The following is a 288,358-nucleotide window of genomic DNA, read 5'->3' as shown; positions in this document are numbered from 1 at the left end:
CCCAGTGGGGTTTTGTGGTGTTTGTGCCGACCCCACCCCTCACCCTAGTCACAGAGTGAGCATGTGACCAGGCGGGGCCAATCAGAGGCCCCCCAGGAGTGTTTTGGTGCAAAGGAAAGATGCTAACGTGATGCGACGTGGGTCAGGAGCTGCTGGCTGCGTTGGGGAAAGCGTGCCTGAGGGTTGGAGATAGACGCTGGAACACTGAGGCCATTGTCTGGGCCCCCCGGACCCAGCTGTACCTGGAGGCAGGGCATCTCTGAACCTCCCGGTAATGTGAGACTTTCCCTACTTCGGTGGGAGTGAGTCTGTGCCTTTGGTGTGAGTGAGTCTGTGCCTTGTGGCTGACGCTCCTGACTCATATACTAATCTCAACCTCCTGAAGTCTTCCCTGGGAGGCCCGACTGCGTGGGTTCAAATTCTGTCTGTATTAGCGTCAGCTGTGTGACCTGAGGCATAACTGTGCGTCAGTTTTCTCAGCTGTAAAATGGGGGAAATAACACTTGCCACTTCACAGGCCTGTTGTGAGAATTAAAGTGAGATGCATTAAAAATGCTAACAGGGAATTCCCTGGCGGTCCAGTGGTTAGGACTCCACGCTTCCACCGCACGGGGCCCAGGTTCGATCCCTTCACTGGTCAGGGAACTAAGATCCTGCAAGCCGCATGGCATGGCCAAAAAAAAAATAGAATGGACGAAATAACATTAAAATTATTTGCTTTAAGAAACATGCCAACAAGAGTGCCTGACACAAAGGATATCCTCAATAAATTTTAACAATTCTTAGTCCCTGACTAACCCAGCCCACAGTTTTCTCTTCTTTGTTGACATCCCTGGAGTGCCCGTGAGTGTACTTCACTCAAATGGAGCTTGTACTGATTACGATTCTTACAACGCGCCAGGCCCTGTGAAAGAGCTTTACAATTTCAACATCTTGTACATCCTCACACCTCACTCCAACCCTTTGAAGTGGAGACTATTTTTATCCCCATTTTCTAGATGAGAAGAATGAGGTATGGAGAGGTTGGCCAAGCTGCCTAAGGTCACACAGTTCGTGGGTGGAGGAACCAGATACAAATCCAGGTCTGTCCCCCGCTGAAGCCCCCAGTTTTCCACTTCATCATGATCTCTTACAATTAGCATGTGACCACTGCAAACATGTTAACTTTCCCAACGAACTGATCAGAAAACAAAGTTTCCAGTTAGTCTCCCTTTCCTGGTGAGGCCTGTGGGCTGTGAGGGCAGGGGGAAGGGTGGTAACAGGCAGTCCAAGCTTCTAATCATCGTGTTCAGTGCCCTGCCGGATGAGGGAGTCATTCATTCATTTATTCATCCTACTATTTACTGAGCACCTACCGTGTGTCCGGCACTGTGCTAAGGGCCATGCATTGTCTCGTCTCATCCTCATAAACAACCTATGAAGTCTATGAAGTTGGTTCTACTATTATTCCCATTTTATAGAAGGATAAGCTGAGGCTTGGGGAGGTTAATTACCTCTCCAGAGTAGTGCAGGTAGAAAGTCCCAGGGCAGGATTCTGAGTCCAGGTCCATCTAACTTAAGAGTCCTTACAAACATGGCGACACCCAGTCATGGATGAGCATGAGTAGCACAGACCCCAGATCAGCTCTCTGTGCCCCTGATGTGACACCAGCCTGTAGATAACAGCCTCACGGCTGAATTTCCTATTTGACCTTAGGAGGAGGTGCAAATGAGTACTGTGGGTGACAGAAGACATGAGAGTATCTTGTGTCCCACACCACCCAAGCATCTGCCAGGGTGGTGATAAGCTTGGTAAGCTGGGGGCAGCAGAAAGCTGAGGGGAGACATCACAGCCTCCCAGACAGAGATGTTTATCTGCCATGTCTTCCCCCACCCTTGGTCACAAGACTGGGGCTGGATAAGGGGGAGGGGGAGGTCCCAGTGCCACCTTCTGATTGCTCATTCTCTCTCAACACGAGGGAGATGCATGTCATCATACCGTGACTCTGACTTCCAGAAACGTCCTTCCCACCCAAATCACCAGCTGCCCGTAGAATACCAAAAGCCACTGGCGACAGGCCAACAATCCTGCCATCCTGTTCCCCACTTCAGAGCCCATCTGTCTGGCTCTGAAGTCACAACAGGATGACTTGTGGCTCTCACACCACCCTCGAGGCCAGAGCACCACCAGCGTGAGCATTTTTAATCACACCAAATGCTGCCATTGTGGTGGCCACACGGGCAGAGCCGAGTTGAATCAGACTCCTCGGCTCGCACTTACGGTTACCATGACACAGCCCCAAAAGCAGGGAGGAGAAAAAAAAAAAAAGGTTTGTACCCAAAATAGACGCTGGTAAGGAGCTGAAGTTGTTCTTGGGAGCCAAAATGAGCCCATACAGAGTTCCATACAGGAGCACGCATTTCCGAACACGGTGAGTCAGGAGGAGCCCTATTGGGGGTCGGGGTCGTGCGTGCGGTGGCAGTCGATGGGCTTCCCACGCCCCAGGAGGCAGGGCACAGGGTCCAGGCTGAAAGTCCACATCAGAGTCAGCCGTGTGGACCCTGGCGGGGCCTGCTGTCTGGACAGCCGTGAGCCTGGGTCTGATTCTGTCCTACCCTCCCCACCAGCCGAGGTGGCCCATGGTCCACACCTGTGTGATTCTTGGCTCTTCCAGCCTTCTCTAAACAACGGTCCACGCCACACGTGCCAGCTCCAGAGCCTCTTCACTTACTCTCCCCTTGATCCCTGCATCTGGTCCCCACTCCACTCCCGTATCTCTGAAAAGGTTTAGGGGCTCTGAATGTTGTCTGCCAAGAGGACACCGCAATGGTTCCACTGGAAGACGAGTCACTGACCTGGCTTTTGGGGACCCCCTTAATGCCGCTGAAGCAGCAGACAAAAAGGAGTTACTCCACAAGCTGGAGTGATTGATCCTAGTTACCAAGGAGAAATTGGGTTGCTGGTATACAGTAAAGGCCAGGAAGATAATTTCTGGAATCAGAGGATTCTCTCAGGTACCTCTTAGAACTTCCATGCCCAAAAGTAAGGGTTAATGAAAAACTACAGGAACCAAGAAAAAAAAAAAAGGCAGGACAACCGAGGATTCAGATCCTTCAAGAATCAAGGTTTGGGTCACTCCACCAGGTAAAAGAATCCTGCCCTGCTGAGATTCCAGCTGAGTGCAGAGGAGATACAGGATGGGAAATGGGAGAAGGAAGCCGGAGAGCAAACGTGGTCTTGTGAACAAATATAGAAATGAGAACTATAGTAGTTTTGCATGTTTTCTATTTACTTGATATAGATGTGTGTTTATTTGTACATGGTAACCGTTTTCTTCTTTTTCCTTCATCTTCCCATTATTTATATTTTATAAACAAGTTGTTGGAAGTTAACGTTACAATTTAGTCTTCAGGTAACAGAATATTCAGTGAGACTGTGACTGAATTTGAGGTGTTGCTCATGTAGACAGTGATTGATACAGTAAGTGCTGGGACGCCTCATTTGGGAGACAGGGTAAGAACGGGAGGCAGGAGAGCTGTGTCTTGGGAGGTAGAAATACAACTATATGGTTGCTCACATGTGTGTAAAAGGGGGCAGACGGAAGCTGTGCAGCCAAAGTAGCAGACTGTGCCAGTTAATGTATTCACCCTTCATGGCCTGCTCTGTGAAAATGAAGCTAGGCCCCTTAAATATGTCCCCTTTGCCAGCTGGCATGACATCAAACTCCCTCAGTAGAGGGCACTGGAGAGACACTGAAGGAGGAGGAGTGTTCTTTCCTAGAACCACTGTGCTCTCCTGAAGGATTTCTGCATCGTATACAACTTCTCCAGCAGTCAGATCCTGCTGCCCCCGTGGCTTCCCTAGTGGCCAGGCCTGTCCAGTCACAGCTTCTCCAGTGCCTGGCTCCTGCAGCTAGGGTGCTTCCCCAGCACCTGGCTCTAGCAGTGTTTGATAGTCAAAAGCAGCCAGCAGCTTCACCCAATACTCCTTCTGGGTAGTTTAGTAGCATTGTGCCTCCAGCAAGATACTTCCTCATGAACAACTTTCCTTGGGACCCAAAAGGATGGACTTCCAGTGAGTTCCGGGGGGCAGGTTTCCAGCAAGTTCTGCCAACATGGCACCACAGTGACTTCTCTGTCATCCAGGGAGCCAGGGGCATCAAGGTCAGGATCTCAGCCCTGGGGGCCTCTTCCTTGGGCACTCCATGGCAACCCTGGGTGTAGTGGCTGTTCTCATATATGCTATTTCTGTATTCTTTGCAGATCTTTTTACTTCTTATCAGCCAATCTCTCAATACTCCAATCTCCTGTTATCATTAATAAGTCTTTATATTAAACTTTGCCTGTTCAAATCACTATGTGGTTCCTGTCTCCTGAATCGGCCCTGACAGATACAGTCACCCATGGCTTCAAAGGGCCTTTTTCCATCCTTGGCGTCCTTGAGCTCCATTCAGCCTCCTTGCCGGCTAATCATTCCCTGCTTCAAGCACTCACTCAGCAATCCTTTATTGAGTGTCATTGCCAAGCTGGGCACTGGGGTGAACAGGAGACCCCTGCAAGTTCACAAACAAGGGGATTCTCTGGCTCTCTTTGCCCCCTTGGCTCCATGCTCTTGGCCCTCGGGTCCCTCCGCTCTTTCTCCTGGATGGCTGGGGTCTTGCTCTCACTGCTGCCCAGTGGGCACCCCTCTCGGGTCCCGCTGTGATCCAGCTGTACTCTAGATTCTCCTCTGCTGAGATACCTGGGCTTAAATGAGTGCAGACTTCCTACTGCAAGGCCTCCATCTTTATTCTCTGGACATCCCCACCTGGGTGACTTGCAGTTACCTAAAATCCTACTCTTCTAGAACCAGATGCTTCATGTTTCCTGTGGCTCCCCTCTCCACGTGGAGGTGGCAGCACCTTCCCCTCAGCTGCCAAAGCCCAAAACCCCGCAGAGAACTCGGGTCCCACCTGCCCCCTCAGTCCCCACATTGCACCAGGCACCTGATCCTCGGGCCCCTATTCTCCACTCCTGCCCTCCAGGCCCTCGGGACCACAGGTCTAGACCTTGGCAGTTACCCTGTAACGTGTCTCACTGCCTCTGGTGTCCCTCCCTCCCACCCGAGCCTCTCAGCAAAGATTTTCCACACATGGCTTCCTCAATCAAACCTATGATGCCTGATGAAAATGTTCTGAAATTGTGGTGATGGTTGCACAACTCCGTGAATGTACTACAAACCATCGAATTGCATAGTTTAAATGGGCGAATTGGATGGTATGTGAATCATATCTCGATAAAGCTGTTATTTTTAAAAACCCGATGATGCCAGTGATTTTCACACACTGTAAGATCTGAACTCTGGTCTGGTCCTACACCGCTGGCTCCCCGAGTCTGGCCTCAGCCTACCGCTCTGACCTGGCCCCCACCTCGCCTAGCTGACTCCATCCTTCCAGGCCCCCAGCTCACATCTCCTGTTCCCACACGCTTGTGTCTACGTTCACAGCATTCTCTCCTCCACGAGGGGGGCTCCTTCCGGAGGGCCCCCAGCCCCCTTCCCCACCCCTCAGGACCCCCACCCCCTACCACTCCTCCTCAACCGCCCTCCCAGGGGTCTGTAGCCAGTTTGCTGTGTGGTCATTTGGCTTTTCTCGTGTAGACGGATGCGTGTGTTTCCCGAAACAGAGGAGGTCAGAGTCATGTCCTGCGCCCCGCTCTTCTGCCACCCGCCCTCCCCGGTCTCCCTGCTCCGCCTGACCCCTGAGGCAGAGAGAACGGGGTGCAATCACTCCCAGGCAGCCGCAACATCGCCCGCACGGCGCTGCGGTGCCTCGAGGGACCCCCACAAGCCCATTCTAGGGGTCGCTTGCCAGAGCTCCCCAAGGCAGTGCGCCAACGGGAAGGGCCCTGATCCACCTGCCCCAGGCCAGGACGTGCACCTGCTACGGGGTCCGCAGGCTCAGCCAGCCCCCAGATGCCCAGGGTGCCTGGGGTCGTGAGGGACCTAGGTCAGGGTGTCTGTGAACCACGGGAAGCGGGGACAGCCGGCCTCCCACCCGCCCAGGCCTTTGGAAGCTGGTCCCCGGCTTGCCTGGGACCACTCTCTCCTCACACCATCCGTGCGATGCTTCCCCGCCCGCACCTTTTCACACTCTCCCAGGCCACAGAGCTGACCCCCTCCCGGGCCCAAACTGGGAGGTCCCCCAAAGAGCCTTCAAGGGTCTGGGAGCTGCTGCTGGCGCACAGCCCCTGCCCACCCAAGAGTGCAGGGAAGAGCCCACTGCCGTCAGAACCACCTGCTGCTCCCTGGGTTGCTTTCTCCTCACCCTCTGCCCCAACCGAAACCAAACCGCTTGCAGGGGGGCAAGGAGGCCCGAGAGGAGGAGGACCCCAGGACTCTGCGTAGCACATCCCAGAATCACTAGCCTCCGGCCCGGGGGCCCTGGTGCAGCTCATCCACCCCTGAGCCCTAAGGGGGCTCAGTCGGAACCCGCCTCAAACCTCTGCCGCCCAGACGCAGGCCACACGTTACCAAACCACACAATAAGAGTCCTTACCTCCTGAGTCTATTTTAAGATATGAGAGAATTTGAGTAGAGTGTTTAGCATGGTACCTGGCACATGCTAGGTGCTCAATAAATATGAATTTTTAAAAAAAGTACATCATTCACAGATGTAGAGAACAAACGTATGGACACCAAGGGGGAAAAGCGGCAGGGGTGGGGGTGGTGGTGGGATGAATTGGGAGACTGGGATTGGAGTAGATACACTAATATGTATAAAATGGACAACTAATAAGAACCTGCTGTATAAAAAAATAAATAAAATTAAATGCAAAAATTCAAAAAAAAAAGTATGTCATTAATTAGGGTGAAAGGCCAGTAAGGTGTCCTTAAGAAACCTAGACTCTCACTTCAGACAACGCCCAGGAATGGCTCTCGCTGGCTCCTGAACGGCTGCTGTGGCCTGACCCAGTGTCCTCTCTCCCAGCTAATGCCGCGAGGCCTCCCCTAATCCCCCAGAGCAAGGGCCTTCGCAACCAGAATAAATAACCTCTTTACCAGCACCCTTAACCTGCCACTGTGGCCTCAGGGGTCACAGGCACACACAGAGACACAGACACAGACCCACACGGGCACACTCACATACACAGACACAGACACATGCAGAAAGACATGTATGTGTGTGTGCGCGCGCGCACACACACACACACACATACAGGCAGGCTCCAGGAACCTGAAGCAGGAGGATCCCAGGCGAGGCCTCCCCGCATACGCGTCGCACGTTTCACCTAAAGTGTGGGCCAAAGAGGCATTTGGAAACCAGCTTGGGAACCTCATAACCATTCATAACATTGTTCTGAGAGAAAATACAAAACATTGCCCTACAAACAAACATTTGCAGTAGAACTCCTCCAAGAGCTAGGAATTGCCTGTGCTAGAAAACTAACAGAGCAAGAAGAAAGAAACCACATAAACTTAGTTTGCCTCTGCAAAATTAATACCAATTACAAAAACATTTATGTGAACTGCTTACCATTTACACCTAGTTACCATGCAGCACAATTATGCATACCATTAAGGGTATGCCGGATTAATTATGCTGTACATTTCGTGTGATTACACCACCACACCCTCGGTCCACACACACCAGCTTCCAGAGGGTGCCCCTGTGACAGGGGTACAAGCGCAGGTCTGTACCAACCAGGGAATCACTGGTTTCCGCACTCAAGTTGACAGTGGTCCCCACCCACCCTACCCCCAGCCAGGCACAGCCTGACTCCGGCCCAGGCCTTCTCGCCAACGCCACCTCCACAGGAGCCCCCGCTGAGGAGCTAGCTTCCCACCCAGCCTCCTCCGGAGAGCAGAGATGCCTCCAAGGTCTCCCCGTGGTCATGGCTGCATGTCACAGGGGCCACAAAACAGACCAATGGCCACCACGTGTGCCCGATCACAGAGGAAGCTGGCCTCCCCATCCAGACCGAGGTCACCCCGAGATCATCTCCCAGACTCCACTAGGGCCCTGCACCCCTTTCCCTGGCACAGGAGCCAGCTACTGGGCAAGGTCCTAGCCGTGGTCTGCCCGGGCCCTGGATGGGCCAGAGCCTCTCCCTCCCTCATCCTCTGCTCTCCACACAGCCATGGGCAGCTCTGCACAGACCCTCCCCTCCCCTGCATTAAAAAGAGACAAGGAACTGACCTCCTCCCCTAGTTCCCATTTAGCTCAGCAGATGCTCTTCAAATACACTGGGGTGACCCAGGTTTGGGGAACAAGAGTGTCAAAGGAACATGATAAGTGGAGCTTCCCAGGAACATGGAACTCAAAACCCACTGGGGGGGTCAGGCCTCTCGGGAGGCAAAGAGCAAGAGGAAACTTGGCATGTGAGACGGGAAGAAGGGTGTGAGCGGTGGGGGGCTGTGTCTCTTCAGCGCCAGACAGGGACCAGGCACAGCTGAATTTTAATCCTCAAATACCAGCGAGGCCAACTGTAGAAGGATTCTTTTAAAAGACACGTGACATAAAATATCCAAGTTTAGGGCAAGAAGCAGTGTTTGAAACAAACAAACAAACAGACAAACAAATGACACAAGTCTGGAAGGTTGTCTCCACTTTGCAGACGGCAAAATTGAGGCTAAGAGAGGTTAAGCGATCTTCCTGAGGAGGACTCGGTTAGGAGGTGGCAGGGCCGAGGTGAAACCACTGTCTGTTCAGCGCCAAGCCTGGTGGCCCTGGCACAATGCCACGCCGTCTCTTGCCTCTGCCCGGGTTCAGTGATGCTGACCTGGTTCACGCCATTTTTCTAGAAATTCTTTGGAAACAGCTCTTCCTGTGACACACAAAAGACTCATATTTCTACTTTAGAGAAACAGTTTTTGTTTCTTTTCTGTTTGTTTACCAAAACTGCTGTGCCCATCTTATCCCCTCCTACACTGGCAGACCTGCCTCTAAACCCAGGGCGGATGTCAGCTTCGCAATTCACATACCACTGTCGGAGGGTGATGACACTCGCCCCAGGCTGTGCAGCGGGGAGTTGAAGGACAGGGTCTAGGCCTTGCAGCTCATCTTTCGGGGGAGCACCTGAGAAGCAGAAGCCCCGGCTCAAGCCCCCAAACATCAGTATGCCCAATGTGTGTGGTACAAATGCCTGGTTAAGTTACTTTCGTCCTTAAAAATCTGCAGGGATTGCTACCAGTTACGGAATAAAATGCGCCTGCCTTTCTAATCCATCACCTGGACCCTGCGCCCTCCTGGGTCCCCACATCCAGGCCTGGTGACACAGGCCCTCCCTCTTCGGCAAGCCCGGCCCGGCCCAGGCTCCGCCTGCACAAAGCCTAACCACCCTCAACTCTAGCCCTGCCTCCCACGGGAAGCTCTCTCCCAGACTCCCTCCAGCCGAGCCCTCTCAACGGATGGCACCTCCACCCACGCGGCGGGCTGAGCCAGCTCCCTTCACCCTCTCCATCACCCAGTCACTCCCACCTAAATGCCTCACAGAGCAGCCCTCCTCCACGCCCGCACTGCTGCGCCCCTGGATTCCGGCACCAGCCTCCTGCCTGGGCTCCCCGCCCCCAGCCTCAGCTGCCCAAGTTCTCCTCCTTGATGCCCCGGGATGATCTTTCTCAGACGCAAATATGGGCACGTTACTCCAAGGCCAACGGCGATGAATGGGTAACATCCCGGCCTTCCCTGGTCCAGCTCGGCCCAGCCCTCCAGCCTCACATCCCATGATCTCCCATATCCCATCACTCCCGCCACAGCAAGGGAGAAAATGCCCTGGACCCCCTGGCTAACTGCTCCCTACGCTTTGAGACTCAGCTCCAGCCTCACCTCCTTTAGAAACCCTTTCCTGCTCTTCCCTCCCGCCTTGAATGAGACGTCCCTTCTCTGAGCCCCCGTAATGCTCCAGGTTCACGCTGCAGAGCTCTCTCCACCCACCTACGACGTAATGGTCACCTTGCCAGACTCTCATCTCCCCTGCGGGGTCCTTGAGGACCAGCTCAGTCTCTTTTATCTTTGTAGCCAGTGCCCGACACATAGTAGGTCTTTAATAAATGAATAGATAAACAATATTTGTGAATCTGAAGCAAGGGCCCTCTGGAGAGAAAACTCAAGAGCTGCCAGGCCTGCCAACTTGGGGCCCCAGCATATCACCACGCTATCTCAGAGTCCAGGCTGCACAGAGGGTGTTGACAAAAGAAAATGCAGAGGCAATTGCCCTGCCCCACTGGGCTTTCCAGCTGAGCTTCCAGTACCAGGCAGGCCCTCAGGCCACCACTAGTTGGGCTGGGAACCACAGGCCTGTGAGAGGATGGCAACAAGCACCACATTGTTGCTGGTAATAAAACCATTAGGAACCACTGCTGTGTGCCAGCTGCGAGGCCCGGCTGTGGTCAAGACCCTCCCATGCCTGTGGGCCAGGGGGCAGAGCCAGCCCTGCCAGCAGGCCCAGCAACCAGAGGAGAGGCCACTGCCTGCTCTGGACCCAAAGAGAGCAGAGGGCAGGAAGAGCGAGGGCCCAGGGCTTGGGGGACCTACTGGGTCCCCACTGGGCATGGACTCTCAGGAAACCGATGGAAGTACGTCAAGACTCAAGGCCCAGAGCTCAGATGGCCGGGGCTGGCTGGAGCACTCAGAGATCAACCAGCCAAATCGTGGCTTTACAAAGGAGCTGGAGGCCCTGCGACCCCTGAGGGGTGATGAGGATGACAGGCAACATTTGTGGGGTCTTGGAAGGCAAGGCGGCCTTCAACGGGGTCATCTCGCCAGGTCCCCAGATTCACCCTCGTGCAGCCCTGTCCTGACCCGACTCAGAGAAAAAGAACTCACACCTCCTGAGTACCTACTACGTGCGGGGCGCAGTGCTGACAGTTTTCACACAGTATTTCATTTGATTCAAGCAATACCAGTAAGATGTGGTATTGTGTGCGATTCTTATCCCTGATTCACAGATGAAAAACCTGCCGCTCAGAGACTTTTCGGTCCCTCTGTAGCTATGGTAGTAGCAGGGCTGAGATGCAAATCAAGGTCTGCCTGCCTCCCGGTCGCTTCTTTGCACTGCACGTCTGTCCCCTAGCAGCCTGGGGCAGGGGGCGGTCTGCAGAGGGACCAGCTCTGGGCTTGCTTCCATGCTACTGTCCTTTTATTTATCTTCCTGCCTCACTCCAGGGGCGGAGTGGGGCGGGGCGGGGCCAGAGAAGTCCACATACCCTTCCTCCTGTTGTCTTTAACAGGGGCAGCCTCAGAGGGCAGAGCAGGCTCCAAGATGGCACCCCTGGGCAGGGGCTAGGGGACGGGACTGTGGAAGGGTGAGGTGGGCACTGCTGCGAAGCAACAGGCAGAGGAATTTATATCTGCCCCTCTTCACCGCTCCACCCTGTCACCTGGGTCACTGCCACCTGCTCCTGGGCCTCCAGATCACAGAGGCGGGCACAGCTTGAGCCCACATGCCAGACGAGTTTCCCAGGCATCCCCTCCACCCCTGGCGGGGCCTCCTGAAGCCCCACTTTGTCCTCCCTGCATGGGGCTCCCCAGGCTATGCCAGGGCTGGGTCACCTGAGGTCCACGCTGAGACCATTTGGGTCGCAACAGCAAAGAGACTGAAGGCTTCAGGGAAGATCCTCAATGATTTGTTTCCCATCCTGGGTCAGAACTGAGAGTTTCCAGTCACCATCCTATAAAGCGAACTTGGTCTGCTGCCCTGGAGTGAACCAGGGTGCTGCCAGCTGCCTGTTTTCCACTCTCCCCCAATCCCTACCAGGCCAGGCCTTCGCTTGGAGACCTCAGGGTCTGCAATAAATCTCCCTGCAACCCTTCCAGAAAAGACAAGTACCTGAGTAGCCCCACCCTTTGCTGTCGGTCTCCAAGCCAGTTTTGTATCCATTATAAAAGAGTCCACCCTTCCAGCCCAAGGGTGATTCAAATTTTTATAAGTTCTTATCCAGAAGCTTTCAAAGTGTGCTTTTATTTTTGTTGTGGTCATTAAGAAAGGAATGCATGCGCCTTTACATTTTTGCAAAGGTTACGAAAGTGTATAAAGTAAAATGGCAAGGACTCTGCTGACACGCTTGCTGGGTTATCCTTCCAGAATGACTTTTTCTAAGCATTTGCTAGCCTATAAGTGTGCATACATGTATTTTAAAGGAATTTTACAAAAATGAGATCACACTCTGCACACTGCTTATTGGGGTAACCCCACACCATATCATGGACATCTAACATGTCAGAATAGACACGCTTCCTATCTCATTTCAAAGCCTCCGGGAGAATCTGATTAGATTCCTCTTTATCCACAAATTTAGGTATCCTTTCAGAATCTACAAAATTAATCACAAAGGACCATTCCTCAAGAAGCTCCTTGCCAACAGGTTCTGCTTGCAGGAGTGCTAGAGGGTCCCAGCTGCCTGGCATGGGTCCGAGCGCCCTCGCCTGCCTCTCCTGGTGTCCTCTGGGGAACCTCTGAGGGAAGGCAGGCTCCCAGGTCCCCCAGCCTCCCAGCCCAGGCGTTCCCGGACATTCACCATGATAGGGCCCACATCCAACCCACGGCTCAGTAAGCCACCGATCTGACCCCACTGTCCCATAATGTCCCCTCTGAGCATCTTTTAACCTTTTCAAGGAAGGACCGCTGGCACACCGGGCTCTAGCTGATCTATTAGGTCTGGAACATCTTCCCCACTGACCCCCCTGGATCCGTCTACATAGCCGCAAAGCAGGAAGAGCACTAGATCAGGAGTCAGGACACCCAAGTTCCAGCCCTCCAGTTACGAGCTGTGAGAGATGGTCCTCCATCCCCTCTGTACACCCAAATGGGGGCAGCTAACCACTGCTCAGAATTAAAAATGACCTTGACATTTGAAACAGAAACAGAGAGGGAAGATCAATAAGGATGGCAGTGAGCAGGGCCATGACCTCAGGAAAGAGAAAATAGGAATCTGATTGCAGATGTAAATAGGGCTGGGAGACCTTGGAGGTCAGAGGGGACCAGAGCAGGACGGGAGTGGGCATTGCTGAGCTACAGTTGAAAAAATTTTTTCATTCCCTGCTGGGATGCAGCTAGGAAAGCCCCAGGTGTCCACACCTCCTCCCCCTGTCGCTGTCCTCCAGACAGGCCTGCTATGTGATCAGCAAGGGAGATGTGGCTTGGCGGGCCCTGCCCACTTGCTGTCCTTGCCGGGGCCTGCCAGACACCTGCAGCCACACCTTAGGGGCATGGCCGCCAGCCCGGGCACCTCCCCTCCAAGCTGGGGGCTCAGTTCAGCTGCACACGGAGGAGGGAGGGAAGAGGGCAGGGTGGAGTCAGGGTCCGCTGACGTCCCCTTTCCCTGTGCTTGCAGCCCTTACAGGAATGTTCTGGATGCTGGGGTGCCTCGGCCTGGGGAAGGGGATGCAAAAACGGGACACGGAGACCTCTGGGAGGCCAGGCCAGGGACCCTCCTCCGCCCATTCACATCATGATTGCCATCACTGACAGAGACCTTGCCCCGCTGGCGTTCCCCTTAATGGCCACGACACTCCGGGGCCGGTGTAATTTAAACCCTGCTCTGTTTCCCTCCAAGTCTGAGCTCTTAAGCTCTAGTCTACAGAACAAAAAGGAAATCAAGATCCTATACCAAATGAGCTCAGCCGGCCCCTTCCCCTCCCTCCCTTTCGTCCCTCAGTCTCCCCTGCCGTCCCTCACAGCCACAGGCAGGGAAGTTCTAAGCCATTCTCCACAGCCCACACGGGAGTTACAGAGTGCAGGGGCCCACTCCCCTCAAATCAGCTTGGGGCCTCAAGCTGGCCTCCGAGGCCCTGTTCACCGCCCTGGAGTCTCCGCCACACTCCAGCCACCCTATCCCCGACAGTCGGGCTTCCTCTCCTTGGTCTGGAAGCCCCGTCTCTGTGTTCTGAGGATCATCACAGGAGCCACCTCCTCCAAGAAGCCTTTCCTGATTCCTCCAGTTGGTTGTGACCTCACTGTCCTTTGAGCGTTTTATTTCTCCCTCTCCCTCGACCTTGGTCTGTGGTCATTAATTAGTTGGGCACACCCTAAACTCACCGTGTGTCCCCTCGAAGCTCAGCACAGGGTCTTGCCCAGCAAGACCCTGGTACAGGGCAACAAACAGACTGCACTCAGGACAGAATCCAAATAAAGAGCTGAAACTGTAGCACAAGGGGTTTAAGGTAGATACAAAGCCAACCTGTTGACAATGCGATCTGTTAAACTCTGGAACAGACTGCTACATGGCACTGAGGAGCCTCCCACCTCCGAAGATTTTTCAATCAGCATCAGCACTTTCCTCATCTGTCCAAGATTTTGCAAGAGACGCAGGAAGGTGGACAAGACTTCACAGAGCACTTCCTGCAGTGCCAGGCCACGCGAGCCGCCCAAACGATGACGCTACTCACACTGACGCTGAGCGCCTGCACTCTGCTAAGAGCGGAACTGGCATCATCTCAGCCTATGTGTAGCGCCTGGTCTTGTTTCCACGTTACAGGTGAGGAAACTTGGAGGCTCAGAGAAATTGCGCTGCCCCAGATCCTACAACTGCGAAGCGTCCGAACGCCGCTCCTTCTGATTCCGGGGCCCTGCCTTCGGCTGCCTTGAGACAGGCTCATGTGCAAGCTCACGTCCAGGCTCTCTGTCCCCACGCGGCTGCACGCCACGTACACAGAAATATGCACAGACACACGTGCACCACACCCTGGCTTGCCCACACACTTAGCCAAGGGGAGGCAGGCTTGGAGACACACACGCGAATCTCCGACACTGCACGGATCTCAGATTTGGTACGTTTTTCTTAAGGGAAGAGAGTCAAAGAGAGAAATGACTGAAAACGAGCCCTCAGGATTTGAGGGGAAAGGAATCTGGCACCTTTCGTTTACTATTAAAGCCCTGCTCAGGAGCAGCAGAATGCACAGGCCCACAGAGACGCCCAGCCTCCAAGGGCAGCCGGGCTCCTGACCGGCACTACCATCCATTAGACACCAGAATGGAAGTGGAAACAATTCCCACAGGCCATTCCGTGGCCCTGACTGTTGCCTGTTCCCAAGCTAGAGGCCAGAGACACACTCAACTAATGGGGCATGGGATGGGGGAAGAGGACACGGGCACCAAGTCAGGGACCCCAGGCTCAAGAGAGTGGAAGGTGGCAGGAAGTGCTGAGGGAAGGGAGCATGTGACAGGCACACAGTTGGCCCTTCCGGCCTCGGGCTCTGGGTAGCACTTCCAGCCCTGGAAGAAACCGGGCCTGGCTCCACAACCAAACAGCCCCCAACCTAGCTCCAGGTGTTCTCAGAGCTTCACGTTCTCTTTCAACCCTAAACTCTAGGGCTTGGATTCTAACAGTAACGTTTCAGGCCGAGGATGGCCATCGGAGAGCTGGCAAGACTGCTCTCAGAGTCCCCTTTCTATCTGGTTCCCACAAAAAGGAGCCTTGATGGAGTCCGGGAAAGAATTTAGGTTTTTCAGGGGCGCTTGAGCCTAAGGAACTGGCCTATAAGTAGGCGATGGCTATTCGGGGAAGGCAGAGCAGCAGCAAGCAGAAGAGAGCCAGGCCACCAAACCTGCCACTCGGGGGAGGTTAGGGACACAAACACAAGACGTCCAGCAGACACTCATGGAAACCCCACAAAATGTCTGATGGGGGACCAGAGGCGGCCAGGGCAAGGTCCCGTGGAGACCACAAACTGAGAGGAGAGACCAACACGCAGTGCAGGAGCCCGGGAGAGCTGGAGCAGGAGACAGTCTAAGCTCCCCAGAGGGCAGGCCTGGCCCCGCTTCTTCCCAGCCAGGTCACCCCGGGCAAGTATTTTATAGCTTGTCTGTCTCCCTTGCAGGCTTTTTCAGAGGCCCAATGGCGGTGATGTGTGACTGTGCTAGGAAAAGCCCTGGGAGCATCTCTTGTTCTAATGCGATGACTCTGGGTGGGCTCCTGGATGGGGGCTGGTCACCAGAGAGACCAAGAGAGGATGAGAAGCTAGGAGTTTCAGCTTCAAGAAGGTCCATAAGGAACTCAGGAGCTTACTGCAAACGGGACCCAGGGAGGAAACCTCAGAAATTACACACACAAGTGTACACGTAAACCTACAGAAGGACACACACGTGCGAAGGCTTAACCAGAGGCTGCACTTTTACGCTCTCTGTGGAGTCAGACGTGACAAACCTGTCTCCTGAAGGGCCCTCACCCCTCACACCACCCTCTCCTTTCAAAGGCCCCACCCCCCAGGAGGCCCTGCTCTCTCACTCAGGCCTCCTCTCCTTGGAAGCCATTCCTGATTATCGCTGTGAGGCGAGACCACCCCGCCCCCACTCCTGGGTCTGAAATTCCACCACTAGAATCAGAGCCATAGAATTTAAAAGCTGGAATGGACCCTCAAGCTGCAGTCCAACCCTCACCCCGCAGAGGAATCCCGTCCGCAGACACCCTGACACATGGCATGGCTGTCCTCTTCTCTGCTTCTCCGGTGCCGGGGGGCGGGGGGGCGGGGGGCGGGGCGCGGGAGGCAGCCCTTGCACTGTGGGCCACACTCCTTGAGTCTAGAAGGAATTCACCTTCTCTAAGGTCGGCTTCCTGTTGCAGGCCCACGAGCCTGGGAAGGAGGACAAGGAGAGCCTTGGTCCACCCGAGCCAGGAAGTGTGCATTTGATGAGTAGCTGAAGACAAGCCCCAAGGAGCTGGACAAGAGACTGGAGAGGGAGCCAGGGCCCAGAGGAATGGGGCCCGGGAAGGGAGGCGGGCAGGTGCCAGACCCGCCACACAAGTTTGCCTGGGCCACCGACTGCGTGCAGCACATGTGCACACATGCACACACACGCACACAGACTCACGCTTTCACAGAGCTCCCTGTCAAACAGCCCAACCAGGGCCTCAACGGGACCTGGAGGCAGAGGGGGACCACCTTGCCCCAGCAACCTAGCAGGAACTCCTAACAGCCCAAGCCTCCAAACCCAGGCAGCTCAGGAAACCACCAGGAAACGACCCCTGCCAGCAGAGGGGACAGCCCAAACAGGGTCCGCCTGACAGCTGGGCTCCCCAAATCCCAGAGGCCAGTCCTAGCTCTCCAGCATCGCCCAAGGAGAAAAGCTTCCCCGGCTGCAGCTGTCACATCTGCCTGGGAGGGAGGAGGCACAGCGGAGCAGCACCTGATCCCAGGATCCCTTCGCAGCCCGCCAGCCCAGGAGGCCGGTTCAGCGCTGGCAGCCCAGGGTGAAACATGAAGACTGAACAGTCCCCCAGGGATGGTGATGGCAGTCTCTGGGCACGGCAGCAAGGGGCAAGCTGGGTCACAGGGCGGCCGGCTCTTCTCCTGCAGCCTCCTGTCCCTTCTGGTTTGGGAGGGGGCGAGCTGTGTGGCTCCGGGGCCCAGGCCCTTCCTCCCTGCCTGACACAGGCCAGAGCTGCCCAGCTGGGTGCAAGACGCCATCTTGGGTCAAGGTGCAACCACAGGGGGCTCCTCTCGCGAGCTGGGGAAGAGAGCCCCTGAGAACCAGTGAGCCCCTCACTCCCCACCCAAGGGGCCAACACCTACTCAACTGGCTTTGCACTAGAGAGTGGAGGAAGGACAGAAGGGATGGAGAGAAACGGGGGAACTAATGGGGGTGAGAGGGAAGGGAGTGGGTGCCCCCAAGAAGGGAGCCTCCAGGAAAGCGAAAAGCAGTTTGGCAGCCAGAGGGCCGCGGGCCCCAGCGATGGGGGGCTGGGGGAGGCCGGGGGCGGGCCCTGGACCCTTGCCAGCTCCGTCCGAGCCGAGGCGGAGGGAGGAGGGAGGAGGGAGGGGGAGGGGAGCTGGGGTGAGGGCGGGACACGGACCGAGGCCGCCTGCGGCTCGGAAGCTTGGGGTCTTCCGGGGCGCTGGGACGTGGGGCCGAAGACCCCGATCCGCAGCCTCGTAGAGGCCTCGTCCTTCACCGTGCGGATGCGAAGCTTTCAAGGACACGTCTGCACCGGCCCAGCGGGGGTGCGTGTGCGTGAGTGTGTCCGCGTGCGTGTTGAGTGTGTGCAGGGGGGTGGGTGCTGCTGCAGGGGGCGACCCGGGGCGTCCCCACCAGCCACGCTCCGGGCCCAGGCCCTGCGGCTCCCACCCCTGCGTTTTCCGGCCCCCGCGGCCCCGGCCCGGGATCTTCGCCCGCCCCCGCCCCGCCCCCACACTGCGGCGCCGCCACCGCCACCGCCGCCGCCGCCGCCGCCGCCCCGGCTCCCACGGCCCGCGGCGGGGGCAGGGAGGAGCCAGGCACGACGTCCCCCCCGCGCGCCACCCGACTCTCCGCGGAGAGGTGTGCCCCCCAAGTGGCACTCTCCCCACCCCCGCAGCCCCTCCCAGATCCGCTGGCACCCCGCTCCCCCAGCCACAGGTGGCCGGAGGAAGATCGCTGCGCAGCGTTCCCCGGTCCGGCCCCCCGATCACCCCTCGGCCCGCCCCCGGGGGCCTCCCGGGTCCCCCGCCCCGCCGGGCCGAGGAGGGCCGGGAGCCGGGGGGAGGGGCGGGGGGCCGGGTCGTGCCAGGCTGCCATTTTCTGCCGCCACCGCGGAGCCTGCGCGGGGCCCGGCCCCCGCCCCCCTCCCCCGCTCCCTGCGGGCCGCGGCGGGAGCCGATTATTCCGGGTCGGGGTCCGCGCCCTCCGGCGCCCCGGCCGCAGGCCCCAGGTTGGGCCCCGGGGGCGGGGGCAGGGCCCGGAAGGCGGGGGCGGCCAGGCCGGGGCCCCTGCGGCAGCGCCTAGCGGGGCACCGCGGCTGAGGCCGGCGGCGGAGGAGGCCCCCCGCGGCATTGTATAGACTTGAACTTGAGCCCGGAGCCGGGCGGGGGCGCGGAGGGGGCTCCGCGCCGGGAGCGGGCGGGACGGGAGGGGGCGCCTGCGGAGCCCGCGGGGACATAAACAAACCCTCAAATCCCCCGCGCCGCCCCGGCCAGCCTGGCCCGCCGTCGCCGCCCGCAGCCCTGGCCCCGCGAGCGCCCGGCGCCGAGTTGCGGGGGTCCGGGAGCGTGCCCCGAGCCGGGCACTGCCCGCCGCCGTGGCCCCCGCCCGGCTCCCCTCCTCCCCGCCCGCCTCCGGGCCGGCCTCCCGGGCCGCCAGCAGCGGCGCTCATTACCGTGTGGCCGGTGGGGTCGGGCCGGCCCGGCTGCGCGCCCTAGTGCCGCGGCGCCGCGTCCCGGCTCGTCCTCTGCTCTCGCCGCCGCCGCCGCCGCCCGCGCGCCCTCCCTCCCTCCCTCCCGGCCCGCCTGCCTGCCTCGCTCGCTCGCTCCCTCCCTCCGCTCGCTGTCGCGCTCCCTCTCTCCGCCTCCTCCGCCGGGTCCCCCCCTCCCACCCCTTCTCTCCGCCTTCCTCCTTCCCTCCCTCCGGCCGCCCGCGGGCCCAGGCCTCCGCCCGCTGCTCGCCCCCCGCGGCCGCGCTGGCCCAGGCCCTGGCGCTGCGGAGCCGGCCCGGGAGGCAGCGCCGACTTGGGGGCCCCGGGGCGCCGCGACGGGAGCGGCCTGGGCGCGCGGCCGGTCCTAGCGCCCTCGGCCCGACTTCCCGGCCTCTACGCCCCCGCTGGGGGGGTCCCCCGCACGCTGCGGGTCGGAGGGCCGGACCTCGCTGCGCCCCGACCCTGCGCTGGGCCCGGGAACCCCGCCTCGGCCGCTCTCCCGGCCACTCCGCCGGGGGCCTGCGGCAGCCCTCCCCCCGCGGGGCGCCCCGCTACCTGGAGCTGCCTCTGCGCTGGGTCCCCGCATCCAGCACTGGCCGCAGGGACAGCGGCCCCTCCTCTCCCGCGGCCGGTGTCAAGTGCCTCCCCCCGGCAGCCCGCGGAGCCCCCGGCGGTCTTCGCCCTGCAGTTCTCCCGACCTCCACCAGAGCCCACTGCACTCTGCCGGCCTCAGCACTGGGGCTGGGGACAGCAGCGCCGGCCCATCCGCGCCGCAAGCCCCACGCCACCCGCCACCCCCGCCAGGTGCCGCCGCCGAGTGGAGGCCGGCCCACTCAACAGGACCAAGGTCGGGGCGCCAGGCTTATCGAGGCCGTCTGGGAGGCTCGAGCACCTCTATAGGATGAGCCCCCTTAAAGGGAGTGAGTTCCCCGTACCTTGAGGTGTCCAAGTAGAGTTGAGTGTCCTCAGTTGGTCAGTGGAAGACTGAAAGATTTCATGGCTCGGGGGTGGAACTAAATGACATTGAAGATCCCTTCCAGCTCTAAGATTCTGTGCACACACCTACACTCCGCCCTCATGCTTACTCACCCCTTTGCCGCGAGGGTTGTTCTCATTTCCCACAGAGTTTCCAGGGCTCCAGGTTTCTGACTTGGGGCATCTCTGTCTACTTTCATCAGCACAGCCACCCCTCTGCTCATCACTCTCCCAACTGCCACCGCTAGGGCTTGGTGCTGGGCCCCCTGACTCCCCAGCCTGGCTCCTTTCTTCTGCCTGTACCTCCACCAGTCATCTGCCACTGTGTACCCCCATTCCACCCAGTGCTTCAGCTACATGGCAGTGCCCTGAGCTCCCTGCCCCAGGACATGGTGTGCTCCCTTCCCCAGGCACCAACCATCCCACTTATGGACACCCAGGCCCTCACTGCTGAAACCAGTCGTACTTTTCCCTCCACTGCCACCAACTTCAACCCTCCAGGGTCACAGGAACAGTTACCTAACTCTTTGGGAGACAGAGCTGACCTTTCATCCAAGAGATTTCCTTCCAGAAGCCCTCTAATGCTTCCAGGTCCTTCAGTCTGCCCACTCCCCGTGCCCCAAGGTCAGAGGCCGCTCTCTACACAGTTGTCCTGGCCTTTTTCCCTGTCACCCTCACTCAAGTGGTCACCCCATGCCGCTGATGATAGGCCATGCTATCCGTGGTCTCCACCTGGCCAGTTCCAGAGACTTGGGATGTTCCTTCCATGAGGACAGAGACCACCTCTGTCATCTCTGTAGCCCAGCACTTGGCACATAGTAGGTTCTCAGTAAGCTTTGGATGAATGAATATGTGCATTGCAGGTTCTGTGCCACTTTGCTTTCAACATCAAGATGGGCATCCACAGACACGCTAAAGTTTGGCCAACGGGAGGACCATGTTTTAGAAAGATGGTTGCCATACCTCTTCGTTCCTTAAGGGCTTGTATAATACTGCCCACAAATAGCAGCGATAGTTTACTGAGTGTCTCCTGTGCGCCAGGCACCAGGTTGGCACTTTTCCTTAGCAACCCTCTGAGGTAGTTTGTGTTATCTTCACTCTGTAGATGAAGAGACTGAGGCTCAGTCAAAGCCACACAGTTGGGCAGTGGCAGAGCCAGGATTCAAAGCATGTTTCGTCTGACTCTGAAATCATTATAGTTACCTTAAAACATTACAGTTACTCTTTTTTTTTTGGCCATACTATACGGCTTGTTGGATCTTAGTTCCCTGACCAGGGATTGAACCCGGGCCCTCAGCAGTGAGAGCACAGAGTCCTGACCACTGGACCACCAGGGAATTCCCTACAGTTACTCTTAACAAGCCGAAATTTTCAGGGTCAAGTGGGCAACTGTAAGTTTCTATTCAGTAGGGAATTCCTTGGCTGTCCAGTGGTTAGGACTCGGCGCTTTCACTGCCATGGCCCGGGTTCAACACCTGGTCCGGGAACTAAGATCCCACAAGCCATGTGGTGCAGTCAAAAACAACAAAAAAGCAAGTTCCTGTTCAGTAGAACTATTTATGATGAAATCATTGGGAGTCCATGATGTGTGACCTTGGATGTCTGTGTTGCTGGCGTCAAAAGGCCCAAGGTGACCATGTTGAGAGGTTTGCTCATGTCCAGTAGGAAGCAACCGTGTGGCTACAGGCCTGGTTCCAGAGCCTGGCCTCGGCGTTTTCAGCATGAGGTGGACCGTCCAGGCTGTCCCAGGAAGAGACACATTAATGCTGGCTAACCCTACTGGGCCCTTCTGACCACAAATCACACTGGTCCAACTCAGATTGATTTGCCTTTGGGCTCCTACAGCTCCATCACTTCTGTCTGGCCCACTGTGGCCCAACCAGTATCCTGGTGGATCCTAGATCATGTAGGGTGAGGGGCAGTATCAGTCAGGATATGCTAGGGCAGTATCGGTCATCTGTAGTAACAAACAAGTGACAGGATCCTGCCTAAACCACCTTAAACAAACAAAAGGATTAAGTAGTATACAGTTTAGACAACTGGGAAGACCAGGGCTGGGGATTCAGGCACAGGTAAATCCAGGGACTCAAGTGCCAGCTCCAGAGCTGGCTCTCTCTCCATCACTCTTGTCTGCTTCCCACTACGTTGGCACTTCTGCCTACTTTAAACAAACTCCAAGATGGTGGGCAGCTGTCTCATGTTCACACTCTCCCAACTTAGAGCCCCAGTGGAAGAACATAATTTCCTTTCCTTCAGGAACCTCCTTAATGCTTCTAGGACATGAGGTTCCATGGCCTTTAACAACACCCCCCCAACCCCTGTGCCTCAAGATCTGAGACACAGTTGTCCTGTTGTGTGCTTCATTGTCACCCTCACTCACGGTGCCATCCCTAGCCAAAAAGTCCTGAGGGTTACTTCAATTGTTGTGACTAGTCACAAGCCCACTCTGAACCAGGTTCTACAGCCTGTGGGATAGCGTGGATCACGTGCCCCCCCCTTAAGTGGATGCAAGAGGTCGTTTTGGGATTGACAGATCCAACCAGTACCCCATGGAAAAGGGGCAGTGTTGCTCTCCAAAGCAAGGGGCACTGGGCAAACACATTGCACTCCACCCAATGGCCACCCAGCATCCACGTATACCTTTTTCCCCACACATGCACTTTCAAAAATGGCCCTGCTACTTGATAGAGGTGGTGGTTGCACAACACTGTGAATGTACTAAATGCCACTGAATTGTACATTTTCAAATGGTTAATGTTATGTGAATTTCACCTCAATAAAAAGATATATATATACATTTTTTTTTTGGCTGCATTGGGTCTCCGTTGCTGTGCACGGGCTTTCTCTAGTTGCGGCGAGTGGGGGCTACTCTTCGTTGAGGTGTGCAGGCTTCTCATTACGGTGGTTTCTCTTGTTGCGGAGCATGGGCTCTAGGGCGTGCGGGCCTCAGTAGTTGATGCACGTGGGCTCAGTAGTTGTGGCTCATAGGCATTGTTGTTCCGCGGCATGTGGGATCTTCCCGGACCAGAGCTCGAACCCGTGTCCCCTGCATTGACAGGCGGATTCTTAACTACTGTGCCACCAGGGAAGTCCCTAAAAAGATATTTTTAACATGCTTCTTCTAAAATAAAGAACCCTTACCATGTACAACCAAAACTCCACTTACTCTCCTTCCCAAAGGAAGTCAGGATCCGAGTAATGTGCATTCCTCTCAGTGGCCTACATGTGGCTTCTTCTTATCTGTAACAGTTGGCTAAGTTATAAATTTAACCATCCGCAAAACACCAAGTCTATGATGGTGGAGATAAAATAGATTATCCACAGTGAAGACTGACTTTGGAAGAGAGGAGAAGGGAAGGAGCACACAGGGGTGGCCTGTCCACCCTGCTGGTGGGGCAGCCAGGACTCACTCACTTCTCCACAATGGAGCTGGGTCCTGGCCTGGTCCCCTGGGAGGATCTTCCTGGCTCATCGTCCTCCGTGGCTGTACCTGAGGGCCTGCAGGGAAGAGGTCTTCTTTGGGGAAGGCCAGCTCCTTATTGGCATGGCCATGGCTTCCTGGGGATTCCTTCAGAGGTTGGGCAAGCCCTAGGTCTGAGGATTGCAGTATCCCTTCCTTAAAACCTCAGCCAGCTGCCAGTCAGCTCAGTTCCTAGGAACCCCATGGACCAGTAACTAGCTCCCTAAAGACCCAAAGCTGCTGAGTGGACACCTCTTCATGCCCACCACAGTTGTGAGCATTACGGCTAAGAGTGGAAATAGAAGTGCTTTGTAACCCATAAAATGTCATTATCCTCATTCACAGAGAAAATCATAGAGACATAAATTCATTCTGTATGGTTTTGTCTGTGCCAGTACACAGTCCTTTTTATTCAATTCCTTTTACCCTCTTATTGGATTTCCCACAGCAACTGCCATAAACTTCCCTCCCCTGTTTCTAGATGCTGGTTCAGCCCCTTCCTCCCGGCGACAGCTTAGCCTCTGCCTCTCCCTCTAGCCTGAGGCTCACCCTGTATACTGATAGGTCTAGAAATAAATACAGACGTAAATATATATTTGTGTATATTTTTTCCATTAAGAGAATTTTTTAAAGACCAAAAATAACCGGAAATCCAAAGGTGCGATGTGAATACAACGGATGAGTCAAAATTTCCCAGCCAAGCTGTAACAGTTTTCGCCTGGTCATCAAAGAAACAAGCGGTCTTGCATTATCCTGATGAAGGTTATGCATTTTCTGTTGACTAATTCTGGACACTTTTCATCGAGTGCTGCTTTCACTTGGTCTACTGGGAGCAGTACTTGTTAGAATTAATCGTTTGGTTTTCTGGAAGGAGCTCATAATAGAGGACTCCCTTCTAATCCCACCATATATACAACATCACCTTCTTTGGATGAAGACCGGCCTTTGGCATGGTTGGTGGTGGTTCATTTTGCTTGCCCCACTATCTCTTCCATTCCACATTATTGTACAGTATCCACTTTGCATTGCCCGTCACAATTTGTTTTAAGAAAGGAATGTTTTCGGGCTTCCGTGGTGGCGCAGTGGTTGAGAGTCCGCCTGCTGATGCAGGGGACATGGGTTCGTGCCCCGGTCCGGGAGGATCCCACGCGTCACGGAGCAGCTGGGTCCGTGAGCCATGGCCGCTGAGCCTGTGCATCCGGAGCCTGCGCGTCCGGAGCCTGTGCTCCGCAACGGGAGAGGCCACAACAGTGAGAGGCCCGCATACAGCAAAAAAAAAAAAAAAAAAAAGAAAAGAAAGGAATGTTTTCCTTACGTTTAAGCAGGGAATCGCATGCGGAAATAAGGTCAAGAAGGTTTTTTTTGCTTAACTTATGTGGAACCCAAACATCAAAGCAATTCACGTAACCAAGCTGGTGCAAATGATTTTCAGTGCTTGATCTGGATATTTTGAGTATGCCGGCTCTCACCCATGTGGTATAATGTTGATTGTTCTCAATTAATGCCTCGATTTGATCGCTGTCAACATCAGCTGGTCTACCCAACCATGGAGCATCATCCAGCTGGAAATCTCCAGCACAAAACTTCGCAAACCACCTTTGACATGTTCGATCAATCACAGCACCTTCTCTATACACTTGCACAAATCTTTTTTTACATTTCAGTTGAGTTTTGACCTTTCTTGAAATAATAAAGCATAATATGCCAGAAATGTTGCTTTTTTCCTTCCATCTTCAATATTAAAATGGCTACACAAAAATTCACTACTTTTGATAAGTTTTTTTTTAAATGCACGCTGATATGACAGCTGTCACAATACAATCTAACAAAATTGTTTCAAGTGAAGTTAAAGACAACGAAGTGCTACTAGAGCCATCTTATGGAAAAAACCGAACGGGCTTTTTGGCCAACCCAATGTATGCATACATATATTCCTCTCTTTCTCGCCACTGAGAACACGTACAAGCAATTAAACCTCAATAGTGATGAGTATACCTCATGCCCAGATCTTGGTTTCTAAATACCATTCTCTACTAAAAGGAACTGGACCTTCTTGGAGAAATGGCAGATTCTAGAGTTGGGTCAAGCAAGGAACAAGATGAGCCCAGAACATGTCACACTTAAAAATTAAGGAAGCGGGGCTTCCCTGGTGGCGCAGTGGTTGAGAGTCCGCCTGCCGATGCAGGGGACACGGGTTTGTGCCCCGGTCCGGGAAGATCCCACATGCCGCGGAGCGGCTGGGCCCGTGAGCCATGGCCGCTGGGCCTGCGCATCCGGAGCCTGTGCTCTGCAACAGGAGAGGCCACAAGAGTGAGAGGCCCGCGTACCGCAAAAAAAAAAAAAAAAAAGTAGGGAAGTGCTCAAAGAATGATGGGATAAGAAAAAGTGCTCCCACTGGCAAAATATGGGAAAATCTGAGCACCAAAATAATGATACCAACAGATTATAAACCCATTGTGTAAAATAAGAATCCCTGAGTCCACAGTGCTAGAAATAAATAAAGGAATAAATTGCAAGTTTAATGAGGAACGGGATATTTACATAGTCTCAAAGTACTTCCCAGCAAAATACTTTTTAATTGCAAAGGGAAAAAAGAATAACTTTACAATGGAAAAGCCCTTTAATCAAGTGATCAAAGCTAACCTCATCAGTAATAGAGCAAATTGAAATGATACACCACCTAACAGGATGCAGTGAGAACAACGCACGTATTCCAGCCAAAGATGCATCACCTGAATCTAATCTCAAGGAGACATCGGACAAACCCTGCTCTAGTCCCTTTGAGCTGCCATAAAAAAGTACCATTGACTGGGTGATTTACAAACAACAAACACTTATCTCACAGTTCTGGGGAAAGTTCAAGATGAAGATGCCAGCAGATTAGATGATTGGTGATGCTTCCTGGTTCATAGACAACCGTCTTTTCTCTGTGTCCTCACACAGTGGAAGGCACAAACTAGCTCCCTGGGTCTCTTTTATAAGGGCACGAATCCCAATCATGAGGGCTCTGCCCTAATGACCTAATCCTCTCCCAAAGGCTTCACCTCCTAATACCATCACCTTGGGGGATAGGTTTCAACATATGAATTTTGAGAGGACACAAACATCACACCATTGCAAACCCCAAATGAGGGATATTTTACAAAATAACTGACTTGTATTTTTCAGGAGTGTCAAGGTCATGAAAGCCAGGGAAAGACTGAGGAAGTGTTCCAGATTGAAGGAAAGAAACTAAAGAGAGGGGGCTTCCCTGGTGGCACAGTGGTTAAGAATCCGCCTGTCAACGCAGGGTACACGGGTTCGAGCCCTGGTCTGGGAGGATCCCACATGCCGCGGAGCAACTAAGCCCGTGCGCCACAACTACTGAGCCTGCGCTCTAGAGCCCGTGTGCCACAACTACTGAAGCCCGCGTGCCTAGAGCCCATGCTCCGCAAGAGAAGCCACCGCAATGAGAAGCCTACGCGCAGTGAGAAGCCCGCACACGGCAACGAAGAGTAGCCCCCGCTGGCCACAACTAGAGAAAGCCCGCGCGCGGCAACGAAGACCCAACACAGCCAAAAATAAAATAAATAAAATTAATTAATTAAAAAAAAAGAAACTAAAGAGACATCACAAGTAAGTGTGTGATTCTGGATTGGATATTTTTGGTATAAAGGACATTATTAGAACAATTGGAGAAATGTAAATTGGGTCTGAGGATTAGATGGTAGTAATGGATCAGTGCTACTTTCCTGATTTTTTTTTTTTTTTTTTTTTTTTTTTGTGGTACGCGGGCCTCTCACTGTTGTGGTCTCTCCCTTTGCGGAGCACAGGCTCCGGACGTGCAGGCTCAGCGGCCATGGCTCACGGGCCCAACCACTCCGCGGCATGTGGGATCCTCCTGGACCGGGGCACGAACTCGTGTCCCCTGCATCGACAGGCGGACTCTCAACTACTGTGCCACCAGGGAAGCCCCCTACTTTCCTGATTTTGATGTTTGTACTCTAGTTATGAGAGTGTCCTTATTTATAAGAATATATTTCTAAGGGCTTCCCTGGTGGCGCAGTGGTTGAGAGTCCGCCTGCCGATGCAGGGGACACGGGTTCGTGCCCTGGTCCGGGAAGATCCCACATGCCGCGGAGCGGCTGGGCCCATGAGCCATGGCCGCTGGGCCTGTGCGTCCGGAGCCTGTGCTCCGCAATGGGAGAAGCCACAACAGTGAGAGGCCCGCGTACCGCAAAAAAAAAAAGAAGAATATATTTCTAGTATAGGATAAAAAGAAATATATCCTATACAAAAGTTTTGGGGGCTGATTGGGCACCGTGTTGACACATTCACAAATGGTTTAGAAAAAAAATAAATTCTTTTACCATATTTGCATCTTTTCTGTAAGTTGGAGATTGTTTTAAAATAAAAAGTTTTTTAAATTACCCCCAGAGGTTGTAGCATTTTGCCTTCTCACCAGGAATACATATGAAAGAGAATGTTGCCAACTGAGTATGTAGTCAAACTCTTGGACTTTTGCCCACCTGTTGGGTGAGCAGTGATCTCTCCATACACGTTTTGTTTTGCATTTCTCTGACGGTGAGGAGGTTGAACGTCTTTTCATGTGTTTAAGGGCCATTTGCATTTATACACTGAGCACTCTCTGTTTATCTTTTGACCACTTTTCTATCAGGTTGTGGGTCTTTCTTCTTGATTTTGATGACCTCTTCACGAATTGAGGAGGTTATCCCTTTGACTGTGTTACGAGCCAACAGTTATTTTTGTACTGTGTATTCAGTGCCTAGCGTTGCACCGAGGATCCTGGTGGGCTGGTCTCTGCTTGTGAGGAGTTTACACGTGACACAATCCAGACTAACGTTAGCCACTTAATCACGAGCTAAACTGTGAAGCTCAAACAAGAAGGGGTGTGGGCTGGAGCAAAGGTGTCCCTGAGGAAATGGAATCTGAGCCGGGGCTAGAGGATGGTTGGGTTATGGTCAGTGAGGGCATCCTGGGCTTAGAGGGAAGGCACAGTGAGGGCGAGAACTTGATCTGCCTGTGGTGACTTCCCCTCAGCTCTCTCCCTCTGCCTCCGCCCAAACCCTCAGACTCAGTTACTCTGCCTTGAGGAACTTCCCTAAGTTCTTCCCGATTTTCACTGCTCCTCCAGACGGAAGAGGAAAGGAGTGCCAGAGCGGGGTGGGGGGGAAGCAGGTGTACTGAACCGGATCTTATGGTCTCAGGCGAGCATGGTGGGCAGTGCCACAGTCCACCTAGATTTCTGTGGAGGTGCCACTCAAGGTCAAGGTAAGGGCTTCCCTGGTGGCGCAGTGGTTGAGAGTCCGCCTGCCGATGCAGGGGACACGGGTTCGTGCCCCGGTTTGGGAAGATCCCACATGCCGCGGAGCGGCTGGGTCCGTGCGCCATGGCCGCTGAGCCTGCGCATCCGGAGCCTGTGCTCCGCAACGGGAGAGGCCACGGCAGTGAGAGGCCCGCGTACCGCAAAAAAAAAAAAAAAAAAAAAAAGGTCAAGGTAAAAGATTAGAAGCCTGTGGTTCTGTTACTACTTTTCAAATACAAACATTTTAGGGGGTTAAAAGCAGTGATTTTTTTTGTTTTTTAAGCTACAAGGATATATTGTACAACACAGGGAACATAGCCAATATTTTATAGTAACTACGAATGGAGTATAACCTCTAAAAATTGTGAATCACTACATTGCATACCTGTAACTTTTATAATATTGTACATCAACTATATTTCAATTAAAAATGGAGAAAAAAGAATTTAAAAAAGAATTATAGGTGGTCAAATTATTCAAAAAAAGCAGTGATTTTTTTCTTTTCATTCATACCTTCTAGGAATGAACGTACCTTCTAGGTAATGTACCTTCTAGGTTATAAATTGAGTTCCATGTGAGTCAATAAAGGGGCTGTCTTTTCTTAATTAAACTTTGTCTTTCGAGATCAATTTGGATTCACATGCAATTGTAAGAACTACTACAGAGAAATCCCCTATACCCTATACCAGTTTTCCCCAATGATAGCATCTCTCAAAACCTAAGTGTAATATCACAACCAGGCTATTGACACTGATGTGGCCAAGTTAGAGAGCATTTCCATCAGCCCAGGATTCTGCACGCTGCCCTTTTACAGTCATACCCACTTCTCCCCCACCTCCCCCCACCGCCCCAACTGCTCATCTGGGCAGCTACTCATCTGTTCTCTGTTTCTGTAGTTGTCACTTGTCCACAGTGTCATATACATAGAGTCATGCAGTACATAACCTTTGGCGATTGGCTTTTTTCATTCAACATAATTCTCTGGAGGTTCATCCCGGTTGTTGTGTGTGTCAATAGCGCTTTCATTTTTATTGCTGAGTAGTAGTCCATGGCACAGATGTACCACCTGTTGAAGAACATCTGGGGAATTTCTAGTTTTTAGCTACAGGATAGAAAACCGGGGCCAGGGAAGTGAACCAACTTGTACCAGGGTACACAGGCAGAATATGCGAGAAGTGGCATGTGGTGTGAGCCCTGGTCCATTTGCATGAGCCACATAAGGCTACTGGTGGGAAACACCAGGCAGCCTCAGCAGGAAGCATGGAGACTCAAGAGTGAGTGATAATCTGACGTCTTGAAAGTCGTGTGTAAAGAAGATGAGTCTCAATTGGAGAGAGACAGCTCAGAAGAGAGATTTGTGCTCAGCTCTGGCAGGGGATCCGGGGAAGCTCTGAGCCTCCTTCTAAAGGGAACAAACATCTACTGATGACTGAAAACAGAGATGACGAGGAGGGACATATTAGCTGATTTGGGTTGTTATAGTAACATCCAGATAAAATATATATTCACAGCCCAGAGAGGAAATGGAACTGAACGTAGATGGGCGGGTGGAATGGGGGAAAGGACTGGAAGAATATCTCCATAGACAGAGTGCTTACTCGTTACTGAAGCCATGAGCAAGGGGCTCTCCAAGGAGTATGGAGACAGAGATGCTGGGGGAAACCCCAATTAGGTGGTGGGAGAGATGACGGCAGAGAGGAGCCTCCAAAAGGCAGGGGCAGGGGGTGGAGGGTGGGAACCAGAGGAGTGAATGAAGGCCAAGGACAAAGAGACTTAGCACTGATGAGGCAACAGGGCTGAGGAAAAAGGAGGAAATACACATTTCCTGCCAAATGTATATTTTTTAATCTATGCTGCATAACAAATTAACCCAAATCTTAGTGGCTTAAATAACAACATCTATTATCACACAGTTTCTGTGTCAGGAATCTGTGGGTGGCTTGGTGGGGTTCTCAGGCTCAGGGTGTCTGACTGCAGTCATCCCAAAGTTTGATGGGGAACGGTCCATTTCCAAGCTTACTCACATGGTCGCTGACTGGATTCGGTTTCTCACGTGTTGCTGGACTGAGGGCTTCAATTCAATGCTGGCTGTTGGCTAGAGGCTGCCCCCAGTTCTTTGCCTTGTGGGCCTCCCACCGGGCAGCTAACATGACGGCAGCTGGCTTCGCTAGAGCGAACAGGAGAGAGCGAGAGTGTGCGGGCAAGATGGAGGACACAGACTTTTATTTTACTTTTTAAATTTTTATTATTATTATTTTTTGGCTACACCACGTGGCACGTGGGATCTTAGTTCCCCGACCAGGGATTCAACCCGTGCCCCTTGCAGTGGAAGCGTGGAGTCTTTTTTTTTTTTTTCCAAAATTGTTTTTTTTTTTTTTTTTTTTTGCCTGGGGGTGGGGTGAGAGGAAAGGAGGGGGCTAGCAAATTTAGCACTCCTCCCTCGCCCGCCATTTGTTGCCTGAGAACGCTTTTTTTTAGATGTTGGGGGTAGGAGTTTATTAATTAATTTATTTATTTTTGCTGCGTTGGGTCTTCATTTCTGTGCGAGGGCTTTCTTTAGTTGCGGCGAGCGGGGGCCACTCTTCATCGCGGTGCGTGGGCCTCTCACTATCGCGGCCTCTCTTGTTGCGTAGCACAGGCTCCAGACGCGCAGGCTCAGTAGTTGTGGCGCACGGGCCTAGTTGCTCCGCGGCATGTGGGATCTTCCCAGACCAGGGCTCGAACCCGTGTCCCCTGCATTGGCAGGCAGATTCTCAACCACTGCGCCATCAGGGAAGCCCCGGAAGCGTGGAGTCTTAACCACTGGACCTCCAGGGAAGTCCGGACACAGACTTTTTTTTTTTTTAATGTGTTACACATTTACTGTGTCCCTTTTATTTTATTTTATTTATTTTTAAATTTTTATTTATTTATTTATTTTTGGCCGCGTTGGGTCTTTGTTGCTGCGCGCGGGCTTTCTCTAGTTGCGGCGAGCTGGGGCTACTCTTCGTTGCGGTGCGAGGGCTTCTCATTGTGGTGGCTCCTCTTGTTGTGGAGCACAGGCTCCAGATGTGCAAGCTTCAGTAGTTGTGGCCCGCGGGCTTAGTTGCTCCGCGGCATGTGGGATCTTCCCGGACCAGGGCTCGAACCCGTGTCCCCTGCATTGGCAGGCAGATTCTTAACCATTGCACCACCAGGGAAGGGAAGCCCCCCGACACAAACTTTTATAACCGAGTCTTAGACGCTTTTGCCGTATTCTGTTCATGAACAGCAAGTCACTAGGACCAGCCCACACTCAAGGGGAGAGGATTATATAAGGGTCTACATACCAGGAAGCCAGTTGAGCTGCAGTGTACTACGGGGAGCAAAGACAACCAGAGCCTCCCCCAGGGGGCCCCTGACAGGACAGTATTAGAAGAGTGTGAGGGGGAGACGACAGAATGGAGCGAGACAGGTGGTGATGCCCAAATCCCAGCTGCCCCCAGCACTTCAGGGAGACATGGACAAACTCAGGAGTCCCACCCCTCTTGCTGCAGACGGAGCGCCCACCAGCTCCCAGAAGGTCCGAGCTGGGTTGTTTGCATGGGTCTGCTTCCTCATCCCACCCCACGCCCCGCCCAGAGCAGAGCCACACAAGCAGGCACCTGGCTCACCATCGCCATCCCACCAACTGGCACTCGCCATCGAGGCATGGCAGCATCTTCGGGGCGTGGGGCGACAGGACCCAACTCCATAGCTCCTTCCACTCCCCAGGACTGACTCCCTTTCCGACTTGGATTCCTCTTCTAGCCCAACACAGGATCAGGGCCAGGGATGTTAGAAATGACCCCCAAGGATCTGGTAGGCGGCTGGGAGAGCAGAACTCCTTGCACTCTAAAAAAGCAGCTAACAGTACTTTTATCAGTTGTCTCACCCCTTCTCTCTATTCCTTGTCACCTCAGGGGATAGAAGAATGAGGAAAATACCCTCAATAGGACATAATCTTTGAGATGGGCTTTCAGACCAAGCTCTCTTTAGATCCTAATTACAATCCCAGAGGCACTCAGGCCAGTGACTGTTATGCCAGTTTTAAGGAGGAGGCCACTGAGGCCCAGAGAGGCATCTCAGTGACCAAGCAGGACCAGACCTGAACGCCCAGCCCCACTCTGTACCCATATGGAGTTTCCCGGGGTGGGGCAGGGCTCCTGCGGGCACATGAGGGTGGCCGCGACAGCGGACCCAGGCTCCTCACCTGCTGAGTACGGGCCTTCGGGCCCGCAGCTCTGTCCCCGCTGCTCTAACCCTCCCCCTCCTCTTGCAGTACCCTCCCCCCAGAGCATCCCAGGTTCCCGGCATCAAAGAGTATTTAGAAAACCCACCTGCCCCCGACGTCTTGAAATCTCTTTACTGGAGACCAAGCCTTTTATTCTACAATTAGTGAATTCCCAGGAGCTGAACATGACTCGTAGCCCTGGGGATATTGGGGTACATGAACAGGGCAGGAGAGCAGTGGAGAGGGAAAAAGAGGCTGGGGGTGGGGGAGAACCTGGGCCATGGGAGCCAATTTTTGTGACCAGCACTGGGGTTTGCATGTCTCTGGGGACAAGGGAGCTAACAGGTGATCGGAACAATGAAAGGAAACAGAGGCCATTAGGTGTCAGGCTGCACGAGGGAGGGAAAGCATATTTCTCAGGGGCGCCAACAGTGTGTGCCCTAGGTTACCCTCAGCACAGGCTACTTGACTGTGACCTCAGACCTCCTTTCAAATTAGGAACAAGTTGCATGAACTGAATAACGGTGATTTTAGTGCTGTGCCCTGAGCAGGTGTGGGAGAGCAGGGCTGACGGCCACGCAGTCAGGCCCATTCGGGGCGGGGCCAGCTGAAGACACGTTGGCGGCCCGGCCTTGAGATCTGAGTGCAAGGCCGCAGCCTGGGCTCCTGCCGGGACGTCTAGGCCACCAGCTGGAGGGCAGCCCCTGCGTCCCCACCCCGCTGACCGGTGACCAGGGAGAGGGCGCCACCCACTCTCCGGGTCCACGCAGATTGGGCCCAAAAGAGATGCTATTGAAGCATTTGCAAGCACTATTGTTTCACTTTTCTGAGCCGCTTTTCCTCATCACACCCATTCTTCTGGTCAAGCAGGGATAATTTACAACAGGAAGTAACGGAAAGTTGTGGGAAAATTCACTTGACTGAACAGGTTAACAGCTGTCGACAGCGCCTCAGCAGCTCCGCCCGCAGTGACCCCACAGTAGCCCCCTAAACGGCCTGAGTGGTGCCGGGCGGAGGCCGCAAGTCTGCGGACCACGAGGACCCGGGCCAGCTCAGCGCGCTCGGGCTGCCAGAGAAGCCTCTCGCTAGGCGCCGCGTTTGTCCGCCTAGACCTCCAGGTGGCGCTGGGCTGGGGCGGAGCCTGCTGTCTGTCACCCATGTGGAGGGGGCGGGGCCTTGGAGGTGCTGACTTCTGATTGGTTGGACTTGGTCTTGCTTTCTTTCCGCGTCCAGAGGCAGGTCTTAGGGACAGCACCCAGAGCACCCAGTCAAAGGGCCTGAGCTACGCGGGAGGAAGTGTGTGCGTGCGTGCGTGTGTGTGTGTGTGTGTGTGTGTGATTTGTTTTTACAATTAACTGAGGGTGTGTGAATGTGTGTCATGTTATTTTTTTCTTTACAATTAACTGAGTTTCCATTTCTCATACCTTTATAAGACACCTCATAAATTTACACAGCAGGAAGAATTCTTGGTTGGACCTACTTATAATAAATATATCGTTATAAGGAAGCTAAGGTTTAGGGTCTGCCACTCAGCCAAAACCACTTCTTTTTTCGTGTTTCCTTAGTCTTTGACGTTGTATGTGTATTACCAATATAACTGTACTTGTGGGTGTACTTTATTCACACATCTGACAACTGTTTGTTAAGCGTCCACTTTCTGCCAGGTGTTGAGCAGGGTTTTGCAGTCACTGATGAACAAAACAGACCTGGGCCCTGCCCTCAAGTAGCTCACAGACACAAATCAGCAATTACACACACATGTCAAATTTTAGAACTCCCTTGTGGCAATAAATGAGAAGTGGCTGGTGCTTGGGAGAGGAGCAGGAGTTTTGAGGAAGTATAGCACTGAGTGCAGTGGCTGCAGGGCCACTCTGCCAAAGAGCACAGACTGAAGTTAAATTGATCTCATTTCAGAAGACTCCCTTGTGAAGGTGGGGAAGCCGGGGAGGAGTAGAAGGAGTTTGGAGGTGGTTTGGGGGATACCTTGGGGCAGCAAAGATGGGCTCCCTGGCCTCCTGTATAGTCAGGGTGGAGGAAAGCTCTGAAAAGTGTGTAACTTCCAGAATATTCTTTTTTGGCTGCAGATAGAAAGTCATCCTCTGGGACTGGCTATGATGGGGGGACTGTAAGCTTTGTCACTGGAGAAGGTGGTCAAAGAAGGACTGGCAAAACAAATACACAAACAAAAAACCACTGGAGTGTGAAACAAAGGCCTGGAGTCCAGGACCCAGGGGTGGACTGCAGAGGGAAGAAGGAGGGAAAACGAGGCAGGAAGGTAAGTCTGAGTCTGGACTAGTTGCTGGGAGAGTCTGGCCCAGGTGGCTGGCAACAGTGGGACATGATCCAGAGAGTCATAAACAACAAGGGCAAGACAGTCTGTTCTCAACTGGAGACCTACCGGGGGAATTTCCTGCCAAACGTCAGTGTGTGTTTTCTCTTTGTTCACCTAAAAAGTAGGGGCAGGGACCTACACCCTGAAGAGCTCATGCATGACCTCTCCCCATGACTCACTCTCTCAACTTTCACCATGCTTCTCCCCTCTGAGCATTTACCATCCGCCCTCACACAACTGTTGTCTGTCTCCTGCACTAAAATGTAAACTTCCTGAGGGCGGGCACCCTGTCTCCTTCTTACTATATCCCCAGGGCCTGGAATATGTCTGGCCCATAGTAGTTGCTCAACAAATATTTGTTAAGTGAATGAATGAAGCAGATTCTTCTTGGTCTGTAGAGAACCCTCCCTTGGTCTCAACGTAGCGGTGCAGAGCCCGGCATCCCCGGTGAAGGGTAAGTTGTTCAGAGAGGGCTCTCTTTCATCCAGGATGAACCAGCCTCTTTGCCCTGGGCGAAAAGGCTGGGCTAAACCTTAGCGTTTCAGAGTCTTGAAAAAACTGCCTCGCCTGCTGAGGGGCAGTTAGTTCCCAGGGAGGGGTGTACCTGATGGTGGGGGTGAGGTCTGTAAGGTGACCCTCCCCAGCCTGTCTTGGTCCTTACCTGGCACTCCTGAGTCAGCTCCCACCCCCAGAAGTGTTTTTTTCTGTGATGTGAAGGCTGCAGTGGGGTTTAGAGGTTTGGCTTGGCGCTCTGGACCCATCCTCTGACCTCTGAAGGTGGCGTTTCACATGTCTGTGCAGGGGAGATGAATCGGTGCCCCAGGCCTGAGCAGCTCTCGCCAGCCCCGGGGAGACTCCCTGGGGTGACTCTGAGCCACCCGGCATTGGGTGTGGGGCTTAGGCCCTGGCAGCACCAGGCTCCTACATCCCCATCACCACAGCTTCTCACCTGTGAGTCCAGGAGGGCCTGGCCTAGGGGGTTCAGTAGCCCTTCCCCGAGGCTGAGGGGCCTGAAAGGGCAGCACCTGCGGTGTCAGAGGAAGGAAGGAGAGTAACGGCTATCGACCGTTTGCTACATGCCGAGCACCGTTCCAGGTGTCTCACATGTTTCAATATAATCTTTATAAAGAACATGCAAGTTAGAACTATCTTCTCATTTTGTAGATGCAGAGAAAAAGGCGTGACCTGTCTGAGGTCACTCTCTAGAAAGGAACAGCAAAGTGCAAATGAATTTAGGTTTTGCTTCAAAAATAGCTTTTAGTATGCGTTTTCTAACAACAAAGACGTGAACGGCGCGGACCAGGCATATTTAACACTTTACAAGCATAGCAAACGGTAAGAGAACTCACTGGAACTCCATCTCAAGGCAGCCTTGGACAGGCTGTATGGGAGCCAGTGAAGGAGTGAGTTTATGTAAGAGACAGTACGTTGTTTCTGCTAATTTTGGGGTATCATTTTATTTACCTATGGTTGAACTCTTCTTTCTTCTCTGATTCCTGAGCCCTTTCCTGTGCTCTGTTTGGTAGTTAACGAGCATCACTTTGCATTGTTGCCTTTTTCCCATACACACCCTCAGAGTCAGAGAGAGGCTCCCTGTGGGCTGCTGCTTGGGAATGGTGGGGGGCTGCAGTGGGAGTTCTCTGGCTGGGGCTTCGGAGGATGCAGGGACACCCCTTCGAGAAAGATAGAGCCTGACAGTTCCATGCCCTCGGCGGCCCCCAGAGCGGCGCCCCAGGACACACAGGCCTGGCGATGAGAGAGGAGGGTGTCTGAGAGTTTTCAGAGGGTCTTTAGCAGGCTTGTTGCCATGGGGGAATCATGGGACCAGTACAGCCAGATATTCTAACTTTTCCAGAGAAGCTGTAAATCTGGATTTTTCTATGAAATCTTCTGATATTTCACCATTTGCAACCCACTAAATTGTTTTAAAAATACCTTCTGGGCCAAAGAAAATGACTTTAAGCCATCCTCTGTTATACCCTCCAATTTGGTCCCCAAACAGCAAGCAGAGTGTCTGCCTCTTTAGTCCAGATGATAAGGCCTCAGCCACTGGGGTTGTGCTCCCCAGAGCGCTCCTTCCCCAGAGGGCCAAGCGGGCAGGTGAGATCAGGGCAGGCGCAAGTGCCAGCGTCAGTGTGGGTCACCCGCTAACCCCCGCCCCAAGAGGTGTCAGCCTGCTGTGGGGCTGAGGAGGGAGCGTCCCCCTTCCCAGCCTCTGATGCCCATGTCCAGGGGGGCCAGAGACCCCTCCTGGCCCAGCGTCTATAGTGGGCAAGGATGAGGAGGCAGGCGACCGCAGGCCAAGTGGGTGCTTTCTCATCAGCCCAGCCCGATCCTGGGCCCAAGCAGGGGAAGAGGCAGGAACCCTCCAGGTCTGAGTCCAGTCTTGAGCACCCTGAGGCCAGGACACCGGTTTGTGCTGCCATTTCTTTGACTCCCCCACTGTGGCGGGGGAAACTGAAAGAGATCCTCCTCCCCTCCCCGGAAGCCCTGTGTGCCCTCTGCATCTCCTTTGCCCTAGTAATTTTTAAGGTAAATCGGCAAACAGATGTATTTATTTGCTTTGTGTGTGTTGTAGGTTGAGTTGGTTTTGTTTTGACACGTTGGTTCAAAAATAAGATTGACCCTTTGGAAAATCAACTTGCTAAAGCCATTTACTCCGCTTCAGCTTGAGGGGTTTAATTGAAAACAGGCGCAGCACACTGATACCCACCCCCCCACCAGGCCTCCAGCCTGAAAGAGACCTCAGAGGAGGCACGCTGGCTCGGAGGAGGGTATGCGCGACTTCAAAAGCAAGGGCCAGCAAAGGAAAGTTGTATCCCAGGAGGAAGGTTTTGCTTCAAAAATAGTGTTTAGTATGTGTTTTTTAAAAACAAAGACGCTAACGGGGCAGACCAGGCACACTGAAGATCTTACAAGCATAGGAAACAGTAAAAAACTGACTGGAACTCCATCTAAAAGCAGCCTTGGACAGGCTGTGTGTGAGCCAGTGAAGGAATGAGTTCGTGTAATAGGAGACAGGTATGTTACTTCTGTTATTTCATATTTGGGTATCATTTTATTTACCTGTGGTGAAACTCTTCCTCCTTCTCTGATTCCCTTAGCACTTTTCTGTACCCTGTGTTTGGTAATTAACAAGCATCACTTTGCATTATTGCCTTTTCTCCATATACACCCTCCTACCTTGGGCTGTAGCCTCTTGAGGGCAGAGACAACATTTTACACACATGACTAAGTGTGGATGGCAAATTAGGAACTCTATTTTAATGCAACAAGTACCTATTGACCCCTCTAATCTTGCAAGATTCTTAAAAGCAGCAGAGAGGAGGGGATCCCCTCTGTAATCACCGGAGGACATGGCTCCAGGCAGACCTTCCTCCCCGAAGGTGGATATCGTGTGTGGAGGGGACCCTCTGCCTTACGGGTGGAAAAGCCTGGTGAGCACACAGAAGCATCCTTGGCAGTTAATGAGCATGCTTTGTGACACGGCTTAGGCAGGGAGGGTGGGGTGAAGGCTCAAGTATTCACCTACGACCAGGTTATAAAGTGAGGTGTGGAGTGATTGGTGTGTTCTCATGGAGGAGTGTCCTTAAACACCCCGTCCTAACATTCAGGATGATCCTAAACAGCGGGGCCAGTTCCCTTGGTGCATGTTAACACAAGGAAGCCTGGAAGGACCAGCACATCCTCCAAGAGCTCCTCCGTCACCTTCCTGTGTGGCCCCGGACCATTCGATTTCCTTGGCGTCAGTTTCCTGGGTCGTCAAGATGGCTTGTTCACACTCTAAAGCTCTCCAACTTGCCCTAACCTTTGAATAGCAGTGGCAACATCACAGTGTCTCTGTGGGGCTAACGATTAAGTTTCTGTTGATGTCCCTCCCCATAGAGGGGATAGGGGGCCGGCTGGTTCTGCCACCCGGGGCTCTTGCTGGAGCCCCCAGTAAGTCCCTTAGTGTGAGGCCTGGTCAGAGCTGAATGTGACACGTGGATAGGGGGCCTTCCAATCCTGTCCTGCAAAGTCAGGGTGAAAATGGAGGCGCCCCGGACATTACTCGCCAACCGCAGGGTGGGCCTAGTGAAAGGCCACCCGGCTGAACCCAAGGCTGAGACTCCGCCTCTTCCTTCCCTGTGTGCATGAGATGACACGTGGAAGGCACAGCGCCAGGCACAGAACTCTGGCTCAGTCAATGTCTGCTGGCCCTGGAGGCAGAACATGGGGCTTAGGAGGTGCCTCTGGAGACAGCTTGCCTGGATTCTAGTCCCTGCCACTTGCCACCCCTGTGTCCCTGGCAAAATGCTTCTCTTGTTCCAGCTCTCTCATCTGTGGACAGGGGATGATGGTGCCAGCCATACCTTTTAGGGAAAGTCGTCAATGTGCCCAGAACGGCATGGGTGCGAGACACACAGGCGCTGGCTCATGCCATTGTCCCTTCCTTCTCTTCCTGCTGGATTTGGTCTCATAGAGCCTGTATTTACGGGAAAACTAACGAAACTGTCTGGGGCAGGTAGAGGTTCCATTTGCATTGACTAGGGAGCATAGGAGAAGGGTCTGCCCAGAGGTGGAGGTGAAGTAGGAATTAGAGACACTCTCCTGGTTAAGAATCTTTGTCTTAAACATCAGCAAATTTGGGCAATTATTTCTCCACTGTGGTTTTCGAAGTAGGCGAATCAGGCTCTAGTTAAGGCAATTGGCTCAACCCTCCCCTTCCCTTCTCTGAGCCGTCTCCCTGCTCCTCCTTTCCCAAACTTGGGATATTCTTCCTCTTCCTTGAAATTTTGCTGAAATTCTGCCATTTCAGCAGTCTGACATGGTGGGAAGTGGAGTTGCATCACAGTCAAGCAGATGGATGGGCTTGTCACATCCCAGCTGTGTGATCTGGGGCAAGTTACTTGACCTCTCAGTCTTCGTCCTCTGAATTGGTGAACTTACATCACAGCTTGGTTGGGCGATGACACTAAAGATCACATATGCGAACACACCTGGCACACAGCAGGCACTTAATATATGCTCGTTCCCTTCCTTTTAGAGCAAAGCCCTCTTGAAGAAGCCCACCTGGTTCTCATCACCCAGCCACATCAGTAAGCTAGACGTTCATGCATCTAACAAAATGGCTACAGCTGATTATGTGTGTAATTCTCTTGTTTTCTCTGTTCTAGTATTTTCCTTCACTAACTCCCTCCTAGATGTCTTTAAGTCACTCTGTTGGCTGGTTTCTCAAGGCAGAGTTGCATTTCCTTGGTTCCTCTCCACAGGGCCTGGACAGTGCTCTCCAGACAGGGGGCACCTCCAGGTCCCTGCTGGAGTTCCTGTCTCAGGTGTCCCTGGGTGTACCAAGCCAAAAGACCTTTGTGAGGGTAGCTCTGTGTCTACAACACATCTAGATGGTGACCTTGTCCAGGGAGCTGGCTCCCAGGAAAGCATATGCCGGGGGGGGAAAAAAGACCCAATCTCCATCATAAAATGGGGGCAGGAAAAGACCAGTTAGAAGCTAGGTGAGGTGGGCCACGGGCAGGTCAGGGTCGGCCTCGGTAAACAGAAATGTTAAACATGGGCCTCTCCCAGCTCCACCCTGGCATTAAACCCCACGGTTTGCAAAGTTTGGCTCCAGAGGCCTCCCAGTGACCCCAGTCTAACTCCCCTCCACTCTCCAGTGATGGCTGAAGGCAGGAAGATAAGCGACTCCTTGAACCAGACAAGCCCCAGGGAAATTCCATCAGCCCCCTCGGAGGCTGCAGCGGCTCCATAAATGGGCTGGGGTCAGGGTGGGATGTGGGGCGGAGGGAGGGGCGGGGAGATAAGGCCTCTGCCTTGCGGGGTGCGGGGGAGGCCAAGGCCTGCTCCTGGGGCAGGGGCGGTGCTAGGGCTAGAGGTCCCAGGGAGGCACAGGCAGCCCTGTCCCCAGCCTGAGTTCATCGGGATGGGGTGGAAAGCCAGTGGGGATAGTTAGGGTAAAAGGTGGGGCTAGCGAGCCAGGGAAAAGGAACGAGATGCCCTTCGCCTAGGGCTCCGGGGCAGGCGAATCCACCCGACCCTGCCTCCTCCCAGCCTCTCCTTCACCGGCCTCTCCTCACTTCCTCCATCCTGGTTTTTCCTGTCTCAGCCTGCAGTCCAGTCCCCTGTGTCTCACTGTGAAACGTTCCCCCTCACCTTGGGCTTTGCCTCTCTTCCATCCTTTTCTTCCTCTTGCGCCCTCCTCCCTTGGTCCTTCAGCCCTCACATCACCCTGCTGCTCCCGTATTTCCCATCCTCTGTTCCCCTCCTCTGATGGCCGGGCTCTGGTCTCCCAGGATAGGCTGGCCGCAAAGGGTGACCCCAGAATGGTCACCAAGGCAATGAGGAAAATAGAACAAATACTGACCCGCAGTCAAGGGAAGAGGGGGACCTACAGAGGATCCCAAGCCTGGAGTCCTCCCATCCCAAGACGCTGGCCCAGAGGGGCACTCAGGCTGCCTGTCTGGCCCCCACCAAGTCTCCCTCCCCAGCAACATCTGTACCCAGCTGTTGCCCCTTCCCAGAGCTGCTCGTCCAGTGGCCCTGGGCCATGTTCTTTCTTCTAAAAGACCAACCCCATCAGGGGAGCCCCAAAGAGGGCAGAGTTCCTCAGGTAGCTGATGAGGTGAACCAGAGCCACATGGCCTGTCGCCCCCCAGTGGCCATCAGCCTTTGTAGAGGCAGGAGGAGCTGCAAGGCCTGCTTTCTGAGGGAGCCTGGAGGGGCCTGACCACAAAGCCTGGGATTCTCAGGAGATGTGAGGAGAATTTCTAGAGGCTTTTAAATTCAGGACCCAGACTGAATTCTTCCTCAGTGAGGGGCTGAGTGCCTGGTGGGCCAGGATACCATCTCTGTGGGGAGGGAAGGAGACTAAGTGTCTGAGGCCTTGGACCAGGCGTGGTGGTGAAGGCGTGACCTGTAAGCTGGGACCTGAATGAAAAGCCCAGCGTGTGCAGCTAATCTTGAGGCCTGCTGTGTAGACGCTCTCCCAGCCCCCAAGTCGGGTGCCGACTCTAAGGCTTTGCTCTCCTCAGGGAAACCGCAGTACCCGACACCTAAACCTCGCAAGCCAGAGGGCCCCCCAGGTGCGAGTGTGTGTGTGCGTGTGTGCACACTCCCGTGCGCATGTGCTGAGGACTCACTGCACCCCTCACCCAAGTTGGGTGAAGTGTGTCTGAGGACACTAGCTGGGGCTGCAGAGGATTCAGGCTATAACTGATTATGAACTATAACTCCTTATTCACTGGTAGTGTGCCTGGGCCCCAGGAGCTATAAGGTATGTATTAGTCACGACCCTTAAATTCATGGGGACACCCTTTTCCCGGTCTCCGCTCCCATTCACAGGCCCAAAGATCAACATTTCTAAGTGACCATTTCCCTTCCTCCCCGCGGTGGCCTCAGCTGGCACCCACTGTCCTGAGGCTGATGGGCTTCAGAGGGCAGTGCAGTTCCTCCAAGCCCACTCCCCACCCCCTAGTTATGCCCTCAGACAGGGCTTCAACCTTACCCTTTAAGGTCCTGCATTCAGTGAGGCCTGAAGGCCGGAGGAGGGAGCCTGGTGGCTGGCACACAGTGCATATCAAGTATCTTCTTGAATAATAGTCCCATGCTAGGCTACATGTCCCTTCCTAACCGCTACCTCTAGCAGTGCTAGGCTCCACTTATCTCAGAAAACCAAGCATGGCTATCTGGTGTCTGCCTCTTCAAAGGACCCCCTCCCCAGCAAGTCCCAGTTCTCCTCGTGGCCTCCCTTAAGGATTCTACGTGTTCTAAATGAAAGCAGTCACACCCACCCAAACCTTCACAGAGCTGGAAAACTAATAGTGCTTTCTGGAATTGGTAAACCCATCTGATGTCATGCCTGGCCCTACCCAAGCGGTCCCCCCCACGGGGTAGGAGGCAGGAGGCAGATAGCGTCAGCACACGCCACCTGTTTGCAGACACACCCGGTGGGGGAGTCACCAAGCCCACCGCTTAGAGCCCTGGTTTTCCAGGCGGGGTTAAGTGTGCAGAGAAGGTGTCAGAATCCTTGGCATCTGCTGTTTGTAACCGGGAGGGGCTGCAACATCTATCAGGTCCTCTTCTCATCACTTTCTCTCTTAGAACAATACCCCAGGCGGTGGGAGCTTCAGGTAGGCCAAAGGTAAGCCGCCCAGCTGGGGCCTGAATATCGTTTAGTGGAGCATATGGTATTTGCATTCTGGGGAAGGCATCTTGGTGTAAAAGCGCCAACTGCAGGGGCTAAGCGCCAGCAACACCCCTTCTCCCCTCTTCTCCTTCCCTCCCGAGCCAGGCAGGTCATTGGTCTCCCTGACCGCTAAGATTCTAGACTGTGCAGGGCCCACTCAGCCACTATGCATGTGAGGTTGGTCTTGTGCAAGTTCAAGGACTCGCTTATGATGCTGCCCCCACCGTCATTCTAGGGGAAGATCTTTGTTTGTTGATTGGTGGGGACCAAAAAGAAACAGTCTAGGATCACCCGTCCCCAGGGGATCCTGGCCAAGAAATGCGACTGCAGATCCGTCCTGGAACGGGAAGCCCTTCCTCCCTCTAGAGCAGACAGCGGACCCTGGCCTTCTTCCACCTGACTGGCGATGGCTTCTTGTACTGATGTGGATGCTTTTCTCCTCATGAATGTGTAGTGCAGTGGTCCTCACAGTGTGGTCTTTAGACCTACAGCACCACCACCACCCAGGAGCTTGTTCGAACTGCAAATTCTCCAGCTCCGCCCCAGAGCTACTGAATCAGGTACTCTGGGGGTGGGACCCAGCTCTCCATATTTTAAGAAGCCCCCCAGGGGATACTGATTCTAAGTTTGAGAACCACTGGCATCGTCTCTTACACCTAAGAGGCCCTGGTAGGAGACCTCACTTGGTTTTCTGAACCACACATGGAGAACCTGTCCAGGTGCATGTGGCTTGCTGCGATGGAATATCTGCCCAAGGAAGGTGGGCTACCGACCTCCCCCACTCCACCTGTAGCAGTCACCTGACCCCTGACAGAGGAGGCTAGGGAAGGCTAGGTTTGGAATCTACTGCATGGCTCCTCACATGCCCTTTTCTTCCAGAAGGTGCAGCAGGAATTCAGATGGCTCTAGGCATTGCCATAGCAACTGTACCTTTCCGAAGCTGTCACGGGCTACAGGAGCAGGGTGTAAGCCATGCAGAAGAGGGGGAGTCCACTGGTAGAAAAAGCACACCCAGCAGAGGAGAGGGCTGTGACGATACATGGAACCTCAGCATGCCTGGGGTTTACGAACCTGAGCTTGGTGCGGCCTCGACTTCCTCAAGACCCAGGATGCATCTGGGACCTCTCCAGGGGTCTTCACAGCTACAAATCAGCACCAGCCCACAGGGCCCACGATGCTGACAGTATATATGTCAGTTCTCTCAAAAGATCCTCTGCCTAGGTTAAAGTAGGCTGGCTCCTGAATGGTCACAGAGCAATTAAGAAGTGAGTACCCACTATAAGATGACCACCTGTGTCCCATTCCAGGTCAGGGTTGAGGGAAGGGACCCAGCTTCAGGCTTTTGATACGGGTTTGCATTCTAAAGCAGATGCAAAGCAGTCAGGAGGCACCTCAGGGGCCTTAGATAATGGTAGATATCCTAGCTCGAAAAGAAATCAACTGTAGAGAATTTATTAAAAAAATGGACCCCACCCCACCCCGGCACCTGAGTCGTCCCTGTGGCTCTCTCCAATCCCCTTACCACCCTTAGGTGCTGGTAAACAGTGGGAGGCTGGGAGTTTGGAGCCTCTCCTGTGTTTGAAGTCGTTGATGCTACTCCTTGGCAAAGGCCAGCAGAGAGTCAACCCCGCGGGGCCAGGCAGGGCCCAGGGGACATTCGCACATGCACCTCAGCTGGCCCGAGCACCTGGCTGTTTTGAAGCCACTGGTGCTTTTAATCTGACTTCGTTTGAATCTTTCTGCTCTTTAAGAAGAAAGCAGTTCATGGGAGGAACCAGGAGGCGGGGATTCTGCCCTGTCCTCAGGGGCACAGCCTACGAAGTGAGAAGTCAGGGCTGTGGGGGAAGCAGTCACCCAACAGCGTCATCTGTGAGGCCCCGGCCCAGCCCTTCCCCACCTGATCTCCCCATTGGTTGGCACTGAGCGTTCCCCCAGAACCTTCCGTTTGCTTCCTTCCCCCTTGCCCCTGTTGGCCCTCCAGGCAAGCTGGGATCCCTGTTTCCTGAGCGCGGGGGAGCACCTTTACACCAGAGAAACGTGCGGTTTCTCTTTCACCAGAGCCGCTGCGGCCTCCCCGGGGCCTCAGCTCACGGCTGGTCAGTGCGGGCTCCGCAGGCAGTGTGGCAGCTGCTGCGGGCCGCAGGCTCTCCCCAGGCGCGGGGGCTTCTCCTGAGGCTCACAGGGGGAGTGTTCTTTTTTACCCCTTGGGGGAAACCAGCTCCCTGGCTCCCATTCTCCTTCCTGCTCTCATACATCTGGAGTGTTCCAAGCTGCGCCTGACCCTCATGCCTCGTCTTAAGACAACGAGGAGCCAGGCATGGTCCCTTATGGAATGGGAGTCACCGAGGGAGGAGGGTGCATGGAGGGAAGGATGGAGAGCGCCCCATCCCTGCTGCTCCACCCTGACTGCTCCCTCACGAGACTTCCGCGTGACTCTCTGAGCATGGCCATGGGGCGAGCCCACGGCCCCTGCACAGACCTCCTCAGACAGTGGGCAGGGGTCTGCAGGGGCGTGTGTTGGGGGCGATGCGAGAGCCAGCTGTGGAGCCTCTCACTTCATTCCAGTCACTGCCCTTTATAAATATTTATAGCAGTCCTGCTACTAAAAATAACATCCTGGAGCCCAGGGAGGAGGAAAAAATAAATGAAAATCGCTGGGAATTGGGATTGATTATCATGTGTGAGGGAGCAGAATGGAACCCGGAGAGGGGAGAGGCTGGGCCACCGTGGCACCAGCACCTGGATGGTGCTCCCTCTGGTGGCCATGGGTCAGTGCACCTGGCCTGGCTACTCTCCTGCCCTGGCTGGAGGAGGAGAGGGAGGAGGAGTAGGAGAGGGAGGGAAGGAGGAGGAAAGGGAGGGAAGGAGGAGGAGAGGGAGGGGAAGGAGGGGAAGGAGGGGAAGGAGGGGAAGGAGGAGGAGAGGGAGGAGGAGTAGGAGAGGGAGGGAAGGAGGAGGAGAGGGAGGAGGAAGAGAGGGAGGGGAAGGAGGAGAAGGAGGGGAAGGAGGAGGAGAGGGAGGAGGACTAGGAGAGGGAGGGAAGGAGGAGGAGAGGGAGGGGAAGGAGAGGGAGGGGAAGGAGGAGAAGGAGGGGAAGGAGGAGGAGAGGGAGGAGGACTAGGAGAGGGAGGGGAGGAGGAGGAGAGGGAGGGGAAGGAGGGGAAGGAGGAGGAGAGGGAGGAGGAAGAGGAGAGGGAGGGAAGGAGGAGGAGATGGAGGGAAGGAGGAGGAGAGGGAGGAGGAGGAGAGGGAGGGAAGGAGGGGAAGGAGGAGGAGAGGGAGGAGGAGGAGAGGGAGGGGAAGGAGGGGAAGGAGGGGAAGGAGGAGGAGAGGGAGGAGGAATAGGAGAGGGAGGGAAGGAGGAGGAGAGGGAGGAGGAGGAGGAGAGGGAGGGGAAGGAGGGGAAGGAGGGGAAGGAGGGGAAGGAGGAGGAGAGGGAGGAGGACTAGGAGAGGGAGGGAAGGAGGAGGAGAGGGAGGAGGAGGAGGAGAGGGAGGGGAAGGAGGGGAAGGAGGAGGAGAGGGAGGAGGAAGAGGAGAGGGAGGGAAGGAGGAGGAGATGGAGGGAAGGAGGAGGAGAGGGAGGAGGAGGAGAGGGAGGGAAGGAGGGGAAGGAGGAGGAGAGGGAGGAGGAGGAGGAGAGGGAGGGAAGGAGGAGGAGAGGGAGGAGGAGGAGAGGGAGGGAAGGAGGAGGAGATGGAGGGAAGGAGGAGGAGAGGGAGGAGGAGAGGGAGGGAAGGAGGAGGAGAGGGAGGAGGAGGAGAGGGAGGAGGAGGAGAGGGAGGGGAAGGAGGAGGAGAGGGAGGAGGAGAGGGAGGAGGAGGAGAGGGAGGAGGAGGAGAGGGAGGAGGAGGAGAGGGGGGAGGAGGAGGAGAGGGAGGAGGAGGAGGAGAGGGAGGGGAAGGAGGGGAGGAGGAGGAGAGGGAGGAGGAGAGGGAGGAGGATGAGGAGAGGGAGGGAAGGAGGGGAAGGAGGGGGAGGAGGGGGAGGAGGGGGAGGAGGAGGAGGGGAAGGAGGAGAGGGAGAGGAAGGAGGGGAAGGAGGAGGAGAGGGGGAAGGAGGAGGAGAGGGAGGGGAAGGAGGAGAGGGAGGGGAAGGAGGAGAGGGAGGGGAAGGAGGAGAGGGAGGGGAAGGAGGAGAGGGAGGGGAAGGAGGAGAGGGAGGGGAAGGAGGAAGGGAAGGAGGAAGGGATGGAGGGGAAGGAGGGGATGGAGGGGAAGGAGGGGAAGGAGGGGAAGGAGGGGAAGGAGGGGAAGGAGAGGGAGGAGGGGAAGGAGGGCAGAGAGGGGAAGGAGGAGGGGAAAGAGAGGGAGGAGGGGAGGGAGGGGAAGGAGGAGAAGGAGGAGGAGGAGGGGAAGGAGTAGGGGAAGGAGGGGAAGAAGGGGAAGGAAGAGGAGAGGGAGGGGAAGGAGTGGAGGGAGGGGAGGGAGGGGAGGGAGGGGAAGGAGGGGAAGGAGGGGGACTCGTTGGGGCTGCAGTGTAGAGCTCTCTCCCTGCTCCCGCTTCCCGCCTGGGCTGCAGTGCAGTGGCATCAAACAGGGCGGAAGCCTAAGCAGTGAGAAAGGAAGGAGGCTATTTTTAGCACAGTGGCCAGGGTGTGAACGTTGGTAGAAGTGAGCAGGGCCTGAAGCTGTCTTTGCATGATAGAGGGAAGAAAACCTGTTGGTTTTTAAAGGTCAAAGGTCAGGAGGCAACGTGTGCCCCCATCCTGGGGAGCACCCCGAGTGCTGGCAGGACGCCAGGAAGAACTCCACCAGGTCACACACACAGGAGATTCGTGCTGTTTCTTTTCTCTTTTCAACCTCCAGTAAATTCCCGTTGCAGAGATGAGACCATGCCCGCAGGGGAGTGATGAAGATGCTAGCTCATGCAGGACTGGGCGAGGTGGGGGGTGAGCCCGAGGCAGCACCGGCAGAGTCCCTCCCAGCGGGTGGTGACGTCTGGCAGCCTGCAAGCCTGGTCCAGGTGAGCAGCGGGAAGATGGACAGGAATGCGCCTCTGGGGGAACACCTCGCCTTCCTCCTGTCGGTGCCAGCTCACTCCATTCCCCTGTGCCTGTGCAGGACAGATGCACTGTGACTCCCGGGCACTGCCGAGGGTCTCCGAGCAAAGGCTGCTAACGTCTGCTGGGGACAAGACAAAGTGCAAGGATGGCGCTGTTGGGACGCTTACCTTTCAACTCGGGACATGCCAAGAGTGACAATACTCACACCCCCTTTTAGGGAAGGGGTCATTCTCTTTTCTGGGGGTATCTCGAGCCTTTGGAGTCCTTGCTTCGGTCACAGGGTCAGGAAATGTTTTCAGGAAAGAAAGAACTGTGTTCACAGTGCAAGGTTTGGAATGTGGTGGTTTCATGGGAAGAAGAATTGTGACTGAGGAGAAGGGCAAAGAGGTCAGAGATGTGCTGAGAAGCACTGAGTGGAAGGGAAGAAAGCCCTAGCCTCATGCCCGAAGACAGCAGGACTTAAGGGTCCACCTGAGTGTGCAGGCTTTTCACTTGACTCTCCACTAGTGGTGAGTTTCTCAGTATTCCTCCTGGGGTCAGAGGGCAGCACTAGGAGCCGAAGATCCAGCTCCGATTCCAGTTCTGGCACCAAGCTCCTGGGTGGTGGGCCTTAGTTTCCTCATGTGCACGAAGAGGGGTGGGCCAGGTGGCAGACACACCTTTCCTCGTCCCCCAATTCCTGTGCGCCCGGAGGAGAGGGGCTCTGAGAGGCTCCCCGAGGGCAAGTCAGCTCCTGACTGCCTCATGGCTGCGGCAGCCAAGGCCTGCTGTCAGGAAGGGCCTGGTCTGCATGCGCAGTGAGTTCGGGGAGAAGCCTGCCCCAAGCCTTGGAGGGTCCGTGATTCCCAGGGCGGCGAGAGAATTTCCGCAGCTCGCACTGCCCATCTTTAGCTTGTACGATCCCTGAGTCAGTGGAGGCTCAGAGACAGCAGGTCTTGGAGGGCCAGCAGGACAGAACCAACGGGCTGGTGCAGACGGGGGAAGGCGGGGGTGTCAGGAAAAGCCCAGAGGCTGCTCCAGGATAAGACTGCTGAGAAGGGCCTGGGAAAGTTCCTTTTCTGGATCATGGGCTGCAGCCCTGGCTTTTCTGCCTGGAAGATCTGTAACTGAGGAAGGTGGCCTCACTTTTGAACACAAGAGGTGGGGGAGGGGAGGGAAGAAAAGACTGAAAAATAAAGAGAAATCTCAAGGCTGCACCAAAGGCATCTATCCTTGAAAGAACCCTTCTCTTGAACAGATTAGTTGTCCAATTATTTTCATCCCTTCCTTTCAGAGTGCAGCGCATGCCCCGAAACTGCAATACCTTGGAACTGGAACTAGATAAAAGTTAAGGTCCTGAGATGGAAGAGTGTGAAAGACTAATTCCTAAAGGCAATGGGCATTTGCCTGTGAGGAAATCTGCATGTCTATCAATTTTCTTTAGAAAGTGGGAAGGTGCAGCTTGGCCAGGCATCACGGGGAACCACTTGGTTGGCTTTGCAGAGTCAGCGTGACCCGCGCGGGCTGTGGTTTGGACCCCCAGAGAGAAATGATGGTGGCTAGGGGAAATCACGAGCAAGGAGGCCACGGCAGCCCCGGGAGTGACCCGCTCCCGGAGCCGGTTTCAGCCAGCAGACTGTGGTCTGCCACCTGCATCCCAACACAGGGGACACCAAGGCCTGCCTGAGGCCCAGGCCCACAGCAGTGCAGGACGGGTCCGGGCCTGGAAAGGCGGCCCAGCCGGTAGGCTGGCAGGGCTGAGCAAAGAGGAGCAGCTGGGCTCACAAAGGAAACCCCAGCTTGGATCTCATGCGTCGGGGTGGCTCTGGCTTGGGAAGTGTGATGGAGCAAAGGGAGGAGGGAAAGGGGCCGTGGGGCGGGCGGAGAACACCATACTCACCCGCGCTGCCTCTCTGTTCCGGCTCCTCCGCTAACCTGTGCAGCACAGACACAAACGATATACTGAGGTCACAGTCGGGGTCTCTTCGCCACCCGGATGTTCACCTGGGGCCTCCCTGACCCATGGGCTCCTGGGCTTGCCTCTCCCCTTTTGCTCCTCGTAGGTCAACTTTGCCCGACCAGGTATGAAAACAGACGGGAGTCACCCAACCTACAGCCAGCAACTGCAACTGGCCTAATAGAGCCATGGAAACAAGTGCCTCTCAGAAGGAGGAAGACAATACTACTAAAATAGAAAGGAATCTACCTTAAACCTAAGGAGCAGTTACATGAGGGGGCACAGCCTGTGTGGTTCTGAAAGTGAACAAGGTGAAAATGGTCTAAACTATGATAGGAGCAGTAGTTCCTTCCCGCAGACGTATCTGCTTGGGATACTAAATCATACTCTTGTTCACCCTGAAATCTTGAACCATCGCCTGGACCCTCAAAAGCCTGTATCTATTCTCACCAAGGACCACTGCTGTCAGTCTACCAGACACGCACTAGCGTTAAGCGTGCAAACTGGATTTATAGCTCCCAACACCGTGGGGGCAGGTTCTGGGAGAGGTGATTCTGAAGGACACAGGGACATAAAAGCTGAGATGAATTTAGGGCTCTGAAGTAATGTGGGGGAAGTTATGTTAGCCTGCGTTTCGTCTATATAGTCTTGGTTATAAGTACTGACCCCTCAAGGTGAGGGGATGCAAAGTGGGAATCCAGCAGAGCAGAAGCGTTCCCCGGGGTGCAGCCAGACAGGGAGCCAGGGTAGGCAGGGAGAGGCCGAGGTAGAGGTGAATGTGGTTGGGAAGCCTGGCTGGGTCGTGAGTTCTTCAAAAGCGCCCATTTGGCTCTCACAGTTTGTGCACTGAGCAGACTATGCCTGACAGGGTGCTGACCCAGTTGTGTTTGTATTATGTCAGCATGATTTCAACCCCAAAGAAGCAAATCGTTCTCTCTTTCTGGTTGATACTTATTGCCCTCTAATGCCTAGGTGACAGTAGTTACTGCTAGCTCAGTCTATAGTAAAATCTCACGCCTAAATCACAGTGGAGAATCAGAAGGTCCATCCATAAAAACACTTGGTTTTAGAACTATACCCACGTAACAGCCACACGTTAGCTATAGGGACATATCCTAGGACCTATACAATGTTGAGAGTCAAACATCCTTTTTAAACACTACCCATCTCTCGCCCCAACTCTTAATACTCTTCCCCTTGGGGATGACACCTAAAAGCCACAGAAATAGAAATTCAGGCATTCTCACGAAAAGATTTCACCCAGACATGCAAAGCAAGAGGTGCAAAGAAAGAAGAGATGTTGACAGGGCAACACAGGTGCCAAGACAGAGGGACCCTGAGGGTACCAGGTACCCATCAAGGGAAACCATACCCAGTCCATGTGTGAGACAAAGCCTACATCCAGACTTGAACCAGGTCTAAGGCTACAGTCTGTGGTCAGGGCAAGGCCCAAGTGGTCAAGGCACAGTCCTCTGTGTGCTTCGGGGGAGCGGGGCAGACGGAGGAAAGGCCATGGGAAAAGCTATTGGGAAGGGAGGGGGGTATAAGGGAAGAGAGGCCAAAGAAGCAGCTGTTATGTCTTCAGCCAAGAACATTCCACATGAATGCCAGGATCTGGTTGGACTGTGTGTGCATGCATGCATGTGTTTGCAGCATGTGTTTACATAAGCGTAAATCTATCTCTGTGTGTCTCCTCTTCTCTTCACCTCTTGCACTGCAACCTTCCTGCCTTCTTCCTAGTCCCCCATCGGTATGCGGAAGTCCGTCTCCTCTCCATTTCTTTGCTGCATTTCTAGATGTTTCAAACACCGCTGCCCTCTACTGCTGACCTTTTGACGGCCATGCCAAACACATCATTCTCAGCAATTCATCATAGCTATCGTCCGCTTTCTCCCAGGCCTCGCTCTGACTCACTCGATGATTTCAGCACCTGGGGTACGTTTTTCTTCTCCCCGTTTCCTCCTTGGCAATTCCAGTGTCCTTGCTGACACACTCCAAAGACCGCACTCTCTTATCCACACCAGCCACTATGGGTAAAAGCTCTGGACGCCCCCCTCCCAAGATGCTCCCCCTTTCCCATCACAACTTCCTTTCCCGTATCCACTTCTTTCCACCCTTCCTTAAGATTTCTCCCCCTTCACGTGGTCTCGCAGTCTGCTCACACTAAAGCATGGGCACTGGCGTTAGAGACACCTGGGCTGAGTCCAGGTTCTGCCTCACGTTGTTTAACCACCCTGAGCCCTGTCTAGAATCCTTTCCTCATGGGGCCGTGGAATCAAACAGGAAGAGTGTGTTACGTGCAGAGCATCCAACAGGGACCCGAGAGAGCTGGGCCGGCTCCGTCTCACGCTCCACAGCCTCCTCAGGGCAGCCACCCACTTCTCTCCCTGACAAAGTGCCCTCCTGCACACCACCCTGTTTATTTCCTTACGTTTATGAATCTACTGACATCCCACTACACGCCAGGCACTGTTCTAGGCACTGGGGATACAACCTGAACAAAACAGACCGAAGTCTCTACCTTGTGGAGCTTATGTTTTGAAGGAATCCAGCAACTGGACATATTAATACATCACAGAAATAACAGCTAAGTCTCAAATGTCCAAAGAGAATGGTGGTATCTGTTCAGGGTAACATAGAAACATGAAGATTAAGAGAATGAAGTTTGGAGTGAGAAAGACCTAGTTCAAATCCAATCTTTACCACTTAATAGCTAGTTGATCTAACTTTCTCTGAGCCTATTTCCTCATTGGTAAAATGGGGTTATCATTATATTACATAACTCACCAGGTTGTTGAGGACTGAATGAGATTATACATGGAAATCATTTAGCACAGCTCTCTTGAACATACGTTATTAAGAAGGTTTTATATACAATAAAACGAGAAAGCATTACTGTCCCGTGCTGATACCTTTCTCTATTGCTTTTAATTCCTCCGAGAAGCCACAAAACCATTTGGCTATTCTGTCCACAATAATCTCTGCCTTTTCAGAAACTCTTCTTGTATTTATAATCATAGGCTCAAAGTTTGATGACTAACTTTTCCTGCCACTTCCTTTTATCTCCTATTTATTTTGCATATCTTAATTTTGCTCTCCTAACTATATTATAAACTCCTTGAGGCAAGGGGTCACGTTTGGAGTTTTAATTGTATCTACTTCCTGTATCCCATCCATGTATCATCATGTCAGGAGATCAGAAAGCTTTTCTTGATCCACTGACACAACCACCTCTAGGGAAAAACTTGATGGTCAGTTGGGAAAAGTAGGGAGAAGGATCCGTGGGGGTCTGAAAGCTTTGGGGAAAGGTGGCAGCAGGAAGGCAGGCAGAAACAAAAGGGACAGGGGGACTTCGTTCAGGGGCCAGGGCTCTGGCTCCCATCCAGACTAGGGGTCCTGTGGAGCCGCCGTTACCTCTGTCTTTCCCATTCTGCATCTTCTCTTCTTCTTCCTCTGCACGTTCCCCTGCTGTGAAAACAAGTCCAAGGAGGCCAGTGACCCTTCAGCACAGTAGACGCACAGGAGGAGGGAGAAGCGAGTAGCTCAGGAGGCTTGGGGTGAAACCCTAGCTAAAAGCTCATGGCTTCAGGTCTCCAAGGGTGCTGACATCACCTAGTCTGCACCCTGTGTGGTCCATGCCCCAGCATCATGTCCCCATAAGCCCTGAGCCCAGAGCAGTGCAGTCTGATGTCACCCACCCAGCTTCTGGCTCTATTGCTGGCTTCTCTGAGGTGAGGATATCTACTAGGTACAGGGCTAATACCTTGCATTCAGGTTCAAGAAAACAATGATAAAAGTGTACAGCAGGGAATCCCTAGATGAACACTGGCTTTCGTTAAAAAAAAAACCAAACAAACAAAAGACTGGTTTTAGCTGATGACAAACTTAGAATGACTGAACAGTGCAAAGCGGCTGTGTGGAAAAAAGCTAATGCCATCTGAGGCTGCTTTCCCTGGGGCCTGCTCAGGGAGGTGGCAGAGCTCACTGTGAGGGGGGCGGAGTGGGGGGCAGGGGGAAGACCCCTTGCAACGTGGAGACGTGCTCAGCTCTGGGAACTCACTTTGAACCAGGGCTTTGCAACACTTGGGCACACGGGATGGTCAAGTGAAACCCACGTCATGTGAGGAACGGCTGAAGGAAGTGTGAACAGCTGCCTGAAGAGGAGAGGCTGCGGGAGAGCCACGTGATCTGCCATCAAATACTGGAACGGCTAACATGAGAGGAGGGACTGAGCTCACTCTGGGTAGCTTTAGAGGGTGGAATGAGGATCAATTTGCTATAGAAAGGCAGATTTTGGCTCCCTGATAAGGAAGAACTTCCCAGTGAGGAGAGCTGGTCATGAATGAACTCGCTGGAAATATTCAAACAGAAGAATTTTATATCAGGCAGCAAGCTGGATGAAATGACTTCCAAGATCCTTTCCAACTCTAAGAGTCCATCATTTGTGAAAAGATTTCAGAAAAGATGAGGAGGGCAAGCTATGGATATAAACAGTATGTCCACGCCGTACAGAATACATGGAAGATAATTTGAGCACCTAATCTTATCCTCATGAAAATCTCGACAGTGATGGTAAAAACAGGTTGGGGACTTCCTGGGGACGCAGTGGTTAAGAATCTGCCTGCCAATGCAGGGGACGTGGGTTCGAGCCCTGGTCCAGGAAGATCCCACGTGCTGCGGAACAACTAAGCCCGTGCACCACAACTACTGAGCCTGCGCTCCAGAGCCCGCAAGCCACAACTACTGAGCCCGCATGCTGCAGCTACCGAAGCCTGCCCACCCTAGAGCCCGTGCACCGCAACTACTGAAGCCTGCGCGCCTAGAACCCGTACTCCGCAACAAAAAGCAGCCCCCGCTCGCCACACCTAAGAAAGCCCGCGCGCAGCAATGAAGACCCAACACAGCCAAAAACATAAATTAAAAAAATTAAAAAAAAAAACACGTTGCTGTTGGGCTCTTCCACTCACTGAGAAACTGGCAGCCTTGCATGTAAAGGGAGTTTACCTCTGTGTTTGATAGAGATACTGTGCCATGTGTGGGCCTAGTCCACATCTACTGTGGACTTCAGGGCTTGGGAGAGTGGAGCATCAGTGAAAGGGGCCCTCGTGGGATTGCAGACGTGATCCCTTGTCCTGTGCGGGGATAAGGCCAGTGTGGTGGTAAGAGCATCAGCTTAATGTTCAGACCTGAGCTCTAGGACCAGCTTTGCCCCTTCAAGCTGTGTAACTTTAGGCAAATCTCTTTTCTGATAATCACTCACTGCATTTCTAAAGTAAGGGGAGTGGACAATGTGATCTCTAAGGTACCTTTCAAATACATTACATAGTTTTGATAAAACTATCCTTTCGTACTAGGAGAGATTGCTGAGTATCCCCATACCCTTACTTATTATGAAGCTGTTTGGTCTCTATGTGCTTTGTGTTTTATGATGTCTAGTTACCTCCCAAACTAGTGTGATGAGCTCACGAACCACTCATTTTGCACAAACCCTAATATGTGGCCATGAGGCATGAGTGTGGTTAATTTCCATGGCCTGAAATCCCCTAAGAAATTCCCTCCAGAAGTGGGATTTCTGGCATCTGTGGGGAGCTATGTTAGGGAAGGGACTTTCTAATCACCCATGAGGTCATCTCAAAGGTGGCCATCTCTTCTGTTTATGTGTGTGTGGAGGGGAGCAGTGCTTCTAAAAGGGATTGAGAAATGGTACCAGAACGGAGACAGTGTTACTGTAATGCTGCCTGAACAGGAGAACTGGCATCTTAACTGTACTGAAAAAACCAACACAGGCCACACACTTATTCTCTTCTAAATGAAAACAGCAGATCTGAGAGCGAAGCCGTGGGCCAGACCTTGGCCTGGTCCCATGACAACACTAAAGGCATATGCTTTCTCCTACAAAGGTCTGAAGGAGTACACAAGGCTCGCCTTCCCTAAGCGCAGGCACAGATGATTTCAATGTATTGTGTTTGAATAAGTACATGTGTCTGAATAGCCCACGGAAAACCTGCTTTATATTTTTATTCAATAACCTTGTTAAGCTAGTTCAAGGTATCCAAAAGCATTACATTAGGTGGAAAGACACAAAAGAGGGCCATCTGTATGAGTGACCCACAGCACTTAGGAAGGGGATCTGTTTGTTTAATATATAACACGGGAATCTGACCACCATAAAAAAGATTAGCAAAATATCTGACGGCTTCAAAACTGATGTAATCATGGGGATTCTTGAAGACATGCTGATATGGGAATGGCCTTCTATTTTTTCTTTCCTTCCCGGGTATTATGTAAGGGGAAATACGCCATGAGGTAAGGGTCTCTGGAAAATCACTGAAATAGCTAAGAGACAGACAGACTGAGAAAGAAGTCATAGATAAGATGAACATGCGGAACGAAGGAAGCAACAGACTCAGGTCATGAACTTCCAGTGAAATCAGAGCCTCGTCATGGACAAAAGGAGGGAATAGGGTTTCAAAACCAAATAAAATAGGAGAGAGCAGAAAGGCAGCCGGGAGAAAGTCCAGAAGCTTTTGCAGCTGATGCGGTTCCAGTGATCCAGGAAAGCTCTGGAGCGAGACAGCTGAGCAGGCCTAAGGAAAGAGCAGCTGTGGAGGAAGCACAGATGGAAGACAAATTAAGTGAGGAAGGGGCCTAACTGAGCTGAATTTCTTTAAAGTCGGAACTGTGTTTGCTCCATAGGGCATACTCTGAAGAGGAACCTAAACGTGTGATTATCTCTCTGTGATCACGTGTGGGAGAGAGGCTCCCGGGAGGAAGGCATCCAGCGCATCCCTGGAAGGCAAGCAGACCGCGTGGTGAAACGAGGGAGACGCTTTACCACGCAGTGAGGCAGCGAGGAGGGCGCGGAGGGGGAGGTGGGAGGCTCGGCGGGCGCTGTGGGCGTCACCTGAGTGGAGCTCCTTCACCAGGGATGACATGGTGCTGGTGATGGAGTCAGCGGCCACCAGCAGGTCACTGCGGAGGTCTCTCCTCGTACCTGAGGGCAGTCAGAGCAGATGGCGATGCCGGGTGGGTCGGGGGGAGAGAGCTGAGCGAAAGCCTCGGTCGGCGGGGCCCTGGGACTCAGGGCAGAACTCCTAGGGGGAGATGGGCCGAGCAGCCCTGCCCGCTCCCAGGCCGTCAGGAGCACGGGTACCCAGGTCTGTGGTCCTCCTCCCTCTTCTCTACCTGATGAGCAGGACCCTGTCAACTCCATACTTCTCAGCCACAATCAAAGGAGGTGGATTCTAGAACAAATGCTCAGGCAGGACTTACTCGCCAGCTCCACCTCCCTGCTCTTGTCTCCGCCCCAAGAAGACTTCCTGAGCTGCCTTGTCTTCCCCCAAGCACATAACATCGCTGGCCGTTAGCTCCACGGACGAGGAGGCTTCAGCAAGGTCCTGTTTTAGAGTTCCACCCCTTCTCTTGTTTGCTCTAAAGACTTTCCAGGCCGAGCACCCGACTTCGGGAATGCTTCCATCCAATTCCTCCAGAGGAGGCAAAGCCCAGAGGACAAGGCACTTCCCACAACCCAGAAAAAAGAGCACAGACGCCCAGGAGGCCTGTACTTCGCACATGTACAAAGCCTGCAGACCTCCCGTTGCAGACCAGCCCATCTAATGAGAAGGGGTCAGCGCTTGACTTATTTTTACTGCATGTGAAAACCTGATCATTTCAAGCGAAGTGCACAAAAGAAACTGGGAAAACCTCTGTAGGAATCTTGTCCACGTTTCCAAACCCCCTCAGCGCTCCATTATACTCTGCTCCCGGACTCACCCTGGGCGAAGGCCTCCTGCACGTCCCCGCCGACTCCGCTCAGCGGGTCCTGCGGGCAGTGGGTGGGTGTGGAGCCAGCGGAGGTGGAGTGCACAGGCATGGGCATCGGACGGCCGCCTCCGTGAGTGGGCGACGTCTGCGGCGATCCTGTGGCCTGAGCCTGGGAGAATCAAAGAGATAAAACATGTCATCTCAGGTGCCTTACCTCTTTGAGGAAGGGGAAAGTCCTTTTTTTCAGTCAACCTGAGCCAGCCCAGGGCTTCAGTTCAGTGGTGCAAGGCAGTGCACGATCACATTTGAAAGGAGGGAGTCAGGCTGCCTCCAGCACTGGTGAGAGGAAGAAAAGGGAAGGAAAGGGAGAGAACAAAGGGGGAGGAGGGAGAAGAGGCAGCAGGAACACTGAAGAAGGGACTAGAAGCGGGAGGGAAAGGGGCAGAGGCGTGCACAGGGAGGGGGCCTTCCAGGTGGACAGATGGAGTAGCTGGTTGGAGGATCTGGGAGGGGCTGGGGTCACACGGCTGGGAAATAATATACAAACATCTCTGAGTTTTGTTCGCAAACACATTCAGGTGCATTATTTCATTTGATCCTCGTAACAACTTGTGAGTAGAAGGGGCACATGTTTTTTGTATCCATTTTACACAAGAAAAACAAGGATGAAGAGAGGAGGAGCTCTGTGTCAGGCTGCACGGCTCGTCAGCGGGAGATGCTGGAACAAGCCCTTCTACTTCAAGGGCAATGACACGTGTTCTGCGCCTCTGCAGCTGCCAGGCCACAGGGAGCGCGCCTGAGTTTGTGGGTCAGGAGTCTAGCTGCAGGCCGTTCCCGGGAGCCCGGGCATCTGGCCCGTCATGCTGCACTCGTCAAGCACACACAGCGAGGTCTTCTGTGAGCCATCCCGTGGGGACTAGGTGAGAATGGACACACGCTTAGTGGAAACCAAACTTTCCTTGTGAGGCTCTGCCTCCGTTTTGGAGAAAGCGTGCAGCAATGGGATAACAGTTTTAAACTCCAGTTAAAGGGAGCTCGCTGAGATTTGGGCTCTGCTGCTCCTCAGAGGAAGGGCAACTGAGGGTGGCATATAGACCGGGGTTTTCTTTGGAAGCAAAACTGGGAAAATATAAGCCAAAATGTGCAAATGAGTTCAAAGGAAGATAATTATCTTTTGGGATCTGGCTCAGAAACCCCACGTACAAACAGAACCTGCCACCTCGAACAGGCTGACAGGCTGTGTGCACAAAGCCCCAGCTCAACGCTTCAGTGTGAGCGCCGGACCAAACAGAAATGGTCTGTTCTCCATAGTTCTTGCTTTGATTCGTGTCTGTGTGTTTTAATTTGAGAAACTTAAAAAATACAGAAAGCTTAAAAGTAGAACATAATAGACCACTCAAATTGATAATTAATATTGTGTCAAATTTATTCCAACCCAAAAACACTGCAGATAAATCTGAAGACCCCTTTGACTACTAATTCTTTCCGGTCCCCTCCTCTCTTCCCTTCAGAGGCAGCCACTGTCAAAGGTTTCGGTGTGAAACTTTTTACCTATGTGTACATATGTAATTATGAATAATATATGACATTTCGTGCCTTTAAATTTTGCATGAACGGGTATCATACTGCACATATCATTTTGCAATTTGCTTTTATCATCTAGCACACTTTAAAAAAATGTTATTGAAGTATAGTTGATTTACAATGTTGTGCTTAATTTCTGCTGTACAGCAAAGTTAGCATACTTTTTGAGATCTTTCCATGATAAAAATAAATATGAACTTAGACTCTTACCTCACATTATATACAAAAACTAACTTAAAATGGATCATTCCAAATATAAGAACTAAAATTATAAAACTCTTAGAGGGAAAGATTAGACAATGACTTTTCAGATATGACACAAAAAGTATATATTACAAAAGAAAAACAGATAAATTTGACTTCATTAAAATTAAAAACTATTTTTAAAGGACACCTTTAAGAAAGTGAAAAAAACTCAGAGGATGGGAAAAATTTTTGCAAATCATATATCTCATAAGGGACTTATATTAGGAATATCTACACAACATTGTAAATCAACTATACTTCAATAAAAAAATTAATTAAAAAAAAGAATATATAAAGATCTCTTGGGAATTCCCTGGTGGTCCAGTGGGTAAGACTTTGTGCTCCCAATGCACAGGGCCCGGGTTCGATCCCTGGTTGGGGAACTAGATCCCACATGAATGCCACAACTAAGAGTCCACATGCTGCAACTAAGAAGTCCGCAAGCTGCAAGGAAGATCCCGTGTACCGCAGCTAAGACCTGGTGCAGCCTAAATAAATAAATAAGTATTTAAAAAAAAGATCTCTTACACTCAATGATAAAAGGACACGTAACCTAATTTAAAAATAGGCAAAGGATCTGAATGGACATTTCTCTAAAGAAGATATGCAAATATCCAATAAGCATATGAAAAGATGCTCAATATTATTGGCCATTAGGGAAATGCAAATCAAAACCATAATGAGCGGGACTTCCCTTGTGGTGCAGTGGTTAAGAATCTGCCTGCCAATGTAGGGGACACATGTTCGATCCCTGGTCCGGGAAGGTCCCACATGCCGCGGAGCAAGTAAGCCCGTGCGCCATAACTACTGAGCCTGTGCTCTAGAGCCCGCGAGCCACAACTACTGAGGCCACGTGCCACAACTACTGAAGCCCGCGCACCTAGAGCCTGTGCTCCGCAACAGGAGAAGCCACCTCGGGACTTCCCTGGTGGTGCAGTGGTTAAGAATCTGCCTGCCAATGCAGGGGACACAGGTTCGATCCATGGTCTGGGAAGATCCCACATGCCGTAGAGCAACTAAGCCTGTGTGCCACAACTACTGAGCCTGTGTGCCACAAATACTGACACCTGTGCGCCGCAACAAGAGAAGCCACTGCAGTGAGAAGCCCACGCACCACAACGAAGAGCAGCCCCTGCTCGATGCAACTAGAGAAAGCCCGCACACAGCAACGAAGACCCAATGCAACCAGAAAAAAAAAAAGTGTCGGGGAGGGCATGGAGAAAAGGGAGCTCTTGCACACTACTGGTGAGAAGGTAAACTGGTGCAGCCACTAGGCAAAGTGGCATTTTTCCTCAAAAAATGAAAAATAGAACAACCATATGATCCAATAATCCCACTTCTGTGTATATATCCAAAGAAAATGAAAACAGGGACTTCCCTGGTGGTCCAGCAGTTAAGACTCCGTGCTCCCAATGCGGGGGCCCAAGTTTGATCCCTGGTCAGGGAACTAGATCCCACAACTAAAGATCCCACATGCTGCAACTAAAAAATTCTGCATGCGGCAACTTAAAGATCCCACACGCTGCAACGAAGATCCTGTGTGCCACAACTAAGACCTGGCACAGCCAAATAAATTTAAAAAAAGAAAAGAAAATGAAAACAGAATCTTGAAGAGATATTTGAACTCCATATACACTTGTTCACTGCAGCATTATTCACAATAGCTAGGATATGCAAACAACCTAAGTGTCCATCAACAGATAAATGGATAAAGAAGATATGGTATATATGTACAATGGAATATTATTCAGCCATGAGAAAGAAGGAAATCCTGCTGTGTTATTTATGGTAGATGAAATAAACCAGACAAAGAAAGACAAACACTTCATGGTATCATCAATATGTGGAATCTAAAAAAAAGTCACACTCAGAAACTGAGAGTAGAAAAGTAGTTGCCAGGGGCTGAGTGGTGGGGGAATGGGGAGAGGTTGGTAAAAGGGTGTAAACTTCCGGCTAAAACATAAGTCTGAGGATCTAATATTACATGGTGACTACAGTTGGTAATACACTATTGTATAGTTGAAATATGCTAGGAGAGAACAACTTAAATGTTCTCACACACACACAAAAGATAAATATGTGAGGTGATAGATATGTTAATTAACTAGATGGGGAAATCCTTTCACCATGTATAGGTTTATTAAGTCTCTACAATGTATACTTTAAATATCTTACAATCTTTTTTTTTTTTTTAATGTTATTTATTTATTTATTTATGGCTGTGTTGGGTCTTCATTTCTGTGCGAGGGCTTTCTCTAGTTTCGGCAAGTGGGGGCCACTCTTCATCGCGGTGCGCGGGCCTCTCACTATTGCGGCCTCTCTTGTTGCGGAGCACAGGCTCCAGACGCGCAGGCTCAGTAATTGTGGCTCACGGGCCTAGTTGCTCCGCGGCATGTGGGATCTTCCCAAACCAGGGCTTAAACCCGTGTCCCCTGCATTGGCAGGCAGATTCTCAACCACTGCGCCACCAGGGAAGCCCTAAATATCTTACAATCTTATATGTCAATTATACTTCAATAAAGCTGAAATAAATATAGAATAAATTATAAAAAAAGAACCTGTGTCTAGAACATATAAAAAAACTCTTGTAACTGAATAATAAGACAGGCAACCCAATTACAAAACAGGCGAAGACTTGAATAGACATTTCATGAAGTAAGATATACAAATGAGCTAAAAATTACATGAAAAATGCTCAACACGAGTACTCAGGGAAATGAAAACTGAAATCACAAAGAGATACCACTTACTGACTGAAATAGCTACAATCAAAAAGACTGACAAGGATGTGGGAAAAGGGAAACCTTTGTACACTGCTGATGGGACTGTAAAATGGTACAACCACTTTGGAAGACAGTCTGCCAGTTTCTTAAAATGTTAAATGTAAACTTACCATATGACCCAGCAATTTCACTCCTGAGTATGTACCCAAGAGAAATAAAAACATATGCTCATCCAAAACTTGTACCCAAACGTTTATTAGCAACATTTAGTTTAACAGGCCAAAAGTGGAAATAACCCCCAAATCTACTGACTGGTGAATGACTTAAAATGTGGTTAATCCATATAATGGAATACTACGAAATATCTTTTTGATGTTTTTATCCCGGTTTAACTTTTATAATAATTTTCCGTTGACAATTCAACATGTTCTATCTTTTGAAATATTCTCTTCTATTTTGTCAGTGGTTATAAAACATTTATTATTATTTAGTCTTTCAGGGTATATATCTTTTCTTCCCGACTAGTTCATAAACCTTAGGAGTCCGGTTTTGTCCAGATAACATTATCACATATTAATCATTGTATTTTGGGAAGAAACCTCCACCTTTCACCCTGTAATTATCACCCTCTGCTTTTTTGGCCATTTTTATGGGAGAGGGGAAAAATAATAAAGCATAAAATTCATTCTAGTTTGGAGAGTGCTTATGAGCAATCAGACCTAGCAGTGTCAGCCCCAATCCAAGCTAGATAAGGAAGCTGGGAAGAAGGTGAGAGAATCTGCAGAGAAGGCAAGAAAGTCTGATGCAGAGGCTTGGCTTTGCAGGAAAGTCTGGAGCCAGCACAGTGTGGGATGTAGGAGATCACAGAAGTGGTGGATACTGGCAATACCCAGGCCTTTCCTGGGCCTTCCCAGGGCTGAGGGGAACAGAATAAAGGTCGTTTCTTGGGTTGCCTGGGCAGCCTCAAGGAAGGACCCCACGCAGCCAATAGCTTCCCATAGGCTGATACTGTGAGAAGTGATGAGCCCAAAGCTGTCTCTCCATCACAGAGGAGTTAGAGCCTTGGTGAGGTCAGGTGTGGACCGTGGATGCTGGGGGAGTCTACGAACTCAGATGCCTCAGCCACCGAATGGAGGCTGCTGCCCACGAGAACCAGGCCTGGCCAACAAGCAAAGGACATGATGGCCTCAGCACAGGTCAACTTGGAGCTATGGACACTCCTCCACTGATGCCACAGCACCCAGCAAAAGGCCCCAAGGTGGAGCACTCATTTTGGGTGCAGGAAGAGGGGTAAGAATCTCTGAAATGACTGGCTTCAGAGTTTTCCTAGAAATGCCCAGACGAAGTGCCCATCTCAGAAAGTGAGCGCTCAAGAGGGAAATTAAGGCCACTTAAATACTTTTTTTTTCCTAAGTATGTGGCCTGTGAAATTCAAATTCACTTCACTGTATGACAGTTATCTGGACAGTTATCTGGACAGTTATGCTGTCCAACCCAGTATTAAACATGTGGCAAGTACTCAATAAATCTCGGTGAGACTGGAGCCAGGCATCGCCACCCAAGGACTAAGACCGGAGATGAACAAATCGGTTGCTTTTTAAGAACATGAAGCTGAACCTCTGCAAATATTTTAACAGGAAAATGATGATGGTAAATGAGGTAAGAGGGATTGACAGGGGTAGACAGCCACATGTGGCTAAATCTCTAGGATCAGGAAATGAAACCTACTGCCCACCATCAGCTTGAAAATAATCAGGCCCCCTTCCTGGGATCACTGCCCAGGACATGCCTTCTGAGGAAGATAGAAACCAGACTCCTGACATTGCCTTTGTTCAGAGCAGTAGAAAGAGAAAATCTCAGACCACTGGGAAGGCATAATTTTCCCCATGGATCTCAAACTTCAGCCCTTGGCTTTAGGATCATGTTGGATTAAAGCAATGCTAGGATGGAGCTGTCAGGAACCCTATGTGCATTCTGGGTCCAGCAGAGCAATGCCGGTTTGGCATCCCTGTGGAGCAGTAAATCCCAAAGGCCCCGGGAGAGGCACAAGTCATAGGTAATCGATACGCAGGTACTTCAGCCAGGCCCGAAGCTGAGGGATCCGGAATGGGGTTGAGCTGGAACGAGGCATATGTTGGTGCAACGGAGGTCAACTGACTCTGCTCCTGGGCCGTTTAGACAACAACCTTCTACTGAAAGGACCGCACTCTCTCTTGCCTTCAGGCCTCTACTTGCTGTTCTGTCTGCCAGGAGCGCTACTCTCTGTGGTGTCTGACCAGCTCCCACTGGTCTTCCAGCTGTCTGCTTCATTGTCACCTCCCTCAGAACCCTGTACAGCAGTAATCTCACCCCTCAAATTTATCTCCCTTACCATTGTGCTTACCACATGTAAAGGCTTAATAAGTATTTGTTAAATGACGATGAGGTGTATCAAGTTTCTGACCCTTTTTCTTCTGTAATGGAAAGCGGGAACGTAGCCAGAGCGGGCAATGATCTCCGGGGAGGCCTAAATCTATCGTCATCAATAAAGCTTTATGTGAAATACTTTAACTAGGTAACTAACTGTGGCGGGCAGACCTCTGAGGAGGCCTCCAGTGGCACCCTCCCTCCCTGCAGTCACCTCTGGTGTTATCCCCTCCCCTTGAACGTGGGCTGGGTGTAGTGACTGCTTCCGATGAATCAGGCCAAAGGGATGTCATTTCTGAGATCAGTTGGTAAAAGACCATGACTTCTGTCTTGTCCACACATACTCTCTCCTGCTCTTGCCCCTGCTCATGCTAAGGAAGCCAGCTGCCGTCTTGTGAGCTGCCCTGTGGAGAGGCCCACCTGGTGAGGAACTGAGGGCGCCTTCTGGCCATCAGCCGGCATTGAACTGTGGCTCTCAATCCAACAACCCACGAGGAATCCTGCCAACAACGACGTGACCTGTTGAGGCTTGAGGTGACGGTAACCTTGTGAAAAACCCTGACCCTCAGCTTGTGAGGACCCAGCTAAACAGCGCCTGGACTCCTGACCCACAGAAGCTGTGAGTTAAACTTGTTCTTCTAAGCCATTAAGTTTCGGGGTCAGTTGTTAGGCAGCCATAGGTAACTCACGTGCTGAGCTTGATTTTTTCTTCCTGCATTATTAGATCAGTCCCGTCTGAAGAGCATTTGACTGAGAGGGAGCGGGAGGGAGAATTTTGGGATGAGACCAGGCCCAGAGGCCTTCGAGAGACGCCGAAGACCCTGGAAAGAGGACCGTGGATGAGGAGAGAGGCAAGCATAGAGAATCGAGAAAATTTTTTCCGGATCTGAGAATGTGCCTAAGTCTCTCGGTGCATTAGCCTGTCCTGAGGCTGAACGTTTCAACCTCTTTACTTTGTAATGAGTAAATGGCAGGGCCTGGAGACAATTCTCTGCTGCAAATCCAATGACTCAGAAGAGGATGGGCCGCCGCAGGCGCCAAGAGGGGATCTTGCTCTGGCCACAGGCCCGGGTGAACGCTAAGGAGGCGGTGAGGTTCCGTGGGAGGGGCGCACCCTTAAAGGCTGGAGACCTGGGGTTTTCTTTTGATGGTACAGAAATGCATTTTAATTCTTCTGGAGTTCAGTCTTCTCATTTACAAACTGAGCGGCATCAAACTAGATGACCTGTGAAGCATTTTTCAGATATAAAATGCTATGATTCTATGACCTTCACCAAGTTACCTCATCTCAGAAATGCCGAGTGATCAAGGCTTTGCTTCAGTCCCAACCACTCTGTCAGTGAAGGACCCTCCTCTGAGGGCTCTCAGCGGCCACCTCAGGGTCACATAAGGCATGTTCTACTCCTAACTCTCCTTTCTCACGAGCGGAGTCCACACCGGAGATGCTGCCTGTTCAGGTCTCCTGCACTCGCAGCTGGTGGGGAGGTGCAGGGAGCAGACTGCTGTATGCAGAGGACGGGCTGTCTCAAGGAAGACAGTTTGAAATAAGGTCCTCCTCATTACATAAGCACAGACTGGAGCGTCTGGAGCACACACAGCTGAAGGCAGTGCTGCAGTGCGCACAGCAGCTCTCCTGGCTCGCTGACGAGTCACCTATGACCCGGTTAGAGACTGCTCATCCTCCGCCCACCTGATAGGTCTGTGCCGGATGGACACACTGAAGTCAGTGCAGATGAAGCACTGCATTGAGCGACTGCACCTTGTCTCAAAGGCACAGATGGGTTGTACGTTCAGAGAGGCAGGCCCTCCCCATGGAGACCGCTGAGCACCCCACTCAGAGCAAACACATCTAGAATAGGCAGCACAGTCAGAGGCTGGGGGAGCATCACTGCTGGAACCTAGAGATTATGGGGAACCTGAGACTCACACAGAAATCAGCAAAGGTGGAGGGACTAGTCAGGTGGCTCTGGGGGGTGGGGATAAGCTGTCCAACGAGGGTCCAAAAGAATCACGTGCCTCTGGGTTTCAGCTGCCAGAAGAGGGGCGGCGAGCCTAGAGAAGCTGGGGGAGCTTCACGACACGCTCCTTGGTGTTTTAAAGTTTCCTGAAGCAGGACAGTGGGACCTTGTTGAAATACAACTTATTACAAAGGCCTGAACACAGCAAAGGCCAGTCACGTGTCTAACCAACAACTAAACACAATAAATGCCCTGTAACTCAGGTTCTCTGAGTACAGAGGTCCCTTGTAGTTGGAAACAATTCTGCTGGAAAGACAGAGCTAGAGAAATGTTACAATCTGAGAAGCTCTCTCCTCTGCTGGCCCTTCACTTCTTCTAAATCAGCAAAGACTCTGAGAACCTGAGAAAGCTATGTATCATGTTCCAAGAAAAGAGTTCAGAAGTTATGCTTGTAATGTCAGAGGGTTCGTGACCCCAGGAAAACAGCCTCTGTTTTAGTTCAACATTCATTACTGTATCTGAGGAGATGGAGGTCTAGAGAAGTCACAAGGTCACAAATAAATTAGTAGCAAGGGTAAGATGGGTACCTGGGTCTTCCAGTGGCCTTAAACTGCTGGGAGAACCCTAAGCACGTTGGGATCCCAAGTTTCTGAGGTCAGAAGGAACGCGGGTCAGGTGAGACTCCTCACTGCCGAGGCCAACCATGATTTCTGAGAGCAACATAAATTAATTCCCAACACAAGTGAGACATGTGAGAAAGGAGAATACGGTGATTCCGACTTAGTGTTTTGTTTGAGGGCAAGTCTAATATTGGAGCCAAAACAGGTACAGAGAACGCCAGAGAAGGTGACTTGAGGACACTGTGAGTGGAGATGGGGACTCACATGCTGTGGCAGAGAGCGTGGCCGTGCAGGGGCAGAGGCGCTGTCTGCAGTAGGAAAATGACGGATATACAGTCCTGGGCTGTGCTCAGCCAGCCCCAGCAGGGTGCCTGGCACACAGTAGGGGCTCCATAAATACTATTTCCTTCCCTTCTTTTTCCTGATGGAACAGGTATGAATTTTTTTAATCTCGATTATCGTCAGGTAATCAAACCCAGGGAGGCTTATGGCAAAAAGCCTGATTTTGAGAGTTAATGCCCTCGCCAGAGCACTGTTAACGGCATCCCCTCCACACACACACCCGACGAAAACTCTGAGCTAAGCGGTTATCATGGTAACAGAAGGAGACACTTGAGTCTCCATTTTTCTCTCTCTGATTCATGGACACCTGCCAGGTAGCAGATGGCCTGTGTGGACAATTACCTTCATTTTCCTGCAATGTATTTAAATTAAACAAACTGGCCTCTTTGCTGCCGATTTTCAGAGGCCCGTTCGGAAAAACAACAACAAAAAACCCAGAAAAACAATGTTGGGAGAAAGGAACTGCAAGTCTGAAATTTAGATGAGGCAACCGTGAACATACAGAGAACTGGGATGTATACAGAATGGACTTTGTACATTTTTTTCGTCAACAAAAGGTAAAAAAACAAAAAACCCCACAGACTATTTTGAGCTGCTGCAGGTGGTGGCTCTGCTAGGAAAATGCAGCTGTCTCATCAAATGTGGAAGTAAAAGGAGAGAGAGAGGATTATCTGACGCTGTACTGTCTGTCCTGCTGCAAGATTTGAAAATAATTGCCTAACGTGACAAGAGTTAAGACTGCTGGGAGTTAGGCCCAGGGGTGGAAGTGAGCACACAAGGAGAACAGGGGTGGAGGAGATGAGAAAGGCAGTCACGTGGCAGTGAGCAAAGCAGCAGCCGCAGTTCCCTCTGGGGTGAATTAGAAACAGGTAAAGAACACGCCTGGAGACCTTCCTCTCTCCCCAAAGTGTCCACCTCTGAGGTAAAGGGCGGTGCAGCTTTTAAGGATGAACTTGGCTTCTAAACACCCAAGAGAAGGGCCAAACAGTTCTATGATGTCTCTCTTCTCTCACCACCGTTAATACACATTTATCTATCGTGTGTGTCTGCTGGAAGGAGTGGGGCCACCAAAAAGTCTGCCTTGAGGTCCCTCCTCAGAGGGCTGACACCTGTCTGTTCCCACATCACTTCAGGAAACTCAGGGCTTACCCATGACCTGTGACTCCCTGCGGTGGCTCTCAGGTGTCACTCCCTGTGGGGTTACTGCTATGGACGGGAAACAGCACTGGCAGGACTGCTGGGGGTTTCGTGATCACACTGTTGGCAACGGAGAGAAGGTTTTGGTTCTCAGTCTCCATGATTCTGCCCCTATTCAAGTCAAACTAAATTATATAGAAGACAAAGCTTACCCAAGCCTGAAAGAGCTGGGGGGGCAAGATGTCTAGGTATCTTTCTCAGTGCAAGGAGGAAAGCGTATTAAGTTCCTAAGACTGTCTCAGAAGAACAACCTCTTAAAGCTCACCATAAACCCGAAGATCAAAAGAAAGCTGAAATTTAAACTTTTAGATAGGGAAGCTCATAAATTCCAAGACTAGAATTACCCTCTTTCTGTTTGTTTCTCCTAGTTTGCCTAGCTCTATTTGAAAATGGTATCCCCTTAGTTCTCACTGCAGGATTTCAAAGCTAGTTCTCAGCAAAATGATCGGGGACCTCACTGAGGGGAAAATCCCTATAAAATGAATACCAAACACTCAGATTGCATGCTAGAAACCAAGAGGACAGGATTCCAGGAGAGCATAGTCCTTAATTCAGACATGGATTCAATGATGGGGCAGGCAGCCTGAACCTATCAATGATATTTTAAAGTTCAATGAGTCAAACTTAAATGCTGCTTATGGGTAAGTAAGTAAAACTTGTATGATGAGGTGTGGCACCTGATCCAGCACCACCACTCTTTGTTGAGTCCCTGTTCTATATAATAAGGTGATTAGAGTCCAGGCTTTGCAGTCAGATGGACCTAGTTTGGATTCCAGCTCTGCCATTTACTAGCTGTGTGACCTGAGGCAACTTCCTTGACCTCTCTGAGGCTCAGATTCTTCATATGTCAAGTGGAGATAAGAATATCTTCATGGGTTGGTGAGGATGTACATAAAGTGCTTCACATGCTGGCCCAGTGGGGTACTACCTGCCATGATTCCACTTTGAAAGGTGCAAAGTAGGGGTATGAAGGGGCAAGGTCTCCACTCTCAGCAGGCTCACAGCCTCCTAGGCAGTTCGGCATGTACGCAGCTAGCATACAAAGGAGGATGAAATCCGTACCGTAGCGGAGGTGCAAAGGCAAAGGAGCACAGAGGCGAGAGAGTTTAACTCTGACCTTCTGGAACAGGGTAAGGTTTCACAGAAGAGGTGGCATCTCAGAGTGTCTTGAGGGGTATAATTTCAATAGGCAGAAGCGGCTCGGGAAGGGCAATCCGGGTGAGGAAAGGGCATGACAGAAGCACCATGAGAGAGGAAGCTGTGTGTGTGTGCTGCGGGGCAGGGGAGGAGCACGTGGGGACACTAGTATGCAGGGAGCACAGAAGATATGTGGTGGGAAAGAGAAGCGTGGGCCGCAATCATCCAGAGCCTTAAATAAATGGTCATCAAGTTTATTTACTAGGCGATAGATGGGCAAACTATAGCCCGTGGCCAAATCCAGCTTGCCACCTGCTTTTTTACAGTCTGTGAGCTAAGAATGGTTTTTACATTTTTAAATGGTTTTATTTTAAATGGTTATATAAGTCCTTACATAATACCTCTGATTTGGTTCGCAAAGCCTAAGATGCTTACTACCTAACCCTTTAAGAAAAAGCTTGCTGACCCCTGCTATAGGCAATGGCAGAGGGAGCCCGTGAAGACTTCTGAGGAGGGAGTGGTGTGGCCAGTCTGATCTGATTTAGGAATCTGGCTCCGGGGCAAAGTGAAGGAGGGACTGAGAAGCAGGAGGCAGGAGAGAGGGAGACCAGGTGACAGATGACGGAGGCTGGAATGGAGAATGGTGATAGGAATTGGGAGGAGAGAGACACAAGCAAGCTTTTGGAGAATAAGTTGACTAGACTGTGACAACTGAGTGGGGAGAGTAGGGGACTGGAAGAGAGCATGCATGTAGGGAGTGCTGGCAATGATGTTAACAGAAGCAGGACATAGGGACAAAGGGGTGATTTGTGGGGGAAGGTGACTGGAAATCTTTTACCATCCATCCCATATCTAAACCACAGAATAAGGGATGCTGAGAATGCCCCAAGGGCTCAGACTGGTATCAGAAAGGTTCTCTGATCCTACCTCCCTGACCAGGGATCCAACCAGTGCCCCCTGCAGTGGAAGTGCAAAGTCCTAACCACTGGACCACTAGGGAATTCCTGAGCAGTGGTTCTTCACTGGGGATAATTTTACCTGCTAGGAACCTGGTGTGGGTGTCAGTGTGGGTGTGGGAGCATCACTGGAATTTAGTAGGTAGAGATCAAGGATGCTGCTCGACATGCTGCAATGCATAGAACACCCCCCCGCCCCAACCCACCAAAAGAAAAAAAAAAAAGTAATCTGGTTCCAAATGTCCATAGTGCTGAGGATGAAAACCTGGCGGAGGGTGACAGAGTTACGAGGTCCTAAAGTTGGTGGCCTGTCCAGGGCTTCTTCTCCCAGGTGGTGAGCTGCTGTAGAAGGAAAGACAGGCCACCAGTAGCCTCAGATCAGGTTAGAAACTTCAAGGGGCCAAGAATAAACTCTGATAATCTTCTGCACATTTGAGAGATGTCCTGGGGACAGCTAGAGGCCTGACAGTCTCCTAGATTCTCTCTTGGTTTCCTGAGGTCTGAGCTGGTTAAATACAGGAGGTGAAATTTGAAATGTGAAAGCAATGAATAAACAGTGAATGTCATATATATTAATTAGAATACATAATAATAAAAGCACTGAAGGATTTATGGTTAGCCAGCTTTGTAGGGCAGTAGTGAGTTGGCATGGATTCTTATTAAAGGTACCTGTCTAGCTGCAGGTAACTGTCTTTCTGCATTGCCTCTAATTTTATTATTTATTTATTTATTTATTTATTTTATTATTTATTTATTTATTTTGGCTGCGTTGGGTCTTTTGTTGCTGCACACGGGCTTTCTCTTGTGGTGAGCGGGGGCTACTCTTCACTGCAGTGCGCGGGCTTCTCATTGCGATGGCTCCTCTTGTTGCGGAGCATGGGCTCTAGGCACGCAGGCTTCAGTAGTTGTGGAATGTAGGCTCAGTAGTTGTGGAATGTAGGCTCAGTAGTTGTGGCACACGGGCTTAGTTACTCCCTGGCATGTGGGATCTTCCCAGACCAGGGCTTGAACTCGTGTCCCCTGCATTGGCAGGCAGATTCTTTTTTTTTTTTTTTTTTTTTGCAGTACGCGGGCCTCTCACTGTTGTGGAGCACAGGCTCCGGACGCGCAGGCTCAGTGGCCATGGCTCACGGGCCCAGCCGCTCCGCAGCATGTGGGATCTTCCCGGACCGGGGCACGAACCCGTGTCCCCTGCATCGGCAGGTGGACTCTCAACCACTGCGCCACCAGGGAAGCCTGGCAGGCAGATTCTTAATCATTGCTCCACCAGGGAAGCCCCATTGCCTCTAATTTTCTAAAACACGCTTCTATATTTCTTTCTTCTCCCCTCTCTTTTTTTTAAAGCACTGGGCATCTATACTGCAGCTCTAAATGGGAGTAATTCTACTTGCCAAATTATGATTAGCAGCAAATGGAGAAGAGTGCAAAGGAGTCTATCATATCCTTTATAATACGCTTCTTTGGCTGAAATTAAGCAGATGTTCACTTCAGTTAAGGACTCTAGGCCAGGAAGCTCCCTACCTTGGCACTGCTGTTAATTTGGAACATCAGAACCAGCCTGAGGTCAGCTATAAAACCCTAGAGACTGGCACAGCATCAGGATTCGAGGAAATGCCTACAGGTGCTCTCCAAGTGGAGGGTCACAGATCCAATCTCATGCCAACTGAGGATGCTGTGTGAGGTCTAAAAGAAACAGAGTGGGAGGCATGGCCCAGAATCCTAGAGATGAGCCAAAAGAGAGGGCATCATGGAAGCAGCTGATGTTGTTTTCTTAGGATGCTTTCTTTTGTCTGGAAAAGTGGGAGGTAGATGGTTGACATGAATAAACCCTGGGGAAGGAGTTGGTTAGAAAACCCAGACAATGAATCGAGGGCCAGAGGATTTCAAAGTCACAAAAGGAAACATCAGTCAAATGAGCCCAGTTGGATTTCTGCAGACCCTTCCTGGTTCATAGCCTTTCCCCAATATATCGATTGGTATCAGTGATGAAAGTATCAAAGAACTGTGGATTGGAAATTTATAGATGAGGAAACTGAGGTCTGTAAAGGTTATATACATGGTGAGATAGAAAAGAAATGAGGATTTGTCAACAAGGTGCCATGAGTCAGAACAATCTATTCACACATAACCCAATAAGGCAGACTGAAGATATAACTCCTTCCTTTGTTGAGGTGAAACCAAGGTTGGGGTGAGGAGGCTGGACAAGACAAAATCAATTTTGCAGAGCTGTCTACACTCTGCCATACTGAAAATTTCCTTTCCAAGGTTGCTGACAACTTCCTTATTGTCAAATCCTTGTCTTCTTGCCTTATTAACTTTCTCCTTGAAACTTTCTGGTTTTTCATGAGAACCCACAATCCTACCTCCTACCTCTTCTTTCTTCATTTTGTCCACTATGGGTTTTCCCTACGGCCCATGTTTATGGTTTCAACACTAATTTTATGTTGAAGACTTCCAAATATACATTGCTAGCCCTGTTTCCCCACTAAATTTCCAGCTGCCTATCCCTAAATATCTAATAGACCAGACACAGAGCTTGACTGCCTGCCTATTCTATGTAACTCGGTACATTCAAAATCAGATCAAAGTCCCCTTTCTATATCTCACATCATCTCCCCAGTTTCGTTTTTCCAGTCAATTTCCCAGGTTCCTGGGCTCAAAACCTAGAAGTCATCTTCTTTTCTGCTGATGCTTTGCTGAGACCCAGATTGTAGTATTCTGGGGGGAGATACTGTGTCCTAGGAATTCATATTCCTCTAGTGGATGGTGACTATCTCCAGCTTCGTGTGTAGAGGCTTTTTCCCAGAGACCCTGGTGTATATTTTTCATATGTTGTATGCATTCTGGTCAGAAGAGGAAAAGACATAAATACAGTACAGGGCGAAATAAACAAGCAGGTAAGGCAATCTCTCAGCTCGTGATTGATGAGAGTGATGAAGAACATTGGGGGTGCTGCAAAGACCCAAAAGCTATTTCCTCTATATTTTCAGACTATACACTCCCTCTAGGTGTTCAAGGAGTTTTGGGGGAGTGAAATGCAAGTACCTATTTTTCAATATTGCTATGACATTTCCTCTTTTGGAGAAAACAAACAAACCCCCCCAACAAGCTACCAGGTCCCTATAGTGAGTACAAGAGCCAAGACTGATGAATGAGCATACTTTGTAGACTTTCATGAGGCCACCTATGGGCAGCCAAAGTCCATGTATATGGACTAGGACTGGGCCAGGCTAGGCTAAAGGTTTGGGGGCACAGTCACAGAGTACAGCACATTGATCTTTGTTTACCAAAATCCACTGGTGCAGCTTGCAAACTTGGGAGGGCAGCAGTGGTGCCTAAGCCTCCAGATATCACTGACCTGGCCTCTGTTTCTGTATACAGGGCATCAGGCCAACCATGAAATAATGATCATACTATTTGAGGGTGGGATTTGTGCAGGATTTCTCTTTTGATCCTCCAAAAGTACAAGCTCACCCACTGCTCACTTTAACATATGTAGTAAGACATTGCTAAAGACAAAAATAAATAGCAATCCTTTGCTTTTCAGGAAGCAGTAGACTCAGGCTTCTATTTCAGAGTATGGTGGGACCAAGGAATCCAGAAAATTTTAGGGCGGCATGTGAATCACTTCCCAATGGGATTGTGTCCAAAGGTTAAGTGAACCAAGAGGAAACCTGACCCAGGAACACATCAAGGGGTTTACCAGTAATCTCTTTAATGGACAAAGAGGAGATTTTTATTTGTTGTTGTGTAGGTTTTTTTTTTTTTTTTAAGTACTTTCTCTGAAACTTACAAAGTTAACATTCATGAGGTTTGTCATGGAGGCCTCATGGGTCAACCTGGCTAACTAAATGCTGAGTGCCCTTCCTCTGAGGCATATTTGGTGAAGCCGCAGTCAGAGATGGGGGTTTCTGACAGCCAGCCCACACCATGCTTTCTTTGGTTGAGCTGTGGTGGGGTGTTTGGCCAGTTCTGGAAATCAGAAAGGGCCTGGGGCAAGATCCACTTGATATCCCAACTGGCTGAAGTAGAAAGAGAGGTCCCAAGTGTGGCCATGTTCTCTTAGTGGAATCCCAAGATTCCTCCAATTACATAATTTTCAGAGTACCACCTATATTACCCTCTGGACCACCACCCTACAAACCTGGATCAAGGCCACCCCTGCGGGAGCCCCCTATCCTTATTCATCACTGTCTACAGTCTAGTACGGAGTCTTTAACTCTGATGTTGATCTGTATATAAAAAGTAATGATCTTTTTTTTTTTTTGACCGGCCGTGCGGCATGTGGGATATTAGTTCCCCGACCAGGGATCAAACCCGTGCCCTCTGCGGTGAAAGCCCAGAGTCTTAACCACTGGGACACCAGGGAAGTTCCAAAAAGTAATGATCTTCTAATAGGAGGAAACGGAGGAATGTTTAAAGAAATACATCCCTCATGAATAAACTGAAACCTTGCCTTGGATAGCTCATTTTAGTTTGTATCAGCAATCCAGCAGTGAAATTTTATGGTACGTTGAGTCTCTGGGAAAAATGGAACCCTAAGGTGTCCCTAGAATAAATTTGTACATTGGAATCCCTCCAGACTAGGACTGGGATATTGTTTGACCTTGAGGGAGTAGCCCACAGCTCAACAGTAAACACCACTGCCAGCAGGGTCCTCACCAGTCTGTTGTTACTTTAGTGTACCCCTCTGTATACATTTCTCATTGTGGGCATTGGGTTCTTACTGAGAAATGCTCAAAATATTTTCAAATGATACAAATAACTATAGATATCCTGCATTTTGTAGATTATCTGTGCTAAAAAAAAGAGGATGATTTTACTCTACATAACATATCTGTTCTTCAGACAGAAATAATAATAGAGTTAATAATAATACTAATATATTAGCTTGGTCTTCCTATTCTTTTGGTAACACTGAAATTTGTTTTTCTGATTCTTTTTATAAAGGACATTTCTAACCATCGTTTAGTCTCTTGAATAGATCTACCTATTATATGGGAGTACCTTGAGCAAAATTATTGCCTTAGGTACTCGAACCAGTTATGTCCCTTACAATGAATAAACTTATGAATTCACATTGTTTTTAAGTTAAAATCTTATAATAGCAGTTTTCATTCAGCCACTATTTATTGAGTATCTGCCATGTGGCAGGCACTGGGCTAGCAGCAAGGGGATACAGTAGTAAAAAAGGCAGACAAGGTCTTTTAATTACAGTCTGACGATTATCATGGGCCTGATTAACCCTGACTCAACCGATACAATCTAATTCCTGAGCCTGTTAAACTGTAGGGTATGTCATGGGTCGAACAGTCACTCAGTGAAGTCTTATCTGAAATAGCCAGGCAGTTCTGCCCTTAATTATAAGGAGGGAGGGAGGGAGAAAGGAAAGACAGAAGAATTATCAGCTGAGGTACTAATGTCACTAAAGCACTGGAAAAGTGGCTGAGCTTGAAGGTAGAACCACAGCCCCGAAGTCACAGTTAAAGTCACAGTTATTACCCATTTCCCTCAAATTTCCCCAATGCCAAAATAATCCCTGAAAGGGAATGAAGAAGGCAAACTGCATAAAAAGTTCTCTATAATGGATTTACAGAGCTAGTTTGGGGAAGATGTCTAGTAAATTCTTCATTTAAAAAGTCTTACAATTATTTTATGACTCATATAGGGTAATACATTTTGATAGGGAAGAAATTAAACTATACCAGCCAGAATCTGGGAGGAAGAAAGGGTTACGACTTAAGCTCTGTGGTAAATACCTTTTGGTGCCTCACGCGGTAATGATATAGATTAAAGCAGACGCTTGAGTTCTAAAGCTTTATAGTCTTTCTAGCTGTACATGTTAAAAATGTTGAACTATGCAAAGCCATTCAGTTCACACTTGAGCCTCATTGCTGAGCCTTAGGTGGGTACAGTTTAAACCTGTGATGTGGACAGAGGAAATTTCTACCTATATCCACAGAGCAGAATGTCTTACCTCACCATAGTGGGGAAACATGAGCGAAAAACAGTTTGTACAAATTCATGCTCTGGACGGTCCCCTGGGACAGTGAGGACTAGAACATGAGCTCAGGACCTCAGCCACCGAGAACTCCCAACACACGCACACAAGCCACCGAGAACTCCCAACACACACACACCAGCGGTTCGTTAGTGGCAGGCTTCAGTGATCTGGGTGTAGCTTCTCGTTTTGCCAACCTCAAGGGGAAGTTGATCTCACACACAATCAAAGGTCACTGGAATGATCATGTTGTTATTTAATCCCCTGTCTGTTCAAGATCAGCTTTAAATTGACCTGAAATAATACGACAGCAGTGATAATTTCTGGTTCTTGGAGTACATAGTAATCCATAAAATTAAAAAAAAAATGAAGTGTCTCTTGGAAGCCCTTACTGCTGCCATTAACATAAATATCCATAATGTTTGCCCTCCTCTGAAAGGTATTCTCAGGTGGGGTGTGGGTGTGCCCGATTACATGCTTTGCTCTGAGCTGGCCCATTCACAGAGGGATCATGAGATGCTAGTCTGGGTGGACTGCTGGAGGAAGTTCCCAGCAAGTGGTTTACCTGTAAAGCACATCTCTGGGGCACAGAGGGATGAATAAAAGGAGGGGAATGCCGGTGCCAGAAACTACAGGTCAGGTGATACCCTGATCTGCAGGAAGGGTGTGGTCACAGCAAGGGGATGAGGCTGCCAGGGAAAGGAGGGGAGAAGGGAACAGGAAGAAGAGATATTTTCTTTCCCTCCCGCCAACACAATCTCACTCATCCTCTGGTTTGTGGCAGGCATTACCAGTACTTGCTTCTCTACTTCTTCTAAGCAAACTGGAGGATTATACTTCCCTGCCTCCACTGAAGTTAAGTGTGGTCATGTGCCTTGCTTTGGCCAATGAAATGGAGTGGAAGTGATGTGTGTCACTTCCTGGCAGAAGCATTTAATGGCTGGGCTTGACTTTCCATCCTGGTTTTCTCCTGCTTTGCCCATGTGAATGTACCTATTGATACAAAAATGCCATAAGATCAAAGTAATAAATTATGTGTGAATGAGGAAAAAACAAAACCAAATAAAGCACAGACAAAAATAAAATTTTGTTACATTAAAGTCATTGAGATGTACGGGTTGTTAGCCTACCCTGACATCATGCTCTGTCTTCTTTCCCTCTTCCTGACAGTCTCTGTTCCTCTTCTCTTGCCTCCTCCCCTCCTTACCCATCTCTTCCTTCCTTTCCTCTCCCTTTTACCCTATGACTCCATTGCTTTCCTAACTGGAAATAATAGAAAATATAATGCTTTATATTCCTATTCTTAATCTGAAACATGGATACATTTGTTTTTTGAAATAAGAAATGAGTACATTTTTTGAATTACACATTTCACATTTCTTTCTTTAAAGAGAAGCCCTGAGGTAAATTAAAAATCAGCTTTAGTTTGTGTGAAAAATGTATGCTTTGAAAACCTTACTATATGATATAAACATATAGTCTTATCATTGTGGATAAGCCCTCAATTGATTTTCCTGCGTGGGTTAGTGGCTGTCAGGGAAAATAAAAACAAACATAAACTTTCCCTAAACACCATGCAGCTCAGAAAAACCAGAGGTCCCTCTGGAGTGGGCTTTGAACAGGAAATCACTTACAGCATGATCAGTCACTTAGTTTTCATTGGTAACTTTGTTAAGAAGGCTACTGGAGCTGGAACATCCAGAAGACTGTTCAAGACTAAAGGACATCTAACGTTATCAAAAGAACGACTCATTTTCATGCACAGTCATTCATGACATCGTATTTAACCCTGAGGTCACTCCCACCACCCTGAAAATTGTTTCAAGCAATTAAAGTCAGCCTAATCATGAAGCAGCAGAGAATGTAAGTGCAGGAAAATGTAACTGTAGCCTGGCTAGTCATGCATATTTAAATAAACACAACAGATGTGTACTTTGAAAACAAATTCAACAAGCTCTGGTTTCAAATAAGAACATGCTCTACTAGGTAAACATGACGTGGCCTTTTAGGCCATTTTACAACACCACGGAGAGAACTGCTAAGGGTTTTTTTTTTACACATAACCAATTCCGCAGAGATGATCTTGGTAGAGGGAGGAGAGGAGAAAGTATGAGGACAAGAAGAACATGCAAAAGAAGCAAGAGTCAGGTGGAGAATTCTGAAGTTCACTTACTGCCTGCTTTTGCTCTTCCTCCTAGAGGTGGTGAAGACGAAAAACGGTAGAGGGGAAAAAGGAGAGAAATTAATGCCCATCACCACGAACAACTGGAAAAAAATGACAGAAAAGGGCAAACCAGGCCAGGCCCATGGGTTCAGAGATCCAAGGGCCTGACCACCATCAGAGCATCATCAGTTGGACAGAGCAAATGGCAAGCCTCTGCCCTATCCAGTTCTTTAAATGCTAACTTCTAGAGTTAGAAGGAAAGAACTTTATAAACCCTCTAGTCCAACTTCCCCTTTTATACACGAAAAAGCCCTAGAGAGCCTGACTTGCCCAAGGTCATATCACTATTTAGGGTAAACTGAAAGAAGCAGCTCAACCATGACTCAAAAGCTCCGTGATCACTCTGTTTCACGATTCACAATATCCACATGTGTTAGGTACATTTCTCTAAGTCAGTGGTTCTCAAAGTGCAGAACATAGATAGACCAGTAGCAGCAGCATCTGGAAACTTGTCAGAGATGCATGCTTTGCCCCGTCTCCCCCTAGACCAATGGAATCAAAACTCTTGGGGGTGGGGGCAGCACTGTTTCATGAAACTTTCAGTGGATTCTGAATCCTGCTAGTTTGAGAACCATTGCTCTTAAGAACTTCCTAGAAACTGGAAATTCCATCTGACTACAGATTCTCTTATTTAGTCCCCTGTCTTCCACTTTTGGAGCTTTTGGCTGCTGTGTGGTTCTTTTCAAGGATGCACATACGTCCCCTTCCCCCTATAAACCGGAACTGTTTCAAGGCCCTAAGAGGCTTTTCAAAAAGAATTCTTGACCCTTGTGTCCCATTAGTTGAACAAAGGTTCGTTTAATGCTCCCTATGCATGAAGCACTGGAAACATGAAGGTAAGACATGGTCTCTGTCTTTCAGAGCCTTATGACGGTGCTCAGAGCAGGCCCTTGCTAACTCTCAGCTCTCAGAATGCACCTCTAGACACTGAAGAAGGAAGCACGATGAAGATGAGATAAACACTTCCGAGTTCCTCTCTCCTCGGTCTTGTGCTTCTCAGTTACTCTGTCTTTTAATGGGTCTCTTTGTTTCCTTTTTCTGTGCCTCATCATGGGTAACTGTGGTCAGGACGCCTCTGCTCTTTGCCCCAAATACACAGATCTAAAATCTGTTGCAATGATTCTATTTAAATTGGATCCATCCGTGCAGACTGCCTTTACTAAACATGTGTGTAGGAAGTCTTGGGAATGGATGAGTGCTTCTCAGTCTGCAGATCTGGGTGCAATGGAGAGAATGATTTCAGTAAAGCCAAGGAATTACGAAAGGGAGAGGGAAAGTAAGAATTTGGAGAAAGTCATTTTATTCCCGCAAGGGAGAGACATGCACTAGAAATTAAATGGGCACCAAGAAATCTCTTGAGGAGACTCCCAACTCAGCACCAGAAGATGTTCTTCATTATCAAAACCAGCTGCTAGATGCTTGGCCAAACCTAATATCACAGGCACCCTGGCAAAGAGGGCCCTGTGCGTTCGCTGAGTTAGCCTGAAGGAGTTAGCATCTTTTAGCTTTTGCGTCTGGCATGTATGGCTCCAGTGAGAAGGGGTTAGAGTTTTACAGTTGGGAAGTGATCTCCCTGCCTAGTCAGGCTTCCCTGAGGCAGAACACTTTTCTTCCATTCACTAGGCAAGGCAACCAGCCATAGAAGAGTTATTAAACAATTAAAAATGTGTTTTTATTGCTGGCACTAAATGTTGAAATGGAAATTGGTAGGGGAGGGATGGGGCAATCCTGACAAGCTGGAATTGCATTTGAGATCAAAAGACCAGTATGTAATTTCTTAGAACTGTTTCTAAAACACCTCCCTATTTTCACTGTTTTCTCCAGGTTTGGTATTGGAGACAATATTACCTTGGTTCAACAGAATAGAAAAATTCAGTGCTCGCTTCGGCAGCACATATACTAAAATTGGAATGATACAGAGAAGATTAGCATGGCCCCTGCGCAAGGATGATATGCAAATTCATAAAGCGTTCCATATTTTTTTAAAGCAATTATACTCCAATAAAGATGTTTAAAAAAAAAAGAAAAATTCAGAAGGCGATGTTTCATGTTTGTACATTTGGTGACTTTGCTGTATATAGTTTATCCATTGATATAAAATCATTATAATCTGCAGTAGACACGTCAGGTTAGGATGGAGAGAGTGGAGGGCAGTGTTTTCAGGACTTACAGGCCCCCCATGTGCACTGGGATTGGGAGAGGGTGGACTTTGGCAAAGTGTTACTTAGGATGGTGTTGTATAATCCAAACTCACAAAGTTAATCAGATATACCTTTGAAGGCTTTGTCAACACAGTAAACAGGTCAGATATAAGGTCTTAGAACCTTTTTGTTATCAATTAGTCAGTTGGGGTCAGTAAACATTGACTGGTGACAAGGTATAGAAGCCAACTTGATTTAAAGGGGGTAATAATGTCTTAATTATAAAGTGCAAATCTAGGACTGCTCAAATCACCTAAACACATGGGAGACCCGTCACATTGGGGATATCTGGCTAGATGGCCAAAGTAATGCCATAGCCACTGTAGTCATCTATATAAAAAAATTTATATTCAAAACCTCATTTGCATATGAGGTTAAAATTTAAAACTACAGAATTCATCTGGTAAATGCATTTCAAAAGCAATATTGGAAAAATGGAAAATGAGGCAGAAAAATACTGGGAACGTAATTTAGAAACTAAAACACCATCACACAACTATTTCTAGATTAAATAAGAAGTCTGAGGTAGAGGTTATCCATATATACTCATTAATTAGGTGAAAAAATGTAAAGAAAAGATACATTCTGAAACATGGGTACTTGAGTGTCAGTCTACATTATGTCATTAGGAAAAAAACAACAACAATAAGAAGGTCTCTGATACTCCTTGGTGACAGGGATTGAGTCTTAGTCACCATCATACACCACATACCCTAAACATGACTCTTAATCAATGGATAAAAAGACAACATTCCTGGTTTGTGTTTGCAATTCTTCTTCCCTTTCTGGATGACCTCAGCCTGTCAGGTGGGTAAATAATAAGGCTTTTAAGAACTTGGTAGGATATCCTACAAAACAGAGCAGTGGGGTCCTGGTTATTTTACAGAAATTGTAACTGAAAGACAACAACTGGAAATACAAAGAAACTCAGGGCTTGGGAATACAGTTCGAGACATCAGCTCATTCTGCTTAGGCCTTGAATGCAAGTGTCAGAGGTACATGACAAGGTCTTAGGAATGCACTTGGGACCTGAGCCAGGAACTCTAAGGAACACTGAGGGCAACCAGCTGACGGGAAAGCTTACTGTGATAGTTAGGGGAAATGCATTCTGACTTCCCTTCAGTTTGCATAAACCTTTTTGCCTTTTACAAAAAGGGTACCTTCCCATCTATGTTTGGGTAATATTTGAGAACATTTTTCTGAAAGGTAGGTGAATCCCCTATGACCTTCTGTCCTGTGGGTGGACTAACCCCACAACGGCAGGGCTTTCAAAGCCCCACATGGCTCCAGATGTTACACTGGCCAAATGTATTTAAGTACCTCTCTGCTCTCTTGAGTGGCTGATTGGGTTGCTTAGCTGGATACTTGACAACTATTTGAAGGATTTGGGCCAGGTTTTATGCATAAGGTTTTCTTTAAACAAGACCCATTTAGACAAAATATTTCTCAGGAGAAATCCTGCTAACAGGGTTAATGAAGAAACACGTCCCAAAATACCCCAAATACCCAGGACCAAAGCTAGAAAAAACTCAGCTCAAGACTAAAAGAAGTGATTGTCTTGAGCAAGCCAAAAATCAGTTTAAAACACAAACACTCCATTTACCCAAGTTGCTCAATACCCACTAGCTTTATTATTTTTTTTTTTTTTTTTTTTTTTTTTTGTGGTATGCGGGCCTCTCACTGTTGTGGCCTCTCCCGTTGCGGAGCACAGGCTCCGGATGCGCAGGCTCAGCAGCCATGGCTCACGGGCCCAGCCGCTCCGCGGCATATGGGACCCTCCCAGACCGGGACACGAACCCGTATCCCCTGCATCGGCAGGCGGACTCCCAACCACTGCGCCACCAGGGAGGCCCACTAGCTTTATTATTAAAGGACTGGTTTAGAATGGAGAAGTTGAAGAAAACTCTTCAAGCTGACATGTTCCTGGGCTACCCCTCCTAGTCTAGACCCTTGTCACTTCGGGTCTGGATGATTTCAATAGCTTCCTATTCTCCTTTAGTTTCTCCTCTTCCCAACCTGCTATGTACATTTTCCTAAACTATTGTTTTCAAAACCTTTAATGACTCCACTTTATCACAGGATTAAATCTACCCCCTCAGCCTGCCTTTTGAGGTACTCTACACTGTGATTTCCATTCTGTGTCATACCATGAAATACAATGGTTTCACAGTATAGACAGACCTTAGGAATTTATAGCATAAACAAATATGTCCTGGTATTGCTGCTACAGAGCTGGGTAAATATTTCTGTTCAGTGCCAGTCAAATCACCCAGGTGAGGACATTTAAATGCCAAGTGTGCCTTTGTCTGCTCTAGGGTGTAGGGGCTGTAATATATTTTTCACTAAAAATAGATAGTGAGGCCTGAATTATTCTAGATTTATTCAAGCCCCAATATACCAAACCTAGAGCTAGCTGCTATTTTATTGTTCCTAATAGAGTAAAATTATGGATTAGAGTTGGTTGATTACTTTGGTTTGCCTCTGTAATACTTATTAAAATAGGACACAATACTTGTTACGCATTTAGGTAGAATATTTGAAACTTGTCTTAAACTTTATATAGTTGAGAAATATTCATTTCACATAGCTAATATCCGATTTATAAACATTCTTATTAATTCATAAAAGCAACTATTCAAGGACATTAGTTCCAGTTACTAATTTTTTGTAATCAGGCTTTACACTAATTTAGATAACTTTTATACTGAATTAGGTTAACTTTATGGAGGTCTACCTGAAAACTGAGTCTGGGCAGCAAGAGTTAACCTTTTAGCGTCATCCTGTCTGACATCACAGGGAGGCAGAAGCTGAAGTGCAGGTGAAGATGGACAAGAAGAGCTGGGAGGTGGGAGGAGACCTGAGCAGCTGCTGCTCTTACCTTCAACAGCTTCATCAGCCCTTCCAGCTGGACCATCAGTTCCCGCCTGCTCTCCTGCAGCGCTGACATCCTCTGCTCCAGCTCATCCTTCCTCTGCCTGTCGGAGAGGAAAAGCTCATGAGAAATGAAGAGATGCAAGGGCACTTAGATCACAAAAAGACACTGTAATTTAAAAATATTAAAAATTGTAATGTGCTACTGAACAAATATTAAAAAAATAGAAAATGAAGATAAAATGGTCCTCAAAGAGTTGTCGAAGGTCAGATGAAATGGGTTTTAGACCTGATTCTGTTACTTACCAGTGTATGAGATGCTGAGCAAATCATTTAAGTTCCGATACTGGATATATAAAATGGTGATAATATCTGTTTTGCCCACTTTTCTTTACTGCTGTGAGAATAGTATGTAAAAATGCTTTGGAGGGCTTCCCTGGTGGCACAGTGGTTAAGAATCCACCTGCCAATGCAGGGCACATGGGTTGGAGCCCTGGTCCGGGAAGGTTCCACATTCCGCGGAGCAACTAAGCCTGTGCGCCACAACTACTGAGCCTGTGTGCTGCAACTGCTGAAGCCTGTGAATATAGAGCACGTGCTCCGCAACAAGAGAAGCCACCGCAATGAGAAGCCCACACACCACAACGAAGAGTAGCCCCCGCTCGCCGGAACTAGAGAAAGCCCACGTGCAGCAACGAAGACACAACGCAGCCAAAAATAAATAAATAAATAAATTTATTTATTTTTAAAAAATGCTTTGGAAAGTATACATTGCCATACAGTGAAAAAGTATTGTTAATATTATTAAAGTGATTTAAAAAATTCTTTAGGAAGCCAAATGCCTCACTTATACATAAAACTAGTCCAAATTTAAATTAACAGTGTAAAAACATGTATGAAAACTGCTCAGGGAAGACAGGGTTCAGGAGTCAGTGCTTCCAGAACCACACATCAAGTTCAAAAAGTATGACAGACATCAGGACGACTCTGTGTCTAAGAGAAATCTGAGGACAGAGTTCTGTTTCCCTGAGGACAGATTTCACGTCATCAAGTCTAGCTCAATCTGTCCGAAACCAAACTTGAGACTTTCCTCCCTAAATGGTTCTCTTCTCAATTTCCCTCTCTCTCCTACTTTTTCTTCTATCTGTCATGGCTGAAAAACTCAGTCCTCTTTGATACTTTCCTGTTCATTCCCTATATTCAATCAGTCACCCAATTCAGATGATTCTTGGAAATCACATGTCTATCTTTCTATTCCCACAGGTTAAATAAAAGATAGTGTTAATTTTAGTGACACCTATTTCCTTTGTTTTTCAACATGGTTGTTAGAAAAATTTTGGTACATATACAGCTTACATTATATTTCTATCAGAGAGTGCTGCTCCAGACCCTACCTACATTCCTAACCTTAGTTCCTTACTTCCCTTTCCCTTCCATGTCTGGACCTCCAGCCATGGTTCACTTTTCCCTAAGCAGACTGCATCATTTTACAAGTGAGTATTCCCTTACTCTCTTCCAAATGTTATTCACTCCTTAGTGTCCATCCCAAACGTCACTCTTTCCAAGAAGCTATTCCTGATTACTTCAGTAGGTATAGGATCCTGCTTATTTAATCACATAGCAATTGGTGCTTCTCTGTGGCACTTAATTTATTTTACCTTGTATTGCCGTCACTCCTACCATGATGCAAAATCCTTGAGGTCAGGGGATGACCTTACTCATCTTTGCATATATTTAATGATTAAGAGAATATCACGCATCCAGTGTGGACTCAATTAACATCTAGTGAACTTAATGAAATCATTATTTGAAGCCCTCCAAGGATTTCCAATGACCTATCACTTAAGGCTCTCAGAATCTGGTCTCAATTATCCAACTAATTTTATCTCCCATTATTGGCACTCTAAAGATTAATTCACTGGATGACTGAAAACAAATTCTTAGCTCCAAGACTCCTTCCCCTGTCTGAAATGTGTCATAGTTATTGGGGGATCTTGCTGAACCCCAACTCTGCTTCTAATCTTAAATGTTCTGTCCTACACGCCATTCAAACCACACCTACCTTTCATGGTCCAGCCCAAATTCCAGCACTTTCAAGGGTCAAATTGCTTCTTGCCTGTGTGTGTGTGTGTGTGTGTGTGTGTGTGCCTTTCCCTACTCACATTTCTTCTAATATCCATACTATTTATTAACATTGTACAATATTATTTAACTGACTAGCAGATTATTTTAAATTTTGTTTCCAAAACTAGATTATAAATTTTTAAGATAGAATCATTGTCTTCTCGTCTTCATACTCCCTAAATTTCCAGTGCAGGTATAAACTCAATAAGGAGGAGTTGACTCATTTAACCTTCTAGAGAGCCTTTCTTCCCTGAACCCCCAAACCTGGATGCAGTACTCTTTCTTTGTGCTGTGCATGATCAAATAATTATAATATGTGGCAAAAATGAATGAACTACAGCTACATGCAACAACATGGAAGGCTCCTAAAGAGTAATATTAAGGGGGAAAAATGTCCCAGAAGGCTACATGGAATACCATTTCTATAAAGCTCAAAAAACAAAAAGCAAAATTAGACACTTTATCACATGGGCATACACACATACTTGACAATACTGTTTTAAAAAGCAAGGGAATTGGGACTTCCCTGGTGGCACAGTGGTTAAGACTCTATGCTCCCAATGCAGGGGGCCTGGGTTTGATCCCTGGCCAGGGAACTAGATCTCACATGCGTGCCGCAACAAAGTCCCGGTGCAACCAAATAAATAAATATTAAAAAAAAAAAAAGCAAGGGAATGATAAACCAAATTCTGGATAGAGGTTAGCTCTGTGGGGAAGGCAGAAGCAAGGAAGTGGAATAAGGGGGGCACTTTTACAGATGACATGGCTTTAGCAATATATGAATTCTCAAGTAGGACGTGAGTTCCTGGGTGTTCATTTTATCATTATGCTTCATATCTCACACATTTTTCATATATTATTATAATGACAAATATATCGTTAAAAATAATGAAGGGGGAAAAGACAATCTTGGTGGTCAGGATTCATAACCAGTAACCCTAGGGATGAAATTCTCTATCTTGTTTTATTATACTAGTTGGGTATTGGCAGTTCCTGGATTCATGTATATTCATCAAAACCAGAAGGATGTCAGAACCTACAAATGAATTTTGCCCTTTATGTGTCCTGTGATAAACAAAAGTTCGTATATTAATATAGATGAATATACCAACTTCTTTCATGGCTAGTAATTCTGAGAAATTATTTTCTATTCCAAAACCCTAAAGAAACTCTCCTACGTTTTCTTCTAGAAGTTTTAACATTTTTGTCTCCGTGTTTAATCCATCGGGTGGTGTTTTTATATATAGTGTGATGAAGAGAGCCAATATGTTTGTCCTTATGCATGACCAATTGATCCAGCAAACTTATTAAATAGTCACTCTTTTTTCAGTGGTATACAAGCTGCTTTTTTTTTTTTTTTTTTTTTTTTTTTGCGGTACGTGGGCCTCTCACTGTTGTGGCCTCTCCCGTTGCGGAGCACAGGCTCCGGATGCGCTGGCTCAGCGGCCATGGCTCACGGGCCCAGCCGCTCTGCGGCATGTGGGATCTTCCCGGACTGGGGCACGAACCCGTGTCCCCTGCATCGGCAGGCGGACTCTCAACCACTGCGCCACCAGGGAAGCCCTACAAGCTGCTTTTGAGATTAAATACTTTCTGATTTCTCAGAATTTAGACCTTCCTTGGATTTAGATTAAATTCCTGTTTCTTACTGCCTTATGTCACAGCGCTGGATTCAGCCCTTTGCCTACTAAATCTACAGTTTTTTCAGATCCCTCTAGCATAAAGAAGCCCTTTCAGCAATCCTAGTTCCAGCGATAGTTAAACTAAAGTGTGACAGTTTTTTGCTTTTCTAGATAAGAAATAGTCACTTGTGCCTGAGCTGAGGTGGGGAAAGCAAACAGCTGTATCTTACACTGAGAGCTTAGAGTTATGCTCTACCTGAGTCAGCAGCTTTTGCTTTCCCATCCTCCCTAGTGTGACACCAACCATGCTGATATCTCAAATGTGTGACAGTGGACCCAGAGCAACCAAAATCTCAGCCCAGTTTCTAATAAATTCAGAAACTAAAATGAATTTTTAGGAGAATGGGAATCTCTGTATCTCTAATGATTTTCATCTGCATGGTTTAAATTCTTGATGAGTTGACCTAAGCCAAAGGAAGAACTAAGAAAGGACATTTGGCTATGCAGAATCCCAGGTGACAGCACATTAAAAATCAACTGCAGAATGTCAAATGTTACAACCTAAACAGAAAAAACCCACTATTTGGAAATCTAGAGGTCTGGTGAGAATCAAGTCACTCACTTAGTTTCCATAATGTCTTCACTTACAAAGAGTATACACACATCTTTCTAAGACCGATAGGAAATAAGACCCTAATAACTTTGCTCAGATCACGCTCACGTTATACCCTCTGGAAGATGCCCTCATTCCCTCCAAAACAGCACCAAGTGGGAGCTGAAGTTGCTCTCTACCCCCATCCTGATCCTACGTCCTTAGTCTCTTGATCCTTGAGACAGTTTATACTTATGCTGAGGTAGAAGGTACCACAGCCACGGTGCAAGGGATTCCCACTTGGTTTCACATCTCAGAGGAGTTCCCTGCTCTGCCTATGAAGTGCAGGAGAACATACTCAAAGGACAGGGAGAGCGTTACTCCTGCCAGGAGTCTCTAAAGTCAGACTAATATGCAAGATAAGAAGATTAAGTGCAGCACAATGGTCTTCCTAAAGCAATCACAAAAGTATAAACACTGCAACTGATGTTTACCTAGTTCTGAAATGAAGGCAGGAGATTTCACAGTGATTAATAAAGGGGCTCAAACATCTGAAGCTGTAACAGAATCAGTGGAATGCTTTAGCTGTTTGTTCTAACATGACTAGTTATACCGATAAACAGATTCTAACCCACTAGTTTGGTTTCCTGAGATATGAATTCCTACTGTAGCAGATTATAACTTGGGGACAGTGGTGCAGCTTCCCCACTTACCTCAGCAGCCGCAGCTCTGCCAGCAGTGTGGGGTTCTGCTGGGCCTTCTCCGGGGTGGGCTGGGAAGCCTGCTCATGCTCCAGACGGAGACGCTGAATCTCCTGCAGGATCTCTCTAGAGAGATGGATGAAAAAGAGATGGCCACGTGCGGCTTCACAGCTCGCTCCCTCTCTTTTTTTTCCGTTAGAAATTTTTATTCTAGTCGTGCTGCCTCTACCAATCTTGTTCTGATTGTTTCTGAATGACCAAGATGTGAAATGGACACTGTCTTAAAATTGCTGCACTCGATATTTCCTCAATGAAACAATCCTTTGCGGTAGAAAAAGTCCTACAAACCCTCTTCTCAAGAACTTGAAAAATTTCCACAGAAGAAAAATGACAACTATCAATAGAAGAGTCTGTTCCTGTCTGGGGGGAACTTGCAACCTTCTAATGCAAGTCTTGTGCTAACTCCCCTCAAGTCTTCCTCTGTCTCCCTTCTTCTCCTGAACCCCACTCCCACCCCGAGATCTGATGGTTGCCACTTCCTCCACTGTGCCTGTTACATTATGACCAATCTCCTTGTACTGGTTTCTGCTTTTTCAGTGCACGATGGTGTGTTGTCTGGTCGCCAAGCCTGTAAATGGCTTTTCAGTGAGAGACCAGACAGTCGCGTGCTGCATCGTGGGCCAGGACAAGATGACAAGACAGAGCAAAGGCTCCTGGGAGTAGAGTGGAGAAAGGAATGGGAGGGGAACACACTGGTGGGTGAGAAAAAGAATCTACCTGAGAGCACCTGAGCGGGGTTTTGGACTACCAGAATGAACAGCAGGCAGAGATATACAAATTAGTGTCCAGGGCATGTACTGGACTTGGGCTGGCCTATCTTCACTGAGGTGGGATCTTCCTTTGTGGTCAAAACCCACCTAGACTGCAAGGAAAATGAGAATCAGATACTCACGTGATAATCTTGGGCTTCAGAAACTGGCTCGACCTCTGCATTCTTACCTGTTTTTGTTTTCCAGTTCTGCAATAAGCTGTCTTTGTTGTTTGTTGGCATCAAAGTTAAAGCTCAAGTCGGTGGGAGGACGGGTCTAGAGTGAGGAAGAAGAAAGGTTTTTTTTTTTATTCAAATATATCCAGAGGCCCAGATGGACTGTTGACTTTTTTTAAAACAGATTTTTGAGGTATAATTTACATACCATAAAATCCACCCGTTTTAAGTGTACAATTCAATGAGTCTTCGTATATTTAAACAGTTATGCAAACCAATCACCACAGTCCAGTTTTAGAACATCTTTCACCACCACAGAAAGTTCCCTCATGCCAGTTTGTAGTCAACTTCCACTCCCATCCCCAACCACAGGCAACCAGTGATCTGCTTTCTGTCTACAGTTTTGCCTTTTCTAGAAACTTCATATAAATGGAATCATACAACATGCAGACTTTGGTTTCTGGCTTCCACTTAGCATGGTATTTCTGAGGTCCATCCATGTTGCTCCATGCATCAGGAGTTCCTTCTTATTGCTGAATAGTATTCCATTGTTACCAGCTTTTGGTTATCACAAATGAAGCTGCTCTGAACTCTCATTTACAAATCTTTGTGTTGATATATGTTTTCATCTGTCTTGGGTAAATCCCTACGAGTGGAATTCCAGAGTTACATGGTAACTCTGTATTTAACATTTTGAGAAAGTGTCAAACTGTTTTCCAAAGTGGCTGAACCATTTTACAGTCCCACCAACAGTGAATGAGGGTTCCAATTTCTCCACATTCTCACCAATACTTGTCATTGTCTTTTTGGTTTTAACCATCCTAGTGGGCGTGAAGTACCTAATTGTGGGTTTTTTAAAAAAATTGAGATATAATTTACATGCCTTAAAACCTACCCTTTTAAAGTATACAATTCAGTGGTTTTAAACTATATTTATGAGGTTGTGAGCCCATCATCACTATCTACTTCCAGGACATTTTCATCACCCCGAAAAGAAACCCACAGTCACTCCCCATTTCCCTTCCACCATTTTGTGACAACTTCTAATTTCTTTCTATGGATTTGCCTATTCTGGACAGTTCATACCAATGGAATCATGCAGTATGTGATCTTTTATGTATGGCTTCTTTGACTTGGCAAATGATTCCAAGGTTCATCCACGTTGTAGCATGTATCAGTACTTCATTTCTTTTTATGGATGAATAATATTCCACCATATGGATATATCATATTTTGTTCATCCATTCAACAGCTGAGGGACATCTGGGTTCCCATTTTGGCGGGCTATTTTGCATAATGCTGCTATGTGCATTTGCGGACAAGTTTCTGTGTAGAGACATGCTTTCATTTTTCTTGGGTATATATCTAAGAGTGGAACTGCTGGGTCATATAGTAACTGCTTTTTGGGCAACTGCTAAACTGTTTTCCTACATGGCTGTAGCAGTTTACATTCCCACTAGCAATATATGAGGAGTCCATTTTATCCACTTTCTTGCCAACAGTTGTTATAGTCCTTTTTTTTTTTTTTTTTTTTTGCGGTACGCGGGCCTCTCACTGTTGTGGCCTCTCCCGTTGCGGAGCACAGGCTCCGGACGCGCAGGCTCAGCGGCCATGGCTCACGGGTCCAGCCGCTCCACGGCATGTGGGATCCTCCCAGACCGGGGCACGAACCCATGTCCCCTGCATCGGCAGGCGGACTCTCAACCACTGCGCCACCAGGGAAGCCCCCTATAGTCCATTTTTTTGATCACAGTAATCCTAGTGAGTGTGATTTTGATTTGTATTCCCCTAATGACTAATATGTTGAGCATACTTTCATGTGCTTATTGGCCATCTATATATCTTCTTTGGAGGAGTCATTATGGTTTTGATTTGCATATTCACTACTGGGTCTGACCCTCGTACCTCCTTGGAATACGGAAGCCAATCAACACAAAATAGGAAAATGGATGACTAGGTGACATTTCCCTTTTATTGATTAACCAGAGTGGAAGCTCTTAATGAAGGCTCTGGTATAGTTACACTTCACTCCAAGTATTCTTGGTTCTTCCCAAAACATGATCTACAATGAAGCAGAAACCTTGTTTCCTGTCTAGAGTTTAAAGATGCAATAAGTAATTCTTTTCATGTGAAATTTCCTAAATAAACAGGGGCAAAATAGCATAGCAAATCTGGGTGGGAGCCTTTTATCAAATTATCAAGTAATTTCCTTCTTTAAAAGGAAAAAAACTGATCTTTCTTCCTCCAGAGAAGAGTGGACCAGCAGTCAACTGAGCAAGTTCGCTATGTATTCTATTCAGTCTTGTGAGAGCCTGAGTTGAACCTCAGAAAAATGGCTTGCCTCAGAGTAAAAACTGCTATGAATAATAGGTTTACAATTCCTGAAGACTAGAGTTAAAACTAATGGCTCCCTATGAGTGGGACCAGGGAAAATTATGGATGAGGAAATGAGCTCTGAAAGGAATTTGTTTCATATAATGACAAAAAACCAAAAACCCTACAGTATTTCACTGGAAATTTCTAAAGAATCCTTTTAGTTTTGAGTGTCTGACTGCAATGCTGAAGCATCTTTCAAAGAGGAAGTTAACATAGGAATCAAGAATTATTATCAAGCGATTCCTAACCAGGAAAGATTCTCTGGCACCAGGAAGCATTGTTACTCAAATATAAAGAAGTAGGGGTGGAAAAAGATTAAACCCTTAGTCAGCAGTCCCACCTGGAGCAGCCTGCACCCTAGGTCCTCCACCTGGACGTAACAGCAGGGAGCCCCCAGTGGACAGCTGAATGATGGCTTATTTCACCCAGACAAATGTCAAACACAGTTGAATGTACACTAAATAACAGACAAATGTAGGATTTTATTTATTGACTATCTTAGACACCACAGTACTCCTTTAAAAAAAAAAAAAGCCAGGTATCCCTTCCTAAAATGCCCCCAGGACACTGAAGGGAAAAAGAGGGAACAGTTAGTTTATAAAGACATAGATTACTTTAGCCAGAAGATCCCTAAAGATGATTTCTTTCAAAAATTAAATAGTTCATTCATTCATTTATCCAACAAATATTTTCTGAGCACTTAGTATGTGGTAGATACTATTCCAGAAACTAGGGATGCATTAGTGAATAAAATACAGCCTCTACCTTCATGTAGCTTACATTACATTGGGAGAGAATAATAAATAAATAAATAAATATATGTAGGTTATATATATATATATATATATATATGGCATCAGTAGTGATAAATTTGATGACGGAATATAGGGTAATGACACAGAATAAACTGAGACAGAATATTTTTTAAATGATATAGTTATGAAAGACTCAATGAACTTAGGAAGCAAACCAGGTGAAGGTCTGGGGGTTGGGAGGGTCGGGCTTGCTGGGTGGAAAGAAGGGCAAAGGCCTACAAGTGCTCCAGGTTGGTGCGTTCTGGTCAGTACTGATGGAGTGGCGTGAGCTATGAGGCAGGGACAGGTGATAAACTGGGAGGGCCCAGATCATGAAGGACCTTTTCATCATGCAGTGGAGTTTCCATTCCATTCCAAATGTGGTGTGAAGCCACTGTAGGATTCTGAACAGGGAAACATGGAATCAATTCCAAATAACATATGTACATACTCTGTCCTCAAGGAGGTGGAGCCTAACTCCCTGTTCCTTAAGCGTGGCCTGTCCATAGTGACTTCCTTCCAAAGAGGACAGTGTGGAAAGGGGACGAAAGAGTAACTTTATGTCGGAGAAGCCTGACAAAAGCTTCCTCAGCCAAGTGATCAAGGTCAACATCAACAGTGATAAGTTACGTTGATACTATATATGTATGATGTGACGTGAGGAAAATAGCACTTATCTCTTCCTCCCCAAAACCCATAATCCCAGTCTAATCATGAGAAAAACAGACAAATCCCCATTAAGGGACATTCCTCAAAACTGTCAAGGTCATCAAAAACAAGGAAAGTCAGTAATAAGCTATAATGGAAAATAACCCTATATATCGTATAGGATTATCATATATATTATCATATAGGATATAACTATATATATAGTTGAATCACTTTGCTGTACACCTGAAACTAACACAATATTGTAAATCAACTATGTTTCAATAAATAAAAAAAAAAAAAAAAAAACAAGGAAAGTCAGAGAAGCTGTCACAGACCAGAGGAGCCTAAGGAGATATGACAATTAAATGTAATGTGGTATCTCGGATGGAACCCCAGAACAGAGAAAAGACATCAGGTAAAAACTAACAAAATCTGAATAAAGCATGGACTTTAGTTAATAATAATGTATTGATATTGGCTCATTAATTGCAACAAACATGCTATACTAAGGTAAAATGTTAATAATAGGGGAAACGGAACATGGGTTATATGGAAACTCTCTGTACTAGCTTCATAATTTTTCTTTAATCTAAAATTGTTCTACAATGAAGCTTATTAAAAACAAACACTGCTTTGGCTACTAAGTGGAGGATTTACTGTAGTGGGATAAGAATGGAAGTAGGTGGACCACTTAAGAATCCAAGGGTTTGCTACTTAGTCGCATGTAAACCTTGAGTTACTTTATTTTACTATATACCTTTATTTTCTTGTCTGTAAAATGGGAATATTTATGGAAAGAGATGTGAAGAGGATCCCTTCCTCTGTTACACTAGTATTCTCTTAGGTTTAGGTAATCTCACAGAGCTCCATCATCTTTAATGAGATAGAGACACATCTGAAAAATACAGGATAAGGAACAAGACCCCACTGAGCAAAACTGGGCAAATATAAAACCAAGGAAAGCCAACATAGTCAGCAAACTGTAATCTGCTGGTATGCATTTCTGGAGCCTCCTAAAGAGAGACTGGAAGTTTCCCATCTGGATGAACTTGGCAGGATGAGTTCCAGAGAGATATGCCTGATATCAACCAGACTTTCACTGCATCCCAAGGGCAGCCTTCCCATCATCCCAACCTCGCTTAGACTAACTGGAGGGCTATGGATTATTAATACCTCTCTCACTCTCTCAAAAACCCAGTAATGTTTTTTAGGAGAGTGGTTCCCAAGCTAGCTGTAAATCAAAAGACTGAAAGTTTTCTTTTTTTTTTTGTAACCTAAAATCAATGGACCCTACTAAACCCAGAGATTCTGATTCAGTAGGTCTAAGGCAAGGCCAAGAATCTACATATATTTTAAGTGTTGCACAAAAGATTAGAATATGTAGCCAGGTTTGACAATGACTATTTTATAGGGGTTTTAAGTCATTAAATGTGTGCAAAACACCACATGAAAATACTCTTGATCTTTAATTCTAAGAAGCTGTAAGGACATTTCTGGAATGGTGCATGGGTGGAGCAGCTGACACGATGATGAGGCTGTAAAGTCCAGGACTGGGCTATGTGAAAAAAAAAAATCTCAAAAACGTGTAAATGTAGGTAGCATGACAATGGACAATGGTTTCCCTTTCCTTTCACCTTTCTTCCAAGTTTTCCATAATAAGTTTTTAATTTTTTCATAAAGAAAAAAAATTTTTTTTCATAAACAAAAACTACCTGACTACATCTAATGCTAGTGATGTTTGTGATGAAATTTAAGATTTGCTGTTATTACCATGATTTGCCACACACTGTATTTTTGTTGTTGTTGTTTTAAAATGGAATTTAGGCACTTCAGGAAAACAAATTAGCTCTCCTGGCTCATCTAAGCAACCTACAATTTCTCTATCTGAGGGTCTGCCTGAAGAGGTTTCAGTGGCCGTGTCTGCCACCTGGGGAGACGTGAGGGTCTGATGCTGGAGCATTTCACAGGGTGTAATGCCGGCTGCTAAAATGATTTAATGGTCTTTCTTGTAGAAGGTTTTTGAAAAAAAAAAAAAAATCAATACAAAGCCTATCTGGCAGGCTATAAATAAATTCTTTTGAGCACTACACCCACTTTATGCAAAGCACTTGTATTAGTGAGAGATTAGCAGATTAGAAGTCTTCTGTTTAATAGAAATCTAGTTAAGAAGAATCCTTCCTGAGAGACCCAATATTTATAAGATAACTACACTTAGGAAAATAAACTGAAGATGAAAGGGGCCATATCAGTATTTAGTCTCAAGACCATTCTAACAATTATTTTCACATGAATTAGAGAACTGGCATCAGAAACTATCAGGTGTAAACAGATTTATCTTGTTTGCAGTAAAGGAGTACTAGGATCTCCTTTTCAGGGTCAAACGGCTTTGGAGCTTTTATTTACAAATTTTAAAAAGTACTATGTAAAGTCAACAAGACTATATAATGGTATTACATAGTACTTTTTAAAATTTTAAATTAAAAATTTTAAAAATCCACCACAATGCTATTCCATTTCAAAAAATTTAATTAATGTTATTTATAAATTTTAATTTCTAAAATAACAAACATTTGTGACTGATCGAGGGCATGTGTAGGGTTTAACTAATTAAATAAAACTAGTCTTTTTCCCAGACATTTTTCCCCCCTATTCTGTTCCATTTCACTAACCTTTAGAGTTGGAATGTTAAGAGTCAGATGTATGACTTAGTATTAGATTCTCAAGGAAAAGATTTTGAAGACTAAACAAACCCAAAGGAATAAATTACGTTTTGAGAGAGAAACAAAGCAAAACTCTCTATTGACAGCTTTCATAAGTCTATTTCCCTGTGAAAAAGTAAACAAAAATTAGTACACATTTCTAAAACTAACACTGTAGAATATTGTCCTGCGAGATCTTGGCCTGCCTGTCCTAATTTCACTCCAGAACAATACTGGACCTAATGGTTTGTGATTCTTATAACCTCTCTAAGAATTCTTTGCCTGCCCCAAGGTCATAAAGATATTTTTCTATTTTCTTTTAATAGCTTTATGATTTTAGCTTTTACATTTAAAGTTTATGATATATTTCAAATTGGTTTCTGTGTATGGTGTGAGGTAGGGGTAGAGCTTCTTTCTTTTCATACAAACAGTTGTTCTTTCTTTTCATACAGATAAACGGTTGTTCCAGCAGCATTTGTTAAAAAGATTTTCCTTTCCCAATTGAATTGCTTTTGTGCCTTGTTGAAAGTCACTTGACCTTACATGTGTGCATATATTTTATGGATGATTTGCTTATCCTTTTGCCAATACCATACTTTCCTGATTACTGTGGCTTTAGAGTAAGTCTTTTTTTAAAAAAATATTTATTTATTTATTTGGCTGTGCCGGGTCTTAGTTGTGGCACGTGGGATCTTTAGCTGTGGCGTGTGGGATCTTTAGTTGTGGCATGTGGGCTCTTCTAGCGGGCTCTTAGTTACAGTATGTGGGATCTAATTCCCTGACCAGGGATCAAACCCAAGCCCCCTGCATTGGGAACATGGAGTCTTAACTACTGGACCACCAGGGAAGTCCCTAGAGTAAGTCTTGATGTCAAGTAGGGTTGAATCCTCCAACTTTGCTCTTTTCCAAAACTGTTTTGGTTTTCTAAATATATTTGAAAATCAGTTGGCATTTTGATTGGTACTGAATTTATAGACCAATTTAGGAAAATGTACCATTTGACTAATACTGAATCTTTTGAATATGGCTATACCTCTCCATTTATTAGGTTTTCTTTTATTTCTCTTAGCAATATTTTATAGTTTTTCAGTCTTGAACATCTTTCATTAAATTTATCCATAAGTATTTGATGGTTTTTAATGTTACAGTAAATGTTATTTTTCCTAAATTTAATTCTTAATTGTTCACTGCTAGTAGATAGAAATACAATCAATTTTTATATACTGACTTTGTATGCTGCAACACTGCTATAAAGTCATGTATCTGTTCTAGTAGTGTTCTTGTAGGACTTTCCTTAGGACTTCCTATATAGAATCAGGTCATCTGCAAATAATCACAGTTTCACATCTTCCTTTACAATATTTATGTCCCTTTTTTCTTGTCATGCTCCACTGACTGGGACCCCCAGGACAATTTTGAATAGAGGTGGTGGAAGTAGACATCTATGATTTGTTTGCAATATTAGGGTGAAATATTCCAAAATTTAACCTTTGTCATATAAGCTATAGGGTTTTTGTAGGTGTTCTTTACCAGGTTAAAGGAGTTTCTTCTACTCCTATGGTATTGAGAAGTTTTATCAAAAAGGGGTATTGTATTTTGACAAACTTTTTCTGCATCTATTGAAATATTATAATTTTCTTCTTTAAAGTGCTAATATGGTGAATTACATAGGCTGATTTTCATGTGTTAAATGAATTTGCATTCCTAGGATAAATCTCACTTGATCATGGAGTATTATCCTTTTATATATTGCTGAATTCAATTTGCTAATATTTTGTTAAGGATTTTTGCATCTGTGTTCATGATAGAACTTGGCCATCAACTTTCTTCTCTTGTAATGCCCTTGTATTATTTTGGTATCAGGTTATAGTGGCCTGATAAACTGACTTCTCTATTTTCTGAAAGTTTGTGCCAGATTGTTATGATTGTTATTTCTTCCTTAAACATATGATAGTATTCAACAATTAAGCCATCTGAGCTTAGAATTTTTATTTATTTATTTATTTATTCATTTATGGCTGTGTTGGGTCTTCGTTGCTGCACACGGGCTTTCTCTACTTGTGGCGAGCGGGGGCTACTCTTCACTGCAGCGCACAGGCTTCTCATTGCGGAGGCTTCTCTTGTTGCAGAGCACGGGCTCTAGGCGTGCAGGCTTCAGTAGCTGTGGCACGCAGGCTCAGTATTTGTGGCTTGCAGGCTTTATAGCACAGGCTCAGTAGCTGTGGCACGTGGGCTTAGTTGCTCCATGGCATGTGGGATCTTCCCGGACCAAGGCGCAAACCCGTGTCCCCTTCATTGGCAGGTAGATTCTTAACCACTGTGCCACCAGGGAAGTCCCTGAGCTTAGAATTTTTGAAGTTAATTATTAATTCAGTTTCTTTAACAGATTTAGGACTATTTAGATTTTCTATTTATTCTTATGTCAGTTTTGTTAAATTATATCTTTCAAGAAATTTGTCTACGTCAGCTAGGTTGTCAAACTTACTGGCAAGAAGTTGTTCATAATATTCTTATCATCCTTATAATGTTTATAGGATCTGTAGTATATCCCTTATTTCATTCCTGATATTGGTAATCTGCATTTTTTTCTTCCTTTTTTTTTTTTTTTTTTGGCACTACGCGGGCCTCTCACTGTTGTGGCCTCTCCCGTTGCGGAGCACAGGCTCCGCACGCGCAGGCTCAGCGGCCATGGCTCACGGGCCCCGCCGCTCCTCGGCATGTGGGATCTTCCTGGACCGGGGCATGAACCCGTGTCCCCTGCATCGGCAGGAGGGCTCTCAACCACTGCGCCACCAGGGAAGCTCTTCCTTTTTTTTTTTAACAGAAGTATAGTTGATTTATAATATTGTGTTAGTTTCAGGTATACAGTATAGTGATTCAGGGTTTTTGCAGATTATATTCCATTATAGGTTATTATGAGATAATAGGTATAATTCCTTGTGCTATATAGTAAATCTTTGTTGCTTATCTATTTTATGTATAGTAGTTTGTATCTGTTAATCCCATATCCCTAATTTGTCCCTCCCTGCTTCCTTCTCCCCTTTGGTAACCACAAGTTTATTTTCTATGTCTGTGAGACTGCTTCTGTTTTTGTATATACATTGATTTGTATTATTTTTTAGATTCCACATATAAGTGATATTGTATAGAATTTGTCTTTCTCTGTCTGACTTATTTCACTAAGCATAATATTCTCTAGGTCCATCCATGTTGCTGCAAATGGCAATATATTTTTACTTATTTATCTATTTATTTACTTATTTATTTATGGCTGCATGGGGTCTTTGTTACTGCGCGTGTGCTTTCCTTTCTCTAGTTCTGGTGAGCAGGGGCTACTCTTCGTTGTGGTGTGCAGGCTTCTCATTGCAGAGGCTTCTCTTGTTGTGGAGCACAGGCTCTAGGCGCACGGGCTTCAGTAGTTGTGGCACATGGGCTCGGTAGTCGTGATGCATGGGCTTAGTTGCTCCACGGCATGTGGAATCTTCCTGGACCATGGATTGAACCTGTGTCCCCTGCATTGGCAGGCGGATTCTTAATTACCGCACTACCAGGGAAGTCCCACAAATGGCAATATTCCATTCTTTTGTATGGCTGAGTAATATTCCAGCGTGTGTGTGTGCGCGCTAATCCTATCATCTGTTGATGGGTACTCAGGTTGCTTCCATGGCTTGCTTATTGTAAATAGTGCTGCTATGAACACTGGGGTGCATGTATGTTTTCGAATTAGTGTTTTCATTTTTTCCAATATACACCCAGGAGTGGAATTGCTGGATCGCATGGTAGTTCTATTTTTAGTTTTTCAAGGAACCTCCATACTGTTTCCTATAGTGGCTGGACCAATTTACATTCCCACCAACAGTGTACAAGGGTTCCCTTTTCTCCACATCCTCCTTCCTTTCTTCTTGATCAGGATTTCTAGAGGCTTATTAATCTTATCAATCATTTTAAAGAACCAAATTCTGGTTCTTTGATTTTCTTTTATTGATTCACTTTTAAAGAGGATACTGTAGATAAAATTAAAGGCCACTGCAATCCCTTCCCTAAACCAATTCCCCCACCTCCTGTCTCTGAGATATCTACTCTCCTGAGTTTCATGTTTACCATTTCCATTCCACCTGTATATTAAAGTAATGCAGGCTTCCCTGGTGGTGCAGTGGTTAAGAATCCACCTGCCAATGCTGGGGACACAGGTTCGAGCCCTGGTCCGTGAAGATCCCACATGCCGTGGAGCAACTAAGCCCGTGCACCACAACTATTGAGCCCGTGTGCCACAACTACTGAAGCCTGCACGCCTAGAGCCTGTGCTCCACAATAAGAGAAGCCATCACAATGAGAAGCCCGTGCACCACAATGAAGAGTAGCTCCTGCTCGCCACAACTTGAGAAAGTCTGCAGACAGCAATGAAGACCCAATAAAAATAAACAAACAAACAAACAAACAAATAAATAAATAAATAAAGTAATGCAAATTTCTGCTACTCTACTGGAATCCTCTATTTACTCACCATGTTTCCTGCCTCTGCAGCCAGCCGGGCAGCATAGCGAGCTATAAGCCGGTGTTCCTCGTCCAGTCGGCTAGGACTGTCCAGGACACTGCCAAGGAGATAAAAATTCAACAGGTATCTATTAAACATCCCCTACTCTTGCTTCTCTCTCAGAAAGAACAGATGGGAGAAACACTTGTGAAAAAGAATGGTAACAAAAGAAATGGAGACCTGAATCATAGATACTAATGTTTTTCTGAGACAAAGAGGATTTAGAGAAATGACGAGGCCACGCATAACATTTCTCTTCGGCAGTATATCCCTGTTGCTCTCCCACCTTCAGAGGGGACACTTCTTTTTGAATGCAAGGGCTGAGAAAAGACAGGGCATCTGTAAAGCTTGAGGGAGTGATTTCCCACCAACTGTTTTAAGAAAACCTCATGACTTTTAGATATAGGTCTTGAATTCAAAAAGCCCGAAGGAAAACTAAAGCATCATGAAAAACAGAGGGCTGAGGAAAAGTACCCTTAACACTGGCTGAGCAAAACTGAGGAACCTAAGCTAGGGCAGGCTTACAATATGGTAAATTTGGGGAAGATGCTGTCAAACGTTCCCCTTCAATGCCTCTTTCTCTTCTTTTACCATGCTTGTTCTACAACTGGAGCCCCATTTTAGGGTGAATTAATTTAGTTCATTACTCTTAACAAGAGTTCCAGCATTCTAAAAATTTAGAGATCCAGTAAGGTGGGACATCAGAAAGTGCTGTCCCTGAATAAAAGAAGGGCTCTTGGGCTTCCCTGGTGGCGCAGTGGTTGAGAGTCCGCCTGCCGATGCAGGGGACACGGGTTCGTGCCCCGGTCTGGGAAGATCTCACATGCCGCGGAGCGGCTGGCCCCTTGAGCCATGCCCGCTGGGCCTGCACATCTGGAGCCTGTGCTCTGCAACGGGAGAGGCCACAACAGTGAGAGGCCCGCGTACCACAGAAAAAAAAAAAAAAAAAAAAAAAAAGAAGGGCTCTTGAGCAGGAGGCTCGCTCTGTGTATATGTGCTGCTCACATGGAACTTCTTGCTGATTATGATTGACATCTTTAATTTAGCATGTGATGTCAACTGCTATTTATTCATATCAGGGCACTCCTAGATTAATCGGGACTGTGGCTATGTAATTCTTCTTTGTTTAAGTCTGACAGATGTTTTAAGACAACAATAATAATAATGATGACTAAGTGATGAGAGATGGCTGTTGTGGCTTGCTTCTACTTTGGCTCTAGGTTCTTGGAGTTCCACAAACCCCTGACTGGAATTTAACAGTATGACAAAATATGAAATATGAAAAAAATTAAAGAAATGAGTTCAATATTCATCAAATCTTATTATAATTACTGAGGGGAATCTGGGAAGGATGGAGTTAAATCAACAGAAACCTGTCTGGACTTTTCCTGTATGAAATCAACTGTATTTTTCCTAGATTTTTTTATTTTTTTAACCATCCTATATTTCTATCTCTGTGGCTCTTTTTTTTTTTTTTTTTTTTTTTTTTAAGCGGTACGCAGGCCTCTCACTGTTGTGGCCTCTCCCGTTGCAGAGCACAGGCTCCGGACACGCAGGCTCAGCGGCCATGGCTCACGGGCCTAGCCGCTCTGCGGCATGTGGGATCTTCCCGGACCAGGACACGAACCCGTGTCCCCTGCATCGGCAGGCGGACTCTCAACCACTGCGCCACCAGGTAAGCTCTAGGATGGATTTTTTAAAAATGTGCTGCCACTGTCACTGCCTTCTGGCAGTGACACTTCTCAACACCATATAATTTTAGGTGTGCAAACATCAGTCTCTAGCATATATAACCATTTTCTCAAAAGATGATCTTGTAATAAGAACATGCTACCATCAGTTGACTTTAATACTTTAGGGTCAAGACCCCAAGGTCAGGGCTGAACTATAATACTTGTGCCTTAAAGATGTTTGTCTGAAATAAAAGGACTATCTTTATCTTGTAAATAACAACAAAATGAACATTTAACAACACAAGTGGATACTATTATGGAGGGAACGGCAGCTTAAGAAGTGGGACTTAAAGTGGCTGACCTCTGTTTTCTGGCAAGGGACACAATAGGTTTCTCTGTGCAGAAGAGCTCCTGCTTCTCCACCACATTCCATCTCCCTAGGAAGGTCAATTTTATCTGTCATTCATACCCGAGTGTGGATGACATGATTGCTTTAACTGGCTATGCTTTCAAGCCAGAAACTAGAACTTTATGTTGATGAGAGGTTTAAAGGTCAATGAAAACTATGAGGGAAATTAGAAAGGTTCTTTATTCTTTTGCTTGAGCTGATTTTCATTCTCAGAATTAGTTAGCCAGGAAATTTCTGACTTCTTTGAGGAAGTATGAAGCTCAGTTCCTTAGACTATAAATCAAGAAGAGATGCAGTACTCACCCAATCCTCATGTTCTTCCAAGGCTCCTGGCCACCAATTCTTGCTCAGGGAGCCTAATCCCTAAGCCATAAGACTTGAGGATCTCAGTTAAACTCAGCATAAATCTTCCTGGGCTATCAGGTAGCAGTGTCTGTCTAACATTCTGCTGCTATATTCACCATGGAAATTTTTAATAACTTGGACAATTGCCCTTACTGATAATAAATAAGCTGTCCTGCCAGGGTTAAGAAAACTCTCTTCCTAGAGACCAAGGGGCTGGGATAGAGTGCTCAGAAATCATCTGCTGGATGAGGAGACACTCTGTGATACAATGCACAATTATCAGGCATCCCTCCTACAGAATAAGCCTATTAAATATAGTTGGGAGGTAGGAGAAGCCAACAGTCTAAGGCTTTAGAGATAGGTAAATGCCTAAAAGTAATAACACCACTTGGTCATACTGGGAAAACTATGCGAAATGCTATGAAGTACAATACTTAAAACAGTCCTTTTCAAGGATATATATTTTATTTTATTATTATTTTTTTAAATTAATTAATTAATTTATTTTTGGCTGTGTTGGGTCTTCGTTGTTGCACGGGGTGTTTCTCTAGTTCTGGCAAGCGGGGGCTACTCTTCGTTGCGGTGTGCGGGCTTCTCACTGCGGTGGCTTCTCTTCTTGAAGAGCACGGGCTCTAGGCGCACGGGCTTCAGTAGTTGTGGCTCGCGGGCTCTAGAGCACAGGCTCAGTAGTTGTGGCGCACGGGCTTAGTTGCTCCATGGCATGTGGGATCTTCCCGGACCAGGGCTCAAATCCATGTCCCCTGCACTGGCAGGTGGATACTTAACCACTGCGCCATCAAGGAAGCCCCAAGGATATTTTAAAGTTGATTAATTTATTTTTCTGTTATCATGGCAAATAAGAGCTTCCCATCAAGCACTGGCATGTTAAGGACAAAACTAAGATCAAAATTTAAGGCTCCAGCCTCTCTCATGTGTTTAAGTTTATAAAAATTATAGTTTTCTCTCTAAGAATAAGAATCTCAGGTTGTGTGGCACAGAGACTCTGCTGCTCTGTAAAGGGGATTATTTAAACCTTACCTGTCATTCTCCTTGCAGAATGGTGGCAGGTGTGGGCATGGACTGGGCAGGTGGCTTTGGGTCTGCCTGAATGTAATGGCACTTTGTTTGGTATTAACTCTTTTAAAGGGTTAACTTTGCTATAGTTAGTGGTTATAGTGGTTATCAAATGTTTTTCCACCATAATCCACTGAGGGATCAGTCATATTCCCATATTAACAGTAGTTTCCAGGGAAAGAGGTATGTGGGTCTATTTTAATACATATAATTATTATAATACACAGAGGTATATATAGTTTGGTAAAAGTCTCTCAGGTGACAATAACCCAATACCACTGTTGAAAATCACTGGGTTAAATAATCAACAATGATAGGTTTTGGGGAACAGATGAAGATGCAGCATGTAAAGATGTAACAAGGTGATGGTGTCAAAGCCCCCAGATAAGACAAAGTGTGCTGACCAATCCTAAACTTTGAATGTCGACAGAAAGATTTCATTATTTAGGCAAGAATGAACAGTAAGAGTTTTTGCATCAAATACCTCTGTGAATACACATCTTTGGGACCGCACATTTCTCTGAGGTTTATACACTCTTTTAAGTGTAATCTGAAGGAAGGGAACTCCACTTTAAAGAAGAATTTCTGACTATATCTTTAGGTAAGTGCCTAGGTTTGGCAAGGCTCCTTCTCTTTTAGAAGCCAATGCTTTAGCAATTATTTAAACTCCGCCAAACATAGCTGGTAGCTTCTCAAGAAAAACCCCACATGCAGAGCTTTTTCCAGCTGGCAACCCCAGGTTACAGAGCTCTCCCTCCCTTTGATCAGCCCTTGGCCACCCGCCTGCTGCTGCTCTACCACTGACCGTGCACAGTGCTGCAGACGGGCCACAAAGGAGGCTATCAGCGCATGCTCATCAGCCAAGTGACTGGGTATATCCTGGCTATACTGTAACCTAGGGACAACGGAGGCAAAGACAGAAAGCATGACACAAACACAAGCAAGAAATGAACATGGATTAAAATGGGCAAATGTCAAAGAAAAATAGAAAAGAAAATCATAATAAGGAAAACAATAAAAAACCACAATGCATAATGGAATATGCTGTTAGACCATAGGGAATACATCACACAAATCCTTTAAACAAAATCAATCCCTTAGGAAACAGCTTTGGCGGACTGACACTATAGCTCTTGAGAAGGAGAAACCAGGGAGGAGCCACCAAAGAGCCTTGCCCACCAGTTTTGGGCTCTGCGATGGATGCACCTTTTAGGAAATGCCCTCTGGCAGGAAAACTGAGGGAGAGCGGTTCCATTCAATCACTGAGTGGCCCCTTAATGCTTCTATAGCTTTTGTCGACATGTAAGAGTTTTCAGTGTTACCTCATAATACCAGTTAAACCTTTTTATTTCTATAAGGACACTGCCTTTAGCATCATTCTGTTTTCTCCCATAAAACTGGTACTTAAACCAAACTTGTTAGGATCGTATTTAATTGTAAGACAATGTTGCATATAATGAGTGAGGCTCTCTCTTATAGATGTATGGAAGGTCCTTAAGCACATGATCTTTTCTTTTTTAACTTTCTACTATAGAAGTATTAAAATGTGTGCAAAAATAGAAAGAGTAATCTAATGACTACCCTTCATGTACCCATCACCAAAGTTCAACAAAAATGAACGTTGTCAACTTGTTTAATTTATTCTTCCTTCTCCCAACTTTTTGTGCAGGAGGGGGTGGCTAGAGTAATCCCAGACAATTTATTATTTCACCTGGGAATACTTGAGCCTGTACATCTATCAGATACAGAAAGAATTTATACAACCTGAACACCATTATCACACCTAAAAAAAAATCACAAAAATTCTTTAATATCTTGGTCCGTCTGAAAATTTCCTCAAATCTTAAAAGTACCCTTTTACAGTTAAAGTCAAGATCCAAACAAGGTCCACACTTTGCGTTTGGTTGATATGTTTCTTTTATGTCTGTGTTTGATTATATGTTTCTGTTTTTAATCTATAACAGTTCTTCCTTTTCCCTGTTTCTTCCATGTCACCTACTTGTGAATAAAACAGGTTACCTTGTAGCATATCCTACATTTTGGAGGCGTCATTTAATTCATTTCTCTAGTCCCTGTGGGGTCAGATCTAGATGTTGACTAAAGTTTTTGCTTTTGTTTTGTTATTGAGAAGGGGCTAGAATCCATCATATGTAATATGATGTACTTATAAATCAAACAGGAGGCACATAACGGAATGGAATGTAAATACTGATCAGTGGATTCAGATGTTATTGGTTACATCTCTCCATTACAAAATCCTCCATCAACTTTTCACCTAATAATTTTAGCATTTACTAATAGTTCTTGCCTAAATACATTATTTCATGAGGGGTTGCAAAATGTTGACTTTCCAATTTTATCATCTTTTGCGCATTTATTAATTTCTTCTATTGTTTATTGTGGAATACTGCTCATTCAGGAAAGGTAAACCAAATGGTTGATATTTCTTATTATTTAACAACAACAACAGAAAAACAAGTTAGTGCCTTAGGAGTTTGTTTTGTTTTGTTTTGTATAATTATGGACTCATAGATTTTTTTTTTTTTTTTTTTTGCGGTATGCGGCCCTCTCACTGTTGTAGTCTCTCCCGTTGCGGAGCATAGGCTCCGGATGTGCAGGCTCAGCGGCCATGGCTCACAGGCCCAGCCGCTCTGTGGCGTGTGGGATCTTCCCGGACCGGGGCACGAACCTGTGTCCCCTGCATTGGCAGGAGGACTCTCAACCACTGCGCCACCAGGGAAGCCCATGAACTCATAGATTTTTATGTATCTGATGTGCTTTAATCCATTGCAATCATCTTTTTGGTGTTCAAACTGTCCTAACTGTGGCCAGTGGGAACCCCAGGAAGCAGGCTCTGGTGTTCTTCTGACATATCCATTAAAGCTTACTAGCTTCCTTGTTTGTACAATAAGATGCCCCAATCTCATCTTGTATATCCTGCTCCACACTTGGAATCAACCATTCTTCCAAGGATCCCAGGTTCCCTTTACTGAGAAAGAGCACTCAGAGGTCACAGTCAGGGTACTAGAGTGCTTATTGTTCTTGGGTTGTCACTGCTTCTAGGTCTTTTCAGTGGATAAAGCTAGGAAATTTTTATATTTTAGAGAGAATAAAACTAAGTTCTCTCACCACTTTCAGATGCCATTCCATTTCCTAGCTTGCATTATTTTTATTGAGAACTCATTGGAAAATTTTATCCTTGTTCCCCTGTATGTAACATGCCTTTTCTTCTCTAGCGGCTTTTAGTATTTTCTCTTTATCATTGTCATTTATTTGCGATTTGATTGTGATGTGTCTTGGTATGTTTTTCTCTGTGTTTATTCTGCTTACTTATAGTTTGTTGAGCATCTTGTATCTGTGGGTTTATAGTTTTCATCAAATATGTAAAAATTTATTTGGAAATTTGGAAAAAATTATTTCCTTGAATAATTCTTCTCTTCCCCCGTTAGACTGTTTGACATTGTCCCAAAGGTCACTGAGGCTCTGTTCGTTTTTCAGCCATTTTTCTCTCTGTGCTTCATTTTGGATAGTTTGTATTGCTATGTCTTTAAGTTCAGTGAACTTTTATTCTGCAATTTCTAATCTGTTGTTAAGTCTATATATTGAATTCTTCATTTCAGGTATAATCTTTTTCAACTCTGTAAGTTCTCTTTATTTTAAAAGTTTTGATGGAAGTAGACTATATGTGCAGAAAGTTCCAATAACATTTAAACTTGGTTCTGTTTTATTTCTCACATTTTCTCCACATTATGTTGATATTTTCTTTTATATTTTTTGATATTTATCATGGCTGCTTTAAAGTCCATGTCTGCTAGTTGTATCATGTCTGTTATTTCTGGCTCTGTTTATATTGACTAATTCTCTCCTGGTTACGGTCATACTTTCCTGCTTCTTCCTATGTCTTCTAATTTTTCACTGGATGGTGCAAATCCTGAGTATTATGTTGCTGAATGTCTGGATTTTGTTGTCTTCCTCTAAAGAATCTGGCAGTAATTTAATTTCCTTGTGAACAGCTTGATCCTTGTGAGGCCTGTGTTTAAGCTTCATTAGTGCAGAACTCGAGTAACCTTTATTTAGGGCCAATTTCACCCTGCTCCTAAGATGTGGTCTTTCTGGGGTCTTTACTGAATGCCTCAAGTGTTCAGTGATCTCTCTCTACTCTGGTTGGTTGGAACTCAAACAACTATGTGAGCTCAGGTAGTTGTTCCACTTTCAAAACTCCAGGAGTTGTTCTTTCCCAGGTAGTTGTTCTTTGCTGGTCTTGTGAAATCTCATTCTATGCAAATACAGCTTAGTTTTCAGCCAGAGACTCAAGAGATCTGTCTTCAGATTTATTGAGCTCTTTCTCTGCACAATTCCTCCTCTCTGGTGTTTTGCTCAGCAAATTCCAGCCTCCTCAAACTCCAGTCTCTACCTTCTTACTCTCAGTAAGACTGCCTTGCTCTGCTTGTATTCTGCACTATAGTTTGGCAAATGTGTTCTAGCAGAAAACCTGGGCAATCATAGGGCTCTCTCATTTGTTTCCCTTCCCTCAGGAATCAGTCCCATGCTACTTACTAATTCCTAAAAACAGTTGTTTCTTATATTCAGACCAGTTTTCTAGTAGTTTATAGTGGGAGAGCTACTCTGTTACCAGTTAGTTCACCATGATCAGGGTGGAAGTTCTCTCTGTAGTAACTTATTTTTTTTTTTTTTTTGTTGCTGTACGTGGGCCTCTCACTGTTGTGGCGTCTCCTGTTGCGGAGCACAGGCTCCGGACGCGCAGGCTCAGCGGCCATGGCTTACGGGCCCAGCCGCTCCGCGGCATGTGGGATCTTCCCAGACCGGGGCACGAACGCACGTCCCCTGCATCGGCAGGCGGACTCTCAACCACTGCGCCACCAGGGAAGCCCTGTAGTAACTTATTTTTAACATACTTTTGTAAAGTATCAGCCCACTTCAAACTAGAAATTGAAACAAAACAAAACTGCGTCTTTATGGCAGATAGATTGAGAAGTAGGCTATATAACCCTGCACACCATTACAAAGGCTTTAGTTTTTACTGTGATGTTAGAAGTTACTGGAAGGTTTTGAGCAGAAGTAAGGTATGATATATTTTAATAGGATCGTTTGCTCTAGGAAAGATAAAGTGCCAGAGAGCAAGGGAAGAAGCAGGCAATTTGAAGGCTACTGGACATTCCAGATGAAAGACAAGAGTTGCTAGGAAATAGGAGCAGCAATAGAAGTGATAATAAATAGCAAGATCTTGGATAGATTTTGACAGTGATTTTGGACAGATTTGATCTAATAATCTGACAGTTTAGATGGGAGAAGAATCAAGGGTTCTGACCAAGCAACTAGGAGAATGGGATTGCCATTCACTGAGATGGGGAAGACTATGGAAGAAGTACATTTGGTGGCAGAAGATACAGAACTCAGTTTAAAACATGCTAATTATGAAATATGTATTAAATATCCAAAGAAGATACTGATTAGGAGGAAGACTTGTGAGGGAAAAGGGAAAAGCTCAGGGAAAAGGTCTGGGCCAGAAAAATAAGTTTGGGAGTTACCTGTATGCAGATGTTATTGAAAGCCATGAGTATGGATGAGATCACCTACAGTGAGTGAACACAGACAGAAAAGAGAAGTGGCCCTTCTGGTATGTTAACATTTACAGGTCAAAGAGGTATGGAAAAACCAGCAAAGGAGGCCGAGAGGAATAGGAGGAAAACCAGAACACAGTATCTGGAGGCAAGTGCAGACAGCGTTTCACGTAGAAGGGAGTGATCATCAAATGCCACTGATAGGTCAAGCCAGATAAGTCCTGAGAATTCACCACTGGATTTAGCATGTGGAAGTCACTGGTCTCCTTGACAGGAGTAGTTTTGGTAGAGTAATGGGCAGTGAAAATCTGACCAGGGTGTGTTCCAAAGGAAATGGGAGAAGAGAAACTGGAAACATTTACTACGGAAGCAACAGTCCATTAAACTCCATTTTAGTGTTATACGAAGACTGCTATTCAGAACTAGTGTTGTTTGCCAGATAATTAGTGATCGAAGCCAAAATAAGAAGCATTAACAATAGCTGCCTATGGTAAATAAGGAATTTATATGTCCGTGAATTTTCTGACAATTTTGTTTGGGGCATGGATGTTATATCATTCTACTCACATTCAAAACTGTACCTGTTTCCCAGATTTACTTTTTGAATTTAAACTCTTGCTTTTGATTATGCATATATGCATAAAATGTGTTGCAATGTGTACATGCAACACATATACAACCCCCAACTTACAAATAGATTTTGCTTTAGAAATCTGTTTTTCTAAAGCAGAGTCAATAGTTTGGAATAGTTTGGAACCCCATAAAATAATAAAATAATAAAAATAGTAATTGTTCTATTTCTAAGCCGTTAAACATGAATTCAATCCATAAAAGTAGGTGATTTTCATGCCTGAGTATACAACAGTTTGAATAGCACTTCTGATGGAAATTGGACATTTGAGTCAATGTTTGGAGCACCTACTAGGCATAAGTACTGTGCCAGGAGATGAGGACACCACAGCAAGCAAAACGCAGATGTGGCTGCTGCTCTCTTGATGCTAACAGTCAAGTTGAAAAGAGGTGATCACAAAAATAAGTAAAATTGCAAATGTAATGAGGGTTACAATGAGAAGGACACTGTTCTCCTATGAGAGGACATAATAGTAGAATTTTACCCAATTAGGGAGATCAGCAAAAGCAAGGATGAGTAGAATGAACCAGACTTGAAAAGAGGAGTGACAATGAAATGAATACGTTTCTCCCCGGGTACCCTAAAGAGCGTTCTTTCCCTCACAAGGCATCCCCCAACTCTAAACCAATGGTAAAAATGAGCACAGTTGGGGCCAGAGGGTCCTGATGGGACTGGTAGGGTCAAAGGCAGCATTTTTTAAAAATAAATTTATTTATTATTATTTTATTGTTGGCTGTGTTGGGTCTTCGTTGCTGTGCACGGGCTTTCTCTAGTTGTGGTGAGTGGGGGCTACTCTTCGTTGCAGTGCACGGGCTTCTCATTGTGGTGGCTTCTCTTGTTGCAGAGCATGGGCTCTAGGTGCGCGGGCCTCAGTAGTTGTGGCTCGCGGGCTAAGGAGCTGTGGCTCACGGGCTCTAGAGCGCAGGCTCAGTAGTTGTGGTACACGGGCTTAGTTGCTCCATGGTATGTGGGATCTTCCCGGACCAGGGCTCGAACCTGTGTCCCCTGCATTGGCAGGCGGATTCTCAACCACTGCGCCACCAGGGAAGTCTCAAAGGCAGCATTTCTAAAAGTGTGTTTCCCCAGATTTCTTCCTTCAGAACTCTCAAGCTTTTACTGAATCAAATTATCTGGGAACGAGGCCTGGGAATATGCATTTGAAATGAGCTGCCAGCGCTCCAGGTGCACACTGCAGCATGAGAACTGCTCTCCAAGATGATGGGAGCTTTGGAGCCTAGGTGATAATCTCCAGTGGTAACAAGAGAGGGCGCATTTGGCCAAGGTTAAGAGCACACCTGTGGGGACAGGCATAAAGGGGAAGGGATCTGAGGTGGGGGAGGTCGGAATGAAGGGTAAGCGGCGGTGGGACAAGGCCAGAGGCAGTACAATCATGCGAGAGGCTGCACACTGCAGCCCTGGTAGCGGAATTATTTACTAAGTAGGAGGCAGCAGAGCATAGCAACTGAGAGCACAGGCTTTGGAGTCAGGCAGTCTTGGGTTTAATCCAAACTCTGATACTTATTAGCAGTGTGAGCTTGAACATTAACCTCTCTATGTCTTAGTCCTCTCATCTGTAAAATAATAATAATATAAAATCTGCCTCATGAAATTTACTTTAGAGAGTGTTGGGAGGATTAAATAAGATAACATAGTCGTCACTACCAACAAAGTACCTGTGACCCATCAGATAATTTTATAGGTCTTCTTTTGCTTGTTCTCAGAACAATCTTCCATAAAAGATATTGCTGTAATCCTCACAACTTTATATTCCAGCCCTGACCTCTCCCTGGAGCTCTAGAATCATGTATTTGATGCCTGTTCAACATCTCCCCTTGCATGCCTAACAGGCATCTCAAACCCAACGTGTTCAGAATAGAACTCTTTTTTTTTTTTTTTTTTTTTTGTGGTACGCGGGCCTCTCACTGTTGTGGCCTCTCCCGTTGCGGAGCACAGGCTCCGGATGCGCAGGCTCAGCAGCCATGGCTCACGGGCCCAGCCGCTCCGCGGCATATGGGATCCTCCCAGACAGGGGCACGAACCCGTATCCCCTGCATCGGCAGGCGGACTCTCAACCACTGCGCCACCAGGGAGGCCCCAGAATAGAACTCTTGATTCTCCTCACCCTACTTCCTCACCTGCCACTCCCCCAGACTGGCCAGTTTAAATAAAAAGCATCCCCATTTACCCAGTCATCAAGCCAAAAGCTGAGTCGTCGTCTTAATTTCTCTCTTTTCCTCATGCTCCACATCTAATCTCTTAACAAGTCCTGCTGGCTCTACTTTCAAAATAGCTCCCCAGGGACTTCCCTGGTGGCTCAGTGGTTGAGAATCTGCCTGCCAATGTAGGGGACACGGGTTCAAGCCCTGGTCCAGGAAGATCTCACATGCTGCGGAGCAACTAAGCCCGTGCGTCACAACTACTAAGTGTGTGCTCTAGAGCCTGCGTGCCGTAAGCACTGAAGCCGGTGTGCCTAGAGCCTGTGCTCCGCAACAAGAGAAGCCACCGCAATGAGAAGCCCACGTACTGCAATGAATAGTAGTCCCTGCTCGCTGCAATTAGAGAAAGCCTGCCCGCAGCAATGAAGACCCAATGCAGTCAAAAATAAACAAACAAATAAATAAACAAAACAGATCCCCAAACCAGCCACTCTCACCACCTCCACTGCTGCCATAATTTCTCATCTGGAATTTCTCACCCAGTGTCACTTGGTCTACTCCAAGAGCCTCTTGACTGGTCTCTCTTCTTCCACTCTTGTCCTCTACAGTTGAGCCTCCACACTGTGGAGATTTTTTAGCAACAAATCAGTTCAGAGGGGTGATGAAGACGTTCTAAAATCGGTTGTGGTAATGACTGCACAACACTGTGAATACACTAAAAACCACTAAATGGTACACTTTAAATGGATGAGCTGTATAATATATGACTAATACCCCAATAATCTGCATAAAAAATAAATCAACGATTCTGAAACTGCTATACACGCTACTAGAACTGACCGAGTAAGTAAACAGATGGTGACTGATGGAGTCAGGCTTCTCAGTGTTAAAGAGGGAAGTTACGGGTTTCCCTGGTGGCGCAGTGGTTGGGAGTCCACCTGCCGATGCAGGGGACACAGGTTCGTGCCCTGGTCTGGGAAGATCCCACATGCTGCAGAGCGGCTAGGCCCGTGAGCCATGGCCGCTGAGTCTGCGCGTCCGGAGCCTGTGCTCCGCAATGGGAGAGGCTACAACAGTGAGAGGCCCATGTACCGCAAAAAAAAAAAAAAAAAAGAGGGAAGTTACAGCTAACCAAGAGGGGACAGCTGGAGTGAGCCAGGTGCTACTGCATTAGAACCTGATACTCCAGTATAACTCATGTCCTTTATTTCTCAGCCCTCAATGAAACAAGCAGGCAATATTGTAAGATGCTACGTGCTTGAAATAACTGAAGAAGAAAATCCCTTTCCTAGCAGAAGAAGTGCTAATAAGAGGCAAGCAGCAGCAAGATTTGGAGAAAAGGAATAGGTTTCTGGATAAAGCCTGGTGAGTTCTTGCCCTCAGGGAGCTAAGAGTCTAGAAAGGCATGGAACAAACAGGTAATTACAACAGTGTGATATATACAAGATGCTACAGATCACACAAGATGAACACTTAATCTAGTTTTAGGATTTAGGGAAGGCTTCCTGGAGGGGTTGAAGCTAAGTTAAGAAGGCAGAATTAGATGACAAGGAGAGGAGAGTAACAGGAAAAAGGATGGGAAGCACCAAGGCGGAAGCAGCATATGCAGAAACCTGCTTGGGGAACTGTGAGTGATTAAGTAATTCTGAGTGTAGATGCCAAGTAGAAAGAGTGGAATAGGTACGCCTGGAGAGGCTAGCAAGGGTCAGCTCAGATATGAAGCATGTGGGCTTTATCCTGCAGAACTGCACTGCCACTAGCCACATGTGGCTGTTTAAATTCAAATTAATTCAAATTAAATAAAACTAAAAATTCACTGTGTTGCCCCAGTCACATTTCAAGTGTTCAATACCCACATATGGCTAACGGCTACCATACCAGTTAGCACAAAACATATCCACGCTCTTGGACAGCACTGCAGAAAGGAAGAGCGACTGGAGGTTTTTATCCAGGATAGTAACATACTCAGACCTGCATTTCATAAAAATCCCTTTGGTTGCAAAGACAAGACTGGATTGGTGGGGAGTACACTGGAGGTTTCCTAATAAGATCCAGGAAAAGGTAAGACCTTTTACTACAGCGCTGTTTTAAATGTCTGCTTATTAAAAGAAGTTGAAATATTTTAATAGTTTGATGTTAAAAGGAATAAAAAAAAACATGTAGGTCTAAGCCAGATCAGCACAGGAATCTGAGCATTGCTGTAGGAACTGCCATCATGTGCGCAAGCTCATGGAGCATCCCATCATTAGAAAGCAGCGCACTGCACCAAGTCAGCTGAGAGAGAGAGAGAGAGAGAGGGTATGTGTGTGTGTGTGTGTAAGTTCTACTGGTCATTTGTTGGATCTCAGGACTGGTCTGCCCTTTGCTAGCATGAAACCAAGGTAGCTGGAAGGAAGTATCTGGATGACAAGAACTCATGCTATGGTCTGGTTCCCTGGTGTCCCACAGGCACCTCTAACTCAACCTAACTCTGCTATCTTCCTCCCAAAATCTTCCTCCTGTGTTTTAACCAAAGGTACCTAACTCAAGCCAGAAAGAGCACCCCAGAGTCCAAAATCTACAGAGCCTGTCTTCACTCCCAGGATCCCTCAGGCATCTCAATCCAAGCATGACAACACTCAACTCACCATCTTTCTCTGCAAGCCTGTTCTTTCTTCCCCTCTGCTTTGCTGACAGTCCATAATAGACGTGATTCTTGCTCACATTTAGGACCTCAAGCCTCAGTCCAAAGAGAGGAGGAAACTATTCAAATTAAGGTTTTGAAGTATGGAATTGGAAATAAGCTTTTAGTCTGTACTGACCTGAGTTAGAACTGCTGAAGGGTTTACCTTAAATGCTTGAATGGAAATGGAATTTAATCCCAACCCAGAAGCAGTTGAAAATTGGCAGGCTGCCCAGGCCATCAGACAAACTTTGGAAATCTGCCAACACTGAGACCCTGCAGTTCCATAAGATTATGTGTTAATTTTCAATTACTCTGCTTTTCTGTCTTTCAAAAAAAAAAAAAAGATTGGAGAAAAAAATAATTCCTGAGTTGCCTTGGAGAAGTTCTCACGAAGAATTCACACAAGGTAGTTGTTTCATGGCCACGCTGAAAACCTCATTAGTTCTTGCTTTTCAACCAAACTCTATTCTTCTCATTTCACAGAAAGAAAGACAATCAGTGGCCTGAGTCCACATATGAATAGTTTCTGCCTTGACCAATTTCATTTTGCCTCTTTTCTCAGTTTCCCCACACCTCTGTTGTTTTCAGTCTGAAAAAGCAGCATGCTGTGGCTTTTGTCATTCCACTGTTTTCTGTAGATAACAAGATAAACTTTTTACCTTGGCACCCAGGCAAAAAGCCATTTTAACAACCCACCTCTTAACTTGGTCATGTTTCTACAGCTCAGAAATAGTACTTATATTGTAGCATCTTCTGGTCTTTAAAAACTGCTTTTCCTTCTTGTGAAGTATGTATTAAAGTAAAAAAGTTCTGATAAAATCTTGCCTTTACTTAAGATTCCTCACAATTGGTGGCTTACTCAGGGTCTGTGGCTCTCATATTTACCTGTTACCACCCAAAGATGGTGTTATGTCCCAACACAATCACCTTCATAAACTGAACAGAATAGAAAGAATTATTTAACCCTTGAGAAAAATAAAAATGAGGTGGTAGAGGAAAAAAGGTCTCCTTAAACAAATCTATGCAAATGGAAGTGTGATGTAATATACTAACACATGCAATTTTTTGTCAGAAACCAACTGAAAAAGCAGCTTATACCTACCTACATGTCTCCTCAGCTTCTCTGGGGTCAGCAGACCCCCCTGCTATTTTGTGAACCGACCCCCACCCATTCAACGATGTTATTCTAGGTAGGACCACTAAACAGAAAACCCCAGGGTGGGTAACATGATCCAAGACGGATCAAAAGGAACTTTCACTGAAAGTTTTCAAATTGGATCCACATAGGGTAATGAGGTTACAAAATGTGAACACATGGGTCTCTTGGCTTTGTTCCCTGCTGCGTGAAAAGGTAGTTCCCTCAGGGAAGAAGGAGCAGATGTGTAGCAGAGAGGATCAAGGAGCATGGGCAGGGGGTGGGTTGGGGGGAAACACCTACATGAGTCAGAGTTCCCCTTGCTCTGTCATCCGGGAGGCCCAGCCGAATACCCCCTCCTTTGCCCACAGTCTGGTTACAAAAACAAAAAATCTTCTCGTTTTCCCTAAGCCAATTCACTCTGAGCTTCTGTTACTTAACAGCCAAGACTTCTGACCAAAATAGAAACTAATACTAGGAGTGGGGTGTAACACTGATTGGAACTAGCTAAGTCAAGTTGAGGTGCCAGTGGTAGCAAAACTCTCCATCCCAGGGAGGGAATACATCAATCTTTGCTATATGACTACAGAGCAAAGCCACTGGTTAAACTGTAATCTCTGGGATCCTGGGACTTAGATCTTGTGCCCCTTCTGGCTGGAGTCCCAGGCACTTTGAGAGGAATAACAGGATGCAGTAGTGATTTCTTGAAGTCTTTAATATGATATTGCAAGGGAAAGAGATGCGTTGTCTGGAAGCCAGTTGCCTCAGCCCACCAAGGTGAGATAATTAAGACAACTAGGGTTTTTATGGGGGTTGTATTATCCCAAAAACCACAAACATAAATCTCAACTCTGGCAGGGTTGGTAGGGGTAGAGGCCCAGTTATGTATGCAATCTGAGACTGAGACCGTAAATGCTTCTTAAACAGACTATCAGCTGTCATTCTGTATCCCTCCCTCAGAGCCTTCTAATTCCCGGGTGGGCTTTCCTCCGGGTTTCTCTGTTGGCTTAGGTTTTAATTCTCTCCAGTCTGGAAAATCAGTTACCATTCATCCATCTGCTTTGCTGCTTCCAAAATGGTGCTATTGTCTCCTTGTCCATTTTCCTCTGTTGTTGGTTTCTACTAAAGAAAATGTCTCGACTGTCATTTTCATGGTGTTTCAGGAGGAAACAGGCAAATGTGGCTTAATATGTCATGTTTTCTGTTACTTCCTTTTCCTCCCTTCTCTAAAATGCAATTATCCTATTTTCAGATCTCTACTTTTGTAGAGCTGTGAGTTGTAGAGATGTGTGAGTTCTTAAAACTTATAATTTGGTCCACGGTAGAATGGGTTAATGAATCACAGAAGATGTACCTAGACCTGATCCTGACAAATGGACATGACCTAGATATCGGGGACCCAGTGCTGTCTGCAGGGGATGGATAAGACTCCTGGGAGAGGCAAGGATGCATTTGCAGTCATACTGCTGCATTGTCTGAGGAGGAAAGCTCTGAAGTGGAAACGTGCATGGGAAGGGGTATGTGTGTGTGCATGTACACACTTGTGCACACCTCTGTGTGCTTGGTAGCAAAACAGTGCTCTGCCAACAAATTCTGTTATTCTTCTTTCCCAGGATCTCTCCTCTTCTTGATGGTAGAACCTTCTTTTGGGGAGATGCTCCTCCCTCTATTCTGATGATACAAGTCTAATGAGTGTGGCTTATCACACATACACAAGGATGGGCAGTAATGCCATCCAGGACAATAAGAATCTTTTCTTGGAGTTTTCTAACCCTAGGGAGGAAAAGCACAACCTCTTGAGTGACAAGGCTGTAGATGTGAGTAAAGCCATTGGCATCTTGAGAGGTGGCTGTTCTGTAGGAGAAGGGAATGAAGACAGCACACTGAGAGAAGCCGAGAGATGGAGAAGCCACAGGTGGACACCCTGGTGGCAGTTCAGTTGCTTTGTGATCTCTGGACACTTCTGCCCTTCCCTTCTGCTTTTGCCTTTGTCTTGGGGGTTTGTGCCTTTTATTTTCTTCTTTTTCTTTTATTGTGGTAAGAACACATACGATCTACTCTCTTAACAAATTTTTAAGTGTATGTTAGAGTATTTTTAAGTATAAGCACAAGGTTGTACACCAGATCTTTGGAACTTTTTCATCGTGCTTAACTGGGTTTGTACTTTTAAAAGTTAGATTTTAATACCTGAAGTTAAAAGAGTTAAAACTACTATACCAATCAAATGCACAAAGCCAAAAGTTTCATACTGGAGGTTTTTGTTGCTGCCAACCTTATATGAAATGCCCACAGAGTTGTAAATATTTATATCTGTATAAATAATTAAAGCCAAAGCTTTAGAAGACATTAAAAATATTAGCATCATTTTTCATATTGGTCTGAATATAAGGTATGACTTAAAATAGTACAATAGTACAGAGCATAATAACATAATCACACTCTGAACCCTGGGGAAGAAGAGGGACAGAAGCCAGCCTTGGAGGAAGTCGGATAGTGGAGGGACATTTTAAGTCTCTGTTTTAAAGTTATGAAAGTTTGTTTGTTTTTATGTGTACTGTTCTGATTCTTTAACAGAAAGCAAATTTCCAGAAACTACTTAGTCTAAGACAAAGATGAAATTTCTTTTCTACTGTAGAAATGTCAATAAAAATATTAGAGGGCAAATCCCTAGAGTGGAACCTTTCAGGAACATAATTTACAGTTTCTCACATGATTGCCAGCATCTTTGCCATTTATAAGGTTTTCTTCTGTACAAAGTAACCATTACATTTGAGATCATCTTTTATTTGGACTAATCAAGTATTGTTTCTCATCAATGGGGTTATCACTTTTTAAAAAAAATATTTATTTATTTGACTGCACCAGGTCTTAGTTGCAGCAGGTGGGCTCCTTAGTTGCAGCTTGCTGGCTCCTTAGCTGCGGCACGTGGGCTCCTTAGTTGTGGCAGGTGGGCTCCCTTAGTTGCGGCTCCAGGGCTCCTTAGTTGCGGCTTGCCAGCTCTTAGTTGTGGCAGGTGGGCTCCTTAGTTGCAGCTCACTGGTTCCGTAGTTGTGGCACACGGGTTCCTTAGTTATAGCATGTGAACTCTTAGTTGTGGCATGCATGTGGGATCTAGTTCCCTGACCAGGGATTGAACCTGGGCCCCCTGCATTGGGAGCGTGGAGTCTTATCCACTGTGCCGGCAGGGAAGTCCCGGGTTATCACTAGTTTATTTATTTTTTTATCACTTATTTTAAATGCACAGCTTATAGAAAAGTTAGAAACTGGAGCTCTTAACTTTTTCCTGCATTTTTATTACTGTGCATGTTCTTGTCTGATACAGTGATTTATGTCTTATGCTGAGTTCTAAAGAAAACCTCTTATTTCTGGAGAGTAGCTTTGTGCCCCTTGAGACTTCTCTGCCCCAGCAGAGGAAGGATCTATGACTGGGATGACGTGCTGGGTTCCTGGCTTTCATCAGACTCTGGAGACAAAGGTCTGACGACATTCAGAGGAGAAAATAAAAACTGATGAGTCCTCGAGGAAGTAAATAGGATACTACCTGAAATTTATACCATTTAGAAACTGGGGCCATGAAGAGCCAAATCTATGAATTACGCAGTTCATGTCCATATGTTCTATCATAATCTCATCCTGAAAATAAATGAAATCTCCTAAAATTCTAAGGACAATATTGTTAGGACAGGGGCATCATGTTCCCATGTAGCCTCTCCTCCAGCAACTACTCTTCTTGGTAAGTTACAGAGCTCCGCCTTTGTTTCGGTCTCCTAAGGGCTTTGGCTATGCTTGGTCCGCTGGTCAGCCCGTGGAGAGTCTGTGACAACCACCTCTAGCATTGACTGAGCCTACCTAGAAAGAGATGCTAGCTGAAATGCTGACTTTAAAATAAAATCTTAACCCAGGCTATACTATCTTATCTGAAACAACTTTCAGAAATGGTAGATATTTTGTGACTGACAATTGCAGCTGGCCAGTGACTACTGAGCTGGGGCTTCATACAGCAACATCAAGCCTAAAGGTTAGTAGCCCTTCTAGAGAGGAGCTGGGATGACTACTGCTCCCAAGTCCCTTCCTTCAGTCTTCTCAAGCAGTAAAACATCATCCACAAATATGCACTCCCTCCAACAGCCTCTAGGAGCTACATTCAGCCGTGGTCACTGAATGCATGGTGCCCTTGATCACCATGCACTTAGGGCCTCAGGGACTCAGGTGACTCAAAGTGACAAAAGTAGTAAATGAAGAGAACTCAGGTGAAGTGAAACCCTAATACATGGCATTACTAAAACTAACATAAAACCTACAAGCTGACTGCTTTCAATAATCTATCTTGTCTTCCTAGTATTGAAACAGAAACATTCCTGAGTTGATATTTAGATTCTAGGTCTGGGTCTGAATGCTATGGGTGTTTAACATAAAAAGTTAAGGCCAGCAAGGGTGGTTGTAAAATCTAGGCAGGTGGGAGAGGTTTAATTGCTTTGTACTCTTTCATAAGCCTCCATTCTTCCTTGAGAGGGCATTAGCCATAAATTATTCTCTCTTCCCCACCTGTTCTCTCATTACAGTTTACTTCCTAAATAATGACAACAGTATGTTACATTCTCAAATAAACCCCACAACATAGATACTATTATTCTCCTCATTCTACAGATAAATCAACAAAGATAAGAATCTTGTTCAAGGTCAGATGACAGCCAGGATTCAAATGCAGTGTGGCTCAGAAGTCTGTGCTCAGTACAGACCGTGCTCATACCACCAATTCTGCCCAAAAGAAGCGGCTCGGCTATTGTCCTGCTAGTAGTGTCCCAACAAGGCTGCGGACAAGTACTCTCACCTGGTCCGGGTCTTGAGTCTCCACGAGGATAACACTGTATTATCAAGTCACTCTCACTTGTTAAGTCCCTAAATCCTCTATTCCAGGGTGGAGGATCCCTATAGTTTACTCCTTTGCTTCTAAGGCTATTTCCCAAATCTGCTTGATGGTAAGAATCACCTGGAATACTTGTTATACGTGTAGCTTCCCAGGATCTCAGGATCCACTGGGTCTGATGTGATCTCAGAAATGTGTATGTTTAGCAAGTGACCTGGGTGATTCTTCTCATCACTCAAGTTCAGGAAATACTGCCCTAGGAGTTTTACCCAATGGAACACACATAGTTGATCTTAAGTATTATATATTATATATATTAAGTCAAAGTATTATTAAGTAAATGACATTTCTATAGCTAAACTGATCCAAAGCAATCGGTACATATGGTTTTCTTCAGGTTTGCAGTACAAAGTGCTTTTCTTCAGGAAGGACTTGGGGAGTGGGTTGGAATGTCTTCATTCTTTTTTGTTTTGTTTTTTTGTTTTTTTTGAGTGATGACTGTTAGAAAGAATTCTTTAATGGTTGTACTCTTGAGGGACTTTCTGCATTGCTCTGGTGACGGAACAGCTTAAATCAGACAGAAAGTAAACCATTTCATACAGATCTTTTAAGTCCTGCCTAAGAGAATTCTGGAGAAGAGTAAACTAAATAAAGAGGAGAAAGGAGTAGACTGTTCTAGTTTCTTGAAGGACCCTAAGGAAACTCCCTGTATAACTAAGAGAGGGACTCAGGCTTTTCAGCTTAAATGCTTATGAATTCTATGTAGAATGATTTAGAATATAAGGAATTAGCTCAATTTACAGAGTCAAATCAGGAAGCAGAAATGATCTTTGATGCTTCAAGAACTCTAATGCAAAAATGTTGAAATTCGTGCTCATCAAAATATTGTTTGATGTTAAAAAAAAGAGCTCAAACATGCCTAATCTGCTTTGACACTATGTTCACTGCTTGTCACAAATGGAGAGCTTCCACCTCAGGCACCACTCCAAAGCAGCCTCCTTCAGTTGCTATATTTATAAGTTAGTAGGGAAAAAAAGGAAGATAAAAAGTCGAAAATAATATAAAAAGACAGTCAAAGGAGGGGAGGAAAGCCAGTCCTTTCTGCCCTGTGGAATGCTCTGCTTCCCAGGCCAGAGGCCAGTACCCAACTGTGAGCAGCAACTGCCGCACAAGCATCACGTACCTCTTGGTGGGAGTGGGAGCCCCGGAGGACATGTGGCTCACCATGGTGTCATTCACATTCGTCAGAGGGCGAGGAGGACTGAAAAGAAAAGACATGGACATTATATTAATAATTACCAGTGAGACTAGGGGAAACAAATGAAAAAGTGATAAGGGCAAAGGACCAACTATCATTCTTGATAAGCACAGTGGGACCCATAGTGAGTGAAGGTAGAAATGGATACTTTCAGCCTAAGTAAACTCAACAAGAAAGTCCTCTCGCACAAAGCCAAAGGACCCCAGAGCCATGTGCTACCTGGACAGGAGCAACAAACTGTACCCACACGGCTACAGGGATATAACTCCAGTGGCTCTTGTTTTACAGTTTTAGCACACAAGAATCTGCATTCTGCATTTCAGTTGTTTACAGGATCGCTAGGTGTGTGGCAACTGTGGTGTGTTACAAAGGTCACAACAGCAACACGCATGTTTTTCCTGAGATTTGGTTAGAGCTCACTGTCTTCCCTCAGATTTAGTTTGTATACTTTTTACTGAAACAATTAAATTGTTAAATACTAAGTTCTTTTATTAATCCTTTACTAGCATCTTAACAATGAGTTCATACCTGTACTCTGATTAGAAGGGTTTCTTTCATAAACTAATCCAAATTTAAATTTGAAGTAAGCATTTTTGATAACTTGTCTTTAACGGCTAGTTTTCTGGACTCAAGGTCTCTTTCATCCTCTTGTGAGAGTCCTAAATGAACAACTCCAAAATTATCAAAAAGAATCTGTGATTCTGCCTTTCAGCCATTCTTCAGCCCCTCTCCTTCCCCACCAGGTTCAGTTACAAAGGGCTTCTGTCTTGCACTTGGAACCACATGACTACTGCTAAATATTCCTCCTGGGAAATCTCTCACTTCCTCTCCTAAACTGAAAGAAGTACTTTTCAGAGAAATTTGTCCATCAAAAGCAGAAAAGTGAAACAGAAAAGTCCTTCTCTCATATTTAAGTGTTTGGGAACTACCTCCTGGTTCCTCCTTATCTCTAAGAGCTGAGTTAACTATGAAATTGTTTTTTAGAGGTTATACTCAGCAAGTCCCGGTGAACATTAAGGGACCAGAACCTTTATTGTTTTTGCAGGTTTCATAGTCCATTCAAACACAGGCACAAGGGAAAATTTTCAGGTAGATCCAATGTACTTAGAGAAAAGTTTAAGAGGGATGGATGGATGGATCGACCTCTAAATCTATCTATCTTTACGCTCCTTTTTAAAAAAACCAACTTCATTTCTGGGTAGGGAAATATTTTTCTTTTTTTTTTTTTTTTTTTTTTGCACTACGCGGGCCTCTCACTGCTGTGGCCTCTCCCGTTACAGAGCACAGGCTCCGGACGTGCAGGCTCAGCGGCCATGACTCACGGGCCTAGCCGCTCAGCGGCATGTGGGGTCTTCCCGGACCGGGGCACGAACCCGTGTCCCCTGCATCGGCAGGTGGACTCTCACCCACTGCGCCACCAGGGAAGCCCCGGGAAATATTTTTAATGACTTCTCATTTAATGGAGAGGATCAAAGATGGGAAGTAATTTGCAGGGAATCGATTTAGGTCTCTTGATTTTTAAGCCAGAGCAGTATGCTTATTGTGTCCTCCCTTTGTGTGACAAAGTAAGACATTCAGAGTTGAAATATGCCTTTCTAGGCTAGAATTCAATTACATGTTATTTATCTCACTACCTACTTTCCAGGCAGCTATCCAATTTTGCCTCCAAACTTTCAAGCCTAAAGGTAGTGCTGTGCTGAGATATAATCAATTAATCAACTGTTTTAGGTTGATTAATAACAGAAGTGAACACAGAAACTAGCTTCATTTTAGCCCTAAATTTATATTTTTGCCTCTCATTCTTTTAAATCCATTGTCCAAAGGGAACAAGGAAACAATGCCTATGAAAGAAACAAATCCAGCATCATAACTTTTCATACAGAAGGCACCAGAAACATTCTGGTCCTGCAAACACAATGGCCTTTGCTTCTTTAATATACTATTATTAGCAACCCATTTCCAAAACAAGATAAGGACATGTTCATGTTGATTTCAGAACTTATGTAGTTACCCAGTATATTTCAATATTGAAGATACTACTGCATTCAATTTCCTTTCTGACATTCTCCAAGGAAAAATGACAATCGGAAAAAAAAGTTTTTTAATTCCCTAAGTGTGGATCCATGTGATAAAATCTCATGATTTGTAGCATTTTGTTTGGTCTGATGCCACAGAAGTCTTTAATAATTATCTCTATCTCTTGGTAGACATCATGATCAATTATTATCTTACAGCACACATATCAAAGCCTCTTCTCTAATACTCAAAACCAGACAGTAATGATTACATTGTAAGTTGTAAACTAATCATAACTGCGCCCAAATTTCATACCATTTCTGAACTCCTAATGTTTTGTTAGGGAAATAGGTATGTGTTTATAGTCCAAAATGAAAGAGGCATCTGAAAACTTAAAGGGGGTCTTTCCTGTAGAATCTACCACTAGGCCCACAATTCACTGTGAAAGCCAACAGCTTAGATGTGGTCTTAGGAGATGTAATACATCAAAAATGACTTCTGGCTTAAGAAGAAAAAAGAATGCTTCTAGGTGTGAAGCAGACATTAATGGTACCAGTTACAGAAACTTACAAAGCAGTAGAATTGACACAACTCACCACATCAGTTTTGTTGATCTTTAACATTCAAAACCTGCTGAATACCTTGAACATGTCACCAGATGTTCTATATCTTCCTTTGGTGAAGATCTCAGCAAGGTATTTTTAGACAGTAATGAGTCCCATGATACCCAAGTGACCACCAACCATCACTTGGTACAGAGATTTGAGAGGTTCCTTTTGTTAATAAGACAGGCCAATTTTTTGGATGAGGAGATAGAAACAGATGAATGATCTAGATAGAAGGTAATTTGCTAGTTAGAAAAGGTGGGTATAAAAAGAAGACTTAGAATTTGTTAATTCTTTTTTTTTAATATATTTTTTTAGAATTTGCTAATTTTTTTTTCTTTCATATTTTTGGCGGTGCCGTGAGGCTTGTGGGATCTTAGCTCCCTGACCAGGGATTGAACCTGAGCCATTGGCAGTGAAAAGTGCCAAGTCCTAACCACTGGACTGCCAGGGAATTCCCAAGAGAATTTGTTAATTCTTAATCAAAAGGAAAGAGGCATGCCTCCTGGGTGCCTACTCATACAAGATAAGTAGGACTATTGTTATCTTAATAACCTAGCTATATGTACATAAACAAATCATCACAATTCAAAGTAATGAGAGCAGCAACACAAGTATACACAAAGTATTGTGGAGTCACAGATGAAGAGCTGTTACTCCTGCCTGGAAGAACAAGGGGTATAGTCAGGTGTAAGTCACATTGAGGAGAGAGTTTTCCAGATACAGAAAAAAGTTAAGGGCAACTTAGAAGAAATGGTATGGAAAAAGGCACAAAAATCCAAAAGTACATGGCATATTTGGGTGTAACTTATTTGGCTAGACTCAAAGGCCTTGGGAGGACAGTAGTTGAAAATGCATCCAGAAAGGGCGATGAGGGCCCGGATGTGAATGACACCTGTTCTATCACAAGAGAAGAAGTTTGGACTTTATACTGTAGGCAGTGGGGGAAGCATTAAAACTTGCGGTACGCGGGCCTCTCACTGCTGTGGCCTCTCCCGTTGCGGAGCACAGGCTCCGGACGCGCAGGCCCAGCGGCCACGGCTCACGGGCCCAGCTGCTCCGTGGCATGTGGGATCCTCCCGGACCGGGGCACGAACCCGTGTCCCCTGCATCGGCAGGCGGACTCTCAACCTTTGCGCCACCAGGGAAGCCCTAGAACTTTTTAAGCCAAAGGATGATGTGACTATAGCAGGCTTTTTTTTTTTTTTTTTTTTTTTTTGAAACTGCCTTTTATTTATTTATTTATTAATTATTTATTTATTTATGGTTGCGTTGGGTCTTCGTTTCTGTGCAAGGGCTTTCTCTAGTTGCGGCAAGCGGGGGTCGCTCTTCATCGCAGTGTGCGGGCCTTTCACTGTCACGGCCTCTCTTGTTGCAGGGCACAGGCTCCAGACACGCAGGCTCAGTACTTGTGGCTCACGGGCCTAGTCGCTCCGCGGCATGTGGGATCTTCCCAGACCAGGGCTCGAACCCGTGTCCCCTGCATTGGCAGGCAGATTCTCAACCACTGAGCCACCAGGGAAGCCCATAGCAGGCTTTTGAAATGATAACTCCAGAAGCTTGTAAAATACTGGTTTTAATCCAGGTGTGCACTGGAATCATCTGGGAAGTTTATTATTTTTTTTTTTGCTGTACGCGGGCCTCTCACTGCTGTGGCCTCTCCTGTTGCGGAGCACAGGCTCCGGACGCGCAGGCTCAGCGGCCATGGCTCACGGGCCCAGCCGCTCCGCGGCATGTGGGATCGTCCCGGTCCGGGGCACGAACCCGTGTCCCCTGCATTGGCAGGCGGGCTCTCAACCACTGCGCCACCAGGGAAGCCCTGGGAAGTTTTTTATATAATGAGATATCCAAGCTCTACCCTCAATTTAGTGAATCTGAATCTCTAGGGGCAACAGGATTCTTTTTAATGTACACCCCCATTTAAAAATCATTTATGTGTAAGACGTTTGGAAGGAGGAGGGAATGGAAGCTGGGACGTCAATGAAGAGGTTATGGCAATTGTCCAGATCAGTGATTATGAGGGTGGACAGTGGTAGTTAAGATGGGGAACAGACAAAAGGGAAAACACTGTGCAGGTAATATGGATAAGATGTGGTGACAGATTAAGTACACACGGTTAGTGAATAAAGAATAACTGAGATTCTTACCTCGACTACTTGGTAGATAGTGATAACATATCTAAACTAGGGAGCACAAGAGTAGGAAACAGGATTTGGTGTTGGACTGGTGGGAGTAGAGAGAATGAGCAGGAAGGTAAGGGTGAACCGATTTCAGCCGTGAAGTCACTGAATCTGAAGTGGCATTGGTAAGCACAGGTAAATGATATCTTACCTGTATCTTCCAAGCAGATGGAAATAAGAGAATGGAACCCAGGTGAGATGTCAAGTTTGAAAATATTTGAGTGTCATCATTTAAATTGTAGCTGTTCATTTGAATACTCTGATCATTATAAAGATGGATTTTAATTTATTTTTTTTAGGTGGAGCAGGATAAGTTTGGGAAAATATCCAGTAATAGGGTGGCTTAGATAATAGGTATAGAGCTTCTGGTTACTAGTTAGACAAAACTACTACTAGAAGGGCAGAGTCAAGATGGCAGTGAGGGAAGACACCGAGTTAGTCTCCCCACAACTAGGGTGCCTGCCGGCTGCTGGTGGAAAACCCTGACACCCAAGGAGACTGGAGGAACCCCCAAGTGAACCGGTAGGACTTTGGGAAACAGAGTAAGGAGGAGAAGTAGTGGTCAAACAGGATCGGCGCCCCTGAGGCCAGGGAGATCAAGAGAGGCAGGCAGGAGGGGCCCTGTGGGAGGAGCAGAGGGCAATCACCTGGCCCACTGGGCCTGGGGGGGCCTGCTGAGCTCCCAGGCCAGTCCCCTGCCCTCCAAGGCCCACCCCCCATCCCCCCCCCCGGCCACACTGGTCCTGGGGACATAGGAGGGAGGCTGGGGAGATCAGGAGAGGCAAGCAGGAGAGGCCCTCGAGAGGAGTGGGAGGGGAGCAGAGGGTGACTGCTCCGCCCACTTGGGCCCAGGGAGCCTGCTAAGCTCCCAGGCTGGTCCCCTGCCCTCCAAAGCTCCCTCCAGGCCCCATGAGTCCTGAGGGCATAGGAGGGAGGCTGGGGAGATCAGGAGAAGCAGGAGGGAGGGATCCTCTGGGAGGAGGGGGAGAGGAGTAGAGGGCGTTTGCCCCACCCACTAGGCCCGGGGAGCCTGCTGAGGTCCCAGGACGGTCCTCTGCCCTCCAAGGTCCCCCCACCCCCCACACCCCGCTGTACTGGTCCTGGGGGCATAGGAAGAAGGCCAGGGGAGAACAGGAGAAGCAGGTGGGAGGGGCCCTCTAGGACAGGAAGAGCTGGAGAGGAGAGGAAGGCGTTTGCCCCACCCACTCAAGCCCAGGAAGCCTGCTGGGCTCCCAGGTGAGGTCCCCTGCCCTCTGAGACCAGGGTTGGGGGGCACACCTGGGCCCCTTCTGTTCCTTGAGCCTAAGCCCCACCCCCCCAGCCCTTAGGTCCTTTTCCAGCCCTGTGGGTTCTAAGCATAGGCCCGCCTACCACCCAAACCTCACCCTTGCTCAGGTCCTGCCCTCCACAGCCAAGGCCTTTTCCCCATTTTTTGTTTTCTCTTTTCACTCCTCCTCTTCTTTACTATTATGGTACCGTTATACCTTCCGTTTGTTGATTCATCTATATTTTTATTTTTATTTCTAACATATCTGTTAGTTTCCTAGTCTAATTTTATTTTTTACTTTGTTATTGTTGTTTTTCCTTTTTTTGCCACCCCATGTGGCTTGCGGGATCTTGGTTCACGAGCCGGGGGTTGGGCCAAAGCTCCTGCGGTGGGAGATCCATGTCGGAACCACTGGACTAACAGAGAACCTCAGACCGCAAGTAATATTCACCACAGTGAGGTCTCATGGATGTCCTCATTTCAGCACCAAGACCCAACTCTACTCAACAGCCTACAAACTCCAGTGTTGGAAGCCTCAGGCCAAACAACCAGTAAGACAGGAACACAATCCCACTCATAAAGAAAAAAAAAAAAAAGAGAGACGGCAAAAAAATATGTCACATATGAAGGAGCAGGGTAAAAACCTACAAGACCAAATAAATGAAGAGGAAATAGGCAATCCACCTGAAAAAGAATTCAGAGTAATGATAGTAAAGATGATCCAGAATCTTAGAAATACAATGGAGGCATGGATTGAGAAAATACAAGAAGTGTTTAACAAAGATCTAGAAGAACTAAAGAACAAACAAACAGAGATGAACAACAAAATAACTGAAATGAAAAATACACTAGAAGGAATCAATAACAGAAAAACTGAGGCAGAAGAATGAATATGTGAGCTGGAAGACAAAATGGTGGAAATAACTGCCAAGGAGCAGAATAAAGAAAAAAGAATGAAAAGAATTGAAGACAATCTTAGAGACCTCTGGGACAACATTAAATGCACCAACATTCGAATACAGGGGTCCCAGAAGAAGAAGAGAAAAGGAAAGGGTCTGAGAAAACATTTGAAGAGATTATGGTGGAAAACTTCCCTAACATGGGAAAGGAAATAGTCACCCAAGTCCAGGAAGCACAGAGAGTCCCATACAGGATAAACCCTAGGAAAAACACACCAAGACACATATTAATCAAACTAACAAAAATTAAATTCAAAGAAAAAATATTAAAATCGGCAAGGGAAAAACAAAAAATAACATATAAAGGAATCCCCATAAGGTTATAAGCTGATTTTTCAGCAGAAACTCTGCAGGCCAGAAGGGAGTGGCAGGATATACTTAAAGTGATGAAAGAGAAAAGCCTACAACCAAGATTTCTCTACGCAGCAAGGATCTCATTCAGATTCAATGGAGAAATCAAAAGCTTTTCAGACAAGCAAAAGCTAAGAGAATTCAGCACCACCAAACCAGTTTTTCAACAAATGCTAAAGAAACTTCTCTAGGTGGGAAACACAAGAGAAGAAAAGACCCACAAAAACAAACCCGAAACGATTAAGAAAATGGTAATAGGAACATACATATCAATAATAACCTTGAATGTAAATGGATTAAATGCCCCAACCAAAGACACAGACTGGCTGAATGGATACAAAAACAAGACCCATATGTATGCTGTCTACAAGAGACCCACTTCAGACCTTGCAACATATACAGACTGAAGGTGAAGGGATGGAAAAAGATATTCGATGCAAATGGAAATCAAAAGAAAGCTGGAGTAGCAATACTCGTATCCGATAAAATACACTTTAAAATAAAGACTATCACAAGAGACAAAGAAGGATACTACATAATGATCGAAGGATCAATCCAAGAAGAAGATATAACAATTATAAATGTTTATGCACCCAACATAGGAGCACCTCAATACATAAGGCAAATGCTAACAACCATGAAAGGAGAAATTGACAGTAACACAATAATAGTAAGGGACTTTAACATGCCACTTACACCAATGGACAGATCATCCAAACAGAAAATAAATAAGGAAACACAAGCTTTAAATGACACAAAAGACCAGATAGATTTAATTGATATTTATAGAACATTCCACCCAAAAGTGGCAGAATACACTTTCTTCTCAAGTGCACATGGAACATTTTCCAAGACAGATCACATCTTGGGTCACAAGCCAAGCCTTGGAAAATTTAAGAAAATTGAAATCGTATCAAGCGTCTTTTCTGACCACAATGCTATGAGATTGGAAATCAATTACAGGAAAAAAAATGTAAAAAACACAAATACACGGAGGCTAAACAGTGCGCTACTAAATAACCAAGAGATCACTGAAGAAATCAAAGAAGAAATTTTAAAAATACATAGAAACAAATGACAACAGAAACACGACAACCCAAAACCTATGAGATGCAGCAAAAGCAGTTCTAAGAGGGACGTTCATAGCAAGTCAATCTCACCTCAAGAAACTAGAAAAATCTCAAATAAACAATCTACCCCTACACTTAAAACAACTGGAGAAAGAAGAACAAAGAAAACCCGAAGTCAGTAGAAGGAAAGAAATCATAAAAGTCAGAGCAGAAATAAATGAAATAGAAATGAAGAAAACAATAGCAAAGATCAGTAAAACTAAAAGCTGGTTCTTTGAGAAGATAAACAAAACAAAACTGATAAACCCTTAGACTCATCAAGAAAAAAAGGGAGAGGATGCAAATCAATAAAATTAGAAATGAGGGCTTCCCTGGTGGCGCAGTGGTTGAGAGTCCACCTGCCGATGCAGGGGACACGGGTTCGTGCCCCGGTCTGGGAAGATCCCACATGCCGCGGAGCGGCTGGGCCCGTGAGCCATGGCCACTGGGCCTGCGCGTCCGGAGCCTGTGCTCCGCAGGGGGAGAGGCCACAACAGTGAGAGGCCCGCCTACCGCAAAAAAAAAAAAAAAAAAAAAAATTAGAAATGAAAAAGGAGGAATCACAACTGACACTGCAGAAGTACAAAGGATTATAAGGGACTACTAAAAACAACTATATGCCAATAAAAGGGACAACCATGAAGAAATGGACAAATTCTTGGAAAGGTACAATTTTCCAAGACTGAACCAGGAAGAATTAGAAAACATAAACAGACCTAACAAAAGTAATGAAATTGAAACAGTAATTAAAAATCTTACAACAAACAAAAGTCCAGGACCAGATGGATTAACAGGCGAATTCTATCAAACATTTAGAGAAGAGCTAACACTGACTCTTCTCAAACTCTTCCAAAAAATTGCAGAGGGAGAAACACTCCCAAATTCATTCTACGAAGCCGCCATCACCCTGATACCAAAACCAGAAAAATATATCACAAAAAAAGAAAATTATAGACCAATATCATTGATGAACATAGATGCAAAAATCCTGAACAAAATACTAGCAAACAGAATCCAACAACACATTAAAAGGATCATACAGCATGATCAAGTGGGATTTATCTCAGGGATGCAAGGATTCTTCAATATATGCAAATCAATTAATGTGATGCACCATATTAACAAATTAAGGAATAAAAACTACATGATCCTCTCAATAGATGCAGAAAAAGCTTTTGACAAAATTCAACACCATTTATGATAAAAACTCTACAGAAAATGGGCACAGAAGGAACCCACCTCAACATAATAAAGGCCATATATGACACACCCACAGTGAGCATCACACTCAATGGTGAAAACCTGAAAGCATTTCCACTAAGAACAGGAACAAGGCAAGGAAGTCCACTCTCACCACTCTTATGCAACATAGGTTTGGAAGTCCTAGTCACGGCAATCAGAGAAGAAAAAGAAATAAAAGGAATACAAATTGGAAGAGAAGTACAACTGTCACTGTTTGCGGATGACATGATAACTATACATAGAAGATCCTAAATATGTCACCAGAAAACTACTAGAACTAATCAATGAATTTGGTAAGGTTGCAGGATACAAAATTAATGCACAGAAATCTCTGGCACTCCTATACACCAACAACAAAAAATGAGAAAGAGAAATTAAGGAAACAATCCCATTTACCATCGCAACAACAACAACAAAAACACCTAGGAATAAACCAGCCTAAGGAGGTGAAAGACTTGTACTCAGAAAAGTATAAAACACTGATGAAAGAAATCAAAGATGATGTAAACAGATAGAGAAATATACCATGTTTTTGGATTGGAAAAACCAACATTGTGAAAATGACTATATTACCCAAAGCAATCTACAGATTCTATGCAATCCCTATCAAACTACCAATGGCATCCTTCCCAGAATTAGAACAAAAAATTTCACAATTCATATGGAGACACAAAAGACCCCGAATAGCCAAAGCAATCTTGAGAAAGAAAAATGGAGTTGGAGGAATCAGGCTCCCTGACTTCAACCTATACCACAAAGCTACAGTAATAAAGATAGTATGGTACTGGCACAAAAACAGAAATACATATCAATGGTACAGGACAGAATGCCCAGAGATAAACTCTCGCACATATGGTCACCTAATTTACAACAAGGGAGGCAAGAACATTCAATGGAGAGAGGACAGCCTCTTCAGTAAGTGGTGCTAGGAAAACTGGACAGCTACATGTAAAAGAATGAAATTAGAACACCACCTAACACCATACACAAAAATAAACTCCAAATGGACTAAAGACCTAAATTTAAGACCAGACACTATAAAACTCTTAGAGGAAAACGTAGGAAGAACACTCTTTGACATACACCACAGTAAGGTCTTTTTTGACCCATCTCCTAGAGTAATGGAAATAAAAACAAAAATAAACAAATGGGGCTTAATTAAACTTAAAAGCTTTTGCATAGTAAAGGAAACCATAAACAAGACAAAAAGACAACCCTCAGAATGGGAGAAAATATTTGCAAATAAAACAACAGACAAAGGATTAATCTCCAAAATATACAAATAGCTCATGGAGCTCAATGTCAAAAAAACAAACAATCCAATTAAAAAATGGGCAGAAGACCTAAATAGACATTTCACCACGGAAGACATACAGATGGCCAGGTAGCACATAAAAAGATGCTCAACATCACTAATTATTAGAGAAATGCAAATCAAAACTACAATGAGGTATCACTCCACATCAGTCAGAATGGCTATTATCAAAAAATCTAGAAACAATAAATGCTGGAAAGGGTGTGGTGAAAAGGGAACCCTCCTGCACTATTGGTGGGAATGTAAATTGATACAACCACTATGGAAAAGTTTGGAGGCTCCCTAAAAAACTAAAAATAGAACTATCATATGACCCAGCAATCCCACTACTGGGCATATACTCTGAGAAAACCAAAATTCAAAATGAGTCATGTACCACAATGTTCACTGCAGCACTATTTACAATAGCCAGGACATGGAAGCAACCTAAGTGTCCATCGACCAATGAATGGATAAAGAAGATGTGGCACATGTATACAATGGAATATTACTCAGCCATAAAAAGAAATGAAATTGAGTTATTTGTAGTAAGGTGGATGGACCTAGAGTCTGTCATACAGAGTGAAGTCAGAAAGAGAAAAACAAATAGTGTATTCTAACACATATATATGCAATCAAAAAAAAAAAAGGTACTGATGAACCTAGAGGCAGGGCAGGAATAAAGATGTAGACAAAGAGAATAGACTTTAGGGCACGGTGTGGGGAGGGGAAAGCTGGGACGAAGTGAGAGTAGCATCGACATATATACACTACCGAATGTAAAATAGCTGGTGGGAAGGAGCTGCATAGCACAGAGAGGTCAGCTCAGTGTTTTGCGATGATCTAGAGGGGTGGGATAGGGAGGATGACAGGGAGGCTCAAGAGGGAGGGGATATGGGGACATACATATGCATATGGCTGATTCACTTTGGTATACAACAGAAACTAACACAGTATTGTGAAGCAATTATACTCCAATAAAGATCTATTAAAAAAAAAACTCCTATTAGAAAGTAAAAATTTAGCTTACTGCACAAGTCATTTTCGCATTACTTTTCTTATGACCAGACCACTCCAATTCATTCTGGTGGATGCTCTGGAATGTAGACTAACTTGAAATTAGAATTACTACAGAATCTCTCTTAAGGTTATTAAAGCTAGGAAGAGATGAAGAATAACTGATCATGCCTTTAAAATCTTTCAGGACAGATTATATATAATTGTGTATTTCTTTCTTTCATTTATCAAATATTTGTTGTGTCTCTACAAAGTGGTAGGTACTGTGCCAGCTGCTGGGGATAAAAATTAAAAGGATGAAAACTGAAGTTTTATGAAGAATAAAAATTCAGAAAAAATAATTATAATATAATGCAGTAAGTATTTAATAAAAGAAAAACTGTGACACGCTATGGGGAAATATTGAGATCACCTCACCCCATAAAGAGAAAATATATTTCCAGTGTGTTGAAGAACTAAATGTAAATGCTTAATTGTACAACTCACAAGAAAACATATAAGTCTATGGATAGAGAGGATTTTCTAAGCTCAAAAGCAATGGAAAAATTAGGAAGAAAGAGACAAATTAATTCAAATGATTTAAAAAATCAGAAAAGAAAGAAAAATACAAATTTGGGGAACTATTTCAACAAATGTGACAGAGCAAGAATTAACAGCCTTAATGTACAAGGGATTCATACAAATTTATAAGAAAACTATTAAGATTGCAATTAGAAAATGGTCAAAGTGAAAATACATGTTTAAAAAGAAATACAAATAATTCAATTTGAAAATACTTTATGAAAAAGCAAAGAAATTTGTTAAAATTACAGACCATTTTCCCTTATAAAAAATAATAATGATATTTTTAAACTTTAAGGTAATCTTAAGGCTGGAGAGGATTTTATGACACAGGCCATTAACTGTCTATTAGGTAAGAAAGTGGAAGTACAAAGTTAAGCAAAATTTCTAGAAAGCAATTTGACAATATGTCCATCAAAGATCTTTTAAAAAGTTCAAGTATTTTGACTCACTAATTCCCTTTCTAGGGATATATTCCAAGGACTTAATCAGAAATGTAAAGACAATTTTACATTTTAAAATATTTAGGAAAACATTATTTACAACAGAATAATTCTGGAAGAAACCTAAAATATTCAAATATGACAGAAAGGAAAAGTAAACCACAGTACATCAATAAATATAGCATATTATGCTGTCATTAAAAGATAATGCTTACAAAGAGTTTTCTAATTACATGAGAAATAGCTTATCATGTAAGAAGTAAAAAGAAGGGCAAGATAACTGTCATACTAGCTAACAATTACTGAATGTTTGATATATAGCTATTAGACACAGTGTTTAGGGCTTTAAATATATTATTTATTTTATCTTCACAACAACCCTATAAAATAAGATAAAATTATTTATACATACACACAGCATGGTCTCACCTAAACAATATAATAAGTGTAAAGCAAAATATCTGAAGGAAATGTCAAAATTTAAGAAAAGTGGAATTACAGGAATTATTTTTCTTGCTTATTTATACTTTCCTGTACTCCTCCAATTTTTCAAGTTTAATTTTTTCTTGATTTTCAGAGAAAAACATGCTTAATAGTTAAAACAGAAAAAAAAACCCTTATTATACCACTGAGTCAAATTTTCTAAAGTGAGCCTGTACTGTTTCTGTTATCACTAAGAAAGCAAACTGAGAAGGAAAGTGTTTTACAAACTTAGAACTTTGAGACTATTAGTAGAAGACCTGTTAGATGTTTTGAGTAGGTCCAAAATTCCACAACCCCCCAACATCCCTACCACCACATCCCCAAAAAAGAAAGAAAATATTTTAGGTCTGTCTACATTATCTCCTCTACTAAACTGCAGGAAATCTGTGTGCTTTTTTTATCACTGTATTTCGAGTATCTAGCATGGTACGAGACACGGATTAGGTTTTCAGGAAATACTGGATCATGAGTCAGCACCACGTCCTGTGGAGAGTGTGTAAGAAGTAACCTTTCTGTTATATTTAGCTTTGGTGAGACTCTTCTCCGAGAATGGAATTAGCATTATTAGTTGTTATATTTGGTAGGCATGTTTGGAATGTTTGTAGCCATGGCTAGTTTTCATCTGTGACTTAGTAATGGAAATCAACAGAGTGGAGAGTGTCTTTCACAACAATAATAATACTTATTGAGTGCTTAATACATGCCAGACTCAGTTCTAACATTGTGCATGGATTCACTCATATAAACCTTACAACCACCAAGGGGGCAGATCCTATTATTAACTTTATTTTACAAATGGAGACAGTAAGGCACGGAGAGAAGTAATGCACCTGAGGTCACAGTCAAGACGTGTGGCAGAAGTAGGATTTGAACCAAGGCAGCATGGCTCTTGGGTCTGTATTCTTAATCATTATGGTATAGTGTCTCTACTACCTTTGTTGCATTTTTAGAAAAAACTTACTTAAGACTGTTTGGTCTATAAATTAAAGGCAACAGCATGATGTGAGAATCAGCTCTTGTAAAGTTGTTTCTATAGGAAGATGAAACAATAATAACCCCAGGGTATGATTTTGGGTGATTTATTCTTTCCCCTGTCACTTCAACAGAACTCTGTATTACAAATGCTTCTCTGAACTCAAACCATTTGGTTGCATTTTTAACCACCTCTGGACTGTCCCAGGGGAAACAAGGTAAGCTAGTATGGACTGTTTCCTTCAAAAACATACCTCTCATTTATTAAAATGACTTTCAAATCTAGCCTTAATTTCAAAGGTCTTTTGGAATCCTCATCTCAGCCTAACAAAATACATACATTTGATGAGGAAATTATTTATTATATCAGCCAGACTGTTGACTTAAAAAAAAGTTTAACGCTGGGCTCAGGACCAATACTGAGTGTGATTACTTGTTTTTGACTTTCTAAGTTGACTTAGATCAACTTAGGGGAAAACAGTTTCTGGATATGACCCTTCTAACCAAGGATGTGAAAGTATAATATTGTTGTTTAAGCAAAGTTTCTACTTAAAAACTGTGAGTGAATAAAGGGGTGCACGAACAAAGCCAAGTCTGAAGCCTGAGAAGACCAGTGAGATCTCGGGCACCTGTCACTTCTCCGTAGGCCCTTTGGTGTACCTCTTCTGTAGGAAGTCATCCATATAGACAGATACTTATCCCTACCCTATACGTTTAAAAGCATTAGCTCATTATCTTGCTCTTCCTCCCAGAATATTTTTTTTTTTTTAGTTGTAGAGGTTATGGTTACAGTCCTGCAATTCTCTTTTACCTTGACAGTTATCTGCCTGCCAATCATGCACGTGGGGACTTTTTACCAGACTTTTTGGACTGTTTATTACTGTTAATGTGCAAGGAAAAAAGATTTTATTATGCCATATGCTTTCATTTACTTGATTACTTTTTTGTATTCCCCACAACGATGCTTTATATATGAGGTACTTAACCATTTTAGTTAAGTACATTTAATAACTTATTACAATTTTTTTTTTTTTTTTTTTTTTTTTTGCGGTATGTGGGCCTCTCACTGTTGTGGCCTCTCCCGTTGCGGAGCACAGGCTCCGGATGCGCAGGCTCAGCGGCCATGGCTCACGGGCCCAGCCGCTCCGCGGCATGTGAGATCTTCCCAGACCGGGGCACGAACCCGTTTCCCCTGCATCGGCAGGCGGACTCTCAACCACTGCGCCACCAGGGAAGCCCTTATTACAATTTTTGTAGCCAGTTATTTCACCTTCAATCCTAGATACTTGTGTTGTTTCTGAAATTATCTTCCCTACTCACTTTGTTCATACTTTTCTCATCATTAAGTTTATGCAGCAGATTTCACCGTACTTTAAGACAAATTTAAAACCCACAGTGACTACTTCATTCTTTTATCTGTCAAAACTCAGGTCTTCCACATCTTTCAAGCAAGTTGTTCATTCACTTCCTCTAAGCCCCTGCTTTCAAAGCTTCTCCTAGGTATCTATCCTGGAATGTCTTTCTTCATAGACTTGCCAAGGTTACACTCTTTCTCACTTTTTTTTTTATGAGAGAAATGGTTCCAGAAATTTCAGTATCTCCATAAGGCCCTTCTGATTACTACAAACTCCATTTAAATAAACAAGGGTCTTACCAATATACAAACAAACAAAAATCCATGGCTTATTCATGCCTGGCACTATTAGGGGCTTTGAGAAAAAACAAAAACAAGTTTGAAGACTGTTCCTGCCCATAAGAAGTTTATATTCCAATTAGTCTTCATACTTAGTCTTCACAACAGGCGTTTAAGCTTTAGCTTAACATATTACAATTTTTAGGTCAAATCTAACTGATAATTATCATTCACAATAAAAAATGTGTAAAATCATTTCTAACAAAGACAACTTAATTATTTCAAATAATTAACCACAGACCAGTACAGGAAAACAATATAAAAAATCCCATGAAGTTAACAGTTACAAGATTTGCTGTGTATTTGCATATATTTCCTGGAGAGGGTTGGGAGGAAAGGGGTAATGCTCCTCAAACATTTGCTCAGTATGAGCTCTGCATCAGCACTTAGCTAGGTCCTCAGATACATTAACGGAATTCTTGCTACTACTCATGATGGTATTCTTATTTTACAAATAAAGAAATAAAGGTTAAAGGGGATTATTAACATGCTTAAGGTCACAAAACTAGTAAGTGGCAGGACCAGCATTGGAAGCCACTTTTATCTGGTTCTAATGACATTGAATAGATCAAATCCACAGACTCACCATCCTAACCCAGGCATCTCTGTATTGTCCAAATGAATTTTTCAGATTAGAGTTCTCAGGGAAGAATAAATTCTCATCTTTAAGAAACACAGCCCTAGTTCAGGACCACTGGCTTCAAATCTAACTTGAAGTATCTTTAAAAAAAAAAAAAAGATGAATTTACTAAGTATCATAACTAAATGATAACTAAATTCATAACTAAACTTCATGAAGGGTGGGGGCTTCCAGGACACTGGAATGTCATTAGGACACTCATTGTTATCTTTGCTGAGACCTCATTTTGAATCAGAGTCTATACAGATCTCACAGCTTTTTATGCTTAACAAGAAACAACTTCTGGTAACTTCACCCTTGGTGAACAAAATCTCTTCCCTCATTCCAATTTGAGATTCCCAGAAAAGACTCAAGATGACCTACCTTGAGTCATCTACCCGCTCTGGTAGACAGAGGGCCCAATACTTTGACTAGTTGTCCTCTTAGAACAACACAGTTAGGACTGAGAGAGCACCACTTCTCCAAAGAAGTGGGTAGTACTCCCAGAAAAAGACTGAAGAGCCAATCAATGGAAAACATTCACTTACTTAAGGATTAAGTTTTATTGAAGGAAAAGTGTCAAATGACCGAGTCTGGGGTCCAGGCACTCCTGAATCTCTGCTTGGGGTGATAAGCCCAGATGACACTGCTTTAGGATGAAGGTGGTATTTGTTTCTCTCTTCTTAGTTATTACCCTCCAAAATTTGGTAGCCTACAAACCTATTCACAGACCTCCACATTGAAACAATATATGATCCAATATGAAAGTCAGTTTATCTAATTATTCCATTATAATGAAGAGGAAACATGGACTTATAATGATCTATAATAATGGCATACTGTAGCTCTGGTGAAATATTAAGGAGGGCAGATTCTAAGATCTCCTTAATCTCTAGGATTCTTTTTTTTTTTTTTTTTTTTTTGGGGGGGCCTCGCTGCACGGCTTGTGGGATTTTAGTTCCCCGACCTGGGATTGAACCCGGGGCCCTGGCAGTGAGAGCCCCGAGTCCTAATCACTGGACCACCAAGGAATTCCCTCTATTACTCTCTCTAAAAGCACCCTGCCTGCCTCTAGAAAACAGCTATGACAAGCGCAGCTCACTTTTATCCTCCACGAGTAATGCGATGTTTTGCTCTTTATTGATGTCTATGTACCAGACCAACTATCTCCCGTTACTCCAGGAGGTGCTGTGGTTATCCGCCAAAGCAAAGAGCTTAAACAAGCCAATGAAAATGCCTTTGGGTAAACCATTAAAAAATAACCATATGGTATGGTAAATGTAGCAAAATATAATATTATATATTTACAATGAGGTTTCTCTGACTTCTAGGAAAGTACATTTTACTTTATTGGTCACTGACAATTAATTAACCGAAAGAAAAGGTTTAAGATTTCCAAAACCAACTTCTAAATACATCACAACTAATCCATTGATGTAAAAAAGACCTATCAACAAACACACATGCCTCAATTCCTATTTCTAGCAATTCAGCATAGCCATTTGTGGTATAAGACTTAGAATGAAATATTTCTCAGGAAGGAAAGGTTTACCACAAACACATTCTTATACAGAATTTTCACCACTAGATAGCATCTAGAGACACCCAGAGGAAGCCAGGTATCTTGCTATAGCTCTGGAAAAGGATAGAATTGTAAAATGAGGCAATAATTAGCAAATTATTTAGTAGTATTGCTCAGTTTAATATGATTACACTGAAAAAGTAGGCAAAGGGTCCTATGAAAGAGATAATTAAATCGTCTGAGATGTACTGTTTTATTTTAAAAACCTTTCCACAATGAATCCCTGAATCTTTCCTTCGTTGTTCTCCTTGTTCATTAAACTTAGAGAGGAAGTTGTGAATACTTTACAGACGTCAACTCCTATATTTCTAGAAAGGAGAAAAGAGGACAAGTTAAATACATTATCAAGTTTCTGCTCACAGAGAGGTCAATGAAATACATGATGCAAAGTCATTTCCTGATCTGTTCATATGGTTATTACTGAAACCTGTTTTCAAAAATGGAAACAAACATGTTATAGGAGACAAGCTGACTCTTGTATATTTTTAAAATTAACCAATTAACCAAGAAAAGATACAATGGGCTTCCCTTCTTTATAATAACTGGATGGGAAGTTCCAGAGGCTCTAGCATCCTGCCAAAAATAAACACAATCATCATCAGCCCAGCAGCTCAAGCAGCAAAAACATAAAGGCAAGGAAAAGCTATCAAACCTTTACATTCTGTAGCAAACGCTTCTTCTTTCTCTATGGATCTGGCATCTAATGTATTATTACACTGCTGTTGTCTCTAAGGAAACAGAACAATCACATGATGAAGAATCTTCTCTACAAGGTAGTATATCCCACAGAGCATTTTGGGAAAAAGCAGGTACAAGAGAACAATTCACCAGAAGGCAAGCACACGTCTGCACTCCGTCAGCGAGTCCATCAAGCAGTCGAATGCAGCCAATGACAGGAAGGCAGATGCAGCACACAGAGTAGGCACCAATCCTTAGAAGCTTAAATGTGAAACACACCCTCCTGCGACAGAATCCAAGTTCTGCTGCAAATCAGTGACCTAACTAACACAGTCTGCAATTCCATTCTGATGGGGATATTCAGACCCTACCTCTTTTCTTAGGGTCTCTCCTAATTGCCAACCTCTTGATAAGAAAGCAGTTGGCAGAACTCTGCCAAGCCATCCAGGTAGGTAGCAATTGGGAGCTAGGAAGAATTAGCAAGGCTTGACTTTTTTGTTTTGTTTTGTTGAAGAGGAATTAATGGAAACACAAGCAGAATGAAAAAAACAGACCCATGGTGTCTACCTACCTACCTTACCTACCTTTGCATCTACCTTAGATGCAAAGAGCTCCTTACTCCATAAAGGCATATCATCAGAGGGCAGCTAAAAGAGAAGGGCTATACAGTGTGAGCTGTTGAGTAGGTGGGCTTTCAGGGACACCTCTAGCAGGACAATCACCTGACGAGAATGTCCCTGACACTCAGAGTCATCCTGTGGCCTCTTTTCTATTTCATCTGCTCGAGAGCTCCTAAATCTATCTGCTCCTGGTCTCCACCATCTCCACTGGCATCATCACCTTTCAGTATGCATTTTGTTAGTGTAACTTAAATACTGTAAAGGTTTTCTGTTAGTCCACTGGTGTCCAGAGAACCTTTAAGCTATTACTCATCTGATTTTTTTTTTTTTGCGGTACGCGGGCCTCTCACTGTTGTGGCCTCTCCCGTTGCGGAGCACAGGCTCCGGACGCGCAGGCTCAGCAGCCATGGCTCACGGGCCTAGCCGCTCCGCGGCATGTGGGATCCTCCCGGACCGGGGCACGAACCCGTGTCCCCTGCAGACTCTCAACCACTGCACCACCAGGGAAGCCCTCATCTGATTTCTTATGGTTAAAATTACTTTCCTAAGCACAGGTCTCATGCTACCATTCTGCCCCTCATCATCAATTCTCTACTAATCTCCCAAGTCAGAACAAACATCTTTCTCTCCACAGTCACTACCCAGACACTACAGCCCAGGTCTCCTAGTCCACCTTAATGTTCACGACTTCTTTACACTTCCTAAGTGTTCTGGGCAAATATGCTACTCCATTCAAACGCAGGCCCTGAACTTTTCTGCCACAGTAAAGCAAAAGTAAGACAAAATGGTAAAAGATACACAACTATTTACACTAAAAACAGAGTAAGTCAAAATGGAAACCAGACTAACAACCTAAGTGTTGTTAGGACTGGGAAAGAACTCTTATCATTTGAGATAAATGAAGAGGCAAGAAAAGGCAACCCAACAAATCAGACCACTAGCTAGTTAACATAAACACTCTGATATCAATAATAAAATTCTACAGAATGAAATGAATGCATGTGTTCGAATGCTCAGCAGAAAATAAAAGAGTAGATTCATATGACATAGCAGAAATATAATAAAAACAAAACAGTGGTGGGATAACATCTTTCAAGGCTACAGACTGTAAGGATATACACGAGGGATGAGAGCACAGAATATGAAGTGCAATGTGAACAACAACGGGTGAAATTAATTTCAGGGGGAAAAAAAATGAACTACTGAATACCAGAGATTGAAATGCCTTCATTTTATAATAAAAATGCATCACAGGGGAAGAAGAGGCAGTGGAGAGTGGAAAGAACACAAGTGTGGGGGAACTGGGTTCACCTTCCAATTCTGGTACTAAGCAAATGAAGTGACCCATATGACTCTGGACAATAAAGCCCTTTGTGCCTCAGCTAATTGGTCTGGGGCTGGTTCTAGAACAGTGGTTTTCACATGTATTCCCTGGGCATCCAAAGATTCCACAAGGTGCTTCAGTATCCAATGAGGAGAGCAAGGGGATTAGGTCCCAACCTCATTTCAATAAGAGCAGCTCCACTTCTATTCCATGTAAGAGTTCATATAAACAAAATGTTCCACCGCTGTTTTAAAAAGTTTGAAAACCCCTTTCCTTACTACAAAATTTAAAATAGAAGTCTCTGCTGTACTCACTCATAGTATCCCTTTCTTTTCTTGTACAGTCCTCGTCACAGTTTGCAATTACATATAATTAGCATTTACTTTTTGACCGGCCTCACTCAAGAGTCTGTAAGCGTCATGAGCGCAGGACCCATAGGGTTTATTCCACCACCGTGTTCACACTGCTTACCTAACACTGTGACTGACACATAGTGGGTGCACAACAAATACTTTTCAATAATGAAATTTGATGATTCTACTTTCCATTCCACTCTACATGAAACAATGTTTTAGCTAAACCAAAAAGTACAAGTTGGTGAAGGGCTCATGGAAGAGATGTCCTGATAAGGAAGTCAAAGAAGGATACCTAACAGACAGGCCATTTGGGATGGTAAAAATTCTTGAGTGGGAGGAATAATGATGACTAAATAATGTTCTCAGGAGTTTACCCGGACACAGGAAAACAGGAGTATTTCTCATATGTACTAAATGCATCAGGTCAACTCTGCCTGTTAAATCAGCCTTGGTATTTAATTTCTGGGACAAAAGAATCTAAAAGTAATTTTAAACGCCCTAATACATTAGGGAGTTTGCCAGGGGAATAAAGAACCACATGCCACTCATTAAATGTGTATCAAAGTCTCTGCTAAAGGGCTTCCCTGGTGGCGCAGTGGTTGAGAGCTCGCCTGCTGATGCAGGGGACACGGGTTCATGCCCCGGTCCGGGAAGATCCCACATGCCGCGGAGCGGCTGGGCCCGTGAGCCATGGCCGCTGAGCCTGTGCGTCCGGAGCCTGTGCTCCGCAACACGAGAGGCCACAACAGTGAGGGGCCCACGTACCGCAAAAAAAAAAAAAAAAAAAGTCTCTGCTAAAAAGGCCATACAGAGACCTTTGGAGACAGTGCTATGAAAGTGAATTATAAACCAGCTGAAGGGATAGTGTAGGGACTTCTGGTTCAAACTGGCAGATTGAGCACATGCTGAGAGCTCACCCTCCTGTACCAAAGAAAAATGACTTAAAGATATAAAAATTAATTGATACATGCATAGCTAGAATCCAATTTAAAAAAAAAAAAGGAAACTTTCTTTAAGCCTAAAAAAAATGAGGAAGTATCCCCCAAGGAAGAAAATAAACAAGAAGCCATCGTGGTGAGCAAGGGCTGTGCTGAGCTGCCATCAGCTACACACAGGATTGCAGGCCAACTTTGAGGAGGCTGGAAGAACTTAACCAAATCCCACCTCTCCCCCCCAAAAAAATCCCAGAGAAAACAGAGCATCTAAAAAGGTCTTTAAAATGAGTATATTTAATACCCTCAGGCACCTAAAGGATAGAGTAGCATTCATTAAATGTTCTGAAAAATAACCAATTAGATTTTTAAAATGAAAACCATAACTATTGAGATTTTTATTTTTTATTTTATTTATTTATTTATAATTTATTTATTTATTTTTAGCTGCGTTGGTCTTTGTTGCTGCGCACGGGTTTTCTCTAGTTGCAGTGAGCAGGGGCTACTCTTTGTTGTGGTGCAAGGGCTTCTCATTGCAGTGGCTTCTCTTGTCGCGAAGCACGGGCTCTAGGCGCGCGGGCTTCAGTAGTTGTGGCTCGTGGGCTGAGTAGTTGTAGCTCACAGGCTCTAGAGCGCAGGCTCAGTAGTTGTGGCACATGGGCTTAGTTGCTCCGTAGCATGTGGGATCTTCCCAGACCAGGGCTTGAACCTGTGTCCCATGCATTGGCAGGCGGATTCTTAACCTCTGAGCCACCAGGGAAGTCCCTATTGAGTTTTTTTTTTTTTTTTTTTTGCGGTACGCGGGCCTCTCACTGTTGTGGCCTCTCCCGTTGCGGAGCACAGGCTCCGGACGCGCAGGCTCAGCGGCCATGGCTCACGGGCCCAGCTGCTCCGCAGCACGTGGGATCTTCCCAGACCGGGGCACGAACCCGTGTCCCCTGCATTGGCAGGCAGACTCTCAACCACTGCGCCACCAGGGAAGCCCCCTATTGAGATTTTTAAAAACCTCCACAGATAGGCTGAATATACAAGCCTGAATACCGCTAAAGGCTGATGGTACTTTTTTTTTTTTAAGTTAAGAAACATGAGAGCTAAATCCAGTTTTAAAGTCTGTAACTCAGAGTTCCAGAGAGACCAGAGGCAATGAAGGAGAGGCAATAGTATCTAACACAGCAAATGGATGAGAATTTTTCAGAATTGATGAAAGACATGAGCCTTTAGAGAGTAAGAATTCTCTGAGTAGTAAAACAAGTTAAATAAAGTTTTTAAAAAAGTTTGTATCTAGACAAATTATAGTAAAACTTCAGATTACCAATGTTATAAAGAAAACCATAAAAGTTACTAGTGAAATATGAGAGGGTCAACAAAAAGGAAGGGGAATCAGATTGTTATCAAGACTGGTTACAAGATAACAGAGGAATGATATCTTCAAAGAATGAAGGAAAAACATCTTTTGCTAGATTTTAAACCCAGACAAATTATCATTCAACAGTGAGGGTATACCACAACAATTAGGCAAGAAAAAGAAATTAAAGATATCTAAACTGTAAAGGAAGAAGTAAAACTGTCTCTATTTGCAGATGAAATGATCTCCTATATAGAAAATCCTGAAGAATCTACCCCTCACCCCCCAAAAAGAAACTGTTACAGCTAATAAACAAACTGCAAGGTCAGTGTACAAAATCTGTTGTATTGCTATATACTAGCAATGAACAATCTGAAAATGAAATTAAGAAAACAATTTCATTTATAATAGCATCAAAAAGAATAAAATTCTTAGGAATAAATTTAATCAAAGAAATGCAACACCTGTACACTGAAAACTACAAAACATCACTGAAAGAAATTAAAGAAGATCTTGGGCTTCCCTGTGGTTCAGTAGTTAAGAATCTGCCTGCCAATGCAGTGGACATGGGTTCGAGCCCTGGTCCAGGAAGATCCCACATGCTGCAGAGCAACTAAGCCTGTGCACCACAACTACTGAGCCTGCGCTCTGGAGCCCGCACGCCATGACTACTGAAGCCTGTCCACCTAGAGCCTGTGCACTGCAACAACAGAAGCCACTGCTATGAGAAGCCCGCTCACCACAACGAAGAGCAGCCCCCGCTTGCTGCAACTAGAGAAAGCCCAAGCGCAGCAACGAAGACCCAATGCAGCCAAAAATAAAATAAATAAATTTATTTCAAAAAAAAGAAATTAAAGAAGATCTAAATAAATGGAAAAACACTCCATGTTCATGGATTGGAAGACTTAACATTGTGAAAACAGTAATATTCCCCAAATTGATTTACAGATTCAGTTCAATCCCTATCAAAACCACAGCTGCCTTTTTTGTAGAAATGGACAGGTTGATCCTAAGTTCATAGAGAAATACAAGAAAGATAGAACAGCCAAAATAATCTCCCAAAAGAACAAAAGTTGCAGGATATATACTTCCTGACTTCAAACTTACTACAAACCTATTGCAAAGTAGACTAGTTTGTTTTATGTTAGAAGGTTCAGGGATATTCATAAATTATCCATCACTCTCCGCAGTTACACAGAAATCCCTAATTAATATCTGAAATTATTGTCTTTGAAAAAGTTTCTAAGTCTAAACACTGTGTAAGGATTAAACAACAGTTCATGAAGGCTTTTTAAGTAGCTCTCTAACTGGTGCCCCTTTCAGCGCCATGAACTCTACTTCACACCCCACACCTCTGTTTGCATGGTTTGTTGGAATTCCCAGAGTAGAAGTACAGCTGATAATGGTACTCTTACAGCTTCTTCACTTCACTATTTCTCCTCTGTCCCCATATAAAGGCTGGGGAAATGACAAATAGACACAGTCACAGGAAGCTAAAGGATGTTGCTGTAGACAGAATGCTGAAAGTGACTTTGATGATGTGTTAGGAGGGGTCTAGAGTATTTTTCATTTCAAAGATGTTAAGCTTTTGGATCCACCAGTGCTTTTTCACTCATAACTTACTGCAGTGTACCCAGAGCAACAAAACATTTGACTTGATCCATTTAAAGGTTTACATGTTCAAGTTAGTTTTGGAGATCTTTCCTTGGGAAAGATCAAGTTATATATGGGATTGCTTTCCCTGTTTTTAAAAAAGAAAAATATCAAAAGCTTGCTGCCACTTATACTTCTCCTACTTTCCTATTACTCTCCTTCCTTCCACTGCTACTTATAACATTTAAGATCACAATAAATTAGAAATATAACTCTGTTTCACTTTGATGACTCAATTTCATCCAAACTCTTTAAATGCATCTCTGACATCAGTATCTTTGTCATCACTAAAGGTTCTCTGAGTCATCACACAATTCTCCAGAATACATCATGGTCATTTCTGCCCAAACTGTTTAGAAATAACTCCTCTGTATCTAATGCTCTCAATGGAAAATGTACCACAAGCTTCTCCCATAATATTAAGCCAGTTGGCATTTTCATCTATAATCACTTAATGCATTTTTATTTTTAAAATTAATCTTTTCTACACACATAATTAATAAGCTTTATCTAATGGGAATATGGGAGAACACTGCACTCAGTACTAATCTGAGGGCTTTCCTGGTGGCGCAGTGGTCAAGAATCCGCCTGCCAGTGTGGGGGACATGGGTTCAAGCCCTGGTCTGGGAAGATCCCACATGCTGCGGAGCAACTAAGCCCGTGCGTCACAACTACTGGCCTGCGCTCCAGAGCCCACGAGCCACAACTACTGAAGCCCGCCCACCTAGAGCCCGTGCTTCGCAACAAGAGAAGCCACCGCAATGAGAAGTCTGCACACCTCAATGAAGAGTAGCCCCCGCTCGCCGCAAGTAGAGAAAGCCTGCGTGCAGCAACGAAGGCCCAACGCAGCCAAAAATAAATAAAATAAATTAAAAAAAAAACAAAAACTAATCTGAGAACATTTTTAAGCATACAGAGGATGTTTAGAAAAATTGTTCAGATACTTGACCCTAAAAGAAATCTCATCTCTACCAAAGAATCAACATCATACAGAATATCACCTCCTACCAAAAGTCGATAATATCAGAAACCATCAAAAAATAAAAATACCCTCCAAAGTCTCATGTGTTTGGAGATTTAAAAAATCACTTTAACTCTGCATATTAGAAAAAAAGAATTTTAAAAAATCAATTAACTGAATAATCATCTAAAGAAGTAAGAAAGTAGTAACAGGGTTTGATCCTTACATGTTGGAAGGAAGGAAGGAGGGAAGGGAGGAAGGAAGGAAGGAAGGGAGGAAGGAAGGGGGGGGAGGGAGGGAGGAAGGGGAGAGGGAGGAAGGGGGGAGGGAGGAAGGGAAAAAAAAGCCCTGAATGCCCTCAAGACTTATATAAACTGCCTATCTGACATCTCTATTTGGGTATCAAAAAAACCTCAACATGTCCAAATGGAGCTCTCGTTCTAGACAAACTTGTTCACCTATAGGTATCCCCATCTCTATCTTTCCAATTGTTCAGGTCAAAGCGACAGCTCTCTTCCTCTCATACTCCACATCCAATCTGTCAGCAAGATTTTTATCCCTACAATATTATACCAGGTCTAGATTTAAAGGCTGAGTTCAGACAGATAACATAAATGGCAGTTTAATCAATTTCTCAAACTGAAGATGTTAAATATTTATCTCAAGAAACTCTATGGAGAAGCTCTTAACAAGAATGTTTTTCTTGTAATAAACTGGACACAGGAAATGAGTGGAAAATAACAGCTCAGCTTATACAGAATTAAACATGAGGTGCTGACAGCTTGGAAGAAATGGCTAAGGAGAATAAAAAAGTCACTTAAATTCCAAAAAGAATTCTACTAAAAAAGTGAGAAACCAACAAGGAAGGTTATTCAATATGAATTAACAGAATATTTTCTTAAATTCATGCTTGGAGTCCATGTATCCAATTTTACCCTTAAAATGATCCCATTAAATTATCCAATAGGGAAAAAATAAGTGAGACAAAAGAGAAAGGTCCTTTTACCAAAGGAGAAGATGCCTTACTTTAACCTTATCTTGATCTCTAGAATTATTTCAAGTAGTAAAATAAGAACCTCTCTCCAAATCTAATAAAAAATAACAGATTTTTACAATCTGAGTAACCTTTCTTTAATTGCCTTCCAAAGCTTCAGTAAGGGTGTATCAAAGTCATATCAAATAAACCAGTAGTAAAGTCCTATAGTGTGACCTTGAAGAGAAGGACAAGAAACTTGTCAAATTTAACCTCATTTAACTAGAATTTACAACTGGGCTCCATACTCCAGAAGCACAACAAATCAGTAGAGTTTAGTTCCACCAACACTGGAGTGTGCCAGTTACTAAGGACATACAATCCCAGACCTTAAAAAGTTGATGGTGCAAAGGAGGTGCTTACAGTCTTCAAGAAATCCAGGTCCAATACATACTCAAGAAATCCTTAAAGAAGGAGACAGCACTTTATTGGGTGCCCAAGTGACTAATAAAACAAGAGCTAAAAGAATCTAGGTAAGGAAAGAAGAGATTCATATGAGTTAGCTGCCTCTAGGGTTCAAAGAAGGCTTCATGAATGCAGCAGAATCTAAGCTCAGCTCATGGACATATAAAGCATGGAAAGTCTGGAAGAGACAAGACGGGCATTCAGGAAAAGGGGGTATCTGGGCTGGGACATCATGAGCCAGCTCAGAGGTATGGGAAGAGATTAAAGTTTTTAAAGGGTAGGAAGGAGGCAGGTCTGGCCGAAGTGAGGCTTTGTCCTGCATAATTTAGCAGTAGAAGATAAGATTAAAAAAGTAAGGTGGGTCCTGATTACACAGGGCCTTGAATTCCAGCTTGAGGAGTGCCTCCTTAATTCTACAGTCAGTGGAGTTTTGTAGATTTTTAAATAGGGAAGTAATATGACAAAGGCAGTGATTCAAGAAGATTGATTTGTCAACTCTGCACACAGAGTTGAGGTTTAACAAGAATGAAAAAGACTAACTTAGTAGGTGTTAAACTTAGGCAGTAGTCAAAAGTGGGCAAGACCTGTAAAGGTGCTAAGAAATATTCAAATTATCCTGGATTGCAACCAGATCACAGTATATACATTCTATTAAGAAATTTAACTCAATGAAATAAACTTCTGAGGCTCAATATCTGCAAGAAATTATGTTACAAGTATACCCTAGGTTTAGCTAGGGGAGAAATAAAGCTCTAAGAAAAGCAGATTTCTCCAATATTAATGATTATTTTTCAAGGATTTTTTAGTAATCATAATGAATTGCAGGATCATGGCTTCCAACCCAAGAATGTTGATATTATTAGCTCTAGCTCTTCTTTTTGTTTGTTTGCGGTACGCGGGCTTCTCACTGTTGTGGCCTCTCTCGTTGCGGAGCACAGGCTCCGGACGCGCAGGCTCAGCGGCCATGGCTCACGGGCCCAGCTGCTCCGCGACATGTGGGATCTTTCCGGACCGGGGCACAAACCCGTGTCCCCTGCATCGGCAGGCGGACTCTCAACCACTGCGCCACCAGGGAAGTCCTAGCTCTAGCTCTTTAAAAACACAAGAAAAAGACCTGCCTCATCCTCACATACTGATATAATTTCTTGTATAGTCTGAATACTTCATGTATTCATTGATTATATTGAATGATTAATATTCATGTATTACATGAAGGCTATACTTCATGTAAAATGTTAACAACAGGGGAACTGAATGCAGGGTATATGGGAACTCTCTGTCCTATCTTAGCTACATTTCTCTAAATCTAAAACTACCCTAAAATAGTGAAAGACATAAATAGACATTTATAGAAAGAAGATATATGAATGGTTTATTAGTACATGAAAAGGTGCTCAACATCATTAGTCACTGGGGAAATGCAAATTAAAACTACCATAAGGTACCACTACTCACTAGCTAGGATGGCTATAAATACAAAAGATTGACAATATACCCAGTGCACTGGTGAGAATGTGGAGAAACTGGAGCTCTCATGTATTGCTGGTGGGACTCTAACAGGTACAGTCACTTTCAAAAAACAGTTCAGCAGTTTCTAAAAATGTTAAGTATACTGTTACCCTGCACGACCCAGCAATTCTACTCCTAGGTATCTACCCAAGAGACATGTGAAAACATATGTCCACATAAAGACAAAGATGTTCATAGCAGGATTATTCATAATAGTCAAAAACTGTAAATGAGCCAAGTGTCCATCAACAGGTGAAAGGATAAACAAAATGTGGTATTCATATAATGGGATATTTTCAGCATTGAAAAGGCATAAACTACTGATACTTGCTACAACATGGATAAGCCGCAAAAATATTATGTTAAGTGAAAGAAGCCAGAAACAAAAAACTACATATGATTCTGTTGATATAAAATTTCTAGAAAAGGCAAAACTATAGAAACAGGATGTATATCAGTGGTTGCCTTGGGGCTATAGGTGGGAGCTGGGATTGACTACAAATGGGTACAAGGGAACTTTTTTGGATGATGAAAAAGTTCTAAAACTGGATGGTGGTGATAGGTGCAAAACAACATACATTTACTAAAACTCATTTAACTGTAACAGTGGGTGAATTTTATGACGTGTAAATTATGCCTCAATAAAACTGTTTTAAAAAAAAAAGACAAATCAAAACCACAATGTTCTATTACCTCATGCCCATTAGGGTAACTTAAAAACAAAACAAAACAAAACAGAAAATAACAAGTGTTAGTAAGGATGTGGAGAAACTGGAACCCTTATATTTTGTTCATGGGATTGTAAAAATGGTGCAACCACTATGGAAAACAGTATGGAGGTTCCTCAAAAACTAAAAATAGAACTACCATATCATCTAGCAATCCAACCTCTGGGAATATAACCCAAAGAATTAAAAGCAGGGTCTCAAAGACATATTTGTACACCCATCTTCACAGCATTATTCAGAAGAGCCAAAAGGTGGAAACAACCCAAATGTCTGTTGGCAAAGGAATGGACAAACAAAATGTGGTATATACATACAATGGAATATTATTCAGCCTTAAAAAGGAAGGAAATCCTGACACATGTTAGAACATGGATGAACCATGAGGACATTATGCTATGTGAAATAAGACAGTCACATAAAGACAAATAATATATGATTCTACTTATATGAGGTATCTTAGGTACTCAAATTCATAGAAAGAGGAAGTAGAATGGTGGTTACCAGAGGATCTTGGTAAAGAGGAGTTGATGTTTAATGGATATGTTGTTTTCGAATTGCAAGTTGAAAAAGTTCTGGAGATCTGTTTCACAACAATGTAAATATACTTAACACTACTGAACTGTGCACTTAAAAATGGTTAAGATGGTAAATTTTATGTTATGTGTATTTTACCACAATTAAAAACAAAGAAAGAAAACCAAGGGATGGTGTTTGGGCAATGCTAGATTTAGAGTTTAAAAGCAGACTGTTTTATGGCAGTACAGTGCTAAACAGAGTGAGAAAAATCCCAAGGGGTGGGTGAAACTTAGCAGATCAAAGTCACAACCACTTATAAATAATTATCCTCCTAGGATTAAACCTTTAGTACAGTTGTATTAAATAATGCTATTTCTCCTTACTGCATCATAATCAATCAGCACATTTGCTGATCACATGACCATGCCTCTCCATCACACACACACAGGAACCGCACATATATACTCACATGTGCGGGTTTCTGAGTATAAGCAAGTTCTCCTGTCCCCAACACACACACACACACACACACACACACATAAGTTCAGGCAAAAATCTTATCCTATTCCTAGGACTATCTCACATGATGTGTGACCCTTGGTACCAGTGCCCTCTATGCTCCCTCCTTCTTTTTTGGAGAGATACACTTCCCGGGCCAGCTACCCAAAGCCCAGAAGAGAATGATTATCTGGGACCTTCAGCCTGAAATGGAGCCAAACAGACAACACCCAAACCAGAACCGAGTGAAGCTCAAGGCTCTTAAGAGAATCTTATGTTCCTCAGCTGCTAGGTTTTCAAAATCATCCCAGCAAAATAAGAACCTTGACATTCTAGGTTATCTAAATAGAATAAAAAGCAGCTTTTCTTTTCTCAAAAGGTCAAATTAGATAAACCTGAAATGTTAGATATCTGATGGCCCACTAGTGAGCAGACTGTGTCACCATGCCTAGGTTTTTCAAAATCATTATGGAAAAACGCAAGACAGAATTAATACCAGATTAGCTATGATCTAAGAGCCAAAGTATGACTTGCCGGTTGGAAATAGCTCAAAATTATAACCTTCCAAATAGGTTCAGCCTCAGGAGACCAGAATGAATCTGACACTCCTTTCAAGCGACTAGAACATCAGATTCACCTAGGAATCTAAGAGAAAAGTATCATCTTGCTGGCTTCCTCAAATAAGACTCTCCCCAGCACCCACAGAGCCTCACTCACAATTCACATTCAGTAAATACTTGTGGAAGACAGTGATTTCAGTCCAGATCAACTTATCAATATCATAAATTCTATAACAATTTATTTTGGAATATAGTAAAAGCAGTTAATAACTCTCATTGAAAAAAAACAAATTTGGCTCATAAAAAAAGTTGCAAACAATAAGGCATTTGGTTTGCCACAGGACAATTAGCCAGAAGTACCCTTGTCACAAGTCATTTCAAATTCCAAATTCATCCATCATTTTAAAAGAAGTGTCAGAAATATGTGCTTAAATAACTAAACAACATAAACAAGAAGTTAGACCTGTTTTCTCATAGGGTTACAAATGGTCTTAGATTATTCCTGGTCTGGTGAATTCCTACTGATCTACTTAAAGTCATCATGAATAAGAACAAAACTGGCAGAATTTTTGCATTATACTAAAAAGTTCACAAACACTGGAAGCACCAGATGTTTAAAGCATAGTTGTCTAAAGTTCAAAAAACAAAAAAAATAAACTATGTCTTGGTATAGAAAAACAACAAAGAGGACAGATATGGCTTGATTAAATCAAGGTAGTGCATATGTATAGTCTAAGTCAGTATTAAACAGAAGAGTAGTTAAAATAGGACAATTAAGAGCCATATTGAAGTGTTATTTTAATTATACTTTTATAATTTAACAGTTTTTTAATTGTCTAGGTTAATTCTGTTTTGATGCAAGGTGTGGACGAAACTGGTTAGCTTAGCTGTTCAAACATGCTACACATGTATATAGGCACATGCTGCGAGAGAAACAGGAAGAAGGTAGTCTGGTTTCTAAGTAACAAACTTTATCCAAATGTTTTAACAGAAGAAGTTACCAAATTAACCTTTACTCTTGGGTGGGAAAAAAAAGAAAAACAAAAAAAACCTGGACCATCAAACCAAAGAATATGATGATCATTCAGAAAAATGAATACCGGGCTTCCCTGGTGGCGCAGTGGTTGAGAGTCCGCCTGCTGATGTAGGGGACACGGGTTCATGTCCAGTCCGCGAAGATCCCACATGCCGTGGAGCGGCTGGGCCCGTGAGCCATGGCCGCTGGGCCTGCGCGTCCGGAGCCTGTGCTCCGCAACGGAAGAGGCCACAACAGTGAGAGGCCCGCGTACCCCCCCCCCAAAAAAAAAAAAAGAATACCAAGAAGCACAAAGTGCCCTAAATTTTCAGTTTTTATCGACCCTTTTTTAAGAGTAGGGATTGGCAAACTTTTCTGTGAAGAGCCAGATAATAAATATTTTAGGCTTTGAGGGTCATACGATTTCAGTCACAAAGACTCAATTTTGCCATTGTAGCCCAAAAGCAGCCATAGACAATACATAAAGGAATTAGCATGGCTCTGTCCCAATAAACGTTTATTTATGGACACTGAAATCTGAATTTCATATAACTTTCACAAAATATTATTCTCCTGTTTATTTCTCTTCAACCATTCAAAAATATTTAAAAAATCATTCTTAGGTCATAGGCCAGACAAAAACAGGTAACAGGCTGGATTTAGCCTGTGGGCTGCAAGAACCGCTGTTTAAGAGAATAGATCAGCCACAGGTGTATCGAGGGGGACACCAGTCATGCTCTTCCTTGCTAGAATTCAGAGGAACAAATACACTGAGCCGACATCAGAAATAAATAAATAAACCATAAACTGAAATGTAATGGTGATGAATTGCTAATTAAAGAAATTTGATATAAGAATTATGTGGTTAGGGCCTCCCTGGTGGCACAGTGGTTAATAATCCACCTGCCATGCAGGGGACACAGGTTCGAGCCCTGGTCCAGGAAGATCCCACATGCCGCGGAGCAACAAAGCCCGTGTGCCACAACTAGTGAGTCTGCGCTCTAGAGGCCGTGAGCCATAACTACTGATCCCGCATGCCTAGAGCCCATGCTCCACAACAAGAGAAGCCACTGCAATGAGAAGCCTGTGCACCACAACGAAGAGTAGCCCCCGCTCGCCACAACTAGAGAAAGCCCACACACAGCAACGAAGACCCAACACAACCCAAAAGAAAATAAATAAAATAAAATAAATTTAAGAAAAAAAAAAGAATTATGTGGTTAGATAATTAGATCCTAAGCATCAGCAAACTGCTTGAATTAGGCTAGGAGAAAGTTTATCAGACTCTTCAAGGGTCAGAAGTTTCACAAAAATGTTTTGACCAAAAGAAACAACTAATTTCTCTCAAAGACTTAGAAGGAAACTTGCTACAGTGTTGATGATAAGTAAACTGTTGGGGATTTTTTTGAGGTTTATTTGAAAAACGTTGTTTACGTAATATTCTCAACTCACCAGAAAAGAAATACAATGGCCCAATCGAGGAAATATGCCTGACATCTAGTGGAAGCCTTAGGTACTGTAGGTATGTGACCTATATTATTTACTGAAGGAAAACCAAACAAACAAACAGAAGGGGGATGGGGCAGATGTCTGTTTATATAAATCATGTTTAGTGTCATTCACTAATTCAATACATTTTAAATGCCTACCATGTCCCAGGCACTATTTTAGGCACTGAGAACTCAGTGAAGAACAAACAAGACAGTCCCAGCCTTTGTGGAGTGTACATTTTTTTGGGGGGTGGTACGTGGGCCTCTCACTGCTGTGGCCTTTCCCGTTGCGGAGCACAGGCTCCGGACGCGCAGGCCCAGCGGCCATGGCTCGTGGGCCCAGCCGCTCCGTGGCATGTGGGATCCTCACGGACCAGGGCACGAACCCACGTCCCCCGCATCGGCAGGCAGACTCTCAACCACTGCGCCACCAGGGGAGCCCGAGTGTACATTTTTATGACATGCTTTACTTTATTTTGAGGAAAAGACTTTAAAAGTTCAGAATACAGTATTAATAACATCCTAACCTCTTAGAAGCACTTTCAGACACATTATCCTTAAACAATATCCTGAGATAATTAAGATGAGTTTTATTACCACCATTTTACAGAAAAGTAAACTGATGTCTCTTGATTTTTAATCTAGTTTTTCTTCTGTCACATCACACTGCCTCCCTTATATTTTTCAACCAACCAAGTTACAGCTATTCAATGTTCACCCTTGATTCTAAACCTAACCACAGGGTTCAAACAATGGTTTGATTACCATATGTTTCTACAATAATGATTTCTTATTGGGTCAGCATGTTAGGTAGGAAACCAGGAAAGAAGGCTTGGCATGGAGTGAGGAGTCCCAGACTCTGGTGCCAACTCCAGCACTTTGTAGCTGTGTGGTCTTGGGCAGGTCAAGCAACCTCCCCGATCCTGTTCCCTGATATGTTACAGGTTAATGTTATGTATACTACAAACGTTGCTGTGAGAGTTAAATGAAATAACATACACAGAAGAGGTGAACAAAGGGCTCGGAACACTGTGGGTGTTCAATAAATATCAAAACTTGAATCTCAAATTTGTGAGCATCTGAGTATCTCTACCCTATGCCAACAATGAAACGTAAGGAATTAACATTAAAATATACTTAATCGCACTTCCTGTCCCAAATTTCCACTGGAGTTTTAATTTTACTTCTAGGCATTTAATGGTAAAACCTAAGATTTAAAAAATATGTTGGCTGCTCTCACGCGTCCGCTGAGTGAAGAAGGTGAAAGGGCTGTGTTGTTAGGAGAGTTACTTTAGAAGTCATCCTTGTTACCAAAGCACCAGGTTCGATAGTTCTCTGCTTCTTAACCTTTTGCTTGGTTGATTTTCATGGAACTAGCTGATTTTTTTTTTTGTCTCTCTGCTAAAAAACTCCGTATCTTGCGTGTTCGGCTGACATTGCTGTTCCTGAAGTGCAGGTGTCAGTGGTCTGTAATCAGTTTTTGTTTTGTTTTGGGGGAGTCTAATCTCCTAGGAGTATTTGCACTCTACTGAAAGCCTTGCCAAACGACTTTGTAAACACAAGATTAGGAAAAGGAAAGGGTATTAGACTGGATGAGAGTGCGGGACACCCTTCTACATGCGTGTGTGAACGTTTCCCGTGTTGCCTTCGGACCCACGGTTTGTGGTCCACAATCTAGCCACTCCAGAGCTTCTGTTGACTCTTGCAAGTGGACACCTGGGTCTTAACTTCCCTGCTGTATGTTTCTTCGGGGGTGCAGCTAAAAAAATGGTGGTCTTGGACATGAGGTAAGAGGGTGACACCTTGGCCTCAGCCATCATCTGTCTTCTGCTAGCACTGGTTGAATCTCATCAAGTTCAGTCTTTGACGTGTGGATGACAGGCTCTTGGTGCGCCAGCCAGGCATCACGGCTGTGCCTCTGAGGTGGGAGAGCCAAGTTCAGGACACTGGTCCACCAGAGACCTCCCAGCTCCACATAACATCAAATGGCGAAAATCTCCCAGAGATCTCCATCTCAACGCCAAGACCCAGCTCCACTCAACGACCAGCAAGCTACAGTGCTGGACACCCTATGCCAAACAACTAGCAAGACAGGAACACAACCCCATCCATTAGCAGAGAGGCTGCCTAAAATCATAATAAGGCCACAGACACCCCAAAACACACCACCAGACGTGGACCTGCCCACCACAAAGACAAGATCCAGCCTCATCCACCAGAACACAGGCACTAGTCCCTTCCACCAGGAAGCCTACACAACCCACTGAACCAACCTTAGCCACTGGGAACAGACACCAAAAACAACGGGAACTACGAACCTGCAGCCTGTGAAAAGGAGACCCGAAACACAGTAAGTTAAGGAAAATGAGAAGACAGAGAAACACACAGCAGATGAAGGAGCAAGGCAAAAACACACCAGACCTAACAAATGAAGAGGAAATAGGCAGTCTACCTGAAAAAGAATTCAGAATAAAGATAGTAAAGATGATCCAAAATCTTGGAAATAGAATGGAGAAAATACAAGAAACATTTAACAAAGACCTAGAAGAACTAAAGAGCAAAAAACAGTGATGAGCAACACAATAATTGAAATTAAAAATTCTCTAGAAGGGAGCAATAGCAGAATAACTGAGGCAGAAGAACGGATAGGTGAACTGGAAGATAAAATAATGGAAATAACTACTGCAGAGCAGAATAAAGAAAAGAATGAAAAGAAGTGAGAACAGTCTCAGAGATCTTTGGGACAACATTAAAAGCACCAACATTCGAATTACAGGGGTCCCAGAAGAAGAAGAGAAAAAGAAAGGGATTGAGAAAATATTTGAAGAGATTATAGTTGAAAACTTCCCTAATATGGGAAAGGAAATAGTTTATTAAGTCCAGGAAGCACAGAGTCCCATACAGGATAAATCCAAGGAGAAACACAACAAGACACATATTACTCAAACTATCAAAAATTAAATACAAAGAAAACATATTAAAAGCAGCAAGGGAAAAACAAGAAATAACATACAAGGGAATCCCCATAAGGTTAACAGCTGATGTTTCAGCAGAAACTCTGCAAGCCAGAAGGGAGTGGCAGGACATACTTAAAGTGATGAAGGAGAAAAACCTACAACCAAGATTACTCTACCCAGCAAGGATCTCATTCAGATTTAACGGAGAAACTAAAACCTTTACAGACAAGCAAAAGCTAAGAGAATTCAGCACCACCAGACAAGCTTTACAACAAACGTTAATGGAACTTCTCTAGGCAGGAAACACAAGAGAAGGAAAAGATCTACAAAAACAAACCTAAAACAATTAAGAAAATGGTAATAGGGACATACATATCAATAATTACCTTAAATGTAAATGGATTAAATGCTCCAAACAAAAGAAACAGACTGGCTGAATGGATACAAAAACAAGACCCATATATATGCTGTCTACAAGAGACCCACTTCAGACCTAGGGACACATACAGACTGAAAGTGAGGGGATGGAAAAAGATATTCGATGCAAATGGAAATCAAAAGAAAGCTGGAGTAGTAATTCTCATATCAGACAAAATCGACTTTAAAACAAAGACTATTACAAGAGACAAAGAAGGACACTACATAATGATCAAGGGATCAATCCAAAGAAGATATAACAATTGTAAATACTTATGCACCCAACATAGGAGCACCTCAATACATAGGCAAATGGAAACAGACATAAAAGGGGAAATCGACAGTAACAGAATCATAGGGGACTTTAACACCCCACTTTCACCAATAGACAGATCATCCAAAATGAAAATAAATAAGGAAACACAAGCTTTAAATGATACATTAAACAAGATGGACTTAATTGATATTTATAGGACATTCCACCCAAAAACAATAGAATACACATTCTTCTCAGGTGCACATGGATCATTCTCTAGGGCAGATCATATCTTGGGTCACAAATCAAGCCTTGGGAAATTTAAGAAAACTGAAATCGTATCAAGTATCTTTTCCGACCACAAGGCTATGAGACTAGATATCAATTACAGGAAAAAAATTGTAAAGAATACAAACACATCGAGTCTAAACAATACACTACTTAATAACCAAGAGATCACTGAAGAAATCAAAGAGGAAATCAAAAAATACCTAGAAACAAATGACAATGAAAACACAACAATCCTAAACCTATGGGATGCAGCAAAAGCAGTTCTAAAGGGAAGTTTATAGCCAAACAATCCTACCTTAAGAAACCAGAAACATCTCAACTAAACAACCTAACGTTACACCTAAAGCAATTAGAGAAAGAAAAACAAAAAAAAACCCTAAAGTTAGCAGAAGGAAAGAAATCATAAAGATCAGATCAGAAATAAATGAAAAAGAAATGAAGGAAACGATAGCAAAGATCAATAAAACTAAAAGCTGGTTCTTTGAGAAGATAAACAAAATTGATAAACCATTAGCCAGACTCATCAAGAAAAAAAGGGAGAAGACTCAAATCAATAGAATTAGAAATGAAAAAGGAGAAGTAACAACTGACAATGCAGAAATACAAAAGATCATGAGAGATTACTACAAGCAACTATATGCCAATAAAATGGTCAACCTGGAAGAAATGGACAAATTCTTAGAAATGCACAACCTTCCAAGACTGAACCAGGAAGAAATAGAAAATATGAACAGACCAATCACAAGCACTGAAATTGAAACTGTGATTAAAAATCTTCCAACAAACAAAAGCCCAGGAGGAGATGGCTTCACAGGCGAATTCTCTCAAACATTTAGAGAAGAGCTAACACCTATCCTTCTCAAACTCTTCCAAAATATAGCAGAGGGAGGAACACTCCCAAACTCATTCTACGAGGCCACCATCACCCTGATAGCAAAACCAGACAAAGACGTCACAAAAAAGAAAACTACAGGCCAATATCACTGATATATGCAAAAATCCTCAACAAAATACTAGCAAACAGAATCCAACAGCACATTAAAAGGATCATACAACATGATTGAGTGGGGTTTATCCCAGGAATGCAAGGATTCATCAACATATGCAAATCAATCAATGTGATACACCATATTAACAAATTGAAGGAGAAAAACCATATGATCATCTCAACAGATGCAGAGAAAGCTTTCAACAAAATTCAACACCCATTTATGATAAAAACCCTCCAGAAAGTAGGCATAGAGGGAACTTTTCTCAACATAATAAAGGCCATATATGACAAACCCACAGCCAACATCTTCCCCAACGGTGAAAAACTGAAACCATTTCCACTAAGATCAGGAACAAGACAAGGTTGCCCACTCTCACCACTCTTATTCAACATAGTTTTGGAAGTTTTAGCCACAGCAATCAGGGAAGAAAAAGAAATAAAAGGAATCCAAATTGGAAAAGAAGAAGTAAAGCTGTCACTGTTTGCAGATGACATGATACTATACATAGGGAATCCTAAAGATGCTACCAGAAAACTACTAGAGCTAATCAATGAATTTGGTAAAGTAGCAGGATACAAAATTAATGCACAGAAATCTCTTATATTCCTATACACTAAGAATGAAATATCTGAAAGAGAAATTAAGGAAACACTCCCATTTACCATTACAACAAAAAGAATAAAATACCTAGGAATAAACCTACCTAAGGAAACAAAAGACCTGTATGCAGAAAATTATAAGACACTGATGAAAGAAATTAAAGATGATACAAATAGATGGAGAGATGTACCATGTTCTTGGATTGGAAGAATCAACATTGTGAAAATGACACTACTACCCAAAGCAATCTACAGATTCAATGCAATCCCTATCAAACTACCACTGGCATTTTTCACAGAACTAGAACAAAAAATTTCAAAATTTGTATGGAAACACAAAAGACCCCAAACAGCCAAAGCAATCTTGAGAAAGAAAAACAGAGCTGGAGGAATCAGGCTCCCTGACTTCAGACTATACTACAAAGCTACAGTAATCAAGACAGTATGGTACTGGCACAAAAACAGAAATATAGATCAATGGAACAGCATAGAAAGCCCAGAGGTAAACCCACGCACATACGGTCACCTTATCTTTGATAAAGGAGGCAAGAATATACAGTGGAGAAAAGACAGCCTCTTCAATAAGTGGTGCTGGGAAAACTGGACAGCTAGGTGTAAAAGAATGAAATTAGAACACTCCCTAACACCATACACAAAAATAAACTCAAAATGGATTAAAGACATATATGTAAGGCCAGACACTATAAGACTCTTAGAGGAAAACATAGGCAGAACAGTCTATGACATAAATCACAGCAAGATCCTTTTTGACCCACGTCCTAGAGAAATGGAAACAAAAATAAACAAATGGGGCTTCCCTGGTGGCGCAGTGGTTGAGTCCGCCTGCCGATGCAGGGGACATGGGTTTGTGCCCCGGTCCGGGAGGATCCCACATGCCGCGGAGCGGCTGGGCCCGTGAGCCATGGCCGCTGAGCCTGCGCGTCCGGAGCCTGTGCTCCGCAATGGGAGAGGCCACAACAGTGAGAGGCCCGCATACCGCAAAAAAAAAAAATAATAAACAAATAAACAAATGGGACCTAATGAAACTTAAAAGCTTTTGCACAGCAAAGGAAATCATAAACAAGACAAAAAGACAACCCTCAGAATGGGAGAAAATATTTGCAAGTGAAGCAACTGACAAAGGATTAATCTCCAAAATTTACAAGCAGCTTATGCAGCTCAATAACAAGAAAACAAACAACCCAATCCAAAAATGGGCAGAAGACCTAAACAGACATTTCTCCAAAGAAGATATACAGATTATCAACAAACACATGAAAGAATGCTCAACATCATTAATCATTAGAGAAATGCAAATCAAAACTACAATGAGATATCATCTCACACTGGTCAGAATGGTCATCATCAAAAAATCTATAAACAATAAATGCTGGAGAGGGTGTGGAGAAAAGGGAACCCTCTTGCACTGTTGGTGGGAATGGAAATTAATACAGCCACTATGGAGAACAGTATGGAGATTCCTTAAAAAACTAAAAATAGAACTACCATATGGCCCAGCAGTCCCACTACTGGGCATATACCCTGAGAAAACCATAATTCAAAATGAGTCAGGTACCAAAATGTTCATTGCAGCTCTATTTATAATAGCCAGGACATGGAAGCAACCTAGGTGTCCATCAACAGATGAATGGATAAAGAAGATGTGGCACATATATACAATGGAATATTACTCAGCCATAAAAAGAAATGAAATTGAGTTATTTGTAGTGAGGTGGATAGAACTAGAGTCTTCATACAGAGTGAAGTAAGTCAGAAACAGAAAAACAAATAGCATATGCTAACACATATATATGGAATCTAAAAAAAAAACATGGTCATGAAGAACCTAGGGGCAAGACAGGAATAAAGACACAGACCTACTAGAGAATGGACTTGAGGATTTGGGGAGGGGGAAGGGTGAGCTGGGACCAAGTAAGAGAGTGGCATGGACATATGTACACTACCAAATGTAAAATAGATAGCTAGTGGGAAACAGCCGCATAGTACAGGGAGATCAGCTCGGTGCTCTGTGACCACCTAGAGGGGTTGGATGGTGGGGGGGAGGGAGGGAGACGCACGAGGGAAGAGATATGGGGACATATGTACATGTATAACTGACTGACTTTGTTATGAAGCAGAAACTGACACACCATTGTGAAGCAATTATACTCCAATAAAGATGTAAAAAATAATAATAAAATAAAATATGTTTACAAACTTTTCTCCATCTCCATTACCACCATGATAGTCCAAACCACCATCATCTCTCACATGGTACATGAAAACAAAAAAAACCTAGCTGGCCTCGGCTTTTTCATCCTTGTCCCACTCCCTATTTCCACACAACAGGAGGTGATTTCTTAACATGCAAAATTCAACATGTCCCTCTCCTATCCAAAACCCTTCAATTTGGGATAATGTCCCAAATCTCAGGTGGCCTTTGCCTACCTCTGCAGCCTTCCTCTTGCTCTCTGTTTTCCTGATCCCCCTCTGCTGGGAATACTCCTCCCGCTGCCCTCCATGTGCCTAATCCCTATTTATGTTTTAGGCTTCACTGTAAATGTTATTCTTCACAAAACCCTTTCTTAACCTACCAGTAAGATAAAGACAGACTACAAGGTAAAGACATCTTATTAGACAATTACTTTATATATATAGGACAAATATGTGATTTATATTATTTCTCAGAGTTTTCAAAGTGAGTATCAATTGTCAAAAAGAAGGCAAAATTAAAACTGCAACACAGTAAACAGGAAAATAATAGAGGTGGGACAAATGGCTCTCCGTTTTGAAAAAAATGAACTTAAATTCCTAGCTCATATCTGACAACAACAACAAAAAAGGAAAAAATACAGAAATAAGAAATTTACTGACAGAGGTATTTTTATAATCTTGAAGGGAGAAAATTAATTTTAAATACAAAATGGAAGCCAGAAACATAAAGAAAAAAATTAACAAGTTTGACCATTAAACTAAAACCTTAGTAAGAAACTTTATTCTCTACTCTGAGAAAGATCAAGCTTGAAATGGTCAAAGATATATACATTCTAGCATGCCCCCCCTTTTTTGAAAATCTGTGAACAAATAAGCAGGCTATGTAAGAAATAACTATAAAGGGTGAGCCTACTTAAAAGTGTTTAATTAGTGGCCTAGTTCAATCAAGTATATTGGTCATCCAGTCCCTATTCCCAACTCTCAACCTCCTTGGTAGACGACATTCAACCAAATCAGGATTACTGATTTTTAGTAAAACAAATAAAAGCAACTTTAAGTGTCTGAAAATAATACCTGCAATGTGTAAAGACTCCTGAAGTACAAGAATGTTGTCTATTCTTTGTCCAAAAAAGGGCCCTTCTAAACTAATATAGTGAAACAATGATTAAAACAATCATGATCCTATCTAAACGAAATATTTTGCTGACTTTAAGCATTCAAATGTAGGAGCTACCTTCATCTCTAAGTGCAAAACAGCAATCTTTTTCTTTTTCCTGATCATGATTAAGAAATGCACAGTGGCCCACTCCTCACAATTTTCTCATCTATACTTATAACTTTTTCCTAAGGAAGCCAGCCCAAAACACTGTACTTTATAAAATTGGTTTCTTCACTGTCACTCAAACCTATTTGCATGTAAGCAAAGCATTGTGTGAATACTGTTTGCACCTTGCATAATACCTGGAAGATCCTTAATAAATATTTGCTGAATGAATGGAAAATTTAAATTTCAGCAAGCATTAAGAATTGCTGTTCACATATTTATATTTCAGTTGTACTCTATATGCATTTTTGGATTATTAATAGTGAATTCTTAGCTTGTTGTTCATATAGCTAAAACCATTTATGTTCTAATGAGGTGGTTCCATAATCTGATCAGATTCACAAGGAAACTTTTTCAAAAGGTAGATTCCAGGCCACCCCCAGAATAATGATTCAGTTGACCTAGAACGGAAGTAATCTAGTATTCTATACTTTTAAAAGCTTAGTGACCCTGGTATCAGCCAGGTTTGGGAACCACTGGTATGTGAATATATACATTAAAAATAATGTTAAACATAGAACCTCAAAGTTGAATGCGACTTTAAAAGTTGTCTAGTCAATCCAAATAGGATTAATTACCCAAAATTTCATCAGAATACAAAAGGGAAGCTATCACTGCATTTTCTGAGTGGTCTACTGACTAATCTACATGGCTTGGGAATAATTTAGATTAATAAATACCTGAACCATAAAATTTGAGTTCTAGGTTATACCTAGTCTGGAAATATCTAGTAAAGATGAATACACTTATGGTATACATTACTAGAGCCGAACAATATCTGGTTCTCCTCTCCTTCCTAGGTACACGGAAGATGATCTATACTTGAAGTTAGTACAGTTGTGAAGGAAACGACACGTGTCACCAAAGCACAGAAGAATTGATGTGAGGTCCCCACGTGCTCTTTTCCCCAGCTGCAGTGACCAATGAGGCCTCGTGTTAAGATGGTAGAGCCAGAAACTTCAACTTGAACTGGTCTACCCGACTGTGGAGCATCGTCCAGTGAGAAATCTCCAGCACAATACTTCGCAAACCACTTTTGGCATGTTTGATCACTCACAGCACTTTCTCCGTACACTTGCACAAATCTTGTTGTGAGTTTCAGTTGTGTTTTTACCTTTCTTGAAATAATAAAGCATAATATGCCAAAAATGTTGCTTTTCTTCTTCCATCTTCAATATTAAAATGGCTACACAAAAATTCACTGATTTTGATAAGTCTTTTTTTTAAAGGCACACTGATATGACAGCTGTCACATACAATCTAACAAAATTGTTTCAAATGAAGTTAAAGACAACTAAGTGCTACTAGAGCCATCTTATGGAGAAAACCAAATGAACTTTTTGGCCCACCCAATATTTATAAAGTAATAAGCTTACAGAAGACTATGCAGAGTATGACCATTTATATAAAGTTTTAAAATATGTGATTTTAAGACGCATATACGGGCTTCCCTGGTGGTGCAGTGGTTGAGAGTCCGCTTGCTGATGCAGGGGACGCGGGTTCGTGCCCCGGTCCGGGAAGATCCCACATGCCGCGGAGCGGCTGGGCCCGTGAGCCATGGCCGCTGAGCCTGCGTGTCCAGAGCCTGTGCTCCACAACGGGAGAGGCCACAACAGTGAGAGGCCCGCGTACCGCAAAAAAAAAAAAAAAAAAAAAAAAAAAAATGCATATACATCTAGCAAAAGTATAAAAACATGTACAGAGTGATAGATACCAAATAAATGTTAGTGGCTACTCTTTGGGAGAGAGAAACGGTAATGGGATTAGGAAGGACATAGGAAACCACATTATCTACTATGTTTTATTTATTTTTTTTAAAAAAGATCTGAGGGGCTTCCCTGATGGCTCAGTGGTTGAGAGTCCTCCTGCCAATGCAGGGGACACGGGTTCGTGACCCGGTCTGGGAAGATCCCATATACCGCAGAGCGGCTGGGCCCATGAGCCACAGCCGTTGAGCCCATGCGTCCGAAGCCTGTGCTGCACAACGGGAGAGGCCACAACAGTGAGAGGCCCGCGTACCGCAAAAAAAAAAAAAAAAATCTGAGGTAAATACAATAAAATGATAAGAGTCAATAAAGAAAAAATCAAGTTTCAATTCTTAGCTCTCAGTCCTACACTGAATTCCTTACTAACAGAAACTAGAAACGGGGAGGGCTTTTTTAATATAGAGAGAAGAAGAAATCTGAGGTCAAGTTCATCTTGAGACAAGGGAAGTGGAAACACAGATGACCATGAATGCTCAGCAATTAAAGATGCCTGGTGCCTCTGAAAGGGAAGTGAGGGGTTGCATTAGAAAGAGGGGGATTAGTTGAAAGTCTGCCTGTGACACAGAACACATCCACCTCCTCCACCGGGCTCCCCAGCAGCACACAGTCAGATGACTACTTTTTTACTGGGCTGGTAAGAAACTAGAGGTTACCTGCTAGTGAAACTGACCAGAAAGTCTTCAAACTCAGGCACACCAGGGAGGGGTGTGGTATGAATTAAAATGGAGAGATTAACTGAAAGTCTACACTGAACTACTGGATTCCCCAACACACTTCTTCTGGTCAAGATGTACATAATCCTTCACCTAACAACTGTATTCTAGGTATAAAGAAATTCTTACCCAGTTCCATTTGGGAAACATCTGAGGCATTTACTGCAGCATTATATGTGGAGGCAGAGATCTGAAGGCAACCCAGGTGTCCATCCCAGGGAGAATGGATAGGCAAAACACGGTTCACATACCACTTGTGTAAACTTTAAAAATAGGACATAGAAAACAATACCTAGTTTTCAAGAACAGGACTGTTCCTTATTGTAATCAAAGGATATACAATAAGCACATTAAAATGGTTACCCGTGGGGGAAAGGGTGACTAAAGTGGGATGTCACCCTTAAAATCCAGCTTACAATTTATAAGAAACATACTGAAAACCTAAGGACACAGAAAAATTGAAAGAGAAAGGATGGGAAAAGTTATACCAGGTACATACCTAGCAAAAAATCTTAAAAGATGTTACTAGCAGATAAAATATACTAGAGAACAAATAGAATTATTAGGAATAAAGAAAGTCACTACTTAAGAATAAATTTTTTAATTCCTAGTGAAATATGTATAATTTTGAACAAATAAGTAGGCTGTAGAAGATTTGAGTAACATGGTTAACAAATTTGACTTAACTGACATACATCCATTTACTATAAACTCTGTACCCAACAAGCATAGAATAAACGTTTCCAAGTTTACTTGGAACATAATAAAAACTTGATCATATACTAGATAATAAGCATGTCTCAACAAATTTGAAAGAACTGAATAATACAGAACATTTTTCAGACCAAAATGAAATTAAATTAGAAATTAATAACAAAAAGATAACTAGAAAACCCTCATATGTTTGGAAATTAAGAAAGTATACTTCTCAAAGAAGAAATAACAGAACTTAGAAAATATTTAGAATTAAACAATAAAAAAATTACATAACAAAACTTGGACATTACTCAGGTAGTGCTTAGAGAAATTTATAGCCTTAAATGCTTAAATTTGGGGGAAAAAACCTGAAATGAGTAAGCTAACCATATCTTTAAATACGTTAGAAAAAGAGTAGCAAAATAAACCCAAAGAAGCTTTAACAAAAGAAATAATAAAGGATGGAAATAAATGAAATTTTTTAAATACAATACATACAATAAAAGAATCATCAAAACCAAAAGTTGGTCCTCTGAAAGCCTAACAGATTGGACAAGCCTATGGCAAGATTTTTCAAGGAAAAAAAAAAAGGAAAAAACTATAAATATGTGAGAGTAGGAATGAAAAAGATGTTAGCACAGATACTATAGATAAATATTATAAACTTTGTGCCAATAACTTTGAAAATTAGATGGAATTGACAAATTCCTACATCTATAAAATGTTCCGAAGTGACTCAAAAAGAAATACAAAATGAAAATAGTCTTATACTTTTTTTAAAAGACTGTTTTTTTTAAACTATTAATGGAAATAATAGTTAAAAATCTCCCCACAAAGAAGGCTTAAGGCACAGATAGCTTCACTGGTGAGTTTTATCAAAAATACAAGGAACAAATAATTCCAATCTTAAACAAGCTCTTCCCAAAAAATATAAAAAGAGAGAATTCTCCTCAACTTTTTGAAGATAGCAAACTGGGGTTGTCCTAAAAACAAAACAAAACAAAAAAATCAAGGGAAATTACAGGACAATTTAACTCATAAACATAGAAAAAAGCTAAACAAAATATTAGCAAGTGAAATCTAGCAGTGTATTAAAAGGAGGTCAACTTATGTTTATTCCAGGAATGTAGGGTTGTTTAAAAAACAGTTAATGTAATTCACTATATTAACAGAATAAAGAAACTCAGGCTATCATCTCAATGCAGAAAGTCTTTGATAAAATTTGACATCATTCATGACAAAAAGAAAGCACTAGGAAACTAGGAATAAAAGGGAACCTCTTTTATCTGATGAACAGTTTCTACAAAAAACCAACATCAAAAGACATGCTAAAATGAATGCTGAAAGTGTTCTCTTTGGTAATAGTAATAATGCAAGAATGCCTATCAAACCATTGCATTCAGTATTGCACTGGAGGCTCTAGCTGGCATAATAAAACCAAAAGAAAAAAAATGAGTATATTTAAAAGCATAAAGAATGGGAGGGAAGACAAAAGGCAATCATTATTTGCAGGTGATATAATGATTTACAGAAAATCCAAAAGAATGTGAGTACAAATTGCTAGAATTATGAACAAGTTACACAAGAAGACTACATAGTGGATTAAAATACAAAAGCAACATGCATGTCCATACACCAGCAACAAACTGTTAAGAAACATAATTCAAAAAAGATATCATTTGCATGACTGTACACATTTGCCCAAAATCACTGAATTGTACACTTAAAGTGGGAGCATTTTGTTGCATGTAAATTATATCTCAAAATAACTGCAGAGAAAAAAGGCACCATTTGCAACAGCAGCAACAAATGCGAAGTACACAAGAATTAATTTAACATGTACAAGACATTTCTGAGGAAAAATTATAAAGCTTTACTAAATGGCACAAAAGGATATTTAAATAAATGGAAAGACATAACGCATTCATGGAATGGAAGACTTAATATTATAAAGATGTCTGTCCTTCCCAATCTGATCTTTAGATTCAACAAATCTCTGATCAAAACTCCAACAAAATTTTATGAGGGACTCAATAAGCTGATTCTCAAATTTATATGAAAGAGCAAAGGGCAAAGAATAGACAAGACACTCCTAAAAAAGATGACTTAATCCCTTACAGTAATTAAGATAGTATGGTATTGGCATAGTGATAGACATTTTGACCAAAGGAACAGAATAAAGAGCCCAGAAACCAGACCATGCGTATTTGCAAACTTCATTTATGACAATGGTGGCATTGTAGTTAAGTGGGGAAATGATGGATTATCCAAAAAATGGCATTGAGACAAGTTATTATTCAAATGCAGAGAGAGAGAAAACTGGATATTCCACATCACACCACACACAAAAATTTGTTCCTGATGAATTAAAGACATATGTAAAAAGGACATCTTCAAAGCTTAAAAAGAGAAAGAAATATCACCACAATGTTGGAGCAGGCAAGGGTTTTGTTTTTTGTTTTTAATTCAAATGAAAAACACTAACCAAAAAGGGAAAAGGTTAACAAATTTAACCAAAAAATGGATTACACACAAATAAGTAAAATCTACTATGGAACACAGTGGGAGAAAAGCCTATTATTTCCCCAGGAAGAAGAAATCAATGGAAAACTGAAGGAAAAACAACCACAAAAACAGTACAAGAAAGTCAGTCCACTTATAAAGTCAACAGGCATACTTTTGAGCAATCTGTGGTATATAAGAAAGAAGATTCCACTGAACTCTGACGAGAACAACTGCACAGGGATTGTGACACTGGAACTAAACAAAGGGTACACAGAATGACAGCACACTGCTTGACTCTGTCATGAATGGAATTAACTGAAAACGCTGTTATTTGGTTTTCAACTTTTAGATTGAGCCCTTAACAAACCTCAGAAGACTTAGTTATGATCATAGGAGAGAACAGAAATATTATCAGCTTTGATAATATAAAAGTAATGGCACAGATGACAGAAGTTAGGAGACAAAGGGAGAAGGGAGAAGCAGACAGAAGGTTAAAACTTCCTTTGTTTAAACAGTAGAAGTCAAAAGAAGTTACAAGAAATAGAAGTTTAAAAATTACATTCAAGAGTACAAAGGTAACTAATTTTTAAAATGGTGATATAATTATGAAAAGATGAGATGGCTTGATATGTAGAGTTATAAATGAGGTTGGTCCCTTATACCACAGAAGGAATTCAATAATGTCCAAAACGGATAAGCCAAGAAATGGTGCTCTGAATATATTATTTAGTGATATGGAGGTATCCATTAGGAGATCTAAAAACCCAAACAAAGCACAATGAAACTGGGGAGGACGTGCTGCGTTTCATTATACGTATTGTTGTATTTTTTCTGTATTATTGAATTTTTAATCTATATGTGTGTATTATTTTATTTTATTATTTTTTAATCTGGATTTTTTTTTATGAATTAATTAAATTTTTTTTTGCTGTGTTGGGTCTTCATTTCTGTGTGAGGGCTTTCTCTAGTTGTGGCAAGCGGGGGCCACTCTTCATCGCGGTGCGCAGGCCTCTCACTATCGCGGCCTCTCTTGTTGCGAGCACAGGCTCCAGACGTGCAGGCTCAGTAGTTGTGGCTCACGGGCCTAGCTGCTCCGCGGCATGTGGGATCCTCCCAGACCAGGGCTCGAACCCGTGTCCCCTGCATTGGCAGGCAGATTCTCAACCACTGCGCCACCAGGGAAGCCCTGTGTGTATTATTTTAATAAATATAAAGGTTTTGAAAAGTACTGAACGAAAGAGAAAGATCAAGAACTCTAAGAGCTCATTTAATCAAGCTATGTAATTTGAGCTAGGTAAAGGAAAATGGATGTCTACTGCAACAGAAAAATTTCTAAATACCTGAGTAAGACTAATAATCAAAAACCTACCAACTTTATCTCGCAGAGTACACTTAATATCATTATTTAATTCAGAGGGAAGAAATCAGTTTAAAGGCTGAATCTTATCCTTCATTGTTTCTCCTCCTCCTTATTTTTCCTCTTCATTTCTCCAGCTTTTTTGTTCCCCTCCAGCTTTCTTTTCTTTAGCAAGAATATTTAACTGAAAATAAAAAACTAGTTTTATTTATAGAGTTCAGTCTTGTGGTTCCTAATTTTCTCTCAATACAAAAAGGGCAAATTAGGTTGATTTTCATTTCCATGTGGTCTAAACTAACTTTTAAAATCTCTATGGTCATTAACTGTTGTAAAGAAGAAAAGATCTCTACTGCTGATTTAAGGGAAGAACACAAATAACAAAAGACAACCTTGTTAAACCCAGCACACTAATTACTCTTAATGTATTAATTTTCTGAAGGGGACCGCTACATAGGCTTCAGGGCTCAGGAGCTAGGTTTCCATGCAGATATTTATGGTGATTTAAAGAGCTGAAACCTTTAAGTCTTAAGATCCCCAAAAGTAAAGTAAAAACCAGAAGGTGAAATGTTCATGTTAGGTGATATTCGGTTTTGACCCAAAAGAATTCAGCAAGGTTTCCATTTCAGTATAATCCACATCTATCATATACTTACACTATATTTGCAAGGTCAAGTGGTTTCTCTGGTTGTTCAGGAAAAACAGGATGCGGAGGTTCTCTGGTGGGTACACACCCCAAGGATTTACTAATTGCATGGCTCAGCTTCTTTGCGGGGGATTTCTGTGTCAAAGTAGAAAATATGGAAATAAGGAATTGAATTTTCAAAAGAATGAAACAGAATTTTAACTTAGTGACAAGAACTGTAGAAAATATCTTTGCAAATACAAACTAAGTTGCATTACAGTCACCACTACTGAGCCTTGCAGAAAGGAACCTACGGTTGTTTCAAGGGGTTGTTTCAAGGTCGTTTGTGGCCCTTCGTTTCTGTCTTAACTCCCTCATTTCTACAATGCAGTCACACTATCCAGTTAGTGTTAACTTTCCTTTTGAACATCTCTGTGTGCCCTTTGCAGGAACTCCCTCTTTTGATGCTTCTGGATCATTCTGGTAAGATGTTATAGTTAATTCCCTGATCAGAGTCAGAAATTTTTGCTAGACTAAAATACTAAAAGGTTAAGATAATGCTGAGAGCTCACAGCTCTTGAATGTTAGCAAATTAGCTAACCCACATCCCCCCAAATGTTAAGAGAATATTCCCCAAATGAACATGAAACAGAACACTTGGTGTTAAGGGTCTGGCTATGTATACAGATACAAATGAGTGCACTCACATACACAGGCAGCATCAGACCTGTGACTCTAAATTATGATATGCTGAAGGTACAAAAATAAGTTGGCATACTAATACATTTCCTGGGAAGGTAGAACAATACACACTAAATCCAAAGACTAGCAGGTCTAAGGTGTAATAGTAAATATGCACAAAAGTAAACAATATGCCACGACTAAGATATGGAGAATATGAAATACATATTTAAAGGACACTTTTTAAAAAATTAATTAATTTGTTTATTTGTTTATATTTTGGCTGTGTTGGACCTCCATTGCTGCACGGGGTTTCTCCAGCTGCGGTGAGCAAGGCTACTCTTTGTTGCAGTGTGCAGGCTTCCCATTGCCGTGTCTTCTCTTGTTGCAGAGCACGGGCTCTAGGCGTGTGGGCTTCAGCAGTTGTGGCACACGGCGTCAGTAGTTGTGGCTCACGGGATCTAGACCGCAGGCTCAGTAGTTGTGGTGTACAGGCTTAGTTGCCCCGCAGCACGTGGGATCTTCCTGGACCAGGGCTCGAACCCATGTCCCCTGCATTGGCAGGAGGATTCTTAACCACGGTGCCACCAGAGAAGGCCCGTAATTCCCTTTAAATAATACTATTGTCTGAGATGTTCTTGGCAGGATACTAGTCGCAGAAAAGTTTAAATATTTCATTCTTCTGCCTCTGCAGTTTATTACCGTATGTACTACTTGAATCAGAAAATAGACCTTGTTTGCAGCTGTGTGTCTCATCAGTAGCACATCTCCACTTAACTTTTATATGCTGCCTACATATATTTTAACAGAAAATAAACCAAAATCTATTTACCTTTAAGACTATATAGGGAAAGTTACTTAATACCTTGTTTATAACAGACTGAACAATACCATTCTCTTCAGAAACTTCATATATTGGCTCCAAATCACCTACCATCATCCCCTTCAACACATTAAATTCTGGGGGAAATCTATATGTAATCTAATTTCCTGAAAATTATATGAAGCTACACAAAGCAGAAATTCTGAACTTCCCCACAACTGCTCTCCATCATCCCTTTGCCCAATGACCAGCTGTAACAGGACTCTGATTCTTCTTCCTCTGCGCCATCTTCTACACTGCCCCAGACATCATGCAGTCTTCTGCTTAAAATCTTTCAAAGGCTGATAATCATTTACAGACTAAGATCTAAATCCACGCCATCACAGCTCACTTAGGAGCTTTCATATCCGCCTCCCCCCTCTGTCCTCACCTCTCACCCCACATCAGCATAAACATCAAGCTGCTCAGTTAACCCAATGTACCATGTTCTCTTAGATCTCTGTACCTTGGCACGTGCCTTTCTGAGATCTCCCCTTCCCAATCTATTTCTCTTTAAATTTTCTGCTCATCTCTCAAGGCTGCTTATTTGCAAGCCTCCCTTCCCCTCTGAAGACTTTCCTCACTGCTCCGTAAGTCAGCACCCATCTTTCCAATCTACCCACTTGCCAAGTACACATTTCCACTGCTGCACTTTTAAATTTACATGCCTATCTCTGTTAGACCAGTGGTCTTGAAGGGTAGGATCTACATTTTATTCATCTGTGTATTTCCAGAACCTGACCTACACCAGAATATGTTATTTGAATAAATTATTTGCCTAGATGAATTTTCTAGATTGCTTTTTCCTGACTAAACCACATAAGCTTAATTTTTTTGAGAGTTATGATATGAGTAGGAGACTGTCAGAGGACACCAGAGAATATCTTAATTCACCTTTACAACTAAACACTACATGTGTAATCCATGTACTCATTTCGTGATTTTTTGCTACATCTGAGAACCACCTGGGCCATTAATTCATGCAGTCTATGTGAGATGGATTATAATAGCCATGAAATCACAGGTTTCATGCGTATATTTTACCATAAACATTAAAATAAGAATGTTAAAATAAAAAATGTTTCCCTTTGTATCACCTAATATTCTCTAGCAGCATGCTTGTTGTGCTTTCAAAAATACTGCTCCAAGTCAAGGTTTAAGATTAGATCCCATTTCAAGTCTCAAAAAGATAGAGAGAAAGGTAAAATCAATACATCAATACATCAAAGCCAATTCCACGTACAGTACATCAAGAGATGCTTGATATGTATGGGAAGGAGAAAAAGACTGGAAATAAACATATATAGGAATTAACTAAGGGCTAGGATCAAACCAAAAAGAACATTATTCTGAAAATTTAAAGATAATGCAATTCAATTAGGTTGTCTAAATAGGTAGATAAATGATTTCCTTAAAAAGACCTCAACACATGAATTACAATATGGGCCTAAAGTGATTTCATTGTGGAGCTACGTTAGGAAACTAAGATTAACTAAGTGTGTGAGCAAGAGTTTGAAAACCACTATAAGTGCCAAAACAGGGACATTACCTCTTCTGGCTACTCGGCCCCCAGGACAATGCCCAGGACTTGATAGTCAGTCACTAAGTATTTACAGAAGTGCAGGGAGTGAGGGAGGAAGAAAAGCAATCCAGGTGTAGGGACTGGTGACTCCACACTTCGTTTAAGCCACTAGGCCAGAGATGTTCTGACAGGTCTTTGTACCTTTCCCCTCACTTGAACCCTCACAATGATATACAGGGAGGCCTTAACCTAGAAAATCAGATCTCCTCCAAACCCTCTTAGGCAATGATTTTCAATCTTTGTGCATTTTCAATACCTTCATCCACTTTACCTAATTTCAAAACATTTCCTACCATCTCTTAAAAATATTACAGGTTACATAATTCAAAAAGAGACATGTACCACAATGTTCACTGCAGCACTATTTACAGTAGCCAGAACATGGAAGCAACCTAGGAGTCCATCAACAGATGAATGGATAAAGAAGATGTGGCACAGATATACAATGGAATATTACTCAGCCATAAAAAGAAACAAAATTGAGTTATTTGTAGTGAGGTGGATGGACCTAGTCTGTCATACAGAGTGAAGTAAGTCAGAAAGAGAAAGACAAATACTGTATGCTAACACATATATATGGAATCTAAAAAAAAAAAAAAAAGGTTCTGAAGAACCTAGGGGCAGGACAGGCAGATGTAGAAAATGGACTTGAGGACACGGGGAGGGGGAAGGGTAAGCTGGGACGAAGTGAGAGAGTGGCATTGACATACGTACACTACCAAATGTAAAACAGATAGCTAGTGGGAAGCAGCCGCATAGCACAGGGAAATCAGCTTGGTGCTTTGTGACCACCTAGAGGGGTGGGATTGGGAGGGTGGGAGGGAGACGCAAGAGGGAGGGGATATGGGGATATATGTATACATAGAGCTGACTCATTCTGTTATACAGCAGAAACTAACAACATTGTAAAGCAACTCTACTCCAATAAAGATGTTAAAAAAAATAAAATAAATAAAGTAAGGTCAACGTGGAAAAGAAATTACAGGTTACTTTAAAAAAGAAAACTTCAGAAGTATATAAAATGTGGGTGTACAGTCTAAAAAGTAATAAAACAAATACCCATCTATCCACTATTTTGAGAAATATACCATTATGGTCACTTGGAAGCCTGGCTGTGAGCCCTTATCTAATACAGCCCACTCCCACCATACCCGCACCTCTCCTGGTTATCAGTATCCTGGATTTTGTACTTATCATTTCCTTGATTTTACTATTTTATCAATTATGTACTATAAAAAATACATGATTTATTTAATACATGCTTAAAACCTATACAGATTTACATATATATTTTTTTCTGCAACTGGCTTCTTTTACTCAAAATTGTTACAATTCATCCATGTTGATGCATATGTTGATAAAATTCACTCATTTTTTCATGGTTTGATTGTATTTCATTGCTCAGTTACATCATAATTTATATATTTGGGTTGTTTCCCTTTGTTCCCTCTCAGTCACAATGCTGCTATAAAACTTTCTTGTCCGTGTCTCCTGCTGGCCACGTAAAAGAATTTCCTAAGAGTGGAATTATTGGGTCATAAATTATACACATTCAGTGTTACTAGGCACTGCCAATTTGCTTTTACAAAGTGGTTACGCTAATTTCCACTCCCATCAGCTATGTGAGGGACTTCCTGACTCTACATTCTGGCCAACCCTTGTTACAGTCAGACGTTCTAACATTTGCCAATCTGGTGGGTGACAAATGTTACTGTGCTTTTAATTTACAATTCCCTTATTACTAGAAGTATTGAGCATCTTTTCCAATGTTTATGGGCCATTTGTATTTCTTTGTCTGTGAAATGCCTGTTCCTGTCTTTGGCGTACTGTTTCACTGGGTTTGTCTTTCTCTTATTGATTTGTAAGAGTTCTTTATATTTTTGTATTTTGACTGTACAGAAGTTATATCTTACGAACAACTTCCACTTTAAGGTTTTTCACTCTATTGTTTTTAATGAATGGTCATCTTTAAATATACAGTAGTCCCAAGTTATTAATCTTTTGTTTCTTATTTTGTGCCTTTTGTATCTTAAGAAATATTCCCCTCCCTGATGTCATACGATATCCTCCCAGATTGTCTTCATTATTCCATAATTTTTATCTTTCATATTTAAGTTTGAATCTACTTAGAATGATTTCTTTGATAGGTATAAGGAAATAATCCAATTGTATCCAATATGGATAATCAGTTGCTTCAGGATCACTTAATAAACAATCCATTCTTCTCCTGCAAGATAGATATTCTACTTCTGTCCCTGTACCAGTATCATAATGATTTAATTGTTACAGTTTCCTCTTATCTTTTCAGGTAGTACCAGTGCCCCAAACTTTCATTCTTCATCAGGAGAGTCTTTGTTATTCTTGACCCTTCACACTTCCACTTAAATTTTACCATCAGTCTGTCCATTTACCTCAAAAAAAAAAAATCCTGTTGGTATTTTGATGGGAACTGATCGAATATATAGACAATTCTGGAGAGAACTGACATTTTCACATGTCAGTTCACACACTGAACATTCCTTTCCGTGAATATGTTCATCTCCTCACGTATTTAGCCTCATTTTTTTTTTTTTTGGCCACACCATGCAGCTTGCGGGATCTTAGTTCCCTGACCAGGGATCGAACCCGGGTCCTTGGCAATGAAATTGCGGAGTCCTAACCACTGGACCCCACTAGGGAATTCCCCTAAGCCTTTTAAAATATCTTTCAATAAAGTTATAGATTCTTGTTCATAAAGGATATATGTATCTGTTATTTATTTCTAGTTATAGAAAGATTTTATATCCAGAAACCTTGCTCTCTTATTTTTTTTTTTTTTTACTTTTTTTTTTTTTTGCCATATGCGGGCCTCTCACTGTTGTGGCCTCTCCCGTTGCGAGGCACAGGCTCTGGACTCGCAGGCTTAGCGGCCATGGCTCATGGGCCCAGCCGCTCCGCAGCATGTGGGATCCTCCCAGACAGGGGCACGAACCCGCGTCCCCTGCATCGGCAGGCGGACTCTCAACCACTGCGCCACCAGGGAAGCCCCATTGCTCTCTTATTTTTAAAAATTTTGGTAAAATACACATAACATAAAATTTACCATCTCAACCATTTTTAAGTGTACAGTTAAGTAATGTTAAGTATATTGGCCATTTATATATTATCTCTGGAGAAATGTCCATTCCTTTACCCAATTTTTTAATGGGTTATTTGCTTTTTATTGCTCTTAAGTTACAGGAGTTCTTTATATAATCTGAATATGAGCCCCTTAACAGATATATGATATGCAAATATTTTCTCCCATACCATAGTTTGCCTTTTAACTATGTTGATGTGTCCTTTAATGCACAGGAGTTTTTAATTTTGATGTAGTCCAATTTATCTATTTTTACTTTTATTGCCCCTACTCTATTTTAATTCTAATGATTTGGAGATTCTTTCAATCTTTCTATGGTAACAGTCATCATTAAATAATGATAACTTTGTTTCCTTCCAATTAAAATACCTTTTATCTCTTTTCCTTGTTTACTCTGCTGCTTTAGGACCTCCAAGAAAATGTTGAATAGAAGTGGTGATAGCAAGCCTCCTTGTTTTGTTTTCAATCTTAAAATCTTAAGATTTCAATCTCAAAACAAATACTCTTGACATTTCATCAGTAAATATAATGGATACTATGTTTTTATAAATATCCTATATGTATTAGGTTAAGGAAATTCTTCTATCCCTAGATTGCTAAAGTGCAGTGTGTGTCTGTGTGGATACGAGGTTTTAATCACTGTTTTACATGTCTTTTGAGATGATTATACAGATTTAATCCATCAACTTATGAATATGGCTAAATTATAATAATCTATCTTTAATTGCTGGAATAAAACCAGTGTGATTATGATCTTTTGTATACACTGCTGAGTTGAGTTTCATAATACTTCGTTTAGGTTTTTATTTGCCTTCATTAGAATGGCTTGTAATTTTCCTTTCCTGTTGTCCTCATAAGGTTTTGGTACCAAGGTAGTTCTAGCCTCAAAAATGAAATCAGAATGCTCATTATTTTTTCTAGAATCTGAGAAATTTTTATAATACTGGAATTCTTTTCTTTGAATGTTTGTTGAAACTTATGTAAAGTCACTCAGGCCTGGTTGTTTCCTTTGTATAAATATTTTAAGCTACTAATTCAAATTCTTTAATGATTATACTAATATTTGCAGGTTTTATTCTATCTTGAATCAGTTTTGGAAAGCAAGGTTGTTTTAGGATTTTGTTCATTTCAACTAATCTTTCAATAACCAATGTACAGTTGTTTTCTTATGTTTTTGTTATTGATTCCTAGTTCAAATGCACTATAATCGACACATTTTTTTCTGGGACTTCATTTATGTGGTCAAGTTTTGTGTGTTTGAAAAGAATGTGCAATCATTAATTGCTGGATACATTTGAATTTTCTACATTCTGTGTTTTTTGTCTAATGATTCTAACAAGTGTTGAGAGAAGTGCGTTAAAATTACCCATTTTAATAATGTATTTTTAATTTCTTATTGTGCTCTTATTAATTTTTATTTATACATTTTAAAGCTATGCTATTAGTTGTACATTTACGTATAACTTAATTTCATCTTTTGTAAACTTTACCCCTGGTGAAGATTTTTTTATTGTATTAAAATATACATAACATGAAATATAACATTTTAATCTCTCTCCTAAAGATTTTTGCCCTGAAATCTATTTTCTGAGGTTAATATAGTTTCACCAGTTTTCTTTTGGTTAGTTCTTGGCTTGGTATGTCTTTTTTTTTTCTTTTTTCCTTACTGAGATATAATAGACATACAGCACTGTATAAATTTAAGATGTACAGCATAATGATTTGACTTACATACATTATGAACTGATTACCACAGTAAGTTTAGTGAACGTTCATCACCTCATATAGATACAAAATAAAAGAAAAAGAAAAAAATATTTTTTCCTTGTGATGAGAACTTATAGATTCAAGCAGAAACATAAGCCTATTAAATCCCCAGGAGAAGTCAGGAACCTCCTGTAACTCATTTAATGTGAACACTTTACCACCGTCTTAAACAGTATCTGTACTCTCATCCGGTAACTTCAAATCCTTTAACTCTAACCATGCCCCAACTATATTAATGTCATAGTTGATTAGTACTTTAGCTGCATCTTATTTTAAGACCAATAAAATTATTAGTCATTATTATTTACATATAGTGCTTATTTAAATTTACTCGCATTTGCCAATTCTGCTGTGCACCATTTCTTATGTTCCATTTCTTCCTTATTGCTTCAATTCATTTTTTCCCCAAAACATATCCTTTGTTAGTTCCTTTAGCAATGGTCTATTGGTGACAAACCCACTGAGACTTTTTCTGAAAATATATATTCCTTCTTTGCTCTTAGATTAGATAGGTATGGAATTCTAGGTAGTCCTTTTCATTCCATCCTTCAAATCCTTCAATTGCCTGTCACATTTTCCATTTCCCTCTATCTGTGTTCAGTATTCTGTATCCTGGTTTATTTCCTCAGACTTATTTTCCATTCCCTAATTTTTGCTGTAGCTGTCTGTAATTTGCTATTTAACCCCTCCATTGAGCTTAACCTTATTATTTTTTATTTGTAGAAATTCAATTTGTTCCTTTTTCATCTTGACTTGTTCCTTTTTGAAATGTCACTATTCCTAGACTTACTCCTTTAATTTTTAAAATGTACCATTTTCTGAAGTCTTTGGCATACTAAAGCTACTGTTTGTTGTGTTTGCTGATTCTCCCTCATAGTAGATTGTTTTATAATTGAGTTTGCAATATTTGATGATAAGCTCACCTTAAGCAGAGACTCTTTTTTGTATGGGAGTCCTATTTGCATTATCTCTGGGCCAGTGCAATATTTTTAGCCCCTCTTTCACAAGGAGGCAGCCCTTCTAAAATTCCAGCTTTTACAAAAATACCAGTTCTACTCACCTTGAGTGGACCCAAGTTACATTTCCTACTCCATGGAGGCACTAACCCCAACCACTGGCCTAAATCCAGTATCCCATTTGATAAATCCTGGGGACATCACAATTTGGGGTTGAATTTTTGATAGCCAGAAATTTCTCTTTTATTCAAGTTCAATTCTGCATTTCAGTTTTGTTATTATATTTCATCCTACATGCATGTTTGTCACTGGGGATGGGAGGCTACAATTAGCTTAGTCTACCTTTACCCTGAACAAGATGGGAAGCTACTGGAGTGTATTGAGCAAGCAAGGATCTGATTTTTAACAGGATCATTCTGGCTGCTATACTTAGAATAAACTGAAGGTAACAAGGGCAGAATCAGGAATACCATTTAGAAAGCCTCGGGAGTAATTTGTAAATGTATAAATTTATACACATATATACATACTTAAACATGCAGTGTTATCAAGAGCAGGACAAACAGGCTTATAACTGATACCAACTCTTACAAATTATACTTTTTAGCATTTTAAATTCCCCACCTATGTCCGTTCCAATGTTGTTTGCCTTGTTTTGTCTCATATTAATGTTTTATACTACCTTTTTCATCCCTTTATTATCATCTGTGTATCTTCTCTGAAATAGCATGCGGTTTTTGTCATTTTGATAAATCTGAGAGTTTTTATCATTTTAGTAGGTGAGTTTAATTCACTTTCATTTATTTTAATTACTGCTATGTATGCTTAAATGTATTCCTAACAACTTATTTTGTGTTTTCTATTTTACCATGATTTTCTCTTTTTCTATTTTCCTGTCTTCTATTGGATTGGTCAAGGTTATTTTTGCTACATTTTTTCTTCTAATAGTTTTAAGGTTTATATTTTATATCTAATTCTTCAAGTAGTTACCCTTAAATTTTTTATGCATATTTAAAATTATAGTTTCTTACAAGTTAGAATTAATTACATTTTATTATCCTCCTCCTGAAATCTTTAGTGTGCTTTTAATTCCCTTTATCACTCCCCCAGTCACAAATTCCATGTTGCTATTTTTGTTGATTTAAGTTACAACTTACTAAAAATCGTCATATATTTTTGTTTGTTTGTTTTTTTTGTGGTACGCGGGCCTCTCACTGTTGTGGCCTCTCCCGTTGCGGAGCACAGGCTCCGGACGCGCAGGCCCAGCGGCCATGGCTCACGGGCCCAGCCGCTCCACGGCATGTGGGATCTTCCCGGACCGGGGCACGAACCCGTGTCCCCTGCATCGGCAGGCGGACTCTCAACCACTGTGCCACCAGGGAAGCCCCGTCATATATTTTATAACCAATATTTATTTATATTCAATATTGTTTTTGATTTCTCTGCTTCATTTTTTTTCTTAAATCCCATTACTACCTTCTTGGTTCATTTTTTTTTTCTTACTGCAGTGTATCTTTAAATAGTTCTTTCAGCAAAGGTCTTTCAAAGTCCTTAAATTATGAAAATGTTATTGTAGTGTCCTTGCTGTTGAAAGACAGTTTGGGTGAGAACAGAATTTTAAGTTCAAATTTATTTTCTCTCAGCACCTTGAAGACATTCTGCTGTTGTTTCTCAAAACCAGTGATAAAGTCTAAATGTCATCTGGATTCTTATTCTTTTGTAGACCATCAGTCTTTTCTCTCTACTGTCACCTAAGAATTTCTCTTCATCATCATCACTAGGATGTATGCAGGTGCTGACTATGCTGTTTCTTTTTAAAATGTATTCCTCTAGTAGGCCTTCTACCTAAGGGCTCATACTTTTTCAGTTTTGGAAAATTTTAATACATTATTTCTTCAAACATTGTCTCTTGTCAATTTTCTTCACTTGCAACTCCTATTAGATAAATATTGGAACTTCTACATGAATCTAAATGCTTCAATCTTTGTTTCATACTATCTTTTTTTTTTTTTTAAAGGATACTCTCTTACCTCTTGATGCTGAGTTTTGGGAGAATCTCTTGCCCTGATCTTTCAGTTCAACAATCTGTTCTTTAGCTATATCCAGTTTGCAATGCAGCCCATCCGGTGAGTCTGTTTGACAACTACGTTTTTCATTTTCATTATTTATAGTTTCATAACTTCCACTTCTTGTATTAATCATGAAAGTCTATCCCTGGTCCTCTAAGAAAATTAGATTGACCTATTTTTAAAGTTTCTTTCTGACTGTTCTACCCCACAGGGTGTAGTTCTGCTGTTTATATTTCACTGTGCTAAGCTTCCTCTGGGTTTTCATGGCCGTGTAAACATCTCCCACGGGACTGCTCACTTGCCATCTTAGCCAATAGTGGCATCCTGGCCAGAGGCCGCATGCTGAATCTGTTCTGACAAAATCAGCAGAGAGCTTCAGGGTCCTGGCAGTAGTGATGGCCTCAAACAGGCAGTGTAAGCAGTTCCTTTCTGCAACTTCTCCTTTAATGTATAACTCCTTCACTTAAAGATGTTTTATTGCTTCAGGTCAGGAACATTCCTTTTCTTTTCAATCTTGAAAGGGAATTTACTCATCAAATTAATTCTTTATCATTTCTATGGGTTTGGTGCAGAAAGGGTTAAGAGGGAGTATGTGTTTGGTCAACCATCTTGAAACTGGATCTACCGCTACTCTAAATATCATTTCCCTGCATTCTCTTTAGCCTCTTTCTGGAGTTCTTATTAGATGGCATTCCTCAATCTAACTTCCGTGTCTTAATTTTTTTTTCTATTACTGTATACCTTCTGTGATGTGCTTAGGAACAATTCTCTGCTCCAGTATCCAGCTCACAAATCTGCTCTTAAGCTATAGACATGGTTAAAGAGTCCATTTAATGAATTCCTTATTTTGACAATCAAAATTTTAATTTCCAGTATCAATACTTAGTTATTTTTGGTAGATAAAGTAACTGCTCATATCTCTCCAAGAGTTCAACTGTACATATTTTTAAATCTAGTTCTGCTTATTCTATGAATTCTATGTCCAAAATAAACTCTTCTGTTATCTCCTTTGCATGGCAGTTTTTAGTGATTTTTAATGAAGTCATCTTTGTAGTTAAGGCTCTCTGTTGAGACAGTCTACTCTATCTGTGTGCACTGCTTACTTGGAGGGGAGAAGTAGGACTTGTTTTCAGTGAGAGTGAAGGAGGGACAGAAGGTGACACCTCATGGAAAAGCTTTGTAGTTAGTCTTATGAACACGGGATCCCTATTCTCCTGGACCCCAGCCCTGCTTCTCCAACCTAAAGTCCTATGTACACTACATCTGCCGGCAACACCTGCATCACCAGGCTATAGTACGTACCAGAGTCACTCTGTCACTTGCCCTGAGCCCCTCTCAGCTGCCCATATCAACTATTTCCAAGCAGGAACATTCTAGATGCTACTCCTATCCTGAGAAGCAATAGTTTCCTGCCCTTGTTTTGAAACAAGGTTTTCTTTTGTAAACCGATCCCATACACTTTTCATGGGGGTTCTGCGCAACTGGGACCTGCTGTGGGTTTTCCTTCTTTTTTTCCCCTCTAGTGTACTTGCAAATTATTTTTAAAATTCTAATCTATCATTTCTAAGTATCAGAGGCAAGATGGAAAGGTGATAGCATGTCCTCAGACCATCACCCTAAAATGGAATTCCCAGTTCTTTTTTGCTTATTAAAGTTTATGTAAAATGTATTTTGAAAATTCATAATATCCCTTATGATATATTATTTTTAAAAGGATTCAGAATAACTGCTTTAGAAAGTAAAAAATTTACAGTTGCTAAGCTCCAGTTGAACTTAATTTGTAAGGCTATAATTTTGACTGATTAATGTATGAGAGAAATGTAATCCATGTAATTTTTATTATTCTTCCAAGATTTAAGAGTATGAGCTCTCTGACAGTTATGAGAATATAGCTAGGTAGAATAAAAAGTAATCAGTTCACATATGGCTTCTGAAACATGCTTATAAATTACAACCTCTTGACCCACAAAAAAGGAACCACCGTTATCTCAAATGGTTCAATAATAGGTGAGGCTGGAGTTATGTAAAGAACAGCAGTAACTTGGTTTTTGAGCAGCAAATCACTTCAGCTTCCTTTTCAAGAAAAAAAAAAAACGAATACATATTTGTTGGAATTCAACATCAACAGACTGACACTGCTAGGTGTGCCATGACAGCCAATATAGTATTTATGGTTCCATACATACCAACCCTGGGTGTGGGAGGGGTACCCTTGAACTACCAATAATTGCCACATTAAGCATAAATAAGCTACAACTGAAAAAGCTGTGAATGTGTATAGGCAAAAACAAAGTTCAAGGCCAGACTTTGCTCCTAACTGAGCTGTGATATCCACCTGGCCTGGCATCCCATTTTGTGTTGGCACTCTTACCAGTATGTACAACAGGGGAAATGCTGCACTGAGAACTGGACTGCCCTTTAAAACATCAGTTTGATGACACGGACAGAATTTCCTTTCTCAAGAGCTTTAACTGGCAGTTCATATTCCCATCTTCTTCAAACAATTTGTTAAGAGTTTTGTTGCTCCGTAAGAGAATTAAAAGTAACATACTCCTTACAAATGAAGATGTGAATACATGGTAAAGCTCATACACTGCTGGTGGGAGTGTGAAGTAGTAAAGCCACCTTGGAGAGCAACTTAGTAAAATCTAGTAAAAGATGCACACTCCTCTGGACTAAGGAATTCCACTCCTAAAAATTACCCTAGAAAAATTCCCCAGGCTGCACAAGATGACCTGTACTAGAAAATCCACTAAAGCTTTGTTTGGAAAAGTAGAAAATTAGAAACAAGTTGAATGTCAATCAACAAGAGAATAAATTAAATGTGGCATATTTATAGAATTGAATTTTATATGGCATTGAAAATAACCATATCAACATGGAGATCATTTTACAAACAATGTAGGTGAACAAAGGAAGCTGCAAGAGGATATATATAATATGACACTATTTTGATAAAGTTTAAAAATATGAGAAACATTGCTATATATTTTAATGGCCACATACACATGTGTAACAAAAAATACGAAAATATCAGTATGAATGGAAATATTGAGTACTAAATTCAAAATAGAGGTTACCTCTGAGGAGGGAGGAAATGGGTATATACTATGGACCTCTTTCCACATCTGAACATATAAATCTATTTCACTTACTTTGACGGCTACACAGAATTCCACAACTATAATTATATATATATATATGTATGTATAGATACCATAATAAATTTAGCCATTTTGTTACTGTTGGAGATTTTGGCCATCTCTTCATACCAAAATCCTAATATACTTGATGCAAGGGTCTTTGTGGGAGAAGTCCTATATAGGGAATTGCTGAGTCAAAGTTTATATGCATTTAAAATTTTATTTTTCAAATATTGCATCAATTCACACTCCTACCAACAATCTTCTAGGGTCCTCTTCTCTACACTCTTGCCAAAATGGAATATTATCAACCTCTCACACTTTTTCAAGTCAGGAAGACAGTCCCATGATCAAAAGTAGTTTAAAAACTGGAACAGGGCTTCCCTGGTGGCGCAGTGGTTGAGAGTCCGCCTGCCGATGCAGGGGACGCAGGTTCGTGCCCCAGTCCGGGAAGATCCCACATGCCGTGGAGCGGCTGGGCCCGTGAGCCATGGCCGCTGAGCCTGCGCGTCCGGAGCCTGTGCTCCAAAATGGGAGAGGCCACAACAGTGAGAGGCCTGCGTACCGCAAAAAAAAAAAAAAAGAAAAAAAAAAAACTGGAACAAGTGGGAGATGCCCACTTTATAATGTTCTTTAACAAACACAGGGGTATATAGGCTAATAATATACTAAGGAATTATGAGATAACAGAATATACAGACAAATGAACAGATAGTTATAATAGCATGATAAGTGCCTTAAAAGAGGTATTCAGCGTGCCATAGCAGAGCATGAAGAGACATATAAATCAGCTTGGGAATCAGGAAAAGAGGCAATGGCTGAGCTGAACCTCAGAGGCTGAAGAGAAGTTGGCATGGGAAATTTGGGAGGATGGGCAGGAGAGGAGACAAAGGGAGATAGAACAACAGATTCAAAGACATAAAAGTAAGAAAATATGGTAGAACAAGCAACTGGAAATAGTTCAATACTGTCATAGTGCTGTCTATGAGTTAAACCCATACACAAAAGTCCAAGTCCAAAGACAAAACTGAAGACGCTTTCAAAATGTCACTCCATAAGATAAAACCCGTGTGTTACAAATCGTCTCTGATTTAGAAGCTGCTTCTAGAATACATTGAACAGATAGTTCTCTGGCTAAATGCAGCGACAGATTGCATGGCAGGATAGAATGAGGAAGAAGAAGTGTGACCAGTACTTCAGGTCTGGGTAAACAAAGGGTCTAGTCAGCTAAGACAAAACGGAGCAGAGCCCTTGAGGACTATGGGAAAAGATTTACAGGCAGCCAAAGTGCCCCAAAAGGGAGGCTGGAGGCTGGAGAGAGCGTGAAGGTCGGAAAACCGAGAAGACCCACCAAGTGCTTCTTTGTATAGCAGCACTCTCTGGGGCCTGGAGCAGAACAGGCACTGGAAATGTTTACTGAATGATTACCAGGGCAGAAAGCTCTCTGCCTGGATGATGACACCTGGGCACCCGCTGTCTCCAAAGGCTGTCACAAACACTGCCACAGGTGAAGGCAGGAACGGAGCCAGAAGTCAATTAACGTCACACATGACACAGATGCTCCACAGCCAGGAACCGAAGACCACCACCACTATTACTTAGCTCTGAAACAGTGTTTCCCAAAACTGTCTGAAGATGTAAAAATTCCTGGGGTATTTGTTTCAAAATAAAACAAAACAGATTCCTCTAACTCAACCCAGACCTACTAAGTTAAAATTCCCAAGGGTAGAGACCTGGTACTCTGTATATTTAACAAGCTGCCCAGCTGATTCTTTTCAAGCCATTTTGGGAAGCACTGATCTAGAAGTTCTTGCCAAAACAAAAAGGTTAAAAAAAAAAAAAAGGTATAACTATTGGAAAATGATCGTTACTGTTTCCCACAGGCAATATAGTTATCTACTTAGAAGTCTAAGAAAACTGACTGAAAAAATTATAAGAACCATGTGTTGACAGAAAAGCTAGTGAGACTTCAAGATGGAAATGTCCATAGGACCACTGAATATAGGAGTCTTAACCTGGACCAGAAGCCTCGGCTGGAATTAAGAACTACAGAGGGGGGCTTCCTTGGTGGCACAGTGGTTAAGAATCCACCTGCCAATGCAGGGGACACGGGTATGAGCCCTGGTCCGGGAGGATCCCACATGCTGTGAAGTGACTGGGCCCGTGCGCCACAGCTACTGAGCCTGCGCTCTAGAACCCATGAGCCACAACTGCTGAAGGCCACGTGCCTGGAGGCCGTGCTCTGCAATGGGAGAGGCCACCCAATGAGAAGCTTGCGCACCGCGGCAAAGAGTGGCCCCCACTCGCCACAACTGGAGGAAGCCCGCGTGCAGCAATGAGGACCTAACGCAGCCAAAAATAAAAATAAATAAATAAATAAATTTATTTTAAGTCCCTGCAGAAGGACTTCCTTGGTAGCCCAGCGGTTAAGACTCCATGCTACCAGGGCAGGGGGCCTGGGTTTGATCCCTGGTTAGGGAACTAGATCCCGCATGCCGCAACTAAAGATTCCACGTGCTGCAACTAAAGATTCCGCATGTGGCAACAAAGATCCCACGTGCTGCAACTAACACCCAGCGCAGCCAAATAACTAAATAAACAAATATTTTAAAAATAAACAAAAATAAAGTTAAAAAAAAGAACTGCATAAATCTATTAGTGTTGGGGGGGTTGGTTGGGGAGGGTCATCTAAAACCTGGTACGCTCAGAGGTTGCAGCAAGAGAAGAAAAGACAGCTCACTGAATCAGTGTGTTGTGCACCTGAAACTAACATAATATTGTAAATGAACTATACTTCAAATGAAAAAAAAAAAAGAATAAGAAAAGCAGCTCAGGAGAGAATGCCAGGGAACACAATATCTGGTTTATCATAGGTAATCAAAAATTTCATAATTGGACATTTTGTAGTCACTAAATGGAGATAAAAGGTAATGAATATACAATACACGTGTATTAAGTGTATTTAGAGAAACAGTTCTACCATAAATCTGTATCTGTAGATCTCAGAATGTCCTAGATATACAGACAATAATCACTGATATATCTGAGTTAACGTAGAAACAGACAAGCAATTCACACTGCTGGGTCATACAGATTCCTCTAATCCTCTCTACACATGGAAGCTGGATACACATTCTCCAGTTCAGCTCTGGTGGCCACGTGTAAGAATCAAAAAAGATCTAACACTGGAGAAAGGGCTGTGGCTAAGATGACTTGCCAGAGGAAACCGTTCACTTGAAGAAGTGCTTGGTTTCGGTTAAGTCACACATTCTCTGCAATGGAAAACCTCCCTGTCATCTCTTTACTCTAAAAATAATCAGGCTAGTTGGAAAAAACACCTTATTATTTCATAAACTATACATCAATACTTTCTTTGATAAGTATCCATCTTTTTAAACAGCTGGGTCCATTTCAAATGTTCTGCTTTCAAACTCAGCACTTCTGCAGCTGTAAATGGGTTTAAGAATACACAGTGCATCCAAATACCACAGCAGAATGGGGGCAATATTCAAATACTGAAAAGAACAATATTTAAAATATCCCACTCAACCTACTGAAAATGCTGTCAGGATACCTCTAGCCTATTCCTTTTATCTCTTGGATGGCCCAAGAAATTCATAATTTCAGAGGGAAGGCCTTGGTCAACGAAGCAGTCAGTTTAGCTGTGGTCAGGAGAACTTCAGGGCCATCTCCCCAGGTTTCATACCACCTTAACAGGAGTAAAGACGGGAGCCCAGAGCTCTGCTCACTCCTGGCAAGACCCTCTCCCAGAAATACTCACAGTGACTGCACCATGATCTGCCTAGGAGACTATCTGGGGCTAATTCCAACACAACCTTTATCATAGGTTATGCCTGTTTCATAAGAAATCCTAGACTCCCGCTTGGATTCTCATTCCCATAAGGCTCTGCACATAGCCTCACAAGACCCCATCTCCCACTAATCCTCCACTCGCAAATCCTTCAACTTATCTTCATAGTCTACCACCAGCAAAATCCCTTCTCTGGCTGAGAATCCTCTTCTCCGAGTGTTACTTTCACATGGAAACCTGGCTTTCCCTGAAGGCCTGGCTTCCTCTGCAGCCATTCAAGTGGCAGCTGCTTTCTCTCTCATACCTCTCAAACAGCTGGATCTCCAGGTGGGGAGATGTCCTCCCAGAACCTCACTGCCATTCTCAGATTATCTCCCCTTTTCCTTAAAACCCCCGTTTTGAATTTCATGTCATCAGACCAAAACCCTAAATATCCCTCTACAGTGGAGTCCAATATTACTGTCATAATGCTTATTGATTTCAATATCCACAGAGTTGACCTTTCCCATACACTATTGTGGTCAATTGAATGGAGGACCTCCCAAAAGATATGCCCACACCCTAATCTCTGGAACTTGAGAGTATTGCCCTATATGTCAAAAGAGTAAATATTACCTTCTATGGCAAAATATGTGATTGAGTTAAGGATTTGGAGACAAAGAGTTTACCCTGGATTATCTGGGTAGACCCAAAATGCAATTACATGTATCCTTATAAGATAGACACACAGAGAAGAGAGAGAAGAGGAAGAGGCAATGTGACCAAGGAGGCAGAGACTGGAGTGAGGCAGCCACAAGTCAAGGAATGCCAACAGCCACCAAAAGGTGGAAGAGGCAAAGAATGGTGTGATGGTTAATTCTGTGTGCTAACTTAAGCTATGCTACAGCGTGCCCAGATCGTCGATCAAACGTTACTTTGAGTGCTCCTGTGAGGGTGTTTTTGAATGAGATTAACATACAGATTGGTAGACCGAGTAAAGCAGATTTGTCTTCCTAATGTGGGTGGGCCTCATCCAATCAGTTGAAGACCTGAACAGAATAAAGGGGCTGACCCTCCCTCAAGTAAGAGAGAATTCCTCCTGCCTGACTGACTTTGAACTGGGATACTGGATTTTCTGCTTTTGGAGCTGAATTGAAACATCTGCTCTTCCTGGGTCTCAAGCCTACAGGCCTTCAGACTGGAACTACATTATCAGTTCTGGCTCTCAGGCCTTCAGACTCAAACTGGAACTACACCCTTGGCTCTGCTGGGTTTCCAGCTTTCTGACTCCTCCTGCAGATCTTGAGGCTTGTCAGCTTCCACTGCTGCATGAGCCAATTCCTTATAATAATCACTTCTTATGTAATTGTAAACCCTATTGACTCTGTTTCTCTGGAGAACCCTGACTAATATAAATGGATTCTTCCCTGGAGCCTCCAGAGGGAGTATGGCCCTGCTAACATCTTGATTTCAAATTATGGTATCCACAGACATAGAGACCAGACTTGTGGTTGCCAAGGGGGAGGGGGGGGAGGGAGGGATGGGCTGGGAGTTTGGGATTAGCAGATGCAAGCTATCACATACAGAATGGATACACAACAAGGTCCTACTGTATAGCACAGGGAACTATAGTCAATATCCTGTGATAAACCACAGTGGAAAAAAACATGAAAAAGAATGTGTGTGTATATATATATATGTATCACTGAACCACTTCGCTGTACAGCAGAAGTTAACACAACATAGTAAATCAACTATATGTCAATAAAATAAATTTTAAAATAAAATTGTGGTGTCCATAACTGTGAGAGAATAAATTTCTGTTTTAAGCCACCAAGTTTGCAGTAATTTGTTACAGCAGCTTCCGGGAGCATATACAGTGGCCTTCCCTGAACTCTCCTACAACAATGTTCCCCCACCCTGCGTGGGTCACCAGCTTCAAGTCACGTCCTAGAACACCGTATTGCCAATTACCGCACATTATCTAACATCTCCATGTCAAGCACTGCGCTCTCATACCAACTTCTCTCTCTCTAGATCACTCCTTCCAGTGCCCTCGAACAATACTTCAGCGCCGATGGGACCCGTCTCCACCGAGCCTGCTACCTTCACACAGTCCCTTGTCTCCCTCATGGTCTCATTACTCTCTTCAACCGACTTATATTCCACAGCCCATTACGACACTCATGTCTTTGCATACTCTCCAGCCTCTCTCGCCAACCCTCCTCCTTTGTCACACTCTTCTGTCAAAACCCCAACTCCACCCACTCTGCTCCTCTACCCACACAACGAGGGGCAGAAGTAAAATAGACAACTACGCTGACTGGTCTGACCTTGAATTCATAACCACCAACCTCAAGTTAGTCATTCCAATCTCAGTTCAAATGTCACTTCTTAAAAAAAATGTTCCCTGACCAATGTTTAATAGCTTTATTGAGATATACAATTCACATACCATAAAATTCACCCTTTTAAAGTTACAATTCAGTGGTTTTAATATATTCAAAACAGCTGTGTAACCATAACTAATATCTCATTTCAGAAGATGTTTTTCACCCCCAAAAGAAACCCAATACTCTTTTTGCCCACCCCACTAATCTACTTGGTCCCTATGCATTTGCTTACTGTGGAAGTTTCATATAAATGGAATCAAACACTATGTGACTTTTTATGTCTGGCCTCTTTCACTTAGCATGTTTTCAAGCTCCATCCACGTTTTAGCATGTATCAGGACTTCACTTCTTTTTGTTGCCTAATAATATTCCATAATGTTGACATAACACGTTTTGATTATCTGTCCAACAGTTGACAGACATTTGGCTTTATTTCCACTTTTGAGGTATTCTGGGTAATGTTGCTATAAGCATTCATGAACAAGTTTTTCTGTGAACATATATTTTCAACTCTCAAAGGAGAATTCTCAATTCTCACCTAGGAGTGGAATTGCTGGATCACATGGTAACTCTGTTTAACATTCTGAGCAACTGCTAAACTAGTTTTTCAATGGAGCTGTACCATTTTACATTCCCACCAGCAGTGTATTAGGGTTCTTATTTCTTCACATTCTCAACAACACTTGTTATTGTCAGTCTTTATTTCAGCCAACCTAGTGGGTGTGAAGGGGCATCTCATTGTGGCTTTGATTAGTCATTTCCCTAATGACTAAGTAATGTTGATCATCTTCTCACATGTTCCTTGGCCATTTGTATATCTTCTGAAATGTATATTCAGATCCTTTGCCCGTTTTCTCCTAAAGTTAACTTTAAAAAAAACTGTGGTAAAAAACACATAAGGGCTTCCTTGGTGGCGCAGTGGTTGAGAGTCCACCTGCCAATGCAGGGGACATGGGTTCGTGCCCCGGTCCGGGAAGATCCCACATGCCACGGAGCGGCTGGGCCTGTGAGCCGTGGCCGCTCAGCCTGCGCGTCCGGAGCCTGTGCTCTGCAACGGGAGAGGCCACAACAGTGAGAGGCCCGCGTACCGCAAAAAAAAAAAAAAGTAAGCTCCATGAAGGCACTGACTTTGTCCTAGCCTTTTTCTAAGTAACCTCACACCTAGAACAGTGTCTGCGAGGTAGCAGGTACTGAATTAGAATTTGCTGCATAAATGTATAAATGAGTTAATGAAGCTGGCAGCAGAAAGTTAAGGGGGTTCCTGTCTTAAGGCTTTTGTTTTCTCTGTGTAAGAAAAGAGGTCATCTACTGAAAGACAGGGAAGAGCTGGGGTAGATGGTTTAAAAAGAATGGAGACTTTACTCCTTTATGACTTTAACTGGCTACTGCAAAGAATGGAAAAGCAAGGTGATCAGAGAAATGCAACAGGATTGCAATGCTGAGCATCAACATGTAGTTGGTGATCATGAAGCTTAAGGTAATACTAATCTGTCCTATTGTATGGATTTCTGCAGAAGTACTACAGAAAGCAGATAAATTAGTTCATCCGTGAATTTAGTTGACAGAGACATGGATAAAAAAGTCACAGGACAATGGAGTTTATGGTACAGGAATGAAGGGTCATATCTAAAATGGTAAGGAGAGAAGAAAAGAGAAGCAAGGAATGACGGATAGACAGTGAGAGGCCCGCATACAGCAAAAAAAAAAAAAAAAAGATCTTAGTAAGAGTGGTTGAAAAGTCAACTGGAATGATAATGGGATATCAGAGGAGAATCGGATGTCGAAATCAGTGATTTTGGAAGTAGGAGCAGTTGGAGGTGGTGAAAAGGTCCAGGGTGTAACTGAGGGAGCAGATGTCTGATGTTCAGTGGAGAAGAAGAGTGTCAGAGCTGAAGAAGTCAAGAAACCATGTGGCCAAGGTCTTAAAAGGTTTGACTACAGAGATGCAGAAATCACCATGAGGTGACCATCAATCAGGTACCAAACCATCCAGCAGTGAAGGAGTATATCCAGAAAGGAAGGAGATAATGCCACCAGAAAAGAAGGATAACAGGGCTAAAATGACATGATCCTCAAAGCAGCATCTTGCTTGTATTTTTTTTTTTTAATCTAAGAGATTCAGGGTGTAAAGATCTAGAAGTGGCAGGAAGGAATGCAAGAAGGAAAATAACCAGGGTGTCAGCATTCACAGAATTATAAGCTGACCCTCAACTTATAATTGAGGTTAATCCTCATCCTTGTATCAGCCTTTCCTCTTTGAATGTAGGTGGAAGCTGTGAATATGATAAACGATCACTCCTCTGATTATGTTATACAGCAAAAGGAAGATAACCTTAGGTGGGCCTGGTCTAATCAGGTGAGCCTTTTAAAAGCAGCATTTCTTTCTGGCTGGTTTCAGAAGAGGTTTCAGAGAGATGCACTCTAGCTGTCCTGGAAGAAAGTCAACATCCATGCTGTGAACTGCCTATGAGGGCCACATGTCAAGTAACTGCGGGTAGCCCCTGGGAGCTGAGAGTCACGCTGGCTGGCAGCTATCAGGAAAACAGGGACCTCATCATCACAGCTGCAAAGAAATGAATCCTGCCAACAACCAGTGAGATGACAAGAGGACCCTCAAGCCCAGATGATAACTACAGCTTCAGCTGACACCACGATTTCAACACAGTGAGACCTACAGCAGAGAATCCTGCCATGCCATTGCCTGGACTTCTGACGTAGATAACGTATTTATGTTGTTTTAGGCTGCTAAGTTTATGGTTATTTATTATGCAGGAAAAGAAAACTAAAACAGTGACCATAAATAGTTTACCCAGGATAATCGCAGTTTACGCATGTTGTCCCTGCATAATTAACAGTGTCCCCTTCTACTCTCACATGAGTCTGGATTATATGCTAAATTATATGGTTACCCTAACAATAATTTCACCTCCCAAACCCTAAAAATTCATGTGGATGTAGAAGAATAGATAGCCACCACCTGAAAGGGCTGGGAGAGAAGTGGAACACCTACAGGAAAGCCAAATTTCTATTAAGACAAGGGGCTAAAAGAAATGCTTAGACAACCCCACTACTGGGCATATACCCTGAGAAAACCGTAATTCAAAAAGAGTCATGGACCACAGTGTTCATTGCAGCTCTATTTACAATAGCCAGGACATGGAAGCAACCTAAGTGTCCATCGACAGGTGAATGGATAAAGAAGATGTGGCACATATACACAATGGAATATTACTCAGCCATAAAAAGAAACGAAATTGAGTTATTTGTAGTGAGGTGGATGGACCTAGAGAATGTCATACAGAGTGAAGTAAGTCAGAAAGAGAAAGACAAATACTGTATGCTAACACATATATATGGAATCTAAAAAAAAAAAAAAGGCTCTGAAGAATCTAGGGGCAGGACAGGAATAAAGATGCAGACATAGAGAACGGACTTGAGGACACATGGAGGGGGAAGGGTAAGCTGGGACGAAGTGAGAGAGTGGCATGGACATATATACACTACCAAATGTGAAATAGATAGCTAGTGGGAAGCAGCCACATAGCACAGGGAGATCAGCTCGGTGCTTTGTGACCACCTAGAGGGGTGGGGTAGGGAGGGTGGGAGGGCGACGCAAAAGGGAGGGGATATGAGGACATATGTATATGTATAGCTGATGCATTTTGTTATACAGCAGAAACTAACACACCATTGTAAAGCAATTATACTCCAATAAAGATGTTAAAAAAAAAACCAAACAAAACAGGTCAGAGCCACAGTGGGCAAGTCTCAACAGTTTTTCTGAGGAGTGTGGGGCACTGACCTAAGGGACTAGATTTTGTATCTTTTGTTTCAATTTTCTTCATGTGTGTATCTTACCTCCTGCTGTAACTTGCTACAAGTAGGAATACTGTCTTATGCCTTTTAAAAAAATAGTCCTACCTAGTTTTGCACCATGTACAAAGTAGCTATTTAACTATGACATGTAACTATTTAGAACTGAACAGGGGCATGGCCAAGAAGTGTATCTTTTCCTCAATGAATACACATTATCTCTTAGAATTCTAGAGATGCGAGGAGAGGTATGTGATCACATGAAAATGAAACATTGCTTCTGACAAAGTCAACAGTCTTAATTGTTCCAAGTCTATAACAACATAATTTTCTGACTCCTTAAAGTAAATGATCTAATATCATCAGTGCCCAAACAACTACACTGGACATATGTGAGTTGCTCATTAACATTTACTTTAAAAAAAAGCAATAATATTAATAGAGATTGTTAAACAAATCCAATACTTTGTCATTTACAGATTTTGAAGAACGGGATAAGTAACTTTGTTCAGAGGTGGAGTCTGCCATCTGCTGGGAAGAAAGGGGAAATTTCCGTATCATCAACTAAGTTATATAACTACCTCTACTGACAACAAACTGTACTGTGGTACAAGTGTATTGTGTATACACATACACACTTCCTGCCATGGAGCAGTAACCACATGGGGATTGGTCAAATTTCTCTTGGTAAAGTGAAGACCAGAATAAGTGGACACCTGAATGTAAGGCAAGGGGGAAGGCAGGGAATGGGAGCAGTCTTGTTTATCTCCAGCCCTCCTTGCGTATCAGGAAAGGGTTAAGAGTTTCCGTTCGGGAAGATGACAAGGTCCCAAAGATGGATGGTGATGACGGTCGCACAACAACGTGAATATACTTAATGCCACTGAACTGTACTAATGTAGTAGAAAAACATGATAGTCTCCATGGCTGAACGGAAATCCTTGATCAGAATGTACGGCTTTATCCTCTGGGTGGCAGACTGTATTTTCCAAACATAACTGCAGGGATCTCTCTCACCACCCTTGCTCCACTGTGATGGACTTGACCGCCACCCCAGCATCATGGGGTGAAGTCCCTTCTCCTTCCCTCCAGCCTTAGAGACTGTGACCAACAATATGGCAGAATGTTGCTGCATAACTTTACAGCCAGCTAAGACAAGGCCTTGCAGCTTCCCCATAGCTCTCTAGGGATGGTGGTCCTCCAGCTGCTTCCTCTGGTGATGCTCTCTCTTAAAATAATGCCTCCATGCTGTGAAAAGCACAAGCCACATTCAGAGGCCCACACAGAGGTGGGTCCTGTTGACCATTCCAGCCTTATGATCTGAACAAGGACTTCTGTTTAAGTGGTTCATTCAGTCACAGAGACTATCATGTTTTCTATTAAATTATACTTTTTAAAATAATACCTTATTCAAACTATGCATAATATTTTTTTTTTTTTTTTTTTTTTTTTTTTTTTTTTTTGCGGTAGGCGGGCCTCTCACTGTTGTGGCCTCTCCCCCTGCGGAGCACAGGCTCCGGAGCACAGGCTCAGTGGCCATGGCTCACGGGCCCAGCCGCTCCGCGGCACGTGGGATCTTCCCAGACCGGGGCACGAACCCGTGTCCCCTGCATCGGCAGGCGGACTCTCAACCACTGTGCCACCAGGGAAGCCCTATGCATAATATTTAGTAGGATTTTTATTGCCATATTTAAATGATTCAGATTTGGAGGAAGATCCTGATACAGTGTTGTTGTTGGTGGTGGTTTTTTTATATCACTGTTAAATGATGTTTAGCCCAAACCTTCCCCATCTCAGCAGATGGCAATTCCATCCTTCTAACTGTTTGGGACAAAATCTTAGCGCTTCCCTGGACTCCTTTCCTTTCACAAGCCACATCCGACCCATGAAGCAGATTTATGAAGTATATCCTAATTCAGCTCTTTTCATCACCTCTATTGCTAACATCCTACCATATCTTGTTTTAATTACTGCAATCATCTCTCTGAAATGGTCTGCTTCTATCTTTTCCTTCCACTGTTTACTCTTTACATGGCATCCAGACTGATCATTTTAAAATATAAATCAATTCAAGCTATTTTCTAACCAAAGCTCTACAAAGATTCCTCCTTTCACTCAGAGTAAAAGCCAAAGCCCTTACAATGGCCAGCAAGGCCCTTGCCACCTCTCTGACCCCCTCCCTACAGCTTTCCTGCTGCTCCTTCTGCTCTGGCTACTCTGGCTTTTTTGCTGTTCCCTGAATTCACATGCATACTCTTGCTGTACGGCCACGATCCTGAAAACATCTGCTCTTCCCCAGATGTCTGCAAGCAGACATCTAAGACTTTGCTCAAATCTCACTTTCTCAACAAGGCCTATAAGACTATCCCCACTCCTACCCTTGATTCCTTTTTCTGATTTCTTGCTCATGTGAGAGTCCAGTGTAAACTGGAAGAGGGGCTCTGATCCATGAATCCAGGGACCCAGCCTCCTTTCATCTAAGGACTCTGCCTGTGTTAACTAACAGAGATCCTTTCATTTGGGCTGGTGTACATAGGGAGTGGGAAGGGCAAAGACAGAAAGAATGGAGAAGACACACTTGCTTTAAACTACCTTGACCCAGAAGTAACACAGATGACTTCCAAACACATTCCATTGGTAAGAACTAGTCATATGGCCCATCCGGCTACAAGGAGGGTGGCTATATAATCTAGTTATATATCCAGAAGAAAAGGAATACATGGATACTGGTAAGTACTTCTAATCACTAACTATCTTTCTGCTCACTTTCACTACACAAAGAACACACTCAAACCTCTCCCACCGCCCAGAAGCAAACCTGAAGCCCCATTCAGTCAGCACATCTAACTACAAGTGCAGGACCTCTGGCTCTGGCAGTTTCCTTCATCAAGACCATGTGCAGCTCCTTAAGACACAACCTATGAACTGAAAAGGCATGTGATTTGCACCTGCTCTCCCCAGTCCCAATATACAAGAGTGGGACAGGAGGAGAAGGTTCTTCCTTATCCAATAGTCTCCTTGGCCATGTGGGCTCTGGCACGCCTTCCTGAGGGGCCGTAAAACCTTCATAACCCATCTCTTTCCAGGGCAAGTTCTGGGTCCTTAAAAAGTGATTTTAGAGCTGTAATAGTCAGGCTCATGGTTCCATTGCCAACAGAATTCCCTCAAAAACTTAGCAGGCCTTTGATCTATTTGTTTCCAGTCGGTTCCATGTGCCAGTAACCACACACAAAGTTCTTCCCCAGACATGCCTCCATTCCTCTTGCTTTCAACTAACAGAAGCCACCTGGAGGCCACATGAAACAATAGGTCAGCAGTTTCCAACTCTGGCTGCAAAACAGAACCTTGGCTGCAAAACAGAACTTTCAAAAACTTCCTGTGTCCAGGTTTCGTGTACCCTGGACCCATTAAATCAGAAGCTATGAAGGTGGGAGCAAGATGATTCTGATGAGCAGCAAGAACTACACTTCATCTGATCTTTGCCACAGGACTGTCACATTTTTCTTTCAACTGAGAACATTTACTAGGTCTTTGATGCTCAAAACCTCTCTCAACTCTTATCTCTTGCTCTCTAGAAATAGTCTGTTTTTCCTTTCACTGCCCCAACTCTCAGAACTTTCTCTATTCCCTTTCATTTTTTGCTTGAAAGCTAGCCAATTCTTTCCTAAGCTCATCTCTTTCATGTAATACCTTACCAATAAGAGTCAACACACACTCTGACCTTTTCCAACGTTTGACCTAGAGTTTGCTTGGCATGAAGCAAGTCTTCCAAGTTACCACGGATGACAAATGTACCAAATTGGTCACCACTGCAGAACTTGGGTTTCTGTCTTTCCCAACTCCAACATCAGTGTCCTCATCAGCATGCTACCTGACTGCTAAGACAATGAAACAGATTTTAAGGTTTTGTTTTAACAGAATTCTACTTCCAGTACCAACCACTGTAGCAAAAACTAAAACCTCAGTAGCTTAACACAAAGTTTCTCCCTTGCTTCCATCAGTCACACAGGTTGGCAGGATATTCCTCCCCACCCATTGTTCAAGGACCCAGTTTCCTTTCATTTTATGGTTTCACCCTCTCTGGGTTCTAATGAAATTCTCTCCATTAAGCTGCTAGAGAGGATAGAAAAGGCACCCAGTTATTAACTGTCTTGTTCTGGGAAGACATATATCACTCTGATCACATTCCACTGGTAACAGCTATTCACATGGTCCTTTTGGATACAGTGGGGCTGAGAAATGTAGTCTAGATGTGTGCCCAGCAAGAACAGGAAAACAGTGATGTTGATGAGCCCTAGTGGTCTCTTTAACACCCTTAAAATTTAAGCTCCACCAAGGCAGGAATCTTTGTCTAGTTTGTTCATAGATGTATCTCACAAGCCTCTTACAGTGCCTGGGACATAGCAGGTGCTCAAAAAATATCTTTTGAATAAATAATGAATGGACAGAATGAATTACAGGTATGGTACCATATGGCATTTTTTCCTGTAATAAAGACAAATGAATGGATTGATGAATAAAAGAATGGTGAATTATACTGCATAGTTACTTAGATAAAACATTAAACAGAACTTTTGGAAAAATCAAAATAAATTTCCAAGCACCAACACTACACATATCAAATCTACAATGCAAATTCATATACAACCTGGTTAAATGCACACTAAATCCATCTGTTGTGAACACAGAGAAACATTCATTCAAAATTTTAGTACAAACACAATGGACAAACTTCAAAGAAATTACTATTAAACTGATTACACATTTTTTTGTTAGGTGGAAATTTCTTTACTCACGACAGCCTCAAAATTCATCCATATCTTCCTCAAAGAACAAGGGCACTGCACACAGAGTCCTAGTCTTAACAAGTCACACACAGACACGTAAAAGACCTTACCAATATGCATCTACCATCATAATGCAAATACTCATCAAAATTCAGAACTAATACTTTTATGATACCAGCTTCAAAATTATGCATGCTAATAATACTTGATTTTTCCTGAACTCTTAAGTCACTATAACAAAAATAAATTAATAAACTAGAAAAAAATAACAAAGCTGAAATAAAAATAACAATAAATGGCAATAAGACTTACTTCACAAGAGTGTTGTGAGGATCAAACAGAAATATAAGAACTCACTTGTGATTCTGTACTTTCCTTTATGTATGTTATAGATCAACAGAGTATATGAAAAACTGCTTTGTAAATCATAAAGCAATATTCAAACAGTCACTTATCTTTAAATAAATGTAAAATTCCCATTTCTATAAGGGTTTTAAATTAGCTAAATGAGCAAGTTCAAACTAAGGTGAAAAAGAAGTTCTTCATCCTCCTAGCCCCAACATCTAGAAAGAGAACTTTCAGTAGACACATTCCAGAGAATCCAATCATTATGAAAGGTAATAAGGCAAAGAGCTTTCTCAGTGTGAAGAGTTAGACTCTAAACAAAAAACAGTTGAAAAATATTAATAAGTCATTTAACACAGGGGGATACTTGTACTTTAAGAAGAAGAAAAAGTAACAATTTGAAAATCTATAAATTCTCTCTAGTCAATGAAAAAGAGAATAAACTACTGGGCTTTATTTTTTGTTTTCCCCTTGCTTGTTTAAAAAATTTTAAATAATGACTCCTCAACCAAAAGAAATACTGGAATTTACAACATAAGACCCAGGATAGGAGGTTCAGTTTAACAAAATTTTATGGGTTAGCTGTAACTGAAAAGCCATCTAATAAAAAATTATCTCTAACACATTATCAGAGATGTAGGAAGTAAAGTATACACTTGATTAAAGTTTGTTTCTTGTTTTTAACTAATCCCTGATATAAACTTATTTGCTTTTTTCTTGGTTGAGTTTTAAGACGGTTAACTAGGAAAAAAAAAAGAAAATAGGAAAAAAAACTCTCCTTATTGAAGCTTTCTAATACTTAAAGTCTAGTAGGATGACTGGGCTTAAGAACCTAGATCCTGAATTATACTTATGACCCTATATATTTTTCTACCTTTTAGCAAACCAACCAACCAGCCAACAAACAAAAGCTAGAGGAAAAGGATTTAAAGCGAGGCTATAACAATTTAGGAAATAAAAATATGACATTTTTTAAACTCTGGAAATAAACTGAGAGAAGGGAAGAAAAAATGATTGATGCTAAACTTGTTACATGATTTATAAACACCACAGAAAAATCAGACATTGACCTCTACCCAAATACTGTTATTTAAAAGATGGCTTTTGAAAGTAAAGACATCCGTTTTACAATTTTACAATTGTAAAATACTACCCAACTTTAGAGAGGTAAAAATTTAACTCCTTCATATCATGCAGCTTTCTCTGCAACATTTAAACCCTATAAGCATGAATAAAGTTTGCTTGAAAAAAAGAAATTTAAATCTTCCTTAAAGCTCAGAGAGTAAGTCTTCTGGGGTGGGGGTGGTACCCCCTTGTACAGTTTTAAAAGAAGACACTTTTCAGACTTCCCTGGTGGCGCAGTGGTTGAGAATCTGCCTGCCAATGCAGGGGACACAGGTTCGAGCCCTGGTCTGGGAGGATCCCACATGCCACGGAAAAACTAGGCCCGTAAGCCACAACTACTGAACCTGCGCGCCTGGAGTTTGTGCTCCGCAACAAGAGAGGCCGCAACAGTGAGAGGCCTGCGCACCGCGATGAGGAGTGGCCCCCGCTCACCGCAACTGGAGAAAGCCCACGCACAGAAACGAAGACCCAGCACGGCCAAAAATAAATAAATTAATTAATTAATTAAAAAAAAAAAAAAAAAAGAAGACACTTTTCACTGGGAAAGGGAGCACTGCAACATTCCATTTTACTGAATAAAAGGGACCATGTCAAAGGTCATAATATCTCCATCTCCTAGAACTTTAAAAACTCTCCTTTTCAAATCAAGTGATGAAGCACAACATATATGCAAGCCCCATCATAAATGTAAGGGCTAGTATTTTATGACACCACATCCTTATTTGATAGGCATCTATCAGAAAAGTGGCCCTGGTGCTGTTACAGATGAAACAGATAACCGCTGGGGACACAGACTGAGACACAAAGCAGTTACCCAAGAGGAATGCTCCTTCATCTGGTGTTGGTTGCTGTGAGGGCCATTGGCATGGCCACGCCAAAAGCAATTTTGGCAGAGCTGGTAGTTGTGGCACTGCTGGCATCGGTACCGGAAACCCATCATACTCTCACACCGGCAATAGGAGCACTCCACGGGGTGGAAGACTTGAGGGATAAGGGCAGGGAGGAGAGGGGACCAGAGGGAGAAAGAAGTCATTTTCATTTGGAGAATAAAGTCAGTACAGTGGAAAACCAAATTTAACATAAAAGCAAAGGTGAAAACAAAACTAGAAGTGAAGAATCTAAATTGTCTTCAATTTAGTTAATCTAACCAGCCATTCACTGGAATAAAAAGAAAACAACAAAATTTTCCATTTAGAATAGATTACAATCCACCTGAGAAAATAACCAATTTCCTTCTTTAAAATGACATTCGTGTCTCAAAGTTTAGGTAAATAAACAAGTAAGGAGGAGAGACACCCTCATTCCTAAATTTCTCTTCCAAACCTATTTTTTTTAAGAGATGTATATTGTTAGTTGTGGACATATGTTTCCTTCACTAACATAAAATCTGTGAGAGCCAGTACGACATGCTTTATGTCTCTGCTACCTGCAAGTGGTATTTCACACAGTCCTTTGGACTGAAGGCCTCCAAATGTTTGCTGAACTAAATACTACAGGGACTTCCCTAGCAGTCTACTGGTTAAGACTCCGAGATTCCAATGCAGGGGGCACTGGTTCGATCCCTGGTTGGGGAACTAAGATCCCACATGACACACGGCACAGCCAGTAAACAAATAAATAAATAAATACTACTACATACCTGGGTGCAAATGGTTACTGGTAAAAAAGTAAGGCTAGCCATATCAAAATACTAGTTTTAGGTAAGAGTTCCAAGTATTGGCATAAAATAAGGTACTCTAACCAATGAAGGGGCAGTGATTTGGAGAGAGGGAAACTCAGGTGACCTGAGACTCCTTTCTCCACCTCACACAGCATCTTACCTCATGAAAAACTGCCAGCTGGCAGCCAGGATTTATAGGGTTACTGGGATTCTCTTATAGCCTGAAAGTCCAGTTAACTCAGTGGAAGTGGGCAATAAGTGCACAACTGTATATTACAGACTGTTATTTATACTTTTAAATGTTGATAGCACGATTGTTCCTCTGGCAATTCAATTCTGAACACAAGAAATGGAAGTCAAAGGAAAGAGGGATATAATATTCAAATCTTCATTTGAACAACTCTTTCTAGCACTGTGTATACAAAGGCAGTGTTGTCTCAATTATAAGGATTTTTAGTCCTACTTCCAAAAATGCATATTAACTAGAGAATCAAGTCTCAAAACAAACAAACAACAACAACAAAACCTGAGCACTAGGTGAGAAAAATAATACAACAAGATCACTAAAGAATAACAGAAAACCAAAATCTGGAATGAGAAATCCTAAGGACACACCTCCTCTAAGAAATTTAAATTTTTGTTATCAAAATATTTCTAAGGAATAATGAAAGTGTTAATCACATAAGAATGTAATTTATAAATAATATACTACATACAAAGTCACAACAAAATGTTCATATGGATAACACTAGATCTCGACAAATGAGATCCTCTCTACTTGGGATAGTAGATATAAAATGATTTTATGAAAATGAGCTGGATATGAAACTACAAAAACATTTAGTGCTATAAAGGTATTGTCCCTCAAAAGAACCAACAATGTAATAATTTAACAGCATAAATCTCTATCCAAAAATCCTGTTTAAAAATTTAGCTGTTTTAGTCTACTCAAGAGATTCCAGGACTTTAGGAAAATAATCTTGAATCTAAGGACTTGTGAACTAAAGCCATGACTGGGTGAAAGGCTGAGAAGTTTAAAAAAAAAAAAAAAAAAGGTATGAGTAGGAGGGAGAGAAAATAAAAAGAGTACGGTAGCGTTCTCTCATTCTTACAAAATGAAAAAAGAGGACTCTGCTTTTTAGTGCCACTCAGCTATCACTTTCTCTTTTGTGGAATGAGGAGAGACAGGCAGGAGCCTTGAGAGAAGGGAACTTCCAGAGAAAAGCTAGGACCTTTCCTTTAATGAACTCAAACAACCTAAACAAGGAGATAAACTGATAGCAATAGCAGAAAAACCTAAGTAGTTACTAAGAGATAAGTACCATTTCAATTTCAAGTGATACAAAGATTTAAGTCAAACCACTTGGGAAGGATACTGAGAGTAATTCAGCAGTAAAGGAAAAAACTGAATATGGGTGAAACCCAGTACCAAATTCTATCTTGGCTATTTTCTTTTAAACTATTCCAAAATTTTATAGTTTTAGTGGTTGATATTGAATATATACAGTTTATTGGAGTTATGCTTTTAATAAACTAAAGGAAGTCATGGCTAAGTCAGGTGGGTTTAAGCAGAAAACAACCATCTGGAATCTTGGGGGGAAAAGCCTGGAGTTTGAACCACAAAGTTTTCTGACCTGGTATTACTACCTCTTGGTATCCTATCTAAGTAATAAGTCTTCCCTCCTTTTTTTTTCTTTTTTTGAGAAATAAATATTCCTCTTTTGAAAGCTAAAACCACAAATTCAAATGATGGAGTGCCAGCAAGTGTCAACTGTAATTTTCAATGATAATAACTAAGGACATTACAAATACTGTCAGTTCATATACTTCCTATAGCACAGGGAACTGAATGATAAAAGTTCTGCTTACCATTCTCAACGTGGGCAAGCCTATGCATGAGAGGTAGCCAGACAAGGCACTGGGGGGGAGGATCGGCCATCATGGTGTCTAAAAACATATTTAGCATTACCTTTTTCTGTGAAGAGAAAAAAAAACAACAAATATACTTCATATTTTTCAAATATCTCTGAACTCTAAGATTAAGTTAACTTAGGATTCTCCCAACCAAGTTGTAACGAATTATATGGGAAATTTTATAGCAAAATAAATAATATTTTGCATTACTACAGACACTGCTACACACTATCCTATACACTACTGCTATATTCAAATGCACTTCCACTTACATGATTTTATTTGAGTCTTAAAACAACTGTATAAGACAAATAGGCTAGGATGGAATTACTATGTTGTACACCTGAAACTAATATTGTAAGTTAACTATATTTCAATAAAACATATGAAATGAAAAAAATAAATAGGCTAGGTATTACTATCTTCATTTTACAGATGAGATAATAAAGGAATGACGCATTTAAATCATTTGTAAAGGTCCTACCAAAATCAGGACTACAACTCAGGTGTCCTTCAAATGACTACTGCTGAAGAATTCTGAAGGAAAGTCTCAGATCCAGGACAAAGACTGCAGGCCAGCACTGAATGGAGGGAGGGAGAGGTTCTCACATATATGTAAGAGGGTTAAATGAGGGTGATAACAGTAGGAAGTTACCATCCAAAGGCCCTTATACATCGCTATGCATTGATGGTGTAGTTTGAGAAATGCCTACTCGAATAGGCTAAATAAAGTTTTCCAAAGTATTTTCCATCTCAGGCATCAAAGTTACTAACGTTTCTGAGATTTCAGTGGAATCTGGGAGGAATGCGTGAGCAACGTTAAAAATAAAAACAGAAAGTCACCCAGCATTTGAATGGAGGTTCAGACATGGAAAATGCCTCTTATAATGGATATGCAAATAACTGCAATAAACCAAAATGAAATTAAAAGTGTCTACTTAAAATTGAGAAAGAAGATGCTAGGAAGTTTTTAGCTAGTCAAAGGTGGTTAATATACGTTTGTATTATATCACTTATCATAAATGTAATGTTTAAATTAATGTTTCTGTATCATCTTATATTTGTTAAAAATTACACTTTTACAAATCCGCTTATAATCCTAATGATACTTTCCCTAAAAGTTTTGATTCACCTATCATGGAGTTTTTTGTGGTTTTTTAAATCTTCAAGATGAAAAGGAATTATACTTGATATCTCAGAACTCCCTCATAAATACGCTCAGGATCAGTTTCCAAAAGTTGTCCTAAGTCATACTATAATTTGAAGTCCTCCAAAAGCATGAGGAATGAAACCAGAAGAACTGTGTCCCAGTGCTCTGTCTTCCATTAACTACGTGATTTGGGGGAAATCACCTAACATCCTGGTTTCAGTTTTCTTATCTCTCAAGGGCTAGAGCAGTGGTTCTCGAAGTATGGTCAGAGGTCCCCCTGCAAGGTTGCTAAAACATTTCCAAGGAGCCCATGAGGTCAAAACTACTTTCATAATAATACTAAGACATTATTTGCCTTTTTCAATCTGATTCTCTCATGACTGTACAGTGGAATGTTCCAGAGGCAACGTGGCACATCCACAATTATCTGCAAAAGCTTTTAAAATATTCCTCTCTTTTCCAACTACACAGCTGTCTGAGACCAGATTTTCTTTCCATACTTTAACCAAAACAACATATCACAACAGATTGAATGGATAAGCAGATATGAAAACCCAGCTGTCTTCAACTGAGCCAAATATTAAAGAAATTTGCAAAAAATATAAAACAATGCATTCTTCTCGTTACATTTTTTTGCTTTGGAATATCCACTTTTCATAAAATATATTATTTATGTTAATATGTAATCGGTTTATCATTGTTCTTTTTAAATGATTTAATATTTTATAATTTATCAGTTTTGATTTCTAATATGGAAATACTGATAGATATAACTCATATAAACAAAATCTCTCTGGGGTGCTCAAATATTGTCAGGGGTGTAAAAAGGTCCTGATACCAGAAAGTTTGAGAACTCATGGGACAGAATTCCCAGCTCTAAAATTCCGTGACTCAGTAAATAACTATGTGAAAGACAGACTCTTTCACTCTTTTCTTCTACCTTTTTGTTTTGCTTTATTTTGGTTTTGCTCCTGAGTTGAACACATTCTTTGCATTTCTCTTTATTTTTTACAACAGAATATTTATAACAAAAACTATAATAAAACTGCAAGTAATGAACATTCTTGCCACAATTCTCATTTTTCTGTATTTCCCTCCAAATGCATGTTTCTATATAATTATGTACATAGGATATATAAAAATATATAATCTGTCTTTCCACTTAACGTTTATTCTTTTTTTAATAAATTTATTTATTTCTGGCTGAGTTGGGTCTTTGTTGCTGCGCGGGGGCTCTCTCTAGTTGTGGCGAGTCGGGGCCACTCTTTGTTGCCATGCGTGGGCTTCTCATAGTGGTGGCTTCTCTTGTTGCAGAGCACAGACTCTAGGCGTGTGGGCTTCAGTAGTTGAGGCACGTGAGCTCTGAAGCACAGGCTCAGTAGTTGTGACACCCAGGCTTAGCTGCTTCGCGGCATGTGGGATCTTCCCAAACCAGGGCTCGAACCCGTGTCCCCTGCATTGGCAGGCAGATTCCCAACCACTGTGCCACCAGGGAATCCCCCACTTAATGTTTTATTAAATACTTTGTTTTGCTACAAGGTCTTCTTTTCTAACCATTTTAACAGCTGCCTCATCCACTGAGCAAAAACACCATGATTTATTTATGCTTTCCTCAATAAAACACTGAGCCTGTTTTTATCTTTGTATGCACTCTCATATTTTTCTTAGAAACCAGTGTTTCTGTTTGTTGTCGACTTCCCCACGCTTTGTTATTCTAATCATCAACACTGACAATTATTAGTCTAGATGCCATTTGACTTCTCTCCCTCCACTCTTGGCTACAACTTTCCTGTAAAGAGGGGAGAAATCATCTCGTAAAAGTGAGAAATCCAGTATCACTAAAATAACGTGAGAAAACAAGTAAAATAATTTAGCATTAGGTCATCATAGCTGCAATTTCCAATCTCATCTTTTCCATTAAAAACTCCTATTTTCTGGGACTTCCCTGGTGGTGCAGTGGTTAAGAATCCACCTGCTAATGGAGGGGACATGAGTTCGATCCCTGGTCCGGGAAGATCCCACATGCCACGGAGCAACTAAGCCCGTGTGTCACAACTAATGACCCCACGTGCCGCAACTACTGAAGCCCACACATTCCAGGGCCCGCGTGCTGCAACTATTGAGCCTGTGTGCTGCAACTACTGAAGCCTGGGTGCCTAGAGCCTGTGCTCTGCAACAAGAGAAGCCACCGCAATGAGAAGCCCGCACACTGCAACAAAGAGTAGCCCCCACTCGCCACAACTAGAGAAAACCTGTGCACAGCAACAAAGACCCAATGCAGCCCAAAACAACAAAAACAACAAAACTCCTATTTTCTTATGGGCAACAGGGAAATATTTCTTATCCATTGCCCTATCACTTACTTGGTAATCAATTAAACAATGTATGACATTTAGCTAAAAGACTTAAAAACAGCATTTTTTAAATCTTTCAGATTAAAATGTTTTTATACAAACTTTTTGTGTAAAGTTACAGAAATACTTTGTCTGACAAGAGCAAACACACATTAACTGGTTACAGGACCAGTGCTATGGGTCAGTCTTTCAGTTATTATAAGATACTGAATCATATCACAGATTTATTCTGGACTTTGAAAATTAGAGTACTTTGTAATGACACAACAATATAGTGTTGCTGTGCTTTTTATCGGGATACTTTTATTTATTATAGCTTTTTTTTAAAAAATGGGAAAAGTCTTCAAAAATTCTGAAATTCGGTATTTTCCTCATTGCAAAGGTTGTCTCATTTGAGAAAATTATGGAATAATATCAGTGAAAACAACAAGGTTGCAATCACATCCATGAGCTTTAAGCTTGCAGTTAGAATTCAAGCCCAGATACTTTCTCATGCCATAACAGATTTAAAACCACTACTCAAATCCAAGTACCTGGGAATCACTGATGATTTTCCAGACACTGTTAGTAATGGGGATTTAAATTTGAAGGAGACCAAGGTGCATCCCTCAGGGCATAAGTGAGCTAGATGTAACAGGCCAGGGCCTGTAGAAGAGGAAACAATTAATCCTACATTGAAAGATTCAGAGCATAAAGACAAGGAGATATTTAGCTGTGACTTGAAATATGAGGCCTCTGTTGGAGGAGAGAAAGAAGGTCGGTGGGGTTACTGGCATTTCAGTGAGAGCTAACAGCATAAACAAAGAAGAGAAGTATACCACTTTCACCTACACAAAACAAGAGAAATGCAAATCAAAACTATGCTGAGATAACACTTCTCATCTCTCAGATTGGCAAAAATTCCTAAATGTAAGATCATGTGCTGTTGGCAAGGCTGTGGAGAAAAAGATGGACTTACACACTGCTGGCGGGAGTGTAAATGGTACAACCCCTGTGGCACTGGGGCAATATCTAAAAAGAATCCATGGCATCCTGAGGGACGGGGTCTGTGGGGGTAGGAGGGATCAGGAATGAAGGTGAAAGAGAGGCAGGGGGTGGATTGATAAGCAGCACCTCGTCTGGCTAACTACCTTATCCAGGAGGCAGTGAGGTGTCAGTAAGGTTTTTTCAAAGCAAACTAGGGACATCAACAGGGCTGTTTTTTAAAATGATGACTTAAACTCAAATTTGCTTAGGATTAAAAGGAATAATGGGGAGGACCTTCAAGATGGCAGAGGAGTAAGACGTGGAGATCACCTTCCTCCCCACATATACACCAAAAATACATCTACATGTGGAACAACTCCTACAGAACACCTACTGAACGCTGGCAGAAGACCTCAGACTTCCCAAAAGGCAAGAAACTCCCACGTACCTGGCCGTGTGGCTGATAGGGTCTTGGTGCTCCGGCTGGCTTTCAGGCCTGAGCCTCTGAGGTGAGAAGGCCGAGTTCAGGACACTGGACCACCAGAGACCTCCTGGCCGCATGTAATATCTATCAGCGAGAGCTCTCCCCACATATCTCCGTCTCAACACTAAGACCCAGCTCCACACGATGACCAGCAAGCTACAGTGCTGGATACCCTATGCCAAACAACTAGCAAGACAGGAACACAGTCACACCCATTAGCAGACAGGCTGCCTAAAATCATAATAGGTGCACAGACACCCCAAAACACACCACTGGACGCAGTCCTGCCCACCAGAAAGACAAGATCTAGGTTCATCCACCACAACACAGGCACTAGGTCCCCTCCGCCAGGAAGGCTATACAACCCACTGCACCAACCTTACCCACTGGGGGCAGACACCAAAAATAACAGGAACTATGAACCTGCAGCCTTCAAAAAGGAGACCCCAAACACAGTAAACTAAGCAAAATGAGAAGACAGAGAAATACGCAGCAGATGAAGGAGAAAGGTAAAAACCCACCAGACAAAACAAATGAAGAGGAAATAGGCAGTCTACCTGAAAAAGAATTCAGAGTAATGATAGTAAAGATAATCCAAAATCTTGGAAATAGAATGGAGAAAATACAAGAAAAGTTTAGCAAGGACCTAGAAGAACTAAAGAGCGAGCAAACAAACAATGATGAACAACACAATAAATGAAACTAAAAATTCTCTAGAAGCAATCAATAGCAGAATAACCGAGGCAGAAGGACGGACAAGTGACCTGGAAGATAAAATAGTGGAAATAACTACCGCAGAGCAGGATAAAGAAAAAAGAATGGAAAGAATTGAGGACAGTCTCAGAGACCTCTGGGACAACATTAAATGCACCAACATTCGAATTACATGGGTCCCAGAAGAAGAGGAGAAAAAGAAAGGGACTGAGAAAATATTTGAAGAGATTATAGTTGAAAACTTCCCTAATATGGGAAAGGAAATAGTCAATCAAGTCCAGGAAGCACAGAGTCCCATACAGGATAAATCCAAGGAGAAACATGCCAAGACACATATTAATCAAACTATCAAAAATTAAATACACAGAAAAAATATTAAAAGCAGCAAGTGAAAAGCAACAAACAACACACAAGGGAATCCCCATGAGGTTAACAGTTGATCTTTCAGCAGAAACTCTCCAAGCCAGAAGGCAGCGGCAGGATATATTTAAAGTGATGAAAAGGAAAAACCTATAACCAAGATTACTCTACCCAGCAAGGATCTCATTCAGATTCGATGGAGAAATTAAAACCTTTACAGACAAGCAAAAGCTAAGAGAATTCAGCACCACCAGACAAGCTTTACAACAAATGCTAAAGGAACTTCTCTAGGCAGGAAACCAAGAGAAGGAAAAGACCTACAAAAACAAACCTAAAACAATTAAGAAAATGGTAACAGGAACATACATATCGATAATTACCTTAAATGTAAGTAGATTAAATGCTTCAACCAAAAGACACAGACTGGCTGAATGGATACAAAAACAAGACCCATACATATGCTGCCTACAAGAGACCCACTTCAGACCTATGGACACATACAGACTGAAAGTGAAGGATGGAAAAAGATATTCCACGCAAATGGAAATCAAAAGTAAGCTGGAGTAGCAATTCTCATATCAGACAAAATACACTTTAAAATAAAGACTATTACAAGAGACAAAGCAGGACACTACATAATGATCAAAGGATCAATCCAAGAAGAAAACATAAGTATTGTAAATATTTATGCACCCAATATAGGAGCACCTCAATAAATAAGGCAAATGGAAACAGCCATAAAAGGGGAAATCAACAGTAACAGAATCATAGAGGGGACTTTAACACCCCACTTTCACCAATGGACAGATCATCCAAAATGAAAATAAATAAGAAAACACAAGCTTCAAATGATACATTAAACAAGATGGACTTAATTGATATTTATAGGACATTCCATCCAGAAACAACAGAATACACTTTCTCCTCAATTGCTCATAGAAAATTCTCCAGGATAGATCATATCTTGGGTCACAAATCAAGCCTTGGTAAATTTAAGAAAACTGAAATCATATCAAGTATCTTTTCCGACCACAACGCTATGAGACTAGATATCAATTACAGGAAAAAATCTGTAAAAAAATACAAACACGTGGAGCCTAAACAATACACTACTTAATAACCAAGAGATCACTGAAGAAATCAAAGAGGAAATCAAAAAATACCTAGAAACAAATGACAATGAAAACACGACAACCCAAAACCTATGGGATGCAGCAAAAGCAGTTCTAAGAGGGAAGTATATAGCAATACAATCCTACCTCAAGAAACGAGAAACATCTCAAATAAACAACCTAACCTTACACCTAAAGCAATTAGAGAAAGAAGAACAAAAAACCCCTAAAGTTAGCAGAAGGAAAGAAATCATAAAGATCAGATCAGAAATAAATGAAAAAGAAATGAAAGAAACAACAGCAAAGAAAATAAAGCTAAAAGATGGTTCTTTGAGAAGAAAAACAAAATTGATAACCTATTAGCCATTGGTCAAATGTTCTTCACTGATACTTCTTTGTATAAATTCCTTTGCCTGTCCTGATGCTACTTAACAGCAGCATTCCAGAACTTGATCAATTTTTAGCCTGATCTCCAGGAAGCATCTATGTGAAAAGCCACATAAGTATCATATACATGATTACCCCAGAGGACTGTGGAGGCAACTGTTTGATGTGATGGTACTAGTAAAGCAGCAGCAGCAGTGAGATGAATTCTAAATGAAAACTGGTTGTGGTGTCTTCATCCTACTCATCCTCACTTATATCTCTGTAGGGTATTTTAACACCTGCAGGGCACTTTTTTTTTTAACATCTTTAATGGAGTACGATTGCTTTACAATGGTGTGTTAGTTTCTGCTTTATAACAAACTGAATCAGCTATACATATACCTATATCCCCATGCAGGACATTCTTGTACCAGGATGTGTTTGGACAGCCTCATATCACTTGAAAAATGCATATTCAGGGGCAAAATGCAAACTATGCTTTATTAGAATAACTGAAGCAGAGAGATATTTTTAATATACTAAAAGCTGATATTGTCACTTATGCTTAGAGAAAAAAATAATGTATAGAGACTAATTTCCACTAAAGCAATCAGCCAAAGTGTGTAGAAATTTGGGAAGAACATCTCCTCAGAAATTAATAAAAGTAACTCTCCTGAATTATGGGTGGCACCTTCAGTGCTAAAGCCGAGTAATCCCTAGACAAGCTGTAAAACACTGTTTGGAAGTCTGAATTCAGACAAATATGAGTTCTTAACTTTAAATGTAAAAGCGGATGTATATGTGTTTGTTTCTTGGTTCCTTTGTGAATCAAAGTATCACAGGGCAGGAGGATCTGGTTTACAATGTCCTTTCAGTTCTCAGACCTTTAGATTTGTTCCTTTTATATTTTAACCTTTTACTTTTAAATAATTTCAGGCTTATGGAAAGGCTGTAAGAAGATTATTTTAAAATTCCCATAAGGGGCTTCCCTGGTGGCGCAGTGGTTGAGAGTCCGCCTGCCAATGCAGGGGACACAGGTTCATGCCCCAGTCCAGGAAGATCCCACATGCTGCGGAGTGGCTGGGCCCGTGAGCCATGGCCGCTGAGTCTGCGCATCCGGAGCCTGTGCTCCACAATGGGAGAGGCCACAACAGTGAGAAGCCCGCGTACCGCAAAAAAAAAAAAAAAATTCCCATTTACCATTAACCCAGACTCCTCAAATGTTAACAGTGCATAAAGGTAAAGTGCCCTTTACCTTTAAATATGTCAGATTGTACTTCTGCAAAACCAGGACATTCTCTTAATTAAATACAAGTATCAAAATCAGGAAATTACCATTACTGACAGAATACTATTATCTAGTCTACAAAAACTTTTTTAGAAGAAATGCAAATGTTATTTATTTTTAAATTTTTTTTTATTTTTTGGCTACATTGGGTCTTTGTTGCTGCCCGCAGGCTTTCTCTAGTTGTGGTGAGCAGGGGCTACCCTTCGTTGCGGGGCATGGGCTTCTCATTGCTGTGGCTTCTCGTTGCGCCACACAGGCTCTAGGCGCACAGGCTTCAGTAGTTGTGGCGTGTGGGCTCAGTAGTTATGGCTCGTAGGCTCTAGAGCGCAGGCTCAGTAGTTGTGGCGCACGGGCTTAGTTGCTCCGCAGCATGTGGGATCTTCCCGGACCAGGGATTGAACCCGTGCCGCCTGCATTGGCAGGCGGATTCTTAACCACTGCGCCACCAGGGAATTCTCTGAGTCTACAAAATTTATTCAGATTTTCTCTACTGTCCCAATAATGTCCTTTTTAAGAACAACAACAAAATTCTGGATCATTTCAGTTTTCATGTTTCTAGATACCTGTAATCTGGAACAGTTCCTCAGTCTTTTTTTTGTCTTTCATGACACTGACCCTTTTAAAGTGTACAAGCCAGTTATGTTGTAGAAATCCTGCATTTGGCTTTGTCAGATGTTTCCTCAATAAGACTCAGGTTGTGCTTTTCTGGCAGGAGAACCACAGCAGTGATACTGGGTGCTTCTAAGAGCATCCTATCAATAGGCAGGGTTATCAGCCTCTCCCTTTACTGGTGATATGGATTTGATCACTTGGTTAAAGTGGTATCTGAAAGGTTTCTCCACTGTAAAGTTACTATGTTTCCTTTGTAATTAATAAACATCTTATGGGGAGATACTTTCAGACTATGTCAGTATCCTATTTCCAATAATCTTTTACCCACTAGTTTTAACATAGATTTTTTTTTCTTAATTCTCTGCTTTACAGAACTTTCTTAGTTTAGCATGAAGCTCCTTTATCTCATCTCTACCTGAAAAAAAAAAAAAAAAAAAGGATGCTACAGCCAGCATCCACTCTGCTCTCAGCTGAGGCATAGTTAAGATCTCAGGAATACACTCAACCTCTAGAGCAGGACCACAAAAGGACACTCACAAATAAAGAAGAAACCAAATCTATCTTTCATATGAAAATGGCAGTATACCCTTGAGGGATTTTGAGCTGGCAGTTGAGAGCTGTATAGCATTCCTTGTCTTCAGTGCTCAGGAAACAAAAATCCAGTATTATATTGAGTTTTATATCAAAATTCCTATACTTCACAGTTAAAAAACTCATTAGGGAGAGTAATATATGTCTAGCAGCAATAAGATAAATACTTTACCTTAAACATTTTTCTTGAAATTTTTAGTAATTTAAAATATTTCAACTGTGATCATTTTTTCAGAAAAGACTTCCCTCCCCTCTTCCAAGAAAAGAGTTCTCAGGTGAATTTTTAATCCCCCCTCTTTTCTACATGCCCTCCTTTGACTTAAAAGTTCTTTTTCCTCCCCTATTCAAGACCTATATTCCTAGAGTGAAGCAATCTGGCGGAATCTGACAACAGGTGGAGAGGTGGGTGAGAGCTCTTCTAATCCTAGAGTCTGTAAACCTATCCTTACCTGCTGTGGGAAACAGGTGCGGACTGAGTGCTCTGTGTAACCAAAAGATGGCCCTTCAAAGACAGCTGTTGGGAGCTTCAGAACTTCCTTCAGAAACTGGTCAAACTTGCTAAATATCATTAAGCCATTGGAATCTGACATCTGGGAGAAAACATCTATGAGAACAAAACCAAATAAAGTCAAACTGTAAGGAAATATCAACTCTTTATAAACAGCTCTATGTCATTTGTATACCAGTCCAAAAGCATCATCAAACAGTATCATAAAGTTATTATGATTTTTAGGTAACATGAATTCTCATTCTCATTAACACTGTGTGGTTACTTTGCTGATGAGGCCCCTCTTTCCTACCCACTTAATATTCTACCTAAACATCACATAACCACTCATGTACGTCTACCTACCTACTCTTTTTGAGCATACGTAACTGGATAATATATAACTTTTTATTTTATCTATTTACACCTCACTTTATTCCAAGAAGAATTTGTAGCAGCATATCTTTATCTCTTACATTTATGTACATATTTATATGACATACACATCTGTGAGTGTATGAATATATTTGCATACTGGTGATAGGGTATGAAAGAAATTGTATTTGCATATTCATATACTAATGATGTAATATATTCCTGTGTAGTATGTTTATTTAAAATATTCCATTTAGTAAGTTCCAGAGTAGAATAAAAAGAACTCATATAATCTCTTCTATCACAAGATACTCTGATACTATAAGATCCTATTTTTACATAAAGTCTGACCCAAGCAGCTAGAAAGACAGTTCCAGTAATACTACTATTTCTTTTTTGTTTTTTGTTTTTTTTTGTGGTACGCAGGCCTCTCACTGTTGGGGCCTCTCCCGTTGCGGAGCACAGGCTCAGCGGCCATGGCTCACAGGCCCAGCCGCTCCGCGGCATGTGGGATCTTCCCGGACCGGGTCACGAACCCGTGTCCCCTGCATCGGCAGGCGGACTTTCAACCACTGCGCCACCAGGGAAGCCCAATACTACTATTTCTTTATCTCCTTGTAGAGAGTTTCCTATCTCCAGTTAGTTATTTCTCTCTTCTCACCCACAATTGGGGAGAAAAAGAAAAATAACCAGGAGCTCAAAACAACTTGACAACTTTAACCTAAGCTTTCTTTTCAAACTATTCATCTTTCTTACAAACAAATCAGTGAGTTAAATATGCAGAGAAAAATAATTTCCTGAGGGCTTTCCAAACATGGCACTTTAAAAAATCATATTCTGGGCTTCTAAGTGGCTGGGTTACTAAGTGGATAAATCAAGATTTAAACCCACACTTATCCGACTGCAAAGACATTCCATTACATCACACTTCTTCAAAATATAGTGTAGAATAGATACAAAAACACATAGGGGTCTCCCCTGGTAGCGCAGTGGTTGAGAGTCCGCCTGCCGATGCAGGGGACCGGGGTTCATGCCCCGGTCTGGGAAGATCCCACATGCCGCGGAGCGGCTGGGCCCGTGAGCCATGGCCGCTGGGCCTGCATGTCCGGAGCCTGTGCTCCGCAACGGGAGAGGCCACACAGTGAGAGGCCCGCGTACTGCAAAACAAAAAACAAACAAACAAACAAAAAACACATAGGGAGGAACTGTCAAGAAAGAAATGTAGAAGCTTGGCCTTGAAAAATAGAATTTGGAATGATGAGGTCAAAACAGCTGGGGGGTGGGGGTCTGGGGACACAACTAGAGAAGAACAGGATAAATAAAACAAATGAACAGATATAACAAAACAGAAACAGACTCACAGATACAGAGAACAAAGTGGTGATTACCAGTGGGGAGGGGCAAGATGGGGGTAGGGAATGAAGAGGTACAAACTACTATGCATAAAATAAATAAGCTGCAAGGATATATTGTACAACACAGGGAATATAGCCAATATTTTACAGTAACTTTAAATAGAGTATAATCTCTAAAAATATTGAATCACTACGTTGCACACTTGAAACTAATATAATATTGTAAATCAACCATACTTCAATTTAGAAAAAAAAAGGAGAGTAGGATAAAAGTCTCTGTGGCAGGAATTTATAGAGTGTGTCTATTAGTGGTGGTAGGCAAGAAACAGTGCATCAAAGAGAACATTCTGACTATGATAATTTATATTGTGAAGTAAAGGTAAATAGAGATTGAATAAGAAAAGTATGTTATGAATGAAAACTTTGAAAGAGGAAACAATTTGGATTTGGTTTAAAAATGCTGAAGTAGGGAAGAAATATTTAGAAAGTTAGGTTTCAAGAAAATTAGACTGTTAATGACTGGCAGAATGAATAAAAGAGGAAGAATAAGATTGGCGACATCAGCTAGAAAACCCTGTAAATAATGCACAAGTAAGGAAGTGTGAGTCAGAATTACAGGAGTGACAGTATTGAGGGGAGGGCTTGGTCAACTCCAAGACATTTCAATGCAGGAAACTGAAGTTGATGGCAAAGTGGATTAGAGAATAAAGGAATTTCTAAAATTAGGATTATTTTAAGCTTCTAGCTCAGAAAAAGGCTGACAACCCTGACTGAAATAACCAAATTGAAGATAAAGATACTTAGCTTTGAACATAACTGTATTTGAACTAATCAGCAAATTTCCAAGTAGAACCATCCTGTAGGCAGTTAGAAGCAGAGTACTGGGCCACAGTTCGAGACAGCAGATACAGAGTTTTGAAGACATTACCAATTATGTGAATAACTGATGCCCTCTGAAGGAGGGAAGAGCATCATGACTTAATTTTCAAATAGCTAGCTGCTGTTCTCATAATGAAGAAAATAATCATCCATTAAATCTGAATGAAAACTAAGGGGAAATACGGGATGTGGCAGACACTGCAAGGTGCCTACTACTCAGTATCTATTTTCCCATTTTCACTCCTGAACTGAACTCTGATTAGAATGGCAATGTGTTCCCCTTAAAAATTACTTCCCAGACTCTTGTGCACGTCGTAATTCTGAAGTGAATTTGTAGAAAAGCTTTTGCTTCCCTGATAGAGGCATCTCTTTCTTCTTTCTACTTAAAATGAGAATAAGGTGCAGTAAAGAGCAGTCACTTATAATCCTAGGAGGAAGGCAGAGCAGGAAGACAGGAGGAAGCCAAGTCTCTGATAACATCCCTGAGTCATGGTACCAACCTTGAACTTGCCAGCCTCTGAACTTATTGTTGCGTGAGAAAAATAAATCCCAATGGTTTTATGCCGCTGTTAGGCAAGTTTTCTGTTGCCACTCGATGTATTCATAACGGAGAAACTAGCAAGTTAATGGTAGAAATATTCAAGACCAGAGACTTCAGCTGCCAAGTATATACTGATAAATACACATAGGTATAGCTTCCAATCACAAAAACATATGTGTATACATCCACACCACCAAATCTATACCTAACTCATTCAGAGCAATAAAGGAGTGATTAGATAGTGAAATGACTAATTTCCCCCTCAAAAAAAGTATTACTTTCAGTTATACTTAGTTACTAGGTCATAAGATAGATTCAAAGTAGTAAAAAAAATTTTAATCAATGAAAAAAGAAACTATAACTTAATAGGCCCACATTACACTAGTAAGAGAACAAGCAGAAACATGTTTGTTGGTTGGTTGGTTTTAAAAGAAAAACTGGTAGATCTCAAAACTGTTAAGTAATTACTTAGAAGTCATGACTTCTAGAGTTACTTGTTTAAAATAGTTTTTCTGTTTTTTGTTTTTTAGATTAGGCTTCTCATATCTGTAACAAAAACACTGAAAATAATTGCTTATTTTTTATTGTAAATGAAATATAACAATGAATCTAAGTGTGATTTACTATATACATATAAAAATACCTTACCAAAGAAAGAAATAAGAGACAATTTAATAAAAACATCCCCCAAATTAAACTAGTCCTTTAATTAAAGCCCTAAACCCTTCTGGCATTAAGGGAATAAACTGCTTCCCAGATCACTGGTTAATTTCCCCAATAATTCTCTTTCTATTTATACATCTCTGAAAGAAGGTATGCTAATTTCCCATTAGTTGTTTCCAGATAAAAATACAGGCTTTCTCCCTTGTGAAAAACCCACAATCAAGCCCTTACACGCACACGTGTACAAAGTTTTTAAAATATTCTGTCCTTTGTGTAGTGGCAAAATAATGTTACTATTCCACCATCTTCACATATGTTTCAAATTTTTTTCTGGTGATAATGACCCTGGCTTTACTCATTGCATCTATCCATCTATCCACTCCCCTCTCATGCCCACATGACCAACCATATACTTTTGCAAGATGATAGGGCTGTTTACAATAAAGACTCAAGTCTATAGAAAAGAAAGCCATTTTTCTTCTGTATGTTAGTTTTCCTGGCAAACGTCTCTCATCTTCTCCTGTCATCTTTCTACCAACTGAGCAACCTAACCCACAAAAAATGTATACACATCTGCATGTTTATAAATATCTGTATGTAACTAAATCCAAGTGCATATTTTATTCCCAAACTCATGAATATTCCTACATCATTCATTAAGTCAGAGTGAGGCTGGAGGATGGGATTCAGCCATGCCTTGGGCTTCTAGTGTTGACTGAGTCAGGAACTACCTTAGACAAGTCTTCAGGCCTTCCTTGGTTTTTGTTTATCTTTTTCTTTTTCATAAAATGCAGATGTACGATTCATTTCTTACTTGCTTCTAGCTCTAAAACATTTGGGTTATATGAGAAATGTGAATATGGGCAAGTATGCAGATTAAAGAGTCACTTCAGGCTAATGAAGTGAACAGATGATTAACAGAAACCAGTCAGGACAAATATGCAGTGACAGGTGGTTAGAAGACTGTAAGAGAGGGTGCTAAATTTTGAACAGGTGAAACTGCTTAATTATAACTTCAAAGGTTGGCTCCCTACAGTTTGTTAATGAAACATCAAGGAAGCAAACAATTGAAATGTTAGAACTGCCAGTTCTGAGAAAAGAACACCTCAGGTCATCTTTCCTCTGGCTGCTCAAAGTGCGGTCTATCAAAAACACGCAAAAACAATAAGTAATATAAATTATTATTATAAAACCATTTTTATGCTATAACCCAGAGAAAATACCTAACAGTATTATCATTTTGGTATATTTCTTTCTTTTCCTATGTGCATAATAAATTTTTATTTAGAACTATATTACCTTTATGCATTTTGATCTGAAGCATATTTTTAAAGGCAGTCTATTCAATCGTGTCGGTATCCCAAAGTGTAACTGAGCTCTCACTTTTGGACACTAAAGCTGTTTTAAGTCTTCATATATTATAAAAAGTGTTGCAACAAATATATGTAAAATCTGGGGTACCCCTCTGATTAATTCCTCACGATAAACTCAAGAAGCAGGCTGAGTCACTGGATACAAATATTCTTACAGCCCTTCTGACACGCTGTTAGAATGCCCTTCAAAACGGTGGCACCGGTTTTCTAAAGGATTTAAAAATAAATTGCATGAATCATCTGCTCCTATCTTTCAGTGCAAGACAGATGGGGTTTGCATAAGAGATAAGTTTCTTAGAAAACAGCAGAGTTAGACAAAGTAAATAAATCACATAGTGAAATTAGTTGATAATTAGTATGGTTTAATAAATAATGGGTTTTAACAGTCTGTAAATTTTGTTTCTCTGAGTTATTTTTTGGGTTTCTGACATTATTGAGTTTTCATCAGGCTGGTGATCAAAGTCTGTACTCTGATTATAAATCATTGGTATTTAGAATCCTGACTTAAGTTGCCTCTGAATCTAGGATACAGTCCCTAATGGCCACAACAGTTAACCATTTATCTATAAATGAATGATACCTGGGGACAGAAACTCTCTTAAGAGAGACCTGAAAAGTCTAATTAAGAAATGTTTCTGGACTTCCTTGGCAGTCCAGTGGTTGGGACTTTGCCTTCCAATGCAGGGGGTGCAGGTTCGATCCCTGGTTGTGGAGCTAAGATTCCACACTGCCTCGCGGCCAAAAAACCAAGACGTAAAACGGAGGCAATATTGTAGCAAAATCAATAAAGACTTTTTAAAAAATGGTCCACATTAAAAAAATCTTAAAAAAGGAAATGTTTCAAACTAAAAACACAAGTATTGGTTAAGTCATTTTAAATGCCATCTTGACACTAAAACAAGCAAACAAAGACAGATCAAGGAAAAAGGGGAAAAATTAAAGGAAAAAATTCTAAAATAAGAGGTAAAAAGCAAAAAGATAAAAATAAAAGTAGAAATGCTGAGGCATATTCCATAAATTAGAAAACTCTAACTTAATGGGAACATTAACAGAGGTAACAGAAGTAGAGTCAGTGGGAGGAGGCTGCAGAAACTAAGAGCAAAGACAAGGGAACAAGTAGGAAGAAAAAAGTGAATAAATGGTCAAATATCATTTTATGTTACAATACAGTGTTACAGCTACCTTCTTCTACACTATTATTCAGCCACCTCCACTAAGTCGGACATAGCTGTGACTAGAAAGCAAGGGAAAAAGGATTCTCACAATAGCCAAAACTACGAAAGTGAGTGCTTCTCTCAATATGAGTAATCACTTCGTCCATACTCTAACAGAATAGAATGTTAAGAAGGCTGGTTGTGTTTTCTCTGTCAGTAGCATATGAAAAGTAAATCAGAAGCAAAAGGAGACTGCTTGAGACTGGTACACTGATAATACCATCACATTTACCAGCAATAAAGGACACATACACACACGTACACATGCATACACCATCACCACCACCACCAATGGCAAAAAGTTCAAAAGCTGAAAAAACACAGCAGTCTGAAAACATGAGAAGGGATAAACAACCCAGAGCCTCACAATTAGCCCTAAATGCATCAGAGAATGACAACCCTAAGAGAAGAAAAATATTTAAGTTATGATCAGTGAGCTCTGTTTAAAACAGAAGGCACAGACCACACTTAAAGCGGTTTCCACCCTAGATGATTAAAACAAAAAAGTGGAGATAGGCTTCAATACCTGAAAGTGTTACTTCGGTTAAACATCTCACTCTCTAGTCAAGATAATTACAGTACAATAAAAATAATGAAACAGGGGGACTTCCCTGGTAGTGCAGTGGTTAAGAATCCACCTGCCAATGCAGGGGACACTGGTTTGATCCCTGGTCTGGGAAGATCCCACATGTCACAGAACAGCTAAGCCCGTGAGCCACAACTACTGAGCCTGCGCTCTAGAGCCTGAGAGTCACAACTACTGAGCCCACGTGCCACAACTACTGAAGCCCGTGTGCCTAGAGCCCATGCTCTGCAACAAGAGAACCCACCGCAATGAGAAAACCGCGAACCACAACAAAGAGTAGCCCTCACTCACTGCAACTAGAGAAAGCCCACGCGCAGCAACGAAGACCTGATGCAGCCAAAAAAAAAATTAATTTTAAAAAATAATAATAATGAAACAGAGCAACAGATGGTAAAGAAACCTTAATTTTGAATGTGAAGAAGATAAAGAAACCAGATTTTAAATCTATCTGAATCACGTAAACATGCTATTAAGTGACCTAGTGTGGCTTGTATCTCCATACACAGTGTGTAACGATATGGTGTTGAGCGCGCACTGACGTGTCACATTTGCCTCGGTATGTGTACTTTTGTGCCACTTGACTATTGGTCACTTGTGCTCCTCTAAGAAATTCAAAAGCCACATAAATAAACAAACAAACAAAAAACCCACCTGCTATCACCTGGATCGCTTCAATACTTCACACAGAACTAGGATTTGCACCTTTTCACTAATAGCTACAACAGAGAGCTGCAGTAATTTTAGTTCTCAATCAACAATTTATATTTGGCAAAATTTTAGCACTTACTATGGGCCAGGTACCAGCTGCATGTAAATGTAGCAAATTTAATCATAGAAACTTAAAGAGTCCAGAATCATCTAGAATGTGCAGTTATATAATCAATTTTCTATTTTCAACCAGTTTCTCCAGTCCTAATAAAAATGGCAATGTATATTTCTTTACCTGGTATCATCATCATTAAAAAACAGACAAAATCCCAACTTTCCTTTTCTCTGTGAATGAAATATAATTTTATCTGTATTATATTATCATCCTCAGAAAAACACCATGTTAGAATTAAGAAAATAATAAGAAATTTCAGCCCAAAAGAGTAATATTTTGAGATACCATGTGAAAAAAACTCAGAAGAGTATTTAAATAAAACTATACTTTTTTTTCTGCCAAAACTTTGTTTTACAATGCAGCTGATTTTGAAATGAGATAACCAGATAACATTGACCAAATATACTAAGACCTTTCTTTAGACATCTAAATCTATATCTAGTGAGCCTTTTAGCTTTCTAACTTTTAATGTCATGGTAACATGTAAGAAAAAGCACAGAAAACAAACATGCACCCATGAAGTAATCTTGCCCAAAAGCTTGTACTTGAATCTGTTGAAGGCTCTGTATCTTTCAATTAAAACAAAAAATGTAGGGCACAGAGGAACATCACGGGGATGCAATCATCAAAATCTAGTCCATGAGAAATGCCACAAGACAGATGACCCAGTTTCTTCAACAAATCAATTCACAGGTTTTCGCAGCACTTCATGAAAACCCACAGCTTCAATCTCACCTCTGTGAAACCTGCTAGTTTCTTACTCCACGGATACTTGTATTAGGGCGCTTTGAATATGTGTCTCCTACTACAGGATGAGCATAGTGGAGTACAAAAGAGTAGCTTAGGAAGGGCTCTGAAGCTACAGCCTGAGTTGAAATCCCAGCTTCGCCCCCTCAGTTAACTCATCTATAAAACAGAGAAAATACCACCTGCTGCTCAAAGAAATTTTAAGGATTCAGTGAGAAAATATATGTACAGCACCTAGCACAATGCTTGGCATATCTTAGGTAGTGAAGGACTATCTAATGAGTGAATAAATGAAAATGATAAGCAGAAAAATTAAGTAATTGTGAATTTTATCTCCTTCAACTTCATCTAACCACCTTCTAATAGTATCTACTGAACAGTAAAATGCCAAAATGGTAAACAGTAAGAAAAAAATTAAGGAAAGATAAGTGAATAAATAGGTTATCAATTTCTAAATAACTACACTTGAATCTAAGGTACTAAAAAACAGTTTAATCATAAGAAAATACCACCTGATAAAGCATCGAGTGATTAAGAAAAGGGCTAAACTTGACCAAACCCAGTAAAAGTGATGAAATTTATTTTCTAATTAAAAGTGATCAACAAATCACCTTCAAGCATAATTTTTTAATAATATGGAAAACATTTTTAAAGAATTTTTTAAATGTCCACATTACTATTCTGAATCTTTTCAGAGTTTTCTTGTTTTAAACTAAAAAAAAAAAAAATTAAAAAATTAATTCAACCAACTTTTCCATCTGAACAGTAGGTGGCATAACTTACATACTCTGAGCCAGTTGCTGTAAAATGAGTGGTATAGTAGTTTAAAAAACCAAAAAGGTTCAATAGACCATCATCCAAAATTCTGAAAACATTCATTTAAAAGTGTTTAAAAGTCCTAATTTGAAAATAAAATCTTTCAAATAATATAAAAATACTTACATCTCAATTTGTCCAGCATTTTTCCACCACACATGGTTGCTAACATAGCTTTAACTGAAAATACCGTCAACTTGCCTCGGCCCTCACTGAAAAATAAATTATATTAGAAATAATTGCTATCTGGAACCACAAAAGCAATCAAATGTATCAGCACTAAATTGATTCCTGCCCTTCTGTTACAATATTACCACATTTAGAAACCTTGGATTCTTTTTTTCCTTTACAGAATTAAGGCTTCACATATGCTATGTGAACAGTGTTAAAACTAACCTGGTTTATTTGGCAATGAGCTTAGAAACACCCTATAAAGCAACTTCTGTTGGCTTTGTAGGCAAAGGCCAAATGAATGAACCTAAAGTAAACATCCTACCAACTTAGCCCATTAAATCCACAGCTGAGGTGTTTAAGTATTCAAATCTGAGGCACCACCTGGTTTGAATAATAATTCAGAAGTGTGTCCTTCCATCAGGATATTATAACAACAGTTTGTTGTTACATACTAAGGCAACAGGATGCATGTTGCTATAAAGATTTTATACTACCTTCATCTTTGCTTGTTTTCACTGTAACAACCTTTATGTTACCATGTGTTTATTCTAAGAAGTTCATCTGTCTCATCTGAGACATCTGTGTCAGATCTCCTGCCACCACTGTGAGAAAAGTGAAGGGGAAGGGACAGTATTATGAATTCTTCTTCAGGAACTAGAAAGATGAAATGTAGACCATAAATGAACTACTCAAAGTAACGCTATACACCACCTGCAGAGCCAGGACAGTAACAGCAAGGCCCCAACCCCTGTGGCCACTGCTCCATCCATTCAACTATGTCTTGGTTTCAGAGAAGATGAAAACTTCACTAGCCAGTTTTTAAAGTCACATATGTAAATTAACAATGGGCTTTTGTGTTAATTTTATAAAGCTTGTGCTTACAAAGTTTCACAGTAACTTAGAGTAAAATACTTTTGCAATAATGAGAACTATATCATCTTGGTTTTGAAAAGAAAATGTCATCCTATTTATATTTACTAATGGTCCTAAGAGAGTGTCTCCTATTTTCCAAACCTTCTTTTTGTATACAGTAAGATCACATCTGAAAAAAGGCAAATGGTCAATAAGCCTGAAAATTCTCAGTGAAAATACTGCCAGGAGACACCAATGTTTGTTACAGTTGATTTTTAACTATTACATCTAATTAAGTTTACTCATACGATAAAACAGGAATTCCCCAAAACTAGCTAAAATTAGAATGGGACTTTTAATATACATAGTTCATCAGAAATACAGATTCTGTTCCATGCCTTATATAGTACCTGGCAATATATCACCTGGAAATGATAAAAAATAGTCCTATGTCAAATATTCATTGCATTATATGAGCAACGTGAGTGTCTATAAAGAGCAACAACTGTGTTAAAAGTGACGGATTTCCAAGACTGATACAGACCTTTTACAATGGACATTTCTTTTTGGTTGCCAACCACCCAAATGCTGAGTCTACATTTAAGCGCACCCTACCTTATATGACAAGTACACTTCCCACTACCAAAGTATGAAGAAGGAAAAAAAAAAACACTTTCCCATCTTTCTTTGAAACTAAGACAGGGGCACATAATACAAGCTCCACCAATAAGATGCACCGCTCTAGACTTCAAATAGAAAACAATTAACTTGTAGAAGTAAGAACTCCAAAGAATCCACCTGGCGAGGATGTCAGCAGTAGGAGCAGTTACATCCAGTGTCCTGAGAGATGGGACAGAGATTCTCATGGCAGCAACCACAGCCCAGCATCAGTGGCTTTTGGAGCACAAGCAGCAATATCTACACCCATCTTGGTGGCAGAGGTACTTCCTGAGACCAGTTTTGTGGTATGGTTTTGAGCTTCGTTCTTGGCAGTGAGGTCATCAAGCCTACTTTCCCAATCTTCTTAGAAAGCCGATTGGTCACCCATATCCTTTTAATGAATTAGCTAGAGATGGTTCCTACTGCTTACAACTAAGAATTCTGATGGATGCAGCTTCTATCCTGAAGTAAAGTGGCCCAGAAAGATGAAGTGACAAAAGAAAGTATTCCTGAAGCTCAAAGCGAGAGTAAGCAAGCCTGATGACGGGCAGAGCAAGGATGAAGAGCCAGTGCTCACCAGCAGAAAAGTCAAGCCTTGCTGCACAGCTAATGACATTTTTTAAGGTAAACTTGCTCGAAACATTTTTTGCAGACATAGATTTCATGATTTAAGAATACCCAGGAAATTCCACAGGGGAAAGTAAAAGCTAATCTTAAAAGAGATTTCCACAGAAATCAGGATACTGATTACCTCTGGGGGAAGAGAGAGGAGTTGTAACACAGAAGGGAGAACACAAGGGGCTTCTGGGGTGCTGACAACATTCTATTTCTTGGCCTCCAGAGTATTTATATGGATATTTGTTTTATAACAATTCATTAAACCGTACTTTGTTTTAGGTATTCTTCCATAGGTGTTTTCTATTTCTGAATAAAAGCTGTTTTAAAAAATGAATCCCAGGACTTCCCTAGTGGTCCAGTGGTAGAGAATCCACCTTCCAATGCAGGGGACGTGCGTTCGATCCCTGGTCAGGGAACTAAGATCCCACATGCCACGGGGCAACGGATCCCACGCATCACGAATACTGAGACTGCGCACCTCAACTAGAGAGCCTGCGTGCCGCAAACTACAGAGCCCACGTGCTCTGGACCCTGCGCGCCACAACTAGAGAGAGAAAACCCCCACGCCACAACTAGAGAGAAGCTTGTGCGCCACTACAAAGAGCCAGCGCCACAACAAAACATCCCACATGCCTCAATGAAGACCTCGCAACTAAGACCCAACGCAGCCACAAAAAGAAACTAAAAAAAAAAAATTTTTTTTTAATGAATCCTGAGGGACTTCCCTAGTGGCGCAGTGGTTAAGAATCCACCTACCAATGCAGGGGACAAGGGTTCGAGCCCTGGTCCGGGAAGATCCCACATGCCGTAGAGCAACTAAGCCCGTGCGCCACAACTACTGAGCCTGCGCTCTAGAGCCAGCGTGCCACAACTACTGAAGCCCGTGCGCCTAGAGCCCGTGCTCCGCAACAAGTGAAGCCACTGCAATGAGAAGCCCGCGCACCGCAACGAAGAGCAGCCCCCACTCACAGCAACTAGAGAAAGCCTGTGCACAGCAACAAAGACCCAACACAGCCAAAAATAAATAAATAAATACTAAAATTTATTTTAAAAAAAAAAGAATCCTGGGAAGGTAAGGGTTACCATTACTAGACAAAGGTAATGGTTTAAAGGAGAGAATGATGAAAGGGAAAAATACAGGCTAAAAAACATTTAAGATATATAAACTGCAATGCATAAAATTTTCCATAATGAAAATTTCCATAATAAAATATATAAAAAGAATAAAAACATTAAAAACCCCAAGGCCCCAGCCCTAGCCTTAGATGTCTATTAATAGAAGACTGGCTATTAGGCTATCATAAAAAAGAATGAATAAAAACATATGAAAGATGGAGAATTATATCCAAGATAGATTACTTAAAAAAAAAAAAAGCAAGGCATGGAACAAAATAATTGCTAGAATGCAATCTAGCAATTATGTTAAAAAGGAGAGAGTAAAATAATATTTTCATATATTTGTATATGCATAAGCTGTCTGAAAGGATACTGAAAAAATAACATTAGTTGCATCCAGGGTCAAAAGCAGGCAGCCAAAGGAAAGCAATGAAAGAGTGGGCACTTTTCACTTTATAAATATTAAATGTTTATACTAGAAGAGAAGGTTCTTAAGCCAATAACCTAAGCTTCCATCTGAAGACTCAAGAAAAAGAACAGCAAATTAAACCCAAAACAAGCAAAAGGGAAAATATAATGAGTAAGAACAGAAATCAATGAAATTGAAAACAGGAAATCAATACAGAAAATTAATGAAACCAAAAGTTGGTTCTTTGAATAAACCAATAACATCGATAAATCTCTAGCCAGACTGACTAAGAAAAGAAAAGACACAAATTACCAATATCAAAAATGAAAGAAGGGATATCACCACAGGTTTTCTAAACATTACAGAAATAATAAGGAAATATTATAAAAACTTTATGTCCATAAATTCAACAACTTAGATGAACTGGAGACACAAACTACTCCTTGAAAAATATAAACTATTAAAGCTCACTCAATAAGAAATAGGTAGGGCTTCCCTGGTTGCGCAGTGGTTAAGAATCTGCCTGCAGGGCTTCCCTGGTGGCGCAGTGGTTGAGAGTCCGCCTGCCGATGCAGGGGACACGGGTCTGTGCCCCGGTCCGGGAAGATCCCAGCATCCAACATTCGCGAGCAGCCTAGCCGCCTGAGCCATTGCCTCCGGAGCCTGCGCATCCGGCAGCCAGAGAGGCGGAGAGGCCGCAGTGAGAGGCCCGCGTACCGAGAAAAAAAAAAAAAGAATCTGCCTGCCAATGCGGGGGACACAGGTTCAAGCCCTGGTCCGGGAGGATCCCACATGCCACAGAGCAGCTAAGCCCGTGTGCCACAACTACTAAGCCTGTGCTCTAGAGCCCACGAGCCACAACTACTGAGCCCATGTGCCACAACTACTGAAGCCCGCGTGCCTAGAGCCTGTGCTCCGCAACCAGAGAAGACACAATGAGAAGCCCGCACACCGCAACGAAGAGTAGCCCCCGCACACTGCAACGAAGAGTAGCCCCTGGGGACTTCCGGGTAAGATGGCGGAAGAGTAAGACGCGGAGATGACCTTCCTCCCCATGGATACACCAGAAATACAGCTACACGTGGAACAACTCCTACAGAACACCTACTGAACGCTGGCAGAAGACCCCAGACCTCCCAAAAGGCTCGCCCCGCACTCCGTGCCCCTCCCTCCCGCCCGGCCTGAGGGAGCCAGAGTCCCCGAAGAGGCTGCTCCTTTAACCCTGTCCTGTCTGAGCGAAGAACAGACGCCCTCCGGCGACCTACACGCAGAGGCGGGGCCAAATCCAAAGCTGAGACCCAGGTGCTGTGAGAACAAAGAAGAGAAAGGGAAACCTCTCTCAGCAGCTTCAGAAGCAGCGGATTAAAGCTCCACAATCAACTTGATGTACTCTGCATCTGTGGAATACACGAATAGACAACAAATCATCCCAAATTGAGGAGCCAGGAGTCAGTGCTGTGCCTCTGAGGTGGGAGAGCCAACTTCAGGACACTGGTCCACAAGAGACCTCCCAGCTACACATAATATCGAACGGCGAAAATCTTCCAGAGATCTCCATCTCAACACCAGCACCCACCTTCACCCAACGACCAGCAAGCTACAGTGCTGGACACCCTATGCCAAACAACTAGCAAGACAGGAACACAACGCCACCCATTAGCAGAGAGGTGGCCTAAAATCATAAAAAGTCCGCAGACACCCCAAAACACACCACCAGACGTGGACCTGCCCACCAGAAAGACAAGATCCAGCCTCATCCACCACAACACAGGCACTAGTCCCCACCACCAGGAAGCCTACACAACCCACTAAACCAACCTTAGCCACTGGGGACAGACACCAAAAACAACAGGAACTACGAACCTGCAGCCTGCAAAAAGGAGACCCCAAACACAGTAACATAAGCAAAATGAGAAGACAGAAAAACACACAGCAGGAGAAGGAGCAAGATAAAAACCCACCAGACCTAACAAATGAAGAGGTAATAGGCAGTCTACCTGAAAAAGAATTCAGAATAATGATGGTAAAGATGATCCAAGATTCTATTTCCCAGATCCATAATCTTGGAAATAGAATAGACAAAATGCAAGAAACAGTTAACAAGGACCTAGAAGAACTAAAGATGAATCAAGCATCGATTAAAAACACAATAAATGAAATAAAAAATACTCTAGATGGGATCAATAGCAGAATAACTGAGGCAGAAGAACGGATAAGTGAGGTGGAAGATAAAATAGAGGAAATAACTGCTTCAGAGCAAAATAAAGAAAAAAGAATGAAAAGAACAGAGGACAGTCTCAGAGACCTCTGGGACAACATTAAACGCACAAACATTCGAATTATAGGGGTTCCAGAAGAAGAAGAGAAAAAGAAAGGGACTGAGAAAATATTTGAAGAGATTATAGTTGAAAACTTCCCTAATATGGGAAAGGAAATAGTTAATCAAGTCCAGGAGGCACAGAGAGTCCCATACAGAATCAATCCAAGGAGAAATACGCCAAGACACATATTAATCAAACTGTCAAAAATTAAACACAAAGAAATCATATTAAAAGCAGCAAGGGAAAAACAACAAATAACACACAAGGGAATCCCCATCAGGATAACAGCTGATCTCTCAGCAGAAACTCTACAAGCCAGAAGGGAGTGGCAGGACATAATTAAAGTGATGAAGGAGAAAAACCTGCAACCAAGATTGCTCTACCCAGCAAGGATCTCATTCAGATTTGATGGAGAAATTAAAACGTTTACAGACAAGCAAAAGCTGAGAGAGTTCAGCACCACCAAACCAGCTTTACAACAAATGCTAAAGGAACTTCTCTAGGCAAGAAACACAACAGAAGGAAAAGACCTACAATAACGAACCCAAAACAATTAAGAAAATGGGAATAGGAACATACATATCGATAATTACCTTAAATGTAAATGGACTAAATGCTCCCACCAAAAGACACAGATTGGCTGAATGGATACAAAAACAAGACCCATATATATGCTGTCTACAAGAGACCCACTTCAGACCTAGAGACACATACAGACTGAAAGTAAGGGGATGAAAAAAGATATTCCATGCAAATGGAAACCAAAAGAAAGCTGGAGTAGCAATTCTCATATCAGACAAAATAGACTTTAAAATAAAGACTACTAGAAGAGACAAAGAAGGACACTACATAATGATCAAGGGATCGATCCAAGAAGAAGATATAACAATTGTAAATATTTATGCACCAAACGTAGGAGCACCTCAATACATAAGGCAAATACTAACAGCCATAAAAGGAGAAATCGACAGTAACACAATCATAGTAGGGGACTTTAACACCCCACTTTCACCAATGGACAGATCATCCAAAATGAAAATAAATAAGGAAACACAAGCTTTAAATGATACATTAAACAAGATGGACTTAATTGATATTTATAGGACATTCCATCCAAAAACAACAGAATACACATTTTTCTCAAGTGCTCATGGAACATTCTCCAGGATAGATCATATCTTGGGTCACAAATCAAGCCTTGGTAAATTTAAGAAAATTGAAATTGTATCAAGTATCTTTTCTGACCACACTGCTATGAGACTAGATATCAATTACAGGAAAAGAGCTGTAAAAAATACAAACACATGGAGGCTAAACAATACACTACTTAATAACGAAGTGATCACTGAAGAAATCAAAGAGGAAATTAAAAAATACCTAGAAACAAATGACAATGGAGACACGACGACCCAAAACCTATGGGATGCAGCAAAAGCAGTTCTAAGGGGGAAGTTTATAGCAATACAATCACACCTTAAGAAACAGGAAACATCTCGAATAAACAACCTAACCTTGCACCTAAAGCAATTAGAGAAAGAAGAACAAAAGCATCCCAAAGTTAGCAGAAGGAAAGAAATCATAAAAATCAGATCAGAAATAAATGAAAAAGAAATGAAGGAAACGATAGCAAAGATCAATAAAACTAAAAGCTGGTTCTTTGAGAAAATAAACAAAATTGATAAACCATTAGCCAGACTCATCAAGAAAAAAAGGGAGAAGACTCAAATCAATAGAATTAGAAATGAAAAAGGAGAAGTAACAACTGACACTGCAGAAATACAAAAGATCATGAGAGATTATTACAAGCAACTCTATGCCAATAAAATGGACAACCTGGAAGAAATGGACAAATTCTTAGAAATGCACAACCTGCCAAGACTGAATCAGGAAGAAATAGAAAATATGAACAGACCAATCACAAGCACTGAAATTGAAACTGTGATTAAAAATCTTCCAACAAACAAAAGCCCAGGACCAGATGGCTTCACAGGCGAATTCTATCAAGCATTTAGAGAAGAGCTAACACCTATCCTCCTCAAACTCTTCCAAAATATAGCAGAGGGAGGAACACTCCCAAACTCATTCTACGAGGCCACCATCACCCTGATACCAAAACCAGACAAGGATGTCACAAAGAAAGAAAACTACAGGCCAATATCACTGATGAACATAGATGCAAAAATCCTCAACAAAATACTAGCAAACAGAATCCAACAGCACATTAAAAGGATCGTACACCATGATCAAGTGGGGTTTACTCCAGGAATGCAAGGATTCTTCAATATACGCAAATCAATCAACGTGATACACCATATTAACAAATTGAAGGAGAAAAACCATATGATCATCTCAATAGATGCAGAGAAAGCTTTTGACAAAATTCAACACCCATTTATGATAAAAACCCTGCAGAAAGTAGGCATAGAGGGAACTTTCCTCAACATAATAAAGGCCATATATGACAAACCCACAGCCAGCATCATCCTCAATGGTGAAAAACTGAAACCATTTCCACTGAGATCAGGAACAAGACAAGGTTGCCCACTCTCACCACTCTTATTCAACATAGTTTTGGAAGTTTTGGCCACAGCAATCAGAGAAGAAAAGGAAATAAAAGGAATCCAAATCGGAAAAGAAGAAGTAAAGCTGTCACTGTTTGCAGATGACATGATACTATACATAGAGAATCCTAAAGATGCTACCAGACAACTACTAGAGCTAATCAATGAATTTGGTAAAGTTGCAGGATACAAAATTAATGCACAGAAATCTGTGGCATTCCTATATACTAATGATGAAAAATCTGAAAGTGAAATCAAGGAAACACTCCCATTTACCATTGCAACAAAAAGAATAAAATATCTAGGAATAAACCTACCTAAGGAGACAAAAGACCTGTATGCAGAAAATTATAAGACACTGATGAAAGAAATTAAAGATGATACAAATAGATGGAGAGATGTACCATGTTCTTGGATTGGAAGAATCAACATTGTGAAAATGACTCTACTACCCAAAGCAATGTACAGATTCAATGCAATCCCTATCAAACTACCACTGGCATTTTTCACAGAACTAGAACAAAAAATTTCACAATTTGTATGGAAACACAAAAGACCCCGAATAGCCAAAGCAATCTTGAGAACGAAAAATGGAGCTGGAGGAATCAGGCTCCCTGACTTCAGACTATACTACAAAGCTACAGTAATCAAGACAGTATGGTACTGGCACAAAAACAGAAAGATAGATCAATGGAACAGGATAGAAAGCCCAGAGATAAACCCACGGACATATGGTCACCTTATCTTTGATAAAGGAGGCAGGAATGTACAGTGGAGAAAGGACAGTCTCTTCAATAAGTGGTGCTGGGAAAACTGGACAGGGACATGTAAAAGTATGAGATTAGATCACTCCCTAACACCATACACAAAAATAAGCTCAAAATGGATAAAAGACCTAAATGTAAGGCCAGAAACTATCAAACTCTTAGAGGAAAACATAGGCAGAACACTCTATGACATAAATCACAGCAAGATCCTTTTTGACCCACCTCCTAGAGAAATGGAAATAAAGACAAAAATAAACACATGGGACCTAATGAAACTTAAAAGCTTTTGCACAGCAAAGGAAACCATAAACAAGACCAAAAGACAACCCTCAGAATGGGAGAAAATATTTGCAAATGAAGCAACTGACAAAGGATTAATCTCCAAAATTTATAAGCAGCTCATGCAGCCCAATAACAAAAAAACAAACAACCCAATCCAAAAATGGGCAGAAGACCTAAATAGACATTTCTCCACAGAAGATATACAGACTGCCAACAAACACATGAAAGGATGCTCAACATCTTTACTCATTAGAGAAATGCAAATCAAAACTACAATGAGATATCATCTCACACCAGTCAGAATGGCCATCATCAAAAAATCTAGAAACAATAAATGCTGGAGAGGGTGTGGAAAAAAGGGAACACTCTTGCACTGCTGGTGGGAATGTGAATTGGTACAGCCACTATGGAGAACGGTATGGAGGTTCCTTAAAAAACTACAAATAGAACTACCATATGACCCAGCAATCCCACTACTGGGCATATACCCTGAGAAAACCATAATTCAAAAAGAGACATGTACCAAAATGTTCATAGCAGCCCTATTTACAATAGCCCGGAGATGGAAACAACCTAAGTGTCCATCATCGGATGAATGGGTAAAGAAGATGTGGCACATATATACAATGGAATATTACTCAGCCATAAAAAGAAATGAAATTGAGCTATTTGTAATGAGGTGGATGGACCTAGAGTCTGTCATACAGAGTGAAGTAAGTCAGAAAGAGAAAGACAAATACTGTATGCTGACACATATATATGGAATTTAAGAAAAAAAAATGTCATGAAGAACATAGGGGTAAGACAGAAATAAAGACACAGACCTACTTGAGAACGGACTTGAGGATATGGGGAGGGGGAAGGGTAAGCTGTGACAAAGCGAAAGAGAGGCATGGACATATATACACTACCAAACGTAAGGTAGATAGATAGTGGGAAGCAGCCGCAGAGCACAGGGTGATCAGCTGGGTGCTTTGTGACTGCCTGGAGGGGTGGGATGGGGAGGGTGGGAGGGAGGGAGATGCATGAGGGAAGGGATATGGGAACAGATGTATATGTATGACTGATTCACTTTGTTATAAAGCAGAAACTAATAAAAAAAAATTAAAAAAAAAAAAAAAAAGAGTAGCCCCTGCTCGCTGCAACTAGAGAAAAGCCCACATGCAGCAATGAAGACCCAACGCAGCCAAAAATAAATGAATAAATAAAAAAAAAAGAAATAGGTAATCTGAATAGGCCCATATCCATTATAGAAGTTGAATCTGTATTTTTAAGCCTTCCAAAAAAGAAAGCTCCTCATTCAGAGAGCTGTACTGGCAAATTCTAAACATTTAAAGAAGAAATAATTGCAGTTCTACTCTCTTCCAGGGAATAAAAAAGGTGGGAACACTTGCCAGTTCTTTTATGAGGGCCAGAATTATTCTGATAACAAAAACGCATACATACAACAAAAGAAAATAAGAAGTCGGTATCCCTCATGAACCCATACACAAAACCTTCAACAAAACGTGAGCAAATCAAATATAGCAATATATAAAAATGATTTAAAAATCACAACCCAGGGGGCTTTATCCCAGTGATGTAACACTAGTTTGACATTTGAAAATCAATCAGTACAAAGAGAAAAGCTATACGATCATCCAAATAGATGCAGATGACAATACTCAACATCCATTCCTGATAAATCCTCTTGGAAAACCAGGAAAAGAAAAGAACTTCCTCAGTCTGATAATGGGAACCTTCAAAAAAAAAAAAAATAACAGCTAATAACATCATACTTAATGATGAAAGACTAAGTACTTTTCCACTGAGATCGAGAACAAGTCACGGATGACTGCTTTCACTACTAGAATGCAATACCACACTGGAGAACACAGCTGGTGCAACAAAGTAAGAAAAAAAATATAAATGCATACAGATTGAAAGTTTAAAAATAAAACTGTATCTACTCCAGACAATATGACCTTCTGGGTAGAAAATCCCAAAGAACCTACCAAAAAAATATATAGAACCTACCAAAACACTATAATAAGGGACTTTAGCAAGGCTGCAGAATACAAGGTCAACATAAAAAAATTCGAATTTCTATAAATTAGCAAAAGAAAATTGGAAATACAACACCACCAAAAATATGAAAAACAGATAAATTTTTTTTAAAACTTATGTTCAAGATGTGTATGCTGAAAACTACAAAATGCTGATGAAAGAAATCAAAGAAAATGTAAATAGATACACCATGTTCATGAAATGAAAGACAGTATTGTTAAAATGTCAATTCTCCCTAAACTGATCAGAATCCTGTTATGATTCAATGCAATCCCAAATTCACAATAGGATATTTTTGTAAAAATCAACAAGATGATTCTTTGTATTTCCTTAGAGTTCTAAACCCAAATCTCAATAAGGTATGAGAATAGAAGATACTATTCAGATGCCTAAACCCCACCCTGTTCTTGGTACTTTTAAAAAGTTCCTCATGGGCTTCCCTGGTGGCGCAGTGGTTGAGAGTCCGCCTGCCGATGCAGGGGACACGGGTTCGTGCCCCGGTCCGGGAAGATCCCACATGCTGCGGAGCGGCTGCGCCCGTGAGCCGTGGCCACTGAGCCTGCGCGTCCGGAGCCTGTGCTCCGCAACGGGAGAGGCCGCGACAGTGAGAGGCCCACGTACCGCAAAAAAAAAAAAAAAAAAAAAAAAAAGTTCCTCATGTTATTTTAATATGCATCCAAAGCTAAGAACTACCAGCACAGAGCTTCAAATGCAATTCTAAGACTTTGGCTTGTATTTCACAGGCAACAATAAATCAAAGGACATGACCAAAGAAGAAAGAGAATTGATCATATTGTGTTTGTATAGCTCCTTCTAGCTCCAAATCTCATGTTCTTCCTTCATAGAAACAAAATAATATCTATTCCTTGCTACAAAAAAAGAAACTAATGTCATCTATGCAGACAGGAGAGTGTGGCAGAGCCCAGCATACTGGCAAGAGACCCAGGTGAAAATCAACTCTGTAACTGAAGGAAGTGCTCAGCAATAAATGCCATAAAACAGGTCTTAATGGGTCTATGACATCTTTACTTCTAAAAATTATTATAATAGCATTTAAACAGCACTTTTTCCTAATCTTCAAAATGCTTTAGAAACACTAATATTCTCAACACTTTGCATCCCTTATTCAAATATTCTTTAACTCAACTCTGTTGCAAATAATAGTCCTGGATTCAGAAAGTCTTATATTTAAATACAGAATAGCAGCTATATTTCTCAACTGACCTGGATCAGCACTAAACACCTGTGCCCTTTTCCACTCATTAGGATTATTACTGGTCTCAACAGCTGGTCTCAGGTCAAGCAGTCTGTAGATGCATTAACAGAATAGTGCATTAACTCAACTAATTATTATCAGTAACACGTGGCCCCTTAACTCGTCATCTCTCGTTATCTATTTTCCAACCACTTTCCTATTCACAGCAGCCACACAGCAATCTCCACTCAATCTCCCACCCAGCCAACGGTGGATCTTTTCTCCTCTCTGCCTGAATGCTCTTCTGAGTCTGCAAATGTATCTGCACTTAGCATTGCATGCTTCATTGAGGGTGAGGGGATATGCATCTGAGTGTCAATACGTAACCCAGTAGGATAGAGGGAATGTATGTCAGGTTGCGGGTGCTTTAAGTATGGGGGAAAGGAGAGGTATCTGAGATTAAGGGTCATAGTAAATGTGAGGGGGATGAATCTGCAGGCAGGAGAGATTTGGAAATGATGCTTAGTGAACCTTTTTGTTTAAGAACCTGTTTATAAATATGTAACTGTGCATCCTGAGAATGGAGGAATGGGCCTGAGCCCACTCTTAACTATGAACTAATCTTTCCCACTTATAATGCTTACCATCATTTACAACTTTAGGTTCACAGTTTCACCTACCAAAAGGTTTATTCACCCTTCGAAAGGAAATATTAATATAAACAAGTTAATAAATGATATATTTAAAGATACTTATATTTATTAAAGATATTTATATAAAAATCTAAGTATAACAGCATGAAGACACAATTATCCAATAAAATTAGTGAATGGGTAGCTTCACAATTCTTACTTCCTCAAATCATGTTATTTTTATTTTTCTTCAAAAAGAAAAAAAGTTAGCTCCCTCCTTGCAACTATTTGCTTTGTAGGCCAAACTTCAGCATTTACTCCTTTGCTCTGAATGCTTTTCTTGGCATTGAAATCCCTCAGTCTACTTGAAGTCTAACTACAACTTCCTATAACTGCCCCCAAACACAGCAAAGCGAAAGTGCCGCTTTTACTTCTGTAACTTTTGGTTGGAGCTCTGCATTCTTTCTCTGCAATTAGAGGCAGTAGGGAGAAGCTGCAGTCACTTAGCAGCCTAATCCCCTATGATTCTGTCCTTTATCTGACTGATTACTTCTTGGAAAAACTCATTCTTGATGCTTCCCACCATACATCTGAATTTAATCCACATACCCTGGTCAAGTTACATTTAAAACTGAATAGTCAGCTGCCCCTGGCCATCGCACATATAACCTCACCAACATCCATGTTTTCAGTACTTCCAAAGTAAAGTCCAAGTTCATACCAGAATCAGTTCTCTTCAAACAAGATCTGGAAAGATCTTTAACCTGGTTTCATCATAAAAAATGTGACTCACTTAAAATCTGGCCTAGCTGGAAAGTTGGGTATAACTTTTTTTTAAAGGTATTTAAGGTATAACACAATTAACAATGAATATTAACCCCTACAGAAAGATACTAAAATGAAAGGATAAACAGGTAATATGTGTTGAAGATGACAGGAGAGAGGAAACTGGTTATTTTAACCCCACCCACACAGAATCCCTCTGGGGAGCACCCTCCCTCAATAAGGAACATGATGATTCTCTGTCTCAGACTTCTCTGCATGATTCACCTCCATAGATCCATCATTTTAGAGTCTGACAATAAACCATGCCCATGACTTCTAAAGAGAGTTCTTATCACCCAACACTGAGAAAACACCATGATTAGCTCTGCACCAAGCTAAGCAAACAGTGAGTCACCCTGAATAAACACTGTTGAGTTTTGACATGCAGGTGCCTTCCCAAGTCTCTGCACTCCTCACTTTTGCCTTTTGGATGGGAATTTGCTCATTTCAGTTTAGTAAAGTCTCAAATTTTTTGACATTTAAACTAACCCAGGGACTTCCCTGGTCGTCCAGTGGTTAAGACCCCACGCTTCCAATGCAGGGGGCGGGGGTAGATCCCTGGTCGGGGAACTAAGATCCCACATGTCGCACAGTGTGGCCAAAAATATATATATATATTTAAACTACTGTATATAAAATAGATGACCAACAAGGACCTACTGTATAGCACAGGGAACTATACTCAATACCCTGTAATAACCTACCATGGAAAAGAATCTAAAAAAAGAATACATATATATGTATATATATGTATAACTGAATCACTTTGCTGTACACCTGAAACTGGCACAACATTGTAAATCAACTATATTTCAATAAGAAATTTAAAAAAATAAACTAACTCAAACTGGATGGTGTTTATAGCTTTGCACTATCTAATAAGAGCTTGCTACTCAAATGAATACTTTTGAAAACAGGACTATAGGGAGCACTATTTACTTAAGAAAACAAGCTGTTTCTACATTTTTGGCAAACAACTGTAAATGCTGTCAACCATAAATGAGTACTTCTCACATGAAAAATAGACTTCTACTTCAGAAACAGTATTACCAGTCCAATTATCACATGTAGCTAAAAGTAATGAGAGCATTTCTCCTTGGTTTTTGAAAACTCATATTTTTCCAATTAATCTTCATTTACAAAACTTCACAGTGAATGGATTATGCAATAATCAACAGCAAATCAAGAATCCATTTGGCAAATGTCAAATAGTTTAATCAAGTAAAATCAACACAGAATATTATTCAAATTTACCACAATCAGAATGCCTGCTAATTTTCATTTCAATCTTACAAATATTTATTAAGAATCCAGCATTATACACTTTGCTGTACAGCAGAAAATAACACAACATTGTAAAGCAACTATACTCCAATAAAAATTTTTAAAAAAGAATCCAGCATTACATTTATTGAGGAATCAAAGAAATATAAGGTAGAATCTCTGCTCTCAAAGACTTTCAATCTTATTTGTATAATTACGAAGCATTTGAGAGCATCATACATTTGAAAGTCAAAATAATGATATAGATAAGTACTACAGGTCATCATAGGGATGAAAATGGGATTGGTGATTATAAGGAAGGCTACAGGGTAGGTAAAAACCAGGGGGGTGGGGCAGGAGACCAACCAAAATACATGGAGAGAAGAAATGAGCATGTCATATTGGAAAACCTGAAAAGTGCCTCAAGTAGCTTAATTAGAGTTTGGTGTGAGCAGGGAATTAAGGACTGATAGAATCAGACCTAACTGAGGAGTACAAACTTCATTCAAAAACCACAGGGAATCTTTGAGGGTTTCCGAGGTGGGAAGTTGCATGATGAAAATAGTGTCTTAATCAGATTACTTTGGAGGTGAGTACTGAATGGACTGGAGAAGACTCTCTGTTACCTCCTCTCTCCTTTTCAGAGAAAAACAAAGACAAAGAAAAAGCAACACTCAGAAACAGTATTCCTCTTGCCCTTTCTTTAAAAAAAATTATAAAAAGGAAACAATAAAATAATACCAAAATAGCAATCCAAAAAATTTTTTTTAATCTGAAATATTAGCTAATGGTCAAACCCTTTGCAGGTCTGCATATCCTGAAATCAGAGTCCTTTTTGAAAATTAGCACAAATGCATGAATTCTCTTGGGAGAGAAGAAAAGCTACAGAATTTAAAGAGTAAGTAAGTGATGGGAAAAGTAATATGTGAACTTAGAAGTAATTCTGCCACCAAGCACTTAGACTGGGGCTCGGTAAACTGGTTTTGGTGATGTCACATCACACAATCCACAGGACAGCAGCATCCTGAAGGGTAGGGGATGTCGTGAGGGCACATGGGCTCCACTCCTCCTCTTCCACCAAAGTGGCTGTTTGTCTCCATTTTGCAATAGGTTTCCCCTTAGGATTTCACATTTTTAAAACATTCAAGACCCCTAGCTCGTTCTCCACCATCCCCTGGAAATTTCCTTAAAAAGCTATGATCAGATCTTTCTAAGAGTTAAATGTGCTACTATCGAGGGCATCAAAACCTTCCCATTCAGCACTAGTTCTCTCCTATTTTTTTTTCTCTCCTATTTTTATTTGGCTTTTTCCTGTCATCTTGAATCCATCAAAGAACAAGCAGGGATATGAGTAAATACTGTACATAAATAAATGAAATGTTTGTGTTTCCCAAGAAATTACAGTTTTGTTTAAAAATCACTAATGAGGAAGGCTGTAACCTAATATTATCCTTTTTCAGCAATGTCCATTCCATAATATGCTAGCTGGGCACATTTGGAATTTAAGGAATACATTTCCTTTTATTTAAAGTGAACTAGCTTGGTTTTGCTTTTTTTTTTTTTTGCGCTTTTTTTTTTCTTTTATATTGCTTTATTTTTTGCATCCAGTATTAAAAGGGAACTATGGAAACTTTCAACATAACCAAATTAAACTGCTAAAACAAGATTTTAAAATAGTTCTCAGCCATATTTCCAAACTACACAGGAACTTTTTTCATATAAAATCACCATAAATTCGACATATAAAAGTCTTTACCCTAAAGGAATCTTTAGATTATTCAAATTTGAGAGTGTGTTCTACTATTATTTTAGATGGTAAACAATAACCCTGAGCCTTTCATTGATACATTTAATATTGATATGTTTTGAAGATTTTATCCAAGCCTAGTTTCATTAGATACATGATTTTTTAAATAGGTTTGTTCCATTAAAGGTGGAATTCCGTTATATCTCAGAACCAACATGTTTGGTGAAGGCCACAGACTCTTTTACAAAACAAATCCTGATGAAAAAAATAAGAGGGAAAATAAGGTTCAATAGTCAGATAAAGTGTAAAAGGAATTTCTCAGGAAGTCATTATAGAACATTTTTCTTTCTTACACAGGGAGTGGAAAATGCAGAATACAATAATTATCCAAGAAGAATGCCCTATCAGGATTAAAATATAAAAGTTTACACCAGCAATTCAAAATGAGATAAGTCTTGTAGAAACTAAATCTTTTGTCAGAAATCACATGGCCTAATCAATAGCTGGTACCAGGCCTGCCCCTACAGCACCATGATTACAAAAAGAGGCCCATATACATATGTCTAAATATTAAAGTTATCAATCAAGCTAATAGATTATTAATTAAAATATGTTCTATCTCTGTACAATGACTAATATACCTTCAAAATGGCCTGGAAAGTCAAATTCAAATCTAGGATTCTGAGACACTTTATGCACCCACATGGGGAGAGTCTGGCCCCCTTTTCCTGCCACCTCCAACACACCCCATACTTCAAAGAACCATATATGCATGTGGACACTCCAGCCCATGTGTCCACGTTTTGCCCACATCCACTGCAAATATCCAACCCAAGACCACTCCTTGGACCCAGGGGTACAACTACCTTAAAAAAAAATCAACGAACAGGACAACTTATACCAGTTTCAAAAGCGTAAGTATCAGAACAAATGGACCGGGAACTTAAAAATAAACATAAATATATCAAAGAGACATATGAGGGATTCCCTGGTGGCACAGTGGTTGAGAGTCTGCCTGCCGATGCAGGGGACACGCGTTTGTGTCCTGGTCCAGGGGGATCCCACATGCCATGGAGCAGCTGGGTCCGTGGGCCATGGCCTCTGAGCCTGTGCATCTGGAGCCTGTGCTCCGCAATGGGAGAGGCCACAACAGTGAGAGGCCCACGTACCGAAAAAAAAAAAAAAGAGAGACATATGAAAACAGACATTTTCAGGGAAATGCAAATCAAAACCACAGTGGGATTTCACCTCACACATCTTAGAATGGCTATTATCAAAAACAATAAATAACAAGTGCTGGTGAGGATGTGGAGAAAAGGGAACCGTTGTGCACGGCTGGTGGGAATGTAAACTAGTGCAGGCACTATGGAAAACAGTATAAAAATTCCTCAAAAATGTAGAAATAGAACTACCAAATGATCCAGAAATTCCATTTCTGGGCATTTATATGAAGAAAATGAAAACACTAACTCAAAAAGATACATACACCCTCACGTTCACTGCACCATTACTTAGAACAGCCAAGACATGGAAGCAATCTAAGTGTCAATCAATGTATGACTAGATAAAGGAAACATGGTGTGTATGTATGTGTATGTATATATATACGTATACACATACACATACATACATACAATGAAATATTACTCAGTCATAAAAAAAGAAGGAAATCTTGCATTTGCAACAACATGGATGGACTTTGAGGGCAGTATGCTAAGTGAAATAAGTCAGAAGGGAAAAGACAAATACCATATGATCTTGCTTTTATGTGTAAACTAAAAAAAATTAAAAAAAAAAAAGTCCCCCGTTCAGAGATATAGAGAACAGATTGGTGGCTGCCAGAAGCAGGGGGTGGAGGGTGGGCAAAATGGATTAAGGGGGTCAAAACACACAAAATTCCAGTTATAAAATAAGTAAGTCATGGGGATGTAATGTACACCATGGTAACCACAGCTTAAAATACTGTAGTGTATATCTGAAAGTTGCTAAGAGAGATCTTAAAAGTTTTCATCTCAAGAAAAAAAACTTTTTATAACTATGTATGGTGATACATGTTAACTAGAATTATTGTGATGATCATTTTACAATACATACAAATATTGAATCATTATGTTGAATACCTGAAACTAATATAATGTTATATGTCAAATATATTTCAATAAAAAAATAGAAATAATAAAAGTAAAAGAGATAGAGATTAGCAATATGAAATAAACACAAATCATGAAAAAGAATGAATCAGATATTCTAGGTTTGTAAAATACAACAGCTAAAAAATAACATAACAGATGAGACAAACAGTAGAATGGCTCTAGACAAAGAACATATTAATGAGTAGAAATGCAGATTGATAAACTCTTCTAAAAGGAAGCAGAGAGGGCTTCCCTGGTGGCACAGTGGTTAAGAATCTACCTGCCGGGCTTCCCTGGTGGCGCAGTGGTTGAGAGTCTGCCTGCCGATGCAGGGGACACGGGTTCGTGCCCCGGTCCGGGAGGATCCCACGTGCCATGGAGCGGCTGGGCCCGTGAGCCATGGCCGCTGAGCCTGCGCGTCCGGAGCCTGTGCTCCGCAACGGGAGGGGCCACAACAGTGAGAGGCCCGCGTACCACAAAAAAAAAAAAAAAAAAAAGAATCTACCTGCCAATACAAGGGACACGGGTTCAAGCCCTGGTCTGGGAAGATCCCACATGCTGTGGAGCAACTAAGCCCGTGCGTCACAACTACTGAAGCCTGTGTGCCTAGAGCCCATGCTCCACAAAAAGAGAAGCCATGACAATGAGAAGCCTGTGTACCACAACGAAGAGCAGCCCCCACTCACCACAACTAGAGAAAGCCCATGCACAGCAATGAAGACTCAACGCAGTCAAAAATTAATTAATTAAAAAATAAAATAAATAAAAGGAAAGCAGCAAGTTAAAGAATTGAAGCATATGTGAGAAACAATAGGAGACAGAGGAAGTAAATATGACAACATTCCGAAAAAGAGAAAAAAGAAATAAAAACAGAGGAAATATTTGGTAATGACAGACTAGTTAATTCTAATCACCTCTTCCTCTGAGGAAAAGTAGTAAGGATGGGAAAAAAATTTTTTAATCTCCCTGAATGCAAAGGAGGACTAACAACTGAGTTACCTAATACAAAGGAGCTGGATGCCCAGGGAGGTGAGTGCAATGACTGAAACTACTTTTTCCATGCAAGCGATTTTCTGATTTCAGAAGGGCACCAGAAAGGCTGAAGTACAGAGTAGTAACTCTTTGATAGTATTAAGGGGCTAGAAGAGAGATGTGGAACGTTGAATCCTGACGGAACTGCCCACTCCTGCTCCCATTACTCTGGGTTGAAAGCCCAAAGGTTGCACCTAAAAGCACTAGTGTGCAGAAGTAAAACAGGGCCTCACATGGGCTGAACTGGAAATAACTCAGGCGCTTCTGGACTGTTATGGTCTCCAGGCACCTGGCAGAAGAAAACATAAACACTCTCTGTAGGAAAACATTATCCTAGGCCTCAAAGTATTTCTGCAAATAATTTTGCAATATAATGACTGGTACGTAATAAAAATAAAAAATAATTTTGGAATATGTGTCTCACATAATAAAAAATAACAAGGCAGAGAGGAAGTAAGATGACATGAACGAAAAAAGCTAACAGTACAAAAAGAACCATAGGGAACCTAGATATTGGATTACAAGCACAGATCTTACAATAACTCTGCTTATTATATTTAAGGATTATGAGATAAGAATGATGCATCTGGCATCATGGTAATATTGCTGAAAACCAAAAGAAAAAAGAAAAGAAAATAAAGAATATCTTAAGAGTTGCCAGAGGAAATTGAGAGATTACCATCAAAGCGGCTAAAATTATATTCACTATTGATTTCTCATCAGAAATTATGGAAGCTAAAAAAATACTAGAACAATATTCTTAAAATGTTGAAAGAAAACAATTGTCAACCAAAAACTCATATATCAAATGAAAATATTCTTAAAGTATGAGAATGAAATTTTCAAACAAAAATTAAGACAACGTGCCACAATCTGACTTGCAGAAAGGAAATGCCAAAGGGTGTTCTTCAGGAAGAAAGAAAAGAATTCCTGATGGAAGCTTAAAAATGCAGGAGCGGGCCTCCCTGGTGGCGCAGTGGTTGAGAGTCCGCCTGCCGATGCAGGGGATACGGGTTCGTGCCCCGGTCTGGGAGGATCCCATATGCCGCGGAGCGGCTGGGCCCGTGAGCCATGGCTGCTGAGCCTGCGCATCCGGAGCCTGTGCTCCGCAACGGGAGAGGCCACAGCAGTGAGAGGCCCGCATACCACAAAAAAAAAAAAAAAAAAAAAAAAATGCAGGAGCAAGTGAAAAACAACAAAACTAGTATATTTTAAATTAAGCAGACACTATTTTATTATAGTCAACATCATTTAGTTTACCTATAAATTAAATGATGCTCACTGTATAAAAAAATTAATCAGGCCTGCTTGATTTTAAATATATATAAAATAAAAATACACAATCTCAATGACATAAAAGAATGGGTAAATGAAATTAAAGTGTCCTAAAACCAAAATGGTATAGAAACACATCAGTCTTTGTATTACCTAGAAAGAGAGTAATGGTACCAATTAATCTTAGACTTTGAAAAATCAAGAATACATACTGTAATCTCTAGGGTAAAAAGAGAGAGAGGAAGGGAGAGCCTACGGATTAAAAGAATCTTAAAAGAATATCAACTGCAGGGAGACCTTCAGGATGGCAGAGGAGTAAGAAGTGGAGATCACCTTCCTCCCCACAAATACATCAGAAATACATCTACATGTTGAACAACTCCTACAGAACACCTACTGAAGGCTGGCAGAAGACCTCAGACTTCCCACAAGGGGACAGACGCCCTCAGGCGACCTACAAGCAGAGGCAGGGCCAAATCCAAAGCTGAACCCCGGGAGCTGTGCAAACAAAGAAGAGAAAGGGAAATCTCTCCCAGCAGCCTCAGGAGCAGCGGATTAAATCTCCACAATCAACATGATATACCCTGCATCTCTGGAATACCTGAACAGACAACAAATCATCCCAAAATTAAAGCTGGTGGACTTTAGGAGCAACTGTAGACTTGGGGTTTGCTTTCTGCATCTAATTTGTTTCTGGTTTTATGTTTATCTTAGTTTATATTTAGAGTTTATTATCACTGGTAGATTTGTTTATTGATTTGGTTGTTCTCTTCCTTTTTTGTATATATATATATAGAGAGAGAGATAGATACATACTTTTTTTTTTCCTTTTTCTCTTTTTGTGAGTGTGTATGTGTATGCTTTGTGTGAGTTTCTCTGTATGGCTTTGCTTCAACCATTTGCTCAAGGGTTCTGTCTGTCTGGTTCTTTTTTTTTTTCTTTTTACTATAGATTTTAGCACTTGTTATCATTGGTGGATTTCTTTTTCGGTTTGGTTCTCCCTCTTTTCTTACTTTCTTTTATTTTTTAATTATTTTTTAATCATTTTTATTTTAAATAATTTCTTTATTTTAATAACTTTATTTCTTTTTATTTATTTATTTTTCTTTATTTTTTTCTCCCTTTTCTTCTGAGCTGTGTGGCTGACAGGGTCTTGGTGCACTGGCTGGGTGCCAGGCCTGTGCCTCTGAGGTGGGAAAGCTGAGTTCAGGACACTGGTCCACCAGAGACCTCCCGGCTCCACGTAATATCAAACAGCAAAAGCTCTCCCAAAGATCTCCAGCTCAACGCTAAGACCCAGCTCCACTCAATGACGAGCAAGCTACAGTGCTGGACACCCTATGCCAAACAACTAGCAAGACAGGAACACAACGCCACCCATTAGCAGAGAGGCTGCCTAAAATCATAATAAGGTCACAGACACACCAAAACACACCACTGAACGCAGTCCTGCACACCAGAAAGACAAAATCCAGCCCCACCCACCAGAACACAGGCACCAGTCCCCTCCACTAGGAAGCCTACACAACCCACTGAACCAACATTAGCCACTGGGGGCAGACACCAAAAGCAACAGGAACCACGAACCTGCAGCCTGAAAAACGAGACCCAAAAACAGTTAAGGAAAATGAGAAGACAGAGAAAACACAGCAGATGAAGGAGCAAGGTAAAAAACCACCAGACCAAACAAATAAAGAGGAAACAGGCAGTCTACCAGGTAAAGAATTCAGAGTAATGATAGTAAAGATGATCCAAAATCTTGGAAACAGAATGGAGAAAATACAGGAAAAGCTTAACAAGGACCTAGAAGAACTAAAGAGCAAACAATGATGAACAACACAATAAACGAAGTTAAAACTTCTCTAGAAGGAATCAATAGCAGAATAAATGAGGCAGAAGAACAGATAAGTGACCTGGAAGATAAAATAGTGGAAATAACTGTTGCAGAGCAGAATAAAGAAAAAAGAATGGAAAGAATTGAGGACAGTCTCAGAGACCTTTGGGACAACGTTAAATGCACCAACATTTGAATTATAGGGGTCCCGGAAGAAGAAAAAAAAGAAAGGCACTGAGAAAATACTTGAAGAGATTGTAGTTGAAAACTTCCCTAATATAGGAAAGGAAATAGTCAATCAAGTCCAGGAAGCTCAGAAAGTCCCATACAGGATAAATCCAATGAGAAACATGTCAAGACACATATTAATCAAACTATTAAAAATTAAATACACAGAAAAAATATCAAAAGCAGAAAGCGAAAAGTACCAAATAACATAGAAGGGAATCGCCATAAGGTTAACAGCTGATCTTTCACCAGAAACTCTCCAAGGAAGAAGGCAGTGGCAGGACATATTTAAAGTGATGAAAGGGAAAAACCTACAACCAAGATTACTCTACCCAGCAAGGATCTCATTCAGATTCGATGGAGAAATTAAAACCTTTACAGACAAGCAAAAGCTAAGAGAATTCAGCACCACCAGACAAGCTTTACAACAAATGCTAAAGGAACTTCTCTGGGCAGGAAACACAAGAGAAGGAAAAGACCTACAATAACAAACCTAAAGCAATTAAGAAAATGGTAACAGGAACATACATATCGATAATTACCTTAAATGTAAATGGATTAAATGCACCACCCAAAAGACACAGACTGGCTGAATGGATACAATAACAAGACCAGAATATATGCGGCCTGCAAGAGACCCACTTCAGACCTAAGGACACATACAGACTGAAAGTGAGGGGAAAAAAAAGATATTCCATGCAAATGGAAATCAAAAGAAAGCTGGAGTAGCAATTCTCACATCAGACAAAATACACTTTAAAATAAAGACTATTACAAGAGACAAAGCAGGACACTACATAATGATCAAGGGAAGATCCACGAAGAAGATATAACAATTGTAAATATTTATGCACCCAACATAGGAGCACCTCAATACATAAGGCAAATGGAAACAGCCATAAATGGGGAAATCGATAGTAACACAATCATAGCAGGGGACTTTAACACCCCACTTTCACCAATGGACAGATTATCCAAAATGAAAATAAATAAGGAAACACAAGCTTCAAATGATACATTAAACAAGATGGACTTAATTGACATTTATAGGACATTCCATCCAAAAACAACAGAATACACTTTCTTCTCAAGTGCTCATGAACATTCTCCAGGATAGATCATATCTTGGGTCACAAATCAAGCCTTGGTAAATTTAAGAAAATTGAAATCGTATCAAGTATCTTATCTGACCACACGCTATGAGACTAGGTATCAATTACAGGAAAAAAATTGTAAAAAATACAAACAGGGCTTCCCTGGTGGCGCAGTGGTTGAGAGTCCGCCTGCCGATGCAGGGGACACGGGTTCGTGCCCCGGACCGGGAAGATCCCACATGCCGCGGAGCGGCTGGGCCCGTGAGCCATGGCAGCTGAGCCTGCGCGTCCGGAGCCTGTGCTCCGCAGCGGGAGAGGCCACAACAGTGAGAGGCCCACGTACCGCACAAAAAAAAAAAAAAAAAAAAAAAAAAATACAAACAAATGGAGGCTAAACAATACACTACTAACTAACCAAGAGATAACAGAGGAAATCAAAAATACCTAGAAACAAACGACAATGAAAACACAACGACCCAAAACCTATGGGATGCAGCAAAATCAGTTCTAAGATGGAAGTTTACATGAATACAATCCTACCTCAAGAAACAAGAAACATCTCAAATAAATAACCTAAACTTACACCTAAAGCAATTAGAGAAAGAAAAACAAAAAACCCCTAAAGTTAGCAGAAGGAAAGAAATCATAAAGATCAGATCAGAAATAAATGAAAAACAAATGAAAGAAACAACAGCAAAGAAAATAAAGCTAAAAGATGGTTCTTTAAGAAAAACAAAATTGATAACCTATTAGCCAGACTCATCAAGACAAAAAGGGAGAAAACTCAAATCAACAGAATTAGAAATGAAAAAGAAGTAACAACTGAAACTGCAGAAATACAAAGGATCATGAGAGATTACTACAAGCAACTCTATGCCAATAAAATGGACAACCTGGAAGAAACGGACAAATTCTTAGAAAAGCACAACCTTCCGAGACTGAACCAGGAAGAAATAGAAAATATAAACAGACCAATCACAAGCACTGAAATTGAAACTGTGATTAAAAATATTCCAACAAACCAAAGTCCAGGACCAGATGGCTTCACAGGTGAATTCTACCAAACATTTACAGGAGCGCTAACACCTATCCTTCTCAAACTCTTCCAAAATATAGCAGAGAGAGGAACACTCCCAAACTCATTCTATGAGGCCACCATCACCCTGATACCAAAACCAGACAAAGAGGTCACAAAAAAGGAAAACTACAGGCCAATATCTCTGACGAACATAGATGCAAAAATCCTCAACAAAATACTAGGAAACAGAATCCAACAGCACATTAAAAGGATCATATACCACGATCAAGTGGGGTTTATCCCAGGAATGCTAGGATTCTTCAACATACGCAAATCAATCAATGTGATACACCATATTAACAAATTGAAGGATAAAAACCATATGATCATCTCAATAGATGCAGAAAAAGCTTTTGACAAAATTCAACACCCATTTATGATAAAAACCCTCCAGAAAGTAAGCATAGAGGGAATTTACCTCAACATAATAAAGGCAATATATGACAAACCCACAGCAAATATCGTTCTCAATGGTGAAAAACTGAAACCATTTGCTCTAAGATCAGGAACAAGACAAGGTTGTCCAGTCTTGCCACTATTATTCAACACAGTTTGGGAGGTTTTAGTCACAGCAATCAGAGAAGAAAAAGAAATAAAAGGAATCCAAATCGGAAAAGAAGAAATAAAACTGTCACTGTTTGCAAATGACATGATACTATACGTAGAGAATCCTAAAGATGCTACGAGAAAACTACTAGAGCTAATCAATGAACTTGGTAGAGTAGCAGGATACAGAATTAATGCACAGAAATCTCTTGCATGCCTATAAACTAATGATGAAAAATCTGAAAGAAAAATTAAGGAAACACTCCCATTTACATTGCAACATAAAGAATAAAATACCTAGGAATAAACCTACCTAAGGAGACAAAAGATCTGTATGCAGAAAACTATGACACTGATGAAAGAAATTAAAGATGATACAAACAGCTGGAGAGATAAACCATATTCTTGGATTAGAAGAATTAACACTGTGAAAATGAGCATAATTCCCAAAGCAATCCACAGATTCAGTGCAATCCCTATCAAACTACCAATGGCATTTTTCACAGAACCAGAACAAAATTTCACAATTTGTATGGAAATACAAAAGACCCCGAATAGCCAAAGCAATCTTGAGAAAGATAAACAGAGCTGGAGGAATCAGGCTCCCAGACTTCAGACTATACTACAAAGCTACAGTAATCAAGACAGTATGGTACTGGGACAAAAACAGAAATATAGATCAATGAAAAGGATAGAAAGCCCAGAGATAATCCCACACACATATGGTCACCTTATTTTTGATAAAGGAGGCAAGAATATACTATGGAGAAAAGACAGCCTCTTCAATAAGTGGTGCTGACTGGACATCTACATGTAAAAGAATGAAATTAGAACAGTCCTTAACACCATACACAAAAATAAACTTAAAATGATTAAAGAGCTAAATGTAAGGCTAGACACTATCAAACTCTTAGAGGAAAACATAGGCAGAACACTCTATGACATAAATCACAGCAAGATCCTTTTTGACCCACCTCCTAGAGAAATGGAAATAAAAACAAAAATAAACAAATGGGACCTAATGAAACTGCAAAGCTTTTGCACAGCAAAGGAAACCATAAACAAGACCAAAAGACAACCCTCAGAAAGGGAGAAAATATTTGCAAACGAAGCAACTAACAAAGGATTAATCTCCAAAATTTATAAGCAGCTCATGCAGCTCAATAACAAAAATACAAACAACCCAATCCAAAAATGAGCAGAAGACCTAAATAGACATTTCTCCAAAGAAGATATACAGATTGCCAACAAACACATGAAGGGATGCTCAACATCACTAATCATTAGAGAATGGAAAGCAAAACTACAATGAGGTATCACCTCACACCAGTCAGAATGGCCATTATCAAAAAATCTACAAACAATAAATGCTGGAGAGGGTGTGGAGAATAGGGAACCCTCTTGCACTGTTGGTGGGAATGTAAATTGATACAGCCACTATGGAGAACACTATGGAGCTTCCTCAAAAAACTAAAACCTAGAACTACCATACGACCCAGCAATCCCACTACTGGTCATATACCCTGAGCAAACCATAATTCAAAAAGAGTCATGTACCACAATGTTCGTTGCAGCTCTATTTACAATAGCCAGGACATGGAAGCAACCTAAGTGTCCATCGACAGATGAATGGATAAAGAAGATATGGCACATATATACAATGGAATATTACTCAGCCATAAAAAGAAACGAAATTGAATTATTTGTAGTGAGGTGGATGGACCTAGTCTGTCATACACAGTGAAGTAAGTCAGAAAGAGAAAAACAAATACCATATGCTAACACATATATATGGAATCTAAAGAAAAAAAAAATGGTTCTGAAGAACCTAGGGGCAGGACAGGAATAAAGACGCAGATGTAGAGAATGGACTTGAGGACACCAGGAGGGGAAGGGTAAGCTGGGACGAAGTGAGAGAGTGGCATGGACATACGTACACTACCAAATGTAAAATCGATAGCTAGTGGGGAAGCAGCCGCATAGCACAGGGAGATCAGCTCGGTGCTTTGTGACCGCCTAGAGGGGTGGGATGGGGACGGTGGGAGGGAGATGCAAGAGGGAGGAGATATGGGGATATATGTAAATGTATGGCTGATTCACTGTTATAAAGCAGAAACTAACACACCATTGTAGAGCAATTATACTCCAATAAAGGTGTTAAAAAATAATAATAAATAAATAAATTTTTAAAAAAATCAACTGCAATACATGGACCTTATTTGAGTCTCAAATTAAACAACATAAAAAATAAAAAGTTAGGGCTTCCCTTGTGGCACAGCGGTTGAGAGTCCGCCTGCCAATGCAGGGGACATGGGTTCATGCCCCAGTCTGGGAAGATCCCACATGCCGCGGAGCGGCTCGGCCCGTGAGCCATGGCCGCTGGGCCTTTGCATCCGGAGCCTGTGTTCCGCAATGGGGGAGGCCACAGCAGTGAGAGGCCCGTGTAAAGCAAAAATAAATAAATAAAATAAAATAAAATAAAATAAAAATTTATAAGAGAATTAGTGAAATGGATATTTTAACATATTAATATTTATATTAATTTTCAGGTGAGATAAGGGCATTATGGTAATTTTTTTAAAGCATCCCATCTTTTAGAAATATGTATGCACTGGAATATTTACATATGAAATGATAACGACATGTGAGATTTGCCTCGAAATAAGAAAGTGGGGAGAAGGGAGATGGAGAGCCTGGGGATATAGATGAAATAAGACTGGCCATGTATTGGTAATTATGGAAGCTGTGTAACAGGCACATTGTTACTATAATATTCTTTCTATGTTTGTATATGTTTGACATTTTTCGTTAAAAAACATTTTATGAAGAAGACATCTTAAGAAAAGTAAAAAAAATCAAGCTATAAATTGGGAGAATATATGTGCAACACACATAATCAAGAAAGGATTGTTATCTAAATTATAGGAAGAATTCTTACCAATCAATATAAAAAGAAAAAATAACACTAGAATAATGGGCAAAAGACACAAAGAGGCATTTCACAGAAGTAATAGATATGGCCAAGAAACATATGAACATGCTCAGTAATCAAGAAAATGCAAATCAAGATAACAATGAAATGTCATTTAGCAAAAACTAAGAAGTCCAGGAATTGTAAGGCTTACAGAATGTGAATCAAAAGGATCTCTTATGTATGGGTACAATTTGGAAAAATAATTTTATACTTTCTAAATATCAGTTCAGAGTAAAGCTGAGCTTTCATATACCCCACAGCTCAGCAATCCTATTCCTCAGTTTAGAACCAAGAGAAACACTTGGACACAAATAAGAATATTCCAAGCAGTGTTGTTTCTTAGAGCAAAAATCTGGAAAACACCAGAATGGTATAGAAACACAACAGAATGTTATATAACAGTTAAAATAACTGAACTACATAAATGCAACATGAATGAATCTTTAAAATATGTTACTGGCTGAAAAAGATAAATCAGATAATAGTACATTAGTATGGCACTCTTTTTATAATTATAAAAATATTTAAAATTAAACAATACTTTATTAATGTCCATACATGTGAACAAAAATGTTTTTTAAGATGCAAGGAAATGATAATACAAAATCAGAATAGGGTTCGCCTTAGTTAAGTGTAGGTCAGTGGGATGGGTTAGCAGAGATAAATGTAAATTATTGTCAAGGTTCAAGTTCCTGGATTAGATAGTGGGTTGGTGGATGTTTATTATTTCTAAGAATGAATGAGAGAAAAAAGAGTATATGGGAAAAAAATCACTTAGAAGCTGTAGCAGTAGTCCAGGTGAAAGATGATGCTGGTGGTCTGGGATGGTAGCAGTGGGGATGGAGAGAAGTACATAGACCTGAAGGATATTCAAGAGGTAGAAGTGAAAGAACTTGGTAACCGACTGGATGTGGGAGCTGACGGAGAAGGAAGAGTTATAACGACTTTCAGGTTTAAGGAACTGGATGGAGAGTAGGACTATTTAACAAGAAAGGGAACCACAAGTTTATAATGCACTTCAAGGAGTTTAGTAGTGAACACTGTGGTCAACACCTTCATATCTAGTCCAACCATCCCCATGATAAGGCAACACAGGGTGAGGGTGAGAATTTAACTATCCTCTGTCCCAAAGACACAAATCCTTTGTTTCAGCTAAAAAGCCTACCACTTACACATACATGGCCCAAACGCACATACCTGGAGGGAGGCTCAGGTACTTTTGTTCAGTGTTGAAAGAAAACTGGCTCTCTCCCCCACCTAGACTTGACAGGAAGCATTTAGTAGCTGTAACAGGCATTTTTTGAAGTCAGCATAAGGATGAAGCTAATAGAAGAGAAGGTCAAAGCCAAGACCACTATAAAGACATGCAGGGATTTCCCTGGTGGTCCAGTGGCTAAGACTCCATGCTCCCAATGCAGCAGGCCCAGGTTTGATCCCTGGTCAGGGAACTAGATCCCACATGCCACAACTTAAGATCTCGCATGCCGCAACTAAAAGATCCCCCATGCCGCAACTAAAGACCCGGTGCAGCCAAATAAATAAATATTAAAAAAAAAAAGAAGAAATGCAGCCAAGGCCCTGATTCAACCACAATCCTGTCTCTGGCTCCTCTGTTATGTGAGCCTATTGCTCCAGTTACTGTGAAAGCCCATCTGAGTAGGCTTTCTATTGCTTATAGCTGAAGACGTGGAACTAACACCGAGGTTGGAAACAGAAAGGAGGTTTATAAATCCCAAGCTCTAAATCACTAAATCAGCTCAACTGAAGAAGAGGAAGGAAGGTTTCCTATCCCTCACACTGGGAATTTGGATATCCTTGTTATCAAAAAAAAAAAAAAAAGAAGAAAAGAATGTTGGTTAGAGCATCACCTGCTGTACCTTCGGACCAGACCATGTACCTATGGTACTGTAACTGTGGTACTGAGGACCTGAAAGAGGAAAAAACTGAGGCTAACAGAATGTTTTGGCTATTCCTCATAGTTTAAAGTCTACACACAGATGTTTATAATACCATTCTTCATACTTTTCAATGTTTTTAATTGTCCAATGTGAAATATTTTAAATCTAAGTATTAAAAAAATTAATTCCTAAGAAAATACATGCTTAAGGGAGAAAGTCTTAGATCCTATTTGTTCCTGATAATTGTTTTAGGGTCTCACAATCTATTATAATAATCAGAAGCAACCTGACCAAAAATTTGACTATGAATGTGGAGGTGAGGGAATTTAATAATTAAGTTAATTGCTGTATTCAAATTTTAACTTTGAGAAATTATGAAACACAAAAGCTTGAAAAGATCAGTTAAAACAATAGGAATTCTACATACCAAAGGGACTCTCCAGCTTAAATAACAAAGTGGCCAATCTATAAAGAGACTACTACTTTTGGAAGTATTTAACAACAAAATGCCCTGATTTTCAAAAATAAAATTCTGATAACCGGATCCTTTCTTTTTTCCAGTACATGAAAGCCAATTTCAAATTTCCAGAGAGCTAACTAAATAAGCTCTTGTCATATAAAGATTTCAAGGTCAGTAAAGATGTGATGATTTATTCTGATGCCCACGGTCAACATTTTAAACAGGATATGAGTTGAGAATTACCAAACTCCCCCCTGCCATACTATATTCTTTACTCTTCTTAACTCATTCATCTCTTTTTGCTTTCCTAGTTCTCTTCAGTGTGCCCTCCTGCTGATCTACTGCCTGTTTTTTCTTTTCCTTTGTCTCTTTGTGCCTGTGTCCAGCTTTCTCCGACTGTGTCCCAGGACACCTCTGTACCTTCTGCCCTGACCTTTGGTCTTCCCATTCTCCCTTTTGCTATCTCTTCACTCTCTTTTCTCCTCCCTTCTTTAGCTGTAGTACTTATTTGATATAATTATGGAGCCAAAGTCTATAATCTCTGCTTTATCACTTTTAGGCTCTAAGATGACTTTTATTTCTGACTTTAAAAAGTTTCTTAAATTAATTTGTGTTGTGTGGCCCTGAACTGACTTACTCAGTGAGTCAGTGTCACGATAAGGTGCTGCTTACTCACCACAGAATAATGGTTTTTACTAAGGTTTTTACATCAGAAGAGTCATTCCTTGGACAATATAAACTTAACCTACCAGATTAACTGCTAAAAAAATGGCATTAGAATTCCGGGACATATGTTGCATGTACACTCATGTTTTAAAAATTCAAATTTCTTTAAATAATTTTTTATTAAATGGATGGAATATCTAATTTGATAACATCTTATAAAAATGTGGGGGCTTCCCTGGTGGCGCAGTGGTTGAGAATCTGCCTGCCAATGCAGGGGACACGGGTTCGAGCCCTGGTCTGGGAAGATCCCACATGCCGCGGAGCAACTGGGCCTGTGAGCCACAACTACTGAGCCTGTGCGTCTGGAGCCTGTGCTCAGCAACGAGAGGCCGCGACAGTGAGAGGCCCGCGCACTGCAATGAAGAGTGGCCCACGCACCGTGATGAAGAGTGGCCCCCGCTCGCCGCAACTAGAGAAAGCCCTCGCACAGAAACGAAGACCCAACACAGCCAAAAATAAATAAATAAATAATTTTTTTAAAAAAGTGAATTTAGTGAGTGCCTATGTTGTGACTTGGCCTTGACACTTGTATGGTTTTACCATTAATTCACAGAACCCTGAATATTATGAAGTATAACTAATAGCATTCTACAAATATATGAACTCATTTTCCTACAGAGAGAAAAATGAAGCAGAGAGAATTAACCCATCCAAATCACATTGCTGATAGTACAGCAGGGATCAGACATCTGAACTCCTGGTTCCCAGAAAATAAATATTAACCTCTGTGCTTCCATCATTTATGATTTCTTTTTTATTTTTTATCATACCAACTTAATTCTCCATAAATACAAATATAACAACTCATTTCCATTTTAATTTGGAGGACATTTAGTTTTCTTCTATTGTTTTAAGGTTTAGAACACAATGTTCTACATTGAAAAGAATTAAAATAGAATCCTAAACATAAATAAAGAGAAAACAAGATACTACAGTCCAAAGGCAATTGCTATTACATAGTAAAGAAAAGTTAGTTTAAAAGTCAAATAGAAAGCCTCATAATCAAATGTACCCCTTGGCTATATTTCACTGGACAGAGAACAGCTATATTAAGGTACCAACAATTTTACCAAACAATTATGTCTCAAGTGTTGTGAATCTCCCTAATGTTACAGAGGTTAATATGTGACATGCCCCAAGACAGTAAGTCACTCTGGCATTTAACCAGTCTTTAGAAGGGACTTGTACTAATTCATTTCCCTTTTAACTGTGATTCTAAGTTGACAACCCTTGGCAAGGCAGTACAGAAGAAGGATGATTAGAAGAGAAACATTCTTAAAATGGATTAAGCAGGGCAGGTACTAGCCTGTCATATGCAGCAATCATAAAGTTGAGGAGGAGGTTGATGGACTGTTCCACACTGATTTGGTGAGTAGAAGGAAGGCGCTTGTTCAGCTGGTAGTAGATGGATGAGATGACGGTCTCGAGGCGAGACACACTGATCTCAGTGGTATGGTCCAGTGTATTAAGGCCATTGTCTCGGAAGGCTTCAATCATGTTCCAGATATCAACAAGATGGACTGGAACACAAAGAAAATAAACTTTGTGTTTATTTTGTCAACACAAACTTTGTGTTTATTCTGTAACTTTTTCAACAATTCAAAAGTTTTAATTCAGCAGAAAGATATAAGAACTTTACATTTATTTACATTTAATAGAATAGTGAAGGGTGGCAGAATGTGTCACCCCAAGATATGCCACTTTGGCATACAGAGTAGTTTGAGCTAAAGACACCTAAAAGGCAGCAGATGCCAAGAAGGACACTCTGACCTCTGCTTTTCTTCCCAAAAGCAGGAAATAAAAGTCCCATGTGAAAAATGCCCTCCCTATTCCAAGAGGAAAGAAACATCCTCATCACTAGAGATGGTGAATTGAGTCTGAGTGAAATCTGCAGACTTCGTTAAAATAATTCTTATCTTTAGTCTCCTGACATATTTTAGTTATTTTTCCACAACTGCCACTCTTTGTTCAACTTAGTACATAAGCACTTAGGCCTACTCACTCCTTTGGGTTTTCATTTTCCTATGGGGGCTCCCATGTACATGTAAAAATCCATATGCTTTTCTCCTGTTAATCTGTCTTATGTCAATTTAATTCTCAGGCTCCACTGGAGACCCTGAGAGGGTAGAAGTAAAGTTTTGCCTCCCCTTTGTAGCTTCAAAAATACACAATGCAAAATGTAACAGAACCTCAACAGACAAATTCACAGGCTTTGTGGGAGATATTAACACACCTCTCTTAGCAAGTGACAGAGCAAACATACAAAAAAAATAAGTACAGCCATAGACAAACTTACAACTAACAAGGCAGGCATAATGGACACTATATGAAGTCCTGCCCCCAGTGATTAGAAAATATGCTTTATTTTCAAGAACACAAAGAACATGTAAAAAAACTGACCTTATCCTGAGTCATAAAACTAATCCCAATAAATTTTAAAGGATTAAAATCATATAAGCCATGCTCTGTGATCAAAATGAAATTAAGTCAAATTATTATCAAAAAGAAAACTTCTAAAATAAACTTTATCTTTAGAAATGAAGAAACACACTACTTGGAAATTTCCTTAATCTGATTAAGCATATCTACAAAAAACTGCAGCAAACATATTACTTAATAGTAAAATGTTGAAAGCCGCTCCTCTGATATTGGGAATAAGATAAGAAATGCCCACTGTCATCATTCCTATTGTACTTCAACTCCTAACCTATATAAATATGCAGTAATTATCAGTACAAGTATTGGAAATAAATGTAACTGTCATTATTCAGAAATGACAAAATTATACACATTGAAAATCATTAAGATTCTACATGTATATCACTAAAATTAATATTTGCGTCTAGAATGACTGCTAGATACAAATCAAGATATGAAAGTCACTGTATTTCTAAATATACACCAGGACTCAGGAATAAATCCAATAAAGGATGTGCAACATCTCTACCAAAAAATATATCAATTAGCAAAACTTAAAGACCTAAATAAATGGAGGGATATACCAGGTTCACAGAAATGAAATCTCAACACTGGAAATACATCAATTCTCCCCAACTTGATCTACAGATTCAGTGTAGTCCGAACAAAATCCCACAGGGCTATACATTAAAAGGATGAATTTTGTTATACGTAAATTATACTTAAAAAAAATCCCAGCAGAAGTTTTTGTTCATTTTTAGTAGAAATTAACAAGCAAATTCTAAAATTTGTGTGAAAATAAATGTAAAAAGGCCAAGAATGTCTCAATCTTAAAAAGTAAAACAGAACAAAGTACCCAGAACATACTATAAAGCTCTAACAGTGATTATTGGTACAAGGACAGACAAACAGACCAATGGAACACAAGAGTCCAAAAGCAGATCCTTTCACATATGGACACAGCTATGAACATTCTTGTACATTTCTCCTAATGAATATGAGAAAAAGATTTTTTTAGTAATGAAGAAAAAGGATGGTCTTTTCAATAAATAGTGTAGGGTCAACTGAACATATATATGGAAAAAATTGAAATCTGACTCCTACTTATACTCTGGAGTAAAAAAATTCCAGGTGGACTGAAGAATCATATGTGACAAAATAAAACTGCTAGAACAATGCATCTTTTACTTTATATTACTAATGCCACTAGCCTAGCTCAGCCCACACAGAGACTACTGTGTTCCAAGAATTATGGGAAGAAGTATAAAAATGGTAGTTCCTGTAGGACAGCGGTTTTCAAACTTTTTGACAACAACATGCAAATATATTTAAATCAACACACACACACACCTCTAGATATATAAAAAACACGTTTCACAAAATACTTTACCACATAAGCTACGTTCTGACTTTTTTTTCTTTCTCCTTTTTTTTCTCCATTACATGCTTTAAATTCTGGCTACAGCTCACCAAAACAGTTTCAGGAACCATTAACAGGTCGACCACAACCCATAATTTGAAAACAATGCTTTGGGAAACCAGAGAAGAAATATGACTTGGGTCTAGGATGGTATGGTAAACTCTTTGGAGAGAACTTTAAGCTAGGATTTTTGAGTAGGACTTAAAGTAGTGTAGAAGTATTAAAATATAAAGTGACTTGTCCAAGGTCACGTGTTTATAATAAATGACAAACAAAACCTGGAGTAAAACAGGTTTTCCCATTCTAAGGCTAATGTTCTTTCCATTACACAAAACAGTTTTTCATTAATACACACACACACACATATATCTGAGAAAAGTACAATAATTCTAAGTTAGTTCATCTACACACAAATTAAGAGAGATTTTATATACATTTTACAAATATTTTAATTTACTTATTTTATAAGTAGCAATTGTGGAAGCAACTGCTTATAGAAAAGGCTGATTTGTGTTATATTAAGTTTAAACAAGAAAGTTAATTTTTATTATGCTTTTATCAAAATATTAGTTTTTCTTTCTCTCCAGAAGCTGATAAACTGTATTAATTTTACACAAAACTTTTTATTAAAAACAGTGACAAGGAGAAATCAATTCTCCCATTTAAAGAATTAATTAATCTTGAGACTTCCCTGGTGGCGCAGTGGTTAAGAATCCGCCTGCCGATGCAGGGGACACGGGTTCAAGCCCTGGTCCAGGAAGATCCCACATTCCGCGGAGCAACTAAGCCCGTGTGTCACAACTACTGAGCCTGCACTCTAGAGTTCGCGAGCTACAACTACTGAGCCCGAATGCCACAACTAGTGAAGCCCGTGTGCCTAGAGTCCATGCTCCACAACAAGAGAGGCCACCGCAATGAGAAGCCCGCACACCGCAAGGAAGAGTAGCCCCCGCTCACTGCAACTAGAGAAAGCCCGCGCACAGCAACAAAGACCCAACACAGCCATAAATAAATAAATAAATAAACAAACAATTTTTTTAAAAAAATAAAGAATTAATTAATCTCAAAACTAGTTACCTTATTGAGTTTCTTAAATATTTTGAGGGCACCCAGAATAAATTAACAAGCTCTTTCCATTACAAAGCTTATATTCTGATAAACACTTAAGACAAAATAATTCAATTAACATTACAATATGACTAAAACACATTAAAATCTTCTATATTATCAAGAGCTCTATCCAGCTATCATAGAATGAGTAGAAATGACTTACGGTTGCATCGTTTTTGCACAAATCGCAATTTGCAAGCTGTTCTGTAAGTTGATAGTCGTATGACATCAAAATTCTGAGCACCTGAAAAGGGGCAAATAAAAAATCTTCAACTAGATTTACCATTTAATTTCCACATGCTGGGGAAGTGACTCTATTCCATTGTGTTGGCACAGTCTATACATAGCATGTCAACAAGGCCCTCTTTGGATAAAACACAAAGTGAGGAAGAAGGGTTAAAAATGCTTTCTGCGTGCCCACTCCATGCCAAGCACAATGCCAGCAGTTTTGCCTATATCATCCTGTCTGCCAGCCTAAGAAAACTCTGAGGGGAGGACCACTCATGACTTGAGTGAATGAACTACGTATTCCGCAAAATGAAGAAAAGTGGTATAGCAGGGAAGATCCTAGCCTAGAGTCAGGAAAGCTAAATTCCAGCCCCAGTCTGACCACCAACCATAGGCCATGACCGTGGTCATGTTACATCCCTTCTTCTCAGCCTCAGTGTCCTCATCTATAACATGAGGGAACTGGACCAGCTGATCTCTAAGTTCCCCTTCCAGGTCTGCGGCAGCCTGTGTTTTTCAAAAAAGGGACACAACAGTATTTCCAGACCAATATTTTTATGTCTCTAGTATGCTGCCCCTCCCCATCAAGAACTAAAGATTATTTCCCTCCACTTGCGCCTGAGGACACTGTGACTGCCTCAATGAATAAAGTGTGGCAGAGGAACACTGCCTGACTTCTGAAGATGGGCGATAAAATGTGGGACAGCTTGTCTGTGCTCGTACTCTCTCAGGATGCTTGCCCTAGGAACCCGGACACCACTGTTGTGAAGAAGCCCAAACTAGCTGATATGGAGAAACCACACAGAGACACCGACACCCAGACAAACTGAGTCTATCAGCTGAAAGTCAGTAGCAATTACCAAACATGTAAGTGAGCAAGGCAACAAATGATCCAGCCCTGAGTCTCTGAGTCTTCCAACGGAGGCCTGAGACATCATGCAGCAAAGTCAAGACATAAGCACTGGATGCTGTTCTAATTTTAGACCCCAAAAAGGTATAAACAAAATAAATGACTCTTTGGGGATAAGTAATATATAGCCATAGTAACTAGAACAAAGCCTAAATTATATGAATCTATAAATCAAATTTTGTTTTCATTTCAAAATTTGCTGTAAGTCTCCTTGAATTTTAAGGCCACTTCAGGGAACTCTGGCCTCCAGCACCATTTGTTCAAAATACTATTCTTCATTAAATGGTCTTGGTATCCTTGTGAAAAATCAAGTGACCACAGATGTATGGGTTTAATTTTTAACTTTCAATTCTATCCCACTGATTATATGTCTATTCTTATGCCAGTGCCACACAATCTGGATTATTGTGGCTTTGTAGTTCTCAAATTCGGAAGTGTGAGTCTTCCAACTTTGTTCTCTTTTGAGACTGTTTTGGCTACTCTGGGTCGAATTTCCATATGAATTTTAGGATCAGTCCATCCATTTCCTCAAAAAAGCCAGTTTTTTTTTTTTTTTTTTTTTTTTTGCTGTACGTGGGCCTCTCACTGTTGTGGCCCCTCCCGTTGCGGAGCACAGGCTCCGGACGCGCAGGCTCAACGGCCATGGCCCACGGGCCCAACCGCTCCGCGGCATGTGGGATCCTCCCAGACCGGGGCACGAACCCGTGTCCCCTGCATCGGCAGGCGGACTCTCAACCACTGCGCCACCAGGGAAGCCCAAAAAAGCCAGTTTTTTAATGAGGACTGCAATGAGTTTGTGGATCAATTTAGGGAATACTACCATCTTAATGATAAAGCTTCTGATCCTTTAATACAGGATATCTTTCCATTTATTTAGTTTAATTATTTAGTTTAATTAATTTAGTTTAATTTCTTTCAACAGTGTTTTGTAGTTTCCAGAGTATAAGTCTTACACTACTTTTGTTAAATTTATTCAGTCTGATTTTCTTTTACTCATTTAGTTTCTATATTACTATCTCAGCCTAAATATTTTAAATTGGCACCATTAAATATTAATTATTCAAAACCAAACCAATAATTTTAAGAAAGAATGCCAACACATGTCCAAGAGCATTTAATAAATAACCTGTCATTAAATCACTGCAGGTAATTTTAATGTCTAAACATTTATTTCTATGAAATATTTTAATGAGAAACACTGATAAAACGAATGTTAACAGCTAGGAAAGGAAAGTTCCACCCCCATCTGATCAAACAGAAACATTACTAATCTGACTGATCAGACTTTTGCAAGGTATTTATTAGGTCATGTTTGCTAGTGGAAAAGTAACTACAGAAAAAAGGTAGTGCACCTGGTATAACTCACTCTTTTCAGACTCCTTCTCCAGGTGCAGAGTCAGATTTGTCACCACAAAAGATGAAATAGAGCAGATATCACACAAGTCCAAAGCTAACGAGTTTAGGAAAATAGGAAACTCCAAATGCTTCAGACCAGTTTGCCAGAAATCTCTACACTGAAGTTTCAGGAACTAGTCAAGAATCAAGTATCACTCTGCTTTCCTTTGCCAGTCTGATCCTTGTGAAAATACATCACTCTAAATGTACCGAGGAAAATGCAGAGAGAGCAGCGGGATGTTACAAGATTCAGAAATTCTAAGAAGTCCTGGCCAGAGCATCATTTTTTAAAAATCTAATAGCAGTCCAAATCCAAAAATAATTTCTAAAAGTTAAGATATAATTAATAACCTTAGAGCTTTATTAAAATCTTATTGTACCAATATTCAACCAAACTTCCCATATGTTTCCCTTCTTCTGGAGCAGTCATCTTCCCTGATTTATATAAGCAGAATCCTCATACAGTGCCTAAGAATAGCCTTCACTTTTTTAATACTTCCCCTATGTAAATGTCACATTAATTTCCTGATCAGAAAATATGGTAGTTTGGCAAATACAAAATAGAAAAGCCCCCAGTGAAGAAACTGAAATGACTGGAATATCACTTTGGGAATTCTGAACTAGAAATGATTACTCTTCATTATCATTCATTTCAAGAATATTTCATTAAAAGAAATACAATAAAATGTCATTTTTATACTAATGTCAGACAATGTTTCAAGCCCACCCAGAAATTACAGAGGTTTTCCCTGGTGGTGCAGAGGTTAAGAATCCTCCTGCCAATGCAGGGGACACAGGTTCGAGCCCTGGTCTGGGAAGATCCCACGTGCGGCAGAGCAACGAAGCCCGCACGCCACAACTACTGAAGTCCGCGCACCTAGAGCCCATGCTCCACAACAAGAGAAGCCACTGCAATCAGAAGCCCGTGCACCACAACAAAGAATAGCCCCTGCTTGTGGCAACTACAGAAAGCCTGCGTGCAGCAATGAAGACCCAACGCAACCAAAAGTTAATTAATTAATTATTTAAATTTAAAAAAAGAAAAGAAATGATACAGAGAGCCCTAACTAAATATCCAGGCAGAACTCTGGCCCCAGTTAGAAAGCCCAGTGAAATTCGTGAACAGACAGGGAACCAATGGGACACTGGGTACCCAAGAGGTACAGGAGAAAGATAGGGAAAGGATAAGAAAGGATTAAGCCTTCTATGTACTTTATGGCTCTCCTTATTCAAGAGAATGGGATATGAATGTTCTATAGTATAAACAAATCCCAAGGAAAGCAAAGAGTCAAATGGAAGGGTTTTATTGTATCTGTTTGTATCAGAAGCTTATATCAAAATCTCCAGGGGAGGAAGCTGAAATCTTCATTCTTAACAAATGCCCCTAAAAGTCTTATAATCAAGCTAGTTTTGGGAAACATAGGACTACCCAACTCAACTTAAAGGTCTAGCTCATGCACCTCTCACATTTTACCTCACACTCAACTCCAATCAGTCTGGACTACCTATAATTACCCAAACATACCAGGTCCCGTCACCTCTGGGCCTTGGTAAGTGATAGTGCCCCAGCCCTTCCTTCACCACATAATTGGGCTGACTCAGCCAAGACACCACTTCCTCCCAGATTCCTTCCTGGACCCCCCTTGCTTCCCCCGTCATGGCTCCTACTGCGCTATCATCCCTTGTTCCCACCTCCAGGAAAACAAGATCCATGAAGGCAGAGACCATTTTACTGTTGTATTATTCATTACTGTATGTCCCAAAGTAGGAATAAAACTAGCACCTAAATATTTACTGAATGAATAAATAACTGAAAACTGGGAAGTTCTGGGTTGTCTGGTATAAAAAAGGCTTTTTCCCAAAAATATACAAAGTAATGTCAAAAGGATATACAACTGCAGACACCAGCAAGGAAAGGCTCATGGAGGGAGAGGATAAAAGTAGTGGGGAAGCCAATTCCTTTTCCTGTGTAAACATGTTGATGTTTTTAACTGTCTTCAGGTAGGGCAGAGCCCTCCAAACTGTGTTCCAGGAAGCCATAGGATTTGACGGAGGTGCTCAGCAGACTAATGAGAGGCATAAGGAAGTAAATGTACTGTGTTGAAAATCGAATCTAACTGGGGAGATGAGGAGGAAGGAAGGAGAAAGGGGAGGAGAGATTATAAATCTAATAAATGTAAGTACAGTAACAGTTCTGAATTGTCTGAAAACTTTCACAAGCACTTCTAATTAGGAAAAAAAATTTTTTTCAAAAAAAATATTAGTCTGAATAAGCAACAAATATGAACACGAATGACTTCCTCATTTTTTTCTTGGCAGTACAATTAAAAACCCTAGGGACCAAAGATGAAGCCAGAGGTCCCAGCAGAGAGGAAGGTACAGATAAAACCAAGATCACTGAAGGGTGATTCTCTCAGTGGGTAAACTAGGAAAAAAAAGTTTAAAAATCCCACAAAAGGAAATGGCTGTGACACATGCCTGGCTCCACCAAGATCTGGATTTAAATTTTTGTAAATAATGGCAAACAAAGAAAGTGATAACCAAATAGGTTGGATAAAACAAAAATGGATTACACAAGATAAAAATAAAGTCTAGGGCTTCCCTGGTGGCGCAGTGGTTGAGAGCCCGCCTGCCAATGCAGGGGACAGGGGTTCGTGCCCCGGTCTGGGAGGATCCCACATGCCGCAGAGCAGCTAGGCCCGTGAGCCATGGCCACTGAGCCTGCGCCTCTGGAGCCTGTGCTCCTCAACGGGAGAGGCCACAACAGTGAGAGGCCCGCGTACCGCAAAAATAAATAAATAAATAAATAAAAATAAAGTCTAATTTGTGGAGTTCAAAAGATAATACAAAAAAGAGCATATATTTCATAAAGGAGGTACGCTAACACATTCTAATAATATTCTTGTATTACTTTGAACAAAGTTATAAATATTGATATGATCTGGGCTTCATTTTTTTTTTACACCTTTATTGGAGTATAATTGCTTTACAATGGTGTGTTAGTTTCTGCTGTATAACAAAGTGAATCAGTTATACATATACATATGTTCCCATATCTCTTCCCTCTTGCGTCTCCCTCCCTCCCACCCTCCCTATCCCACCCCTCTAGGTGGTCAGAAAGCACCAAGCTGATCTCCCTGTGCTATGAGGCTGCTTCCCACTAGCTATCTATTTTATGTTTGGTAATGTATATATGTCCATGCCACTCTCTCACTTTGTCACAGCTTACCCTTCCCCCTCCCCATATCCTCAAGTCCATTCTCTAGTAGCTCTGTGTCTTTATTCCTGTCTTACCCTTAGGTTCTTCATGACGTTTTTTTTTCTTAAATTCCATATATATGTGTTAGCATACGGTATTTGTCTTTCTCTTTCTGACTTACTTCACTCTGTATGACAGACTCTAGGTCCATCCACCTCATTACAAATAACTCAATTCCGTTTCTTTTTATGGCTGAGTAATATTCCATTGTATATATGTGCCACATCTTCTTTATCCATTCATCCGATGATGGACACTTAGGTTGTTTCCATCTCCTGGCTACTGTAAATAGAGTTGCAGTGAACATTTTGGTACATGACTCTTTTTGAATTATGGTTTTCTCAGGGTATATGCCCAGTAGTGGGACTGCTGGGTCATATGGTAGTTCTATTTGTAGTTTTTTAAGGAACCTCATACCGTTCTCCATAGTGGCTGTACCAATTCACATTCCCACCAGCAGTGCAAGAGTGTTCCCTTTTCTCCACACCCTCTCCAGCATTTATTGTTTCTAGATTTTTTGATGATGGCCATTCTGACTGGTGTGAGATGATATCTCATTGTAGTTTTGATTTGCATTTCTCTAATGATTGATGATGTTGAGCATTCTTTCATGTGTTTGTTGGCAGTCTGTATATCTTCTTTGGAGAAATATCTGTTTAGGTCTTCTGCCCATTTTTGGACTGGGTTGTTTGTTTTTTTGTTATTGAGCTGCATAAGCTGCTTGTAAATTTTGGAGATTAATCCTTTGTCAGTTGCTTCATTTGCAAATATTTTCTCCCATTCTGAGGGTTGTCTTTTGGTCTTGTTTATGGTTTCCTTTGCTGTGCAAAAGCTTTGCAGTTTCAGTAGGTCCCATTTGTTTATTTTTGTTTTTATTTCCATTTCTCTAGGACGTGAGTCAAAAAGGATCTTGCTGTGATTTATGTCATAGAGTGTTCTGCCTATGTTTTCCTCTAAGAGTTTGATAGTTTCTGGCCTTACATTTAGGTCTTTAATCCATTTGGGCTTCATTTTAATTGATGTTAAAATTTCTGGAGTAACCACAAAAAGAACAGAAAAAGAACATACAACTCACAACTAAGTAGAGGGAAAAAGTAGAATGGAGGGAAGCTCAATTCATCTAATAGAAGTCAAGGAAGGTGGGAAAAAAAAACAGAGAAAGGACAAAACTGAAGCACAAAATAAAACGGAAGAAAAATGAAACATATCAGTATTCATAAAAAAGGTTAAACAGAATAAAGTCTTCAGTGAAAAAGCCAAAATTGTCACAATGGTTGTTTTGGGTTTTTTTTTAAATAATCTAACTTATGCTGTTTACAAGAGATACATATATAACATAAGGATACAGGGGAAAAATTAAAGAATAAATGGATATATACTGAAAAATCTACAAACAACAAATGCTAGAGAGGGTGTGGAGAAAAGGGAACCCTCTTGCACTGTTGGTGGGAATGTAAATTGATACAGCCACTATAGAGAACACTATGGAGGTTCCTCAAAAAACACAGAACTACCATACAACTCAGCAATCCCACTACTGGGCATATAACCTGAGAAAACCATAATTCAAAAAGAGTCACGTATCACAATGTTCATTGCAGCTCTATTTACAATGGCCAGGACATGGAAGCAACCTACGTGTCCATAGACAGATGAATGGATAAAGAAGATGTGGCACATATATACAATGGAATATTACTCAGCCATAAAAACAAAACGAAATTGAGTTATTTGTAGTGAGGTGGATGGACCTAAAGACTGTCATACAGAGTGAAGTAAGTCAGAAAAAGAAAAACAAATACCATATGCTAACACATATATATGGAATCTAAAAAAAAAAAAAAAGGGTTCTGAAGAACCTAGGCACAGTACAGGGATAAAGATGCAGACATAGAGAATGGACTTGAGGATATGGGGAGGGGGAAGGGTAAGCTGGGACGAAGTGAGAGAGTGGCATGGACATATATACACTACCAAACGTAAAATAGATAGCTAGTGGGAAGCAGCCGCATAGCACAGGGAGATCAGCTCGGTGCTTTGTGACCACCTAGAGGGGTGGGATAGGGAGGGTGGGAGGGACACGCAAGAGGGAGGAGATATGGGGATATATGTATAACTGATTCACTTTGTTATACAGCAGAAACTAACACACCATTGTAAAGCAATTATACTCCAATAAAGATGTTAAAAGAATAAAAAATAAATTAAAAATAAAAAAGATATATACTGTACTAGGCATGCTAACCAAAAGAAAGCTGGTATAGATATATTAATATACAACAAAACAAACTTTGAAGCAAAAAAGCATTACTGGAAAAAAAAAGTTTACCTATATAATAATAAAAGGTTCAATTTCCCAGGTAGACAGAACATTTTAATATATATGCATCTAAGAACAAAAGCTTCAAAACACTGACAGAACTACAGGGAGGAAATTTTAAATCCATGATCAAGGCAGAGATTTTTAACATCTTCCGGTAATTAAGATCAAGCCATCAAATCAGAAAGACCAAAAAGACTTTAATAAAACATAATGAGCTTGATCTAGCTAATACAGAAATCATACACATTATTTTCAAGCACTCATGGAATATTTAGAAAAACATATAAATATCAACAAATACAAAGATTCTAGAACATCCCTCACTCCCTGACCCATATAAACCCATTAAGCTAAATATCTTTATTATTAAAACAGACATTTATTTATGAATTTAAAAGGATACTTCTCATTAATCTACAACAGAAATTAGAAAACAGAGATCTGATAATGAAAATAGTATATATCAGAACACATGTAATACAAAAATAGAAAATCACAGAAAAGTATATTCTTCAATGCTTACATAAGAAAGAAAAAAGTCTGAAAATAAATGGCCTACGTTAGAAAAAGAAAAATAGAACTGCCTAAAGTAGAAAGAAGAAAATAATAAACCATATAATAGCATGAAATAATGACACAGAAAACAAAGATACATAGAGAGGACCAATAAAGCCAAAGTTCCTTGAGAAGACCGATAAAAGTGACAAAATTCTGGAAAAGGAAAAATTCTGGAATCTCTGAGCATGGAGGTCTGGCATCAAGTATTTTGTAGACTCATCTAGAAAGTTTTTACTTTAGCACCAGAGTTGAGAGATTATCACCTTTCCTTTTTCTTAGTAATGTTAAATCATGTAAAAATCGTAAACTATCTAATTATTTGTACGTACTTTATTCCACTCCTCCTTTAATAAATATTCATTGAATTGCTGGGGCTACCATGATAAATACATGTGATTCTTACTTTCATGGTGCTTAGAGTCCAGAAGATAAAATATTAAGCAAAGAAAGAACAAACTGATTTCATCACTGTTCAAAATAGGAAATTAAAAGATACTGTCTAAAAACAGAAAGGCTTAAGAATACTACTGAAAGGCACAACAATTAAGGTAACACAAGATAAAAAACACAACCTAACTAAACTATTAAATTACTAGGACCGCTTTCATGCTACAACAGCAGAGTTGAGTAGCTATGACAGAGAACTCATCATACAGCCTGCAAATCCTAAAATATTTACTTTCTGGCTCTTTAAGAAAAAGACTGCTGACCCCAGAACTATGTATGTTAAGGAGAAATATATTATATGTCACTGTATCATCTCAAGAGAAGCAGAAAACAACTGATAAAATTCTATACTCATTCATGATTTAAAGAAAATAACAGTAATAACTCTTGGTAAATTAGGACAGAAAAGTAGATCCTTCACCTGATGAAGCGTACAAAACCTACAACAAATATCATTTTAATAGTGAAATATTACATCCATTCCCATTCAAGTCAAAAACAAGACAAGAATGCCTGCTATCCTCCCAACTCTTAAATATAATATCTGAGGTCCTAACCAGTACAGTAGGTCATGAAAAAGAGGTATAAGGATTGCAAAAATAAGAGTCAAAATGGCCTTTCTTTAAAAATAATGCAGTTCCAGGGCTTCCCTGGTGGCGCAGTGGTTGAGAGTCCGCCTGCCGATGCAGGGGTCACGGGTTCGTGCCCCGGTCTGGGAAGATCCCACATGCCGCGGAGCGGCTGGGCCCGTGAGCCATGGCCGTTGAGCCTGAGCGTCCGGAGCCTGTGCTCCGCAACGGAAGAGGCCACAACAGTGAGAGGCCCACATACCGCAAAAAAATAAAATAAAATAAAAATAATAATGCAGTTCCATAGAATGTACACCACCAAGAATGAACCCTAATGTAAACCATAGACTTTGAGTGATTATGATGTGTCAGTGTAGGTCCATCAGTTGTAATGGACGTGCTACTCTGGTGTGGGTGCTAATAGTGGGGGAGACCATGCATGTGTCAGGGCAGGGGGTATATATGAGATAGCTCTGTTCCTTCTTCTTTAATTTGGCTATGAACCTAAAACTGCTCTAAAAAACTAAAGTCTTTTTAAAAAATGATGTACATGTAGTTACCTACCTAAGCAGAAGTCTAAACTAACCATTAAGACTAATGAAAGAGTGGAGAATGATCATTGGATTCAAAACTGACATACTAAAATCAACCCAACACCTAGATGATAGGGCCAAGTCATAAGGCTGGCAAATGGTGATTTCCGCATCCTCAGAAAGTAATTATAACGCAGATTTGGGGTGATGTTGGAAATGAGAGTGGGGCTTCCCACAGCAGATACCATTGCCACCAATGCAATTCCTCCTGTGAAGAAATAGAGAAGGCTCAAGAAGCTACACCCACCAAACATCTCCCAGACTGTTGTTTGTTACAGAGAATGGTAATTTATATGAAGTTTGTGTGTCAGTGATAACATTCACGAAGTAGTAAACCCAGTTCTTTGCAGAATACCCAATTTCTACTTCAAATATCTACCCCAGTCATGCTCTCTCACATGCCCATGTGAGTGCACCCCAGGTAATTCTTAGTATGAGGAATTATTATTTATTTGGTTTCCATTTTTGTCAGTTTCCCTTTTAAAATGTAAGTGGTATGAGTGAAGTCAGAGACTGTGTTTTGTTCTCCCCTATAACCCTAGCACCTAGAATGGTGCCTGGAATGTAACAGATTCTCAGTAAATGTGTTAAAAATTAAATGAAAAGATGGCCCTTTTGCTGAGTCTGGAAGGGTAGGCAGGAACAACAAGCCAGATGAAGGTGAAGGCAACCCCATAAGCAACAGCACAGGGATATGGAAAACACGATCTATCTTGGGGAAAGCCAGTTCAGAATTGCTGGAAAATGACACACAAGGCATGTGATGGAAACTGGGAACCAAGAAAGAGAGTCCAGAAGGGCCTCGTCTGGCACACTGCGGAGCTTGGGCTTTCTCAGGACCGTGATGACGAGCCCTGAAGGGATTTAAGAAGGAAGTAACCTAGAATAAATCTGGGTTCAATCTGGCAGCATCAGAGATCACCGATTTGAGAGTGTCAAGACTGAAGGAAAGGATCAGAAGCCAATTGTTTTAGTTTAGAAAAGTAACAAGGATAAAGATATCAATAATAAACACAGCTTAATCCCACTGAACTGCATATTTATAAATGGTTAAAATAAATATGATTTGTGTATATTTTACCACAATAAAAATAAAGAGGAATAAAAAAAAAACACAGCTAACCACATTAAATACCTACTTTTCTGGGAAAAGAATGTGCTAAGTGCTTTAGTCACATTATCTCATTTAATCTTCATAACAGTTCTATGAAGTAGGTACAATTCCCATTTTATGGATGAAGAAACTGTAGCACAGAGAGAGAAGGTAACTTGCCCAAGGTTACACAGCCAGGAAGTGAGGGAGCCTAGATCCAAACCCAGGCAGTCTGACTGCAGAGCCTGGATTCAACATCATCATGGTCTGAGGAACAGACAGATTCAAGACTCACTTTTGAGGGAACACTCAGCTGCACTCTGCCATTTTCTTGGAGGTGAAAGGTGAGGTGGAGAGAAGTGACTCCAAGCTGTCTGGCTTCGATGACTAGCAGTTAGCGACTCAGAGCTACAAAAGTCCTTAAAGGTCACCTAGACCGACTGCTTAACCAATGCCAAAAATTTCTTTTCCTCCTTTAACAAACAGTTATCTAGGCTATGCCTGGCAGGACAATGTAGGTCTGAGTTGAGTCAAACTCTGCCTCCCATTACTAAGACTCTAAAGACTTAAAATAGCTTGATAGTTGGAAAGGTCTTCTGAGACTTGATCTGCTGATTTTCACTCTGTGGTAGGTAGAATTCTAGAATTCTGCAACTACCTCAGAGGCCATCTCAAGCCGACTCCTACTTCCCCCCCAGGCTTCAGTCAAGCAGAACGAATTTTATGACACTCATGTTGAAGGTCCTTGTAAGGAGCACAGTGCTTTTAAAAGGTTTCACAATCATTGGTACAGACTAATAACCTTATTTCCTGGCTAAGGAATCTGAGGTCCACCAAGTATGAACGCACTGGTCAAGGTCACTTGGTCAAGGTCACACAGACAAGCAATCGCAAAACAAAACAATCCTTCAAATACTGGAAATTGCCCTACTCTTCCTGGCCATCTTTTCCTTTGTTTGAGTTTCATATAAGAAACATACAAGAATATAGGAATATATGAGAATAAGTAAGAATACATCAATATAAGAATTTTTTAACAGAAAATTTCAAAGGGTATATAGTAAAGTACTATACCAAAGTACACATTCCTGCTTTTACTTTTTCCTACAGCTCTAAGTGTTTCCTAACACTTAGTCCTCACTACCTTAGAATCTTTATCTAGTGTAAGGTAATTTACACTATATAATGTATTAATTACTTATCACCACCTGCAATCTCATGGTAACAATGGAGTTACAGCAAGAAGTCTAAATTGACTGGCATGCCTTAAACTCACAGATATTTTAGGTAACATTTCTGCCTTTTTATTTATGACCTTGAAGAAAGCAATTCAAATTCAATTAAAATATATACTCTGGCTTGGTGTCCTCCAACTGCACGATTCTTTTTTTTTTTTTTTTTTTTTTGCACGATTCTTTAACTCCCATTCTTCCCTTTCTAAAGCTTATAACATAAAACTTCTGATTAATGCTATGACTTGATCGGGAATTTAAAAAAAACCATTCCCACACATACAAACAGGATTCCAGAAGCACTCAAGACTCACGCATTTCTATGAACAGCTGCCTCTTCTCTGCCATGGTCTTCCGCTTGTTCCCACTTTCCTCAATCATCCTAGAGACAAAGAAGGATACAATAAGCCAATATGTAACTTGACAATTCCACCAAGTGCTTATCAGTCTGTTGTGAAGAGGTACAGGAAACCAAGCTGTGTATGCACACATTAAAAGGATATCAGTAAAAATAAAGTAGAAGCCCGATACAGAAAAAAACAAACTGTTGTCCCTTTATTTGATAGTTTCTAAAATATTATAAAGTCAATACTTAAATGAGCTCATACACTTGCTTCCTGTGCTGAAAATATGGGGCCATGTCTTATTTCTAACTTTATTTTCTCTGCAGAGTCCTGGATTAGTGGAGACATTTTCCCCATATTCCTATTGCTTTACATAGATAAACATGTTACTAAAGATAATTTAGATAATAATTATAATGAAAGGCTATAATAAAGAACATAAGGATAAATTAGCTTATACATAAAAGGTATAAATAGAATCTTTTATTTTTATATTAAAAAGTATTAAAAAAGGTATTCATCCACAAACTCAAAGAACTCCTAAATATAAGTTTTTAATCACATGACTTTGGCTATGCCAGTCACTTTGTTTAAGAAAAAACTCTTTCCATGCATTATCTCATTTAATCCTCCCAACAACTCTGGGTGCTGGCATTATTATTATTATTATCCCCATTTTACAGATTAGGAAACAGATGCCTAGAAAAGAACACTAACTTGCTCAAGGACACACAACTCAAAAGCGGTAGAGTAGAATCCCAACCCTTTCATTAAACTTCTTTCATAATTTTTGCCTCTAGATGCATATTTTCAAATCTCTATGCTTAAAAAGCTAGAACACAATAGCCCATTGCATGGACCCTACTGATGCAAAATCTGTGACATCTCAGCCAAACTTCGCCTTACTCTATGAAGAAAAAAATATCTAGACAAATAGCATAAGCTAAATATCCCTAAGATTAAACTGCTGTAAATCATGGAGTGATTTACATAACATTGTCAAATACGTTAGAATCACGAATTAGCTGGTAACTACACAAATTACATATCTATTAAAGCAAAGTGCCTGCTGAAAGTTTAGTTATAAATATATCCTAAAGAAAATTTAAAATGTAAATATATTCCTTACCATTCTGCAATTAATATTTTGATCATTAAAACTATCCCTTTCCAGGCTTCCCTGGTGGCGCAGTGGTTAAGAGTCTGCCTGCCGATGCAGGGGACACGGGTTCGTGCCCTGGTCCGGGAAGATCCCACATGCCGCGGAGCGGCTGGGCCCGTGAGCCGTGACCGTTGAGCCTGCGCGTCCGGAGCCTGTGCTCCGCAACGGGAGAGGCCACAACAGTGAGAGGCCCTCGTACCGCAAAACAAACAAACAAACAAAAAAACTATCCCTTTCCTAGATCACTGAAATGTTACCAAATAGGCTTCAACGTACATGATGGTTACCTAACAATTTGCCCCCAAGAGGAAACAGTTTTAAACAGAAAGAAAGTAAGCCAAAGAAAAAGCAACCAGAAACAGCAAACATCTAATGAAATCTAGGTCCTAGAGAAAAAAACAAGAGTTGGTACCAGGAGCCTATAATTACAATGAAACGAAGATATTCAAAAGCCTCCTCCCTGTCCCCAAACTTGGTCTCCCACTGGGTAATACAAATTTTAAATGCTAAACACAGATTAAAACAGAGAATCATAATGTCCTTCATAATATATATCATTTATTATATACTTCTTCTACTTTTGCTATTTCTTTAAATCACTTTTTCTCAAAGTAGAATTATGAATTCCTGGAGATCCCTAAGTTCTTCATTACAGTTTTCTAAATTTTGTCTTTATTTCCAGATTAATCTTTAAAAAAATTAATATAAACATATTTTAGATCATCTGGATGACCACGAAACTACAAGTACTGTCGATGCCACTTCAGAGCCCACATCTGCATGTGTGATTACTGTGGCACTGGAAGCAAGAGAACACGTAAAGCAGGCGTCAGCAAGCTAGAGAAACTATAGTACCTGGACCAGATCTGACCTGCCACCTGTTTTTGCAAATAAAGTTTTACTGGAACACAGCCAAGCCTATTCATTTATGTATTGTCTAAGGATGCTCTCATGCTACAATGGCAGAGTCGAGTGTTTTCAACAGAGAGCATCTGGCATGCAACATCTAAAATGATTACCATCTGGTCCTTTAAGTAAAAGCATGCCACCCAACCTAAAGCAATAGTAATTAATATTGCATTACTACACGTCTGGCTTTCCCATGGTGCCTGATAAGAAATTCTTTATTAGCTACTTTCTTCTCTGTCTTACTTCTCCACTCTTCTACCAGTATTTCCTAGGATCTAAAAAAAAAATTTTTTTTTTAAATTTGCACTTGAGTCCTTATAGAGCGTTTGCTTCTAGGGTAACCCAAAATAAGACAGAGTTGATCCTGTAAAACAGACCTTCAAGATGAATTCTGTAAGTGGATCACTCGCCAACAGATGACAAGGATCCCAGTGCTGGTAGTAAGCAGCTTGGTGAGAACCCCTGGTGTGCTGCTGCATGGATAGTACTAAGACTCATGAAGTGGTGGAGCTAGTAAGGGACACAGATAGAAGAAGATAATTGGCTTATGCAATAGCTTTAGCATTTGAGAGAGATAGGAGAACTGGGAATTTTAAAGACAATTAAATGGTTGAGCTTTTGTTAAGTAGGACGGATGCACAGAAGAAAGAAAATGTCAAGGCTTAAATCAGCCAAGTACCAGCTCAGAGCATGCTATGAGAGCCAGAGACCTCCATGGCAGCACTTTTTAAGGAACCCTCAGCTCCCACAACTTGAGAGCAGATTGTGCTAAAAATCAGGCTCAAATTCTGTTTACGAAAGTGGGCAGCTTAACAAAGAAGACTGAATTCATAGTCCAGCCAAGATTCCCCTGAACCTTATAGGCCTGAAGAAGTGGCTCTCTGCTCTTGCTACAAGGGCAGTCTCCTCTGCCTAAAGAGTATGCAAAGTTCTCATCTGAGATGCATGCCTAGAAAGATGCTGACCCTCCTCAGGATCTGTTTCTACCTCCCTCACTGCTTCTACGCTAATAACTAGGGTCAAGTCTTACATCATCAGAAAGGGAAGGTACTGTCCCTGCTTTGGATGGAAAAGGGCTGATTCATCAAAACAGCTGCTGGACCTGACGATATGCGCTACCAGGAACTGGAAGAACATACTTGGGAATGGACCTTGAGAGTGCTGAACTTGAGCCAAGTGTAAAGTAAGAGAGTTTGTTGAAATGGCGGTACTCATCCCATGACCCAGGATTTAATGTTCTGAAAAGGACACCTCGTGCCAGTCCTAATATGCCACTAGACTGGCTCATTTAAGCTGGGCATGCGGGTTTTGGTGGCCTAGAGAAAATGAACTGGAGATGCTGGAACTGCAGAGCAAGTATTAAGGAAACAGTTAATAGGGTGCTCCCCTTCCCCATATCTCCTGGCCTTTACTGAATCCTTCTATACTGATTGACAGCATCTGCATTTTCTGTTTGTGTGTTTGTTTGTTTAAACAGAGAAACCAGGCTTTCTCTGACCTCTGAAGTCCATTTTGTCCCTTGCATGACAGGCCTGAAATGCTATAAATTTACCACTCCCTAGAAACAGTCTTAACCAATGATTGATTTAGTTGGTATATACTCTACCTACCTTGCCCCCTAAAAGGGTATAAATCTGAGGTCATGTTGTACACAGGCTCCTAGAGTTCCCCAGTGGGAATAAGCTTCTGTCACCCACAGTGGTAACTTGCTTGATAACAAAACCTTTATCGGCTAACTTCCCTTCCCTATCTCACCTCCAGGTTCCCTGCTGATATTTGCAGGGATAACCTCCAAAACAAAATACTTGCAAGCAAATCCTTGTCTAAGAGTCAGCTTCTGATAGAACTCAAACTAAAATATTAAGTCTTTTCATTCCAACCAAGCTTATAGTTCAGATTTCATAAAATCCAAATGTATGGGGTACACATCAATTAAGATTACTATAAATGATTTCCCCAGGCCTTAGCATGACTCCATCCCAGTGCTCCATGGATACTAATACCTCCATCTTTGTAACTATGATTTTAACAGTCCACACTCAACAAAGATCTAACCCTACCACCACACCTGATTACGTCCTTGTTTTCCTGATATAACTTTAAAGATCAACAGTTACATGAATGTAAACACATCTCTCTTCTTCCTTCCACTTGGACTCCTGGCACTTTGCCTTTTCTGAGCCTCATAATCTAGAAGTAACCAACACCTCCTTATCATTCACTTCACATACTAACTCTGATTTCAAACACTGCCATTTCCTTCCTCATAATCACTCTCACATCCACCCTTTTTTCCCATTTCAACTGCCAAAAATCTTTGTCCACATGAATGCACAAATAAAATTCTCTGACGCCGGGATCTCAGGACTCTGCAACCCCTTCTTCCTGTGGTTCATCCTGTGAAATCTACTAGGTGCATTTATTCAAGCGTGTTTGATCTTCACAGGATCCTGATCACCCTACTTAGGGGCTTCATTCCACCCAATTAAAAAAAATCAGGGCTTCCCTGGTGGAGTAGTGGTTGAGAGTCCGCCTGCTGATGCAGGGGACGCGGGTTCGTGCCCCGGTCCGGGAAGATCCCACATGCCGTGAAGTGGCTGGGTCCGTGAGCCATGGCCGCTGAGCCTGCGTGTCCGGAGCCTGTGCTCCGCAACAGGAGAGGCCACAGCAGTGAGAGGCCCGAGTACCGCAAAAAAAAAAAAAAATCAGAACACAAAGTGAAATAAGCCAGACAGAGAAAAGACAAATACTATGTAATCTCACTCGTATGTGGAATCTAATAATACCAAAAAAAGTCAAACTCATCATAGAAGCAGAGTAGATTGGTAGCTGCCAGGGGCTGGGGGGTGGGAGAAATGGGGAAATACAAAGCATACAAACTTTCAGTTACAACATGAATAAATCCTGGGGATCAAATGCACAGCATGGTAACTGTAGTTGATAATACTCTACTGTATATTTGAAATTTGCTAAGAGACTAGATCTTAAACCACCACCACCACACACAAAAGAGAATGAGCTAATTAACTTAACTGCAGTAATCACTGCACAATGTATACATTTATCAAATTATGTTGTACACTTTAAACATATACAATTTTATTTGTCATTATAGCTCAAAAAAGCTGGGGGAAAACTTTAACAATATATCTGAACACCTTTCCATGTCACTGAATACTCTTCAAAACCACAATTTTGAATGACAGAATGGAATTTTATCACGATCATTCATCCAAGCCTTGACTGTTGACAATTATTTCCAACTATCTACTACTGTGAACAATGCAACAATAAACATCTTTAAAGTAAAATTTAAAAAAGAAGAAGAACCAGAGTACAGCTTTAGTCTACAAAATGAAAGAAGACAAGAGTCCTAGCTATGAGAATGTAAGCAGTTTCTTCCATCTCAAAGGAGCTGAAACTGTTAGGTTCCTAGAAAAGATTATTTAATGACCTAAGCCCAAGGCCAAACTGAAAAAATGCACGATCCATGAAAGGAAAAATTGATAAGCTGCAACTTATCAAAATTAACTGCTCTGCAAAAGATACTATGAACAGAATGAAAAGACAAGCCCCAGAGTGAAAGAAATATTTTCAAAACACATATCTGATGAAGAACTTGTATTCAAATTATGAAACGAACTCTTAAAACTCAACAATAAGAAAACAGCCAAATTTTTAAATGATCAGGGCTTCCCTGGTGGTGCAGTGGTTAAGAATCCGTCTGCCAGGACTTCCGGGTAAGATGGCGGAAGAGTAAGACGCGGAGATCACCTTCCTCCACACGGATACACCAGAAATACAGCTACACGTGGAACAACTCCTACAGAACACCTACTGAACGCTGGCAGAAGACCCCAAACCTCCCAAAAGGCAAGAAACTCCCCACATACCTGGGTAGGGCAAAGCGGAGAGATGCCCGCACAGAGGAGCGGTGCCGAGCGGCACTCACCAGCCCTAGAGGCTTGTCTGCTCGCCCGCCCGGGCGGGCGGCGCTGGAAGCTGAGGCTCGGGCTTCGGTCAGAGCGCAGGGAGAGGACTGGGGCTGGCGGCGAGAACTCAGCCTGAAGGGGGCTAATGTGCCACAGCTAGCCGGGAGGGAGTCCGGGAAAACTCTGGAGCTGCCGAAGAGGCAAGAGACTTTTTCTTCCCTCTTGGTTTCCTGGTGCGCGAGGAGAGGGGATTAAGAGCGCTGCTTAAAGGGGCTCCACAGACGGGCGCGAGGCGCGGCTGAAAGCGCGGAGCCCAGAGACGGGCGTGGGACGCTGGGGCTGCTGCTGCCGCCGCCAAGAAGCCTGTGTGCGAGCGCAGGTCACTGTCCACACCGCCCTTCCGGGAGCCTGTGCAGCCCACTGCCGGGGTCCCGGGATCCAGGGGCGGCTTCCCTGGGAGAACGCACGGCGCGCCTCGGGCTGGTGCAACGTCACGCCGACCTCTGCCGCTGCAGGCTCGCCCCGCACTCCGTGCCCCTGCCTCCCGCCCGGCCTGAGTGAGCCAGAGTCCCCGAAGAGGCTGCTCCTTTAACCCTGTCCTGTCTGAGCGAAGAACAGACGCCCTCCGGCGACCTACACGCAGAGGCGGGGCCAAATCCAAAGCTGAGACCCAGGAGCTGTGAGAACAAAGAAGAGAAAGGGAAACCTCTCCCAGCAGCCTCAGAAGCAGCGGATTAAAGCTCCACAATCAACTTGATGTACCCTGCATATGTGGAATACATGAATAGACAACAAATCATCCCAAATTGAGGAGCCAGGAGTCAGTGCTGTGCCTCTGAGGTGGGAGAGCCAACTTCAGGACACTGGTCCACAAGAGACCTCCCAGCTACACATAATATCAAACGGCGAAAATCTTCCAGAGATCTCCATCTCAACACCAGCACCCAGCTTCACTCAACGACCAGCAAGCTACAGTGCTGGACACCCTATGCCAAACAACTAGCAAGACAGGAACACAACGCCACCCATTAGCAGAGAGGTGGCCTAAAATCATAAAAAGTCCGCAGACACCCCAAAACACACCACCAGACGTGGACCTGCCCACCAGAAAGACAAGATCCAGCCTCATCCACCAGAACACAGGCACTAGTCCCCTCCACCAGGAAGCCTACACAACCCACTAAACCAACCTTAGCCACTGGGGACAGACACCAAAAACAACGGGAACTACGAACCTGCAGCATGCAAAAAGGAGACCCCAAACACAGTAACATAAGCAAAATGAGAAGACAGAAAAACACACAGCAGGAGAAGGAGCAAGATAAAAACCCACCAGACCTAACAAATGAAGAGGTAATAGGCAGTCTACCTGAAAAAGAATTCAGAATAATGATGGTAAAGATGATCCAAGATTCTATTTCCAAGATCCAAAATCTTGGAAATAGAATAGACAAAATGCAAGAAACAGTTAACAAAGACCTAGAAGAACTAAAGATGAATCAAGCATCGATTAAAAACACAATAAATGAAATAAAAAATACTCTAGATGGGATCAATAGCAGAATAACTGAGGCAGAAGAACGGATAAGTGAGGTGGAAGATAAAATAGTGGAAATAACTGCTGCAGAGCAAAATAAAGAAAAAAGAATGAAAAGAACAGAGGACAGTCTCAGAGACCTCTGGGACAACATTAAACGCACCAACATTCGAATTATAGGGGTTCCAGAAGAAGAAGAGAAAAAGAAAGGGACTGAGAAAATATTTGAAGAGATTATAGTTGAAAACTTCCCTAATATGGGAAAGGAAATAGTTAATCAAGTCCAGGAGGCACAGAGAGTCCCATACAGAATAAATCCAAGGAGAAATACGCCAAGACACATATTAATCAAACTGTCAAAAATTAAACACAAAGAAATCATATTAAAAGCAGCAAGGGAAAAACAACAAATAACACACAAGGGAATCCCCATCAGGATAACAGCTGATCTCTCAGCAGAAACTCTACAAGCCAGAAGGGAGTGGCAGGACATAATTAAAGTGATGAAGGAGAAAAACCTGCAACCAAGATTACTCTACCCAGCAAGGATCTCATTCAGATTTGATGGAGAAATTAAAACGTTTACAAACAAGCAAAAGCTGAGAGAGTTCAGCACCACCAAACCAGCTTTACAACAAATGCTAAAGGAACTTCTCTAGGCAAGAAACACAACAGAAGGAAAAGACCTACAATAACGAACCCAAAACAATTAAGAAAATGGGAATAGGAACATACATATCGATAATTACCTTAAATGTAAATGGACTAAATGCTCCCACCAAAAGACACAGATTGGCTGAATGGATACAAAAACAAGACCCATATATATGCTGTCTACAAGAGACCCACTTCAGACCTAGAGACACATACAGACTGAAAGTAAGGGGATGAAAAAAGATATTCCATGCAAATGGAAACCAAAAGAAAGCTGGAGTAGCAATTCTCATATCAGACAAAATAGACTTTAAAATAAAGACTACTAGAAGAGACAAAGAAGGACACTACATAATGATCAAGGGATCGATCCAAAAAGAAGATATAACAATTGTAAATATTTAGGCACCCAACATAGGAGCACCTCAATACATAAGGCAAATACTAACAGCCATAAAAGGAGAAATCGACAGTAACACAATCATAGTAGGGGACTTTAACACCCCACTTTCACCAATGGACAGATCATCCAAAATGAAAATAAATAAGGAAACACAAGCTTTAAATGATACATTAAACAAGATGGACTTAATTGATATTTATAGGACATTCCATCCAAAAACAACAGAATACACATTTTTCTCAAGTGCTCATGGAACATTCTCCAGGATAGATCATACCTTGGGTCACAAATCAAGCCTTGGTAAATTTAAGAAAATTGAAATTGTATCAAGTATCTTTTCTGACCACAGTGCTATGAGACTAGATATCAATTACAGGAAAAGAGCTGTAAAAAATACAAACACATGGAGGCTAAACAATACACTACTTAATAACGAAGTGATCACTGAAGAAATCAAAGAGGAAATTAAAAAATACCTAGAAACAAATGACAATGGAGACACGACGACCCAAAACCTATGGGATGCAGCAAAAGCAGTTCTAAGAGGGAAGTTTATAGCAATACAATCCCACCTTAAGAAACAGTAAACATCTCGAATAAACAACCTAACCTCGCACCTAAAGCAATTAGAGAAAGAAGAACAAAAACATCCCAAAGTTAGCAGAAGGAAAGAAATCATAAAAATCAGATCAGAAATAAATGAAAAAGAAATGAAGGAAACGATAGCAAAGATCAATAAAACTAAAAGCTGGTTCTTTGAGAAAATAAACAAAATTGATAAACCATTAGCCAGACTCATCAAGAAAAAAAGGGAGAAGACTCAAATCAATAGAATTAGAAATGAAAAAGGAGAAGTAACAACTGACACTGCAGAAATACAAAAGATCATGAGAGATTACTATAAGCAACTCTATGCCAATAAAAAGGACAACCTGGAAGAAAT

General features: G+C 42.5%; 1 protein-coding gene across 1 annotated transcript; it reads right to left on the bottom strand.

The window, feature by feature from the left end:
- Positions 1-48,457: 48,457 nt before the first annotated feature.
- Positions 48,458-278,856, bottom strand: DTNB (dystrobrevin beta). The gene is made up of 20 exons (XM_079720759.1): positions 278,789-278,856; positions 266,031-266,111; positions 262,226-262,439; positions 228,301-228,386; positions 218,765-218,919; positions 208,274-208,379; positions 205,559-205,725; positions 174,345-174,469; positions 123,514-123,591; positions 106,100-106,189; positions 101,764-101,851; positions 90,754-90,839; positions 89,767-89,880; positions 84,723-84,819; positions 79,593-79,613; positions 58,259-58,418; positions 57,390-57,479; positions 53,900-53,953; positions 50,429-50,463; positions 48,458-48,670 (listed from the first exon to the last, which is right to left on the bottom strand). Exons 1-19 carry the CDS (start codon positions 278,853-278,855, stop codon positions 50,459-50,461), a joined length of 1,884 nt encoding a protein of 627 aa, XP_079576885.1. The 5' UTR covers position 278,856; the 3' UTR covers positions 48,458-48,670; positions 50,429-50,458.
- Positions 278,857-288,358: the final 9,502 nt, after the last annotated feature.

This window comes from Hyperoodon ampullatus (genome assembly GCF_949752795.1).
Source record: "Hyperoodon ampullatus genome assembly, chromosome: 15".
Taxonomy (NCBI): Eukaryota; Metazoa; Chordata; class Mammalia; order Artiodactyla; family Ziphiidae; genus Hyperoodon; species Hyperoodon ampullatus.
Note: the sequence above shows the minus strand (reverse complement) of the source record. Positions and strands in the feature narration are given on the sequence as shown.

What these genes read in the sequence shown, in the direction of transcription:
- DTNB (XM_079720759.1), bottom strand. Translation starts at nt 278,855, where the DNA reads ATGATTGAGGAAAGTGGGAACAAGCGGAAGACCATGGCAGAGAAGAGG. An exon ending in GCACCTGTTTCCCACAGCAG is followed by an intron (nt 208,380 to 218,764) that starts GTAAGGATAGGT and finishes TTCTCTTCACAG; the next exon opens with AAAAAGGTAATGCTAAATAT. An exon ending in GGCTGATGAAGCTGTTGAAG is followed by an intron (nt 79,614 to 84,722) that starts GTAAGAGCAGCA and finishes CACCACCTCTAG; the next exon opens with GAGGAAGAGCAAAAGCAGGC.